General features: G+C 45.0%; 16 protein-coding genes, 1 long non-coding RNA gene, 2 other non-coding genes and 1 pseudogene across 45 annotated transcripts; 8 read left to right on the top strand and 12 right to left on the bottom strand.

The window, feature by feature from the left end:
• Nucleotides 1–344: 344 nt before the first annotated feature.
• PA2G4 (proliferation-associated 2G4) lies at nt 345–8,171 on the bottom strand. The gene is made up of 13 exons (XM_045553686.1): nt 7,674–8,171; nt 5,651–5,779; nt 5,259–5,364; nt 5,098–5,167; nt 4,751–4,843; nt 2,836–2,899; nt 2,515–2,593; nt 2,283–2,361; nt 2,065–2,198; nt 1,689–1,783; nt 1,432–1,559; nt 1,215–1,268; nt 345–677 (listed from the first exon to the last, which is right to left on the bottom strand). The coding sequence occupies exons 1-13, from the start codon at nt 7,759–7,761 to the stop codon at nt 612–614; spliced, it is 1,185 nt and encodes a 394-aa protein (XP_045409642.1). The 5' UTR covers nt 7,762–8,171; the 3' UTR covers nt 345–611.
• A 1,500-nt stretch (nt 8,172–9,671) lies between these two features.
• Nucleotides 9,672–27,704, bottom strand: ERBB3 (erb-b2 receptor tyrosine kinase 3). Its single transcript, XM_045553687.1, has 28 exons — nt 27,371–27,704; nt 23,684–23,835; nt 22,951–23,137; nt 22,164–22,289; nt 21,448–21,513; nt 21,176–21,294; nt 20,927–21,068; nt 20,453–20,566; nt 20,241–20,361; nt 19,019–19,092; nt 18,724–18,814; nt 18,260–18,465; nt 17,918–18,050; nt 17,630–17,720; nt 17,256–17,410; nt 16,797–16,850; nt 15,924–16,065; nt 14,998–15,117; nt 14,770–14,868; nt 14,378–14,563; nt 14,053–14,208; nt 13,407–13,482; nt 12,787–12,933; nt 12,588–12,685; nt 12,307–12,495; nt 11,995–12,066; nt 11,515–11,809; nt 9,672–11,335 (listed from the first exon to the last, which is right to left on the bottom strand). The coding sequence occupies exons 1-28, from the start codon at nt 27,450–27,452 to the stop codon at nt 10,815–10,817; spliced, it is 4,014 nt and encodes a 1,337-aa protein (XP_045409643.1). The 5' UTR covers nt 27,453–27,704; the 3' UTR covers nt 9,672–10,814.
• Nucleotides 27,705–34,726: 7,022 nt separating this feature from the next.
• Nucleotides 34,727–35,408, top strand: LOC123639667 (annotated as a pseudogene). The gene has a single exon (XR_006735787.1). The product of XR_006735787.1 is annotated as a 60S ribosomal protein L15-like (transcript).
• Nucleotides 35,409–51,377: 15,969 nt separating this feature from the next.
• Nucleotides 51,378–53,796, bottom strand: RPS26 (ribosomal protein S26). The gene is made up of 4 exons (XM_045553689.1): nt 53,571–53,796; nt 53,144–53,321; nt 52,520–52,650; nt 51,378–51,480 (listed from the first exon to the last, which is right to left on the bottom strand). The coding sequence occupies exons 1-4, from the start codon at nt 53,571–53,573 to the stop codon at nt 51,445–51,447; spliced, it is 348 nt and encodes a 115-aa protein (XP_045409645.1). The 5' UTR covers nt 53,574–53,796; the 3' UTR covers nt 51,378–51,444.
• Nucleotides 53,797–56,328: 2,532 nt separating this feature from the next.
• IKZF4 (IKAROS family zinc finger 4) lies at nt 56,329–80,947 on the bottom strand. Its single transcript, XM_045553690.1, has 8 exons — nt 80,918–80,947; nt 74,455–74,509; nt 67,091–67,195; nt 65,828–66,088; nt 64,593–64,760; nt 61,413–61,562; nt 60,797–60,928; nt 56,329–60,185 (listed from the first exon to the last, which is right to left on the bottom strand). Exons 2-8 carry the CDS (start codon nt 74,492–74,494, stop codon nt 59,425–59,427), a joined length of 1,617 nt encoding a protein of 538 aa, XP_045409646.1. The 5' UTR covers nt 74,495–74,509; nt 80,918–80,947; the 3' UTR covers nt 56,329–59,424.
• Nucleotides 63,563–81,767, top strand: LOC123639670. 2 transcript variants are annotated; one of them, XR_006735788.1, is made up of 2 exons: nt 63,563–63,625; nt 81,587–81,767. It is a non-coding gene; the product is annotated as an uncharacterized LOC123639670 (long non-coding RNA). The 2 variants fall into 2 exon arrangements; XR_006735789.1 differs by having other exon boundaries at nt 63,594–63,625; nt 81,592–81,767.
• A 2,890-nt stretch (nt 81,768–84,657) lies between these two features.
• SUOX (sulfite oxidase) lies at nt 84,658–90,108 on the bottom strand. Of its 4 annotated transcripts, XM_045553694.1 has the most exons (5): nt 89,462–90,108; nt 89,001–89,109; nt 87,590–87,649; nt 87,136–87,313; nt 84,658–86,577 (listed from the first exon to the last, which is right to left on the bottom strand). In XM_045553694.1, the coding sequence occupies exons 3-5, from the start codon at nt 87,637–87,639 to the stop codon at nt 85,168–85,170; spliced, it is 1,638 nt and encodes a 545-aa protein (XP_045409650.1). In that variant the 5' UTR covers nt 87,640–87,649; nt 89,001–89,109; nt 89,462–90,108; the 3' UTR covers nt 84,658–85,167. The 4 variants fall into 4 exon arrangements, with proteins under 4 accessions (XP_045409650.1, XP_045409647.1, XP_045409648.1 ...); XM_045553691.1 differs by lacking the exon at nt 89,462–90,108 and having other exon boundaries at nt 89,001–89,453; XM_045553692.1 differs by lacking the exons at nt 87,136–87,313; nt 89,462–90,108 and adding an exon at nt 88,500–88,605 and having other exon boundaries at nt 89,001–89,453.
• A 2,112-nt stretch (nt 90,109–92,220) lies between these two features.
• Nucleotides 92,221–109,831, bottom strand: RAB5B (RAB5B, member RAS oncogene family). Its single transcript, XM_045553696.1, has 6 exons — nt 109,709–109,831; nt 98,367–98,621; nt 96,246–96,397; nt 95,854–95,976; nt 95,214–95,307; nt 92,221–94,878 (listed from the first exon to the last, which is right to left on the bottom strand). Exons 2-6 carry the CDS (start codon nt 98,527–98,529, stop codon nt 94,763–94,765), a joined length of 648 nt encoding a protein of 215 aa, XP_045409652.1. The 5' UTR covers nt 98,530–98,621; nt 109,709–109,831; the 3' UTR covers nt 92,221–94,762.
• Nucleotides 109,832–110,972: 1,141 nt separating this feature from the next.
• Nucleotides 110,973–116,990, bottom strand: CDK2 (cyclin dependent kinase 2). 5 transcript variants are annotated; one of them, XM_045553697.1, is made up of 8 exons: nt 116,642–116,990; nt 115,864–115,941; nt 115,633–115,753; nt 114,793–114,963; nt 113,866–113,967; nt 113,033–113,176; nt 112,524–112,727; nt 110,973–112,372 (listed from the first exon to the last, which is right to left on the bottom strand). In XM_045553697.1, exons 1-8 carry the CDS (start codon nt 116,755–116,757, stop codon nt 112,136–112,138), a joined length of 1,173 nt encoding a protein of 390 aa, XP_045409653.1. In that variant the 5' UTR covers nt 116,758–116,990; the 3' UTR covers nt 110,973–112,135. The 5 variants fall into 5 exon arrangements, with proteins under 5 accessions (XP_045409653.1, XP_045409654.1, XP_045409656.1 ...); XM_045553698.1 differs by having other exon boundaries at nt 110,973–112,240; nt 116,642–116,982; XM_045553700.1 differs by lacking the exon at nt 114,793–114,963 and having other exon boundaries at nt 116,642–116,982.
• A 9-nt stretch (nt 116,991–116,999) lies between these two features.
• PMEL (premelanosome protein) lies at nt 117,000–125,816 on the top strand. The gene is given in 13 exon segments (XM_045555155.1): nt 117,000–117,033; nt 117,717–117,821; nt 120,116–120,226; nt 120,383–120,529; nt 121,553–121,687; nt 122,089–122,250; nt 122,500–123,222; nt 124,008–124,124; nt 124,366–124,450; nt 124,561–124,766; nt 124,870–124,957; nt 125,576–125,651; nt 125,653–125,816. Coding segments are annotated over 13 exon segments (2,076 nt in total). The 3' UTR covers nt 125,740–125,816.
• A 131-nt stretch (nt 125,817–125,947) lies between these two features.
• Nucleotides 125,948–144,681, bottom strand: DGKA (diacylglycerol kinase alpha). 10 transcript variants are annotated; one of them, XM_045553709.1, is made up of 25 exons: nt 144,523–144,681; nt 139,967–140,123; nt 139,080–139,224; nt 138,580–138,653; nt 138,113–138,245; nt 137,792–137,866; nt 137,290–137,339; nt 136,860–136,934; nt 136,549–136,668; nt 136,322–136,436; nt 135,670–135,758; nt 135,416–135,535; nt 135,129–135,227; nt 134,871–134,954; nt 134,556–134,629; nt 133,948–134,022; nt 133,462–133,547; nt 133,281–133,370; nt 128,166–128,326; nt 127,825–127,889; nt 127,515–127,605; nt 127,017–127,215; nt 126,787–126,907; nt 126,535–126,595; nt 125,948–126,280 (listed from the first exon to the last, which is right to left on the bottom strand). In XM_045553709.1, the coding sequence occupies exons 3-25, from the start codon at nt 139,141–139,143 to the stop codon at nt 126,197–126,199; spliced, it is 2,205 nt and encodes a 734-aa protein (XP_045409665.1). In that variant the 5' UTR covers nt 139,144–139,224; nt 139,967–140,123; nt 144,523–144,681; the 3' UTR covers nt 125,948–126,196. The 10 variants fall into 10 exon arrangements, with proteins under 10 accessions (XP_045409665.1, XP_045409663.1, XP_045409664.1 ...); XM_045553707.1 differs by lacking the exon at nt 144,523–144,681 and adding an exon at nt 143,694–143,780; XM_045553708.1 differs by lacking the exon at nt 139,967–140,123.
• LOC123640834 lies at nt 134,101–134,207 on the bottom strand. Its single transcript, XR_006736078.1, has one exon. It is a non-coding gene; the product is annotated as a U6 spliceosomal RNA (small nuclear RNA).
• A 2,547-nt stretch (nt 144,682–147,228) lies between the features above and the next one.
• PYM1 (PYM homolog 1, exon junction complex associated factor) lies at nt 147,229–163,879 on the top strand. 4 transcript variants are annotated; one of them, XM_045553716.1, is made up of 4 exons: nt 157,105–158,301; nt 158,979–159,062; nt 162,422–162,515; nt 162,938–163,879. In XM_045553716.1, the coding sequence occupies exons 2-4, from the start codon at nt 158,984–158,986 to the stop codon at nt 163,419–163,421; spliced, it is 657 nt and encodes a 218-aa protein (XP_045409672.1). In that variant the 5' UTR covers nt 157,105–158,301; nt 158,979–158,983; the 3' UTR covers nt 163,422–163,879. The 4 variants fall into 4 exon arrangements, with proteins under 4 accessions (XP_045409673.1, XP_045409669.1, XP_045409672.1 ...); XM_045553717.1 differs by lacking the exons at nt 157,105–158,301; nt 158,979–159,062 and adding an exon at nt 147,229–147,600; XM_045553713.1 differs by lacking the exons at nt 157,105–158,301; nt 158,979–159,062 and adding an exon at nt 148,030–148,257.
• A 16,936-nt stretch (nt 163,880–180,815) lies between these two features.
• On the top strand, nt 180,816–180,919 carry LOC123640868. The gene has a single exon (XR_006736108.1). It is a non-coding gene; the product is annotated as a U6 spliceosomal RNA (small nuclear RNA).
• Nucleotides 180,920–191,525: 10,606 nt separating this feature from the next.
• Nucleotides 191,526–197,154, top strand: MMP19 (matrix metallopeptidase 19). 3 transcript variants are annotated; one of them, XM_045553718.1, is made up of 9 exons: nt 191,526–191,774; nt 192,081–192,166; nt 193,052–193,182; nt 193,397–193,612; nt 194,083–194,328; nt 194,774–194,899; nt 195,480–195,644; nt 195,798–195,925; nt 196,104–197,153. In XM_045553718.1, exons 1-9 carry the CDS (start codon nt 191,685–191,687, stop codon nt 196,497–196,499), a joined length of 1,584 nt encoding a protein of 527 aa, XP_045409674.1. In that variant the 5' UTR covers nt 191,526–191,684; the 3' UTR covers nt 196,500–197,153. The 3 variants fall into 3 exon arrangements, with proteins under 3 accessions (XP_045409674.1, XP_045409676.1, XP_045409675.1); XM_045553720.1 differs by lacking the exon at nt 194,083–194,328 and having other exon boundaries at nt 191,539–191,774; nt 196,104–197,154; XM_045553719.1 differs by lacking the exon at nt 193,397–193,612 and having other exon boundaries at nt 191,539–191,774.
• Nucleotides 197,155–198,812: 1,658 nt separating this feature from the next.
• LOC123639678 (transmembrane protein 198-like) lies at nt 198,813–202,698 on the bottom strand. 3 transcript variants are annotated; one of them, XM_045553723.1, is made up of 5 exons: nt 202,510–202,698; nt 201,238–201,497; nt 200,061–200,642; nt 199,454–199,611; nt 198,813–199,343 (listed from the first exon to the last, which is right to left on the bottom strand). In XM_045553723.1, exons 2-5 carry the CDS (start codon nt 201,410–201,412, stop codon nt 199,206–199,208), a joined length of 1,053 nt encoding a protein of 350 aa, XP_045409679.1. In that variant the 5' UTR covers nt 201,413–201,497; nt 202,510–202,698; the 3' UTR covers nt 198,813–199,205. The 3 variants fall into 3 exon arrangements, with proteins under 3 accessions (XP_045409679.1, XP_045409677.1, XP_045409678.1); XM_045553721.1 differs by having other exon boundaries at nt 199,454–199,614; XM_045553722.1 differs by lacking the exon at nt 202,510–202,698 and having other exon boundaries at nt 199,454–199,614; nt 201,238–201,649.
• A 768-nt stretch (nt 202,699–203,466) lies between these two features.
• Nucleotides 203,467–211,352, top strand: DNAJC14 (DnaJ heat shock protein family (Hsp40) member C14). Its single transcript, XM_045553725.1, has 7 exons — nt 203,467–204,118; nt 204,582–206,044; nt 209,651–209,757; nt 209,969–210,088; nt 210,483–210,643; nt 210,743–210,845; nt 211,028–211,352. The coding sequence occupies exons 2-7, from the start codon at nt 204,638–204,640 to the stop codon at nt 211,236–211,238; spliced, it is 2,109 nt and encodes a 702-aa protein (XP_045409681.1). The 5' UTR covers nt 203,467–204,118; nt 204,582–204,637; the 3' UTR covers nt 211,239–211,352.
• An 862-nt stretch (nt 211,353–212,214) lies between these two features.
• ORMDL2 (ORMDL sphingolipid biosynthesis regulator 2) lies at nt 212,215–214,943 on the bottom strand. 2 transcript variants are annotated; one of them, XM_045553727.1, is made up of 4 exons: nt 214,761–214,943; nt 213,701–213,875; nt 213,380–213,531; nt 212,215–212,699 (listed from the first exon to the last, which is right to left on the bottom strand). In XM_045553727.1, the coding sequence occupies exons 2-4, from the start codon at nt 213,872–213,874 to the stop codon at nt 212,564–212,566; spliced, it is 462 nt and encodes a 153-aa protein (XP_045409683.1). In that variant the 5' UTR covers nt 213,875; nt 214,761–214,943; the 3' UTR covers nt 212,215–212,563. The 2 variants fall into 2 exon arrangements, with proteins under 2 accessions (XP_045409683.1, XP_045409684.1); XM_045553728.1 differs by lacking the exon at nt 214,761–214,943 and having other exon boundaries at nt 213,701–213,876.
• Nucleotides 214,944–215,100: 157 nt separating this feature from the next.
• Nucleotides 215,101–261,999, top strand: LOC123639680 (SAP domain containing ribonucleoprotein). Its single transcript, XM_045553726.1, has 11 exons — nt 215,101–215,206; nt 226,333–226,432; nt 228,034–228,080; nt 228,308–228,375; nt 231,658–231,709; nt 232,547–232,620; nt 233,076–233,104; nt 236,565–236,587; nt 238,055–238,123; nt 258,818–258,907; nt 261,720–261,999. The coding sequence occupies exons 1-11, from the start codon at nt 215,171–215,173 to the stop codon at nt 261,759–261,761; spliced, it is 630 nt and encodes a 209-aa protein (XP_045409682.1). The 5' UTR covers nt 215,101–215,170; the 3' UTR covers nt 261,762–261,999.
• Nucleotides 262,000–266,554: 4,555 nt separating this feature from the next.
• GDF11 (growth differentiation factor 11) lies at nt 266,555–276,211 on the bottom strand. The gene is made up of 3 exons (XM_045553729.1): nt 275,739–276,211; nt 270,488–270,885; nt 266,555–269,947 (listed from the first exon to the last, which is right to left on the bottom strand). Exons 1-3 carry the CDS (start codon nt 276,178–276,180, stop codon nt 269,567–269,569), a joined length of 1,221 nt encoding a protein of 406 aa, XP_045409685.1. The 5' UTR covers nt 276,181–276,211; the 3' UTR covers nt 266,555–269,566.
• Nucleotides 276,212–277,172: the final 961 nt, after the last annotated feature.

The following is a 277,172-nucleotide window of genomic DNA, read 5'->3' on the forward strand; positions in this document are numbered from 1 at the left end:
CCTAAAAATGGGAGGAGCCTGACTAGACAGCCTGAATCAGAAGAGAAATCTGCCACGTGAATAAAAACAATCTGAAGAACAGCTCCTCTTAATTTTGAGGCCAGATAAAATACCTGGGGAGAGTGGGAAAAGAGAGGAAAAAGGCCCAAACAGATGGGAAAATGCTGACATTAGAGTGGCATTACAAAAAAAACAAAAATAAAACAAAACAACAACAAAAAAAACAGCTGAGTGTTTAGCAGTGGTGGCTAATTTAGCCTTCTCCCTGTTCTGTGGTAGAGCCACAAACCTTGATGAAGCAGAGAGTAGTAGAAAAGGCTAGAAAGAGGGGCCTGAAGACGATGGATTTTGACTCCTGATTTTATTATTCAATTTCCTTTTTTCTATTTAAAGTAGTCTTCGGTGGCTGGGAAGCCTTGCCTCCCAAGACCAGAGTCAGTTGGAGCTGGTTGTTGTTGGAAGGGAGTGGATTGGGGGACTGGGATGGGGGCAGGGAGACCCCGGTCTGCTGGCGATCCTGGGTGTAGAACACGAACTGCACTTCACAGAGCCTGGGGTGTGGTGGGAAAGGGATGAGGCAGGAGCAGCAAGCTGGGGAGATGGGACCCACCTCAGTCCCCAGCTTCATTTTCTTCTAATGTTTCCCCACTGGTGGCATTCTCTGCAGTCTTGGAGGCCTATATAGTCAAGAAAAGGACAGAAAGAAGACTTGTCAGTTTCTAACTGCTTGGGGGTAGTGTCTGAGGTACAAGAAATATCTTTGTAGTCTGGGTCAGGGCTGAAATATGGATATACAGACAGTCCTTGACTCACAATGGCTGACCTATTGATTTTTCAGCTTCACAATGGTGTGAAACCAATATGCGTATCATGATACTTGATAATTTATTCAAAAACTTACATGAGATATCCACTAGTTTATTATAAAATAGGCTTTGTGTTAGATAATTTTGCCCAACTGTAGGCTAATGTAAAGTGTTCTGAGCACATTTAAGGTAGGCCAGGCTAAGCTATGATGTTCTCAGTATGTTAGGTGTATTAAATCCATTTTTCACTTAACTATTTTCCATTTATGATGGGCTTCTCAGGACATAGCCCCATCATAGGTTGAGGAGCATCTATCCATACAAAAGTCCATACCACACCACAACCCAGGAAGGTGGAATAAAGAGGGATCAGGTTCACCGTGCCAGAGAGGGATGATCATAACACACCTTCTTTTTTTTCTTTTTCTGGGTTTTCCGACTTGCAGAACTCTGGAGGAGGGCCTAGAAAACAGAAAGAATGTAACAAATTTTGAGGAAATGTGGAGGAAACAAAAACACAAATTGTTATTCTCAGTCCTGCAGCTCTTTTCAGGACTTTGCTGGTATTTAGCCCTTACTCCCAGGGGAGGTACCATGTGCCCACCACCTTCTATTCTACACTAACCTTCAACTCTGCATCCTGGACCTCCATCTCAGACTTGTAGAGCTCAGGTTCAAAGGGACCACTGGTTATCCTCATAGGGCCATTGGGCATGAGCAGAACTGTAAATTTAAACTGGGCAACAAATTCACCTATGGGAAAAATGAAAAGTTTTGATAAAACGTTCCTTTGTTGTACTTAGCTGTTCTGAAGTTACAGGGAAAAGAAGGATGCCATATAATCAGGGGCTCCAAAGTGAAAACTCTCTTCTTTGTACTCACCCTCCTTCTCATAGAGAACATTAAATGGTTGTAGCAGTTCATGTTTGGCGCACTCCACCACACCCATCCGAGCCTTCTTCTCATCTTCAAATGCTCTGGGTAGGAGAAGACAATATTCAGAAGTATCCTTAACTCCCCATCAAGTGTTACCATTTTGCTTATGTTTCTAAATAGCTCCTACCCTCAGGCAGAAATCATGCTCAGGACTGCTCTTTTACATTACCTTCAATGAGAAGCAGACAGGGAAGGGGAGGGAGCAACCAAGTACATGCTACATGTTTAGGCAGGAAGGGAGGAATGGGGGAGGGAAAAGCGTTCCTAGGTGCATGGTCTGAGTCAGACTGGTTCCAAGTCCTGTCCTTGCTAAGTGCAGTACCTTAAAGTAAATGGCATGGCATCAAAACGCCTTTCCACCTCACTGAAGAAGGCACGTGAAGTTTTCATTTTCAGGCCATATTGTTTAGAAGGGTCTCGTTTATAAATGGTGGTTCTCTGTCCTGCATCCTTGGCCTACAAGAGTACGTTAAATCACCTTTGGTCTGGTGAACACACCCTCAGTCATCTCCACTTTGCCAGCTCTGGTACTGTCCTCACCTTGCCTTCTCCTGAGCTGACAAGAACATCCACGGCATATACTTCATGTACCTCAAATTCAGCTATTTCATGGTCCTTCCTAGAAGGAATAGAGAGAAAGAGAACATTAAAAGTAACACATAGCTCCTGGGAGCTTTGAGTAGAAGGTGGACAAGATTAAGTTGGAGGTATGGGAACAAAGTTGATGACTAGTCTGGTGTGACAGAAGGTGAGGAGTGGGGTTGGCACCTACTTCTGCTGGTCTGTGGGATTCTGGATAATGGTTTTCTCTCCATCGATGACATGCTGCTTCAACTGATGTGACAGCATACCTGTATACAGGACATAGCCTATGGTACCAGCTATCTAGAATCCCAAAAGGTTTCTAAATCCACCCACCTAAGTAGTTTGAAGGGGCAGGCAATGAGAAAAGTGCCTGGTTATGAAAACACACAGCACTGAGATTTCTGGCTTAGACTGAATAGAGCCAGGATGGATCATTAAGGGAGCAAAAGCCTTAATTCTGCTAAACCACTCCTTCTTAGACCCTCAACCCTGTTATCTGAAGTCTCACCTTCTATTGGCGTGCAGTTAAATGAGTGAGCAACTTTGTTCCAGGCTTCTGTCACTTGTGTGTTCTAGAAGTACAAGATTAAATAAAAGGTGAGATATCAGGGGCTAATAAGTTCTCTACCATAAGAATAAGCAGCACAAAAGAATAGAGAGCCCTCATATCCTCCATCAAGTGCCAACAATTTTTATTCACTGGTTTTTCATTTCATAGCCCTATTATCCCCCTACAACCTAAAAATACCTTATATAGATGCTCCTTAACTTAAAATGGGGTTATGTCCTGATAAACTCACTTTAAGTTGAAAATATCTATAAAGTCGAAAATACATTTAATATACCTAACCTACCAAACATCATAGCCTAGCCTACCTTAAATGTGCTCACAACACTTACATTGGGCAAAATTATCCAACACAAAGCCTATTTTAGAATAGTGTTGAATATCTCTTGTAATTTATTCAGTGCTGTATTGAAAGTGAAATATAGAATGGTTGTATGGGTACTCAAAGTACAGTTTCTACTGAATGTGTATTTGCTTTTTTGAACAATTAAGTCTGTATTTGCATATCATTTTACAAAGCACTTTCAGAAAGATGGTCCAATTAGACAGTTCTTGAGGGTGAACAGGGCAGACGTATAACCCAGTCTAGAAGATGAGGACACTGAGGCTCATAAGGGTTAAGTGATCTGCCCAAGGTTAAACGAGTGTTAAGAGGAACAATCTAGTCATAAACCCAGGTTTTCTGATGTTAAGTCCAATGTTTATTCCTTTATATCTGGCATTATAACCTATTGAGAGGGGACAGCAAACCCTTATTTTTTCTTTTTTTTAAGCCTCTTTCAAACATGATCTGATCCTCACCAAAGCTACAATTCTCAGACCATAAAAAAAAGGTGAATAATCAAAGCTAACATTTAATTATGTGGCAGGTATTATAAGTACTTTATGTGGATTACCTCAATTGTCATAACAACCCTATGAGAATAAAGCACAATTTTTATTTTTCCCCTTTTACAGATAAAGAAATTTGAACTCAACGTTATTTTTAAGCAGTAAGGGACACTAATAGGGTATGGACCCAATCTGATTTCATAGCTACACGTGCAATTACACAACACTACTTTCCTGTGAAAACACATAAATATGTAAATAATAAAAATAATGTGTAAAATAACAACAAATTCAAGTCCACACTATATGCCAGGCATTGTTCAAAGGGCTTTATAACAACTTTATGAAGGTAGGTATCATTGCAAGGAAACTAAGAGAGGTTTATGTAAAAATAATGTAATTAAGTAATAAAAGTACAAATTGATTAAAGGTGTGAGGAACAAGCACATAGGGTCCATACCCTACTACTGCCCCTTACTGATTGAACACAGAAAAGGAGAAAGAAAAAAGGACAATGCTTAAAGTATTGAATAGGTCTCTGGAAATATAAGTGTTAGGGATGTCTCCACTGACAATCTAACATGCTTAACATTTTTTGCTCATGAGAACTTTATGATCCCTAGGCTTCCTAACTATCTTGCAAAGTACAGAACTAACTTTTGGCCTCTCTTTGGCACCAGTTAACTGGTACTATTATCTCTCTTGCATGCCCTTTTAATAATTTTTGTTCTATGAGCCTTTAAAATTAATTGTTTGTATCTGTGTCTTATTATAAGCTACCTACCTCAAATTATTTTGGGAAAAGAGGCACATACAAAACATAAAGGAAGGCTCTCTATAGTCCCCATGAAGAAGGGACCATATATCTCCATATACCTAGCATGGAACTATCTATGATAGGCACCGTATAGCTAAGTTTTACAAAGCTGTTTTATAGGGGGACTGTAGAGGAGGTTAGAAATAGCTCTAGTGCCTGATACATCTTTGGTTCTATCAAGCTTTGGAGTTGGATACAACAGCTTACCTGGTTTCCAGGTTTGACCAGGCGTAGGGCAGCTTCAGCACAAAGGTGAGCTGCCTTAATGACATCTGCTTTCCGCCCTGTTACTTGGGTCCCCTGTAGATAAGGACATGCAATCAGTGTCTTCCTGGAAAGCCTGCTAACTCAGCGGGCCATGTAGTTAATATCTATCTGTGTGCCCATATGCAAAGGTGAGCCAATGAACAGGAGAGAAAAAACCTTTATCCTTTTGTTTCTCTAGAGACTCTCTCTCAAAACTTATATGGTGATAGGGGATGGAGGTAAGAGACAAATGGCAGTATGCCCCACCCCCAGCTAGGCTGAACAGAGATCAAAAGCAGGCCACCTACCTGAGCTACATCAACCACAAAAGTGTGAGCCACATTAGCAATGAAGCCATCCACGTGGACCCCAAGGTCACTAAAAGGAAAGAGCAGAGTACTGCATTAGGATCGGCACTATGTAAATGCTTTAAAAAAAGGACAAATGCCTTAAAATGATTTAACCTTACATTTTTATTAAGTCACCTTCCTTGAGAATATAGTCCTGGTCACTCTTCAAAGGTGAGAAGTGACATACACAGTTATTTACTGAAATGCTGGTGGGAAAGGCAATACCTGTAAAGAAAGAATCATCAGCCTTACTGCTTTGCTCTCTCCTGGGAGCCCTGTTGCCTTTCAGGAAAATGGAAGGATTTTTTTCAGAGTTGTGCTTAAGTTTCATCAGTTCGGATTGGGTAGGAAACTTTTTGTATTCCACTTGTCATTCCAAATTTCCAAATATCTCAACCAGAGCTGGGTAGGGGCCATAACATTATAATGAAAAAAACCAAAAAACCAAACAAGAAAAAACACACAGGACCAAACAAGAATTAAAGTGAGAGACTTTTTTGGGTTTTTTTACCTTTCTTCATTTCCTTTTCTTTCTTGAAGATTTTCCCTGTCTCTTCCATAATCATGGCATCACCTTTCTCACATAGGCTCAGTACCGACACACCTGAACTGGATGCTTCCACCAAAGTCCGAAGTACCCCTGAGGACAGAATCCCACCATGTCAGCCTTGCATGTACTCACTGTCTAGTTACCACTCAAGTAATACCTGGAAGTTGGACTCAGAGTTTTCAATATTCCCCTAGTGCCACTGCCCTGAGGCTGAAAGACGAAACAAGTTTTGCCTCTTGGAACATATAATCTCTAATTTTTATCTTCCTTTCCTTACCAGAAAAAAAAAGGTCAACACTCCCTTCTCTCCCTTACATTATGTGACAAGTAGTTATATACAACTTTCTCCCTAGACAAGGCCTCAGACTTTCCAAAGATAATACCTTTGGTGTGTTAGGACAGAGTTATGAACTTCAGGGGCTCTCGCCAAGGTATTCCACATACGTGCAAAAAGGATTAGAAGAAATTTATAGGCATCAGGGACAATAGGAAGGTAGACACAGAATTGCTGACTCGAAGCTGATGCATAGTTAAACGTTCCTGTCTTCCCTTCCCAGACACCCTAATTAGGTGTTAGTAACGTCAATTTATGTAGACTTATTTCTTCACAAACAAGTGTATAAGCCAAAACTTAATCTAAGGTCCCTGGGCTTCGGAGACCCATGGCTTATAACTTTCAGTAGATCTCAAAGATGTATGTATGTATGTGACCCCAAAGTTTCAAAACTGGTATGTGAGATCACAAGTCCCTCAAGTTATAAATTGCAAGAAAGAAAAAATTTTTTTTTTCTGATTCAAAGCACTAGCATGAAATACTAAAAGGCGCCAAAAATGAGGATACTATACTAAATGTGCATTGTTAGAAAGCATTGGTCTGTTCATGCCCTCTCCATGATATATCCTGAACTTCCCCTTCGATTTTTGATGTTTTGGTGACTCTCTGGAAGCTGGAAAATACGACCAAAGGCATCCTAAATACCTCCTCCCAACAATCTTTACTGTCAAAACCATTTAAAAGCCTAAGGACAAGCAGTTTCTATCTCCCTAACTGGGTTTTAAAATGGAAAGGTGAATTGGAAAGAGAAAATAGAAAGTGAGACATCTGTCTAGAGCGGCAGGCAACTGCTTGAGAACGTCAGCGCACAGCTCAAACAAGGATGACTTATGACAATCCTAAAATCAATCCTCCCTGTTCCACTACTCTTCACAAGCCTGCCTAGTAAGGGCCCCCAAACACTCCTGGAGTTGTCAAATCATTGAGAACAAATTTGAAAGCTAATTACAGCTATCTGCACAGATTGGAGGGGTGACAGGAATGAATAACTTCAAGAAAAGACAGATGTATCTCCAAGATTTGTGTTAGGAGCTCCAGGAGTGCCCTGCAACGGTCCCCTGAGCTGGCCCAAGGGTAGAAGGGGGCCCCCACCAGGGTAAGAGCTGAAGTAAAGAAGCGAAGACTCCAGCAAAGCACGTGGTGGGGAAGCTGGTGTCAGGGACAGTAGTGGAAGAACAAGGGAGCCAGCGATCCACATGGGGACCCAGCAACACGTGCTGGCTGGGCTCCTGACGCCCCAGAGACGCGACATGACAGAGGGGCGCTTCCGTCGCCAACAGCTGGGCCCTTCCTTTTCGAGGTGGCCTCGCCGCTGCCAGAATCAGAGGAAACAGAAATCCGGACTGAGGGGTAGGAGCAGGAGAAGACTCGCTTTGCCCCCTAATCAACGGCCCAGGGTCGGAGCCTGCAGGGGGCCCCTCTCTGCGCTCTTCCCGGTCGCTGGCCCGCACCTCCACAGACTCCAGCCCAGGCCTGGCCGCTCAGGTCCCAGGCGCGACACCAGGTTTTCCCACCACGCCGCCCCCAGCGGACCAGTGTGGGCCCATCAGTAGCTTTCTCCACATGACCCCGCCGCTCCAGCCCCTCCGGGACCAGCCTGGCACTTTTCCCTCTCAGCCTCGATTCCCGGACCCCTGAGGCCGCACTCACGGTTGGCGATGTCGCCCCCCATCTTATACTTGGTCACGACCAGGTCTTCGGCGATAGTTTGCTCCTGCTGCTCGTCCTCGCCCGACATCTTCCACCACCACCACTGCAGCCTCGTTTTCCCTGAGCCGCCGCCTCTGTCTCCCTTCTCAGCCACAGGCTGTGGTAAGAGCCCCCTCGATCCGCGAGGAGAGAGCGAGCGAAAGCGCGAGCAAGCAAGGGAGCGGGCAGGCAGGCGAGACCGAGAAGCTGCGAGCGCGCGGGCTGAGGCGCAGGGCGCGCTGGGACAATGAGTCCTTCCCACCGCCAACCTCTGGCCGCCTTCGTGGTCGTGAGAACTACAATTCCCAACCTGCCTCTCGCGCCCCTACGCCAGGCCCTGGGGCCTTGCCCTCCAAGGGCCTCGCACTCTGGAGTCGCCGGGCACGCTGGGAAGGGTCAGGCTCCGGCGGGAAGGCGGAGCCATTGGGGAGTCTAAGGGGACGCGTGGTCTCGCCGGGAAAAACCACTTCTACTGAGTGCGCTGAGCCGAAGTCCGTAATAGAAGAGGGCGGGCTGAGGGTGAAGAGGCGGAGCTACGGCGGGGAACTGGGTTTAGAGGCGGCGCGGTAGGGTGGAGCAGGGTGGAGCCGAGGCGGGTGGGCAGTGTCTACACTTGGGGCGGGGAGGCTGGGTTCGCCCTTCCTGGGATACCTGGCTCGACTTGCGGAACCGGCCCAGCCGGTCCAAACCTCTTCCAATGCTTGGAGAACGCGAAGGGGCAGAGCAGGTGTGGAAGACCAACGTGCTGGGAGCAGGGGCTAACTGGTTAGCCAGACTCTGAAGAGATTATCCCTTTTATTTTTTTGAGACAGAGTCTCGCTCTGTTACCCGTGTTAGCGTGCCCTGGCGTCATCGTAGCTCACAGCAACCTCAAACTCTTGGGCTCAAGGGATCTTCCTCCTGCCTCAGCCTCCTAAGCAGCTGGGACTACAGGCGTGCGCCACCACGGCCGGCTAATTTTTCTATTTTTTTAGTTGCTCAGCTAATTTTTCTATTTTTAGTAGAGACGGGGGTCGCACTCTTGCTGAAGCTGGTCTCGAACTCCTGACCTAAAGCGATCCTCCCGCCTCGGCCTCCACAGTGCTAGGATTACATCCATGAGCCACGCCTGGCCAGGATTTGAAAGCCTGCCAGTCTAGAGAACAGACTCCCAATGAAGTAGGATGGCATTGTTGTTCCAACAGTGGGCTTGGGTGGCACCTAAGGGAAGTGTTAAGAAGGAATTGGGCCGGGCGCGGTGGCTCACGCCTGTAATCCTAGATCTCTGGGAGGCTGAGGTGGGAGGATCACTCAAGGTCAGGAGTTTGAGACCAGCCTGAGCAAGAGCAAGACCCCATCTCTACTAAAAATAAATAGAAAGAAATTAGCTGGACAACTAAAAATACGTAGAGAAAAAAATTAGCCAGGCATGGTGGCGCATGCGTGTAGTCCCAGGTACTCGGGAGGCTGAGGCGGAAGGATCTCTTGAGGCCAAGAGTTTGAGGTTGCTGTGAGCTAGGCTGACGCCACGGCACTCTAGCCCAGGCAACAGAGACTCTGTCTCAAAAAAAAAAAAAAAAAAAGGAAAGAACTGGGTGACTGTTTTCTTTTCTCCTGTGGGCCATATCTGATTGGATGGTGACTCTCTTAAGAGTCAGGAAGCATCTGGAGGTTTCAGTATTCCACCTCTAAAGGAGAAAGTGTATGTCTATAGGGCTTTTTCTAACTTCACCAAGCATGTCTTTTTGTTGTGTTACTCCAAGTTGGTTGCTCTGTAGATTCCTAGTAAAACCCTTAAATGAAAAGGACTGTGCATTATGCTTGTTTTAAGGGAATACAAGTAAAAATAGGGCTGGAGAAAGCTGGATGGGACCGAGTAGGACTTTCAAAAGACAGAGAAAGTTAGCTATCCACTGCTGAGGAGCAGAGAAAGGGGGCAGTCTCTTATTTAACACACTAAATGTGTGTTCCAGACAGGAAGCTGGAAAAACTTTGGCATTTTTATTCAGACATGTATAAAAACAAAACAAAAACTTCAATAATACAACATACATTTTCCCCCAGTTCTCCATCCAAGGGGACAGAGGTCTGAAGCTGGGTCTTCTTTCTGTCCCACGTGGAAGCTTCTCACTACTGGATGAGAATAGCTTCTAAAAGTGGATCTCGGGGACCCTTGTGGGTAAGGAGTGGAGATCATTTATAGCACATGTGGGTTATGGTTTACACAAAGATGTCCAGTTATTTTTCCTTCTGACACCCCCCACTACCACTTCCTGAGATGAGGTCTGAGTATAGGACGAGGATGTGGTTGTTGGGGTTAGACTTGATTCAGTGCAAAAATAAGAAAACAATGACCCTTATAAGGCTCTGACTTTTATCAGTTTTCCTTGACACCTTACAGTAGGAGACTTGCACTGGAATTAGGAAAATTTTGAATCCTGGACCTGCTCCTTAATTTACTTAATGTCTTTAAGGCTCAGTTTCCTTATTTGTAAAATGGGATAATATCTATCTCACAGAATTGTAAGAATTATAAAGGATTAAGTGAGATAATGTAGGTAAAGTTTCACGTGATGCCTAGCTCATAGTAAGTGCTCAATTAACAGTAATCAATCTCTTCCAAACCTCTTTCTGAATTCCACAAAATTTTAAGCTTCCCAGTCTTTCTAGGAGGTTAAGAGTCATAAGCCAAAATTTTATAATACTTTCCTCTGCCAGGTCTCCTCCCATTCCTCTTTCTGATGGGAAACAAAGGCACACTTAAGAGCCTAGTCCCAACAAGTCAGAGCCTGAGGGAAAGGGACATGGAGAGGAATCCTTCATATCTCCAGGAGTCCCCGTGAGGAAGCTGAGGAATGGGACTGGGAAAGCACATGACATAGGGAAAAACTTTGTCCTTTCCTGGGGTTAGGAAAGAGAAGAAAGTGCACAGCTGGCTACATATCACAAGAATTTTTTGTCAAAGTGTTTAAAAGCCTCCAAATGTTGAATGGAATTGTCTAGGACTGGGGAAATAGGGCTGAGACCTGTGAGAGAGAGGGAGAGGGAGTAGGGAGAAGAGGGGTACCCTCTAGAGGCACTAGCTGCCATCAAATGCTCCCTGAGTGCCTCAGGGAGCAGGGGTTATGTTCTCTGGGCATTGGCCTTGGGGAAAAGCCTGCTATGCCAGTAATCAGGGTTATCAAAGGCGGAGTCAGTGGCTTCTAGGCTACGTAGAGTTTTGAGGCGGGCATAATGGACATGGGGGGCATGGTGTCCAGGCCCCTGGAAAGCTCTCATCTCTTCATACCCTTGCTCAGCTGTTGGGCAGGCTGCCATGGCTGCATAATCCCCCCCAGGACCACCTCCACCACGTCGCCGATTCATATATTCATAGTCCTCATCTGGAGTTGTGCCAGCAGTGGGCAGGATGGGCACAGGGTGGAGTGGGCAACTCTGTGTGCTGCCCAGAGAGGCACTGAGGTCTGATCCCACATCCATGTACTCATAACCCAGGTCCTCGAGGGAACTTGGTCTTGGGGGACGAGGTGGACTGTGCCTTCTCCGGTTCATGTATTCATACTCCTCATCTTCATCTTCTTCAGTACCCAGGACAGAACTGAGACCCACTGAAGAAAGAGTGCCTTCTCGGGAGGAGGGAGTACCTAAGGGTCGAGAAGAGAGGCTAGGTATGTGGAGAACATGATGGTAATAGGCAGTAGGGGATGGGGGAAATTAGATAAAAATTAATAGGAGGGCATATGATCAGAGACAAAACAATTAAGGGGAACCCAGAGAAGGGATTAGAGGAAGAATTGAGGAAAGCCCTAGGAAGATCAGGCACCTTTGAGGTGTGTATCTGGCATGACATAACCGTTGACATCCTCTTCCTCTAACCCTGGTGGGGAGAGTGGAGTGACAGGAGTAAGCAGACTGTGGCGCTGGGAATGGTATGCGCTGTCTCCACGGGGCCGTGGGCTCCGACTCCGGCTCCTACACATTGACACCTTCTCCTGGAGCTCGGCCTCAGAGCCTGTCACGTGGCCCTCTGATGCCTCTGATGCCAGGCGTGCCCGTGGCACTGGATGCAGAGAGACTGGACGGGGACACCGTTCACTACCTCCACAAACTGCAGAATCCTAAAGAGCAAAATAAACAAAATAATACAAGGAGATTTACATAGAGACAAGGAAAGAAGGAGAATGGATAGTTCAATGCCTTCTTTTTTGGAAGACACAGATTAAACCTCAAGGGTTTCTAATGCCTCCCACACTACCCCTATCATTCTGATCCTAAGACCCAGACTGCCAGCAACAGACCTTACCTGGCAAGCTTCCCCAAGGTTACCCTGGTTCATGGGCATGTATCCAGATGATGGACTTAAAAGGCTCTGGCTCTAGGATGAAAAAAAGTAAGGAAAAGGTTTAAGATGAAGGGAGAACTCTACTCTTACCATGGGGGGCTTTAAGTGGTTAACCTGGGTATCTGTAGGGTTCATGAAGGCTCAGGGTGCAGAGAATTGAGTAATTAGGTTTCTTTCCTCACTTGGGTGAGGCAAACATACAAAATATAACCAAAATGTTTGTACCCTCTTAATATCCTGAAATAAAAAAATAAAAAAAAGAAGGTGTCTTACCCCACGTGGTCGATTAAGTGTTCCAAGTGGTAGGCTGAGGGCAGAGCCCAATGTGCTTGCCAGGTTGTCCTCCTCTGCTTCCAAGTCTATGTCTATGTCTAGTTCTGGCTCCAGCTCTACTTCCTCCAGTTCCTTGTTTGTGAGAGCAGAGGGCTCTGCCCCAGGTGCTATTCCAGATCCACTCTCTCTCTATAGGGGTAGGTAATTGTTAGGGTGAATCCTGGTTCCAGCCAAGTCCCCCTTTCTCTAAATTTCCTTGACACCTCTTAGTCCCTACTTACCTTTATGACCAGATACCGGGGTGGGTCTCGGGCCATCCTGGTGAATTCATTGGCTAGTTCTTTAAAGGTTGGGCGAATGTTCTCATCAATCATCCAACCTAGGGGTAAAATGTAGGAGGTAGAGACATAAATAGGAATAGAGCTATAAGACAAGTAGGGAAGGAAGTCAGAAAATGCTTGGGGTCAGCAGGTAACTCACATTTGACCATCACCATGTAGACATCAATGGTGCAGATCTGGGGCTGTGCCAACCGCTCCCCCTTCTCTAGCAGGTCTGGTACTTCAGCCAATCGCAGCCCTGCATAGGGCTCTGCCCCAAAGGTCATCAACTCCCAAACTGTCACACCTGATGACAGGAAGAAATGAACTAGTAGATGATAAAACAGTAGACATGGGCATGAAGTGAAGGGAAGGCAGAACCTGATTTTTTTTTTTGGTCAGGCTGGAGTGCAGAGGCACAATCATAGTTCACTGTAACCTTGAACTCCTGGGCTCAAGTGGTCTTCCTGCCTCAGCCTCCCAAGTATCTAGGACTACAGGCATGAGGCACCATGCCTGACTAATTTTTTAAAAATTTAAAAATTTTTTTGTAGAGATGTGGTCTTGCTATGTTCAGACTGGTCTTGAACTCCTGGCCTCAAACCATCCTCCTGCGTTGGCCTCCCAAAGGGCTGAGATTACAGGCGTGAGCTACCGCACCGGCCAGAACCTGATTTGACACAAGGATCTGAAGTCCTTAGAGATTTTAAGAGGAGGTCTCAAAAGGCAGCTGTGAAATTTGGGCCAGTGATGGTATAGAGGGCATCAAGATGCACTGACCATAGCTCCAGACGTCACTCTGGTGTGTGTATTTCCCAAAGTGAATACTCTCAAGGGCCATCCACTTAATTGGAGTCTGAGGATTAAAGATAAAGGTGTCACCAGTTGATTTCCACAAATTTTCTTAGCATTTCCAAGTCCCAAGTTCTCTTATCATTCTTTTCTTTGTTGCTCTCTGAACTTAAATCTTTGACATCTTTAGCTTTCTCTCTCTCTCTCTTTTTTTTTTTTTTGAGACAGGGTATCGCTAAATCACCCCAGGTGGAGGTAGAGTACAGTGGTGTCATCATAGCTCACTGCAACCTCAAACCCCTAGGCTCAAGCAATCCTCCTGTCTTAGCCTCCCAAGTAGCTGGGACTACAGGTGCACACCACAATGCCTGCTTAGTTTTTCTATTTTTATTAGAGACAGGGTCTCACCCTTGTTCAGGCTGGTCTTGAACTCCTGAGCTCAAGCAGTCCTCCCACCTTAGCCTCCCAGCGTGCTAGGATTATAGGTGTGAGCCACTGTGCCCAACCTTAGCTTTCTCTTCTTGAACTTACCATGAAGCACCTGCCCTGCCCCTGAAGGAGACCATTGACTGCTCCCTATCCTCATGCTTCACTCCACTCCCACCTCCTTACCCAGACCTTTGTGTTACCTCACCTTGGCCTCACTGTGTAGTAGCTGTTTATCGTCCGGTGGCAGCAGATCGGCCACACCAAAATCTGCCACCTGAACCTGACTAGGTGACTTGAGTAGCACATTTCGGGCAGCCAGGTTCCTATGCACCATACCATGCTCCTCAAGGTAGTACATACCCTATAGGGGAAGAAAGTATTCTCAGGGTTGGGAGAATCAATCAGTCATTGAGATCTAGAATCCTCCCAAACCCTGAGGGCACCTCTCAGAACTTCAACCTTCCCGCCCCTTCTCTCCCTGCCCCCACCCAGGCAGTTCTTATTATAGGGCTCCTCCAGGCTCCTCTCACCTTTGCAATTTGTACTCCCCAGTTGAGCAGCAGCTGTGGCCCCAGTGCCCCCCGGTGTTGTCTCACATGATCCAGCAGGGAACCCAGAGGCAAATATTGGGTGACAAGCTGTAGAGATGACCCTGGGCATAGTCCCAGCAACCGTACAATGTGGGCATGGTCTAGACTGCCAATGGCCAGCATATGCTAAGAGACACAAGAGGTGTTATCCAGGAAACAAACAGATTCACGTACACTCTACACATGTACACCCAGACCGGGGATCCCCCAATGTTCAAGTATATCAACATGGCTAACATAGTAGCTGCTAACACAGGACCATGCTTCTACATGACTGTATCTAATACTGTCCTCGCTCCTAGTAGCATACAAAATCCTTTTCCTTCACTTACATCTGTCACAGCTTGAAAACTCTGCCGTCCACTCTTGTCCTCAATGACTTTAATGCAGACTGGAATCTTGATTGATTCACCCTCAGGGATCCACACTCCCTGGGAAGTTTGGGGCAGGCAGGAGTCAGTCTAGGGTCATTCTCCCCAGGTCAGCCCTTTGCTAAAATTTTTCTTCCCTTTGCCCTAGATCCTTTCCCCACCTCTCCAGCCTTCCTGTGGGTCACTCACTTTGTGCACGGTTCCAAAGACACCCGAGCCAAGCACTTTAAGCTTCCTCAGCTCTGTCTCTTTGAAGATTCTGGCCAAGACTTTGTTAGCCTTCTCACTGGGATCCAGAGGCTCTATGCTCTGAGGAGCAGATGGGAAGGAGGTATTCAGGGAAGCCCATTCTCACATCCCACTCCAACCCACTGCCCGTAAGTGGATGCCAAACACAGCAGAGCCCAAAGGACAGGAAGAGAAATTGTCTTTAGTCCTGGAAAACACTGTAGGCATATTGAGGAATAACAGACCCTGTGGAAATTTTTTTTTTTTCCAGACAGAGTCTTACTCTGTTGCCCGGGCTAGAGTGCTGTGGCATCAGCCTAGCTCACAGCAACCTAAAACTCCTGGGCTCAAGGGATCCTCCTGCCTCAGCCTCCCAAGTAGCTGGTACTACAGGCACGCGCCACCATGCCCAGCTAATTTTTTTCTATTTTTAGTAGAGATAGGGTCTTGCTCTTGCTCAGACTGGTCTCAAACTCCTGACCTCATGTGATCGTCCCGCCTTGGCCTCCCAGAGTGCTAGAATTACAGGTGTGAGCCACCGTGCCTGGCCAGTGCTCTATCCGTTTCAAAGCACTTTCACATAATCGGCTTTTACCCTTACAGCCATACAGAGGAATGTTATTTCCTCCATTTAGATACATAAACTTAGACACAGAGAACAGAAGGAACTTCTTCAAAGTCATGTGGCAAATTAACGGCAAAATCAGGACTAGAATGCATGCCTCCCATTTCTCTGAGCAGTGTTCTTTCTAGCAAATCACACTATCTCTTTGAAGAAAGGGATCAAATCTCCAGGGAAAGAGGAGGGGAGTGATGCTCATCCCATCACTGACTTCTGGGTGCAGATGGCACAGGGTACCTCTCAAAATTAAGCTTTAAGTACTCACCTCACCTCGTTCCAAGTAGCGTCTCATAGCCCTTTTATTCTGAATCCGGCGCCCACGCCAATAGAGAAAAGTGCCACCCAGGATCAGGAAAATCGCTACCAATCCTACTACCACCGTCAAAGCCATTGTCAGATGGGTTTTGCTACGGAATATAGAGAAACCCAGCATTATCCTGGGTATATACCTCCCTTACAAAGATCATCTATACCTGTGCCAAGGTATGGTGCAGATCTGGGACAAGAATTTAACTTTCTCACACGCACACAGACACACACACACACACACACACATATATCTCCTTGAGCACTGAAGGGACTAACCTAAATGTAGACCACCCTTAGGCTAGTACAATTTAATTTTAGGAAAGGAAGGCCAGAAGACTGGATTCTTTTTTTTTTTTGAGACAGAGTCTCGCTTTGTTGCCCAGGCTAGAGTGAGTGCCATGGCGTCAGCCTAGCTCACAGCAACCTCAAACTCCTGGGCTTCAGCGATCCTACTGCCTCAGCCTCCCGGGTAGCTGGGACTACAGGCATGTGCCACCATGCCCGGCTAATTTTTTCTATATATATTTTAGTTGGCCAGATAATTTCTTTCTATTTTTTTTAGTAGAGACGGGGTCTCGCTCTTGCTCAGGCTGGTCTCGAACTCCTGACCTTGAGCGATCCACCTGCCTCGGCCTCCCAGAGTGCTAGGATTACAGGCGTGAGCCACCGCGCCCGGCCTGGATTCTTATGTTTCAAGTCCAGGGATAGTGGACTATGTATATAAAAGGCCAGAATGAATAGAGATTCACTCTGCCCTGCAGGTAACCACCCTCACCCTAGCTTCTCTCTCAAATATCCCCAGCTTCCAGAATCTCCAAGCCCATTATACCTGATCAGCTCCGATGGTTGGCCTAAACAGTCTTGTAGCTCTGGTCCTTTACACCTAAAGAAGACAGTCAACACCTTAAATGGGAGCTTGAACAACAGAGGCTCAATTCCAATGGCCTCAACCTACAAAAGCTGTTTCATAACCTATCATGGCATCCTATCCTCGAGCCCAAAGCCTATCCCAAGACATGGCCTCCACCTCCAGCTCATAAGCCCTCCCTGAGCCCCTCTTGTAATGAAACTCCTGTGAGCTGACGTTATTTCAGGTCCCCAAAACTATAATTTTGTGCTGTTAATGAGTTTCTTCTTCTCCAATTATTTATAACACAGAGGGGAGTGATCCTTAATTAGGGGGTAATCCTTAATTCACAGTCCCCCTCTTTTTTCTGCTCTCTTCACCCTAGCTCTGTGCTCCTACCCTTCAGCCTGACCCCTCTTCTCATCATTTTGCATTACTGACCCTTGGGTACAGTTCTCATGGCAGGGACGACATTCATTCTGAACATCCGGGTACTTGTAGATGGGGCCCTTGGCACCTAAGACTCCATGGGGGCAGCTGCTCACACAGTGGGGCCCATCTCGAAAATGGGCACACTGGGCACAAGCATCGGAGCCCTGAGTGGAAGAAAGCAGGTCAGGAAGAATTGCATTTCAAGGTCAATGCCATACCGCTCAGCAAAGACCAACCCAGCCATTCAGGATCCTCCATCCACAATCCCTAGCATTATCTGGCCTCCCTATGCTGCCTCTGGGATTTGGCTATATCATTCCCTAGATGCTCCAAGTGTTGCCCCTTGCCCATCTGCCTTAGCAATTGTGGTGCTGCTACTATACCGAGCTATTGCACGTGGCAGTGCCCTCCATGGGTTGGCATTCCGGGTGGCAGGAGAAGCATTCAGCCTCATGGGCAAACTCACGAGGCTCCCTGCAGTGGGGGATAAAGGGAAGGGGGTCACTTTCAAGTCCTAACCATAATGCCCTAATCCCACACCCACAGATCTCCTACCTCATTCCCACCAAGGCATATGCAAAAGGTTGTCTAAAGGCTGTCAGGTACCACCTGAACAGCTCCATCCCAGGGCCCCACCCCTGCCTGTTCTTGACTATGTCCCCTCACTGTACCCATTCAGAAAGTTGCAGTGGGTCACACAGACACCTCCTCGGCTGTAGTTCCGACAGGATAAGCACTGACCAGGGCCTGGGCCCCAGCATCCCCCAGAGGAGCACAGTGGGTCACAAACTTTGCCCTCTGCCACTGGAAAGGAAGGGGTAGATTAGGAGAGGAGTCTGAGGACTCCTAACAAGCCCTCCCCTGAAGTCTTCCTCATTACTGCTTCCAACCTAACATCCCCCTTCTCTGTGGTTCCATCCCCAAGCCTACTCCCACTTCCAGGGCAGAATAATCCTTATACCCTGTCCTGCCTGACTACCTGTTCTCACCACCCAGTGGGCCCTTTCCCTCACCGCATTCTCTTCGGGGCCGATTATGCTTGATGTCTAGTCTCTCTTCTGAAGGCCCCCGAAGCAGCTTGGTCCAGTTCAAAGAATGGTGGTAGCAGAGCTGCCGATTGGCACTTATGTAGATACGCCCAGCACTAATTTCCTTCAGGGATCGGAGGCCCAGGGATGTTACATTCAAGTTCTTCATGATCAACAATGAGAAGCCCCGGCTGAGATTAAGGAGACAGGATGAGAGGGGACACTACTAAGGGAAAATTAACCATGCAGTGGATTCATTTTATTCAACAAATTTGCTCCGAGCTGGTCAGACCCATCGAGAGGGATGCCTCTCCTTTTGCCTTTTCCCCATCAAACTCTCAAACCCTCTGGGCCTCCTGTATGAGTCAGTCCTTGTATTTCACCCAAGAATGCCTACAAAACAGTGATCATTGCCTGGAGATGCCATCAGCTCCACACCCCTTACTCACTTGTAGAGGCTTCTGCCACCAATGGTTGTCAGGTTGGAAAAAACACTGAAGTTGTGCATGTGGGGAGGCCAGGATTGGATGTTCAGGTAACCTGAGGGGTTGGAGAAAGCCATGTCAGCAGGGAGTCTTCTCCCCTTCCTCTTTCTCAGCTTTTCCTGGCTCCTCCTCTGTAACTTGTTTTTGTTTTTTTCCTCCCCTCTAACTTGGGACATGATTTTCTCAAGTAGTTATACCACAGTTGATGCCAGTGGTTCACCTATTCCTCTCAAAAAGGGCAGCCTCTCCTCCCACTCACCTGTGATCTCCCGTACTGTCTGGAAGACATTGAGCTTCTCAGGGTCCAGGGCAGGGATCTTGTGCCAAGGGTCTCTGGGGAGAACAATAAAAAGCAGTCAACAAGGTAGGGGTATAACAGGTATTAGCAATGAGAACACCTAGCCTCCAAACTTCGTCTCTAAATATCACTCTCCACTAAAAGGAAACAGGGTTCTTTGGAGAGGCTGAGGTGGGAGAAATATAACATGAGCCTAGAGCATCTTGTACAAAAAAGAAAGTACTCAAAGAATGAAGGGTACAGCCCAAAGAACACAGGCACCAGTTTGAAGGGGCTCCCAATGGCCAAATCAGGGACAAATAAACACCAAAATAAATAATGATTCTAAAGGATTATAAACCATTGAATAGGCTGGGCTTGGTGGCTCACACCTATAATCCCCATAGTTTGGAAGGCTAAGGGGAGTGCTGCTTGATGCCGGGACTTCGAGACCAGCCTGGGCAACTTAGTGAGATGCTTGTCTCTACAAAAAATTAAAAAATTAGCCAGGCATGATGGTGTGTGCCTATAGTCCCAGCTACTTGGGAGGCTGAGGTGGGAAGATAGCTTGAGCCCAGGAGTTCAGGTTGCAGTGAGCTATAATTGTGACATTGCACTCCAGCCTAGGTGACAGAGCAAGGCCCTATCTCTAAAAATAAATAAATAATAAGATTATGTTAAAATAAAAAATTAAAAGAAAAAAAACAGGCAGCCATAGTGTTTCTCTCTCTCTCTCTCTCTCTCTCTCTCTCTCTCTCTCTCTCTCTCTCTCTCACACACACACACACACACACACACACACACACGCATTTAAGTGCTGTCCTATAAAACAGGAAGTCCCTTTGCTCTTTGTTGCTCCAAGAAGCAGAATTAGGGGAAATAGCTGAAAATCATGGGGAGGCAGATTTTTATCTAAATTTAGGGAAGAACTTTTAGAAAGCTTTAAGAAAAAGGATGTACTGTTGTCTCTGTCCCTTGTTCCTTGGCAGGGTGGTGCTGGATTGCTTAAGGATGTCCCTGTCAGGGACATCCTTAAGCAATGGATGGGAGGTTGAGTTAAGCATTCCCCTAGGTCCTTTGTAACTGCTAAGACTTTATGACTTAGATTCCTAGTCAGCTCCACATAGGAAGGTTTAGGCCAAGGAAATGAACCGTGAGGGGTAGATGGGGTGCAGGACTGGGGAGAGAAGGCAGAATCTCTAACCCATTGAGGCCAGTGATAAGAAAGTCCAGGTTGCCCAGGATCTTGGTGCAGTTCACAAATCCATCGATGTTGCTTGAGTCCACAGTCTGGAAGCGGCTCCCAGAACCTGTCCCCTCACAGGCTGCAAACACAAAGGAGGCTCAGTGGGGGTGGTCTGAACAGTCTTAGAGGAAAGGATGTCTCTTTACAAGTTCTTACCATCTTCTACTCACCTTTGGGGCATAGCCCCCCACAAGGTTCACACATCTTGAGTCCATTTTTATCTACTTCCATCTTGTCAGGAGGACAGGCTCTGACACAGGACGTTAGATCCACCACAAAGTTGTCTAGGGAAGAGGAGGGCACCATTAGAGGTGAGGGAGGAACACTGCCAACCACCAGCTGAACCCCCCCTCTGGGCCCTTCTCCCTCCCGCTCTGCACTGGATTTGTCCCCACCTCCCACCCTAGGTTCCTTGAGTGCTGTCCTGTAGATTAGAAAATCCCTTTGCTTTATGTCGCTACAAAGCACAGAAGTAGGGGAAATAGCTGGAAGTCATGGGACGCAAGTGGAGGAACTCTTTGATGGTGGTTGGATGATCATGACCAATTTGCCTGCTGAGCTCCCCACTTGATGCCTTTTGCCTCCCAAAATTTTGTCTAAAATTCTGGATCCACTACTGTCAGTCCTTCCCCTCAGACACTTACGGGGACAGCTGGCTACACAAACTCCTCCATACTGGTACTTGGTGTGGGGATTGGGTTCCAGCTGGAAAGTTAGCTTATTATAGACAAGAGGCAGTGGACACCGGGGTACACAAGCTCCACTGTCATTGAAGTGTCGGCAGGCCTGGGAACATAGGAGACTCATAAAATTCATGTTACATATGTACCCCTACCTCCTCCCCAAAGCCCACATCCCCATTTCCATCCCAGGTAAACGGTAAGAGTACATACAAAGCAGTCCGTGTCCTGAGGGCCTGAGCAGCCCCCTGCACACTCATCATGGCAGCACTGGTTGGGGTTGGGCCCAAAGCAGTGACCATTACACTGAGGGGCACAGATGGTCTTGGTCACTATGGAAGGAGAGAAAGCATGGCTGTCAGGGCTCTTAGGACTGCATTCTGAGGTCCCTGCTCATCACTACCCCCAGGGTTGACACAGGCTTGGGTAGGCAGGGATATGAAAGCGTATGAGTTTGAAATTTTTGGAGGGAAGTTCAAACCCACATGTCTGGCAGTCTTCTGGTCCAGGACCCCAGCATCGTCCCTTGCAGACCTCATGACAGGGGGGACCTGGTTAGGAAGGAAGGCAACACAAAGGGCTGTCAGGGCTAGGACAGGTTTGCTTGAATCAACAGAGTATGATGTCAGCACACAAAAACCTCAATCCCAAGAAGCAAACAGCCAGGGCTGTGTCCCTCCCTGCCCTTGGAGAGCAGGGCTGGGCTCAAGTGAACCTGTCAACAAAGGGTGGAGCCACGCCTCCACACCACCCACTGGGCAGCTGAAGGGGAGGGACTGGGGCAAATGCCAACCTCAGCCTCAGTCCCAACCCAGGAACTTGGTTTCTCCTTGGCAAACTGAACCTAGCAGGAAGATATGGGTGTGAATGGAAAGGAAGCAGAAGATTATGTTCAAGGGTAGGTGGGTTCCAAGGAGAAGGGGGTAGATTGTGATGGAAAGAGTAATGGCTGTGGAGTGGAAAGATCTGGATTCCCTGCTTAGCACTGAGAAATCTTTTTGCCCATCTTCTTGATATACCTCCTCTGTGGTTTGGGTTCCAGGGGAACTGGCCTGGTCCCTCCTGGCAGGCTCTTGGGTCTAGGGCCTGAGGTATTTGTTCAGTGGAGAGATGGGTTCAGAGCAGGGATGTAACGATGATGGGAAAGGAATCACTCTGGCCGGGTAGGGCAGGGGGAGCAGTCTTTATCATGGCCACTCACAGCTTCTGCCATTGTCCTTCACCACAATCTCAGCGTCTCGGTCCCTCACGATGTCCCTCCAGTCAATTGTGTCCATGTGACAAAGTTTATCATTCTTCTCAATATAAACACCCCCTGACAGAATCTCTGAGGTAAGGAAAAGAGGTGACAGAGTCAAGGGCTACAGCAGAACTCCACCTTCCCACCTTCCCGCCAATCTAGAAGACATCTGAGACTTAGCAGCACGGGAAACGGGGCAGACAGATATGTCCAATTAAATTCCAGCTGCAGAGAAGGCTCGCCTTATAAGAGGAGTCAGGCCAAAAGAAACTCCTGCCTCTTCAGACACCTGTCCAGATCCGGTTTAGCCAGTGGGGGAAGGGAAGGGAAAAAAGGAGAACATCTCTGACTCAACACCCTCCCCCAGCCCTACCTGTGTGTTTTCCAACTGACTGGGACAGGGAGAAGTAGCAGGTGGCCAGGTGGTATTTAACCCCTATGTGCCTCCGGCCTGTGGGGGTCTGGGAGGGAGTAAAGGTAGGATTCCCAGGGAAGAAGGGACATCAAGGTACACTACTTTGACATTAGAGAAATGTGTAACAGATCCAGCTCCAACTCTAGCCCCACCAGGACAGAGGACCCTTTCCCTGGAGCAGATGCCCTCAGCTCCCCACTGGGGGCCCTCTACTGTTAAGGAGGTGGGCACCTTGGAAGGGGCACTTAGGGTGAACAGTCTTGGGACATCATCAGGGAGGTGCCAGTCAGCAGGTTGGCTGAGAGGCAAGGCCAGGAGTCACCAGGAACTGACCGGTGAGCTGAGTAAAGCGGAGCTGACGCAGAGCGTGGCTGGAGTTGGTGTTATAGTTCAACATGACAAAGATGGCAAACTTTCCATCGTAGACCTGCGTGCCCCGCACCACTCGGAGGTTGGGCAGTGGTAGTGTAGAGAATTCATTCATGGCCACGAGGACATAACCTGTCACTTCTCGGATCCACTGTGATGGAGCAGATTGTGTCAATGAGAGGCATGACAGGGCAAAAAGTCTCAGTCCCCTCTCCCTCCCCTGGAAACCTTAACTCTTTTAAGTCTTTCTAATTACTATTTTGCAGTAGGGAGTAGATTGTGTCACAGAACGCTGTGACTTCCAACAGGGAAGGGAGAGAACAGAAATCATAAAGGAATTCTAGTTTCCTACTTTTTTCTTCTCAAAGCTCTTCATGCCAAGAGGGTCCTGGCTGAGTTCCTTCCTCATCTCCCCAGGTGCCTCTCAGTCCTCAGGTGTCTCTTTGTGTTAGTCCCTGCTTCCTTTGCACCATCACAGAACACCACCTGCCCCTGCTCCCCTATATATCCCTGGCTACGACAACAGCATAGGTCCCCAGTTCCAGTCATTGTCCCCATAATCATAGGTTTGAATCTTAGGAGCTATTGAGTCCTAGGAATGCTGAACTCCAGCAGAGGGTAGCCCTGAAGAAGGGAAGGAGGCTTCTATGGGGAGAATGAAGAGCAACAGGTCAAGGAAGGGGACAAGCACTCAAACCTGCAGGAAGGAGAGGTCGGCATTGTGTCCTGTGAGCACAATCTCGAGGTTCCCCATCACCACCTCACACCTCTCGTAGAGCTTGTACAGAGTCTGGTATTGGTTCTCGGCATCACCAGTCACACTCAGCCCATTCAGAGTCCCAGGACACACTGTTCAAAGTGGAGGGAAGAGTGGCAGAGGGCTGGATGCAAGTTCTTAGCCCCATTTGCCATCCCCCAAGACCAGCCCCTCGGTTGCTCTCTTCCAGTAACATTCAACAGGATAAGAAGGCATTTGCCTCCAACCCTACCCACCAGGGACAGATAGGCCCATAATGGCCTGAGAGCCTCCTCTCTTCTTAGAATCCCCCACCATCCCCTGCATGCAAAGGTGAAAGGGTTTCCTTTTTCTTCCAGAGACTCTCTGTGACTCTTTTAGGTACTGCTTTGGGCGCTAAGGGGTTAATCAAGGAAGATGGGATTTTTTTTTCCCCCTCTCTAGAAAGGAGAAGTTAGGAAAGGACCACAACTTTGATTACCCTCTTCTCCCCCTCCAACTAGGGCACTGACTTCTTTACCCTCATCCTGCCTCTCTCTCTAGGTCCTGAAATAAACATCTCTTTGGGGCTAGCACACAGCCCCTATTGTGTCTACTGAGGGTGGGATGGGGGCAGAGGGTGGGGGCAGTGCCTGGGGCCACAGTCCAGCCCACAATGAGGCGATTCTATCCAGGAGGAGGGGGCTGCCCCACCCTGTCCCCAGACACCCCGTCCTCAGCAGCAACCCCCCTTCACCCTCAAGCCTTGGGCTCAGACTAGTGACCTCACTAGAGGGGGGAGCTCTGGTGGTGGTGGTGGGGTGTCAATGGGAGCTTTGTCTTTAAAGGTGGAAGATAAGGAGCTGGCTGCCTCCCCCCTTCCTAAACTCTGGCTTTCCTTCTCACTCCCTTCCCCTAGTCCAACCACTCCAGCTCCCTCAGCATCACTCTCTAGCCCCAGAGTATTTTTCAGCAAATACAGAGAAGCCTGGAGGGAAACAGTAGCACACTGCCCATTCTAAACCTTCCATGCGATTTCATTGTTAGAAGAGATTCATTAAAAAGACTTCCAACATGGCAATCCTTACCCACACTAGGGGGAGTCTAGACCAGAGGCACATGAGGCGTGTCAAGTCTTGGGAGTTCACTTTTCTTTGTAAATTTGGAGGGCAATGGGCTGTGGGAAATCTTGGACCCTGAAGCCCCACCCCAGCCTCTCTCCTCTGGCTCAGAGACAGACTCGTGTGTGTGTGTGTGTGTGTGTGTGTGTGTGTGTGTGTGTGTGTGTGTGTGTGTGTGTGTGTGTTGGGGGAGGTAGTAGGGGGTAGATACCACCTGTTCCAACCACCCTTCCCTGAGGCAGCTCAGTGGGAGGCAGGAGTGGGAATGCAGGGAGGGAGATGGTGAGGCCCCAACTCCTCCTACTAGATACACCCCTAGCCTGACCGCTTGATCTTTAAGTGTTTCACTTCCCTATCACTCCACATGAAGGGAAGAGGTTGGCTAGTTTCAGCAAAGAGGGGTAAACTGGCCAGGAGCTCCCAGGAGCCTGGGAACTCCAGTGTCCTTGGGCTGAAATGAAAGAGACTAGAAAGGTTTGTTATTTCTGGAACAGCCCACCCAATCCCCCTCCTGGCAGGACACCCCCTTTTCCAACTTAAGGCGCCAATCCTTTTCCCCACATAAGGGAGGAGCCAAGATTTCTGCACAAGGAAGTACGGTGTGTGTATGTGATCGGTGTGTGTATGTGAGTGCACACACACATACACACAACATACACATGAGCACATACACATCTCCCCTGCTGGCCCAAAAATCTATACTGATCTGCCCTTGGATCTCCTTACAGGAGGTAGTTCAGGTGGCCCCATCCATCCCACCTGCCCAGAAGTATTTGTGCAGACTTTGTGTCTGTGCTTGGAAGGATACAGTGTTAGAGGTCCCACTTCTCTGTCACCTTGAGGGTAAAGTCCATATTATACAAACAGGGGGCAAAGGCCCTGGGCGGGAAAGGAATAAACAACACCTCTGGGGAGGAACCAGTCAGCTTGGGGAGTAGGGTGGGGGAGGGGAATTATGAAAATCCCTGCTGTACCCAGGGAGCAGGGACACAGGGAGGGGCAATGTCACAGGCCCTCCTTTGGTAGAGAGCACTGAGGCTGGGACAGAGCAAGAATCTCCAGCCCTCCTCAACCAGAGGCCTCCCCTTCAGCATCCCCCACCCCCATCACAGCCAGGACAAAGGGGCTATAGAAGGACTGAGACAGGGCCGGATGCCCAGAGGCTGCAGGATCCAGATAAAGGGTAAAGAGACCCAACCATGCCTGCCTCCTGCCTCCTCCAGGGAGGGTGGCCAGAATCTGGGATTCCTGGGTTCCTGGTTGAAGATTCCAGGGGTCTGGATGGGACAGTTATACAGCCACTCCACTGGTCCCTCCCACTGCAGTCCCCAGACCACCACCCCCCTCCACCAGCTGGGAGTGTTCACATCTCCAAGATCCCAGGATCTAAATTTAGGCCCAGCAACTGTGGGGGAAGCACAGGTGGTTTCTCCCACTCCCACCCTGGGGAAGGGGCCCTGGCTGTGCCAAACCCCAAGCTGAGATCTGGGGGGATGGGAGGCGATCAACAGGACTTCAATTCCAGCAACACTAGCACCCGTCAGGTGTCCATGGTCCCAGAGACACCGAAAAGGGGTGGACACAGATAGCATGGGAGTGGGAGGAGGATTAGAGAAGAGCAATCCAGGACTCTGTCTAGAGTCCTAGAGACAGTGTCAGACAATAAACAGAATGGGGGCAGTGGGCAGAAGCTGGGCCTAGAAGTACTTCTCAGGACAGGAGGCTCAGAAGGTAGCCCAAGTGCCCCCTTAGCCCTCAGGCTGGGGAGAGAAAAGACAATAGGCTGGACGTCCATGCCTCAACAGCTCCTGGCCGAGGGGCTTGTGTATAGTAGATGCTCAATAAATATTAGTTGAATTGACCTAGGTCTTGGCAAAGAGAGGTTGGTCAAGTTGGGGACAGGCCAGCTCTATTATTTGGAGGGAAAGCGGGCAGCCAACCTCTGCTGGGCCTCTCACCCTGATGTCACCTGGACTTGGCCCTCTGGTTAATCTCAGCCCTCCCCAGGGCAGGCTCACTCACGGAAGAGGAGGTGCCGCTCCTGTTTTTCCAACACCAGAAAACAACAACCCCCTCCAACCCTTCCGTAGCTCCGCCCTGTCGGCAAAACAACGAAACTGAGGGTTGCTGAAATCAGGTGCGGGGTTGGGGGCAGGGGGCAGGGGGCTGGGGGCTGGAGAGCAAACAGAAGCCCTTCCTCAGAGATCCCCACCTCCAACCATCTCCTGTTTGCAGAACGAAGGTCCCCGCTCCGCTCCCTGTAGGGCCCCTCACAAGTGTGAACTACTTGTTCGGCATCAGCCTCATCAGGGGAGACCAATTAGAGGGTCGGCGACGCGCTGGGGAAGGGGGCGCCCAGGAATACCGTCCCCACCCGGACCACGCCAAGAACTCGAGCCCGACCGCCCCCTCTCAGGTGGTCGCAGAGGACCCGGGGTCAACACCCCCACCCCCACACCGCCTGAGCCCCTGCCCCCGCCCTCAGGGAGTGCGCGCACTCGCTCCGGCTCCCGGGTTCCAAGCCCGCCGGTGCTCCAGCGCCGCTTACCTGCCTGCGAGTTGCCCACCTCGGAGCCCCGGGCCAGGCTGAGAAGTAAGCCCAGCACCTGCAGAGCCCCGTTCGCCCTCATGACTTCAGAGGACGATGAAGGGAGCCCAGCCGAGTCCGGCCCGGGGACCCCTGGACTAGGACATCGAAGCGAGAGCCACCTGAGCCGCCAGCGAGTTGGTGGCGGCGGCGGCGGCGCCGGAGGTTGCAAACTGCAACCGGAGCCGGAGTCCGGGGCGGGATGGCAGGGGAGGGGTGTATGTCTGTTGGAGAAGGAGGGAGGGAACGCAGGGGGAAGGGGGTGAGTCACGGCCGCGCCCCCTCCCGCGGAGGCTGGAGTAGGGATTGCTGGAGCCGCGGACAGCCCGCCCCGAGCGCGCGCCACGCCCCACGGTCCCGCAACTTGGCCAAGCAGAGGCAGGATGGGTCGCACCCTAATTTTCCTTCTGGAGCTGCGCTAAAGGAACTTCAAGATTCCAAAAGCGCCTAAGTCCAGGGAAAGGTAATGAATGAGGGTGGGGAGAGCGCTCCAAAGCCCGGCCCCCTGGAAGTTGGCCTCGCCCATTAACCAAATCGCTCAACTCCCCTAGCCGGTTGGTTCACTTGGGGGGATTTTCTCTCTGAATGTGAATATTTCTCTCTGTGTATTTTTGAGAGGGAGGGTGTTTTTGCCTCATGTTCAGGCCACCTCAGTTTTCCCGGGACTTGAAACCTCATAATTTGTCCACCCTGCCCAGGAACCCGAGCCCCAGAGGCCGCGTGAAATTGCACTGTCTCCGGCCGATTCCTCCTCCAGACCCGGCGCCGGCCCAGACTCTCCGGGGGATTTGGATGGGGCGGGGGGTAGGGGTTGGTTTCCAGCCTGGGAACAGACCCGGGAGCCCGCCTTTCCACTTCTACCTCGGGAGGGGCTCCCGCACCTGTCGCCGTCCCCTCTGCTGCCCCCCACAGCCGCCTGGGAGAACAGCTGCCTCCCCTTCCACACTGGAGTCTGACCGCGCCGTCCAGGCGGCCGCAGTTCCCGCCGCTCTTCTGGGGACCCAGATGGGCACATGGTCCCCACCACAGGCGCCCACACCCTCCCGGGTGCCAAGTCCAGGCTCTCGCTGGAGAGCAGGAGGATGAGTGGGCAGTGAAGAGGGACACGAAGAGGACACCAGAGACGAATGGCACGGACCCCTGAGACCTCCCGCACCAGCTTGGGCGATCCGGGCCAGAAGGTCGGGCGCTGCCAAAGCCCTGCTAGCCCCCGGTCGGATCCGACCAGCGCCCCCTGGCGCCCAACCTGCGGCAGTGAAGGCCCACATGGCGTTGCATTTCAAACCCTTTAAATTGGCATTCCAGATCTCGCCCGGAGAGCCTAATTATTTTCCCCAGAACTTCAAGCCTGAAGACTTAGAGAACAATTGAGCCTTGATAAAGAAAAATTTCGTCCCTCGCCCCTAGCCAAGACAACTACCTAAAATTCTTTTAACCTGCTCTCTATTGATACACAACCTAGAGGGCCCGTTCTCTGCCTGATAATTCCTGCTTCGCCCTCTTTCGGGAGGTTGACTTCTCCCAGACCACATGTCTTAACAGTCGTAATAGCAACAGCAAAATGGCTAACATATACAGGTACATTCATATGCCATTTCGTTTTCAAAGCATTTCCTCAAATTTAGTGCCTTAGAGAATGTGTCACTTAACATAAAAATTATGTGAGCTAGGCGACATCACTCTCCATTTACAGAACTGGAAACCTGTGACTTCTCCAAGGTCATCCACATGGTGATAGTAGTCCAGGTGATCAGGTGACCAGGAGGAGAAACTCAGGTTTGATTTCTTATGTTTTACTGAGAGTGGAGCTTCATCTGCTCAGAATCAAACGCCCATCAGATAACAGAGCTAAACCACTTAAGGATCTCCACTCTTATCTACTCTCCCCCAGATTAAAGAGTCTTTTATTTTATTACGCCTCCATCTCAACCTAGTGTTCAGGGCCTTGATTTTGAAGGAGAAAACCCTCCTTGGTTTCCTTGTTTATAAACAGTTGTATCTACTTACAAGATTGTTGTTTGGGGGAGCTCTCTGAACCATTGTTAGAGTGCTGCCCCACTTTAAAGAAAAAAAAAAGATTGTTGTTTGGACTTAATGAGAAAAGGCAGGTAGAGCTCTGAATTACTGTGTTGTGCTCAACCTTTAAGAAGCATTCAAGGAAGGCCAGCTGTATCTATTCTCTTTATCCCCAACCCCATCTTTAACACTCCCAACTAGATCCCAAGATATGTTTGCTGTTATCTATTCATTCTTCAACACTTAGAGAAACATCATGCTAAGCACCCAGGATAAACACAGTGGCTAAAAATGCCATGTAACTGGCCATCCCTGTTGGGTGCTGCCCTGATTAAATAAATGAAAGAAGGGAGGCTTATTTATGAATGCTCTCTGCAGTTTTCCGGCATCCCTTTATTTTTCCTTACTCTTAGCTGATGGCTTTGGTTCTTATTTAACTGTGAAAATAAAAGTAGTCAAAAGAAACATCCTTATCTTCCTACCACTAATCCTGGCCAATTTACCTCCATCCTCATCTATATACTTTTGGGGTTTTTTCTTTTCTTTTTTTCTTTTTCTTTTTTATTTTTTTGAGATGGAGTCTCACCCTGTCACCTGGGCTAGAGTGCCATGGCATCAGCCTAGCTTATAGCAACCTCAAAGTCCTGGGCTCAAGCGATTCTTCTGGCTCAGCCTCCAGAGTAGCTGGGACTACAGGTGCGGCCACCACACCTGGCTAATTTTTCTATTTCTAGTAGAGATGGGGTCTCGCTCTTGCTCAGGCTGATCTCAAATTCCTGGCCTTAAGTGATCCTCCCACCTCAGCCTCCTGAGTAGCTGAGATGACAAGCACTAGCCACTGCCCAGCTCTTCTGTATACTCTAATTTCCATCTTGTTACAATGAATTGTCCTTGCTTCTATTTAAAGCCAACTGTCACTCCTCCATTCCTATCTCCACCCTCACCCCAACATTCCAGTTCTACACTGAACATTCCAGTTCTACACCGGAGACCATTCCTTCCTGCCTACCTAAGGAATGCTTTTCCTGCAGTATCCCCTTTCTCCTGTATTATCAGTTTTTCTCTCTACTGGATCATGTGCATTAGCATACAAACATGCTATAATATCTCCATCTTTCTTTCTTTCTTCCTTTCTTTTCTCTTTCTTTCTTGCTTTTTTTTTTTTTGAGACAGGGTCTCCTTAGGGTCTCTTTATATCACCCATGTTGGTCTCAAACTCAATGGTCCTCCTGACTCAGCCTCCCAAGTAGCTGAGATTGCAGGGGCAAAGGCTCTTCCATCTTAAAAACCAAAACAAAACAAACTTTCTTTGACCCCATGGCCTTCTAGTCCCTTGCTCCTAACTGCTGCAAGGTGTTCTATTATGTAGATCCTTATACTTTACTTGTTCATTACCCTAGTGACGAACCCTTAGATTGCCTCCAACTTTCAGCTGCCACAAGCGATGGTGTAATTAATATCCTTGTACTTGCGTCCTTTGATTCTATGAAAATTTCTTGTGCATATTGACCTCCGCATTCTCTGGAATGACTGCACCAGTCTACATTCCCACCACCAATGGTGAGATTTCTACATCCTAACTTCCTTGCCAATACTTGACATTATTCAAGTTTCTAATTTTTTAATTTGTGATGGGTTTAAAATGATATCTTTTTGCAATTTTAACTATTAATATGTTTGCACATCTCAAATTCTTTCTTACTTTTGGTTTTTCTCTTTTATGAATTGCCTATTATATCTTCCCAATCTTTTATCATTAACTCTGTCAATAATATTGTTCATTAAACAGAAATTCTTAATTTTTCTATAATCTAGTCAATTTTATTTCTTATGTTTTGTGATTTTTTTTTTTTTTTTGGAAAAAAATTAACATTTTCATTTATTTCTTTTTCTGAAACAGATACTTTAGGTCGCCTAAAGGCTGGTCCCTCCATTGGGGGCTACACCTCTTTACTTTGGTGTGATGGACCCAATGTTTCACTTCTGACAATTTTAACAAGGTGTGGGTTGTTAGAGGCACTTCGTAGGGTCTCTTCCACTTCTCTGCTTCCAACTGGGGCAGGGACCTGAAAGAGGCAAGCTCAAGTATAGTGGCTAGCACCTGACCCACGCATTTGACATATTGTTTTACTCTTTTTCTTTTACTCATGGTTATATTACCATACTTACCTCAGGGTGCTAGGAAGAGTCAGTCTCTCATAAACCATTTCTTAGGGGTTTAACTTAAGCCTGCTTCTAAAGAGCTACCCTTATCCAGAGGAGGGCAAACGGCAATATCTTACCCCACCTTAGATGGGTTTCCTGCATCAATTCCAGGATGTGTACAATTTCTGTTCTAGGTGTGGGGCTTTGTTTACTTGCTGGGTTACCTCTGCTACAAAGGAGGGTCTATTTTCACTCTTGTGAAATGTCCATGGCCCCGTGGTGTGTGCTCCTGGGTCCTGTTGGCAATGGGATATCTGCTGATGTCCTCGCTGTAGGAGGAGGAGCTACTGAGCCATCTCCGTAGCTGGCTGTCCACAGCCTCCATCACCAGCATGTTATTCTCCATTTACTTGGCCTCTTTCCCTGAACTGTTGATGCCCATCATCCTGTCGTCCCCTGAGGCCTGTTCCTGTACACATGCAGGAACTCGGCAAAAGCCCTGTAGCTCCTGGTAGGAGCCCATCTCAGAGTGAGTTCCTCCAGAAGGATTCCAGTAACCTTATGCTTCTTTCTTTCCTCTGGGGAGGACAAGTCTCTACTAAGCCTGAAGAGGTATCCACCAATACAAGCCTAGGCATCTGAGTAAAACTGCCAATCATTGAAAAGGCTCCCTGTGTAGCAGATCACCTTTCTGTCCTTGGACTGCCCCAAGCACATAAACGGTTGTAAATGGGGTCTTCTCAAATGAGGTCCCATCAAATCCACCAAATCCATCAAGGCATCATCATCAAGGCTCCCAGCTCCCAATGTGTGCATTCGTGTACATGCCTCATAAGAGGCTGAACCAAAGCTTTGGGTAGAATACGAGTCTATGAAAATTCTGTCTCCATTTAGCTGTGCTATCCCAAATGTCAGAGCACCAGTCTTTAGTTTTTAAGGGGGTCTAAATCTAGCAGGGGTATCATGACCCCAAGGAACAGATCACCTCCAGTGGCCTCCTTAGCAGCTCTGCCAGTGGCCTGACTTCTTTTTGCCATGCTGGCCACCTGCTTGGGCTCAGTCACAGCCTGTATTGAGGCCATTATTTCAGTGGCATATTTAATATTCTTATTTCCTGCTGTCAGGAGACCCCTTTTCTTTCAAATGGCACTATGAGCATGCACAATCATAAAAGCATATTTAAAATCCATATAAATGTTTACCTTTTTCTCTTAATAGCTGCAACTCAGCTTCCTGGGCTGAAGTCCCAAGTGGCAGTGCCACTGCCGTGATCACTGCACATACAGCCCCTCGTCCATAAAGCTGCTCCCGTAAGTAAAAAAGATCCCAATCTTGCTCTGGCATTGGCTGATCTGGCAGATCCATCCTGCTAGAATACACAGCCTCCAGAACCTCTAAACTTGATTTCTTTTTTTTTTAGAGATGTGTCTCCTTATGTTGCCCAGGCTGGAGCAAAGTTGGCATGATAATAACCTCTAATTCCTGGCCTCAAGGATTCTCCTCCCTTAGCCTCCCAAGTAGCTGGGACTACAGGCACACACTACATCACCAGCTGATTTTGATATTTTTATATATGTATTTATCTATTTTTTAACTTTTTTTTCTTTTTTCTTTTAAATTTTATTTAAAATTTGAGACAGAGTCTCGCTGTGTTGCCTGGGCTAGAGTGAGTGCCATGGTGTAAGCCTAGCTCACAGCAACCTCAAACTCCTGGGCTTAAGCGATCCTACTGCCTCAGCCTCCCCAGTAGCTGGGACTACAGGCATGTGCCACCATGCTTGGCTAATTTTTTCTATATATATATATTTTTATTTGGCCAGATAATTTCTTTCTATTTTCAGTAGAGACGGGGTCTCGCTCTTGCTGAGGCTGGTCTCGAACTCCTGACCTCGAGCAGTCCAGCCGCCTCGGCCTCCCAGAGTGCTAGGATTACAGGCATGAGCCACCGCGCCCGCCTTAACTTTTTTTTCATTCCTTACAGACATCTTGCAGATCTTGATATTTTAAAAGACATTCTTTCCCACCCCTGCATCACAGACTTCATTGATGTATAGTTGATATATCTCTAAGTAAAGTTTTAGTTTTACCCTAGAAAATTTCACATTTATTTAGATTGTTTTGTTTTGTTTTTAGAGACAGGGTCTTGGTCTGTTACCCAGGCTGGAATGCAGTTGGGGCCATCATAGCTCACTATAACCTCAAACTCCAAACTCCTAGGCTCAAGAAATCCTCTTGTGTCAGCTTCCCCAGTAGCTGGGACTAGAAGTGTGCTGGCTAATTAAAAAAAAAAAAGTTTTTATGGAGACAGGGTCTTGCTGTGTTGCCTAGGCTGGTCTTGAACTCCTGGTCTCAAGCATCCTCCCACCTTGATATGCGAAACTTCTGGGATTACAGATATAAGCCACTGTACCCAGCCTCCTTTTAAGTATTTTATAATTTCCTGTCTTCTTTACTTTTATTTTTTTTATAGACAGGGTCATGCTCTGCTGCCCAGGCTGGTCTCCCAAAGTGCTGGGATTACATGTATGAGCCACCATGCCTGGCCCCTGACTTCTTTTTTAACCCAAATTACTTAATAGTATATGTTTTTAGTTTCTATACATTTGGGTTTAAAGGCTATCTTTTTTTTTTGTTTGTTTTGTTTTTGAGACAGAGTCTCCCTCTGTCACCCAGCCTGAAGTGCAATGGCATCATCATAGCCCATTGCAACCTCAAACTCCTGGACTCAAGCGATCCTCCTGACTCAGCCTCCCGAATGGCTGGGACTACAGGCATGCACTACCATGGCCAGCTAATGTTTCTATTTTTGTAGAGATTGGGTTTTGCTCTTGCTCAGGCTTGTCTCAAACTCCTGACCTCAAGCTATCCTGCCTTGGCCTCCCAGAGTGCTAGGATTACAGGCATGAGCCACCACACTGGGCCTTAAAAGCTATCCTTTAATTACTAATTTCTCATGTTGTTACATTATAGTCATAAAACATAGGCCTTGTAATATTGATTCTTCAAAATATAGTATTAAGGCTGGAGGATTGTTTGAGCCCAGGAGTTGGAAGCTGCAGTGAGCTATGATGACTCCACTGTACTTCAGCCTGGGTAAGATGCCGTCTCAAAAATAAAATAAAAAATAAATAAATACCTTTCCGTCTGGCGGCAGCCATCAGGTAAGCCAAGATGGGCGCATACAAGTATATCCAGGAGCTATGGAGGAAGAAGCAGTCTGATGTAATGCGCTTCCTTCTGAGGGTCGGCTGCTGGTTAATACCGCCAGCTCTCTGCGCTCCACAGGGCTCCCCGCCCCACCCGCCCGGATAAAGCGCGCAGACTGGGATACAAGGCCAAGCAAGGTTATCTCGTATATAGGATTCCTGTGCGCCGTGGTGGCCGCAAACGCCCAGTTCCTAAGGGTGCGACCTATGGCAAGCTTGTCCATCATGGTGTAAACCAGCTAAAGTTTGCTCGAAGCTTTCAGTCGGTTGCAGAGGAGCGAGCTGGACGCCACTGTGGGGCTCTAAGAGTCCTGAATTCTTACTGGGTTGGTGAAGATTCCACGTACAAATTTTTTGAGGTTATGCTCATTGATCCATTCCATAAAGCTATCAGAAGAAATCCTGACACCCAGTGGATCACCAAACCGGTCCACAAGCACAGGGAGATGCGTGGGCTGACATCTGCAGGCCGCAAGAGCCGTGGCCTTGGAAAGGGCCCTAAGTTCCACCACACTATTGGTGGTTCTCGCCGTGCAGCTTGGAGAAGGTGCAATACCCTCCAGCTCCACCGTTACTGCTAATATAATGTTTGTAAAATTCATACCTAATAAACAATTTAGGACGGTCAAAAATAAATAAATAAATAAATAAATAACTATATAAATGGATAAATAAAATAAAAACAAAATGTACTATTAAGGCTTTCTTTGTAACTTAGTACATAGTCATTTATTGTAAATGTTTCACATGTGCCAGAAAAAGTATATTATCTGTTAGCTGTAGAAATCTTCATGTATAAAGATAGAACTTGTAAATTGTATTATTCAGATCTTGTATATCTCTGCTTATTGTTTATCTTCTTGATCCATCGGTTTCTAAGAGAGCTATGTAAATGTTTCCAGTATCAATAGATTTATTTTTTTCCTTCCTAAATTTGTCAATTGTTTTGTAAACATAAAATGAGGATAATAATAATACTTTCTCATAGGGTTGTAATGGAGATTGTGAGCTGATACATGAAAAACCTATAGAACATGCCTGACATGTAGAAGGTACTCAATAAAGTTAACTATTACTATTGGTATATTTTGAATCTATATTACCAAGTACATTTATGATGATCATATTTTCTTGCTTTCTTATTTATTTTATCATTATGTAACACTTTCCCTTTTGTAGCATAATTTTTTGCCTGAATTTTGTCACATACTAAAATCTCAATTTACTTTTGGATTATTTTTTACCCGGTAAAGCTTGTCCCTTGATCACAGAGTTTCCAAGGAAGCCAATTCTAAGGTGGAAATTAGAGTGCAGGAAGTTTATGAGTGAGTGCTCTTGGGATCAACACTTGCAGGAAAGGACAGAAGGAAGCAGGATTGGGCAGAAGTTGGGCTGCAGAGTAAACACAAGGCTTCAGCTAACCCTGAAGGGAACTCTGAAATAGGGTTACTATGCCACCCTCTGGAGAGCAAGTGTCTTACCAAGGCATCTGGCACACTTGCCATTTCCTGCTTAACCGGTCCAATTTGCATGATGTTATCAGTGTAGTAGATCAATACAGTGATGTTTTGAGAGACCTCCAGCTGGTTAGGTCTCTTCAGATTATTTTATGACAGAGGGCGGGAGAGTTAACATAGCCCTGGGGCAAGACTATAAATGTTATTGCTGTCCTTTCTGAGTGAATGTAAACTGTTTCTGCTCTCCTTTCTGATAGGAAAGAATGGAAAAGAATTCACTTGCCAGATTAATGGCTGCACACTATGTACTTGAGGCCTTGTTAATTGGCTTTAGCTATGATATTACATACAGCAAAGCAGCTATATAACTAGGGCTACTACTTAGTTGAGTTTGCAGTAGTTCTCTACCATCCTCCAGGATCTCTCTGGGTTTTGTAGGGACCAGATTGGTGAATTAAATGAAGATATGCTGGGGACTGCTATCTTTGTACCCTTTAAGTCTATGCTGTCGGATACGGTAGCCACTAACCACAAGTATCCATTTCAAGAAATTGCAAAAAAAGAACAAGGCTGGTCCTGGTGGCTCACCTCTGGGAGGCTGAGTCAGGAGGATTGCTTGAGGACGGCAGTTTAAGACCAACAACAGCAGGATCTCTCTACAAAAATGGAAAAATTAACCTGGCATGGTGGTGCACACCTGTAGTCCCAGCTACTCAGGAGGCCAAGGCAAGAGGATACCTTGAGCCCAGGAATTGGAAATTGCAGTGAGCTATGATGATACCACCATACTCTAGTCCTGGCAACAGAGCAAGACTGTCTCAAAAAAAAAAAAAAAAAAAGGAAAGAAAGAACAAATTTACTCAAAGAATACAGAAAAAAATAAATAATAAAGAAACAGAAACTAATAAAACACAAAATAAATGTACATTATTGAAGATCAGCAAAGCTAAGTTTGTTCCAATATCAAGAATAAAAAAGGAGGCTGGGCACGGTGGCTCACACCTGTAATCCTAGCACTGTGGGAGACCGAGGTGGGTGGATAGTTTGAGCTCAGGAGTTCAAGACCAGCCTGAGCAAGAGCAGGACCCTGTCTCTACTAAAAAAAATAGAAAGAAATTAGCTGGACAACTAAAAATATATAGAAAAAATTAGCCGGGCATGGTGGCACATGCCTGTAGTTCCAGCTACTCGGGAGGCTGAGGCAGGAGGATTGCTTGAGCCCAGGAGTTTGAGGTTGCTGTGAGCTAGGCTGATGCCATGGCACTCTAGCCCAGGCAACAGAGTGAGACTCTGTCTCAAAAAAAAAAAAAAAAAAAAAAAAGAATAAAAAAGGAGACTTCTTACAGATCCTATAGATAATAAAGTAACTGTATGAATACCGTCATAAAAATAAATTTGAGGCTCGGTGTGTTGGCTCATGTCTATAATCCCAGCACTTTGGGAGGCTGAAGCAAGAGGATTGTTTGACATGAGTAGTTTGAGATCAGCCTGGGCAACATAGTGAGACCCTGTCTCTACAAAAAATTAAAAAATTAGCCAGGCATGGTGGGATGTGCCTATAGTCTCAACTACTTGGGAGGCTGAGGCAAGAGGATTGCTTGAGCCCAGGAGTTTGAGGTTACAGTGAGCTATGATGATGTGACTGCATGCCAACCTGGATAACAGAGCTAGACCCTGTCTCTGAAAAACAAAACAAAATAAATAAATTTGAAAATTTAGTTGAAATAAATGCACACTTAGGAAAATGAAACTTACCTAAACTTACCCAAGAAGTAATAGAAAATCCTAAATGGTCCTAAAACTATTGAAGAAAAAAAATTTTTTTTTGAGCCACCATGCTGGCCTGATTTTAAAAACTTATTAACAGGCTGGGTGCAGTGGCTCATGCCTGTAATCCTAGCACTCTGGGAGGCCAAGATGAGGGAGGAGGATCTCTTGAGCTCAGGAGTTCAAGACCAGCCTGAGGAAGAACAAGACCCCATCTCTACTAAAAAAAAATAGAAATAAATGGCCGGGCGCGGTGGCTTACGCCTGTAATCCTAGCCCTCTGGGAGGCCGAGGCTGGTGGATCGCTCGAGGTCAGGAGTTTGAGACCAGCCTGAGAGAGACCCCTGTCTCTACTAAAAAAATAGAAATAAATTATCTGGACGACTAAAAATATATATAGAAAAAATTAGCCGGGCATGGTGGCGCATGCCTGTAGTCCCAGCTGCTTGGGAGGCTGAGGAAGAAGGATTGCTTAAGCCCAGGAGTTTGAGGTTGCTGTGAGCTAGGCTGATGCCATGGCACTCACTCTAGCCTGGGCAACAAAGTGAGACTCTGTCTCAAAAAAAAAAAAAAAGAAAGAAAGAAAGAAAGAAATTAGCTGGACAACTAAAAATATATATAGAAAAAAATTAGCCAGGCATGGTGGCTCATGCCTATAGTCCCACAGCGGAGGATTGCTTGAGTCCAGGAGTTTGAGGTTGCTGTGAGCTAGGCTGACGCCAGGGCACTCTAGCCCAGGCAATAGAGTGAGATTCTGTCTCAAAAGTAAATAAATAAATAAGAAAGATCTCAAATCAGTAACCCAACTTTGTACCTCAAAGAACTAGAAAAAGAAGAGCAAAGTAAACCCAAAGCTAGCAGAAGGAAGGAAATAATAAAGATTAGAACAGAGATCAAAGAAATAGTGAGTAGAAAAACAATAGAGAGAAGTGAGAGAATACCGCTGTCCACCTATTTCCTTAGGATACTTCTCATGCCATATTTTAAGATGTGACTTTCGGCAGAAGGATGAGCTCAGTAGAAAAAGGAAAAAAGAAAAAAAGATGTTACTATTGTTCTTTTGTGTTGACTGATGACATCTTTGTCAATCCACAAATTAAATATTAGTAAAATATGTATTAGATAAAATAAATATGAATTGAGCATTTAATATTTTCTTCTCCACCCTAATGGATTTTCTCATACCTCCTAATACAGGTGGTCCCCTAATTGGAGACTGTTGGTCCATATTTGCTTGTTCTACTTCCTTATCTCCTATTCTCTCCTGAGCCCTTTCTAAATAAGTTTTGTTTCCCTATTCCACTGGATTTGCTCTTGTCCAACTCAATGGTCAGTTCTCATCTTACCTGACTTTTCAGCAACATTTGGCCAGTTTATCATTCTCTTCCTCTTTTTTTTTTTTTTTTTGAGACAGAGTCTCACTCTGTTGCCCGGGCTAGAGTGCCATAGCATCAGCCTAGCTCACAGCAACCTCCAATTCCTGGGCTCAAGCAATCCTCCTGCCCCAGCCTCCTGAGTAGCTGGGACTACAGGCATGAGCCACCATGCCTGGCTAATTTTTTCTATCTGTATTTTTAGTTGTCCAGCTAATTTCTTTCTAAGTTTTTGGTAGAGATGGGGTCTTGCTCTTGCTCAGACTGGTCTCAAACTCCTAACCTTGAGCGATCCTCCCGCTTCGGCCTCCCAGAGTGCTAGGATTACAAGGGTGAGCTACCACACCCAGCCCACTCTCTTTCTCTTGAAACAATTACTTTTCTACTAAGCTACCACATTTTCCTGATTTTCCTCCTATATCACTGCCTGTATTTCCTTTGCTTTAAATATATCTTCCTCTCCTTTCTGACCTTCTAAAAAATATTAATTGGTCATCATTAGAAAATGACAGGGAACCAATCCATTATTTTGAAAACTCTAGATAAAGTATCAAACATTTATCTGCCTTTCTTTTTTTTCTTTTCTTTTCTTTTTTTTTTTGGAGACAGAGTCTCACTCTGTCACCCAGCTACAGTGCAGTGGCATCATCATAGCTCACTGCAACTGCAACCTCCAACTCCTGGGCTCAAGCAATCCTCCTGCCTCAACCTCCTGAGTAGCTGGGACTACAGGCACACGCCACTGCGCCCAGCTAATTTTTATATTTTTTTAGTAGAGATGGGATCTGGTTCTTGCTCAGGCTGGTCCCGAACTCCTGAGCTCAAGCGATCCTCCCACCTGGGCCTCCCAGAGTGCTAGGATTACAGGCATGAGCCACCTTGGCAGGTCTTATCTGCGTTTCTTATATGAACTATACATTAGAATAGCAACTAAAACAAGAGGAACTTTCTCATTATAAAAATATGCTAACTAATAAATGAAGAAGGGGTAATACATTTAGAATATCACTACTTTTTAAAGTTCTAATGAGTTTATAGATTTAGGCTTTGAGCCTAAATCAATAGCTGAGAACATCACAAAAAGAGATACCAGATGTCATGTGCCTCCTGATGGAAGAACTCAGTACCCTCTGTGAAGTCCAAAATAATCAAATCTGAATTTGATTAAGCCTCTTTATTCAATATCAATTTATGAGAAATTGGTATTGAATTGAGACAGACGAAAGATACTGCGCAATCACCAAAATCCACAGTGCAGGAAATTTTACAGGACAACAATCCAGTTTTTTTTTTTAACAAATAAATTGCAAGAGAAAAAAAACCCAGATGATAAATGGATGATTTGTTTGTCTATTTCCTTGAACACCCCCAGGATAGGAAATGCCTGAGACGGTCACTGCAGGGTTGGGCTGCAGAGAGTTAGAAATGTTTTCATTTTCTGAAAGCATATTAACTTCTTTAAAAAAATAAAAAGTCTGGTTTTATATGTTTAAAGTGTATCTTGAAGGATACACAAGAAACTGGCTCTAGGAAGGGGAAGTGAATGTGAGATATCACTATTTTTTCTTTTGTACCTTTTATGTTTTGTTCATGTTTTATGTTTTATGTGATCAAAAAATAAAATAATTGGAACTGAAAGAAGAGAAATTTTCAAACAGTGTTGTGTTTCTCTGTAACTTCTACTGAGCAGGTCTAGTTCTATCCTCTGGTTAATCCCCCTTCTATCTAACAACATTTCAGATCTTTTGAAAATGTCTCTCCCTTCCTCTTTAGTTTTCTTTTATAAAATATATATATGTATGTATTTTTATTAGAGTCAGGGTTTCGCTATGTTGCCCAGGCTGGCCTTGAACTCCTAGGCAAAGGATTCTCCTGCTTCAGCCTCCTAAGTAGCTAGGCGACACGTGTGTGACATCATGCCCAGCTCCCCTTAGGTTTCCTTTTTCCAGCTAAACGTCTCCAGGTCCTCTCAGTGTGTTTCAAGTGATCCAGTTAACAATCACTCCTCTATTACCCTTACCTCTTTTAGCTGTACCTGGTCCAGTGTGTCAATGTGGATAGCCCAGCACTGAATACCACATTATTGGGGAGACTATCATTTAGCACATTCTGAATGTTATGTCTATTAATGGAGCCAAAGAGTAAGTTAAATTAAATGACCCAGCAATTCCACCCCTGAGCATATACCCAAGAGAAATGAAAATGAGTCCCCACCAAAACTTGTACATGAATGTTTACAGTAGCATTATTCAGTATAGCCAGAACATAGAAACAACCCAAATGTCCATCAATGGAAGGATAATGGATAAACAAATGTGGTATATCCATATAATGGAATATTATTTAGCCATTAAAAATGGAGTACCAGTAAACGCTATGACTTGGAAGAACCTTGAAAACATTATGCTAAGTAAAAAAGCCAGTCGCAAAAGTTTATATATTATAGGATTACATTTATATGAAAGTCCAGAAAAGGGTAATCTATAGAGGCAGTAAGGAGATTAGTGGTTGCTTAAGGCTGGGGAAGAGGCCAGGCACAGTGGCTCACACCTGTAATCCTAACACTCTGAGAGGCCGAGGTGGGAGGATAGCTTGAGCTCAGGAGTTTGAGGCCAGCGTGAGCAAGAGTGAGACCCCATCTCTACTAAAAATAGACTAAATCAGCATGGCTTGGCGGTGCACACCTGTTGTCCCAGATACTCGGGAGGCTGAGGCAGGAGGATTGCTTGAGCCCAGGAGTTTCAGGTTGCTGTGAGCTAGGCTGACCCCATAGCACTCACCCAGGCAACAGAGTGAGACTCTGTCTCAAAAAAAAAAAAAAAAAAAGGCTGGAGAAGAAAGGCAATGGGGGATAGAAGGCTGATAGCTAAAAGGCATGGAGTTTCTTTTTGAGGTGATGAAAATATTCTAAAATTGATAACAATGATAGTTGCATGTATCTGTGAATTTACTAAAACTCTTGAATTATACAATTTAAATGGGTGAATTGTATAGTATAATATATTAACTATATCTCAAGCTATATTTTAAAAAGTAAATTAACATTTTTGGTGAATTTCATCACAGTATCACTTTATATATTGTTTATATAACTGTATAAGTTATTATTAAACCAGCCTATAATTATTCATCAATTGTGAATTGGGGTCCTGTATGAAAGAGCTTTTATTTATCTCTACTAATTTTCATCTTTTTTAGATTCAACTCTTTTCTGGCCATTCTATTGCCTTTTGAATTCTTACTACGTCTTACACTGTGTAAGCTATCTGAAAATCAGATGATTATAATTCAATTTTTTACTCATTTATGCACAAATGCTGCATTATTTCCATAGATTCTAATCCCTGGTCTCTAGTCTTGCCTTCTATAATTCATTCTTTATTCTACAGTTTGTGATGTTTCTCAAAAACCAAAGAGTTCTCATCAGACTACTCCCTTGCTTAAAATCTTTTAATGGATTTTCATTGCCCTCAGGATAAAGTACAAACTCCTTCACTGCTTTACAAAGCTCTGCACTGACCTGGCCCAACCCCTCCAGTTTTATCTTTTTTTTTTTTTTTAACCTGGAGCCACACCCAAGAAGCCTTGAGCAAGTGGACTCTCCTCCAGTTTTATCTATTACTACTTCTCTAGCCCACTTTATGTACCTGCCACAAACCACCTCTTTTCTCTCAGCCTCTAAATATGGTGCTTTTCCTGGAACATTTTGCTTTCAACAAATATTAGCTCCTACTGTATTGCCAGCTCATTCCTGAGCTCTCATGGCACAAACAATCTAGGGAGAAAGAGATCATAGACAAGTACACATATTACTACAACATGAGACAAGAATGAAGCACAAGCAGGATCCAATAAAAGAATAACTGAGGCCTGGAGTGGTGGCTCATGCCTGTAATCCTAGCACTCTGGGAGGCTGAGGTGGGAGGTATGCTTGAGCTCAGGAGTTTGAGACCAGCCTGAGCAAAAGTGAGAACCTGTCTCTATGAAAAATAGAAAAATTAGCTGGGCATGGTGGCATGTGCTTGTCATCCCAGCTGCTCGGGAGGCTGAGGCAAGAGGATCACTTGAGCCCAGGAGTTGGAGGTTGGAGTGAGCTATGATGATGCCACTGCACACTAGCCGGGGCAACAGAGCGAGACTCTGCCTCCAAAAAAAAGAAAAGAATAACTGGGGTGGGGTATGTTTGGTGGTGGCGGGAAGATGGCAGCAGCATTGGCAGACTAGTTTTGGGATTTCTCAGTGGGATTTCCCACTAAAACAAAACCAGAACCAAAACAGCAACTAAATCACTGAGAGAGGAATCAAAATTGAGTAGGACAGGGACAATACAGACAAAGGAAGAGAAGGTTCAGACAAAGATGGAGTAGGGGCCTGGTGCACTCTGGGAGGCTGAGGTAGGAAGATTGCCTGAACCCAGGAGTTTGAGGTTGCTGTGAGCTATGATGATGCCACTACACTCTACTCAGGGAGACAGAGCAAGACTCTGTCTCCAAAAAAAAAAAAAAAAAGGCAACGAAAGAGTATTTAGTTAAATTCTATACAAAGTACTATAAGAAAAAAGAGGCCGGGCGCGGTGGCTCACGCCTGTAATCCTAGCCATCTGGGAGGCCGAGGCGGGTGGATCGCTCGAGGTCAGGAGTTCGAGACCAGCCTGAGGGAGACCCCGTCTCTACTAAAAATAGAAAGATATTATCTGGACAACTAAAAGTATATACAGAAAAAATTAGCCGGGCATGGTGGTGCATGCCTGTAGTCCCAGCTACTCGGGAGGCTGAGGCAGGAGGATTGCTTAAGCCCAGGAGTTTGAGATTGCTGTGAGCTAGGCTGACGCCACGACACTCACTCTAGCCCGGGCAGCAAAGTGAGACTCTGTCTCAAAAAAAAAAAAAAAGAAAATAAGGAACAGAAAAATATCTCTACAGATAAAGCATGCCAGAGAGAGAGATGCTCACAAAACACATGAAAATTATAACATTTTATTTCAAAGTGAGCTAAAAGACGTTAAGAAAGTGATATGAGACTTGAAATTCCAAAAATTCAAAAATGAAGTAACAGAGCTTAAGAAAAAATCAGAAGTAAAAGAAAGAATATTTTAGAAATGAAGACTAAACTATAGGAACATAAGAACAAGTAAACACAACAAATAATGCCTTAAGAGAAATAAAATATGAAAAAGAAGGGAATTTTTAAAAATAAACAAGAGGCAGGGTATACCGACTTACACCTGTAATCCCAGCACTTTTGGGAGGTCAGGCGGGAGGATCATTTGAGGCCAGGAGTTGGAGACCAGCCTGAGCAACAAGTGAGACCCCAATTCTACAAAAAATTAAAAAATTATATCAAGCAGAGTCTTACGGAAAAAGAAAAAAAAATTAGCTGGACGTGGTAGTGTACGCTTGTAGTCCCAGCTACTCAGGACGCTGAGGCAGGAGGATCTCCTGAGCCCAGGAGATGGAGGCTGCAGTGAGCTATGATTGTACCACTGCATTCCAGCCTAGAGACAGAGCAAGCTTCCATCTCTAAAAACAAACAAACAAAAAACAGTCCCGTGAAGTGTAACTATTCTCATTTTTAAATGAAGTTTGGAGGTTTAAATAGTAATTTGCCCAAAGTCACTGCACAAGGCTACCATATAGCAAAAGAAGGATTCAAATCAAGTCTGTCAGACTCCAAAGCTAGGCTCGTAACTGCTGCACTATACTGCCCCCTGAGGTACTGACCTTGACCAGGTCTGCCTTCCCACCCCGATGTCACCTTTAACTCTAACTGTAGCCTGAAGAATTGCCCTTACTTTCATCCAGGGGGCCTGGATCAGGACAAGCTGTGTAGAAAAAGATGTGTTCTCAAGAACTTCTCTTTGGGCCGGGCGCGGTGGCTCACGCCTGTAATCCTAGCCCTCTGGGAGGCCGAGGTGGGTGGATCGCTCGAGGTCAGGAGTTCGAGACCAGCCTGAGCGAGACCCCGTCTCTACTAAAAATAGAAATAAATTATCTGGCCAACTAAAAATATATATAGAAAAAATTAGCCGGGCATAGTGGCTCCAGCTACTCGGGAGGCTGAGGCAGTAGGATCGCTTAAGCCCAGGAGTTTGAGGTTGCTGTGAGCTAGGCTGACGCCACGGCACTCACTGTAGCCTGGGCAACAAAGTGAGACTCTGTCTCAAAAAAAAAAAAAAAAAAAAAAAAAAAGAACTTCTCTTTGGGGGCTGAGGAGGTCGGAGGGAGACTCTGTATTCCTCCTCCCCATCCCAATTTCCTTCGCTCCCGGTGATCCCCACCCCCATCTCAATGCCTTTGGGCCTCTCTCCCCTTGCTGCCTAGCCACATACCTGAAATGAGGAATGCAGCAGGGACCTGAGACAGGGGAGCAAAGGTCAGGAAAATAGCCTTGGGGAGGAGCTGTGAAGTCAGGGTCCCTGAACCTGTGGACAAGTGAGCTGGGACTCCAGGTCCCACTGCACACTTGCCTTGTGAGGCATCATGTCCTCCAGGGCTCAGCTGTCCTTATCCCTGTTCATGCACAGTCACCACAAAGGAGGACTCCAGGTTACCCCACGTCTCCCAGATTCTAATTCCCATGCAGCCTTTTTTGACCCCATTTTGCACTCTTACCTTATCTCCTGAAACCCTTTCACAGCCCTTGGAACTTAGGGTTCCTCATCAGTAAAATCTCCCAAATTCAACATTCTGTTCACCATCTGTTCTAAAGTACGGCCTGCAGACCGATTGCATCAGAATCACCTGGGACACTACTAAAATGCAGATTCCTGGACCCTACCCCACTCTTTGAATCATGCTTTTTGGAGATGTAGCTTAGAACTCTGTATTTTATTTAAATAGCATAGGCAATTCTAAAAGAGATTATTCATTCATTTCTGACTTTTCCATAGTCAGAGTATATTTCTTCATCCACAAATGTTGACGACCTGCTTTATGTCAGGCAATATAATTGACCAACCACTGTCCCTAACTTCATGAGTTTACAGCTCAGGAGACATTTCCTATGGATGTTTGTAGGATGACTTTGGTTGGTACATAAATTTTTTTTTTAATTTAAAAGCTATGTAGTTTTATTATTATCATTATTGTTTCTCTATTTTTTATCTTTTGGAGACAGGGTCTCGCTGTCACCCAGGCTAGGGTGTAGTGGCTCACTGTAGCTTCACTTGTAGCTCACTGTAACTTCGAACTGGGTTCAAGCAATCCTCCCACCTCAACCTCTTGAGTAGCTAGGACTATAGGCAGGCGCCACTATGCAATGCTAACTCTAAAAATTTTTTTTTGTAGAGACAGGGTCTCACTATGTTGTCCATGCTGGTTTTGAACTCCTGGCCTCAAGTGATCCTCCCTCCTCAGCCTCCCAAAGTGCTGGGAATACAGATGTGAGCTACTGTGCCTGGTTGGAAAATGATTTATTGAGGTCCTGGACTACCCTTTTCCCCCAGCCCTACAGTCTGGATTTTCATTTTTCTTTGCCTACCTCTGAAACACTTCGCAATATATGAGGAAGAAATTCACTGCCTATCACTATTTAGGTTAATGTCATGATTCTTTAGTTTGCACATTTAGTTTGTTCTTTTGGTAGGTAACTAATAGGTATACAAATGTGCCCATTTCATGTGAGTTTACAAGCTAATAAGCTTATTGAAGGAGACTATTGATTGCCTATGTGCCTGGTATTTTTTTTTTTTTTTGAGTCCAAGACCCCTGTTGCACAGAGCCAGCTGATTAAGAACCTAAAAGGGCAATTTTAGATGTAAATTCCACCTGTGCTGCTTCTAGCTGTGTGACCTTGGGTGAGTTACCTCTCCCTTCAATTTTCGGAAGTCATTCCTATTTCATAGTATTTTGGTGAGGTTTAAGTGATATAAACAATTTATCCAAATAATGAGTCACTACTATGTGCTGGATACTTCTAAGTGTTGAGGACGGTAGCAATGACCAAAACAAGACCCTGATCTCATGGAGCTTACATTCTAGTGGGGAAGCAGTCTAAGGGAATGACCTAGTGTAATGGTGGACTGCAGTATATAGGGTAGCCTATTGATCAGTTTGATTGCTGATATTTGATCAGAAACCTAAAGAAAGTAAAGGAGCAGGTCATTTGGCTGGATGGGGAAAGAGCTTTTCAGCATAGGAAATAGCAAGTGTAAACGCTCTTGAGGCAGGAGCATGCCTGGATGTCATGTTACAGAAGAAGCAAGGCAGTGGCTATGGCTAAGTTCAAGTGAGCTAGGGGGAGAGTGGTTCAGGTCTATAATCCTTTATTTATCTTTGGGGCCTTACTTGCTCTGGAATTGGTTTTCTATTTTAGAACAATAATATGGTACATATTTTATGTATTTTTTATTATTATTATTATTATTATTTTTTGAGACAGAGTCTCACTCTGTTGCCCGGCTACAGTGAGTGCCGTGGCGTCAGCCTAGCTCACAGCAACCTCAAACTCCTGGGCTTAAGCGATCCTACTGCCTCAGCCTCCCGAGTAGCTGGGACTACAGGCATGCGCCACCATGCCCGGCTAATTTTTTCTACATATACTTTTAGTCGTCCAGATAATTTCTTTCTATTTTTAGTAGAGACGGGGGTCTCGCTCTTGCTCAGGCTGGTCTCGAACTCCTGACCTCGAGCGATCCACCCACCTCGGCCTCCCAGAGTGCTAGGATTATAGGCATGAGCCACTGCGCCCGGCCTATTATTATTTTTTTGAGATAGAGTCTCGCTCTGCTGCCCGGGCTAGAGTGCCGTGGTGTCAGTCTAGCTCACAGCAACCTTAAACTCCTGGGCTTAAGTAATCCTTCTGTCTCAGCCTCCCGAGTAGCTGGGACTACAGGCATGCACCACCATGCCTGGCTAATTTTTTTCTATATATATTTTTAGCTGTCCAAATCACTTCTTTCTATTTTTAGTAGAGACACGGTCTCGCTCTTGCTCAGGCTAGCTTCGAACTCCTGACCTCAAACCATCCACCCGCCTCGGTCTCCCAGAGTGCTAGGATTACAAGCGTGAGCCACCGCGCCCGGCCCGTATTTTATTTAATACATAACATCCTAGAAGGAATCTGAAGCATCAGGGATCAAACACATTAATATTTCTGCAGCAAAATATAAGAATAGTCATGTTAAGTGTAATAAATAGAGATTATAAATCACTTAACATGAGTTCATGTCAAGTTTGCTGCCATGTGAGTTTCGGTTGTTTACCTGTGGCACACAAAGTTAAAGAAGATAGGTCTAGATCACCTGGAGTCTTGCAGACCCTGGGAAAGACTCTGGACTGAAAGTGTAATGGTAAACAATGAGTTACCACTTCACATCCACTAGGATAACTGATTAAAAAGACAGATAGTAAGTGTTGGCAATGATGTAGAGAAGTTGGAAAATTTATAGACTGCTGGTGGTAATGTAAAATGGTGCAGCCACTTTGGAAAATAATCTAGCAGTTCCTCAAAAAGTTAAACAGTTACCATGTGACCCAGCTGTTCTACTCTTAGGTATATACCCATAAGAACTGAAAACAGATGTCCACAAAAAAACTTGCACATGAATGTTCATAGCAGAATTATTCATAACAGTCAAAAATAGAACACTATTCAGCCTTAAAAAGCAATGGAGTACTGCTACATGCTACATGGTTGAACGAAAACATGCTAAGTCAAAGAAGCTAGTCAGAAAAGGTCATGTTGTATCATTAGACTAACATGAAATGCCCAGAATAGGAAAGTCTATAGGTTACCTAGGACTGCGGTTCCCAAACTCGGGCCACAGACCAATATTGGTCCGAGGCCTATTAGGAACCAGGCCGCACAGCAGGTGAGCAGCAGGTGAGTTGAACCTGCTCTCCATGGCTCACATCACTGCCTGAGCTCCGCTTCCTATCAGATCAGTGCTGGCATTAGACTCTCATAGGAACGGGAACCCTATTGTAAATTGCTCATGGGAGGGTCCTAGACTGCACGCTCCTGATGAAAATCTAATGCCTGATGATCTGATGTGGCGATGCTGGTGCTGGGGAATGGCTGCAAATACAGATGGAACCATCTAAGTTGCAGGAAAACAAGCTCAGGGATCCCAACGATTTGGCATTATGGTTAGTTATAGAATTATTTCATTATATATTACAATGTAATAAAGTACACAATGTAATGCACTTGAATCATCTCGAAACCATGAAACCACCCCTCCCATGGAAAAATTGTCTTCCATGAAATTGGTCCCTGGTGCCAAAAAGGTTGGGGACCACTGGACCAGGAGATTGGAGTGACTGTTGAAGGGTATGGGGTTTCTTGCAACCTCAAACTCCTGGACTCAAGCAATCCTCCCACCTTGGTCTCCCAAAGTGGTATTTCCACAGGTATTGAGCCACTGCAGAGCAGCCAGCCACACTTGGCTATTTTCAAAATTTTTTGTAGAGATGGGGTCTTGCAATGTTGCTGAAGCTGGTTTTGGAACTCCTGGCCTCTAGGTATTCTACCTCACCCTCCAAAAGTGCTGGGATTACAGGCATGATCCACTATGGCTGGCCTCAATGTATTATTTCAATCTGGTTTTGTTGAGAGATGAAATTAGGGACCAACCGCCAGGTTTAGCATTCACTTTTACCTTGAACCTCTGATTTCGTTCCATTAATGTTTATTTACCCCCGGTGGGAAGGAGTCATTACAGTGTAGAGGAACCAAGGGGCACAGCTCTGTCTTACGAGCTTCCCCAAAGGATGCGGACACTCTCGTCTACATTCAGTGTTCTGACAAATTCAGAATTTGCCACTGCTATTCTAACCCATGCATTAGTACACTCACCTGCAAGTCAGGGTTGGCAGTTCCTGTCTGGGTTTTTTGAGGGGGAGGTACAAAGAATTTTCCAATTAACAGGACCATCCCCATGCTTTGATAATCTACCCTTTCCTTGTTATCATATTCCTTTGAATACAGACACTCATAGAGGATACACCTTTTAGCACAAGGTACATTATCAAAATCTCCATGCTACTGGTTAAAATGTATAACCTAATTGGCAAAGTCAGTTCTTTTTTTTTTTTTTGAGACAGAGTCTCACTTTGTTGCCCAGGCTAGAATGAGTGCCGTGGCGTCAGCCTAGCTCACAGCAACCTCAGACTCCTTAGCTTAAGTGATCCTACTGCCTCAGCCTCCCGAGTAGCTGGGACTACAGGCATGCGCCACTATGCCTGCCTATTTTCTCTACAGATTTTTAGTTGGCCATATAATTTCTTTCTATTTTTTAGTAGAGACGGGGTCTCGCTGTTGCTCAGGCTGGTCTCGAACTCCTGACCTTGAGCAATCCACCCGCCTCGGCCTCCCAGAGTACTAGGATTACAGGCATGAGCCACCGCACCCGGCCACAAAGTCAGTTCTTAAAAACCCACTCCCCAAATGTATTTTCCAGAAACACATAAAATATATAGCCCTTAAGTTCTTATTTCTGATTTATAGTACAAATAAACCATTGTCACACAGACGAAATAAGGTATATCCTTTCTCTACCCTCTGGAGGGATTCCCACAAGTTCCTAGAAATGCACTACAGAAAGATGCACATTAACTGGCTTACCAGCAGACCAATTACAAGGTAGGAAGCTGAAGATCTGAATATGAATCCTGAAACAGCTGTGAAGCTATCCAAGTGTGCATTTCCTCTTAAAGTCATCGACCAAGGGTATGAACACCTCAGTCTAAGTCACTGCCCAATATGCCCCTCACTACAATGTTCAGTTTTCCCTTGCTCTCCTAGAGATCTTCACCCATTTTTGGGATGCCAACTTAAATTTGTCCAGGTTGAATTCACCAAATACTCAGATCCTCCCCTCCCTCCTTTTCCCATAAAGCTATGCAAACTGCGGAGGCCAAAGATAAGACTGCAAGAGTTAAAGTTCAATTCACACAGGTTAGCTTTCTTTCCAAGGAAAACATTATGTGACAATTCACACTAGAACACCTGGTATAACACAAACTCCCACTCTATCTGGCACAGACATACTCAACATGCTATATTAAGTATAACTTCCATTTTATTTTTTCCCAATGCAGTTTTTCTTCAGTACTCAAGGACTCAACTCCTTACATAGGCTTTGGTGGGGGTCTTGGGGCAGCACCCTGAAAGAGGAGTAAAAGAGTTAATTAAAACCATTGAATTTAAGACACCCCCCAAGAACTTGACCACCATCCTCTAACAATGCATTTAGGCTATAAATGCACATACAGCTGGTAGATGTAGGAGATTACTACTCCTCAAGATTCTAACAATTTTTTAGGAATATCTCCAGTAAAATGTTTTAGCGTAGGTCTCACCTGCCTTAAAAGCTTAACCTTAGGCACAGAACTTGACATTCCCTGTGTCACATGAGGACAAAATGTTTTTATTTTCTTTTTTGGAGACAGAGTCTCGCTCTTTTGCCCTGGCTAGAATGCCATGGCGCCAGTCTAGCTCACAGCAACATCAAACTCCTGGGCTTAAACAATCCTTCTGCCTCAGCCTCCCGAGTCACTGGGACTACAGGCATGCACCATCATGCCCAGCTAATTTTTTCTATATATTTTTAGTTGTCCAGATAATTTCTATTTTTTTTTAGTAAAGACGGGGTCTTGCTCTTGCTCAGGCTGGTCTTGAACTCTTTACCTCCAGTGATCCTCCCGCCTCATCTTCCCAGAGTGCTAGGATTACAGGCATGAGCCACTGCGCCCAGCCTTATTTTCTATTTCTTATTTTAGCAGCTACTCCCTCTTAACATTTTCAATTTTTAAAATTAATTTTATTCATCAAATTTTATTTACTCTTATTTATATTTATTTTGAGACAGAGCCTCGCTCTGTTGCCTGGGCTAGAGTGCCATGGGGTCAGCCCAGCTCATAGCAACCTCAAACTCCTGGGCTCAACGGATTCTCCTGCCTCAGCCTCCCGTGTAGCTGGGACTACAAGCACATGTCACCATGCCTGGGGAATTTTTTCTATTTTTAGTAGAAATGGGGTCTCACTCTTGCTCAGGCTGGTCTCGAACTCCTGACCTCAAGTGATCCTCCCACCTCGGCCTCCCAGAGTGCTAGGATTACAGGCGTGAGCCACCACCATAGAGAAGACAAAATGTTTTTAGCCATTACCCCCTGGCTTCCACACATTCCTATTTTAAACACTCACCGCAGGTCTAAATCGGGGTGGGGGTGTTCGGTCCTTGCGGGCTTCCCGAGAACGATTCCTGACTACCTTGCTGTGAATGGCACAACTCACACAGTAATGTAACTTCACGTATAGCTTGGGAAGCACATAGGCTGAGGAAAAGAACACAAAGATTTAACATTAGGTATCACATACCTACTTTGCACTATTCTTGTTTATGCTCAGTCAAAACTAAGACTACTTAAACGTCTGTCAGGCACATCTACAAAACTTTCTCACTCCTAAAGCAACCCCTCAGCTTCTGATACCCAAACATGTAAGTACAACTGTCAGTTTCACAAACGAATGTATCCTATGAACTCACCTTGACATCATAGGGATCAAATCCACACCTTAGATGTAATAAACCAAGAATGCAGTTCCTTTAACAGCCACACGAGCCCTAACATCTACTCCTGAATCTTCTTGTTAGCTAATTAATTTTTTTAAAAAAGAAAAACATTTACTTTTCTTCTAACAGCAAAAACCTTAAAGATACGTAGAAATTGAGAAAGTCCAACGAACACAACCTGCAGAAAAGCAAGGTTGGGTTAAGGGTTTTAGGTACTAGGATTCTTACACACTTAGCGGAAATGGCTCACTTACCATCGAAGACACTCGCTTCAGAAATGTCCCGGACAGCTGCGGCCTCCACTATGTTTCGAATGACGAACTTCTTGATGGCCTTGTCTTTAGGCACGCATCGGGCGCAGTTCGTGCAGCGAATAGGCTGCACATGGCCACGGCCCTTTTTGGCACGACCGTTGTTCCTTCTTTTCTTTGTCTGTATCAGGATACAGATCCTGTTAGGAAAGGAGTGCACCTTACCCAGCCTTAGCCCCATTCCGGCTACATGCCGTGCCGGTCGCCCCCCAGAAAGGCGCCACAGAGATCTTCTGCTGCTCCGCAAAACTCTTCAAGCCCAAACGCATACGTACACTCGGCCCGTTAGGCTCTCAAATCCCACACTCCCAGAACCTGCTCTTCTCAGCCACCACCCAGTCCCCCGCGCACACCAAGAGCCACAACTCACCATCTTGGACGCTAAGACGCGAAAGAGGATCCGGCCACCCGCCGGGCCTCCTTATATAGCACGAGACCCCTCCGCCCACACCAGAAGAATCCTTAGGAGACGGGTGTCAAGGACTACAACCCGCTAAACTAAATTTTGGTTATTATTTAGCATTTATGCTGAATTCTATGGTGGAAAGGCGTTCCTAGAGTTTATTTATCCGTAGAACAAAATGCCTGTGGGACTATTTAGCCTGCTGGCGGAAGAAAATGAGAGTTATACGTCCCCCAGCAAGCCTCGCGGCGCTCTACTCCGGACGCAATCGTGGGCGCTATAATTTCCGGTTTACTAGGTCCTAGGAGCGGAAGTTGCCCGGCGCTAGATCACAAGACGCACTCTCCGTTAGAGGCCAGAGAAGGACAGATGGTTGATGGGAGTTGTAGTGCGAAGCCGAGAGGTCTCCTGGACCCCAAGTCCTTAGACCGAAGGTGGCGCCACGTCACCGGCGGACGCCCTCGATTTATTTCTCTGACAGTCCTGCTACTATACTAGGTTTAGGGTTGTGAAGAGGAACGCCTGAGAGGAAACAAACATTTTGTGAATTCCTTCTTCCAGTATAGAGGAAACCTCACAATGAGGAGCCATGGACAAGTGCGTTGGTGCTGGGGCTGGTTCTCATTCACCTGTTTATCCCTGGATCCTGTTAGCACAGTGCCAAACAGTGTAGTAAGACATTATTAATGCTAACTCATTTAACTCTCAACAAACCTATAAGGTAGGTACTATTATTATCCTCACTTTAATACATTGACTGCCGTGTGAGTTGTATTTAACTCACACTAGTTTTGAGCCCTGGACCACGTGAAGCAAAATCCTGCAGTTGGTTCCTGAAAATCTTACTTGTTGATATGCTTATTGTTACAATTAATATTGACAATTTAATTCTAAAAACATGGATTGCGTTGCATATAACTCACGCACAGAAGACAATAAAAAGTAACAAATTAGAAAGTATCATTTTAATAAAACAACATGGCCCCATGGAAAAGCCTATTTTTCTGGTATGGCAGTCAGTGTGTTAAAGATTGAAAAATTGAGGTGCAGAGTGGTTAAATAACTTACTCAAGGTCACACAGAGCTAGTAAGAAGTGTTCTGGTTCTGCTGTACTATGGTGTATCTCACCTAACCAACAAATGGATAGAGATATAGCCTGGACCAGTGACTTAAACGTTTTTGACTCAGACACATAGCACAAATACATTTTACATTGGTACCCAATACACATGCAAACACAAATACACACACATACAAAGCTGAAACACAAGCTTCATGAAACACTTACCCTTACAACATAAAGTGTATTGGTATGTTCTAGTCTCCTTTTTATTTTAAGAAACTCTGATCAAGAACCACTAAAGTGATTTCACTACTCACTGGTAAGTCTGAACCCTGACTGAGACACTCTTTCTTATATATGAGCTCCATTTGCCTCTGAAGAGCCATCAGGAAGTCTTGAGCATTGGGCAGGAGTGGTTATCCACAGACAGCCAACAACTCCGTTGTCTCCAAAGTTAAATATATTAATGTAGCAAAGGGGCCTCCTAGCATTCAGACATTAGAGTGGCAAGGGGGCCTCCCATGATGATATAGATGCAAACCAATGGTTCATTTATGAATCATTCTAGAGTCAGAAAACTCCAGATTCACTTCCCTTCCATCATGGTTTCTCTTAACATTTATTGGGGCTAAAATATATTTTCTTTTGTTTAGAAGTCAAAGCAAGTATATTCACTGTCTCTTTTTAATTTCTTAATTAATTAATTAATTAATTTTGAGATGGGAGTCTCACTATGTTGCCCACGCTGGTCTCAAACTCCTGGCCTCAAATGATCCTTCCCACTAGCTGGGACTACATGTCTCTTTTGACTTTGAATTTGTTAGTTTCAATGGGACTTGGAAAGTAATAGCTTCTAGATGGGAGTGCCTCCAGTTTTCACTTCATGTAGTCTCATGAACAAAAGGTAGACATTGTTATAGGGAATAATGATGAGGTAGATGGAAGAGAACAAAAAAAGGTTCAGAGTGAAGGGGACAGAAAATCATTAATATTTAAGACAGAACAAAGTTGATGTTTCTACTTTGGCGTTTCTTTGGATTTTTATAGCCTGGGGATTTCACTGGCTACATTCCTTGACCTAAAGGGATGGGCACAGGTTTTGGAGTCACACACCCCTGGGTTCAAATTCTGGTCCTGTCACTTACTGACTGATGAACCTTGGACAAGGTATTTATTCTCTCTTGGGCTTTTGTTTCTTCACCAGTAATTGTGATCATTCTTTTGTAGGTGTTTGTACAACTCAATAAATACTTGGAACAGTGCTTAGCATTTATGAGATGCTCAGGAAGTGGTAGATCTTATTATTTTCATCACTCATAGTATTGTAACTTATTATCTCCCTGGGCGTATAATGTGTTTTGCACATAGTAGTTACTCAACAAATGTTTGATGAATTTCTGCTTTGGATAGATAAGCAAGTTTGGCTTTCTCTGCTGTCCTAAAGCACTCCTGGTAGGAAAATCTTCTCCACTTCCCATGCTAGGCTGAAGATTCTTCTGTTCTGCAGCAACAATTTGAGCACTCTTAGCTGGTTTCCTCTGGATCTTAGACTTGTTCACCTCCTAAACTGTTTAGTATTTGGTACAACATGCTGTAAGGAGGCCTCCCTCCTCCCTCCCAGTAGAAACGAAAGGCAAAGGAAGTCTGCAGAAACAACCAGGGGTGTTAAATTACTCATGTTTATTTATAACAGACCTTCAGCCAGTACAGTACAAAACTTACAGTAGTATATCTCCATTACACAAATATTTACTTACAATATATTACATATACAAAATGCTTTGCAATAAGTTTCAAAAGCTAGTTTAACTCCCCCTTGAGAAAGGAGAAAAACTCTTAAAAAAAAAAAAAAAAAGGAGGAGGAGGCGGAACCAGAGGAAGAAAGGAGGAGGTGAAGAGGTAAGGGTCAAAAGAGACACTAAACATAGGCTACAAAGGAAACCCTAGGAGAGGGAGAAGAGAGGTGGTATTGCACTTGCTTCTGTGTTTTATTTTTTTTCTTTTTGTTCTTCATAACTTCTGATTAAAAATATATATATATATATTATGTACACAAGGAAAGAAGCTGCTGGAAGTATTACAAAATCCTATCTGCAGCTTGGACACTGACACACAAAAAAAGGTCTGAAAAAGTGTTCATTTAGAAATTTTTGTGTGTGTAGCATTGATTTTGAATAGCAATATAAAAGGAAACACCTCTTTTCTCCATGTGGGTTTCAGTGTGTGGTTTTCTTTTTTTTCTTTACTTTTTTTTTTTTATGCAAAAGAAGTTGGGAGAGAGCATGAGGATGTTTGAGGTTCCAGAGCTGGAAGGCTCTGAAAAGTAGGATTTTGTACCTAAGACCCTGGTTAAAGTGCAGTGATGGTCTGGAGAGAGACAGGATGCCCCTCTCTCCCCTCCTTAGCACCTGGTCTTGCCCTTCCAGTCTCTGCTCTCATGGGCACAGAGTATAGCCTCAGAGCATAGTCCTTCATGTTCCGGGAGGTTACAGGTGCCAAAGCTGACTGGGGGAGGGGATAGGGGCACCCTAAGGCTCTGATTCCCCAGAGGGGACTAGTCCTTTTGAAGTGTCACCAAATACACAGCAGACACAGAAGAGGTGGGATGGGGTAGATCTAATGGGAAGGGGCTCAATAACCAGAATAGTTCAGGAAAAGCCCAGATATTAATCTCAGTTCTTCATCCTGAAACAAGGAGCTAATACCCTGGGGTGCTGTTGAGAAGATTCTTCCCTTCTCTAGAGACCACTCTCCTCTAAGCTAACTTCCCCATCCTCTGAGCTTGGCAGCATCTACTTATTGCTACATTGTCAAAGAGGAACAATCACCCCATGATGCCTCTCTCCGCCAATCTGGTTCTTTTGGGGAAACCACGTAATGGGGAAGGAAAAGGAGGGAGAAGAGGATAAAGTTTTTTTAGGGTCTCCCTTCCCACAAGAAGGGAAGGTAGACTCCTCTTAGAGCCCTTAAGAGCCCCAATCCCAGGGTCTGTTCCTTAGCCCACCCTTTACCATCCCCCCAAAATATCCCTGATAGGGAGTGAGAAAAGTAGGAGGCAAAAGAGCCAATGAGGAAAGGACATGTGGAAAGAAAGATAGAAGGGAAGTGAAAAGGAGAGAGAGAAGGACCAAGAGTTACAACTTGTGAGGTGTTGTGTTTGGTTTTTAGTTTTTTTTTTTTTTTATTTAAACATAGAAAAACAGCCTTTGGTTTGAATCTCAAGGAAGCAGAGAGTGGGATGGCTGTGGCCTCAGGCAGAAAACTCTTGTAGAAAGAGACTTCCACTTGCAGTGGACTTGTATCTCCTCCTGCCCCTTCTTGCTAATCCTAGGTTACCCAAATAAGCAGGGGTCTCTGCAGTAGCCAGGAGGAGTACTCCCTCCTACCCTATGTCTGGGAGCTGAGTGTAGAAGGGGGCAGTAAAGGATGACCCCAATTCAGTTGTCCCCATCCCATTCTTGCTGGAACAAGGGTGGAATGGTGTGAGGGGTACGTGCCCTTGCTCATCCTGGGATAATTTTTGGTTATACTGAAAATTAGAAGAGAGAAAAGAGACATGAGTTTCTCTCTGCCACTGATCCTAAGAATAGGGTCAGGAACCCAGGAATGAGAGAGTGAATCCTGCTGGGAGAGAAAACCAGAAGGCAGCATGACCGAGGGATTGAGATAACCCCTTGTCAGTAGGCAGCAACCCACTAGTTTCTCATAGGATGGGGAGTAGCCCCTGAGAGCCTAGGAAGGTCACTAGAGTGAAGAAGTTTGAGAGGTGGAGGAGAAAGAGAAGAATATTGACCCACCCACCCACTTCCCATGCCCTGGTTCCCAATTAGGCACCTGTGGCTCCCAATGTGTCAGAGACAGGGTTGCAGACCTAGCCTTGGCCCCTGAGAATATAAAATTGGGGCACTGCAAGGAGAGAAAAGCCACCACTGAAAAGACTGGCAGATTGAAGAGGCTAGAGCAGTGTTGAGGAGTCGTTTGAGGAGAGGGAAAAGATATATCACATCCTAGAGGGAGATCCTGAATGTAGGATTTGAGGAACTCATATTATTAGGGGAATATCAAGAGGACCCTCAGTCCCACAGTACCTGGGGAGAATTTTTTCAGCCCCTCCTACTTCCAAATGAGGAAATAATTCTTCATTCATTCAAGAATAGTGCAAGCTGCCTAAAGTGAGAGGGCACAAGAGGTATGGAGTACCAGGTTGAAGAGTCCCAGAGAGGAGATATAATGCCACAGAGCTAAGGTAGGGCCAGAGGGAGGTATCAGCGTCAAAACTGAAGAATTAGATAATGTACAGGGTGAGGACTTAAAGCAAGAAGCTCAAGGTCTCTTAGTAAGTACTAAGAGGGGCTTCCTACTCTGGGGCTGTTGGAGGATACTGGATCAAAGAGAGAAAAATTAGGCCTAACATGGAAGGGAGCTGTGGGCAGGGGGGTGGGGGAGTGGCAAGTGAGTGACATAGGTTAAACAAAAAAGCAAAAGAAAAATCAACTAATTAATAAATAACTCAGTAAGAATGCTGCGATGAGAGGGAAAGAGAAAAAGGAGAAACAAGCAAAAGGCCTGTTTCATCACAACGCTTAAATTGGTCAGGGGCGTAGAGGAGAACAGGTGAGGAGGAGTCAGGGTCAGGTGTGAAGTTAGGTAGCCAGTAGTGGGGGCTACAAAGCAAAACTTGGGATGTGGGAACAGGGATAGACACCTGTTGTAGGTAGGGCAGTAGAGTGGTGGACTGAGGGGAGAGGGAGAGGTCGCTAGCCCACCTTATGCTCCCCCCGGACAATGTGGGAAGAGAACTCGTACCGGTCCTGGCTGTGGTAACCACAGATGTTACACTCGAAAGGGTCTCTGAAGCCATGGCAGCCCATGTGGATAGTGAACATGACGTGGTCCAGGAAGAGGATGCGGCAGTGCTCACACTTGAAGGCCTTCACGGGCTCACCGCTCTCGCCCACCACCCGAAGCACTTCCTTGGAAGGGCCTGGGGTACCCCGCAATAACCCCTCCTGTGGTTTGGGGTCCTCTTTGGCGTAGGCAGGACTGTGCCGGCCCACCACAATGGTGGGAGGTGGCTGGGATGGGGGACCCTGAGGGAGGGATACCACCCCCCCAACCCGATCTTCGTGGTTGCTCTCTGTGTCTGTGGAGTCCTGGCAGCCATTGCTGGGGGATGCCCCAGGGTCAGTCAGGGGGCCTCGGGCCCGGTAGAGGAGGGGACCTCCATCAGCCAGGTCTTCAGGTCCCTCACCTGCTTCTCGGGACCCTGGAAGCTCCAGTCGACTAGGAAGGGGCTGCATCTGGGTGTAGACAGAGCTGATGACAGGCGTGAGTTCTGAGATGCAATTGGTGGGTGGAAGGCGGAGGGGACGCAGATGCTCTGCGCCCACAAAGGCCAGGGAACCTCCAAAGCCAGGCTCCAGACCATGGTGTGCCACCAACTCTACATCCTTTTCATAGCCACCCGAATTCACATCATAGGGGAGGTCTGAGAGGCTGAAGCGCATCTGCTTTTCGCCTGTGGAGAAGAGGGTCTCAGCAGGGCTGGGTTTGGAGGATTCCTAAGACTCTCTCCAGGATTCCTTCTTTGTTTTCTTGACCATGGGGCTGGATGTAACAGTATTTACTCCTCCTCATTTGCTTCCCCCGAGGTCAGGTCCTCTGTGGGGCCACTCCCTGACTCTAGGCTATAATCTTAGAGAAGGACTCAATCCTAGCCCATAGATCTTTAATACTTACTTCATTACTCTCCATAAAGCTCCAGGTCCTTAGAGAGCTAATGACCAGTGCCTGGTCATCCTCACTTCTTCTCTCTGACTCTAAGGGCCCACACAGACTGAAGTCCTTGTTATTTTCAAAAACTGGGAGAACCTGAGCCCTTGACCCCCTCCGCTTACAACCACCGCAAGAGTCCTCGACATGTACCCCTCTCCACTCCCTAGAGGTACATCCTCCCTCTTCACTGCCTTCCTATTCTGCAGATAGATTCTGAGTACCAGAGACCACCAGACAGCTTTCTTTCCCTAAATCAAATCTCCAGACCACAATCTCTAGTCAAATGGCAACCTGATCTCAGATTACTTGAGCTATGGCTTAAAGCTGATGTCTCTTTTCCAACTGGATTCTTACCTACAAACTTCTGGGGTGTGGAACGCTTGCGTTTGGTGAGGCTGTTGGCCAGACGATCAATGAAAGTTGGCCGATCAGAGGATGAGTGCAGCATGGACTCTGGCACCATCTCTAGGTCACGTATCTCGTCACCTAGTGGGGAGGGAGGTGGGGACAGGTAGTAGCAGTTGAGTGGGGGTAGCATTGGCCCAGCTGCCTTTGCCTGGAGAAAATCAGCATGTCAGTATCTAAGGAAGTCATACCTGATGCCTGAGAAACTGGGTTGTGTTTACTTTACCCACCTAAAGCTCATCCCAGCAACATTTCAGATTGTTTGGGGACACTTATATACGTTTGGCCCTCAATTTTAGACACCTTGTGTTCTTTCTCCCCCTTTAGACTGAGGACGTGGACCCAAATTTCCCCTACCTCTAGATCTCCCTAAGGCACCTATCACAGACAGGGCTCTGTACCACATAGGGTACTCAGGATGGGGTGCTTGACAGACTTACTGGGGTAACTATCCCCTATTCCACAGACCTCATTCCTCCGTGGGAGGAAGTGCTGGAATTGCCTTTGTCCTGCACTCCCTGTCACTCTGCCCATAACTCCTCCATAGTACTGCCCACAGCCCCACCTGGTTGGCCTGCCAAAGCTTGGGCTTCAGTGCTGAGACTCTGTAGGTAGTTGTGGCATCGCTCCTTGTGCTCCTCTAGGGTACTCTGCTGTTTGTAGCTCCGGCCGCAGTAGTTACATTTGTAGGGCTTGCCCACTGTAGGAGAGGAGACTGTGGAAGAGAGAGGAGAGACGGCTTCAGAGTTACTTCTCCCTGTGCCCTGGCTCTGCAAAATCATCCAGGAACAAATGTACACTGCATGGGGAAGAAGGGACGTTGCTAAGTTGAATTCTTCTGCTTGTCTTTCCTTCCCCAACTTCAGCTGTAACCATGGACAGATGAACCATATTTGGGGATGAGGTATAACGTGCAGCTACGGGAGTGAGGGGATCCCAGGACATGTAGCTTCAGACTGGTGGTAGCTTCAAGATGGCCAAGTTGCCGCTCAAAGGAAATGGGGACCCAGGGACTTTGTAGGGGATCCTTCCTGACAGGCAGGCAGGCCCCACCCCAGGATCTCAGAGTCTGGGGCCCAGACTGTGGTTTAACCTTTCCATGTGGCAGGCGGATGTAAGTGCTGTTTATCACACAAGGGGATTTTCTGCTTACGAACTATGTGCTTTGGTTTGGGGGAAATAGGTGGGCTGGAGTGACAGAAATGAGAGCCCTTAGATCTGCCAGTGTGGGGAGGCATGGTTTTCATTGACCTTTACTTGTATTTTACCTCCAGTCCTAGCCTGGTTTTACTGATTATTTTGTCTTTCTGTCTCTCTACACTGAGATACCAAGAGAGCCCTAGAAAGACCATTCCTGATAGAGAAATTCTGAAAAAAGACAAAGAATAAAAGAACAGAAAAGGAAATAAAGGAGACGAGTAAAAAGAAGAGAACACGAAGTTCGGGCTTTTTTTTTGGTTTTGTTTTTAAATAAAGAATAGGTTATAAAGATCTTGTTTCTACTGAAGAAAAAAACTGGGAAAACAGAGTGGTACATCATTTAAAGACAACCCTTAAGACATGATATTTGTGAGAGGAGACAAAAAAGTGAAGAGAAACAGGTATTGTATATTTTATGTATCTTGCTACTATTGAGCAGGGAGATGGAGAAAGTATCTCTAGGAGGCTGGTAATTACTACTCACTGACCCCCTCTCCATGCCTATGCTGGGCCTTCACTAAATCAGTCTACTGCCATTTTGCTCTTGCTCTTTAAACCCTAGTATTGTAGGAATGAGATGAACACCATGGTCCCTATCTACCCAAGACCTCTGGGGAAATGGTTTAACATCTGGGAAAGGAATGATTCTCCAACCCCTTTTTTTCTTTCTTTTTTCTTTTTAAAGCTTTCATTGCTACATAGTAATTGTACATATTTATGAGGTACATGCAATATTCTGATACATGTGTACAATGTATAATGATCAAATCAGGGTAATTGGTATATCTATCACCTCAAACATTAATTATTTTTTTGTGTTGGGAACATTCAAAATCCTCTCTTCTAGGTACTTTGAAATATGCAATAAATTATTAGCTATGGTCATCCTGCTGTACTATGGAACACTAGAACTTATTCCTCCTATTTAACTGTAATTTGATACCCATTAACCAACCTCTTCATATCCCTCACCCTCCACACCCTTCCCATTTTCTGGTAACCACTATTCTACTCTCTACTCCTCTGAGATTAACTTTTTTAGCTTTCACATGTAAGTGAGAACATGCATTAAACACCTTTTTTCTTATAACATGGGTTGTAACAGAAAGTATCTCACAGAAATGGGTGGGACTCAAGAGTATATCTGTGTCTGCTTCTGTTGTTAATAATCTACAGAACAACATCCAAAATCCACCCAGCTGACCTCGCTGTAGTTGGTAAGAATTCTAGGGGCCAAGTCAGCCTTGTTCCAAACCAGCAGGGGGAGCAGCCCCTTTTCTGAGGAGAAGGAATACGTATCTCTGGCACTGGACCTTGCTTGACAGTGGGGTTCTGGCTAGGCTGCAGAATAGCTTTCTAACCCGCAATTCATTTTTCCCCCCACAGCTTCAGTTTCCTTTTCAACAAAATGGGATAATCACATCTACCTTGGAATTGTTATGAGGATCACATGAAGAGACACAAGTGAAATGCTCTGTAGATTATAAAGCATGAATCAACGATGATCTTTCTCCCTGTTTCTCCACATACATAGAGATAAAGAGGTCCCAGTTACAAGGTGGGAGAACCTGGAACAAGGTAAGTGGATGGAGAAAGTAGAGGGTGGTGAAATGATTGCTCTGTCTCTTTAAATCCTGCTCAGGAGAGTTTAAGAAAAGAGAAAAATAGCCAGGAAAGTTTCCAAGGACAGACCCTACTAATTCTTTCCCCTCTTCCCTTCTTCCTGCTTTTTCCCAGTCTTGAGCTCAACTCCTTCCTGCCAGTTCAGCTCCTGGCCTCTTCCCAAGTCTGAGCCAAAAGCTAAAGCATAGTAAAATGCCTGAAAAATGCTGTGTGTCCAGACAGATATTGATTCAAGCAGTCTTGACTGGGCTAGAAAACCTTGTTAATCCAGTGTCCCGGCACTGTTCCACACATTGACCTCTCGGCACCCTCTGGACTTGCTTATACCTCTGGGAAGGTGACAACTTCTAGGGACAGGGAAATAGGATACTCTTTTCCTATTTGGAGGTCTTAGGCTCCTTTCTTCCAATTTGAGAGGCCTATGAATATTTACAGGATCCAGTAGGAAGTAAAGGAGAGGACAGATAGTGGCTGCCCAAGACCTGGTGTTGCAGGGACAGGGTGAAGATGGTGACAGGTGTAGGGCCTGGAGCAGATGGGAGTGGGAGGAGGGATTTCCCTGGGGCTCAGAAATGAGGGGTGATGGAGCAGGGAGGGCTCTGGCATCAACAATCTTTAAAAAACAAAAGTCAGGGAGGGTGACTGTTAACAGCCAAGAACATTGCCCATGTTCCTTTTGCTCCATGTCACAGAATGTGATGGATATAAAATACCCCATCAAAGAGTCCCCCAAATTCCCCATGGGGCCCTACTGCCCAGAGCAGGGGTTAGAGAGACAGGGCCGTATTTGCTCTATAAGTGTTCCCCCCTCCTCAGTCACAGACGCTGTAACTCCCCAGATAAAGAGAAGCCACTGAGCTCTATTCACTGGGTGTGCAGGAAGGAGCCCCATCCTCTCCTCTCCCACTGGATAGTCACTGACCCGAGTGTGTGCGGAGGTGGCCAGTGAGTGCATCACGCCGGCGGCAGGCGTAGTTGCAGAAGGGACATTTAAAGGGTTTCTCCCCAGAGTGCAGCTTGATGTGGCGAAGCAGGTTCCCCTTCTGGGTGAAGGAGGCACCACACTGGTTGCAGTGGAAGGGCCTTTCACCTGCAAGTGAAAGAACAGATTCCAGAGGACTGGGCATGAGGAACTTTGAAGGTTGAACCTAGCCCCCAATGCTCTGCCCTACTCTGCCCGAGGGAAGGTGCTCTGAACACACTGCTGAAGGCAGAGCTGTGCCACACACACTAATGCCGCTTTGTGTAGATTAGATGTGTGGCAGGGATAGGGGCACCAGGCCTGGAACACGAGGCCAAAAGACTGTTACCAAAAACTGAGCCCCACAGGGCCCACTCTGCTCTAGGAGCCCAAAGCCTGAGGAAGCTGAGAAGAGGAGGCTTCTGTTTTCTGTTGTTGTTGTTTTAATTATGAGATGGGAGGGCTCAAACAATACCTAGGAGTTCTATCCCTATTGGACTATAGGATCCTTGTTGAGGCTACAACACCTTCCCTTCCATCATACCCTGAGAAAAAAATCAGCTTCTTAATTTAACTTTTTATTTTATTTTTATTTATTTATTTATTTATTTTTGAGACGGAGTCTCACTCTGTTGCCCGGGCTAGAGTGAGTGCCGTGGCGTCAGCCTAGCTCACAACAACCTCAAACTCCTGGGCTTAAGCAATCCTTCTGCCTCAGCCTCTCGAGTAGCTGGGACTACAGGCATGCGCCACCATGCCCGGCTAATTTTTTCTATATATTTTTAGTTGTCCAGATAATTTCTTTCTGTTTTTAGTAGAGACGGGGTCTTGCTCTTGCTCAGGCTGGTCTCGAACTCCTGACCTCAAGTGATCCTCCTGCCTCGGCCTCCCAGAGCGCTAGGATTACAGGCGTGAGCCACCGTGCCCAGCCTAATATTTTATTTTTTTAATTTATAAATAACAATAGTTGAGGAAAGTGCCAGGAAAGCACAGGTATTGAGTGGAATCCAAATTCCATTCCCTCCCACTTTTTTTTGTCAGCCAGAAAATGTGTTGGGAGAGACCCTTCCCTTTCTGAGGACACCCTGGCCCCAGCGTGGCCTCCTCCAGCCCTCTTTCTACCGTTGTCCCAGCACTGCCTCTGCCTCTCAGCCCCACCCTGGGAGCTCTTCCCTGAGTCCCTCTGGCTTACTCACCAGTGTGGCTGCGCTTGTGCACCATGAGCACGTTGGGTCCAATACAGACCATGCCGCAGACATCACACTTGAGTTTGCCATTGGGCAGCCGGATGCCACCAGGGGAGTGAGGCTCTGGCCCACTCCCATCACAGTAACCCAGGGGCTCCGATAACGAGTCTTCCACAATCACACTGTCGTCCTTTTCCAGGAGCCGCTCATCTGGCCCCAGCAGTCTGCTCGACTCCTCATCGCTGTACATCTCCACCTTGATGGAGTTGGCTGGAGGGTGGGATGGTGTTTAGAACAGAGACAGGCAAAAGGGGAACCTGCCCTCAGGCCAGAATGGCACACCTAAAGTCCAAGAGGGTGCCTTTAGGCCCTGAGACAGTTAGGCCTTAAAAGGGGCCAACACCCTAGTAATCCAGGTAGTGATATCAGAGTCCTACTAGAACCTGAAACAATCTTTTCCTTTTCTCCCACCCACCAGGCAAATAGGCTGCAAAGAGAAAAAGTTGGGGGTATATAGGATGTCTTTTGTCATTGAGGAGAGGAGGCGACTAAGGGGAACCATTTTTTCTACTCTCTTATCATTAAGAAAGATGTCTGGCTTGGCTCTGGGCAAGAAGCCAGCAAGTAACAGTGGCGGGAAAACAGTCCTAGGAAGACTGAGGGGGGACAGCAAGCTAACGAGGGAGCAAAACTGGAAGACGCACATGGCTTACATTTTCCTCTCACCCCATTAGACTGAACCTCTCTACCCCCTCCATAAAAATCTGAGGCTGAGCAGTGGGGATAAAGGAAGGAGGAGCCATTGAGGAGAAGGCTTTGGCTCTAGCTCTGACCTACATTCCTGGCTATTCCAACCATTTAGAGAATGTCACAGATCTAGGGCCAGCTGGGGAGGGGCAGTCATGGGGACCCTGTCTGGGCAGGAGAATGGGGTGTGGGGAGATAGGGAGGCCCCTCTACTCTATTTCCTAACTCTACCTAATGACCATTTCTATCTACCTGCTTCTCCAATTCCAGAATTTCTGTTTGGAACCTTCACCTTAATCCCACCAATGCCTTTTTTAATTCCACTCTAGTCTGCCAGTGACTCTTCACTTTCGTTTTGGAAACCAGGAGAACCCTAGACACTGGGCTCCTTATTGCTCTTAGAGACTCTGAGCAGGAGACCAAAGGGAGGCGACAGTGGGGAAATGGTTGCCAGCGGAAGGCAAACTGAGAGCCAAATGCACAGGGGATGCCTACTGCCAGGAGCGGGTAGGAGGCTGCACTTACCACTGAGTGAGCGGCTGGGAGAAGAGTGCTGGCTGTTGGGGGTGCTCACTGAGGGCCCCACTGGGGCCCCAAGGAACTCCTTCTCCAGAGATGAGTCCCCGCTACCTTGGAGGAGAGAACAAGAGGGCAAGTAAAGCTGGAGCTGGAGCCATCTTATTGCCTAATCTTATTAAAAAAATCAGTTAAATTTCACATTTATTTCATAGCCATGTACAAGGCGGTGTTTTATGCTGGACACCATACCTTGTGCCTTCCTACCAGTCTGGGTGCCTGGTGCTGACTTCTGTGAGCTCAGTGGCTGGGCCTTGCCTACCTTACCTTTATCTAGGCCTGGGGGGAAGAGCATCACTGCCTGACGTCCACAGGAAGCAGGGCTGGGGCTGGGCGGGCCAGGGCAGAAAAGAAAATGGGGGCCTCGGGAGGGACAAATGTTCAAGACAGATATTCCTTCCTACGATTGCTCTCTGGAGCTCCCAGTACCAGATTTGGGATCTGTAGGAAGGGCAGCTGGAATTGTCCCTGAATCTAATGATAATATTAGTAATAATGACAGCAGCTAATATTAATTGAGTGTTTACTATGTGGCAGGCATTATCCTATGCACTTAAAATGAATTATTTAATCTTCATAATAACCCTATGAAGTGGGTGCTAATATCATCTTGATTTTTCAGATGAGGAAACTGAGGCACAAGAGAGGTTATATTACTTGCCTAATGTGATGTAGCTGGTACTGGTGGAACTTGGATCTGATCACAAACAGTCAGTGCCCATGTCCTTCACCACTATCTACACAGCCAATTAGGAGGTACTGTGTCAGCTGGGGAGAGTAGGGCCCATGAGACTTCCTAAATTCAGCAAAAATTTGACTACTATAGAAAGCCTTCTATCTGAGATTCTAATCACATATTTACTATTTGATGTTGCCTTGACAGTTAAATAATCAGCTTATTCTCGATACGTTTATTTTAGTTTGTTGACAAATTGCTTTATAAAAATGATTTTTGAGAGTTTCATGGTGTTTTTTGAAATTAGATAATACACCTGAAGATATATGTATGTCTTGTTTTTAAAAAAATCCCTCCTCCCCACAATCTTCTGCACAAATACATAGGTGAAATAAAAACACGTAGATACACACACAGACACATATCACATACGTAGATACATATAAAGAAAACATACCTACTGGGATAAACATACCCATAGCTTTCTATATTATCTGCTAACATGAACATGCATGGATATATGCCCACAGGCCTAAATATGGAAAAGAGAGAGAGACGGAAGGAGAGAGACAGAGAGAGAGAGAGAGAGAAACCCTAAAATTCATCCCTAAAGTCCACCTATTAGTACTTTACCCAAGTGCCCAGCTATGTACATACTTACTTTCACAAAATAAAGATTCCATTATAAAATGGTTGGAGTCTTGGGCCTGAGGCAAGAAATCCGGAACACACCCTCCTGAGGGATCCCTCTCCAGCTTTGGTCAGTGGGAAGAAAACAACCACTCAGGACTTTGGGACCATTTTCCATTCATATCCTCTCCTAAAGTCCCATTTCCCCCATTCTTCCCATCAAAGCCTGAGGAAATTTGTTCACTATCTATAGAAAAAGCCTTATGGCTTGAATCTGAGTTCTCCCAGCTGGGGCTCTTTAGGTGAGCCACGGTTACCTAAAAAAGCCCCAAATCAGAATCACACACATATCATGAAGTAAGCATCTCAGGGTTGTGGGTTGAGACTTACAGGCTTAGAGCCAGTTTTAAAATATGTCCTTTCAACTACGTGTAGGATTTACTAAGGTTAGAGGGGCTGAAAAGGATATCTTCTTACTGCCTTTCAAATATTAGTGCTGACTTGCCCTAAATCACTGGATGTTAGTAAACAGGGAAGAACACGGCTCTGGGCTCTGGCATGTGGGCCTTGACCCTAAATAGATAAGTGGGCTTGCTAGAAATCCATTGCTGGTCCCAGTGTACTAGGCTGAGGCTGCCTCTTGGGGCCAGGGGCTCGACATATGGGGGAAAATGTCTTTAAAGAGATACTTGTAAACATGAAGGGAAGCATCCTTTCTGGCTTTCCCAATTAAGGTGTGGAAACAGGAGGAAGAGCAGGAGCCTCCAGAGTCACACCAGTAATTCAAGAGGCCCTTTAATGCTGTTGTCCTCCCTACGATAAAGTTAAGAGGGAAAATAGGCTCAAGCCTACTTTAATGGGGCTAATGCATAAAAATGAATCTGTTTCAGGGGTCAGAAGGTCTTTCTGGGGCCCCAGGGATTTTGAATTTCTAGACGGGGGTGAAGGGGACTACAGTAAGATTTAGGAAGTTCAGCAGTTCTTCTCTCAGCCCCAGAAACCCCAGTGAGGGAATTTCAAATGTCTGGGACTCCCAAGAAATCCCAGACTGTCAAAGCCAAGAATTAAGGCTGCTTTCAGGTTTCAGAAATTTTCTTGGTCAAAGTCATCATAGATTGGCTGAACCCCCAGAGGGCAAAGCCAAATCATGAGGTTCACATCAGAGGAACTGGGAGGTAGGTAAAGGGCAGAAAAGCAGCAGGAAAGAAAGGAACTGGGAAACAGCCCACAAGCTAAATGTGTTTCACATGTTGAAGGAGACTAGCCCTCAGCTCTTGCTGCCCTTGCTCCCTTCAAATAGTGGCTGCCTCTAGGGAATGACCATGAGCTTGGAGAACCTCCACACTTCTTTGCAAGGGACCTTATCATAACTGCTTTCCCTTTCTTGACCATGGGCTCCAGGGTGGCAAGATGCTAACCTGCTATCGGGGAATAGTGCAAGAGCAAAGAAAGACGCCCATCCTCAGCTCCATTGTGGGGAGGAGGCTGAGGCCCCTCAGATCTCTGCTCAAGGCTGAGGCATATGCTGCCAAGGCTCCTCTTCCTTACCTTGATTCTCTCTACTACCAATTCCCACCCAGGCCTGTCTCGGCATTTCACCCCAGGCAGCTCTGCCTCTATCCCCAAGGCCTAATCAAGATGTCACCAAAAGCTCCCACTGTCCAAGTCACCGTCTTTGCTTAGCAACACCAAACACCCTTTCCCATCCTCCGCAAGTACAAGGAGGAACGCCCCCTCCCCCGCTACACACACACACACAGCCCATCCTCTCCCTCTCCTCAGGCTTGGGAGTTGTTACTGAATTGGCTCCCTAGCCCCAGCACCCCCCTTCCCCCCTCCACTAGCCGCCTTCTGCCTGAACTTACATTATCCTTCCCTTGCCGGTGAGACCCTGGGGTGCGAACGCGGCCGCCGCCTTGGAAACGGCGAGGGAGTGCGGGTGGTGTGTGCATGTCTGCGTCTCGGTGGCAGGCAGGGGTGAGCCCAGCCACTCACCTTCCAGGAAGCGTGGATTCCTGGAAGTGAGGGGAACCGCCGTCATTTCGCAGGCAGCGGCAGCGGCACGGTGAGCAGGGGCCCACGGCTGCAGCCAGCAAGAACAGCTCAGCCCAGGGTGTATGTGTGTTGAGTGTGTGTGTGTATATATGTGTGTGTGTGTGTGAGAGAGAGAGAGAGAGAGAGAGAGAGAGAGGAAGGGAGGGAGAGAAAAACAGAACGCTTGGATGTTCTTGAGGAGGGGGCTGGAGAGAATGCCTATGTGTGTATGGTAGGGGGATGTTAGGCTACAGCATCCCTTTTCCAAGACAGTGAAGGGGGTGGGGGTGTGCACAGGGAGGGAGAGGCAGATGCCGTTGCCCTCGTGCCCAGCAGACAAAGAAGAACTGCACAACAAATGCTTGAGAGAGGCAAGAGAGAGAGAGTGTGTGTGTGTGAGAGAGAGAGAGAGAGAGGGAGAGAGATGGATGGGCCTGCCGGTGGGAGGGAGAAAAGAGGGGGCCCCCAGGGAAGGCCCAATCCTCTGCCAGCTGGGGAAGCCAAGGCCCCAGAGGTCATGGGGCCCAGGACACAGGCAGCTTCAAGGCTCTCAGATCAGCAGAAAGCCCCTCCCCACCAAACTCAGGCACTCTTTCCCTCTTCTTTCCCTCTCTCCCCACTCCTGCAAGAGGGAGGTTGCTCTCTAGATCTGGGGACCGACAGCCCCCTCCTTCCCAGCAGCGAGAGGGCCCAGCACAGTCTGGTGTCAGGCTAGTGTTGCTCTGTGGCCCGAGTTCTTTCAGATTCCAGGCAAAAAGGCCGGTACAGTCTCACCACCTCCCCTCCCTCCTGTGCCCCAGGGGCCCCAGCAGCCGACAGCCCTGGATGAATCCACCCTCTATCAGGACAAGGCCTCTGCTCCCTTCCCTTTCAGAGGAGCTGCTCACTGACAAACTGACCTACTTTGGAAAACTACATTTTCTGATTCTAAGAATTTGGGGGTGGGAGGGGCCATAAAACTTTGGGCTGCCTATCCCTGAATCCCTTTCTACTAAGATTCCCTTAAACATTTCACAGTCCCAGAAAACTTGGGGCAAGCACTGCTCAGTCAATTAATTGAATTAGCTGGGTTTGAGCAACTCAGTTTCCCTTGAAAGATAGGGGAATGGGGAGGGGGGGATCTGTGCGGTAAATTAATGGACTCCTGCTTATCTTCCCTTCTCCCCTGTCTGGGAAGGGAATGATCTGTACCTTTAGAAGGAGAAAAGGGGAGAAAAGATGGACTTTCTGAATCAGGTTCTGTGAGGTGTTAAAATCTCTTTAAAGAACAGGAGAGATAACTCCCTTCATCAAGTGGCCAGGTGAGGGAAGGTCCCCTGCAGTGGAGGTGGAAGAGCTGTGATAACTGTGAAAGGCCCATGGTGTGCTCTAGGAGGGCTGTACACTGCAGCCTTTCCCTCTGTTTCCATGTCAGCCCAGGAGAGATGGGTCAGTGGTGAGCTCACAAGTGCTCCTTCAGTGGACTGTCGCAGCCATGCCCAGTCCTACAGGGGGCACTTTCCAGAGCTCATGGTAGCCCTTCCTTGACTTTTCCTTTTCCCTTTCTATGGTAGCTGCTGACATCTAGAATTCTCAAAGTACAGATGAAAGGTTTCTGGCTTCTACTTTCATTCAAAAAACATCCTGTGCAGAGGCCACTTCTTATCTAGGAAATGCCAATCTGCTGAAAGCAGGGAAAGCTTGGTTTCATAGCACAGTGAAGCAAATATCCTCAGCAGTTTTCTGCTAGTATTCACTATTCTCCAGAGATAGTACTGAAAAGAACTCCGTGGGATATTTCCCCAGCTACTTTCATAGTTTCTCATTTGCCTACCTCATGGCAGGGACTAGTTTTTATCCATCTGAGTGTTCCCCAGTATACTAAAGCAGGCTCCTGAGTGAACTTGTTGCTCAATAGTAGTTTTCTTTTCTTTTTTTTTTTGAGACAGGGTCTCACTCTCTTGCCCAGGTTGGAGGGCAGAGGCATGATCATAACTCACTGCAGCCTCAAACTCCTGGGCTCAAGCAATCCTCCTGCTTCAGCCTCCCAAGTAGCTGGGACTACAGGCATGCACCACTATGCCCGGCTAATTTTTTTAAAAAAATTTTTTGTAGAAATAGGGTCTTGCTTTGTTGCATAGGCTGGTCTTGAACTCCCAGCCTCAAGTGATCCTCCTGCCTCAGCCTCCCAAAGTGCTGGGATTACAGGTGTGTAATCCAAAGTACCCAGCCATGGTTTTCTGAATAGACTTAACTGACCAGAAGGTAGGAGTATTAGCTGGTTCTTCAGAAGGGCCATGACTTTAGTTACAATAAAGTCTCTTCCAATTAAATCAGTCTATGTGATCCCTGTGATTCTGTCCAGCATGTGGCAGGTATTGAATGCCTTTACCCATTCCAACTCCTTCCCTCCTTAAACTAGAACAGGGTCAATGTCTTACCTTACATTACCCAGGTGTTGCCAATGACTCTCATATGTGTGTCTGACCCACCTTGCTGTCTCCATTAGTGCATGCCAATAATTCATTGGTCCCACTTTAGAGTAAAAAATAAGCTATAGGTTATTTCCACAATGGTGGTTGGGTTTCTGCTGGGGATACTCATCACATCAAAACCCAATTCTGAGGCCAGGGGTGGTGGCTTATACCTGTAATCCTAGCACTTTGGGAGGCCGAGGCAGGAGGATCACTTGAGTCCAAGAGTTTGAGACCAGCCTGAGCAACATAACAAGACCCTGTCTCTACAAAAAATTAAAAAATTAGCCAGGCTTTTTTTAAAGCCCGTAGTGCCAGCTACTGAGGAGGCTGAGGTAGGAGGATTGCTTGAGCCCTGGAGTTTGAGGTTACAGTGAGCTATGATGACACCACTATACTCTAGCCTGGACAACAGAGTGAAACCATGTCTCAAAACAAAACAAAAGAATAAAAAACAACAACAACAGAAAGAAAAACCCAATTCTGGCTTCCTTTACCTCTAATAAATAATTTCCTACCCTGACATGCTAATGGTCTAAACAATGATTCCTTCCATCTTAAGAGATAACTCTGTCTTAGGCCCTTCCCTAAACTCTCAGAGAGGGAGCTAGATAAAGTTTCTAATTTCTCTTCTGTTTGTTAAACTTGTTAAATTTGATTACTTTCATATCTTTAAAAGCCATTTATACTATAAACTATGATCTCTTCTGCCTTAGTAAGAATACTTGGCAGGTGCGAAAAGCTATAATGTGTTAAGATTGTGGAAAAGGATTGGGGAATGAGATTTGGGCTCTATATTCCTACCTTCAAAGGCTGAAAACTGGTGGCCCACTGGCTGAATTCAGCCCATGGATAAGTCTGACTTGCTCTTTGGAATATTTTTTAAAATATTGAGTCATTATTTTGAAATAGAGCTATTTTATACAAAAATGTGGATTTCTGATTAGTCTTGAAAAGTTGGAAGTTTTGGCCACACTAGATATACTACATGGCAGTGACTGGTGGACACTAAATAGCTGCTGTCCCTCGAGGTGGGACATGTGTTCACCAGTTCATGACAGCCACCACCATTCTCTTCTGCTTATTATCCTAACCTGACTTCACTCATTGAAATACCCACGTGGCCCTTGCAGGCCTTTGAGGTTTGAAACCCTGCTCCACTCTCTACCTGGATGGGACAGAATTTCATGTTTGGCTGATGACTTCAGAGTGCAGAAGGAACCAAATCTTTCTACCTATTTGTTTCATATTATTCCTGTAGTGGTAACCACTCATATTCCCCTCCTATTCCCTTCCTGTTTCCCTAACCCCAAGAAATCTGGGAAAGAGAATCACTATTTAGGGAATGTAAAAATCAACAAAATAATTACACACTACCAAGAACTACCAAGCAAGCATAAGTGTCAGCTGTGTGACTAGAACATTTAGAGGTCATGTGCCTAGGCTGAAGGCTCTCTGCCTTGCTCCACAGAAGAGTGTCTGCTCCCGGCCCCTTGCAAATAGAACACACAGAGGCATACCAGACATATAGGAGCGGCCATTGCAGTCTTCTATGTCCATTTTAAAGAGATTCTGCTGAAAGAGAAAATAGCTGCTATTAGAAGCTAGATCTGGGAAGGAGGAGGTTTTTCTGTAACATTCTTGAACTAGTAGGAAACCTAAAGCATCACTTAATCGTGGTCTGATACTATTCTAAAGAAGAAAAACCTCATACTTTGTCCTGGTGAGAAAGACAATGTACCCTGATTTATAAACTCCAAGATTTCCTCCAACCCACAACTTCTGCAGGCCTCCCCAGACTCCAGGGTGGAAACACTATCTTAACCCAGCATGGTCCTGGATTATGAGAGTAGACCCTCTCCCTGTAGGTGGAGCTCATGCTGCGGGAGACAGGTTATACCTCAGCCCTCAGAGGCTCTATACCTCAGTTAAGGATAGGGTAGCAATGGCCGGGTGCGGTGGCTCACGCCTGTAATCCTAGCACTCTGGGAGGCCGAGGCGGGTGGATTGTTTGAGCTCAGGAGTTGAGACCAGCCTGAGCAAGAGCGAGACCTCATCTCTACTAAAAATAGAAAGAAATGATCTGACCAACTAAAATATAAATATATATAGCCGGGCATGGTGGTGCATGCCTGTAGTCCCAGCTACTCGGGAGGCTGAGGCAGGATGGGCATGGTGGTGCATGCCTGTAGTCCCAGCTACTCGGGAGGCTGAGGCCCAGGAGTCTGAGGTTGCTGTGAGCTAGGCTGACGCCACGGCACTCACTCTAGTCCGGGCAAGCAAGACTGTGTGTCAAAAAAAAAAAAGGATGGGGTAGTATTAAAAATAAAAGGAAGAAGCTGGATTTAGTCATTCAAGGGATTCTTTCTAGAGGTGTGTGGTGGGAGGGAGGGTGGCAGGGAAGGAGAAGGTGGAGGGGAGCCTGCCCACCCAGGGTTCAGTGATAAGTCCTCCACTGAAGGTGTAATAAGTGGCTTTCCCCACCCTCTCATCAATTACTCCGCTATACTTGTTTTTTGTATTCAACAATCAGGAACTGGGAAAAATTAAAAGTGGTAATTTGTTGCAATGAATTATCCACTTAGGAGCCTGTGAGAGGAGGGGGGAAAATTCTATCTGGTAGAAATTTACATATATCCAAAATTGGTTTCATCACTCATCTAATGAAAAATAAATGCCCCTGAGGCAGATTTAGGGGAGGAAAAGTGGGGCAAGGGAACAGCCTGAGCTGCCACTGGGATTCTTTCATGTTTTTGAAAAATCTCACTGAGGCTGATAGATGAAAATTTGGTTTGCTTGTAATGCTATATTGAAAGACGTGGGATGATGGGGTACAATAGGGCACACAGGGGAAAAGTGTTTGTTTTGCTGCCCACCTTGTCTGGAGCTGAGAGACTCCTCTAAAAGGCTCATGAGAATACCTGAAACATGGGCTTACCTTCACTTCACAAATCAACTCTCCCTTACATTTCATCAGAAAGATTCCTAATCTCAACCCTATTTCCCTAGGAAGCCTGGATGTGGAGGAAAAACATTCTCTAAATTTAGTTTCAACTCCTCTTTTCTTGACATCCTCCCTGGGATGGACTGAGCTTTGGGACCAGACCACTAGAACAAACCACAATTATAAATGGTTCCTTGAAGGGTCCCTTAGGGGCAATGATTAGAAGAGCCCATGTGCATAGTAGTTAGAGAATTCATACCCTCTGGAGCTAGCTACAGAACTTGAGGTAGGCAGAGATACGAAGATGAGAGAGGGCAGTCTGGTACTCAGGGTCTCCTTTCACTTCCAAATCATTGGCTCTCTAATTGCCCTTTGGGATTTTTCAAAATGAATGCAAAGCTCAAAGTGCCACTTGTAACTTCCCTCACATACACCCCCATGCAAGAGAGGCAAGACTGAGCAGGATTTTCCATTTTCTGCTTGGAGAAACTGAGGCTAAGAGTAGTTAAGTTACTTGTCCCAGGGCTCATGGTGAGAACGGAACAAGAACAATATCTCGCCTGCCTTTCTGAGGTGTACTCTTTCCTTTAAACAATAATGGCTCCTTTCAAAAGCCAGGCTACTCAAGATCTTCATGGATCTTCTTGCTTTTCCATGGTTCTAACATCAATTAAGGCATCTTTTCCTTTGGTGTGATCCTCATGGGAGTGGGGTCTGTTACTTAAAAAGGAAGAACGAGTTGAGCTGGCTCTATATGCTGATATAATTGTTGAGGGGGGTGGGCACAGCATGCCTCATGCCCATGTGAACAAGGGGCTAGACAAGCACTAGGTGGGCAGAGCAGTTGAAGCATAGCATTCAGCTAACACTGGCTCAGGACGTGTATCTTATTCTTGGACTCCTGCCCAAATGGCCCCAAAACAATTTCTAGAAGGATCTGAAGGAGTTGTATTCTGAGTTGGACTTTTTTTTTTTTTTTTTTTAGACAGAGTCTTGCTCTGTTGCCCAGGCTAGAGTGCCATGGCGTCAGCCTAGCTCACAACAACCTCAAACTTCTGGGCTCAAGCAATCCTCCTGCCTCAGCTTCCCAAGTAGCTGGGACTACAGGCATGCACCACCATGCCCAGCTAATTTTTTTCTCTTTATATATTTTTAGATGTCCAAATCATTTCTTTCTATTTTTGGTAGAGACGGGGGTCTCGCTCTTGCTCAGGCTGGTCTCGAACTGCTGACCTCGAGCAGTCCTCCCGCCTCAGCCTCCCAGAGTGCTAGGGTTACAGGCGTGAGCCACAGCGCCCGGCCTGAGTTGGACTTTCTTCAGAACAGTAAACTGAGCTTTCTTGCTTCTTAATTGCTCTTAACAGGTGCTCTGTGACACATCTTGGGCAAAATCAGTACTTAGCTGCCTCCAATTGGCCTAAATGCCAACTCGGTAACCCTGGAAGTGAGAGGGAATTGAGACTCTGCTGTTCCCAGTTCTGGTTTTCTGAGAGCCAGGAGCAAATCAGTAGATGTACTTTACTCTTTGCTCAAGTCTCCCTGTGGAAGATTCCTCCCAGCCTTCCCACTCTTCACCTCTCAAAGCACTTCTTTCCCTGCCTAAGCAGGCAGGCAGATCTTAATGTCTCCTTAGAGGAACTGGGTCAAATTAGTCAGTGCCAATTGGAGACATGTTACAAGAAGAGGAGGTATGAGGAGAGAGAAGTTAGTTACACAAGACAGGTTTGGCTCAAAGGTTTTGGAAGGAAACTGGCTTTAAAGTAACATAAACGTCATTTAGTGATGGAGGAAGGCACATATGTACTGTAAATTCAGTTTAGTGAGCAAAGCAACTAGAAACAGCTAGTCTTCTAGTTCAAAAGGAAGTATCTCTGTGAGGAGGGAGGAAAGGTTGGTCATTGTAAGAGACACATTTTCTTTGTTGTCCTTCCTTCTTCCCTCTCTCCCTCCCTCCCTCCCTTCCTCCCTCCTTCCCTCTCTCGCTCTCTTCCTGCCCTCCTTCCTTCCATAGGGTCTTGTTCTGTCACCCAGGCTGGAGTGTAGTGGCAAGATCATAGCTCACAGCAGCCTCAAACTCCTGGTCTCAAGTGATCCTCCTGCCTCAGCCTCCCAAGAAGCTGAGACTACAGGTGCACAACACTGTGCTTGTCTTATTTATTTATTTTTTAGAGACAGGATCTCACTATGTTCCCAAGCTGGAGTGTAGTGGCTATTAACAGGCTAGATCCAATCATAATGCACTGCAGCCTCAAACACCTGGCTTCAAGCAATCCTTCTGCCTCAGCCTCCTGAGTAGCTAGGACTACAGGTGCATGCCACTGCGCCAGGCTCTTCCCTGTTCTTTTTTTTTTTTTTTTGAGACAGAGTCTCGCTGTGTTGCCCGGGCTAGAGTGAGTGCCGTGGTGTCAGCCTAGCTCTCAGCAACCTCAAACTCTTGGGCTTAAGTGATCCTACTGCCTCAGCCTCCCCAGTAGCTGGGACTACAGGCATGCGCCACCATGTCCGGCTAATTTTTTTCTGTATATATATTTTAGTTGGCCAGATAATTTCTTTCTATTTTTTAGTAGAGACAGGGTCTCGCTCTTGCTGAGGCTGGTCTCTGACCTCGAGCAATCCACCCGCCTCAGCCTCCCAGAGTGCTAGGATTACAGGCGTGAGCCACCGCACCCAGCCTTTTTTTTTTTTTTTGAGTCAAAGTCTCACTCTGTTGCCCAGGCTAGAGTGCCATGGCATCAGCCTAGCTCACAGCAACCTCAAACTCTTGGGCTTCACCAATCCTTCTGCCTCAGCCTCCCGAGTAGCTGGGACTACAGGCATGCGCCACCATGCCTGGCTAATTTTTTCTATATATATATTTTTAGATGTCCATATAATTTCTTTCTATTTTTAGTAGAGATGAGGTCTGGCTCTTGCTCAGGCTGGTCTCAAACTCCTGAGCTCAAACCATCCACCTGCCTCGGCCTCCCAGAGTGCTAGGATTACAGGCATGAGCCACCGCGCCTGGCCTTTCCAGTTCTTTTGAATCCACTTGGCATAACAGTAGTCCTCCATGGTTCTGTCTTTCTCCCATTAACATGATATCACATTTGAGCAGGAATGGGCATCCTTTCTAGACAGATGTCCTACCAGAATCAATGACAATCAGCAGTGAGAACCAATCCAGACTCTGACTTCCAAGGGCAGGACAAGCATCAGCTACCACCCCTATATACCCCAAAACATTCCCACTATTGGTGATAAAAATGTGAGAAAGTCAAGTTTTCTTTATATAGCGGCTCTGAAAGCCTGAAATAAGGTGGACATCACAAGTAATTGAACCCTTCAAATCCTCCAGTCCTGTTTAATGCAGTGACACTTCAAAATTGGAATTTAAAGCATACTCATTGTGGCCTAGTGTGCAGAAAGGTACTGAGGAGGATGTTGGGAAAGAGGGTGGAGGTGGAGAGAGTGGCAAGGATCCATGCCATCATTTTGGTTATTATTCCCAAACCATAACAGGGAGAAGTGGAAAATTTTTCTCCAGTTTCCCACAGCACCTGGGTTCTGAAGTTGAGCCCACTCGTTATTAACAAGACAGAACTTCCCATGTACCTTGGGTGTGAGCAGTTCAGGTACTACAAATAGATCAGACCCATAGCATCATCCTCTACTGTCTGTGCCTTCTTGAACTGAATGGAATCTGAGCGAAAACATGTTGGAATCACACAGCTGACTCTGCTGTCTGTCAGGGGTTTGTATAATTGGGGAGGGGTAAAGGGTTAGGGAATAATATGGAATTAGGCATTGTCTGCAAACTGACTGCATTCCCCTTTCAAGGAAAAAGACCTAGACATTGAGCAATTTGCAGCTCTGAAATGATCTTTAGGGTCAACCTAGTGCTCTCTGAAGTAAACCCACCAACCTTTGCTCAGCCCGTGTGTCTGTCTTTACAGTGGAAAGGTCTGACTCATTTTTTTCACCAGGCTGTAGATGGTGACCTTCTGTCTATATATAATACAGACGAAGACAGCTCAGCTTCATTATCTAAGTGCTTGGGGAGCAGTGCAAAAGGGATCAGGTCATCCTAGGAATAGCCAGTCTCTAAAAAATAAGGGGTAAAAGCTGGGAATACAGCACCTGGACAGTGGGAAAATATCACCTCATTGTTTCCTTTTAGATTTCAGGTGGATGCAACTTTTCTCTTGTTCTTTGTGCTTCCCTGACCTCCCCATGCAGACTGCAAAAGAGACAGAAGGCTAAGGTTTATGGGTGGGAGGAGAAACAATCCTACCCATCCCATGTCTCATTTCAGGACTCAGGGAGCTAAGGACAAGGGCCAAACTAAACATTTTAAATCACTAGTTGTGGTGGACATGAGATGACACTTTTTGGGTTTTCTGTGTGTACCCCTAAGTATTGCCCTGTGTTTATAGAAAGGCCCCCAAAGGTCACTCACTGCTGTTCAGTTTTATATTTGGACAGGTGTGGGAAAAGTAGAGCAGAGGATTTCAAGTTGAGTTTTGTAATAATCAGTTTTGAAGCCAAAGATGCCCAAAACAGGGTAAGCTCTCTCAAGTGAAGTTTGAAAAAAAATTTTTTTTTTTTTGTTGAGGCAGAGTCCCGCTCTGTCCCCCTGGCTAGAGTGCCATGGCATCAGCTTAGCTCACAGCAACCTCAAACTCCTGGGCTCAAGCAATCCTTCTGCCTCAGCCTCCTGAGTAGCTGGGACTACAGGCATGCGCCACCATGTCCAGCTAATTTTTTCTATATATTTTTTAGTTGTCCAGCTAATTTCTTTCTTTCTTCTTCTTTTTTTTTTTTTTTTAGTAGAGACGGGGTCTCGCTCTTGCTCAGGCTGGTTTTGAACTCCTAACCTCGAGCGATCCGCCCGCCTCGGCCTCCCAGAGTGCTAGGATTACAGGCGTGAGCCACCGCGCCTGGCTAAAGTTTGAAATTACATGGAAGTCTCTAATTAACTATTCTGAGTGGGATAGGGTGGCAAAAACGTAGAAGAGACAGTGGCCAAGAGTCCCTGATACATATTGATCAAAAGAGCTCACTGTTGTTTGGGCCAGAAAGATATTTTCAGGCTCCTCTGCTGACAAAGAATCTTGCTCTGATAATCCAATGTGGTAAGCCTCTCTCTCTTCTTCATGTGGAGGGCCTAGGGTGGGGGTGCTCCAGGACCTGGGAAATCAGGAGCTGGAATGAAGTTGAGAGATGATTTCCAATCTCTTGGTTTTTAATAGAAGAAACTAAGCCCAGAGTCACTTATCTGGTTAGCAACAGAAGTAGGACAAGTAGAACCCAAGTTACTAGGAGAGGGTTCTTTCCACTAGAGCACAAAGTTAAACTTGCCCCAGTTGGAAGGTTTGAGCCACTCTGCTTGCCTTCTTTCTTGGGTTATAAAATGAATAGTTTTTGGGTCTGCATTTTGGTGACCTAAATACATCCTTGAACTGGAAACTCATGGATAGGAGGAAAAATAATCCTCTTCCTCCTATGTCTCTTTTCAGAGATTATGGGCCTGAGGAAAATGCCAAACTAGATGCTAAGTCTCTTTAAGGTAGAAACAGGGCTCCTTGGCCCAAGGACTACCCCAGCATATGTACTGCATCAGAGCTTACAAGGTGGATTCTACCCCAGGGACCAGGTCATTCATATCAGCACTACCCTTTCTTAGAGACGCTTTTGTCTGATAAACCTTGAATCTCTCTCTCTGTTTCCAGAACAGAGTCCATAACTCTTCTCAGAAGAGGAACCAAATCAATCAGCCTGGAATTCAAAGCCTTCTCCAGCAGAGTCAAGAGACCTATTAAGAAAGGGAGTCCCTCTGCCTGTGGCATTGTCCACATTTACAGGGTTACACTCTTATTTGTTCCTACAGAGTAAAATGATGCCAGAAATACCTGCCCAATAATAACTTCTCTTTCCTTGGTTATTTTGTGTGGGGGTGGGGAGAAGGGGGGAGAAGAGGAGGGAGAGAGAGAGAGATGGCCAGTTTGGCAAAAATAATTCCTTTATGGATGTTGGGGTGTGTGTGGGGGGGGGGGTAGGATAAAAGATGGGATAAGTTTCTCCCATGCTGAGAAGTACAAGCTGCAGATTTCAAACTAAGAGGAAATAAAGAAGAAACTTCACTGGGAAAAAGGGCTTATTTCTGAGCCAAGTCCTGAAATATGCCTTACCCTTAACCTACTGAGAGGAAGAGGATTGCTCAGATGCTACAGCTGAACTAATTAAGTGTACTCAGTGGGCAAAAAAGACATTATATTTTGTGTTTGAGACATTGACATCCATTGACTAGGACAAGATATAATTCTGAAGCTGCCCAAATGAGGGCAGCTTCCACCACCCTGAGGCCCACCCCAGAAGCTCCAGTGAAATCTCTCCTGCTTCCCAATGGTAAGGCTATTTTCTTCTTTTAAGACTTTATTTTTATCTCAGGACCCACTCATCTGACTGTTCTCATGACCCAAGGGGCTGTCTGGATTCTCTGGCTTTAGGCTGTTAGTTGGGAAGGTTGAAGTCCTCGTGTAAACCACAAAGCAAGATTTACTGACTGGCAGGCCTGTGAGGAGGTGAGGATTACCAGCTGTGCATTTCATACAACCCTATCAAACAAGACACGATGCTTTCAAGGATTGTCTGATTTGGCCTCTTATTTGGGCTTGTCTTCAGAATCTGAGTTATCTTAAGTGGAAATATTCTAGGTAGTCTGACAACTGTTTTTCATGCTTCCTAAGGATATGAACATATATGTATCTTCACCCAGGTAAAGCGAGCAAGTATCAGTAAGGGAAGACAGCCAGGCTTCAATGGTCATCTGGTTGGCCATGCTGATGAAAGACCTAGAGCTAACATGTGAGCATGTCAGGAACATACCATGCCCACTACTGATGCTTTGAGGACTCACGATGGGTAAACAGGCACAGCAGGAGCTACCACAGTAGACAGTTTTGCTTATGAGAAAAGGAAATGGGGTGAAAAAAGGTATGCAAAAAAATTTTCCTGGAAGCAGAGTTAGCAAATTCTTGACCTTGGAGGGGGAATGGGGTACCTTATTTCATAAACATCTCATATCTAAAGGTCTACATTCAATTAAACATTCCACTGTCCCCAGACAGGACCAGGCACAATTAAAAAAAAAAAAGCATAGAAATCAAATGAAAGTTCAAAAAGTGAGAATCCAAAACTCTGTAGCAGACAAGGGGTAAGGAAATAACTGGGGATGGGTCTTTGTGAAGAGGTACATGGACGACTGTTTAAATATTCAGGAAGCAGACAGCCTGCTTCCGATGTTTGTAGCTCCCATCCAGATGCCTGCCTAGGGTTGTTTCTTGCATTTCTTTCTTAGGGCTCGTATGCAATGAATCTTCCTTACCAGCCTTGCTTCCCCAAGTTCGCTACATCTCCCACCCTACACAGTACCCCAGATAGCACTTCTCACTCCGTGCTAAGTTTCTTCTCTACCACATTTCTCCCACTCTGCTCTTTGCTTCCCAGATCTTCTCACCTAGGCCTACTTTTTTCTCTCCTGCCTTTTCGATCCAACCCCTGGGCCCCTCATTTTTTTTGTTCAGGGACCCTCTGTACTGCTCCTGTCCCTCTGTTCTACCCTAGCCATACCCCCACGGAGGAGCTTCGCTCATGCCAGCTCCTGCCTGTCCTCAGCCTTCTGCCTTGATCCGTCTCCCGCCTTTTTAGGGCCCCCAGATCCCTGTTACCTCCTTCTCAATACTGGGGCATCAGGCCAAACTGCCCCGAGTCAGCCTCCGCCCCTTGGGCCCCAGCCCCCGCCTTGCCCCTCTCCGAGCCAGCTTCCCCCGCCCCCGTCCACGTCTCCCCTTCACTTCAAGCCCTAGCCCCTCAGGCCCCGCCCCCGCTGCCGAAGCCCCGCCCCCGCTTTGCTCAAGCCCCGCCCCTCACTTACCTGAGGCGTCTCCGCGCGCGCGCAGGCTGTGAGGGGTGGGGGAGAGGGGACGGTGATCGGGGAGAGGGAGGCGGATTGGCGGGGGTCCCCCACTCTGGCCCGGGTGGCCCAGTGCGGGGGGAGTGGGGTCACTGAGGCGGCGGCAGCCAGGCCGCAGCCAGGACCCGGGCGCGCATCGGCGGCGGCGGCTCCATCTCCATCAGCGGCTTCACCTGAGGAGGGACCTGCCCCCCCCCACGTTCCCCCCCATCACAGCCGTCCCCCCCTCCCCCTAACAACTTCCGGTCCCACTACCAGGCGACAGGCGGCGTGGCCGAACACCGAGCGCCCCCAAGCCGGGGAGACTGCTGGGGAAAAAAGGGAGAGGAAGCTAGGGGAAAGTAGCCGAGCGCCGAAAGATCCAAGTCCAAAAGGCGCTGTCGCTTGCAAAGTGTAAACTCAAAGACTGCCCCTTCATCTACATCTAATTTGCAAACTAGGTACACATTGGACGCCCCACGTGCCGTGGTACGTCTGCTCCTAGTGCCAAGTTTTGTCTTTGTACCTCCTAAGACAATATTGATTTTAACCTCTTAGCATTCTTTGCCTTTCCTGCTAAGTACATAGGAATTGTGGGGGAGGATTTGAGTGTACCAAATTTTTTATCATCTCCTCTTTGGGTATCTTGAGGTTAATCACCTAGGCATTGCTGCATATGCTAACAAACCTCAGAGAAGGAAGCTCCATTTCTTTACTTCCCAGAGCCTGCTTCCATTCTCTCCTCCCCCCACCTTTTGTTTTGGGCTAGTCTGACTGCTCATCCCACTACCAATGCAGCCTCCCTCGTGCAATATATTCATTCCCCAGGTGCAAGAGGCCCCAGAGTCATAATCTTAAAGAGACACTTTATTGATGTATTTAGAAAATTAGAATTATAAAGGGAAAAGATTGGATTCCTTGCTCTCCTGACAACTCTCTGGCAATCAGAGAAGCAGTAGAAAGTAGCATATAACTATTAATACTTTTCTTACACATGCCACACACATTCTCTGAAGAATCCAAGAAGAAAAGCAAAACAAGGCCTTGATGGTGATAGTGGAGGTGGAGTGGGCAGAGAAAATAGTGCTTGTCTCCAAAATTACTTTTCTCACTTCTAGCCCCGTTTCAACAGCTGCCACCTCCTGGCACAGGGTCAGAGGCCAGAAGGGGTATGTAACATAGTATCCAAGGAGGGAGGTTTTCTGGTGGAAATGTCCAATGTGTGTACCTGGGTATGGCTTAGGAAGGCCATACCTAAGAAGTAGAGAGGTGGGAAATGTTTTCCTGAAGCAGTGAGGCCAAAGGGTGGGGAAAAGGGCTGAGGTGTTTCTGGGGTGTAGATGGCTCTATTCCATAGTCTCATGAGGCCACATGGACGTGGACACGATGCCAGGCATTGCTGAGCACACCTCGCAGGTTCCAGATTGGGGCCACAGTGTCTGGCTGGACATTGTAACTGTCATCCACAGCCTTACAAACAATGTTCAATTCCTTCTGCCCAGCTGGCACAATGGCTTGCAGCTGCCATAGACGCCAGGCCCACGCCTTCCTGGGGCACTGTTCCTCTCCATCCAGCTCAGCTGCCTGCCAGGTTAGGCCCCCATCCAGAGACACATCCACCCGGATCACAGCTCTGCCACCACCACTCCATGCATAGCCCTTGATGGTCACCTCCCCTGACTGTACAGTCTCCCCATCCTGGGGCTCCGTGATGGCCGACTGAACAGGAAGTTCCTGAATAGATGGAGCTGAGTCAAAATCTACAGTGTCCCAGTCCACAGATGGAGAGAAGCCTTTGTAATCTCGCCGCTGCCAGTGGCTGTAACTTTCCTCTGGCTCCACACTCACTCTGCCCAGCCATTTGACATGGCGGGCACCCACCACACCAGGAACCACCACCCGCACAGGGAAGCCATGGTCACGAGGTAGAGGCTGCCCATTCATCTCATATGCCAGCAGGACCTCAGCTTCAGGGTCCATGGCCCGAGCCAGAGGGATAGATGCTCCATAGGTAGTCCCAGTGGGGTCTGAGTCCAGTCCCTCAAAGCAGACGTGGGCCTCGGTTTCACACAGTTTGTGACCAGCCTGGGCTAACACATCACAGAGCCGTGCCCCAGCCCAGCGTGCAGTGCTGATGGCCCCTGTCCTCCACTCCAGACCTTTTACTTCTTTGACCTGAGTCATCTCAGAGCGCCGGTTACCAGCACACTGCAGAGTGACTGTGATCTCATGCTTGGGAAACTTATACAAGTCATCCAGGGACAGAGATAATGACTTACTCCCAGGATTCCCTACTACATGCAAACGATAGGTGTCTGGGTCCAGGTTAGGCACAGGCAGATGGTTCCGGGTAAAGAAGATAGGATTGGGTGTGATGTAGTTTTCTGTCAGCAGCTCAGGGGGGGGCTCTGCATTAAAGGGGCGTTGGCTGTTGACCTTCAGGGCTGGGTGACGTATAGGATCATCAGCATAAGGGTCAGAGGTCTCCAAGGTGGAGGGTACCTTGTCTTCAGGGTTCAGCTCCCCAATCTTGTATTGAGCCAGTAACTCATGCACATGAGACTGGTTGTGAACAGCATAGAGGGCCCAGAAGGGCTCTAGGGGGCCCCCAGCTGCTAGCATCAGCTTTGATGGACCTCCTGGGTGTAGGCCCACAAATTCTGTGACATCAAAGACCTCATAGCCCAGAGTCACCCATATCCCAGTCTCAGGGCTTGTGTGGGAACTCACTTCCTCCTTGGTGTATATTCGTGGTGACTCCTGAGCAGCCTGCAGGCAGGGGTAGGGTGAGGCAAAATGAAACAGAATATTAAGTAATTGGCTGGGCATGGTGACTCACACCTGTAATTCCAGCACTTTGGGAGGCTGAGGCAGGAGGATCGCTTGAGGCCAGGAACTGGAGATCAGCCTGGGCAACATAGTGAGATCCCATCTCTACAAAACATAGAAGAATTAGCCAGGTGTGGAGGCAAGCGCCTGTAGTCCTAGCTACTCAAGAGGTTAAGGCAGGCAGATTGCTTGAGCCAAGGAGTTTGAGGTTACAGTGACCTATGATGATGCCATTGAACTCCAGCCAGTGACATCTGGGTGACAGAGCGAGACTCTGACAAAAAAAAAAAAAAAAAGACATCACTCTAGTTCACACTGACCCAACCCAGAGTCTAGACCACTGGGAACTGAAGGTGGCAGATTCCATCTCTACTCTACATGAAGACAGTGTCACCATGAGCTCTGTGGTAACAGCAAGAACGTGGGTCACAGCCTGAGTTGCCTGTGGAGCTTATTAGGACTCCTTTTTTCTCACAGTGAAGCCCTTTCCCTACTTACCCTACACCGATGGTCATGATAGGCCAACATTGCACCGAGACCTAGTAGGGTCCCCATGACTCTCCATCCCCCAGTGCCAGAGTTATCACCAGAGAAGGTGAGGCTGGGGCGCTGGGGCTGAAATGAATCATTTGTAGAGCAGGCCTGAATGCAGAGCCTTGAGGGGGTTGACCTGAGTCTGGAAGAGAGAGAGGTCTTCTTAGTAGCACATAGGGTCATATGAAAGGGCCAGTGAACACCAGAGGTCTACCTCTCCCTGGTTGGCCACTGTTTCCTTCCTGGAACTTAGTTTCTCCAGGGATAGGCAGGACAACTAGGATCTGGCTTTCCCTTTTCTACCTGGCCATTCTCTCAACTATCTCTCTTTTATCTGGCAGGTAAGATAAGGTATCATAAAAATACTGAGGGTAGGAGATAGGAGCTAGGAGGCAAGTCCTGGGATGGGAGGGCCTACCTGAAGGCCTGTCGGAGCCCGGAAACCATAGCTCTGTGCAGCAGCAGCATTGTGGCAGACCTGTAGGAGGAAGATTCTGGGATCAAGATAGGAAGACCCTTAGGAGGGGATATTAGGGAGGCCAAAGGGAATGGGTGGGAGAAGACACAGAGGTCAGCAAGGAGCTTTCTGGGCAAATGGGGAGACTTGAGACTGGGGGTCCAAATGGGCCCTTAGAGAAAACTTAGAGCACTTCAGAGCCAAAGACTGTGCTGACAGGATGGCAGGGGATGGGGAGGAGGCCAGGTGCTTCTAGAATCACCTATCTTCCATTCTCCACTCTCTACTTTGTCCACTGTAGAGAACAATGCATGGGGCCAAGAGAATAAAGGGAAGCAGCCAAATTTCTACTGTCCACTTTGCCAGTTTTTTATTTCTGAAGTTAACAGAGGGCAACTGAGCATTAGACTGACTTAACCAGGGACAAACAAGTGAAAAGAACAGCCTAATTGAGTGAAGAAGCCAGATTCTGGAGGCAAACTAACTTGGGTTTGTGAAACCGGATCCTGCCATTTATTAACCAGCCCTATTCCCTGGGCAACATACCAAGTGTCTCTGAACTTGCATCCTCATCTTGGAAATGAGATCTAGCTAACAGAGCTGATAAGAAAAGTAAGCAAGTACCGTAGTCCCCCTTTATCTGCTGGGGATAAGTTCCAAGACTCGCAGTGGGTACCCAGTGGATAGTACCAAACTCTCTCTATATTATGTTTTTCTATATACATACCTGTGATAAAGTTTAATTCATAAATTATGCACAGTAAGATTAACAATAACTAATAATAAAATAGAACAAGTATAACATTATACTGTAATAAAAGTTATGTAAATGTGGTCTCTCTTTCAAAATATCTTATTGTACTATATTCACCTGTTTTCCAAGTGGTTGACCATGGGTAACTGAAACTGAGGAAAGTGAAACTTCTAATAACATTATCTTGAAGGCCTTTTGGTCTCCTCTTCTCCCTCCACCCACCCTAAAAAAAAAAAAAAAATTGAACCCAGCTAGAAACTGGACCCCAACCAGGTGCCCCCATCAGAATCTTATCTATGCCATTGTAGTGAGCTCAAGCAATTGAGGAGTTAATGGCCAGGGTGTCTGGGGATGGGCTGAAGGAAGATAATTTTTCTGCTCCCTGGTCTGAGTTTCTTCCTCACAGCAATGGGCTTAGCACTGACCCAGGAGAGGCAAAGTGGCCAAAGTGAGGAGAGTTAAGAAGTGTCCCAACTGTTAATGAGATGCTGGAGAACAACTGTGTGGCAGTGGGTGGGTCATGGATAGGGAGGCAGAAAACCCACCAGGGAGATGGGATTAGGAGCAGTCTTCACTTTACCCCTGGGCTTTAGGACCCTCCCTCTCCCTGCCACCTACCTCAATCCCAGCAGCCTCCTTGAAGTACACTGGAGCAGTGCAGGTAGGGCTGACTTGCCGGTGAGCTCGGTCAGCCCAGAATCCCAGGTTTGGGATGGGCGACCTTTTGCTGCAATACAGAAAAGGCACCGTTGGTGCAGGTAATGGCTCCTGACTCCCAAGGGGCACTTTGGATAGGAGGATATGTCCGGCATCCAGGCACAAGCAGCAGGCCCTATGCCACTGTCCCAGCAGCTAGCACAAGGTGGTCTTGTAGGAACACCCCAGGCCCCTAAGAGCACCCAGACAGCAAGAGCGCAGGCAGGTACTGGTAGTTTTATTGTCCTTGAGATTCGGAGAACTGCTGGGGGCCAAAACCCTCTCCGCCGCCCCGCCGGACTGTCCTTTAAGACAGTTTCGGTCTGTCGTCCTGGCTAGCAGAACTTCCTCCTCCTCTTCTCTCCCACCCTCAGCCCGCTTACCCGGTTCAGCGTCCTCGCTCTTCGGTGTCCTCACTAACGCAGTTTCATCGGCTACGCCGGCGCTCGCGAAGGGGCGGGGCCAGCGCGGAGATGTCTGGCCGGAGGAGGGAACACTCACGCCCCTCAGCTAGTCCCCCATCCATTGGCGGGCCCCGGGCCGCCCCAGCTGCTGTGCCCACCCCCTGGAACCGAGGCAGGCGGGGCGCCACTAGGGCTCTGAGCTGAGACTGGCTCTTTTTGGTATCACTCTGGATAGACAGCAGTTGAGTTGATTATAGCCCCGGTCGGTGCTCGAGGAATGGGATGCCCACTGATGTTCGGAACTCGAGCAGTGTAAAGTGAGGACTCCAAAACTTGCGCTGGGAGAGGGGCGACTTTGAGACGCCCCCGCCCCGCCCCTACAGCCAGCGGACAGGAGGCTGAGAGGCCGCAGGTGCGTTCCCTGGCGGAGGCCTAGGGATATAGCCGAGTTTCTCCCGGCGGAGGAAAGCTCCGCTTCTACCCAGTTTTTGACAAGTGTCTGTGTTGCAACTACAATATCCCTGTTTGTCTTTTAGGGAAACCAAGGTCAATCGCTCAATTCTCATAACCAGGAATGACAGCAGAAATGAAGCCTAAAATAGTGGTTCCAAGAATTCGAGATTCCTTGAATTAGTCGAATCTCTTCCCAAGTTATGGAACCAACAATGAATAGCATCTTTTACTTTGCATAGTCATTAAAAACAGTCGCTCTTTACCAAGAGCAATGATAGTTTAACAACCCAAAGTATGAAAGTTATAATCTCTTATCTCCAAGAAAGGGGCACCAATAGAATAAATTTTCTATTGCCCTTTTGTCATTTGACGCGGGACTAAAATTTATCAAACCTAGGGTCTGATCATGGGCAAATGTGTCCATACACTGCCCTCTAGAGACCAGAGGGTTGAGCTACATTTTTTTTTTTTTTTTCAAGACAGCCTTGGTCTATAGTCCTGGTTAGTGCAGTGGGGTCATCATAGCTCATAGCAACCTCAGATTCCTGGGCTCAAGTGACCCTCCTGCCTCAGCTTCCCGAATGGCTGGGACTACGAGCACGCCATCACGCCCGGCTAATTTTTTTCTATTTTTAGTAGATACAGGGTCTTGCTCTTGCTCAGGCTGGTCTTGAACTCCTGACCTCAAGGGATCCTCCTGCCTCAGCCTCCGAGAGTGCTAGGATTACAAGTGTGAGCCACTGTGCCTGGCTGCTTGAGCTACAATCTTAATCAGTTTAAGTGAATGTCTTCACCTTTAATTTTGGAAGATCATTTGCCTTTCCTTTCTGCTGTCCAACTAGAGCTTTTTACCAAGAATCAAGAAGCCTGGGGAGGGAAGGTAGTACACTAAGAGATAGAAGGAAAGGGGAACTGACAGTGAAAGGTTAATTTTGGCTCTACACTTTGGAAATGAAAAGGTTTCCAACCTGTGTACAATTAAATCATTGGAGAGGACAGATGCCCGACCTATCCTACCATTTATTTAAAAAAAAATGTTCAGCGTTCAGCCCAGGATACAGAGAAGTCAGTAAGTCAGTTAGGGATTGTCTAAAAGCCACAGGATGAGATTCTTTCCTAATAATAGTGTTACTTGGCTGGGCGCGGTGGCTCACGCCTGTAATCCTAGCACTCTGGGAGGCCGAGGTGGGAGGATTGCTTGAGGTCAGGAGTTCGAGACCAGCCTGAGCAAGAGTGAGACCTCCGTCTCTACTAAAAATAGAAAGAAATTATCTGGACAGCTAAAAATATATAGAAAAACATTAGCCGGGCATGGTGGCACATGCCTGTAGTCCCAGCTACTCAGGAGGCTGAGGCAGAAGGATTGCTTGAGCCCAGGAGTTTGAGGTTGCTGTGAGCTAGGCTGATGCCATAGCACTCTAGCCTGGGCAACAAGAGCGAGACTCTGTCTCAAAAAAAAAAAAAAAAAATAGTGTTACTTGTGTGCCACACACGCTTTACATATTTGACCTTTATGCCTCAACTTTTCTTCATTTTACTGATGAAACGAGGCACGAAGCACTAAGTAACTTGATCAAGGCCAGCGGTGGGGGTAAGTTGACACAGATGGGACTGGAATGCCAGGTTTGTGTACACCAGTTTTCTTTCTTGTCTTCCTTCAGATTCTTTGGAATTTAAAACTCCTGCAACCATAGCAAATCTTTTCTGTTTCTTCCCCACCTTTCCCCCTTAGACTGTGATGGACTGAGGGCTTGAAGTACAGTAGGAGTCAAGAGCAGATCCAAGGGAAATTTTCCTGTTGAGGTGGAAGCCACATGATCAATCAAAAAAGCTAATTCAGTGATTTTATCTTAATTTTTATAGGTCATAGACCCTTTTGAGAAACTAATATAGCAATGGACCCTAGAAAAATGCACATAAATTTTTGCATATTACTTCAAAGGATTCACAAATACCACCTCCTCCCACCAATCCCATCAACGGGCCCAAAGATCCATAGATCACACCCCACACATATATACATTCTTTTAAGAGGGCCTATAAAAATAAAATAGGGTCAGATTTGGTGAGCTATCTAATAGCCTTCAAATAAGGGTAATTGCCATAAAAAGCCTATTTTCCAAATTGGATTTTTTTGCTGTTCAACAAAAGATTAAAGGGAATAATGAGGTTTCAAGATGCAGGGGAGGGTAAGTTTCTGATTCAATAAAACATTATTGGGTGCTCTTTCTTCCAAATTCCTAGCATGAGACAGATAAACAGCAAAAAACAAAGCAACACTCCAATGCAATTTTTTCTTTCTTTTACTTACATTAAATACATCGGTAAATCAGCAGTCGCATTCTGTTACCACGATTGTTACGTTGGGAGAGGAAGAAAGGCAAATGCTTTCTTAAAAGCAAAAAAAAAAAAAAAAAAAAAAGAAAAGAAAAAGAAAGGAAAAAAAAAGAAAAAAGAAAACAAAAACCAAAACATGACATCCCCATCCCCCTAAAAAACTGACCAGAAGAAAAAATGAAGAGCTGGGAAATAAAAAACGAAGATCCCCAAGCCCAACAGAGCTCAAAGGCAGAAGAGCTGGTAGGAAGTAGAGGGAAGGCAGCAGATAGGCCCAGAAGCTAAGGCCAATCCTGTTTCTGTGGGGGTTCGGGAGGGGAGAAGAAGCCTGGGGAAATGGTTTCCTGGCCCCAAGGCAATAATATATCTTCACTCCTGCTCCATGGGGAAAGCTGCACAGAGAAAGAACTTCATTTCTAAGAGACTTAGAGAGCCATCCTAGTTCTTCCACTTGTAAAAAGGAAGCACTGGGTGCTTTGGGGGGCTAGTGGATTCTGGGAAAAGGAAGGGGAAAATGTATGTGTGTTTCAGGGCCATGGGAACTAAGGCTGCCCCTGGAAAAGGAAAGGAATTGAGGCCTAAGTGGAAGAACCTAAGCTGGGTCCTTCAGAATCTCAGCTTTATGGATTTCTCAGCTGCTCTGGGACAGAAGGCAGTCTGTAAGCCAAAAGGGCAGAAAGGTTCCAATCCTAAGTCACTGTGACTTCTGTCTTTCCCCAATTTTCCCAAAACTCTGAGCTAGAACAAGAAGGAACTTAGAGTTCTCTCTTGCCTTGATGGCTTCCCAAAGACATCCTAAAACACCTGATGAGGGATATGAAGAGAGGCTAGAGATTTAGAAAGGACCAAGGTCCTCTAATGATATCAGACAGTTGTGAAGTACCTCCAGTGCTAGTCATTCCCTGTCCACAGGAACAGGTAGTATGATATGAGGGGGCTACAAGGAGGCCTCTATGGTACTAGCCCCTAGTGGTACATGGAATAAACCACTGGCTGCATGGGGGGATAAGGATGGAGGGACTAAACTCAAGCTACTAACAAAGGAGAAAAGAAATAGGGCCTGATGGGAGGCAGGGGACAGACCGGACTATATGGTGGGAATAAGATCATACCTATTTACAGAGAAGTAGAAAAGACATGGTAATGGATATCAAATTGAATGTGAACCCTGGGGAAGAACAGAAAACTCCTCCCTTTTGCCTGACCTCTTTACTCCCCTACCTTGGCCTATGCTATCCTGAGACCACTCCCCAGTTGCTTAATTTTCCAGGAAAGGCAAACCTATACTCAAGAGTTAGGTTGGCAAGAATAGAGGGTTAAGGATCAGATTTGGAGGAAGCTAACAGTGGAGACTGGGCTTGAGTAGCTGCCACTTGTACTTTTCTCCATAGCCCCTCTGAAAACCTCATATATACCCCTCAGGTCCCATTTAATTAAAAAGAAAGTAGGAGGGCAAGTAAATCAATCAAAACCACCATAAAACAAATATCCCAACTGAATTACCATCAGTTAAAGTGCAAACTTCAGGGGGATATGGTGGCTGGGGCTGAGACCATCTAAAGGCCAGAGGGGGAAAATGCATATGTATAAATCAGAGGATGGATATCAGAAACTGGTCCCCCCTCCAATTATATCACAGCAGAGCCAAAGACGCAGGCAACCAGTGAAGATTCTTTGGAGGATTCTGGGGTCCAGTCCCCACTATAGGAGAGAAGCGACCTAAGAGGCTGGGTGAGGGCCTTGTGCCAGCTGGGCCTTGGAAGAGTTCCAGAGCCACAGATGACACTGTACCTCCACCTCCACCCAGCTAGCTAACAACATAACACCCACCTGGTGCCTGAAAGCTTGCCTCCCCATTCTCACCTCTACCTAGAAATACCCTCCACAAGGCTGACTCATGGATACTGCACTGTTTTCAAATATGAGAAACTCCAACCCAATAAAACCAAAAAAGAAATGTTTCCTTACTTCCTCCTGCTCTGAGCTTTATTCTCCCCTAGGGCCCTTTAACGTAACTAAACTGGAAACCTCCTTCCTCAGTTCTTGTGTTCACCACCTTCTCCATCCTGGGGAGAAGAGGAAAACAGGATCAAAAACAGGGATTGACCAAAAGTAGGAGGGGGAAGGGGCAGGAGACGAAAGTGTTTTCTGAAAAAATGGGGAAGAACACTGGGGAGAAGGAGAAAAGATAAGTAGGTCACTGTCTTGCACCTATAATACAAAGTGAAGAAAGTTTGTTTTGGGAGGTAAGTCCTGGGGGGAGTTGACCCCCAAGCCCCAGAGTAGGGGGTAGGAGGCCTGTGGCAACAGCTGCCTGGTGTTGGTTGCTGAAGCGTTAAAAAGTGCCATGATGGAGCTGTCAGGAGGCAGCCCTTGGGAGCCAGGGCTCGGTGTGCTGTTACCGTAGGGGCTGTGTGCTGAGGGGTGGGGATGGAGGTTATTTCTTAGCTCTCGTGCTAGCTCCATACTTGTTCGCTGCTAGCCACCCCCTCAGTTGCTACAACACTGGCTCTTGTTCTGCTGAGACTGTTCATGAAGATCCACACCCCGGCTTCGGCCTGCTGTGCCCCCCAGATTCTGGGGTTCACTCTTTGGCAACTTCTTAGCTAGAGATAAAAAGAGAAGGGAAGAAAGTATGGTAGATTTCACTCAACCCCCACCCCAAAGGCTATTGGGTGGGAGAAAAGCAGAAGGAAAGGGGAAATTCAAGAGATTAAAAGAATGTTCTGAAGAGGGGAGGGTTCATTGTTTGCAAACTACCTTGGCCACAAGGGGGCTAAAGCTGCAGCCAAGGATGGAGGTCCCAACAGAAAGTTATTTCCATATATCTAAAATTTTTAAAAGAGGACACACTCCCACCTATCCTTGACTTGGGTTAGTGATGACTTTGCCTATAGATAAGGGAAAAAGATAGGAAGCTCTCAGGCTGCTCTGACCTTACCTATTGCCAGGAAGAGATCATTCACGTTCATAGCAGTCTTGGCTGAAGTCTCCATAAACAATAAGCTGTTGTCATCTGCATATGCCTGGGCCTCCTGCAAGGGGTTGGATGTACTGGTGTTCAGAATATAGGAGGGAAACAAGTATTGCCTTTCCACTCTCATATAGGACCTAGAGCTAGGTTCCCACCCCTTAATTAATGCCCCTTTGAGCCAGCTGGCCCTAGATCCATAATTGAGTGACAACTCCCTCAAGATAAACCCATGTCCACTCAGCCCAAAAAACAGATGTCAGGAGTCTTAATTATGGGGGAGAGGGTAAGTTGGTGGGGGTCTTTTGGGTTCTGACACTTGAATGGTCCCTTACCTCAAATTTAATTGCTCCCTCCTTCCTGTTTTCACACTGGTACCCCCACAGCTGGTACTTCCCTACCCCTCTGCTCTGGAATTTTCTTCTGACTCCTCTAAAATCTCCTGGCTGTCATTAGTGTCACAGCGTTGCTGTATTTAACTTGGTGTAGAACTGGGGAATGAGACAATGAATGTCCTTAGATGAGGTTTTCAAAGAGGACTGGTTTGGAAAAAAAGAGGCCCCAAGTACAGAGGGAGTGTGTTAGGGAGGGACTGTATGGGCCATCTTACTTCATACTCCACCATGCGCTTGTTGGCCAGATCAGCCTTGTTCCCCGCCAGGGCAATAACGATACTGGGACTTGCCTGTCGCTGTAGTTCCTTTACCCATGTCTTTGCTCGGGCAAAGGTTTCCTAGGAAAACATCAGGAAGAGAATGGGTAGTTTGTAATGACTGCCAATCTACATCCATCATCTTTAAAACCTAGTCTTAAAACTTACCTCTTCTAGGCGGCCTTTCCTCACTGAAACCATGGGTCTCCAATAATTCATTATCTCTGTCTTCTTGGCATTTGGAAGCATAATTTGTATGCTAACTTGCTATTTCCAGAACCTGTTTTCTCTCCCCCACCTAATTTAATTCCTATACATATAAGCAAGAACAGTCTTCTTAGCCCACTTACCTGATTAGTAATATCATAAACCACGATTGCAGCTTGGGCACCCCTGTAGTACATAGGGGCTAAGCTGTGGTATCGTTCTTGCCCAGCTGTGTCCCAGATCTCAAACTTGACTGTTGTATCATCTAGACAAACGGACTGGGTGAGAAAGGCCGCTATGGATAAGAGAATGGAGGGGAAGAAGTTGTAAGTGGGAGGACGAATGGGAACACCCCACTCCCCTTCAAAATATCTCTACTCTCACTCTAAGACCAGTCACCACCCAGGCTACTCAGCTACAGGAAAAGGTTCAGCGTTCTCCTTACATATAAGTCTTGGAACCAGGATTAAGCCTGCCCTTGGGTAAGTCATTCCTGTCAAAAGTTTCTCTGGCTAAGGAATGGGGCACATCATAAACTAAGAGGGATAGAGAGAAGAACTGGCACTTATACCAGAGTTATCCTTCCTCTATCCAAAATAGAGGAATAACAAATAATGACATAAACAATAAGCTTCTTCTTCTTTTTTTTAATAGCCCTGGGAGGAACTCAGCGCCGCAAGTGTGTTCGAAGCATCGATGATCAGTGTGTCCTACAACTATAAGCTTCTGATAAAAGTCACATCAAGAATTTTTTTTTTTTTTTTTTTTTTGAGACACAGTCTCGCTCTGTTGCCCGGGCTAGAGTGCTGTGGCATCAGCCTAGCTCACAGCAACCTCAAACTCCTGGGCTCAAGCAATCCTACTGCCTCAGCCTCCCGAGTAGCTGGGACTACAGGCATGTGCCACCATGCCCAGCTAATTTTTTCTATATGTATATTTTTAGTTGTCCATATAATTTCTTTCTATTTTTAGTAGAGATGGGATCTTGCTCTTGCTCAGGCTGCTCTCGAACTCCTGATCTCGAGCGATCCTCCCGCCTCGGCCTCCCAGAGTGCTAGGATTACAGGCGTGAGCCACCACACCTGGCCTCACAACAAGAATTAATTAGCTGGGCACAGTGGCAGGCACCTGTAATCCCAGCTACTTCAGAGACTGAGGCTGGAGGATCGCTTGAGCCCAGGAGTTCAAACCTAGCCTGGGTATCATAGCAAGACCTAGTCTCTATCTGCTACAGGTCCAGGAGCACATTCCCAAGCTGACTAATAAAAGGGGGAAGGAATAATATGGGAGTTCTCATAAAAGATCCTTTATTGAATTAGCACCCTGTTTTGGGATAGTGGCAGAGAGAAGGTAGCAAAGGAGGGAAAGGCAAATGCCCTTTATATGTTGTATAGTTCTAGCCTCTATTTTACCAGATATGTACATCAGAATCACCTAAGAAGTTTTTCCAAACACATATGCCTATGCCACTGCCACCAACCTTACCCTACCTCCAATACTAATCAGATCTACGGTGCAGCCCAAGCATGCATAGGTTGAAATGCTCCCTGGAAATTCTGATGTACATCTTTGATCATGAATCACAGCTCAAACCAACTTTTATATGCTCAAGATGACAGTCAACTGACTTCATTAGGATTAAGAAGACAGAGTGGGAGAAGGAAGACAGACAGATAAAATATTAGTAATTTTCTTTGTGTGCAGAGGTCAACATCTCTTCCAGGAAGCAAGTGGATGCACATATTCCTGCTTTTTGGCATTATGGCTGTATTTTTCTTTTTTTCCTTTTTTAAAAATCATTTCTTTTGTTTTTATATAGAATTTCCATTCCTAGGGGAAAGAATGGGACTAAGAGGGCCAGTCCCACAATCATGTCCTAGATCTCCTTTCAAAAGCCTCATCAGGCCAGGTGCAGATGCTTGGGCCTATAAGCCTAGCACCTTGGAAGGCCAAGGTGGGAGGATTGCTTGAGGCCAGGAGTTTGAGACCAGTCTGGGCAACACAGTGAGACCTTGTCTCTACAAAAGATTTTTTTTTTTAATTAGCTGGGTGAGGTGGTGCGCGCCTGTGATATGAGCTTACTCAGGAGGCTGAGGTGGAAGGATCGCTTGAGCCCAGGAGTTTAAGGGTGCAGTGAGCTATGATCACACTACTGCATCCCAGCCTGGGCAACAAAGGAAGACTGTGTCTCTTAAAAAAAAAAAAAGAAAGAAAAAAGAAAGCCTTATCAAGTATTGAACCTCTTCTTTTCCTGAGGTACTCACCTCCAATGGTACTCTCCTGGTACTCATGGAACTGCCCTTTGACAAAACGTAATACCAGGCTTGACTTCCCCACTGCAGATTCTCCCAGCAGGACCAATTTGAACTGGCATATTTTGCTGGCCTGGGGCTGCCCATTGGGCCTGGCTGTGCTTCTGCTAGTCATGGCCAGATTCTCAGAGTGGGAAAGGGTGGAGGGAGGGGGATGCCGCAAAGGGGGGAGGGGGAAGGGGAGGGGACTTCCAGGCTTCAACAATCCTGCAAGGAAAAAAAATGGCTACAATTAAACACAGGTCCATTGAAGCTGCAATCGCTTTTTAAAGGAAGGTCAGAATCTCTGCACTTCCTTGCTCCTATGAGGACATAGCTCTTGTAATCATCCATCATTGAAAGGTTATACTTCTGAGAAGTTCTCAGGCAGCTGACCAGTGGTAAGAGTGGGGCAGTAAAGTAAGAACTGCTTCTGAAGTAAAGTTTGCCTTACCACATAATCTCCAACTGTCAAGGGAGCTGAAATGGAAAGACTAAAAACTGTGAGTTTTTAATCCCCCATCAATTCCCCACCAGGTCTTTAAAAAAAATTTTTTTTTTGAGTCACAGCATATTGATCAACCATCAGTTGGCATACAGAATAATCAGATCCACCCACAGGTACCCTAGACCCCCAGTATCTGCTTGGTATCCTAGTGCTGTGCTCTTTTTTTCTTTTTCCTTTTTTTAAGCTCTTTCTTAAAATGAGAGATTAACTGTAGGGGTATGGGATAAGAGTCACCCCTCCTAAGGGTAGAGGGCTAGCTTCTGGTTCTGTATCCTTCATATATGACCAATCTTTCTAACAAGAAATTTCTGAAGATTTAATCAGAGTCCTATTGCCAGAAAATCTATTCTCCCTCATTTCTGGTTAAGGTGAAGAGAGAAATACAACCAACAGATCACATTCAGTAACAACTCTTTCACTTTGTTCCTGCCACCTCTCCAGGTCTGAAAGTCTATCAAGTCTGAGAGTAAGCTTGACCTACTCTCAACTTGCAGCTGTCTTGCTAGTGCCTAGGGATTAGATTGCCTTCCACACCAAAGGGGCCTAACAACTATAGCCTTCCACATTAGAGGCAGAGAAAGATACGTATACCTTCTAAACACATGTAAGCATCTCCAGAGGATGGCATAGGGGATAAGTCTGCAAGCAATCAGTATTTGATGAAAGAATACACTGAATCAACTCCTCTACCTTCTAGGAGGGCTAAGAAAGCTGCTGATGAGGGAGGGAACAGAGAGAAAAGTTGGGACTTTTGAGATTTTCATCATCCAAATCTGACTATATTTCATCATCGTGACCCTTAAGGGAAAGTAAGGAACTATGAAATTCAAAGAGCAGTTATAATAGGCAGAGCATGCAAAAACCTCTCTCTAAAACCTAAGCATTGCTTGAGTCGTACATTGTTCAAATTAATCTTTCCCTTCTCCAAAGTTAGTCATAGAGACTCTACGGGCATCATAGTCTATGGCATATGTGGGGAAACATTATTTTGTCACTCTAGTTAGTGGGTTTGGAGTTAAATTGGAGTTAAAAATCTCAGCAATCCTACTTACTAGATAGTAAAGACAGAATATCATACAAGAGGCAATACAGAGGAACAAAGTCCAATTCTGAAGTCTAATTCTCTGGGTATGTTTTCCAGTTCTACTTCTTAGCTGTGACCCTTGGGGAAAGTTATTAAATATATATGTACATTTGTTTCCTCATCTGTAAAACGGGATAACAGCCTTATAAGCACCTACTTCATAAGGTTGTTGTAAGGATTAAATAATACATGCAAAGAACTTAAATATTTGATATGAAGTGCTAAATATTAAGCTACTAGTTATTATTAATATGACATCAAGAAAATTTCTCTACCTCTTTGAGCCTTACTTTCCACCTTTGTGGAATGGAAAAATACCACCCTCATAGAGTAGCTATGAGGAGTAAGTGAAAGATGCATTTAGCATAGTGCTAATAAATAACAGCTAGGTATTCTTATTTAGTGGCCCTGCTTTTGATGATCCAGAAAAGATCAAGTTAATATATTAAAGGATGGCCGGGTGCGGTGGCTCATGCCTGTAATCCTAGTACTCTGGGAGGCCGAGGCAGGAGGATCGCTTGAGTTCAGGAATTTGAGACCAGCCTGAGCAAGAGCCAGACCCTGTTTCTACTAAAGATAGAAAGAAATTATCTGGACAACTAAAAATATATAGAGAAAAAAATTAGCAGGGCATGGTGGTGCATGCCTGTAGTCCCAGCTACTTGGGAGGCTGAGGCAGAAGGATTGCTTGAGCCCAGGAGTTTGAGGTTGCTGTGAGCTAGGCTGATGCCACAGCACTCTAGCCCAGGCAACAGACCGAGATTCTGTCTCAAAAAAAAAAAAAAAATATATATATATATATATAAAGGACATATAAAGGATATCTCAGTATGAGTTGTTATCAATATATTCCTAAAAAGCAACCATGATATAAAAGAGGTATAAAGAAAGAAAAAACAAAAGGGTAAAGAGGAAGTTAGCAAGAAATGAGACAGGTGAGAACTTAAAGTCCCAAAGTAGACTAGATTAATACAGAAGAATGTGACAAATTACTCTGATCCTACTGGGCAGTGGTACCCAACCTTTTTGGCACCAGGGACTGGTTTCATGGAAGACAGTTTTTCCACAGACAGGGATGGGGTCTTGAGGGAATGGTTTCAGGATGATTCAAGTGCATCACATTTATTGTGCAGTCAAACTTCTCTGCTAATGTTTTTTAAATTTTTTTTTAATTTCAGCAAATTATGGGGGTACAAATGTTTAGGGTACAAATGTTAATTTAATCTGTATTTGCAGCTGCCCCTTAGCACTAGCATCATTGCCTCAGCTCCACCTCAGATCATGAGGGATTAGATTCTTATAAGGAGTACCCAACCTAGATCCCTCACATGCAAAGTCCACACTAGGGTTCATGCTCCTATGAGAATCTAATGCCACTGCTCATCTGACAGGAGGTGGAGCTTAGGTGGTGATGGGAGCATGGGAGCGGCTGTAAATACAGATGAAGCTTTTCCTGCCGTTTACCACCTACACTGCTCCCCTGCCACCCACCCTCCCACCTGCTACTCACCTCTTGCTGTGTTGCCTGGTTCCTAACAGGCCACAGACCAGTGGCCCAGGTGTTAGGGACCACAGCTACAGAATACTACTGGGTATTCTGTAGTTCCTTGGGCCAGTGAATCCTAAACATGCAGACACACATGTACCATTTTAAGTTTTCACTGGTCTATCATGAATCGATCAAAATAAAGATGATATAGCAAGTTTTTCATAATGCTAAATTTATTCAATTTAAAAGAATATCCTTAATTATGAGATTTCTAACTTCATACTTTCTTAGTATATCAATTTTCTCTGGAAGGATAAGGTGTGATTTTATATATATGGAAAAACCTCTAAGACCTATTGTTGGCTGGGTGCAGTGGTTCACGCCTGTAATCCTAGCACTCTGGGAGGCTGATGTGGGAGGATTGCTTGAACTCAGGAGTTCGAGACCAGCCTGAGCAAGAGTGAGATATTGTCTCTACTGAAAATAGAAAAATTAGCCTGGTGTCGTGGTGTGCGCCTATAGTCCCAGCTACTCAGGAGGCTGAGGCAGGAGGATCGCTTGAGCCCAGGAGTCTGAGGTTGCTGTGAGCTAGGCTGATGCCATAGCACTCTACTCAGGGCAATGAAGTGAGACTCTGTATCAAAAAAAAAAAAAAAAAAAGACCTATTTTTTTTTTTTAGTTATTATTATTATTTTTTGAGACAGAGTCTCACTCTGTTGCCCTGGCTAGAGTGCCGTGGCATCAGCCTAGCTCACAGCAACCTCAAACTCCTGGGCTTAAGCGATCCTACTGCCTCAGCCTCCCGAGTAGCTGGGATTACAGACATGCACCACCATGCCCAGCTAATTTTTTCTATATATATTTTTAGTTGTCCAGATAATTTCTTTCTATTTTTAGTAGAGACGGGGTCTCGGTCTTGCTCAGGCTGGTCTTGAACTCCTGACCTTGAGCGATCCTGCCACCTCGGCCTCCCAGAGTGCTAGGATTACAGGTGTGAGCCACCACGCCCGGCCAACAGGGAATATATTTTAAAAAATAGTTTTCTAAAGGAAAAATAAAAACCCCCAAATTTAAATTAATTGGTCCATGAAATCCAAAATTCTGGGAACCATTACTGTAAGAGTCAGTATTAATTAGCCTCTTAACCATTAGTTGCAGTTCTTTAGTTGTTCTTCATCCTCAAACTTTTAGAGTCATGTTTCTCAAACTGTGGGCTGTAAGCCAATAATGACCTTAAATCACTTGTTGGATCATCATCAGTTATTAAAAAAAAAAGATACAGAACAAGAAATATCAAGTACATGGCAAACAGTAAACATAAGAATCATTTTGATAGTGGGCCTGGTGGCTCAGGCCTACAATCCTAGCACTTTGGGAGGCAAAGGTGGGAGGATCGCTTGAGCCCAGGAGTTAGAGACTAGCCTAGGCAACATAGTGAGACTCTGTCTCTACAAAAAATAGAAAAATTAGCTGGGCGTGGTGGCACATGCTTGAAGTCTTAGCTATTTGGGAGGCTGACGCAGGAGGATCACCTGGGCTTGGGAGTTTGAGGTTGCAGTGAGCTATGATGATGCCACTGCATTCCAGCCCAGTAACAGATTGAGACCCTGTCTCAAAAAAAAAAAAAAAAAAAAAATCATTTGGTGAAAAATGTTTCACTTGTGTGTAGGTGTATTTTACACACATCAAGTTATGACATAAATTTTATATTTTATTTTTTTTACTATGAGTCATGATCAAAAAAAGTTTAAAAAACACTGCTTTGGAGAGGCCTGACACTGAAAGATGTGTTAGTAGGGATGGAAGGAAGTTAGTCTCTGGACAGCCTATAGCTATAGTTACTACTAAAATTCAGATGAAAGCTGAATGACAGTTCTCCAGAGGTCAGAGGATTCCACAACCCTGCTACTAAGGTTAGGGAGCAATCATGAAAGCAGAAGAGCCAACCAAGACAGAAACAATTTTGTGTAGTAGTAAGGGCTTTGGAATCAGGCAAGTTTGAGTTCTGTTCTCTGCTTTGCCACTTAACGCACTATGATCATAGGCTACTCTTTTTGCCTTTCTGAGCCTCAGCTTTCTTATCTGTAACGATCTTTGGGAAAGAAGGGGATTGGTGAAAGCAGCAAAGACCACAATGTGAATTCACTTCTAAAGTTCTGTGACTGGGTTGAAAGTCACATACTGTAAGAAAAAAGAAGAAATAAAATAAAATAAAAACAAAGCTCTGTGTATATTTAAGAAACTTGCTTTTCTTAAGGCATCTGTGAGGATGAATTATTTCTAAAACATTTTATATTTATGTGTATTTCATGATTATTTCTCAGCATCTTTGAGGATGATTTCTAAAAAGGTATTTATGTGGTACTTCATATACACTGTCTCAAAGGAAAAGAGGATAGGCCATCATAATGCTAAACTTTAAAACAAAAAACAGATGACAAAATAGGAAAAAAGGACACTGATAAGTTAGCTGATCAAGTTTTCTTTAGGTGACATACATATACTATACTCTCAAGAAACACAGGAAAAGTTACTAGTTTTAACCTTAGTCCCTCACATTTTTACATATTTCATCCTGATCCAAGGGGCAGATTAAGCTTTAATGTTACTACTCTACAATATGAAAACATGGGAGTTAGAATGGACTGAATTCTCATGGCTAAACACAACATTCTAGGCCTGGGAAAACAGCAGGAGATTGGGGGAGTGTGAAGATAGGAAATAGTCACAGACACACTTAGGTTGCAAAGTCCTTGTCACTAACCCCCACAGAAGGAAAGTCAAGTCAGAGTCCAGACACAGCGAACTTTCTTACTACTAAGCAACCTTGGACTGATTGTCAGAGATTAGTAACTACTGAGTTAACCCTAATATGTAACCTCAAGAATAGGTCTTGGCCTTCCCTGTTCACGGTAATTGACGGGCTACAAATCTCTAAGCCTTCATCTTTAATTTCACGTTTATAATGTTATCATTTTTTAATGCAGTGGACTCTCAAAAGATCAGAGGTACAGAAATGAAATAATACATCTAAGATTCAATTGATTTCTTCCCTATTCTGGTGGTCATCTTTTTGCCAAGAGCTGACAATGGCTAACGACCCATTCAAAGAGCAAAAAAATAAATCACAGCAAACCAGTCAAGTGGTATGATGAGTATTACCTTCAAACCTGAGGCAAAAAAAGGGAGATGGAGCAGGTTATTCTTCCCTTTAACCCTTTCAGCTCAGAAGAGAAGAAATCTGATTTAACTTCCCTTAAAAAGTACAGCTCCACAAGAATGGCTTATCAAATGACCCATTAACTAGGGAAGATTAAGGCCTGACCACAGGTCAGCCCACTGGGGGTGGGGCTTGGGATTGGAGGATGTTTTTTAGTGTAGGCAGCTCTCTCAAGGAGGACAGGCAAGTAGGCATAACAGAAAAGGTCCTTAGCCTGCCAATCCCAGCTAGAGCCAGACTTCATTCCTCAGGCCCCCTTCCACTTGCTAGCTTTGAGTTCCTATACCAAATACATATGAAGCCTTCAAAAGTCTATCACCTATCAATAGAGACAGAGTTCCCAGTATATATAGCCACTGGAATCTAACCCAGTCCCAAATGTCAGCCCTTTAAAGTCAGTTAACCAGATAAGAGCCAGTCTAGAGGTCATCTAGTCTAGTTTCCATATTTTACAGGTGAGGAAACTGAGGCACATAAAATTAGTCAACTGGTCAGGTGTTACCATAGAGCCAGCTGCTAAGTAGCAAATATAGGACTCCTAGTTAACTACTCCTGCCTCTTTTATACCATTACACCTCTTAAGGAAACAGGAAATGATGAATTCTGAAGAGGGCACCAGGACTGGAATAAGAGGTTAGACTGGATAGAGTTTCTGTCTTTATTCAGTTTAGGTAATTACTTGCTTTGAGACTAAACACAAGTTAGGAAGACCCAGGCCTTCTCTGGGAACTGGGATCCAGTCCCATATCCTTCTGACAGAATGATTAATTCATCATTACTCCTCTCTAGAAGGCCTTGACCAACTCCTGCCAGGACAGTTAAAATAGAAGCAATTCAATGGGAGGCAATAGGGAAACACATGGTAACTTTTGCAGGATTCAGTGGACCTTGGGATTAATGTGACAAATTTACTAAATAGGGAAGATAGGGCAGAAACCAGTAAATACCCTTCATTTCCCCTCCAACTTTGTTTAGCCCTAACTCTCCAAAATCTTGAACTGACAGTTCCACTACTTGGCTCAGCTCTTTCATTGTGGGTGTGTTTTTGTTTTTGTTGTTGTTGTTTTGCTTTTAAGAGACAAAGTCTCACTATGTTGCCCAGGCTGGTCTCAAACTCTCAAACTCCTGGGCTCAAGTGATCCTCCTGCCTCAGCTTCCTGAGTAGCTGGGACTACAGGCTTGCACCACCAAACCTGGCTTCTTTCATTGTGTTGATCCAGTGTTATCCAATGAGTCACTGAATTAAATGAGAGAGTCCTTCCACTTCCCTCACCCTCTCCCTTATATTTCTCCCAGAGGCAAAAAGAATACTTATCTCTTATCAGCATGGTAGTACAAACTCCCTATTATTGACCTAGGAAAGATTGGAATGTCCTTCCGTACTTTGTCTGCTTAGCAAAATCCTAAGGTATCTCAAAGTCAAGCTCAAATGTTACTTCTGTAAAACTGCATAATTATCCTTTCACCCCAGTAGAATTCATCATTCCATCTTCTAGTGTCTCATAGGGTCCCATAGTATTATTTATGACTGTACTTCTATCATGGCATTTATCACATTATATGAATAATTGTATCTATCTGCTTAACTACGAACTTATTAAAAAGTGGGACTATTTTTTTTTTTATGTCTTCTTAAGTCTTCAGAGCAGAGCACAATGTCCAGTCCCTAACAGGTTCTCCCTAAATTAATTAAATGTAAGTAATCCTGCTTCCCAATCAGCTCTTCCTCTTCTGTGCCCTCTGGATAGATTTTACTCAGTTCCATTTGGGAATGTTTTTAATAGGCCTCACAGAACCAATTCTCACCTTGGCCCCTTTATGATCTCCCTTGGATGGAGGGCCCCCTTGGGACCCAGCCCACAAGGTACTGTTGCAACTCACATGGGCTAACTGCTTTTCCTGTCACCCAGTACTGTGCCTCAGATGGCCTAATCACACCCAATATGTGGCCCTCCCATCCGAACACTGAGGCAACTGTAGCTAAAAACAAAGTTCCCTGAATTTTCAGTTAATGTTAAGTAGTCAAAAAGCTTTGGATCATAATATATTAATTCATGACTTGAGAAACACAAGAAAGGAATTTATACCACCACAGAGCCGGGAGAAACTCTGAAAATGTACCCACTGCCCCTAAACAGAAGCTACAACCTTGCCCAGAAATCTGCCCACACTTTGCTCACCTGGGTGGCTCCTTATTCAGCTTCATTACTGTTCAGTCAATGACTAAATTTTTCCTAAAATATTCGTGGGAAATGGGAGTGTAATATGTAGGGTTTTATGGTATCCTTCCTTTCAAACCGTTTCCTTATTTTAAGTACATTGTCTCACACTTTGGTTACTTTCCAATTTGAAATGCTTTAGGATTAAGGAGCAAACTATACACTTGCTTCTCCGACCCTATGCCTCCTTCTGAGAAGTCAAGTTTATATCAATGCACACAAACATGCAAGGTATAGAAGAGCAATCCTTGCTCCTAGGTAAAATAATAGAAGATATGAGGTATGTTCTGCATTAGGGACTGTCCAGGGGGGAAAAAAAAAAAGATATGACGTATGACTTCAAGGGCAATAGGAGAGCCCTCTTTCCAAATAAGGGTCTATGTTTGAAATTTCATATTGATAATTTCACTCCTTAGCTCCCTCTTACGATGTAAAAACCCTTGGAAAAATTAACACTTTAAGTGATTATATGTTATTTACACCTTAGTATGGAGCAGATCCTTTCTTGAAGGTAAGCTTTCATTAAGGGGAAGGTAGAAAAACCACAAAGGGATGTACACAAGAAATGGACAGGATATGACCAGGGGTTAGAGAATGGCAAAGACCAGAAAGGATTAAAACACACACACACACACACACACACACACACACACACACACACACACACACACACACATACCCCTACACAACTTTCTCTAGGACTGGCTTTGCAGGTAAGAGAAGTTCCTTGGGGAGACAACATTTGAGGTTTCTGATGGGTACTAAACAAAGGCTAGACACATCAGAGGACTTCTAAAGCCAGTAAAGACAAATTCAATTAATAAGGTGGCAGTATGAAATGCCCCAGCTGTACTGACTCTAGAGGTCACAAATTCCTCACTTTAGCAGAGATGGCAGTAATGGTCCCAACAAAATGTTTCTTTCCTACCCATAAAAGAGAAAGTTTTGTCCATCTATTTGGGCATTTCCTAGAATATCCAACACACAACTAGGGTGTGTGTGTATGTATTAAAGAAGGTGAATGACAACCCATAGTACAACCCTCTGCTTTTCTGAATTTGACAGAGGACAAAATGAACTGTGAAAGGAGGACAATAAATAACTGAGTATCATTACGGAAGGGAAAACTGTGGAAAAAATGAAAGACTAGAGTTTGGTGAGAACATGAAAACAGAATTGCCTTTGGGTGGCACATCCCCCAAAGCAAAGCAAGATGGGTCTGATCTGCTGTTTCTCATCCCTGACTTTCTTAAATGAAATATAATGAGCGAGGTATGTATGTGTGGGAGGATTTACACTTTTTATATTTCTGTACAGCTTAAATATTTAAAAATATGTACATATTATTTTTATAATTAAGAAATGTATTGATAAAAGACATTGGTATAGAAGGGAAAAAGGAAGAAGTACAATATGGGACAATCCAATAGGCTCCAAGCTACAGGGGACTAAGGTTAGCAGACTGTCAAAAATATATGTGGAGGAGGGGACTCTATCTACTCCTGTGCTTTAGTAATTGATTTTCTTTTTGCCATTCATCCCCTTCCCCAGATACCTCACAGTTTGACGTAACTTTCTAATAGCAGAGAAATCTAGGCTCCTGAAGAAGTAGACAAAGAGCAAGGGGTGATGCCAACCTTTTGGAATGAAATTTCTCACCCTTCCCCAAATCTCTTCCTCAGTGATATCACCTCATAGTTCCAGACTTGGCTAACTCCATTAACTGCCTGGGAAATACCACAAAAGTTTCACCAACTAAGCTAAGAAAGTCTCTTGATGGCTGAGGATCTCAAAGCCCCTTTCTCCTGTGCAGATAACGAAATCATTCTCCACTTCTAAGTCAGAGATATAGTGTTCGCTATAGACCACATTATTAAGTGGGAAAGTGGACAAAACATCCCCCAAATCTAATTTCTCAGCACATGAAACAGTGTAACAAGAAACAGACTGCAGTATAGATCAGATATGAGGTCAAGAGAAAGTGCAAGGGCTGAGTTTGGAGCAGCCAACAGTCATAGAAAAAAATTAATTTACTTTCATCTTCATTCCTACCCTGGGAGTACCAAAAAACTTCAAATTACCACACCTAGACGCTAAAGGGAACAAAAGACCCAGAGCCTCTAGTCTAGCCTACCCTTCAGCATTCCCAGAAGGGCCCATAACCGATACCAGGCCCTGCTTCCATTTCATCAACTACCTTAGTCTTCTACATTAGTAAGGCTTTCTTCACTTTCCCCAGTTCTCCCTCACTAACCCAAATCCCTCTCAACACTACAGCACCTTCAGTTTTTATAATAGCCACTTTCCCTGAAAAGAATGCCTTTTACCCAACTAAAAACCCTTTTCAGGCCATTCCAATTAGGCAACTCTCCAGAGATCCAGCCCCGGTTATCCTCGGGGCCCGGACGTCAGGTTTGACCCCTCCTCACCTCCCGGCAAATAGGCTTACCTCACCCGCTGCCCCGTCCCTTTCCCCAGCTCCTCCCTCTTCAGCGCTGCTTAATGAGGCCTGCCCCTGCCCTCACACAAGCTCCGGGCCTCCGGCGCCCGGCCCCCGGCCCAGCCGCCGCCAGAACCAGCCGCCTCCCCGACTTCCCAACTTCGGGGTCCCAGCCCGCCCGGTCCCCTCCTCAGCGCCCCCATTAGGCCTGCCGGGGCCGGCCCCCTTCTCCCCTCTCCAGCGGGCCACTCTAACCCCTTGCTGAGGCCCAGGCCCGCCTCCGCTTTCAGGTCAGGCCATTCTCATCTCCTGGGCGCCTCTGCCCCAGCCCTTTGAGCTTCATCGGCTCGGTACCTGGGGCTCCGTCTCCCCCGTCGGCCCCAAGCCTGTGTCGAACAGACAAACAGCTGCAGCTCAACCAAACCCTGCTGCCCCTCCTTCTCCTCCTCGCCCTGGGCGGGGGCTCCAGCCAATAGCTCGATTACCCGCCTACCATCGAGGGTGGGCTATATGTCCACTCATCCGCCAATCCTCTGGAGAAAGGCGGGTCTCTTGGGCGCTGTCACCAACAAGTACGGGCAAGAGACCGGACGGGCGGATCCCCAAACCAATAGATGGAGAGAAAGGTTGAAGATGGATGAGGTGAGAGGCCATTAAAAAGCGAGCTCCCGGAGACAGGGGGCGGTACACCGTTGACAGGCGTACGTGTTAACCAATAAAATCGCGACACCCCATGACCCCCGCCTTTTGACTCATAAACATCTAATCAGGTGAGCGATGGAGGCGGGTCAAACTGAAACTTTAGCCAGTACTGCAAAAACTTGGGACTTGACTGGCAGGCAAGGCGGGGTTGAAATAAGTCTCTGGAAGGCCGCTACGGACCTTTGCCCCGCCCCCTGAATTTGGCGGGGGCTGCTTCTAGTGCCCCGCCCTCCATGACAGATTTGCAGGCATAAAGGGAAATACCTCTCCTAAGGATCCGGAGCCTGGGATTTTAAGTTGCCCTTACGTCAGTGCTTCCTCCTTTTAGTGAAGCTTCAGAGGACAGGAGTTTTTGGGGTGGCCCGCGGGCGGTCTGAGGTGTTTCTTGGTGAAGTGAGACAATGGGAACTACAAAAAGTGGTAGCTTGGAGACGCTTTAGCTCTTCATAATAATTTTTCATAGACAATTGATATTTTCTGAATCGTATGTAAATATGAGTAAAAGAATCTTCAGAAAACTTTGTTGTTTGTGATATGCAACAAAAAGGAAAATCAGCAAGCTCACTGTGAAATGCACCCTTTCTAACACTGAAATTCTGTAACTGTTGCTTTCTATGCATGTGTACATGGGGTGCGTATCTGTGTGTTGGTTGGGGGCCTGGGATCGTGCTGGTGTGTGAGGAAAGTGAAGTAGGAAATACATAGGCTTGTTTCCCGAGCCATAAAATGGGGATAGTAATACCCACTTTGCTCACCCTCAGCACTAACCAAAATGAGATGGGGTGGGTAGGTCTGCAGAGATAGGGATTAGGAAAACAGTGGTCAGAAATCAATTATCACATATACACATTCATATTCTCTCTCACACACCATTCTTTCAGTAAATAAATAAAAGGAGGAAAGACATAAACTATAAAACTAGGAACACTGTTTTAATGAATTACAAACTAAATTACAAATAATGTTAATAGCAAGAGCACTCAAGGACAGGGGTGGGAGAGAGAGACAAAATCATAAAAGGAAAAAAATACTTTTTTTTTTTAGCATTTGTGTTACAAAACCCCATGGTGTACATGGCAACAAATCCACCCACTCTAACAAAAAAAAAAAAAATCACTATAACCTGAAATATAAATATAATTGTTCATCCTTCTTTTAAAGAAATATTTTTCCCAATGTCCCACTCAGTCACAGGCCTGAAAAATGTCAGCATTCTCAAAATGCCTAAACCCTAACTTCCACTCCTATGGGGTAGGGAGGGGGTGGCCTTCAGAGGAAGATGGGAGCAAGGATCCCTGGCAACTGAAGAACTAAGAATCCTAAAAGGAAGAGAAAAATTCAAACATCTCTCACCTGCCTCATAAGGCTGAGGTGAAGCAATAGATTGGAGTGAAGCACAGTCCCTGTCCCATAGCCTCCCCAACTCCTTTTGCCCGTAGGAGGGACATACAAGGGGACGGGGGCAATCATTTCTTCTGCAGCCCCACTGGGGCTGAGTCTTGAGTCTGCCAGCCTATTAGGTGAGGTGAAACATTAAAACTAAGGTATAAACCGATTTGATCTATTTTTTAAACCTAATTCTTTAAAACAGACCCTCCACATTTTATTTTGCTTGGTTCTCAAAAATTCCAACTTAGACCCCTGCTATCAGTTGGCCTTTACAAAAACAGTGGCAGCAGGAGGCTTGGAGTCCCTGACATCCCCAAACACAGGAAATAATAATTATGGGGCATTCAGAGATTAGGATTGCAAACCCAATGTGGGGGGAGAATACTCAGCTTTGTTTTGTTTTGTTTTTTAATACCAGCCCTCCTCAGCAGTGACTTAAGAGGAGGGGGAGAGCGTGGTGAAGTCTGACTTAAGTGCATCTAATACTAAAATTTTCTTTCATTTTCACCTATTCCTCCCTTCCACTTCTGTATTCCCAGAGTTGGATTGGCCAAGAAGGGAAAGTGAGTGTTTAAGGCAGCCAGATGAGATCAGAGGGCCAACCTGAGTTCAAACAGCCCAGAGCCAAGCCAGGTCAAGCCCACCATGGAGGAGAGGGTGAGATTGGGTGTGGGGGTTTAGAGAAGGACATCAGAGCCGAAGGTGGGGCACTGGCTTGGTCACATCCTGGAAGAAAGGGTGAGTCAGAGCTGCCTTTGCCGAAATCCGCTTGTTGGGGTCATAGTGAAGCATTTGCTGGAGGAAGAGATGTATGCTGACTTCAATGATGTGATAGTGGACTATATATGGGCAGCAGGTGTTCCCAGAAATCAGGAAACCACAACTTCTTCTACCCAAGGCAGAGTTCTCACTTCCCTCCTCCCATATCTGAACCAGCACACCAAAAGGGAGAGAAGGAGGGATTAGGGAAACAAAACACTGAGACCAGAATTCCTGGTCTTATCCTTCCTTCATCCTGGAAAAGCCCTTCCCTGGGGGAATGAATGAAGGGAAATAGGCGCCCACTCCCCACTCTCACCGATAACAAGCTCCGTCCATCTTCATCCAGGGGAGGTACAACTTTACTAAAATCTTGCCGGGCCCACTTGGGGAAACTTGGCTTATAATCAGGCATAGAAGTAACTCCTGGCCAAACCACCTCATCTGGGGTCCCCAGAGTCCGAAAGATCCGGAAGAGTTGGTCAATCTCAGAATCACCAGGGAATAGGGCCCTGCGGGTCACCTGAAAATGGGGAAAGAGGAAAGGCCAAGACCCACGTTGACGTCAGTCAAAACTGTCCCATGTACAAAGGAGGTTCCCACAGGCAGTGGAAGGTCAGCAGGGCCCCATGACTCCCTCCCCAGGGCCTTTTTCACAGGGTCAGTCACACAGAGCCTGAGACAATGAAGTCCCTTCATCTGTCTCCTTGCCCCCTCCTTCCTTCCCCCAACCATGGCTTTGCAGATCCCCAAGGCTGGGTGGGGCTGGGAGAGGGTGAATGTCTGGGGTGCCACTGACATGTAGCAAAGGGATCCCAAGCCACTCACGGGGTGTGGGGTAGACACTGCGGTCATCCCCCCTCCTTGTGATGCAGCCACTTCTAGATAGGAGCACAGCGGGCAGAGACTGTGTCTTCCATTTCTTCTGTGTTCCCCACAGCACCTAGCATGGTGCTGGGTACACACTAGGTGCTTAACAAATATTTTTTGATGAATTGAGAGAGGAATATGGGCAATTGTAAGGTAATGCACTAGGGGATAAATGTACATTATATATGTGTATGTGTGTATATATATGGGCTAAGTCTCCAAGTCCCCAGTTACAACCCAGATAAAGGACCATAAAACATGTTGCTGACTTGATTTGAAGACTCAGCCTACTGCACTGTTGTATTAAAGGGGATGGGAGCTCCCACATAAGGCTGGGCCTCAAGGATCCTTCAATCTGAAAAGCCAGAGGTTGAGGGGGGACATAATCTAAGCCTGTAGTTTAAATGAAGGGTATGAATAAAGTGACTGCAGTTGGCTTCACTGCAATCCTGGCACCCTACAATAAGGTCTACAAATCTTGAAATGAAGGAGACATTAAATAGAACTCAATCTCCCAAATATATGCAGACTGACGTTAAAACAGATGTAGAAATGATTTAGCTCATTTCAGGGATAAGAGATATATTATACATACTAAGACTGTTTGAGGGCATCCTAACATGTGGTGGATATCAGAGGCAACAGTCCCATCCTTCCCCACCACCCCTTGGTGCTACTCTAGAGAGAGAGCCCTGTGATGGAAGGGCCATAGATCTGGGCCAAGAAACAGTTCTGCTGTTCTTGGATGTGGGGAGGAGTGGGCTGGGTGGAACTTGGGCATGCCTCCATACCATCTCAGCAAAGATGCAGCCCAGGCTCCAGATGTCCACGGCTGTGGAGTAGTATTTGCAGCCCAGGAGGATTTCTGGTGCTCGGTACCACAGGGTCACCACCTAGGGGACAAGAATAGGAAGGGGAGGGGTGGTTTATAGGGCATAGAGATTCCCATAGCTCAGCTCCTCAATACTACCCTGCTAACTCTCAGGCTCTTAATAGTTTCCTTGCTTCCATCCTTCCCCTCCCTCTGATTTCCCCTAACAGAAATGACTATACAGAGCCGGACACAGTGGCTTACACCATAATCCCAGCACTTTGGGAGGTTGAGGCAGGATGATCACTTGAGCCCAGGAGTTTGAGACCAGCCTGGGTAACACACCGTCTCTACAAAAAAATTCTTTAAAAATTAGTTGGGCATGGTGGCAGGTGCCTGTAGTCCCAGCTGCTTGGGAGGCTGAGGTAGGAGGATTACTTGAGCCCAGGAGTTTAAGGCTGCAGTGAGCTATGATCAAGCCACTGTACTCTGTCCTGGGTGACAGAGCAAGACCCTGTCTCTTAAAAAAAAAAAGAAAGAAAGAAAGAAAGAAAAAGAAATGGCTACACACAACTTCTTAGCTCAGAGTTAGCATAGTACATGTCACTGCAGACCATATTTTCCAAACCCTCAGTTTGGGATCTTCCTGGAAAACTTGAGACAAATGATCATAATTTTAATGGTATGCCATTCAGCTGTCCTGGCTTGGTATCTAAGTCCAGTTTTAGCCCCACAGTATGAATTTTGTGCATACCCTAAGACTCCTTAGGGTGTCAGAGATTCTTTCCATCTACTAAAAGAGAAAATGTTGTCCAGATATCCTTAGTAACTTTGTGAATGCCCTTGTGAACACCTCCTGGGGAAGCTCAGAGAAGAAAAGCACAGAGGGACTTATAGAGGGACTCACCTCATGGGTGTAAGTACGAACAGGGACTCCAAAGGCTCTGGCTAGTCCAAAGTCTGCTAGCTTGATAGCCCCCTCTGCGTTGATAAGCAGATTCTGAGGCTTAAGATCTCGGTGCAGGACCCGATGAGAATGGCAGAAAGCTAGGCCCTGGAGCAGCTGGAATAGATAGCTCTGACAAGGGAGAGAGAGAGGACTGTGTTTCTCCACAGTGAGCGGATTAGGTTTGCTCTGTGCCCCCAAAGCTCTACTAAAGCATTACTATGTTGGATTATAATACATGTTTACAAGCTATTTCTCCCATTGAACTGGCAGCCCAGTGAGGATAAGGACCAAATCTTGTTCAGTTTTGTATCCTTTTTCCATACCCTGTGCCTAGCACATTGAAGGTGTTCAATAAATGTGCATTGAATAAATGTTTCTTGATAGATTGAAAGTAGCTCTGAGAGTGAAGAATCCAGCCCTAAAACAGACAATAGAGACAGGCTAGTTTCCCCACCAACAGGTGGAAGGGCTTTTTGGAGGAATCTACCAAGTGCCCTCAAATCCCATTTACCTGAGTTTCATCTGACCTCCCACCTAAACTGCTAGGTTGACTCACTAGAGTTTCAACTTTGATTCTTCAGCCCAACCCTAGGGTTAATGAGTATAATGAGCAGGGAAAGAGACACAAAAGAAAGGTGTGTGTGTGTGTGTGTGTGTGTGTGTGTGTGTGTGTGTGTGCGCGTGCAGGGGGATGAGGGCTGGGAAGGAGGCCAAGATCACAAATTATGGCCCTGAACTGACTGCCTCCAGTACCCCAAGACATGTACATGATGGGGAGGAGCTGATGAGAAGCATTACCTTGATGAGGGGAAGAGGAATGCCAGTGAGAGCAGAGGCATCCATGAATTTCTTGAGATCTTGGTGTAGAAATTCAAAAACCAGGTAGAGTTTATTTTCTGTGTGGATGACATCCAGCAGCCTAGGGAAGGGAAGGTCCGGGAAATGGAGGTGAGGGAGAGAAATGCCCCCATTATACAGACACCACTCATCCTCCTTTCCTATCAGATCACCTCCCAGACACATACTTACTTGACAATATTAGGGTGGTTAAGCTCCTTAAGCAGAGAGATTTCTCGGATGGCAGTACTGGGTACACCCTCAGTCTCACTTGAAGAGGTTGGGAAAGAAGAGATGAGAATATGGTTACAAATATTCCTTTTCCCCAGGCCCAGTCATTCTTTCCCCTCAAGGAGACACCATCCCAGCATCCCCTAGGAAAGTGAGAGAAGAGAAAGGGTGCTGTAAGGAGTTAACTCTTGGGTCATCAGGGTGTGGCTTTTGGAGACATTAAGGTCTTTATTTCCTTTTTTTCCATAGGTAGGTACGTAAAGCCACCTGGTGAAGGTGAAGCAGAGAGCAGGTAAAAGACAAAAAATGTGGGAGAGAGACCGGTGGGGCCAGTGAGGTTTAACTGCCATTCTCTTGAAAGAGAGAATTCTAAGATGAGGATGGGGTTGGGGCAGTGAGGAGGGCTCTTCATTCAGAAAGGTGCTCTTCACCGGTTCCCACATAACCTAACTCCGTGGAGAGTCCTGGACCTTATCCCAGAGGCCTCCTTTCTCTTCCTGAGTCTCTGGTTGCACATTTGGGGGCATCATCCGGCTCAGTTCGGGAAGAAAGTTTTCCATGGATTCTACACAACCCTATACTCTCCCTAGGGAAACTCTCTACTGTCCCCCAACCCACCTCTCCACTTCAAAAGTCCCTCTCTGCTCTCTTCCGGTCCCTGGACTGCTACCCGCCCGTTGGGGTGGGAGGACAGTCAAGGAGCTCCCCAGTTGGAGTCCCAGGTATAGAAGCCACTCACGTGTCCAGGCGGATTTTCTTAAGCGCTACCACTTCTCCAGTCAACTTGTTTCTGGCCTTGTACACAACTCCGTACGTGCCCTCTCCGATCTTTTCCACCTTTTGGAAGTTCTCCATGAAGCGCAAGCGAGTCGGGTCAGCCTGGCCCTGGAGCGGGGGCCGGGGAACCCTGCAGAAAGCGGGCCCCGACTCTCGGGGCCAAGGAGGGGGAAACAGGGCCCAGCACCTTGGCCCCAGGTCGCGATGGAACGCAGTGTATCTCTCGCTCTGGTCAATTTGTAAAACTTGAAACAATGTTGCCGCCTGCCCCCCAGTTCCCGACCTCCACCAGAGGCTCCTCCCCTCCTTCCCGCGTTTCCATGACCCCGCCCCCAGGTGTTCCTATTGGCCAACGTAAGCGGGGGCGGGGCGATCCCCTCGCTCCTCGCCGCCAGTGACCCCGCCCCGTGCAAGTTTGGTTCTGAGGGGCAAGACAAGTTTCTTTCTCCGTGGGGCAGCTGAACACCTTTTCCTAAGTATCTGCTTTGGGTTCGACTTTCCTACCTGTGTCTCTAGTCTGCAGGAATTCCCTGATCTCTAACTCTCTATTTTCACCACCACCCCTGGGGAAAATGTGTACTTACCCTAAGATTAAATTCCACCTGGTCCAGAGAGTCTCATTGTAAAGGATTCTCCGACCTCTGAGAAGTGTTGCCTCAGCCTCTCAGCCTACTCCAATGCTGTCTCTCTCTGGTTTTGGATGCAAGTTCTGTTTCTGTCTTTTTAATAAATTCCCAGCTTGATTAATTCACTGTCCCACGATGAATTGCATGTGTCTGGTATGCGTTCCATAGCTGTCTTTCAGTCAACTCTTTCCCGGGGAATGGAGTGTGTCAAGATGAGAGTGACCCAGTGAAACCAGAAACTGACATTGAGTAGTGAGATAGGAAAGGAACGTCCAAGGATCCAATTCTTCGTGTCAGTTCTTCCTCTTTCCTGCCCTACGGGCCCTCCCAGGCCTCCCCTGGAGGGAGAAGAGGAAGGGCTATGCAAATGAGCACCCTTATGTTATATAGGGGCTTATCCCGGCCCCCCAGTGACTTTGGTTGTTGGAGAGAAGAACAGGATGGATCTGGTGCTGAGAAGGTGCCTTTTATGTTTGGCTGTGATGAGTGCTCTGCTGGCTGTAGGGACTACAGAAGGTGAGTGTGGGTGTGTGGACGGTGAGAACGTGTGAATTTGGGGATGAACACCTACGCTGGTTTTTCCCCTCCTAATGGGAGATACCAGCAAAAATTCAGGCTTCTCCCACCCATTTGATTCAGTGAGGATGTGGACATCTGAGCTCCTTCCCTACATGGAGATTTGGGATTGAGCCTGGAAATAATCTCACATATTTGGAGAGGCAGGATAGTACGTCTTTGTGGCACTAATTCTGATGCCCCCTTGGCAGTGAGCTGGAGCAGGGACTCCAAAAGGATGAAATGAGTGGGAGACTAGTTTAGGTAATGTCTCAGGCCCTTAGGGTATGGAACTTAAAGTGGGGAGTAAAATAATGTGGTATTGGATAAGAAGGCTAAGGAGATACCATTTTTCTCCCTTTGGATATAGATGCGTGAACACAGCCCAGTCCTTTTGTTCTGGGCCTGGGAGAGACAGGCAGAGGGGTCTCAGCTGAGCATCACATGAAAGGGCTCTGGGGGATTGGGGCCTCGTGACAAGGAGCAAGGGGCGGGGGCAGGGGTGGTGGTGGTGAGAGGGTCTGGAATGTCATGTGCTGCTCTGAAGAGGGAGGGTTGGAAGTGGAGAAAGATTGGGGCATCTTATGACTTGTCTTGCTCTAGTGATGGGGTGCTCAATGAGACGATTCCAACTCCTTTCCCAGCAGCATCAACTAGGTTTCCAGCACACAGTAGACAGGGGGTGAGGATATGTGAAATACATACATCCTATCCCAGTCTCCCTTTCTCTCTATATCCCTGGTCTCACAGACTTCTATGAAGTTCTCCTTAATCTGACTTCCTTTATTGTGCTGCGGTTTCAAGTCTTTTTCTTTTACTATATTCCTTAACGTATTCCGGAAACAGTCTGTTCACACTCACCCACTCCACTCGAGGCTCTTAAAAGATTGTGCCTACATTTTGGACCCTGATTTTAAAAATTATAAGAAGACATTTTTCTAGATGCTTATGAAATTTTACATGGACTGAGTTTGATAATTTTGTCTAGTGTGAAATGACATTGTGCTTATGCAAGAAAATATTCATATTTTTTACAGATACATGCTGAATTTGTAGGGTTAAAATAACAAGATGGGCCAGGTGTGCCGGCTCATACCTGTAATCCTAGCACTCTGGGAGGCTGAGGTGGGAGGATTGCTTGAGCTCAGGAGTTCCAGACCAGCCTTAGCAAGAGTGAGACCCCATCTCTACTAAAGATAGAAAAATTAGCCGGCGCTACTCGGGAGGCTGAGGCAGGAGGACTGCTTAAGCCCAGAAGTTTGAGGTTGCTGTGAGCTAGGCTGACACAGGGCACTCTACTCAGGGCAACAAAGTGAGACTCTGTCTCACAAAAGAAAAATAAATAAATAAAAATAAAAAAATAACAAGATGTCTGGGATTTGTTTCTAAATACTTTAGCCAACTCCACCCCCTACCCCTTAAACCAAAAGCAACAACCAATAAGAACAGATAAAGCAAATGTGGCAAAATGTTGATAGTTGTTTGATCTGGGTAAGGGCATATGGAGGTCCATCATATCCTTTTTTTCCCTTTAGACCTCTCTCAGTCAGTTAATAATTTTAGCTTCTCCATCCTTACCCTCAGTCTCTGCCTGCTTCTAATCCATCCTCACTGCTTGCCATAGTGATCTTTCTAAAACATAAATTTGATCATATTCAAAAGCTTCTAATGGGTAAATTTTGTGGTATGTGAATTATAGGTTAGTTTAAAACAAAGTGAAACAAAAAACTATCAGAGGTGGCCTTGCCTTACAGGATCCTTAACCTGGCACTCAAAGTCCCCAACCCATCTTCTCAGCCTCATTTCTCACAATGTGCATTAACCACACTGTTAAAATCCCCCTAACCTGCCATGTCCTTCCATGTCTACATGCATTTGCTCATGCTGGTCCTAGGGTAACTCCCCATTGGAGTCTCTTCCAATCAGCTAGAATGGAACTAATCTATTTAGTCTGTTATTTTGTTGTACTACACGTATGTCTGTTATGGCACATATTAAAGAGTGTCTTGAATTATAATAATTTAATTCAAGACATGTATTGTCTATTTCCTATACTTCACCTTGAATCCCTTCAGAGCCATACCTTATGCATTTCTTAAGTCCTTTGTACCTAGAACAGTAGTACCTGGTGGGTATTCAGTAAATTAAAATGCATTTTGAATGTGAGAGTGAATGGAGTGATATGGGAGAGAGTATTATCCCCTGAGAAGGGACTGAGCGAGGATCCTAGGACCCTCATGACACATTTCTTTTAGGACCCAGAGACCAGGACTGGCTTGGTGTCTCAAGGCAGCTCAGAACTAAAGCCTGGAATAGGAAGCTATATCCAGAGTGGACAGAAGTCCAGGGACTTGACTGCTGGAGAGGTGGGAACTTAGAAGTTCCAAGGGAAGGCATGATGGGAATGGGATGCGGAGAAGAGCAAGAAGAACTGGGTTGAATGTAGTTTGGGAAGATAGGGAGGGGAAACAATGTGGGAGGGGAAGCCAAGGAATCCCAGCTAATGCAGCTTCCCTTCCCAGGTGGTCAAGTGTCCCTGAAGGTCAGTAATGATGGACCTACACTGATTGGTGCAAATGCTTCCTTCTCTATTTCCCTGCACTTCCCTGGAAGCCAAAAGGTACTGCCAGATGGGCAGGTAATCTGGGCCAACAACACCATCATCAATGGTGAGTACCTCTCTACTCTAGGCCCTTATATCTAGGGCTCAAGTCCCCGGTATCCCCAGTGAGCTCAGGGAATGCCCCCTTCCCCCTTCACTTTTTTTCAGCAAGCTATGTATGTAATATATACTCATTGTAATAAAATTAGAAAACACAGATAAAACAAAAAGAAAAGAAAATTACAGTCCTTAAAATGAAGGACAGTGGAATCCAGTGGACCTAGAAGCTGGACGGACCTAGGTTTAAACTTGTCACTGGTACATGATCCTGGGCAAGTTACTTGATTGTTTTTTGCTTCTATTTCCAAAGCATAAAGGGATTGTTGTAAGGATTAAAATGTGGTAATGGCCAGGTGCAGTTGCTTATGCCTGTAATCCCAGCACTTAGGGTGGCTGAGGTGGGAGGATCGCTTGAGCCTAGGAGTTTGAGACCAGCCTGAGCAACACAGTGAGACCCCATGTCTACAAAAAAATAGAAAAATTAGCTGGGTGTGGTGGTGCATGCCTGGAATCCCAGCTACTCAGGAGGTTTAGGTAGGAGGATTGCTCAAGCCCAGGAGTTTGAGGTTGAGGTTAGCTATGATGATGCCACTGCACTCTAGCCCAGACAGTAGAGCGAGACCCTGTCTCAAAAAAAAAAAAAAAAAAAGACAAAACCCAAAACAAAACAGTGATAATATATAAGGTACTTAACATAAGGTCTCCTCTAGCCTACAGCAAAGCCTCAATAAATGTTATCTACTGCTGTTATTTTTATTTTTATCCCACTAGCTAGAGCAAATCACTAACATTTTGATATATGGCTTTCCAATCTTTTTCCTATACAAGTATTAATATATACACATGAATCTTAAATTGTAGTTTCCACACCCCCACCACCACCCCAAATGGGTTATACCATGGAGAATGTACTGTCTAGCTAGGGAGTATTCCCAGAGCCCCTCTCTAATCCTCTAGGAGAAATTTTAGAGGTTTTGATGCATAATAAAGAATGCCAGGATTTGAGTGTGGCTCTGTATTTACCTTTCAGGGAGCCAGGTATGGGGAGGACAGCCAGTGTATCCTCAAGAACCTGGTGATACCTGCGTCTTCCCTGATGGTGAACCCTGCCCATCTGGCCCTTGGTCTCAGAGGAGAAGTTTTATTTATGTCTGGAAGACCTGGGGTGAGGGACTCCCTTCTCTGGCCTGTCATCCACACTTGTATTTACCTCTTCATATCTGATCACCTTTCTTTTTGGCTTCACCTGTTAACTTCTGTGATTTTCCTTTATCTTCATTTTCCCCTTGGCTCCTTCCTCTTCCATAGCACCTTGCCCCCTTCAACTCTCTGTCAGAATTCTGTCTGGTAGCCCTTTTCCAACTGTAGTCCCACTCCACAGAACCCCCCCATTAAGACCCCTTCTCTGCAGCCCCCCATACCACAGCCTTCCAAACACCCTCAGAAGTAATCATCCTCAATAGACCTCCTGACCTCTCTACTCTAGTGTCCTGTTTCTAATCCTGTCCCTCAGTCCCCTTTGACCAGTAACCTCATCCTCCCTGCTTTTCATTTCAAAAACCTCAGGCCAATACTGGCAAGTTCTAGGGGGCCCAGTGTCCACGCTGAGCATTGGGACAGGCAAGGCAATGCTGGGCACACACACCATGGAAGTGACTGTCTACCACCGCCGAGGGCCCTGGAGCTACGTGCCCCTTGCTTACTCCAGCTCGGCGTTCACCATTACTGGTAAGGGTTTAGGAAGAGGCAAGGCTAGTTATAGATGGGGAGAAGGTGGGGAGGCTTGGCTGGACTGGAAAGGGGAAGGGGAAATGTGTGCGACCTTAAAGGGGCAGCCTCAGGAAGACCTGGGCAGAGAAATGTGGGGCTTAGAGCCAGTAAAAGGTGGGTCAGTTGGCTTGGGGTTAGAGAGTGTGGTTGTGAAAAGAGAAGCTGTGGCCCAGGCCGGGCTCACATCTTTTCTGTCTCCAATCCCAGACCAGGTGCCTTTCTCCGTGAGTGTGTCCCAGCTACAGGCCTTGGATGGAGGAAACAAACACTTCCTGAAAAATCAACCTCTGACCTTTGCCCTCCAGCTCCATGACCCCAGTGGTTATTTGGCTGGGGCTGACCTCTCCTATACCTGGGATTTTGGAGACAGTACAGGGACCCTGATCTCTCGGGCTCTTGTGGTCACTCACACTTACCTGGAGCCTGGCCTAGTCACTGCCCAGGTGGTCCTGCAGGCTGCCATTCCTCTCACCTCCTGTAGCTCCTCCCCAGTTCCAGGCACCACCGATGGGCATGTGCCAACTGCAGAAGCCCCTGGCACCACAGCTGGTCAAGTGCCTACTGCAGAAGTCATAGGTACTACACCTGGTCAGGTGCCAACTACAGAGCCCCCTGGAACCACAGCTCTGTGGGTGCCAACCACAGAAGTCATAGGTACTACACCTGTGCCAGTGCCAACTGCAGAGGGCACAGGTACAACACTTGAGCAGTTGCCAACCTCAGAGGTCACAGGTACCACATTTGCAGATATGTCAACTACAGAGGCTATAGGCACAACACCTGCAGAGGTGTCAACTGTAGAGCCCTCTGGAACCACAGTTGCACAGGTAACAACTACAGAGTTGGTACAGGCCACAGCTGGAGAGTTACCCACTCCTGAGCCTGAGGGTCCAGGTGCCAGCCCAATCATGCCTACGGAAGGTATCACAGGTAAGAGAACCAGTGTGAGTGAGGTTCACTGAGGTGAGATATTTATCATTGCTGTACTCTGAAAATCTTACCCGGACCCAGATGTTACCTAGTCCTTTGCTTAGCACTATGGTCCCCACAGAGCTCTCACTGGCCTGGCTATAAAGCCCTCAAGTCTTTCTTAATGACACGGAATAGATCTGGAGTTCAGGTAACCAGGGTCTTCCCTTAGGCCATGAGGAGATAGCTTATTGCTTCTCTGTCACTGAGGGTGTCTTCCCTGGTGGCCTAGTGGTTAGGATTTGGCACTCTTTCTACCACTGAGAACTATTGGGAAGGCCAGAGAACAGACTGTGGTCATTTGCATAATATTTATATGTCATTTTCTGCTCAAGTATAAATGCACAGAAATTTTTCCTAGATTCTGAGACCCCCATCCTCCCATTTTCCACTCCTGGATTCCCATCCCAAAGCAAAAAGGGAAGAATGAGATAATGATGCTTAAATGAGTTAACATGTTGAATGTCTAGTCCAGGACCTGGCACAGTATGGGGCATAGTAAACATTTAAGGATTTTTATTTAAACTCCAACTCTGTCCCTAACTGTGTGACTCTGCAGCAGTCAGTTTCTTCTTCTGGGCCTGTTTCTTTATCTATAAAATGAGATTTCCCACATCTTATCTGATTCCAAGCCAGTGACTCCAGGATCCAGTAGTTCTGGCTCAACCTGGAAAGATGCCTGCTTGGCCTCTGCCCCTGGGTGAGTCATCTGTCTTGATCTTGCCTCCTCAATCCTCTCCTGCCAGGTTCCCTGAGCCCCCTGCTGGATGGTACAGCCACCTTGAGGCTGGTGAAGAGACAAGTCCCCCTGGATTGTGTTCTGTATCGATATGGTTCCTTTTCCCTCACCCTGGACATTGTCCGTGAGTCTTGCCTACTTTGGGGGCTGATGAAGGGAGGTATGTGCTGCCTAGGGCAGGTCAGTGGAAGCATACCTTGGGAGGAATTACTTACCTAGAAGGACAGGAAGAATATTCAAATGCCAGGGTCCTCTTTTGAAGGCACAGGGATGGGATTGGTGGAACAGCCCTAGGCTTTCCTGTCTATGGGCTTTTAAGGAGGCCTGGTAGAGGAATTCCAACTTATAATCATGCAACTCTGCAGAGGGAATTGAAAATGCTGAGATCCTGCAGGCTGTGCCATCCAGTGAAGGGGATGCATTTGAGCTGACTGTGTCCTGCCAAGGCGGGTGAGTGTACCACTGGTTGCCCTGATAACTCTTGGGTTGACTGTTGACTGGTTCTCTGGTGTCTAGTGTCCCTTCCCAGATCCCCCAATATAAGCTGATACCTCTTTTAGGCTGCCCAAGGAAGCCTGTATGGACATCTCATCACCAGGGTGCCAGCCTCCTGCCCAGCGGCTGTGCCAGCCTGTGCCACCCAGCCCAGCCTGCGAGCTGGTTCTGCACCAAGTACTGAAGGGTGGCTCAGGGACCTACTGCCTCAATGTGTCTTTGGTTGATGCCAACAGCCTGGCAATGGTCAGCACCCAGCTTGTCATGCCAGGTAGGTACCTGGACAAGAGCTAGGGTGAAGAAGGGGCATGGGCAGAGGCCAGCTGGCAGGGAGCAGATGCTGACTAATGCAGTGTCTGGGATTCTGTTCACAGGACAAGAAGCAGGCTTTGGGCAGGTTCCCGTCTTTGTGGGCATCTTGCTGGTGTTGATGGCTATGGTTCTTGCATTTCTGATATATAGGTAAGGGCCCCACCATCCAGCTCAGACACCCTTATCCCTCATTACCATTACTCACTCTTCCTCAAGGGGAGAAGGAACCACCACTCCCTTTGAGGAAGCATGGTGTCCAGGAAAGAGCCCAAGCTTGGCAGTTGGACAGGCGTGGGCTGCAGTCTTGCTGTGGGGCCTTGGGAAAGTAGCTTAACCTTTCTGAGCCTCTGAAAAGTAGGAAAACTAGTATCTTCCCTGTGAGGCTGTTGTAAAGATTAGACACAATGTGAGTAAAGCACCTGGCTCTGAAGCAAAAGTGTAATAATTGATGATATTAATGACTATCGTCAATAATATTAAGAGTGGAGCAGTTTGGGTGAACTGAGTTCTCCACCTGCAAGAAGGGCAGATGCCCAGGCCTGGGGCACCAATATCCTCAAAGCAGGGGAGCTTCTAGGGTGAGATGGGAAGGGACAGAGGTTACCACAGAAAAAAGAGAATAAACCCTGGAGGTAAGGAGAAGGGGAGGGAGCTAGGATCAAGGCCAAACAGACATGGAATAGGGGTATGTCCCCTTCTTTGGAGAAGAACAGGCAGCCTGGCTTTGTCCTTTGCTAACCAGCTTCCTCCTTCTTCTCCCAATATCAGGCGCAGACTTCTAAAGCAGGGCTCAGCGGTCCCCATTCCCCAGCTGCCTCACAGCAGCACCCACTGGCTGCGTCTGCCCCGGGTCTTTCGCACTTGCCCCATTGGTGAGAACAGCCCACTCCTCAGTGGGCAGCAGGTCTGAGTACTCTCATATGATGCCATGATTTCCTTGGGGTTGACAGCAACATCTTTATTTTCTCCAGCCTTCCCTTGGAGACTACCATAACCTGAAATAAATACTCAGAACCTAGTCCTGGTTTCTTTGTTTTGTTTTTGTTTTTGTTTTTTCTTGCTACTCAGGAGAATCTATGTCATTTAAGGAGTGAAAGGGTAAAAGAAGGAAGTGTGCCACTTACTTAACAGACATCCCAATGAAAAAAGAAAATCATTTTATTCAAATGAGGCACTTTCAGTCTATGGGCTTGTGGTGTGTGTGTGTATGTGTGTGTTGCATGTGTGCGTGGGGAATAGTGAGGTGGTGCAGGATAATAAATACTGTGAGGGTGAAGGAACACTCCTGGAGCTGGCAGGAGTGTGTGGCAGCAATGTACAGAGCCTAGGGAGTACAGTCCAGACAGGGAGATGGGTTCAAGGCTGGCTTGGAGGCTGAGGGTGTCCCCCTCAGCCCAAGAAGCCAAAGAAATTGGAGGAGCGGGGCGGTGGGCCCATAAGCATGGGCATCTGGTTCTTGTGGGTGATCTTGATCTGGAAGAGAAGGGAGCACATTCAGAGGCAGGACCTGGTGCTTTGGGGCTGCAGCATCAGAGATTTGGGGGAAAATCTGTGGGATTTGGGTTGGATCACTGGGTTCCTGGAGAGGCCATGGTAAGGAAGCCAGGGGCTGGGGAATAGGGGTTTGAGAAGGAATAGTATGCAGCAAGTAAAGAAGCTATGGGATGGAGATTTAGGATCCATGGGGCCTGAGGGTTTAGTTTTTGGCAAACATAGGCAATACTCACTGTACAGGGTGTCTGCATCCAGGGTTCTCCATCAATTTGCATGGGGAGGGTTTTTGTGGTGCTGTGGAAGGCCAAGGAAGATTGATGGAAATTTCCTTACCAATTGAATACCAAAACACTACTTCTCAGGTTGGCTCTGAGACCCTCTTCACTGAGAAAGAGCTAGTAAAGCCCCTCCCCACCGTTCCCATGACACTTCTGCTGTTCTGGCCCACTCCCTCCCTCAGGGCCCCTGGTTGGAGTCTTCCTTACTGGAAGGTGATCTCAGAGCACTTGGCCAGCCGATGTCCAGCACTCTTGAGCTTAGTATAGATCTGACCCATCTCAATTGCACCCTCCAGCCCCACTACTTCCAGTCGCTTGTCGCTTAGGTCTGGGGGTGAGAAGTAAAGAGATAGGTTTAACATAAGCAGGGTGTCCCCAAAGAGAGTCACACCTTCCCTTAGTCCCACCCACCCAGCTCCCAAGGCCGCTCCTCTCACCTGGTACACAGGTTTTCAGGATATCAGGGTCGGTGATGACTTTAGCTGTAGCACCTAAGGCCTGGTTGATCCCATAGCTATCCCCATGGGGTTTCCTGGTATCACCCCAGAGGTTGGAGCCACCGTGCATGCTAGGGATGTTCAGCACTGCGATGCCTTCTAGGGACAGGTTGCTCAGATCCAGTGGTTTCCCACAGATCTAAGGGAGGGGGGCACAGCCCCAGTTGGGGAGGGAACAGATCCTCACCTCATAGCATAATCATGGATGTGACCACTTCCTTCAGCAGATAACAAAGAAGGCCAGGATTTGGAGGTGGGCAAGGGATGGAGGGAAATAGGGACTAGTGTATCTTCTGGACTTGCAAAATCAGAGTTGGAAAGCTGGGTGGTCATAAAAATATAGGCTCAAGAATATGGGAAGTTCTAAGGGTGTCTGGAGGGAGAAACTTGTATATAAGAAGCTGAAAAGGATGTAGGGTTGGGTCTTATCACACGCACCTCAACTGTCAAAGACTCTTCCAGCTTTTTGCACGTCGAGAAGATGGATTCAGATGTGGCAAATTCAAAGTACCATAGTTTGTTCTTCATTCTGCATCAGCCCCAACATAAGGCCCAGTAGAGAGGGGACAGGTGACACAGAGCTTGCAGGGGTGGTAACTGACAACTCCAGTCCCATGGGAACCAGGGTAGCTTTGGCTGGGGGCTTTCCTATAGTTGCCACTGCCCATCTAAGCATTCTGAGTCAAACTCGGTCACAACCTGGTCCCTAAGACTGTGCATGCCCACACCCCCCTGTCCTTTCCCTCACCTGCTGTTGAACTTCTCAGGATATTTCTCTCGCATCATGTGGAATCGGTGAGCAATAGAGGCATCCTGGAGAGTTCAGGGTATGTAAGAGCAGAGGCCTGCCTTACCTCTCAGTACAAAGCTCCCTCTGTCCCTCTCCCCCTTTCTCCCTTTCTCTCCCCACCCCCAGTCAAGGAGCAGCATGTCCCAAGTTCTTTTGTTGTGACTCACATCACCGTGTTTTACTCCCAATTTCCCTGTGTCACAGTTCCCTTAACCTCCGCCTTCCCTTTCTGCCCTCCACCAGCCTCTGCCTGCTTAGCTCCCACTTCCTCCTTTCTCCCCAAGCCCCACTCCACTGACCACACCGATGGAGAAGTAGTTATTGATGATTTGAAAGGGGACTGGGTCACTCTTTTCTTCAGTTTGTTGGGGTATCACCTCCACGGACCATCGATCCATATATACCACTTTGCTCATCTCTAAATCCTTGAGGATCTTCCCCAAATTCTGTCCTTCATACCCTAGGGATGGAGAAGACAGGTGAGGACTGAGTGCTGGTTCCCAGAGAGACCTCTTTTCAGCACCCAGCTACCCAAATTCCCAGGGATCCTCTGCCCTGGTCCTGCCTGTGAAAAGGCAGGGTGCTCAGTCACAGCTCCTGTGGACCAATCTTAGGTCAGCCTCTTGCTGACCCTTTTCTCCAAACTGTTGTGGAGGGTGACTGTTTCCAATGTGTGTACACATCTAAAAATGACTCCAGCCAGGCACGGTGGCTCATGCTTGTAATCTTAGCACTTTGGGAGGCCGAGGCGGGAGGATCACTTGAGCCCAGGAGTTCAAGACCAGTTTGAGCAATATAGTGAAACCCTGTCTCTACAAAAATAGAAAACAATTAGCAAGGTTCTCACATGCCTGTAGTCCCAACTACTCAGGAGGCTAATGCAGGAGGCTCGCTTGAGCCCAGGAGTGGGAGGCTGCAGTGAGCTATGATTGTCTCAAAAAATAAATAAATAAATAAATAAAAATGACACCAAAGTTCATCTGGAAGATTGGAGAGAATATCCAGGAAAATGCTAAAAAAAGGTGAGTGACAAATAGGGATAATCTTTCTGTCTCATGTCTACCTCCACCTTGCATTCTCTCCACATTCCATAAGACAGAACACAGTATTAAGCAAAAGTGTTATACTGGCACAGTGAATAGAATAAAGAGTTCAATATTAAAGAATAGAGTGCTCCAAATAGACTGAAGTAGATGTGGAAATGTAGTATATGATGACATTTCAAGAGATAGATTTTTCAATAAATAGTGCTAGATGTAGAAGTCACTCCTTATATATACCAAAATTATTTCAAGATGGATCAAAAGAATTCAAATGCAAAAAAATGAAGCAGAATTTGTACTAGAAGAAAACATTATTGAATGTTTTCATAATCTTTGATTGGATACAAAACCAGGAGCCAAAAAGGAATGGATGAATAAATAAATATAATTATATTAAAATTTAAGTCCACATGCATCTACCCCAAGAGGAAAAAAAAATTTAAGACATGCCAAGTGCAGTGGCTAGAGCCTGTAATCTCAGCTACATGGGAGGATCGCTTGAGCCCAGAAGTTGGAGACCAGTCTGGACAACATAGCAAGACCCCATCTCAAAAACAAAACAAGGCAAAACCAAAAACTTTGAACTTCTGTATGGTTAAATAAATAAACATACGTCTTTAAAAAAAAAGACAAAATGCAAACTGCTAAAAAATGCACATATAACAGATTAACTTTCCTGACATTTAAAAAATGCTTAGAAATCAATGTATTAAAAAAGCCAATAGAAAAATGGGCAAATAATACAAACAAGCCTATCACAGAAAAAAATTCAAATGGCTAATAGGCATATGAAAAATGCTCAATATTACCAATAATTAAAAGAATCAAAAAACAATTAGTTAACCTTCTGTTACCTACCAGATTGACAAAGTATAAGGAGATTGAGAAAACCAAGTGTTAATCAGTTTAATAAATTGGCACTCTCATTTGCTGTTAGTTGGACCATAAATTGCTAACTCATTTTTGGAAGGCAATTTGGCAATGTTTATCAAAATGTTATCAAATTTTATAAAAAATGACACTGTAATTCCACTTTTAGGAATTTCTCCTATGGAAACTAACACATGTGCACAAAGATGGATGTGCAAAGATGTTTGTTGAGGTACTCTTGGAAATAGTAAAAAATTGGAAACAATCTAAAAGTCTATCAATAGGGTAATGTTATATAAATTATGACAAATCCATGCTATGAAATACTGTGCAGCTATTGTATACAGAGTGGAATCTATCTCTATGTACTACCATGGAAAGATCTCCAAGGCATATTCAGGGAGAAAAAAAATCCCCAATGTGTAGTATGAGCCCATTTATGTTTGTTAAAATGTAAGCCTGTAAAATGTGTGTGTAAAAACAGAAAAATGAGTATAAAAAGGAAACAATGTTTATCTCTGAGAACGTACATAGAATTTCATGGGGGACAGGAAAGAGGAGACTTGTATGTGAAAAGTCTTTAAATCTTTTACAGTGACAATGTACTGATTATTTTGTGTAATTTTCAAAAAAGAAAATAACTAGTAAAATGTTCATACTCTTTAAGCCAGCAATTCCACTTTTAGAAATCTCTCCTAGAGAAATGTTCATATCCGTGTGCAGATAGATGCGTGAGGGTGTTCACTGCAGCATGGTTTGTGATAGTGAAAAACTGAGTGCTACATTAATAGCCATCAATAAGGGACTGATTAAATAAAGTGTTACACATTCACACAATAGAATGCTATTCAGTCCTAAAAAGAGTGAGGCAACCTAACTTTACTGAAATATAATGATAATCAATATGAACTTTTAAGTTAAAATAAGAAGCAAAAATCTAAAAATGATCTTATTATTGTTTACATACTAGTAGGTGTCTAGAAAGAAGAACATGGAGGAATAGCTCTTGAAACTTTAGGAAGTAGATTACAGGGAATTTTCACTTTCTTGGTATGTATATCTGAATTGTTTGAATTTTTTTTTACCATCAGCAAGTATTGTTTTTGTAGTCAGGGGGAGAAAAAAAGATTAAAAAAATAAGTCTCTACTTCCTCACATTCCACTGATGGCTCAACCCACTATACTTTGCCTTTCACCCATCCCACTCTGTTGAAACTCTGAAACTTTCTTATTTTTTTCTTTTGAGACAGACTCTCACTCTGTCACCCTGGACAGCTTAGCTGACTGCAAGTTCAACTTAGCTGACTGCAACTTAGCTGGCATCAACTTAGCTGACTGCAAGCTCCAACTCCTGGGCTCAAGCAATCCTCCTACTTCAGCCTCCCCAGGAGCTGGGACTACAGGCACACGCCACCATGCCCGGCTAATTTTTCTATTTTTAGTAGGGAAGGGGGTCTCACTCTTGCTCAGCTGGTCTCGAACTCCTGAGCTCAAGCAATACTCCCGCCTTGGCCTCCCAGCTCAAGCAATCCTCCCATCTCAGCCTCCCAGAGTGCTAGGATTATAGGCGTGAGCCACTACACCCAGCCCCCTGCTGCAACTCTTTTTGGCAAACATTGACAATGACTCTTGCCAAAACCAATAGTATATCTTTAGTTCTCGTTTTAACTCTTTTTTTTTGGTTTGAGACAGGGTCTCGCTCTGTTGCCCAGGCTAGAGTACTGTGGTGTCATCATAGCTCACTGCAACCTCAAACTCTTTCGCTCAAGCGATTCTCCTGCCTCCAGAGTAGCTAGGACTATAGGTGTGTGCCACCACAATTGGCTAATTTTTAAATTCTTTGTAGACATGAAGTCTCACTATGTTGCCCAGGCTGGTCTTGAACTCCTGCCCTCAAGGGATCCTCCCACTTTGGCTTCCCAAAGTGCTAGGATTATAGGCATGAGCCACCACACTGGGCCCTCATTTAAGCTCTTGAAACTCCTCACTTACCTCTGAAATGTCACCCTTTCAGTTACAGAGGATACAGTCTAACTGTTCCTGTTTATTCTTTGTGGTAGGCAGAATAACAGTCTCCCCACCACCCAGCAAGAACCTGTGAATATGTTACCTTACATGGAAAAGGAGACTTTGCAGATGTGATTAAATTAAGGATCTTGAGATTATCCTGAATTATCTGGATGGTCCCAAAGTAATCACAGGGGTCCTTATAAGTGAAAGAGGAAGGCAGGAGAGAAGAGTCACAGAAGGAGATGTGACAACAGAAGCAGAGGTTGGAGAGATAACACTGCTGGTTGGAAGGGAGGCCTTGAGCCAAGGAATGCAGGCAGCCTCCAGAAACTGGAAAAGGCAAGGAAGGGATTCTCCCTTAGAGCCTCTAGCAAAGAACACAGCCCTGCCAACACCTTGATTTTGATCCAGTGAGACCCATTTTGGACTTCTGACATCCAGAACTATAAGAACTTTGTGTTGCTTTAAGCTACTGTTTATGGTAATATGTTATAGCAGCAATGGGACACTTCTTTAATAACTCCTTTTCTTCTGCTCAACTGTTCAATATGGTGTTTACCAGGATCTTGCTGTCTTTGTCTACCTTCTCTTGCCTCTTTCCCTGGGTAATCTCATCTGCTCTCAGAATGTCAATTACCACCTAGGAGTAGACAAACATGTCTCTCCAGCCCTGACTTCTCTCTTAAATTCCTGACATCTATTTCTAACTACCCACTACAACACTTTCATCTGCTTGCTCCACTGACACCTCAGTGTGTCCAAGATGGAATCTTTCTTCCTTAAACTGGCCTCCCTCCTGTATTTCCCATCTTAATCAATGGCAGCCCCATCTGCTCAGTCCACAAACCTAGACTTGTCCCTACCTCCTCCTCCATAACCCATCAGTTATCAAGTGCTGTGGCTTCGACCTCATTATCACCACTGCTGCTGCCCAGGCTTCTGTGTTCATCATCTCTTGTCTGGACTATGGCAACACAGATAATTTCCTATCCTGTCTCCTTCCTCCAATCCATCCTCCACAGAGCTCCCACAGTGATATGCCTTTCAATTCCCTCTCTTCAAACCTTATGATTTTATTCAATGTCAACACAAATTTTCATTAGTGCTGTATTTATATCTTTATTGTCATGATTCAGGTTGAGTTAGCAGAAAACTCCTATGAGAGTCTCATTAGCAGAATATACAATGAAGACATGAAATATGTCAAAATGTCTAAAATTGGCCAGGCCTGGTGGCTCATGCCTGTAATCCTAGCACTTTGGGAGGCTGAGGCGGGAGGATCCCTTGAGGCCGGGAGTTCGAGGCTAGCCTGAACAAGAGCGAGACCCTGTCTCTCCCAAAAAAAAAAGAAAAGAAAAAAATTTTTCTGTCTGTGCCTCTCTTCTTTCCTAACCCTCTTTCTATACTACCTGCCTAGATTCTTCTCTGTGTGCCTTTCCCTTGCTACCCAACTCTCTCTAGCCCCCAGCAAAACAATTTCTAACTACTTACCTCCTCCCCATCTTAGGCAACGAGCCAGATCATTTCCAGTGCCCAGGGGCAATACAGCAACGGGAGGCACAACAGGCAAGTTGGCTTTGTCTGGGGAAGCAGGTGAGGAGAAAGATGGAGGGAGTTAGCTCTGCAAGATTACTGCCCCAGTCCCCTTTGTGGAGCCTCTCCCTGCACTGACCAATGCTCTCTAGAATCCAGCCTACTGTGCCATCTCCACCACACACCAAAATCCGGCTATCAGGAACATCCTTGAAGAATTTAAGCCTGAGACAAAAGGGGAGAGAAAGATGAAGAAGGATAACAAGACCAAGGCTACCCAACTCCTGGGCAGGCAGATTACTTCTTAGGACCCTCTTCCTCTTTGTCAAAAGACTTGAGTTCCTATTAAGGACAGAGAAAAGGACAATGAGGAGAGTTATAGACACTCCTCAGTTGTTGGGAAAAACTGGTATCTTCATCCTTTGATCGCAGAGCAAAGATGGGCCGGAGAGCTCAGAGGATGGGATACCCAGGGGTCCTAGGGAAAAAAACCATTCTATATTCTGGCCTTTTGCTGTCCTCTAGTCCTCTTCTCCCAACATGCACACGTCCTTGCTCTCTTCCAACATATCCAGATACACAGACTCACAAAAACACTGTGATACAGCCCCTAACCTCTACTCACCCCACCTCAGCACCATCCTTGAGGAGGTTGAACACCTGTCGAGGGTTTAGTATATACTGGAACTTCCAGAGCACTCTGTGAGGGAAAAAGGAAAGCTCATTGTGGAGGCAAGAGCAGGGTGATATTCTGTATCCCACCCTCTTTTTTTTTTTTTTTAATATGGAACGCTTCATGAATTTGTGTGTCATCCTTGTGCAGGGGCCATGCTAATATTCTCTGTATCATTCCAATTTAAGTACATGTGCTGCAAAAGTGAGCACACACCCCTTTTTTTTGTTTTTGAGACAAGATCTCACTCCTGTTGCCCAGGCTGAAGTGCAGTGGCGCAATCATAGCTCACTGCAACCTCGAACTCCTGGGCTCAAATGATCCTCCCACCTCAGCCTCCCAAGTAGCTGGGACTACAGGCACATGCCACCATGCCTGGCTAATTTTTTTAAAAAAGTTTTTGTAGAGACAGGGTTATAGGTGTGAACTACCTGGCCTACCCCACTCTCTTGATGTCCTCCTCAAGGTATGCCCTTCCATACACACACATTCCCTTCCTCCCTCCAAGCCCCCTAGGCCCTCCCTCTCCATCTTAGAAGACCCGGTATATCTCTCCTTACCTCTGCCCCTGCTTCCCGCCACTCTTAGGATTGACAAAGACTAGAAGTGGGTGGGAGTTAGCAACAGGGTCAATCTGCATTGGGGGAAGAAAATAAGGCTAAAGCAAGCAGGATTTTGTCAGAGTTAAGGTTGCCCCTGGAGACAGGGGCAGAAGACTGGCATTCCACCAAATGTTTTTCCCGTCCCTCTTTCCTCCTCTACCAGGGTGGAGCTTCTTGAGAGCTAGAATCACTCCCCAGGCTTTCCCACTTCATTCCTTGCCATGAGTGAAAAACTGCCCCCAACCGTGAAGCCGAAGCCCCTCAGCCCTGTACCCGCAGAGCCTCAGAGGTGCTCAAACTTAAGTCGTCCATGGTCTTCTGGCTTGTTTTGCTATTTTTACGATCCTGTCCAGAGGCCTGAGAGGGGAGGAAAGCAGAGGGAAGGAAAGCTGGATTGCATGTGAATTCCTAAACAGACGAGTCTGAGTTGAATCCTAAAAGTATAGGCTCTCTGTTCTAAATGGCATTCTATGTGTGTGGGAAATCGGGGAGGCACTTCTGTCCCTCCCAGCTGCTGCCTGAGGGTCTCACCAGAACACTGGGATAGATGGAAGACGGGGGCAGGATGTGATCCCGGAGCAGCCCACAGTCACACTCATGGCCCACGGCTTTCAGGCAGTCATCGTGGATCTGAAAGCACATAGATCATGGAGGGGACCCTGCCACCTCTCAGCCTGAGGGTCTAGACTGGAAAGAGAGCCCTGGGAACAGGGGCAGCTGTGGCTGTAAGGGAGGGAGATGCGGCTGGCAGGCCCGAGAGAGGGCAGCTCCAGGAGGCGCCCTAAGGCACAGCCTGGAGGGACAGCTCCCAAACTGACCTCTAGGTGGCACCATACACAATGCAGCCCGGTCAGACTGTGGAAGGTCCGGATCTTTTTCTGACAGCGATCGCAGCGCCCAGACTCACAGCCTCCTCGCACCCACACATGTGATTGGACCTTGGGAAGAAAGGCAGTCCCTTGTCTGGGAGGGTCTGAGCAGGGACGGGATGAGGAAGGGGCTGAGGGCAGCCACTGGCCAAAGGCAGGGCCAGGATGGGGTTGGTGAAGTCGGGGGGCATGAGGTCACTCACACCAATGTCCTTCCGAGACTTGGCATAGGTGCTGACTTCGCAAGGCAGGGCCTTCATGGCACACTGGTCGTGAACAGTGTACTTACAGACTGAGGGAGAGGAAAGAAGGTCAGAACCTTAGCTGCAGCCCCTCCCCCTGTTTCTTCCTTACCTGGGGGTGAGGAAGGATCACTCACTGGAATAAGACTTACAACCCCTTGCTGCGAGGGTGTGGCAGAGAATTAAAGTTTGGGGTGGAGGCTCACCTCCAAGACCTGTGCCTTTCCCTCACTCTTCCTCCTAAAAGAGCAACTGCTATCCCATGTCTGTCCCCACACCATCCATGTGCCAGGCAGGAACTGAGCTGGATGATGCAAGGGAGGCCCAGGTGCAACAATAGTACTAACAGCTACTTTTTGTTGCATTTTATAGTATACATATGCACCATGTGAAGCAATTTTCTTGTACCAACTTATTTAATGCCCACAATTACCTTAATTTCAGTTTAGGAAACTAAGACCTAGAGAAGTTATGTAGCTTTCCCAAGGTCACATAACTAGTGTGTGGCAGAGCCCAGGATTCAAACCCAAATGTCTTTCAGTTCAGAGCACCATGCTTCCACAGATAGCCAGCCTGCCCCTCTTCTCCCACACTCCCAGGTCCCATCACTCACGGTTACAGCTCAGGCCCTGTTTGCCAAGACCAATGCTCGATTCGCACAGGTTGCAGTAGACTGGTCTGGGGAACCTCTTGGGTCTCCACATGTGCTGCCCATCATCCTTCAGAGTCTAGGAGGGCACAGCAGATGCTAGGGAATGTCTAAGCCCTTGGAGGGCCAACCCTGGTGCTCACAACCCAACGCGGCTGTCTTCCCCATCCTTGCAAATCTCTTCTACTTACCATCTCCAGACCCAGCAGCACTAGCAGTGGCACAGTGGTGGACCCAGCTCGGACCCACTCAGCTAGGGAGACAGAGCCACTGCCATCATAGTCGATCTCTTTCATCATCTCCTGAAGAATCTGAGCAGAGAGTGGGAAGGGACTTTTGGTATGAGTGGCTTCTCAGACCTGACACTTCTCCACTGTCTTTTAGGACACCCAGCCCAGCCATATCAGTCAGGGGAACCAGGCTGCCTGTCAGAAACAGGGTAAGACAGATGCAGAATTCATGGGGAAGAAGCTACAAGAAGGGACATGAAGAACTGCCTTACCGGCCTCAGCTCAGACACATCCCAGTCTAGGTATTCAGCCATTCGCATCATCTGTAGGATGAGTCTTTCCACTTCCTGGGGCAAAGAGGGTAAGAGCCACAGCCATATCCCCCTCACTACCACTATCCAAACTCTTCTTCAGAAATCAGGGTTCCTGGATTCCACCCCCAGACCCATCTCTATTCTCAGGTGCCTCTGCCAAGTAAATGAATGTGTTTGTGTTTGTAAGGCAGGCCACCAATTCTTGTCTTTAGCCTTCTCTTTGAGGGTCAAAAGCTTGGGACCCAATCCCAAATTTAGTCCTAGAGGACCCAACCTCTCCCCCTAGGCTCCTCTGTTTTCTAAAACCCTGGAAGAGTTGGGGCAGAAGGGCACAGATAAATGGACACATATTCCCTTGCCCAGCATACCCAGTGGTTCCCCAACTCACTGAGCTGTCCAGGATCCCATTTCTGTCCGTATCGTACAGCTTGAAGGTGACTGTGGGGTGTTTTAGGGGGGGCAGGGTCAGTTTGTGAGAGACATTCAAAGAACTCATACCAGAATACAGGGGAAACAGAGATAGGGAGAGAGCTTTTGGGTGAAGAGAGAGCCTAGAGCTTGGGATGAGACTGAGAAAGGAGACAAAAAGGGAGGGAAAACAGGCGTGGATTCCACCCTCGGTGAATCTGGCGGCACACACTCCATACCCCAAGACCATCCCAGGCCACCTACATGGGAATGTACAAGACATGGGAATGGGCGTGACTATGGTGGATAGCATTAGGTATCAGCAGTCTGGGGGAACAGAGGAAATGGGCTCATTCTCTGGCCCCACCTTTGTCTGGCCCTGTCAGTCTTTATGACTCCTGAAAGAATGAGGTCAGGGAGGCTAGGGAACACCTCTCTCTCCTTTTACCCACTCCCACCCCCAGTTCAGAATGGCAACTCACATTCTAGTTTGTCTTCTGGCCGGCCGCCCTCCAGAAGGGAAAAGTAGCAGGAGACATCACTGAGACACACCACATCTGGTTACAAAAAAGTACTGCAGATCTGAGGTCAGGGTTCCCTCCAGTCTGGCTCTTCTCTTCTCCTCTGTTCTCACTCTCCCGTTTAGCTTTCCTCCCTCTAGCTCCTAGTCCAGCCTTACTACCCTCCACTTCTCTCCCTCCACCTGCCCACAGCATGTCACTCAAGTCAACTCTCATTCCCAAACCCACATTAATTTGACTTTTCTTCTGAGGTCCAACCCAGTCCTATCTGCTTGACCATACCTTTTGTCACAGTCTCGTTTAAGTAGTGACCAGACTGGAAGGATTGAAACAGTGCCAGGCTTAGGTGACTGGGAACCTTATCCAGTTCCAGATAGATTTTCAGGAATTCCTGGAATCCCTCGTACCCGATAGCCTATCATGAGAGTGAGCATTACCCTGGGGAGTCTGCAGGGTGGGAGTTAGGGACTAAAGAATTGGGAGTAATGGGGACAGAGACAGTAAGCACAGAGCTGAGAAACATCTGAGGCAGGAGTATGGTTTCTTGGGCCAAGTCCTGAGTTAACAGAATCTCTTGTTTTGTCTTAAAGCAATAGCTGCAGTGACAATGGACACTGGGGTATCTCATTGGAGGATAGCCAAGAGATGGGACCAGAGTAATCCCTGGAAGTTGGGGATCCCAATGGAATAATAAAAACAAAGATGAAAGGAGTTGGTCAAGGAAAAAGGATTCCCCAGCTGCCACTCACATCTCCTTGGAGATATTTAGCCATCTTGCCATCCTCGAAGAGCTTTAGGACATCACTGACCTTTTTGGTGGAGTCTAGGGTGTGAAGAGAGTAAGAGAAGAGCGTTAGCCCAGCTCAGCTCTCCCTGTCTTCTGCAAGAGTCCCACTCAGACATCCAGCAGGAAAAATAATTTGAATGAGATGAAGAAAGAAGAAATTCCTAGAAGAAACAGAGAACTACAGAAGGAAAAACCTTTCAGATCCTCCAAAGTGGTACCACTCTATACCCTTCCTCTCTGTGAACTAGAGCAAGCAGTCTAGGTATGGAGAAGGTGACTAGAGAGCTGGGATCTCAGGCATCTCCCCTTCTCCCTTTCCTCCTTTTCCTAGTCACGGGCATATCTGAGGAGCAGACTAGCTCAAGGCCACTGGGGAAACTGTGGGAGAGGGGGTGTGATGAGAAGCATGAGGGATTCTCTCTGTAGGGTCTGCAGAATAGAAGGGCCAAGAGGAAGACTCACATTCCATGTATTTTTGCAGCTGGGCAAAATCATTGGGGCTTATTAGGCCCTTCTCCTTGGCCATCTGTCTCTTTTTCTCAAGGATGGCCACAAAGGCAGCTTCGTAGTAGTATTGCCGGTACTTGGTCCTCTTCAGAGGGTAGGCCTGGGGGAAGACGACAAGAGCTTGCAGTGGGAAGAGCCAGCTGTCTGCATGTCTTTTCTTCCGTCTGCTCCATTCATTGTCTACTCCCATTATTATTTTTGTTCTTTCATTGTCTCTGAGTCCCCACTAAATCTCTCCCCTTCCCTGTGTCCCTCTCTCCTATGTTTCTACTCTCCCAGATAGTGTCTGTCCTCTATCTCTGTTTCTCTGACTCATCTCTAACTTTCTCACCTTCATTTCTGGATCCTTCTCCCTCTCTGAGTTCTTCCCCAATCTGCCTTGGTTCATCTGACCACCCTTACCTCCCCAACCCCACCCCGGCTTTCCCAGTCTATATATGTTTCTGTGGGTGTGTCCCTTAACTGTTTCTGCACTTTCTCCTGCCACCCCCAATCTCTGCAGTCTCTCCCCAGCCTGCGCTCTCTCCCGTCTCAGTCCCGGCCCGCAAAACCGGCCCTCCAGGTGGTTCTTACTGCGGTGGCTCGCCTTCCCGAACATGACCCCATTTTGCTCCGCCTCTAGCCCCGTCCCTAGTCTCGCTCAGCCACCCACTCCCCGAGCCACCCACGCCCCGCAACGACCTCTAGCGCTTCTGACGCGCGACACAGAACCAGCTGTGGCCGGGTCCCTAGCCCCGGCCCCGCCTCTCCTGCGTTCGGCGGGGCTCCTCTGGGGAAGGGCAGGAGGGCGGGCACGCGCACCGGGCTGGGAGGAAGCAGGGGAAGAGGCTCTGAGCACCCACCTGGTTTCCCAGTCCCGGTACCGGGACGGTGGGGCGGAGCGCTGCAGTCGTGGATGCTGGGATTTTCTTTCTGCCCCGCTAGGTTAGCAGTGTTTATAGGGAGCCCCAATTTTTGGCTATTAGACCCAGGTACCAAGGAGGGGCCGTCACGTGGATCCTGCCCACGGAGCAAGTTGAGAGGGCGACTTGATGATTCAATAAGAGCAATTACAATAATCTATCTTACATTAGTATAGTATAGCACACGGTTTTGGAGTCAAACAGAGCTAGAGTCAGTCATATCTGGGTTCTGTTCTTAGCCCTAATACCACTGTGTGACTTCGGCAAGTTACATTTCTAAAATGGGGAGAATGATAACCTATTAATATACTTCACAGTTGTGAGGCTTAAGTAAAATAATATATGAAAAGTGCCTTGTATAATGCCTGGCATATAGGAGGCCTACAAGAAATGGGAGTTGTTATTGTAGTAACAATTAGAATTAAATCCTGTGAGATAGGAAATTAGTGGAATAGCAGTTCTACAGATGAAGAAACTGGAGCTCAGAGAAGGTGGGACTTCCTAAGGCAGTTGATAAGTGGAAAACCCAAGGCTCCAGCCCAAGGACCACAAGTTAGGGCCTCTGCCTGTCATTGTGTCCTCCTCTTGTTCCACTCTCCCCTTCACACACTGCCATCTAGCCTCATTGCCCTCCTTTCTGTTCCTCAAGCATGCCAAATTCTTCCCTGCTCAGGGCCAGGAGATTTACTGCTCTGTTTGCCTGGGACACCCTTCCCATTCTTGGCAGAGCCAACTTCTTGCCTCAATTGAAATGTCAGCTCCTCCAAGAGAACTTCCTTGATCATTCCATCCTAAAGTAGCCTCCCTCCTTTGCACAGCAGCCTCCTTTGTCTCTTTCATAGAACTTATCACAAGTAGAAATTACCTTCCCTAGTTATTTGCATCAGTGTTTACTCTTTGTCTTCTACCAAAATGTTAAGTTCCATAAGGGCAGGAAGTTGTCAGTCTTGTTCACCATGTGTCCCTGGTACCTAAAACAGTGCCCTACATGTAGTGGGTGCTCCATATCGGTAATACAAATGGTTATACAAAGCTGGGGAGTCATATTTTGGGACTATCAATCCAAATATGGTTAAATGGGATGACAGAGTGTCTGACAGTCACGGGAATATGAGATAATTTGGAGCATATATAGTAGGTGCTAATAAATATTTGTCAAATGAATGAATAATGCTAAAAAGCACTTATTGAGGTACTCCATCAAACACTCTAACCTCCACCCACTCATTTAGGGCTTGTCAGGTCAGGCTCAGGGAAGCAGTTAGGGCCTACAAGAATAGCCCAGCCCCTTTCCTTTCTGATTGTGCAAGAATCTTCTCTGCAGCCTCTGCCCTTGGGACATCTCTGCTGCCTGCCTCTATGCAGCACACCATTCTTGTTACAGCTGCTCTCTGGGAACACTTAGAAGGAGGTTCTGGGACACTGACATCCTGGAGAAAAGACTCTGCTCATTTGACCCTTTCAACAACTATAATGCAACTTCTGCTGCCAACAGATCGAATGAATACATAATAGTATTATGGCTAATGGGAAATGTATGGCTTAATTAGCCTCTCTGATCACCCATGGGGATTCTTAGATGACTCTAAAGTTCTAGGAAATGGAATCTGAGAGAGAAAGTGATAGAGAGAGAGAGAGCAAACAAGGAATGATGAAAAGGAGAAAGGGCAGGACATTTCTCCCCTGCCTCTCTTTTTACAATGACCCAGCTCTTTCTTGCCCACGCCTTAAACCTAGAGAAGTAGCATATAGTAGAGGTTAAGAGAATGGACTTCCAAATTAGCCGGGCACAATTTAGAATGCCAGCTCTTGCATGAGTCATTACATCTCACTGAATCTCAGTTTTCTCATTGGTAAAATGGGTACCTAGAGAAATCAGTAACAATGTAGGGATTAAATAAGATGATATATACAATGTACATAGCAAACAGCATGGCACAGAATAAGATCTCAATAAACATTAGGTATTATACAAGGGTGTACCTAGAGAAACACCTGGAAACTAGGAAAAATGATGTCTTTGAGCCAGGAAGGCATAAATTCCAGGGACTCCCAGTGTCAGTGAAGCCCAGTTATACACCTTCCCCCTTTATTATACACCTTCCCCCTTTATTATACACGTCAGGTGCAAACATGTGGTACCAGGACCCTGTACTTTGCCTCTGGGGGGATGATAAGGTGGCTAGTAACTAGACTTTCAGGGTCCAAGGACATTCCTGGGGTGGGACCTTGGACATAAGGGCTCCTGGGATCTTTTCCGTTGTCTTCCTGACTTCTCTGACTGAAAGTGTGGCTACTCCTGGAGCCAAAGGGCAGCAAACTGTAGGATCCTGGGGCCTTAAAGACCTGGAACAAGTCCAGTTTTGTCCTCTACCTCCATCCCAACCCTGAAGCTATAACCTGGGCTAGTCCAGGCGAATAGCAGGGCTGGGAGGGTGGGGTCTGCTGCCAGCCTGCCAGCTATTTGTGACTCATCCTTCTCTTCCCTCCTCTGGTTCCCCTGCCTGCTCCTATCGACGACTTAGGGTGAGAAAGGCAGAAGTTGACTTGAAAGCAGAGAATCTTAGAATATTCTCAGAGCTAGGAGTCACTAACCCTCATATTTTACAGAGAAGGAAACTGAGGTTCAGAAAGAGTATGACAGTCTCAGGGTCACAATCAGACTCTAGACACCAAGAGGTAAATATTATTTCCAAAGCCAGTGCTTGGAAATTTAAAGGTTCCTTTTTCACTTCAGCATTCATTGCTCATGTTCCAAGTAATATAAGTTGACCATTACCCAAGAACTAGCTATGTTCCCAGAACATTCAGGCTGCCCCAGCAAGAAACCCAAAGGGACAGGCACTCCTAGTTTGAGGGCCCAGGCCTGACTACCTGTATTTCTGAATTCCTTAACCACAGCTGGAACAGTATCCTCCTCCTCTCTCCCAGAACTGAGGGAGGGTCTACTCTTCCCTCCCCAACCCTGCTACTAGTCAGTGAGTCTTCAGAGGGAACATTTGGCTTGAAGTCTCAAAGCTCATTAAACCTCCCCAAACACTGATGATTGTAGTGTTGCCTAGCTAAGGGGGTAATATGTGTGTGTGGTGTGTGTCCGTGGAAGGTGTCATTGCGTACATAGTACATGAGGAAGTTACGATGTTGGCATGGTTGGGGGATGTGGGCTTGTATGTTCTGAGGCTAAAGAGATGCCCAATAATATTTGCATTTCTTTCTCAGTAAAGCTTATTTTTCTTATTTAAAGGTGAAAAGTGAGATTCAGGCTCAGGTATTTCCAGAAACTTCCCAGTGACAGGTGGAGAAATGATGGGGGTGGGAAGTTGGGGACCAGGAGGCCAAACAAGAATCCTTCTCCACCCTTGCAGCGCTGTGGAGGTTCCAAAAGGGACTTTCCTCCGAGTCGGGTCGCTAGGAGCCCAGCTTCACCAACCCTCCGAGTGAGCGGAGGGATGGAGGGGAAGGTCTGGGCTGGGAAACGCTGCCTACCGGGTTCTGGCCCAGCCCTCCCGCTGCCCCTCGCGTTCCAGCGCAAACGCTCCTAGCTACCCGCTCCAGCTGTCACGCTTCCTCCTTCCCGACCCAGCAGCCCTAACCCAGCCGGTGGGTCGTCCCCTCCCGTGCTCCACTCCTGCTCCATGAGGGGGCGGTGGGGGCTCGGGGTCTCTACCTTGGCGGGGGAAGGGCGCGCGGTCGGAGCTGAAGCGCCGGCGCTGAAGCTGGAGCCGGAGCTGGGTTGGAGGGGACGGGCCAGGCAAACGCGGCCGCCGCGGGGCCGCCCCACTCCTGACGACACAGCTGCCCGCCCCCAACCCCAGCCTGCCCGCCCGCGCCCGCGCCCGCTCCCAGCGCCCCCACCCCTGGGAAGGCCCTTGTTTCCAGGTTTCCAGTTCACCAAAACCTGCTTCCCCCTTCCCCGAATGTGTCCAGGTCTGTGGCCTGTGCCACTTTCTCCACTTCCTGCGCTCCTCTTCTTCCCGCCCCTGGGGCAGCTCTGCTTCTATCTATTTTCCCTTCTTTCTAATCATTCACAGCCTTTCCCCTCATCCCAATCCTGTAAGGCCAAGATAGGAGGCAGGCTGATAATAGAACGGCTCAGTAGCTGCCCACCCAACCAACTTCTTACCCTTTCCTAACTGCTGCTATCCCGGACCTCCCTGCCCACCTTCCTACCCAACTCCTTTCTATCCACCATCGATTTCACACTCCCAGGAGATCCCACTGGAGCAAGGCTAAAGTTCCAGACTCTACATCCTGAGACCCAAACACCTCCTTCCCCTCGTGGGCTCCACGCTACTTGACTCTGCTTGAGACAATCTGCCTACCTTCTTCTCCAGGTTCATCACCTCTCTTTTAGACCTATTTTCCCCAAAGGACACCTCCTTTCAAGACTCATATCCTCTCCTTAATTCTAGGGTGAAGGTTCGGATGCAAAGAGTACTCTGGTCTGTGTCCACCCTTTTTCTCCGTGCGGTAACCCTCCCACTTTACCTGCTGACCTTGGCAGGTGGTGCAGAAGACCCTGCCCAAAAGTAGGGGATGAAAGGAGATCCTTTCAGCTTCTCCTGCCTGGAATCTGTTCTAGAGTTGTCAGGGCTCTTGGGGCAGTACAGATGGCAGTGAGGCTGGTAGAGCAAGAGAGAGATAGAGGCCTAGGGACTTACTGGTAGAAACTGAGGAGCCAGGCATCCTGCTCATTGGCCCCGCCCCAACCCCTGTCTAACTCCCTCCTACCCTTCATTGAAACAGGACAGAGTAATAAAGCCAGGAACCTAAAAAGATTCCTGGAATCCTCCCTCTTACACCTGGGGGTGGGAAGGAGGCAGAGGGGAGACCTCTTACTGGAAGGGTATGTGTGTGTGTTGTGTATATATGTACACAAACACACACACACACACACACACACACACACACACACACACACACACACACTTTTGGTGGGGAATGGAGAGGAAATGGAATGAATACATGAGGCCCTCTAGTGGAAACAGAAGAACCTAAGCAGTTCTTGAGTGGGGACAGGTTTGTCGGAACAGACTTCTCTTTTACCAGAAATATACCTGCTGAGTAATAGGGTTTAGGAGTATTGTTCTTGTATCTAAACTGAGATCTGGGGCAGAGGTTGAAGAGAGTCTGTCTCTCTACTCCTGTGTCCCTTCCAGGTCTTACCCTCTCACCTCCAGTCTTAAAAAGACAAGGGCCCTGCCAGTACTCATCCTTCATCTTAACAATATTTTCTTCACTGTTAGCAGAGCTTCATCTCCCCTTCCTATATGACCTCCTTAGTCATAGTCAACAAACATTTCTGAAGGTTTTCTATATATCAGATCCTGTACTTAGTTCTGCAGTACAGGCAAAGACACAGCCCAGTTTAGGGATTGCACCAAAGAGTGGCTTGATGTGTGTATAAAGCCTCCCTGCTCTGAGCTACCCTAAACACAAACATACAATGTAGGTAAGAATAGTTCCCTCAGCCAATCATCTAGAAATCTTGGAATGATATTAATATTTAAGGCACTTAGCTTTCTTTGCAAATAACACTTGCAGCGATACCTCCCTGTGTATAACCTCGGTTTCCTGCTCCACCATCTTCAGATACGTCCCTACATAAAATTAAAGACACTCCATTTTTTTTTTCCCCCTGTTTGAGACAGAGTCTTGCTCTGTTGCCTGGGCTAGAGTGCAGTGGTGTTATCATAGCTCACTGCAACCTCAAACTCTTGGGCTCAAGAGATCCTCCTGCCTCAGCCTCCTGAATAGCTGGGACGACAGGTGTGAGCTACCACTCCCGGCTAATTTTTAAAAATTTTTTCGTGGAGATGGGGTCCTGCTATGTTGCCCAGGATAGTCTCAAACTCCTGGTCTTAGGCAATCCTCCCACCTTGGCCTCCCAAAATGCTGGGATTATAGGTATGAGCCACCATGCCAGGCAAGACATTCCTTTTAAAGACATTTTTTAGGACTTCAAAGTGGGGTATGAGGTTATCTCTCTAATAAGGAATAAGGTGGCATCAGTCTTAACTCTAGGCTTCTTTGTGTCTTCTTTATGACCTGTGCTCTAACATACCCTCAGTTATTGGTGGGGGAGAGGGAAGAAAGACCAAGAAACATCGAAGTAGGAGGTGTCTAATGCCTACGGTTCCAGGTGCTCATTTCTGTAATCAACCATATCATCAAAATCAGTAAGAAAGAAACCACAATGAACAAAGGGAAAGGAAAAAACAACAGCCTGTTCTCCCCAGCCTCTTCTTTCCCCTCTTCCTCCTCAGGGTGGGGGGCCACATCCGGGGCCCAGGGCTGGGGCCCAGGCTGGTCTACTAAGCAGACAATTGAGTTTCACTTCCTGTCAAACCCAGAGCTGGGGCAGGATGTCTGGGGGTGTAGTGAGGGGCCTAGGGTTCAGTAGTGAACAGGGGCCACTTTAGGATCCCCCCTGAGAAAGGTCTGTTGATTGGCCCATCTGGAAGCTGCAGAAACCACTCCTCAGGTAGTTCAGTGAAGACCAAAGTATCCCACGCTCTCACTTCTAATCATTAGTTAACAAGGCCAAGGCCAAGATGCTAGACTTGGCAGGGCTGAAGCATAACTGGTGAAAGAAGAGTAGGGGTTAAAAAAAAAAAAGAGAGCAGGGGTTAAGGATGGCAGTGTCAGAATACTTGCAAAAACTGTGTATTGTATGCAAATAGTTTTTAAATGAGTTTTTTCTTGAGACCACCCGTGTTGGGCCTCTGGTGGAAGTCAAAGAGGAGAATGGGAAAGAAGGCAAGCGGTGACCCCCAGAAAACTTCAGAGCCTAATTTGTTTTATAAAGGTCCTAGTCAGGCATTACTCTAGTTCTTTTTTTTTTTTATTTTAGCATATTATGGGGGTACAAAAGTTTAGGTTATGTATATTACCCTTGCCCCCCCGCTTCCCCCTCTAGGTCTTTTTTATTTTTTTAAATGGCGCTTGCTGCCTAGTGTTGGAGATAGTCACTAATACCTCCTTCCTGGTTCCAGGGGTATTGTTAGATATTAACCTAAGCCAAAGTGGGAGATATGGAGGAAGGTAAAAGGGCCAAAAAGGAAAAAGCCGTATGGAGGTGGAGGAGGGCAGAGCCAACACCTGAGGAGAGGAACCTGCTGCCAGCCCCTCCCAGGCTGTAGGGGAAACAAGTTTAACAGGACTTAGCCCTGAAGGAACAACAGTTGGTGAAAGGAGCGGGGGAGGCAGCTCGTCTGAAGAATAGGGAGGCTTGGGGCAGGGCAGGCCTACAAAGGGAGTGACCATACAGGCCCGGATTATTGGCAAGTGGCCGCGCTTTAGATTCCCAGCGGTTCGACGAGGTTAATTAGAATACTAAGTAGATCCGCAGATCCGCCCAGAAGCCTTCATCCTGCCCTTTGACCCTAGGGCCCAGCCCGAGGAGGATCCCCATGTAGAAGGCTGGGGCAAGAAGTGATCTGGGCCCTCGTCACTTCGCTGCCAAATCCCCGGCGCCGCCCAGAGGCAGAGCCAGGCCAGGGCCGTCCGCCCAATCCGGCCCGCCGACTCTTCGGCCATGGAAGCTACCGGCAACCCCGAGGCTGCGGGGACAGGTGACCGACCCACAGCGCCCTACGCCATGCACTCCCCTCTCGCGGGTTTCTGTCCGGAGAGTTGAGCTGGGCGGCCGAGGGCAATCGGCACGCGAATTCGACCTCCCCACCTTCTTAGAGAGGGTTAGTTGGGGCCTTCTATTCGCCACCACCAACATTCGTGTGTCCTACTGCGTCCCTGTAATTGCCTAACCCGTGTCACCAAGACTCTCTGAGACCTGGGTACACGCCAGGGCCTGAATATTGTTTCTTTCTTCATTCGTTAGCCCCCGTTCCCGGGTGCAGCTGGGCCTTGCGCCCTTTTCCCGCGCAGGTCGTGGACGTACGAGTGCCTGGGATGAGAGGGATTGTGCCTCGGAACTTCTCTCGGCGCCCCGAGGACTGTTTTACACGCAGCAGGCACTCGATAATGGTATCGGTGGCAGTAAAAGAGCTCATGGCTTTATTTTATTAACTGCTTCAGCTTCTTTTCCCCTCTTCCTCCTCCTCCACCTCCGCCCATGAAATTGTGCACTCTCCCTTTAAGACTAAAATGGTGGCTTGCTACGATTAGGACTCCACTTCCGGTGGGGAGGGGGCGGGACCCCGGCCCCCTCGCGCCGGAAGTGGTTTGCGTTTTCAAGATGGCGACTCCCTATGTAACTGACGAGACCGGCGGTGAGTGCGGGAGGCGCGGAGCCGCTTCTCCCTGGGCTCTCGGGGCAGGGGTTCGGACTTGGAAAGGGGTCTGTGCCCCGCCCATCCCGGGGCCCCTCCTTTGCCCCGCCCCCTGGACCGCCTTCCTCATTCATTCTCTCCTACGGGGTGTCTCCTGCGCCCCCTTCTGGTCTTGTGTTTGGGGGTCTCTGCTTCCGGTCACCCAAACCCTGTGGTCCTTCAATGCTGGGCCCTGCTCCAGGACCCTCACGGGCCCTTAGCTTTTCTTCAACAGTTGGAGCACCCATGTCTCTTTTGGATTTTTCAGCCCTGGGGGCTTCTACACTTTTCAATTCCCTCCAATTCCTGCCCTCTTCCCCTCCCCCCATCTCGTAGCTATACCTGCCTTCTGCCTTACCCCAGCCCCGTTTTCACTCTTTCTCGAAGCTATATTTGCTGAAGACCTCTTCATTGCTACATAATGCTTTTTCCATTCTCTCCCTCATCTTCGTTTGTTAGGTCAGTGAGGTCCAGAAGTGTGAGGGGAAGAGGAACCTAATATAACTTTTAGATTAAGTTTTCTCCTTGATGGCGCTACCCTCATCTACCTTCTCCGATGATGGTGATAGGGATTTAGGGGTCAGAGGTGGAAGAAGGCAAACAGGAAGGTGTCTAGTGGCATTTCTGCCAGGTCCTTTGACAAGTTGATAAAACCCACTATTCCTTCTGGCTAGAGAAGACTTTCCAGCTTGGCTATCTAAGATGCTGAAGTGTCTCCTGTGTGTACACAGGAGTGTACACCTCATAGGTGTACGTGTAGGAAACAATCAAGGCTTTCATCTTGATTTTGCCACTTCCTAATTGCCTCACCTTTAGAAAAATGTGCGTAGTAGTAATATCTACCCAGTGATGATCAAGTAAGATAATATATGTGAAAGCAATTTGTAAAATGCTGTGCAAATGCAAGGTGTTTCTGCATTTGTAGCCTGCATTGCATGTGTGTAGTCTTCTGTAGAATCAATATTGTGCCTGTGCCTTGGTACACACAGTCTGCGATCTGTTTTAAAATGTGCCATTTGTGCTTTCTTGGTCTGTTGCTTTCCATGTTTCTTACACTTCAGCCCACCTATCTTTTGGTACCTAATGGCAACCCAGGTCTCTGCTGCTTCTCACCAACCTCACTTTTCAAAGTGGTACGTCTTTCCTCCTGATTTTTACCTAGCAGGTTTTTCTTTTACTATCAACTTTTTCTTTTTTTTACTCAGCACAATAATAATGAGGATTTAATTAGCACCTTTTAATATGTGCTTTGAAAATACTACTTAGTGTCTAGTACACTTCTGTTCACTCTTAACCGTTTTCTTTACCTTAACTTAATGAAAATCCAGATATCACATTTCACCCTACCCTGCCACCAAGAGATATTGTCTGTTCCCTGTGACTATGTGGAAGAGAAGAAGGAATAAACTGCTTTTTTGTTTTCCTTTACTACTTCCAGATCATTGATCTACCACAATTACTCTAATTCTTGTGGAAGGTATTGCCATGCAATTATAGCAGTTTCTCTAAAACTTAAGTGCCATCATCTACAGCTCACAAGGACTCAGACTATTGCATCATATTTTTTTCTCTCCTCTCTTTCTTGCTGTCATTCTCAGTGTCTCCAGCACTTTTGGAATATTCTGATCTCATAGTTCCTCAGCATGAGATCATTGACTTTGCTTTGTGTTTTCAAACCAGCTGCCCATCAGAATCACTAAGACCTAGGTGTCATCTATAACACTGCTTTCACTTCAGTTGCTCCCAGTCACTGACTTTATTTAGCCTGCTTACCAGTCACCTTTTTCACTACCTCAAACCCACAGAATCAGCTTTTTGCCGTCTTTAGGTTCTCTAGTTTTTAACCTTTGCATTTCATTGAGTCTATCAGTACCTTGTGGCTACCTTTGATGCTGCCCAGCTAGACCTGTATGACTAGGCACTTTGATACTATCCTAATTGCTTTCTTCATTCATTTTGTCCTTCTATCCTAAGTAAGCACTTCTGTTATCTTGACTCATACCCATCAACTATTTTCTTGGCTTCTGCTTCTAGGGCATAGGATGTTGCTAGAGAAAAAGCACAGAAGCTAGCACAAAAGCTAGCTAACTTAATGTTAGCTTCTGCCAGAATGATGGCTCCTCTCCAATTCTTTTTTCCTATTTTAAAAAAATTATTTTTTACATTCTCCCATAGCTGTTTCCCTAACGTTTTTCAGCTCTCTGTGACCCTCCCTTTCAATTCTCCCTCCTTTGGCAGGTGACTTCACTTTCTATTTCACTGAAAACTCAAGACCTATCATTTTCTGTTTCTTCCTCTTCACAGCCAGATTTCTTGAACATCAGATCTACACCTGCTATTTCCATTTCCTCACTGCTTATTTGTTTCTTAACTCTTTGTACTCATTATTTCTAGTACCATCTTATCACTTAACTTGCCTATGCCTTTTTCTAATTGTTTGGTGACTATCTTTCACTCTTGGATATACTGTCACACCTCAAATCCAACCTAACCGAAATCAGTATTAGCTTTTCCATCATTTCTGTTAAAGGCACCATTGTTCTAGCCAACCCAAGACCAACTTTTTGCATCATTTTTCTCTCTTTTAAAGATTTTAAATAGATTTCATTTTCTGGAATGGTTTCCGATTTATAGAAAAATTGAGAACATGCTACAGAGAATTCCCATATACCCTACAAACCAGGTTCCTCTATTACTAACATCTTAAATTAATATATATTTCTTACAATTAATGAACCAATATTGATATATTATTATTAACTAAAGTCCATACATTATTCATATTTCCTTAGTTTTTATGTAATTTTTTTGTGTTCCACATTCTCAGCCAAGATACCACATTACATTTAGTTCTCATGTCTCCTTAAGCTCCTCTTGGCTGTGACAGTTTCTCAGACTTTCCTTGTTTTTTTATTTTTTTTTGAGACTCTGTTGCCCCAGCTCGAGTAGAATGGCGTCACCACAGCTTACTATAACCTCAAACTCCTGAGCTCAAGTGTTCCTCCTGCCTCAGCTTCCCTAGTAGCTGGGACTACAAGCGTGTGCCACCATGCCTGGCTAATGTTTTCTGTTTTTGGTAGAGACGGGGCCTCACTCTTTATCCGGCTAGTCTCGAACTCCTGAGCTCAAGCAGTCCTCCCACCTTGGCCTCCCAGAGTGCTAGGATTATAGGCATGAGCCACCATGCCTGGCCTTAAAGTGACATTTTTATCACATCATATCAGGGTTTATAGTATCACAGTGATTTTTTTTTTCTTTCTTTATGAGATAGAGTCTCACTCTGTTGCCCAGGCTAGAGTGCCGTGGCGTCAGCCTAGCTCACAGCAACCTCAAACTCCTGGGCTCGAGCAATCTTCCTGCCTCAGCCTCCCGAGTAGCTGGGACTACAAGCATGTGCCACCATGCCTGGCTAATTTTTTCTATATATATATTTTTTAGCTGTCCAGATTATTTCTTTGTATTTTTAGTAGAGACAGGGTCTCGCTCTTGCTCAGACTGGTCTCGAACTCCTGAGCTCAAACAATCCGCCCGTCTCGGCCTCTCAGAGTGCTAGGATTACAGGCGTGAGCCACCGCGCCCGACCCACAGTGATTTTTTACTGTTAACATTGTCCATGATCACCTGACAGAGATATTGTTTGTAAGGCTTCACCACTATAAAGTTGCTCTTTTCTGACCCTTCTTTCCATACTGTACTTTTTGGAGACAAATGGCTATGTATAGCCCACAAATAAAGAGTGGACAGTTATGATGTCCTCCTTAAGGACAGAGATTATTTTGAATTTTGCACAGGAGACTTGTCTCTTTTCCTCTATTTATTCAATCATTATTTATTTATATCAGTATAGACTTACAGATATTTTATACTCTGGATTATAATCCATTACTGTTTTATTGTTCAGATGTTCTAACTTTGGACATTGAGAGCTCTTTTAGTTTTTTAGCTTGCCCAAGTCCCTTAGACATACCCATCATTGTAAGATTGTAGGTGGGTTTTGGGTTTTTTTGGTTTTTTTCCTGAGTTCTTCCTGACTTTTTGAAGATGCTCCAGGCTCCTCTTGAATATTTCCTGCTCTTGTCCTAGAATCAGCCATTTCTTTAGGAAACCCTTGTTCCTTTTATTGAAGAGTGATGTTAGAAACCAAGATCTGAGCACTAGGTATTTTCATTGCTATTGGAGTATTTTGTGCCATTTTTTATTCTTTTCTTGCCCGCTCCCCACATCCATTGTCAGAAGTTGTCAGAATATCATTCTTTTATTCCTACTGCTGTTAGCCTTATCCTATCTTCAATATTTGTTAGCTATATTTGGACTTGGGAATTTTAAGTCTTGGGGATCTAAGCCTTGTATAACTCCTACAACATAGGGCTGGGCGCAGTGGCTCACGCCTGTAATCCTAGCACTTGGGAGGCCAAGGCGGGCGGATCATTTGAGCTCAGGAGTTCGAGACCAGCCTGAGCAAGAGCGAGACCCTGTCTCTACTAAAAAAAAAATAGAAATTAGCTGGACAACTAAAAATATATATATAAAAAAATTAGCTGGGCATGGTGGCGCATGCCTGTAGTCCCAGCTACTCGGGAGGATGAGACAATAGGATTGCTTGAGCCCAGGAGTCTGAGGTTGCTGTGAGCTAGGCTGAAGCCACGGCACTCTAGCCTGGGCAACGGAGTGAGACTCTGTCTAAAAAAAAAAACTCCTACAAAACTCCTACAACATAGGATTATTTTGAGAATTAAAATTTAAATGAAAGGTGTGATGGCTCACACCTGTAATCCTAGCACTTTGAGAGGCTGAGAAGAATTGCTTGAGGCCAGGAATTTGAGGTTGCAGTGAGCTATGATGATGCCACTGCACTCCAGCCTGAGTGACAGAGTCAGACCCTATCTCAAAAAAAAAAAAAAAAGGTACATGTCAGGCACATAAAAAGTGTCCAACACATTGTTCTTGTAGGGGTTATTGTATGGATTAGAAGAAATTATTATATATATGCTGAGTACCAAGCATAGTATTTGGGCCATTCTAAGTGCCTGCTAAAATTCTAAAAATTTTAGTTTTTATTATCCTACAAATATTGCTGTGACTCCTAAATAGTCATCTCCAGTCTCCTGTCTCTCTTTCTGTCTTCCATTTCATCTTACAATTGCTACCAGATTAATTCCTTTTTTGTGTGTGGGTTTTTTTTTTTTTTAATTTTTGTTTCATTTCTTTTCTTTTTTTTTTTCTAGATAGTTGTTCTCTGTTGCCCAGGCTAGAGTGCCTTGGCATCGTCATAGCTCACAGCAATGTCAAACTCCTGAGCTCAAGCAATCCTCCTGCCTCACCCTCCCGAGTAGCTGGGACTGACTACAGCCATGTGCCACCATGCCCGGCTAATTTTTTCTACATATATTTTTAGGTGTCTATATAATTTCTTTCAATTTTTAGTAGAGATGGGGTCTCACTCTTGCTGAGGCTGGCCTCAAACTCCTGGGCTCAAGTGATCCTCCCGACTCAGCCTCCCAGAGTTTGTGTGTGGGTTTTTTGTTTTTTTTTTTTAAGAGACAGAGTCTTCCTCTGTCACCAGGCTGGAATGCAGTGGTTTGATCATAGCTCACTGTCATGTCAAATTCCTGGGCTTCAAGTGATCCTCCTGCCTCAGCCTCCCATGTAGCTAGAACTACAGGCATGCGCCACTGTGCCTAACTTAATTTTTTGTGGAGATGGAGTCTTACTCCGTTGCCCAGGCTGGTCTTGAACTCCTAGCCTCAAGTAATCCTCCTGCCTCGGCCTCCCAGAATGCTGGGATTACAGGTGTGAGCCACCATGCTCCACCTGGACTTTTAGATTGTTTTCAGAATTTTTGTTACAAGAACTCGTGCATAGAGTTTTTGTACGTAAATCTTTGCCTGCATTTAGGGTTATTTTCTTAAGATACATTTCCCAGAAATGGAGTTACCGGGTTGAAGGACACACACATTTATTTTTTTATTTTATTTTATTTTACTTATTTATTTATTTTCGAGACAGAGTCTTGCTCTGTAGCCCTGGGTAGAGTGCAGTGGTGTCATCATAGCTCACTGCAACTTCAAACTCCTGGGCTCAAGCCATCCTTCTGCCTAAGCTTCTGGAGTAGCTGGTATTACGGTGCATGCTACCACGCCTGGCTAATTTTTCATTTTTTTGTAGAGATGAGGGTCTCACTCTTGCTCAAGCCGGTCTCAAACTTCTGACCTCAAGTAATCCTCCCACCTTGGCCTCTCAAAGTGCTGGGATTACAGGTGTGATCCACTGCACTCGGACTTAATTTATTTTTTGTTAGTTATAAAATTAATTCATGTTGATTTTAGAAAATTTGGAAAATATTTTTGTAATTAAAATAAAATATAAATCATATTCATAACCAGTAATTCCAGAATACAGAGATAATTACAGGTAACATTTTTTTTAGTTTTTCTTTCTATGTACATATATAGCATATGTGAAATAACATAATTGGAATCATACTGAATGGCTATATTTTCTAAAATATGATCCCAAGAACAGTTGGTAGTACTCTTGAGATGTGTCACAAAATAAATAACTAAAATAAAAATAAGATTTCTATGCTCAAATAAATTTGAGAAAAACTGTAAATCATGTTCCCAGCTTGCATATTCACATGAACAAGAACATACTAACTCATTTAAATCTTATTGTTAAAAACAAACACAAAATCTTTTTTTCTGCGTTTAACTCACAATTCCCCAAACTTCTTCAAGACAGCTTTTTGGGGTAACCCCTGTTAATATCTTATGAAAGTAGTATTTTACATAGCAAAAGCTTTGGGAAATGTTGCTGAATGTTAAGACTACCTTATATTCTCTTGCTGTGTTAGCCAAATTTTTTTTTTTTTTTCTCCTTCTTTTTTTTTTGGAGACAGTCTCCACTCTGTTGCCCAGGATAGAGTGCCATAGCATCAGCCTTGCTCACAGCAACCTCAAACTCCTGGGCTCAGGCAGTCCTCCTGCCTCAGCCTTCCAAGTATAGGCACTCGCCACCATGCCTGGCTAATGTTTTTTTCTATTTTCAGTAGAAATGGGGTTTCGCTCTTGCTGAGGCTGGTCTTGAACTCCTGAGCTCAAACAATCCTCCAGCCTCAGCCTGCCAGAGTACTAGAATTACAGGTGTGAGCCACCCTTGCTCTGCCCCAAATTGCTTTCTACAAGGGTTTTACCACTGGCAGTATGAGAATGTGCTGGTTTTACCACTGCTTTGAATGCATTGGTATTCTCATATTTAAAAATTCTGCTTTTATAGGTGAAAATGTTATTTCATTGTTTTAATTTCTGTTTCCTTCGATTATTACTGAGGTTGAACTTTTTTGTATTTTTTTCTTTTATAACACAATATACAATAGTAGTGTAAAGAACATAGCCTTTGGGCCGGGCGCGGTGGCTCACGCCTGTAATCCTAGCTCTGGGAGGCCGAGGCGGGTGGATCGCTCGAGGTCAGGAGTTCGAGACCAGCCTGAGCAAGAGTGAGACCCCGTCTCTACTAAAAATAGAAAGAAATTATCTGGCCAACTAAAAAATATATATACAAAAAAATTAGCCGGGCATGGTGGCTCATGCCTGTAGTCCCAGCTACTAGGGAGGCTGAGGCAGTAGGATCGCTTAAGCCCAGGAGTTTGAGGTTGCTGTGAGCTAGGCTGATGCCACGGCACTCACTCTAGCCCGGGCAACAAAGTGACACTCTGTCTCAAAAAAAAAAAAAAAAAAAAAGAACATAGCCTTTGGAACCCACAGTCTCGATTTGAATTCTGATGCCATTTATTAACTGTACCTTTGGGCAAGTTTTACTAAATTTCTTATCATTTGTAAAACTGGAATAGTACTTCATGAAATTGTGAAAATGAAATAAGATAATGTATATAAACACATGAGCACTGTACTGGGTAAGCAAGCACTCAATAAACGGTCTTTGGGGACTATCAAATTTACATATGGACCATTCATTTTTACATCCAAGACACCATTCTCTCTTTTTTTTTTTTTTTTTTTTTTGAGACAGAGTCTCGCCCTGTTGCCCGGGCTAGAGTGAGTGCCGTGGCGTCAGCCTAGCTCACAGCAACCTCAAACTCCTGGGCTTAAGCGATCCTCTTGCCTCAGCCTCCCGAGTAGCTGAGACTACAGGCATGCGCCACCATGCCCGGCTAATTTTTTCTATATATATTTTTAGTTGGCCAGATAATTTCTTTCTATTTTTAGTAGAGGCAGAGTCTCGCTCTTGCTCAGGCTGGTCTCGATCTCCTGAGCTCCAGCGATCCGCCTGCCTTGGCCTCCCAGAGTGCTAGGATTACAGGCGTGAGCCACCGTGCCTGGCCGCCACCATTCTCTTAATACGAACACTTGATATGGTATTATCACATTCTGTGTTTTTGCCTGTACCCTCTATTGAAACTAGGCTGTATATGACAGGTGAACAGCAGTGTGATGATGTATAAGCTTTGGTGCCAGACTTGAGTTCATTTTACAGCTACATGCTACCTTTGTGACCCTGGACTTGTTTTTAACCACTTGGAAACTGTTGCCTCAGCTGTAAATGGTAATATCCACCCATTGTCTAGTTCAGCAAGATAATGTATGTAAAGTTCCTGGTGTGATGTACCTACTTAGGAATAAATGCTCTTTCCTAATCATTCTTAACATACTGTGAGTTTTCCACTGCTATGATTTTGCTTGTTGTTTCTCTTAGCATCTCCTTTCTCTTCTCTGCCTTCAGAAATATTCACTACTAGTTTATTATTACTATTACTACTACCTAGTCTTTTTTTTGAGACAGGGTCTGCTATATTGCCCAGGCTGGGCTCAAGCAATCTTCCTGACTTATCCTCCCAAGCTGCTGGGATTACAGATGCAAACTACTGCACCTAGCTACCTAGTCTTTAAAGTCAAGTCCCTGAGCTTTCCTGATTTCCTATCACCTTCTCCCATTAAATGCGATGTGATTATTTATTCCTTTGAAATCTCTTATAAGTATTTATCCGTGTCTCTTATGATACTTGTGACATTTTTACTTTTGTATTCTTTGCTTGCCTAATGTGCCTACCTCTTCCTTTCTTAGACTGTAAATTTCTTAAAAGTAGGGGACCATCTTGCTCATCTTGATAATTCTTGTAGCACTTAGTATAGTACTTTTCTCATTAGAGCCTTTCAATAAATGTTTATTATATTTAATTAATTTGTACTCTGGCTTCTGACCACTCCACTTTCCTGAGACTATATTCTTAGAGATAACCAGGGATTTCCAAATTGCCAATATCAGTAACCTTTTTCTCAGTTCCCCTTTTCTTGAGCTCTCTGCAGTAGTAAATAGTGTTATCACCTGCCCCCTTAAAACAGTATTTAATACTGTTAATCACCTGCTCTTACTTAAAACTCTTGTTCTCCACAGCATAGCACTGTCCTAATTCTCCATTCCTATGAATCATTTCCTGTCATTGCTGGTACCTTTTCCCAGAGGGAAATGATCATGACCATTTTTCCAGGGTCATTCCTCCAACTCTGATCTTCTCTTTTTATATTTTCTCTATGTTGGAAACCACATCTAGGTCTTATCATTGTTGGCCCTGAGGTCATTCTTAGACTAGGATCTGTGACTCCGATCTCTTTTCTTACTTGAAGCAGGTCCTGGGGACTCAACACATCTTTAACAGTCACTTCCCCTAGTTCCTTGGAGTTCTCCCAAGCCTTGCAGTATTGTCTCTTCACTGTCTTTCAGCAAGCAACCCCTGAAAACGAGGCCCTTTTCAGTTTAAGGGTTTTTATTGCTAATAGATATAAGGAAACAGATTGAGGATTATAAAACAGCAAAAGTGGGAAAATAACAAAGCTTAAAAAATTCTTATAGATATTATCTGAAAGTCCTGATATTCTGCCCTTGGTTTTTATTTCTAGGGGTAGGACCCATCAAATCTCTCCCTTCTTTTTGACTTCACCTTTGGATACCATCAAGGCCAGAGGATGGAACAAAGATAACATAAAATAGGTGCTCCTTTGTGATAATTGGCTATTTGTATTTCTGAGGGCTTCCACACAGGATGGCCATTCGAAAAGATTATTCCTGCCTCTCCTCACAGTCTATCTCTACTCCTTTTAAACCTTCAACTATACTCTCTATGCAATTAACTTAAATATATGTTTTTAGTATTGTCCCCTCTTCTCTCTGATTCCATGAAAAACATTACTTGTGTAGAATTGAATTAGGCCCGGTACAGTGGCTCACGCCTGTAATCCTGACACTTTGGGAGGCCGTGGCAGGAGGATCGCTTGAGGCCAAGAGTTCCAGACCAGCCTGAGCAAGAGTGAGACCCCGTCTCTGCAAAATATGGACAAATTAGCTGGGCGTGGTGGCTTGCGCCTGTCGTCCCAGCTACTCGGGAGGCTGAGGCAGGAGGATCAGTTGAACCCAGGAATTAGAGGTTGCAGTGAGCTATGATGATGCCACTGTACTCTACCTGGGGTGACAGAGAGAGACCCTGTCTCCAAAAACAAAACTGAATTAATTGTTTCACAAAGTTATCTTTTCCTTTGTACTTTGTTTCTATCAGTGGTTTTTATTTTCCAATTTTCCACATTCGAGAGTGATAATTAGCTTATTATAATTAGCAAATAACATCATAATAAACAATAAACATCTTGTTTATTATCTTTCTTCCTCACTAGAATGTATGCTACAAGAAGGCAGGAACCTTGCTTGTTTTATTCATTGTTGTATCCCTAGCTCCTGTTACAGTGCCTGGCACAACAGTAAGTGTGCAATAAACATTTAAAATCCATGTGTGAATAAATGTTATTACTATATGCACTACTTACTCACAGCTATGTTGTGAAAAATGAGAATACATGTGAAAAGCACCAGATCCACTGTAGCACTGTTTTATTTCCTCTCTAATTCAAATCTTGGCAGTCTTAGGACCCTGTTAATTTATCCTTCATGATAAATTTCATTTTCCTTTCAATATGCATAGAGACCATCTAAGTTAAATCTTCTCACATTGAAGCTATGGCTTTCATTTACTCTATGTTTAGTTTATGGTACACATTTTCAGGTTAATCTTAAAGCATTGCTTTGAGCAGATCACCTCTACTGCCTTATTGGCCTTCAGTGTTTTCCCACAGCCTAAGGCTTCAGTCCCAACTCAGTGGAGACTGGAGACTGGAGACCTTTCATAATCTCACTAATTTACCCCTAGTCTCTTTTCCCATTACATATGCTTTTTGCCCAAAACATATTGGATTCTTGCTATTCCCTAATGGGACACTTACATTTATTTATTCATTAATTCAGTGAATATTTGCTGTCTTCTGTGGGCCAGGCTCTTTGGTACAAAGTTCAAAAGACAATCTCTGGCCAGGGGAGGTGGCTCACACCTATAATCCTAGCACTCTGGGAGGCCTCGGCAGGAGGCTGGCCTGAGCTCAGGAGTTTGAGACCAGCCTGAGCAAGAGGGAGACCCCGTCTCTACTAAAAATAGAAAAAATTAGGCGGGCATCATGGTTCACACCTGTAGTCCCAGCTACTTGGAAGGCTGAGGCAGGAGAAGCGCTTTAGCCCAGGAGCCTGAGGTTGCAGTGAGCTATGAGGAAGCCACTGCACTCTACGGGGCAGAGGGGGTGGGGGGACAGAGTGAGACTCTCTGTCTCAAGAAAGAACAAAACAAAGATCATCTCTGCTCTCAAGCAAACAATTATGTTAAACATTAGAGCATGATAAAGGCTAAAACAGGTGCTGTGAGTGCACAAAAGGCAACTTCTAACCTGGCTTGGGTTGAGGAAATCAGGGAAGGCCACCTTGAGTTTATACTTAAACTTGACTTTTAAAGACTGGTAGGAATTAACTAAGGTAAGCAAGGAAAGTCTATTCCAGGCCAAGGGAAGCAAAAGCAAAAAGGTCTAGAGAGTAGAGACAAGCCTCTTGGTGAGATTTGTGAATATTTCATTGTCTAAACCAGAGAGTATAGGTGCTAAGAGGCTGAAGATTAGCAAGAGGTAGGTCAAGAAGGCCTTTTTTGTGCAGCTTCATCCTCCCTGTAAATTCCCTGAGGGCAATAGGAGTCCAGGAAGAATTTTAAGTAGAGATGTGACTAGTTTTATTTTTACCTTTGCTCTTGTCCCTATGCCTGAAATACTTCCTTCTCTTCTCTTTCCTTAACCACACACCTACCTTCACCTGTCTAAACACTGCTCATCTTCCAAGGGTCACAACAGATGCTACGTCCTGCACAAAATATTTACGGTCAAAATTAATTTCACTCTTGTCTGTGTACCTGTAATTCTCTAAGCCATTTAGGCTTGAAATGTAAAACCATATATTAAAATAACCCACAATTTAACAAAAACATAAATGGGAATTTTTAAAAAGAAAAATTGTTTATAATCATATAACCCCAACATAACATTTTCATTATTATACATTCTTTTCTAAAATTATAGATATCACATTTAGTAGTTGAAATCACGGGGTATATATAATTGTGTTTTATGTTATGTCATATACTAGATAATTTTTGAAATTTTTAACCATTATCATTTTTAACAGACATATATTTAGCCATTCCCATATAATTGGATGTGAACTTTGTTTTTAATTTTAGCTATGTATTGGTAATGTCATAATTTTCACATGATTATATCTTCGTTCTTTTTGTTTTTATTGTTTCCTGTTGGGACTCTTTCCTTATGCCAAATTCTCAATATTGGGATTACTAATATAAAATGTGTTGAATTACCTTTGATTTCTAACCTTTGTACTCCTCCCTAGTCAGTTAATTACCAAGTGTTGATTCTTTGCTAACGTATCTGGCATCAGTCTCTTCCTTTCCACTCTCACTGTTTCAGCCTGTTCTGCCCCTTCATGCCAGGATTGTTGCAGTCTTTTTTCCCTAACTGTTTTCCCCAGTCTCCAGTATTTTTCTTTTCCAATCTACCCTCTTATCAGGCTACATTAATTGCCCTAAAACACTGCTTTGGATAAAGGATTCATTCATTTATTGAAAGCCCTAAAACAATAGTTTGGATAAAGGATTCATTCATTTGACAAATATTTATTGAATGCATGCCATGTGCCAGATGTTAAACCCCTTAACTGGTATTCAGGGTCTGAACATTCTCCCTTCATTACATTAGTCCTCTCTCTGGCTCAGCCAGACTGGTATATTTGCCATCTCCTGAAAATGCCATATATATGCCCATGTCTGAATTTTTGCTTTAGAATGAACTTCTGTTCCAAATCTACTCCATTTCCCTTTTCATTTACTTTAGTTTGACCCTTTCCTCAAAGCCCAGCTCTAGTTTCAGTCCTCCCTCCACAAAGCTTCTCTGTTGTTTTTTTTTGAGACGAGATTTTGCTCTGTTGCCCAGAGTGTAGAGGACCGTGGTGCGATCACAGCTCACTGCAGCCTCAAACTCCTGGGCTCAAGCAATCCTCCTGCCTCAGCCTCCCCAGTAGCTGGGACTACAGGCATGCACCACCATGCCTGGCCCCTAACATTCTTTCTAATAACACCTTGGTGTTCCATTGTGTGGATAAACCAAATCTATTTAAGCATTTATTGATGGCCATTTAAGTTGCTTTCAGCTTTTTGCTAATTTAAATCATGCATCAATAAACATCCTTTACATATATCCTTATGTACCATGCTTATGTATCTATAGTATGGATTCCTAAAAGTTGTCATATTTTTCAAGATGCATCTAAATAAAATTTCCCCTTCTCTACAATATCATCTCTGGTCATTTATCCTTCCTATGGTTCTTGTTTTTACCCCTTTTTAGCCTCTTATTCATTTACTGCCTTTCATGTTCCCATGCTTATTGCCTTGTGTTTTTAAAAAATTTTTCCTCTGTGTCATCCTATCTTTCCAAATAAATTACCACAATAGAAGCTCCTTAAGGGCAAGAATGGTATGTTGTACAATGTATAGGCACTCGGTAAATAATGATGAGAGAGGCATTGAGGGTTGATATGAGAAAAGGTGCTTTAATGGTTAAATTTGGTGGACAGATGAGTGCTGAGGGAAGATATGTACATTTATGCATTCTCTCATGTTGAGAAATGTTTGAAAATAAGAAAGAATAATTCTCCAACTTAATTTTTCTCATTTTAGGCAAGTACATTGCTTCAACACAGAGACCTGACGGGACCTGGCGCAAGCAACGGAGGGTGAAAGAAGGCTATGTGCCCCAGGAGGAGGTCCCAGTGTGCGTGGTTAGGCTTGAGGAGGGGTATTTATTGGGGTCCCTACAGAAGGATAGAATATACTTGTGCCCACAAGTTCAGGGCAGGCTCTCCTGAACCCTAAGGAAATGGAAGGAGGGCAGCTATCTGAGAAAGGAGAGGAAGGGGCTGGGATTCAGGGTAGAGTGAAGGTTATAGGTGACTGGTCCTGTGCTGTGACCTCTGTTTATCAGAACCTCCAAATAGCATTCAGAAATCCAGAGCTTCAGGTTCTAGGGATCCTCCTACAACCTCTCCTGCAGAGCACAGGAAAGTTGGGTAGGGACCATAAGGAGAGGAAGGAAGCGGGAATGTAATAAGAGTGAAATAATTTGGAAGGTTAAGAACGGGGATCAAAAAATCAGTGATTCTTTGAAACATGGTTGACATCTTCTGTTTCCTGCAGGTATGAGAATAAATATGTGAAGTTTTTCAAGAGTAAACCAGAATTGCCCCCAGGGCTGAGCCTTGAGGCCACTGTTCCTGTCACCCCATCCAGGCCTGAAGGTGGTGAACCAGGCCTTTCCAAGACAGCCAAACGCAACCTGAAGCGAAAGGAGAAGAGGCGGCAGCAGCAAGAGAAAGGAGAGGCAGAGGCCTTGAGCCGGACTCTTGATAAGGTGTCCCTGGGAGAGACAGCTCAACTTCCCGGTGCTTCACAGGGCTCCCGGCCAGCCCCTACAGCCACCTCTGACCAGCCTGACTCAGCTAACACCACCGAGAAAGCCAAGAAGATAAAGAACCTAAAGAAGAAACTTCGGCAAGTGGAAGAGCTGCAGCAACGGATCCAGGCAGGGGAAGTCAGCCAGCCCAGCAAAGAGCAGCTGGAGAAGCTAGCAAGGAGGAGGGCGCTGGAAGAGGAGTTAGAGGACTTGGAGCTAGGCCTGTGAGGCCTTTGGGAAATAGGAAATGGACTGCAGAACAAACCATGGGGTTCTCTGGGGCTGGCAGGATGTGGACGGCAGCAGTCAGGAGGGGTAGCCCCCATACTGGCTCACTTCCACCTCTTGCAGCCCAACTTTGTCCTCCAGAGCCTGACCTCTCCCTCATTCCTTCTCTTTTCTCCCCAGCTCCTATTTTTTGGACTTGCCCTCTCCTATCCCCAGTGTTCAAAATCTCAGTGACTACCCCAGGTATCTTTGCTGCTGATTTGGGTTTCTTGTTTAAAAGAAAATCGGGTGGGTGGGAATCTCTCAGAGAACTAAGGTTGAGGGTAGAGGGAGTATGCCCAAGTCTTGGAGGCTTGGTTCCTGTTCACAGTGTTCATGGGTTATTTCCCTCTCCGTCCCTCACCTTTTTTTTTTTTTTTTATTTTTTAAAGAACAAGAATAAACTCAAGTAGACAACATGTGGCTTTGCCTCTTTCTTTTCAGCTCCTAGTAGGTGTTTTATCTCCTAAGGTTGGCACAGGAAGACAAGTTTGTGAGTAGAGACCAAGGGAGGGGAAGTCAGCTATGATTAACTGTCTCAGGAGTTCAGAGTTCTTAGCCTGACTCACAAGGTCCCACATAATCTGGCCTGGCCCTACTTAACTTCAGCATCATTTTTTTCCATTCTCCAACTCTTGTCAAACTCTATACTGCAACTATACTGAACTACTTTCAGTTCCTCAAATGAATTATTTCTCTGTGAGCCTCAGTCCTTTGCCTCTGCTTTTCCCTCTGCCTAGAACACTCTTCCTGGCCTCCTCTCCCTAATCAACACTTCTTAGCCTTTGGCTGTTAAATGTTATCCTCTCTGGGAAGCCTTCGCTTCCCTCAAATATTAATCTGGGTTCTCTTCTTATTTGCGTCCATTATACTCCCAACTTACTTTTGTACTGGCATTTATTATACTATATTGTCATGCTTATTTACTTGTCACCTCCTCCTCCTCATTACACTATTTCTCCCCCCACACACAGAGTCTTTGTTTCAGGGGCTAGAGTGTCGTTGGCATCAGCTTAGCTCACAGTAACCTCAAACTCCTGGGCTCAAGTGATCCTCCTGTCTCAGCCTCCCGAGTAGCTGGGACCACAGGCACCTGCCACCATGCCCGGCTAATTTTTTCTATATCTTTTTTTTTATTTCCTTAGTAGAGATGGGGGTCTTACTCTTGCTCAGGTTGGACTCGAACTCCTGACCTCATGTAATCCTCCCGACTCAGCCTCCCAGAGTGCTAGGATTACAGGTGTGAGCCACTGAGCCCAGCCTCATTAAACTATTAAACACAGCGCTGTTTATCATCATTGCACCCCCAGTGCCTGACATAGTAAATCCTCAAATATTTGACTGAATGAGACTGTAACACAGCTGAGCAGTTAGTGAGTACTGGAGTGGGCACCTCAGTATGAGACCAAAAGCCTGGATTTCCTTTCATAGGAACCTACGCAAAGATTTTAAAAATAAGATTTAATTGGCTTATATGTAGATGTTTGATGCTTTGTAAGTAAGTTCAGATATTTTATAGGAATCTGTACTTTAAAAACCATTATTAGGGAGAGGTTGTTTGCTTTGCAAAAAGGTTTACCATAGTAAGTCTATAATTTTGGGGGCTTTTAGTGGTTTAATAAAGATTTGTTTTGATATTTATTGGACACTGTCAGTCATTGTGCTAGTCTGTGGAGGGATACAATCATGAATACATTGTTGAACCTTCACTTAAGAAGCTATTAAATCATGTAAATCACTAAGTACTAGGCAGAATGAATTTTTTTTTTTTTGAGACAGAGTCCCACTCTGTTGCCTGGGCTAGAGTGCCATGGTGTCAGCCTAGCTCACAGCAACCTCAGACTCCTGGGCTTGAGCTATCCTCCCACCTCGGCCTCCCAGAGTGCTAGGATTATAGGCGTGAGCCACCGCGCCCGGCCCAGAATGAATTTATTGCTGTGGTAGAGGTATCAATAATGTGTTGACAGAGAGTTAAGAAAGAAATGCAGGCCGGGTGCGGTGGCTCATGCCTGTAATCCTAGCACTCTGGGAGGCCGAGGCGGGTGGATTGCTCAAGGTCAGGAATTCGAGACCAGCCTGACAAAGAGCAAGACTCCATCTCTACTAAGAAAAAAAAAAGATATAGAAAAAATTAGCCAGGCATGGTGGCACATGCCTGTAGTCTCAGCTACTCGAGAGGCTGAGGCAGGAGGATCACTTGAGCCCAGGAGTTTGAGGTTGCTGTGAGCTAGGCTGACGCCACGGCACTCTAGCCCGGGCAACAGAATGAAACTAGTGAGACTGTCTCAAAAAAAAAAAAAAACTAAAACAAAAAAAGAAAGAAACACAATTTATTCTCATTAGGGAGATGGGGAGGCCTAACGGTCGTCTCAGTTTGAGCTGCCATAACAAAATATCATAGACCGGGTGGCTTATAAACAACAGAAATCTATTTCCACAATTCTGGAGGCCAAAACCTCCAAGATAAAAGCAGTGGCAGATTTGGTGTCTGGTGAGGACCTGCTTCCTGGTTCATAGAATGATGCCTCCCTGGCGGTGTCCTCACAGAGAGTGAGTGGTGAGGCAGCTCTCTGGGGCTTCTTTTATGGAGACACTAATTGCATTCATGAGGGCAGCCCTGATGATCTAATTACCCCCAAAGGCCCCCACCTCCTAATACCATCACATTAGTAACAAGGTTTTCAACATATGAATTTTAGGGTGGCGGTATACAAACATTCAGACCAAAGCAATGGTGGAGGCCAGGGGCTGTGGCTCATGCCTATAATCCTCACCTCTGGAAGCTGAGGCAGGAGGATCAGTGGAGCTCAGGAGACCAGCCGAGCAAGAGCGAGACCCTGTCTCTATTAAAAATAGAAAACATTAGCCAGGCATGGTGGCATGCACCTGTAGTCCCAGCTAACTACTCAGGAGGCTGAGGCAGGAGGATCCCTTGAGCCCAGGAGTTTGAGGTTGCTGTGAGGTAGGCTGACGCCATGGCATTGTTGATAAGTATCAGGGAAATGGGCACACTCATATTTCTGGTGGTGCAAATTGTCAGTCTTCTCGTAGGGACAATTTGTTAAAAATAGTAGAGGCCTATAGCCAAAAAATAGAAAAACCCAAGTTAGTTGGCCGATCCATTAACTAGCAATCAACAGATGAATGGTTAAAATGTGGTATGTACATACAAACGAATATTATTCAGCCATAAAAAGAAAGCAATTTTTTTTGAGACAGAGTCCAGCTCTGTTGCCTAGGCTAGAGTGGTGTGAAAGGTCTAAGAAGATGCTTTTATCTTTGACACAGTAATTGCAAGAATTTTTCCTAAGGAAAGAACAAGGGGGTATGTAAAGATTTAGTCACATGGATATTTTGTTAAGAGTATTTTTAGGCTGGGCAAGGTGGCTCATGCCTGTAATCCTAGCACTCTGGGAGGCCGAGGGGGGAGGATCATTTGAGCTCAGGAGTTCAAGACCAGCCTGAGCAAGAGCAAGACCCCCGTCTCTACTGAAAAAATAGAAAGAAATTAGCTGGAAAAATAAGAAGAAATTAGCCGGGCATGGTGGCGCATGACTGTATTCCCAGCTACTCAGGAGGCTGAGGCAGGAGGATTGCTTGAGCTCAGGAGTTTGACGTTGCTGTGAGCTAGGCTGACGCCATGGCACAGTAGCCCGGGCAACAGAGTGAGACTGTGTCTCAAAAAAAAAAAAAAAAAAAAGTATTTTTAAGTCAGGGACAGTGGTGCACACCTGTAGTCCCAGTTTTCTTGGGAGGCTGAGGAGGGAAGATGGCTTGTGCCCAGGAGTTCATGAGCTATGACTGTGCCACTGCACTCCAGCCTGGGTGACAGAGCAAGATCCTGTCTCAAAGAAAAAAAAAATGATGATAAAACCTGGTTTGCAATATTGTTATGAAAATTAAAAAATGAGATCATGAATATAAAGGCACTGTGTAAACTATAATACCAATACTAAAAAAAAGTTATTTATACTAAATGATAAAGGTATTTATTATTAATGAAGATTTTTATTTTTTATTCTTTTTGAGACAGGGTCTTGTTCTGCTTCCTGGGCTAGAGTCATTTTTTGCCCACCCTGGCTCTGCAAGCTGTGTGTAAGCTGCGGCCGGAATATGTGCCAGGTGGATGAGCTGTGGGGAATGGGTAGCTATTACTGTGCTAAGAACTGAAATTGGCTTAAAGAAGCCACAATTTACAGTCCAAGCCACACCCTGGAAGTTGCAAGCAGTCAATAGACTCCGGAGTTCCAAAATAGGTAACACCAGATAGATTCTGCCAGTGCAATTGTGTAGGTGGGGAGCCAGATTTCCAGGGCTTTCTGCTCTGCCTTAGATAATCTATTTATTCAATTTCCCCCACTTGGTAACATCCCTCTGGGGCCTACCTCTATGTCCTTAAGTCTGAACTGGCTACTCTCAGGGCCTGCTACAAAGTGATATCCTGGGATTTCCCTTTGCCACAATCCTAGGAATGATTTTTACCTGTCTCATGGGTAGTAGCCTATTTCCATGCTCTCATGCTTTCCTCTTTCTTGGCTTACTTCTTTTTAGTGGAGAACACCTTACTGAGAAAAGGTGCATAGCATATAAATTTTTTGAGAGCTTGTATTTCTGAAGATACCTTCATTCTACTTTCACACTTGATTTATAGTTGACTGAATATTTGTGAACTAAAATAACATCTTAAGACACCCCACGCCCAGCTGACTAAATAGACCCCTTCTTGGCCAAGGGGACTCCGGAAATACCCTAAAGCTGAGTTGCTGGCCATGAGAAAGGAGGTCAGACTCACCTCATCATGCCCCCCTTCCCTTCTTGGAGATATCCTTTGTAACTCATTAATAAGCCTAAGGCTATATAAGACAAAACTTAAATCATACCTGCAGGTCATCAGTTTACTTAACAGGTCACTTGAGTCTGGGTATAGGTCCAATGGCTTGTCTCTGATTAACAGACTTCTTTATCTTAACTCAAGCATTTCTGGATCTTTTAGACAAAGCTTAACTCTTTTAGCCAATTGCCAACTAAAGAATCCCTAAACCCATCTATGACTCGTAAGTCCCCAATTCGAGATGTCCTAACTTTTCAGGCCAAACTAATGTATGCCTTCCACGTATTGATTTATGACTTTACCTGTAATCCCTGTCTCCCCGACACGTATAAAACCAAACTATAACCCAATCACATGAAGTCCACTTACTCAAGGCTTCTTGGGTGTGGCTCCAGGCCATGGTTCTCAAACTTGGCTCAAAATAAACCTCTTTAAATTATTTTACAGAGTTTGGCTTCTTTTTCATTGACATATTGAATTCTAGGTTGAAAATAATTTCTTTCAGTATTTTGAAGACCACTGTTTCTTCATTTTCAGGCCTCATTGCTGCATTGAGAAAACAGATGTCATCTGATACCTGATACTTTGTATATGATCTGTATTTGCTCTTTCAAAGTTTTTGGGATGATCCTCTCTTTCACTTGATGATGTGATTAGTATATTTCTGTTTTTGTTTTCATTTTTCTGGATGCGTGGCATATCCTTTTTAATTTGGAAACTAATCTCCTTCAGTTCTGGGAAACATTTTTGTATTATTTACTTGATAATTTCCTCCTTGCTATTGTTCTCCCTGTTCTCCCTTTCTGATATTAAATCTCTTCATTGAGTTTTCTACCTATTTCACTTTTTGTTCAAAAGACCACCAGGGGCCGGGAGCGGTGGCTCACGCCTGTAATCATAGCACTCTGGGAGGCCGAGGCGGGTGGATCGCTCAAGGTCAGGAGTTCGAGACCAGCCTGAGCAAGAGTGAGACCCCGTCTCTACTAAAAATAGAAATAAATTATCTGGCCAACTAAAAATATATACACACAAAAAAAAAATTTAGCCGGGCATGGTGGTACATGCCTGTAGTCCCAGCTACTTGGGAGGCTGAGGCAGGAGGATCGCTTAAGCCCAGGAGTTTGAGGTTGCTGTGAGCTAGGCTGATGCCACGGCACTCACTCTAGCCCGGGCAACAGAGTGAGACTGTGTCTCAACAAAAAAAAAAAAAAAAAAAAAAAAGACCACCAGGATGGCTAAATAGCATAAAGGAGAGTCTTATAGGCAATTTCAGTTTGCAAACCGGGAAATGATATTCTCCAGACTGAACATGATTTCTCTTCAAAGAGGGAAAGTGCAGGTTGGTTTTTATGCTTCATAGGGTCTGTATTACACAATAGAGTCATACATATTCACTAGGTTTGAGGAAAAAGCTATACATGTTTATGAGGGGAGTCCAGCACATGCACAATGGGTAAACATATATGTGACATACATCACATGTTCAATTTGGGGTGGGTTTTTAGCATTAAAATGAGGTCAAATTTGGCTCTTCACATCAAAAGGTAAACTATACGGCAGTCTTTTTTTTTTTTTTTTTTTTGAGACAGAGTCCTACCTACTCTGTCGCCCTTGGTAGAGTGGGTCATCATAGCCTACAGAAACCTCAAACTCCTGAGCTCAGGGGATCCTCCTGCCTCATACTCCTGAGCAGCTGGGACTACAAGTGTGCGCCATGATGCCCAGCTACTTTTTCTATTTTTAGTCGCCTGGCTAACTTTTTTTCTATTTTTAGTGGAGACAAGGTCTCACTCTTGCTCAGGCTCTCAAGGGATCTTCCTGCCTCGGTCTTCCAGAGTGTTAGAATTACAGGAGTGAGCCACCGCACCAGCCTGTACGTGCAGTCTTTTTAGACTGGCTGAAATGTGCTTGAGGCCTGCAGTTGCTTAACAGGAATAAGTGTTTGTAAGGCCAGTCCTCTGTCCAGTCAGAGTTGTAGTGGTCCGGGTTGTAAATCAGAGTTAGAAAGGGTCTGACAATTTGCCTGGTAGCTCCTATTGTTAGGGACTTTAGCAACAGTGTGTTTTTTCTTATATCTGTAGGAATTTAGGAAATTTTCAAGCCAGTTGAGCCCTGAACCCTCAGCCAGTAGGTAACTTTTGTTTCCTTAAACTTAAGGTCCATCCTAGTTGATAAAGAGGCAACTATTTTGGTCTCTCAGATTACACACTCCTATTGTCACTCTTTAATTCTTTTCTCTTTTTTTTTTTTTTGAGACAGAGTCTCGCTTTGTTGCCCGGGCTAGAGTGAGTGCCGTGGTGTCAGCCTAGCTCACAGCAACCTCAAACTCCTGAGCTTAGGCGATCCTCCTGCCTCAGCCTCCCGAGTAGCTGGGACTACAGGCATGCGCCACCATGCCCGGCTAATTTTTTCTATATATATTTTAGTTGACCAGATCATTTCTTTCTATTTTTAGTAGAGACGGGGTCTCGCTCTTGCTCAGGCTGGTCTCGAACTCCTGAGCTCAAAGGATCTGCCTGCCTCGGTCTCCCAGAGTGCTAGGATTACAGGCGTGAGCCACCGCGCCTGGCCTTTAATTCTTTTCTACTTAGAGGTTTCCTTGACTTTAACCTTCAATTGAATGTTTTTATTTGGTTATCATACTTTTAGTTTCTATCACTTTTTTTCTTTTCTTCGATTTATAAAAAATAACATTGTCTTAGTCCATTTTGTGTTACTATAAAGAAATACCTGGGCTTGGGTAGTTTACAGAGAAAAGAGATTTGTTTGACTCATGGTTCTGCAAGCTGTGCAAGAAGCATGGCAGCAGCATCTGCTTCTGGTGAGAGCTTCAGGAAGCTTCCACTCGTGGCAGGAGGTGAAGGGGAGCAGGCATCATGTGACAAGAGAGGGCGCAAGAAAGGGAAGGGAGGTGTTAGGCTCTTTTTAACAATCGGTTCTCCTGGGGACTAATAGACCAAGAACTCACTCATTACCACAAGGAGGCACTGAGCCCTTTGTGAGGGACCTGTCCCCATGACCCAGACACTTCCCACTAGGCCCCACCTCCAATTTGGGGATCCAATTTCAACATGAGATTTGGAGGGGACAATTATCATAACCATATCAAGCATCCTGTACTTGTTTCAGGGATTGATATTTTCTCTTGTATCTAAAAATATAAAGTTTATATGTTTTTAAAAATATCTTTTCCTGTTGCGTATTCTCTGTTTCTCCCAAGTCTCACTTTTTATTTGTTTTGGTCCCAGTTTTCCATATTGGAAGTTTTCCTCACATGTCTTGTGAACTGTGACTGTACATTTGTATTCAAGAATGTGGAACTTAAAAAAAAAACTGGTTAGAAGCTCTGTGTGTTTCAGAGAGGGATGTTGATGAATGGGTTTCATTGTGGGGTAAGCAGGCAGTGAGTTGGCTTTTTGTCAAGGGGCACCCGAGTGTCAGTATCTGTGTTTTATTCTGGAACTATTCAGTCTCTTCAGAGAAGAATACTCCAGTTTTCTGTATGGTGGGTGAAATTCTGGCTGGCAGTGCACTGGTAGCTGGAAAGGAAAAGGGGTCTTGTTCTTCATTATTGTAGTAACTGTGGTAGGCAGAAAAATGCTTCCCCTTCCAAAGATATATTGACTTTGAATATTACCCTATTTGACAAAGGAGTTAAAATTACCTTGTGTAGCAAAAGATGTGGTTAAGTTAAGGATTTTAAGAAGAAGATTTTATCCTGGATTATCCAGTTGGGTACTAAATCAAATTACCCTTGTAGGAGAGAGGCAGAGGGAGATTAGGTGGCGACCCTCACAGAAGGAAAGACAATGTGATGATGGAAGCCCAGATTGCAAGGATGTGGCCATAAGCCAAGGAAAACCTGGGGCCACCAGAGGGTGGAAGAGACAAGGAAGAGATTCTTTCCAGGAGCTTTTGGGGGGGCGTGTGACTCTGCTGACACCTTGATTTCAGACTTCTGACTGCCAGAACTGTGAAATAATAAATATCTGTTGTTTTAAAGCTAGCCTGTTTATGGTAATTTGTCATGGCAGCCACAGAAAATTAATACAGCGATTTTCACCTAAATTCCTGTTTTCAATCTGGCTTCATGTTCTATCCTCACTTCCCTGGGTCATTCTGGTTCAATTTCTCTGAAGAATAAACCTCACATCTCCTGCTGGGAGTTTGCCTGGGTCTGGTAAGAGAAGAGTGGGTGTAGGGACCTGTAAAACTTTATAAACTAGGAATGTTATATAAACTATATAAACCTTATATAAACTATCCCTTATCCCTGCCATCTGAGAGACTGGTGCCTCCAATTTCTGATCCTTCTAGAATAAGGGAGTAAGGGTGGGGGCATAAATTCGCTTGCTTCCTGTTTCTTTCACCCTCTATGGGCATTTAGGCTTCAGCTCTTTCAAAACTATAAATTATCACAGTTTTATTTTATTTCCTTCTTCCAAAAATATATTGTCATCTCTGATATACTGTTGACTCCTCTGCTGTTGTTCTTCTGGGCTTATTCCTTTTTTATTCCCCTACAACATTTTAGAGGAGAGTGGACATAAATGCATGTGTTTCATTTACATATTTAACTGGATTTTTTTTTCACTTGTCAAATTGATTTTTTTGTTACTTAGGAATTGCAAATGTTTAAGTGATCATAATGGCTTCTGAGTTTGGCTTAGAAACACCTTTTAAAAATACTTTTATGGTTTGATAGTTTACATTTAAATCACTGGTTCAGAATTTATTCAAGTTCATTTTGTAACAAAGAGATCTAGCTTTTCTCCTTTTTTTTTTTTTTTTTTGAGATAGCTCGTCTTGTTATGTCGCCCAAGCTGGACTCAAACTCCCCGGGGTCAAGCAAGCCTCCTGCTGGAACTACAGATGCCCACCACCCAGTCGGCTCTAGCTTTTCTCTCTTTTTTTTTTTTTTTGAGACAGAGTCTCGCTTTGTTGCCCAGGCTAGAATGAGTGCCGTGGCGTCAGCCTAGCTCACAGCAACCTCAGACTCCTGGGCTCAAGCGATCCTACTGCCTCAGCCTCCCAAGTAGCTGGGACTACAGGCATGTGCCACCATGCCTGGCTAATTTTTTCTATATAGATTTTTAGTTGGCCATATAATTTCTTTCTATTTTTAGTAGAGACGGGGTCTCGCTGTTGCTCAGGCTGGTCTCGAATTCCTGACCTCGAGCAATCCACCCGCCTCGGCCTCCCAGAGTGCTAGGATTACAGGCGTGAGCCACTGCGCCCGGCCTAGCTTTTCTCTTTTAATGACTAATCAGTTGCCCTAACTCTGCTTAATGAAAAATCTACCCTATTCTCACTGACTTGAAATACCATATTTATTATATGTGTGAAATCCCCCCAAATATGCTATTTCTTTGATTATTGGGGAATATTATTTCTAATTTTGGAGGGATTGCCTCACTTTTGCTCCCATGTACCAACTCAGTGATTTTTTTTAAATTAATACACAGTTTTTAGAGCAGTTTTAAGTTCACAGCAAAACTGAGCAGAAAGTACAGAGATTACCCCCTGTCTCCACACATCCGCAACTTATTCCACTGTGACATCCCACACCACAGTGGTACATTTATTATAATTGATGAACCTATATTGACACATCATTATCACTCAAAGTCCACAGTTTACATTAGGGGTCACTCTTGTGCAGTCTATGGGTTTGGACAAATGTATAATGATACATGTCCATTATTGCAGTATCATAAAGAACCATTTTACTGCCCTAAAAATCCTGTGTGCTTTCCCTATTTATGCCTCCCTCCTCACTAACCTCTGGCAAACACTGATCTTTTTAGTGTCTTCATAGTTTTGCCTTTTACAGAATACCATATAATTAGAATAATACATACAGGCTACATCATACATAGCATGTAGCCTTTTCAGATTGGCTTCTTTTACTAGTAACATGCATTTACATTTCCTCTATGTCTTTTCATGGCTTGAGAGCTAATTTCTTTGTAGTGCTAAATGATATTCCATTGTCTGGATGTACAACAGTTAATTAATAAATTCACTTACTGAAGGACATCTTGGTTGCTTCCCAGTTTCGGCAATTATGAATAACACTGCTATAACCATCTATTCAGAGGTTTTATGTGGACTTAAGTTTTCAGTTCATTTGGATAAATACCAAGGAGCGCCACTGCTGGATTATATGGTAAGAGTATGCTTAGTTTTGTAAGAAACTGCCAAACTGTCTTCCAAAGGGGCTGTACCACTTTGGCATTCCCACCAGCAATGAATGAGAGTTACTATCGTTTCACATCTTTACCAGCATTTGGTGTTGTCGGTGTTTCAGATTTTGGCTATTCTAATAGGTGTAAGTGATAGCTCATTGTTGTTTTAATTTGCGATTCCCTAAAGACAAGTGAGGTTGCACATCTTTTCATATGCTTACTTGCCATCTGTATATCTTATTTGATAAGGTCTTTTGCCCACATTTTAATTAAGCTGAACATTTTCTTATTGTTGAGTTCTAAGAGTTCTTTGCAGTTGGCACCATGGCTCATGCTTGCAATCCTTGCACTTTGGGAGGCTGAGGCAGGAGGATCACCTGAGGTCAGGAGTTTGAGACCAGTCTAAGCAACATAGCAAGACTCCATCTCTCAAAAAAAGAAAAAAAATTAACCAGGTGTCATGGCATACACCTATAGTCCAGCTACTGGGAAGGCTTAGCCAAGATCATTAGGGTCCAGGAGTTTGAGGTTGCAGTGAGCTATGATAGTTCCACTGCATTCTAGCCTGGGCAACAGAGCTAGACCCCATCTCAAAAAAAAAAAAAAAAAAGGTTCTTTGCATATTTTGAATAACAGTCCTTTATCAGATGTGTTTTTTGCAAATATTTTCTCCCAGTCTATGTCTTCTCATTCTCTCTCTCTCTCTTTTTTTTTTTTTTTGACAGGATCTTGCTCTGTCGCCTGGGCTAGAGTGCAGTGGCATTATCATAGCTCACTGCGATCTCAAACTCCTGGGCTTAAGTGATCCTCCTACCTCAGTCTCCTGAGTAGCTAGGACTACAGGCACATGCCACTACACCTGGCTCATTTTTCTATTTTTAGTAGAGTCAGGGGTATCACTGTTTCTAAGGCTGGTCTCAAACTCCTGAGCTCAAGCAATCCTCCTGCCTTGGCCTCCCAGAGTGGTAGGATTAATGACTCACTGTGCCTGTTTTTTTTTTTTTGTTTTTTTTTTTTTTTGAGACATAGTCTCACTCTGTTGCCTGGGTTAGAGTGCTGTGGCATCAGTCTAACCCACAGCAACCTCAAACTCCTGGGCTCAGGTGATTGTCCTGCCTCAGCCTCCTGAGTAGCTGGGACTACAGGCATGTACCACTGTACCTGGCTAATTTTTTTTTTCTATTTTTTAGAAGAGATGCAGTCTTGCTCTTGCTCAGCCTGGTCTCGAACTCCTGACCTTAAGCAATCCCCCCACCTCAGCCTCCCAGAGTGCTAGGATTACAGACATGAGCCACTGCGCTCAGCCTATTTCCTTTTCTTGTCCTATTGCATTAGCTTGGATTTCCAGTAACATGTTGAGGAGTGGTGAGAGGGGACATCCTTGACTTCTTCTTGATCTTAATGGGAAGGCTTTTAGTTTTAGATGATTAGGTATGGATATTAACTATAGGATTTTTGCAGATGTTCTTTATCAATTTGAGGAAGTTTCCCTCTATTTCCAGTTTGCTGAGAGGTTTTTGTTGTTGTTGTTGTTTGTTTGGTTTTTAAAATACAGCATCTTTCTCTGTTGCCCAGGCTGGAGTGCACTGGCATGATCACAGCTCACGGCAGTCTCAAATTCCTTGCCTCCAGTGATCCTTCTGTCTCAGTCTCCCAAATAGCTGGGATGCCAAAAGTTTTTATCATGAATGACACCTGTTTTAGTCAGTTGGGATTGCCATAACAAATTACCATAGACTGAGTGAGTTAAACAACAGACATTTATTTCTCACAGTTCTGGAAGCTGGAAGTCTGAGATGATTATGCCAGCATGATTGGGTTCTTGGTGAGTGCCTTATTCCTGGTTTACGGAGAGCTATCTTCTTGTGGTGTTGTCACATGATAGAAAGGGAGTTAGCTAGGTCTCTGGCCCCTCCTTATAAGTATACTAATTCCATTCATGAGAACTCCACCCTGATGACATAATGACCTCCCAAAGGCTTCACCTCCAAATATCATCACATTGGGATGAGGGTTTCAACATATTAATTTTGGGGTGGGGGAACACAAATGTTCAGCCCATTGCAACACCCTAGTAATTTTTTTCCTGATCTCCCCCTTTTTTTAATCTGATGGCTTCAATGTTTCTCCATCCTGTGTCAAAATTAATTTGCTCACCTAAATAAACTTGATTATTACTCAAACTTTAAATTGATGAGAATATATAGAATAACATAAAGCTCAACCAGGGTCTCAACATCCAGGAATAATTAGAATATAAAATCCATGAAGGGCTGGCCGCAGTGGCTCATGCCTGTAATCCTAGCACTCTGGGAGGCTGAGGCGGGCATAGGGCGGATTGTTTGAGCTCAGGAATTCGAGACCAGCCTGAGCAAGAGCAAGACTGTGTTTCTATGAAAAATAGAAAGAAATTACATGGACAACTAAAAAAAAAAAAAAAATATATATATATATATATAAAAATTAGCTGGGCATAGGTGGTGCAGCTATTCGGGAGGCTGAGGCAGAAGGATTCCTTGAGCCCAGGAGTTTGAGGTTGCTGTGAGCTAGACTGACGCCACGGCACTCTAGCCCGGGCAACAGAGTGAAACTCTGTCTCAAAAAAAAAATTTTTTAAAGGGAAAAAAATAAAAAAAAAATTAAATCCTATGAAGGTAAGGACTTTTTCAAGTTCAGTACTATATCTGCAGGTCCTGGAATGGTGTCCAGCTCTGAATGCAAGCAGCAAGTAATTAGAATTTTTCGGTTAGTTAAATCTCTACTGTTAATATTTTGGTGTTTACGTACACAAATTTATATACATCTGTGTTTACTTTTTTCTTAAAAAATATATTCATGCCACAAATATTCTTCTGTAATTTACTTTCCCTGTTTAACAAATTTCATGGCTTTCTACCATGTTAAGTACATGATATGCAGCTGGTACATATTTTCCAGAGGCTGCTCTGATTTGTTAGTGCCCACGTCTTACTGGTTGTTAAACTTTTTTTAGATTGACAAGTTTTTATTTAAAGAAATATTTCCAAATGCATAAAACAAGGCTGCAAATTATTATTATTATTATTATTATTTTTGAGACAGAGTTTTGTTCTGTTGCCCAGGCTAGAGTGCCATGGCATCAACCTACCTCACAGCAACCTCAAACTCCTGGGCTCAAGTCATCTTTCTTCCTTAGTCTCCCGAGTAGCTAGGACTACAGGCATGTACCACAACATCTGGCTAATTTTTCCCATTTTCAGTGGCCTGGCTATTTTTTTCTATTTTTTAGAGAGACAGGGTCTTGCTCCTGCTAAGGCTGGTCTCGAACTCCTGACCTTAAGCGATCCTCCCACCTTAGCCTCCCAAAGTGCTAGGATTACAAGCGTGAGCCACTATGCCGGGCCAAGGCTGAAAAGTAAAGATGCTAAAAATTTGCTCACTGTTTCTATTAAAGGTAAACATACCCCTACCCTATAGTTAGGGTCTCTGGCCTCTCCTAACAATTCTATTCTTAGGTATAGTCTTAAAAGAAATGAATACATATAGTTCCCAAAGGACATGTACAGGGATAATCATAGCAGCTTTATTCATAATAGCCCCAAACAGGAAACTACATAAATACGCATCAAAAATAAATGAATAAATAAATTGTAGCACGTTCATACAGTAAGATACTACATAGCAATAAAAAGTAAGAAATTACTGGTATATGTAACAACATGGATGAATCTCACAGATAATATGTTGAAACAAAGACACAAAGGAGTATGTGCTGTATTGTTCCATTTGTATGAAGATCAAGAACAAGCAAAACTGATAGATATTTGTAGATTCCAGAATAGAATACCTTTGAAGGAGTACAGATGCAGAAAGAACATGAGGGACCCTTATGTGGTGCCTGAAATATTCTGTATCTTGATCTGAGTGATGGTTTTAAAAAATCAAGCTGTACACTTAAGATTAGTGTACTTTATACATTTTATTGCATGTATGTTATCGCTCAATTAAAAAAACCCTGTTAACCAAGTGTTATGTTAAGGGAAAGAAAACATCTAAAACAGAAAAGAAGACCTGGGGCATCCACAGAGTTATGTTCCCATTGTGGAACCCCTCCCTCTAATAAGGTTTTGCATCCGAGTAGAGAGCAGGTCTTCCCTATGCTAGCAGCAAAGCCTGGACTGTGGTTAGGAGTCTGCAAAGTGTTGGGCCAAGTTTGTCTAACTCACAACGAAGCACTTGAAAATGGAGGACTTCTAGATTTAATATTCCAACTCGACTGTTATGGCTTGAGACATATGTGCTCTGTTCCCAGCACTGAGAGTAAGCAACAACCCCATGACAAATTATCAGAAATGTCCAAGTAATCTATTAGGCCCTGTCTGGCTGAGCCATCCCCATTTCAATTAAGAGGGCCCTGAAGACCATGAATCAATCCCCAGGTCTTGCAATCACTCTGTCTTTCATTCTTCTACAAAAGACATAGTGTCAACATTTCCTGAGCTTTCAGGAAATAGGGCCTTATGTGCCTCTGGAGGTTAAGAGCATAAAACAGCATCTGGAAATTCCTTCTTGTCTTACAGCACTGCTTAGATTCAGGATGAATTTCCCCCTTCTTCCTCCTCCTTTGTGCCCCGTTACCCCAGGACAGACAGGGTGGCAATTCCACAGCTTGATTGTGATCTGCAGGGGTTTATTATAAACACCAGAGAGGTACTTGTGCCTCTCTGGTGACTTGTTCAAGGAGCTATAGATGTTGCTTTTTTTTTGGCCTGGGATGCTGATTCCACTTAGAAACCACAAGACTAAGAAATAGGAAGGGAACGGAGACTCTGAAGATCATGCTCCAAGACTGTGTGGCTCCAAGAATCAGCTTCACTGGGAGAGAGGGTGACACTAGCCTTGTAAAACATCCTCTGTAGTTTGCAAGGCTGTGTGAAGGCACTAGCTCACATTCTCTTTGCCCAGGAGAGATTCACAGGAAGGAGGTTCCGAACAAGTGAATGCAAAGAAGGATAAAACCGTTTATCCCAAGGTTAACACAATAAGGTAAGGTCCTCAGTTCCAAGAAACAAGGCTCAGCACAGTCCTACCTGGTTGGTCTGGCCTGGCCTCCGTGACTGCCTGTTAAATAGTTTTAGTATTAGCACTGGTCAAATATTCCTCTAAAATCCTATTTTAAATGACCATATCATACCCTGTTATATGGTTTGGTAAATTGTTTAATGGCCACAAATTCCTCCCATCCCTCTGTGCATGTGTCTTTGCAATGGGACTGTGCCACTCTTCCCATCCAGAAGTGATTTTCTTTCCTCACTTCTTTCAATCTTCATCAGCTTCCGGCCTATTGCTTTCATCAATAGAATGTGATGGAAGTGATGTTGTACGGTTTCTGGAGCTTGGGCCTCCAGAGACATTGCAGCTTCCACTTTAGAATACTTTGCTGAGATTGCCATGGAAGAAAGTCAGTGTAGCTTAGTAGAGGATAAGAGGTCAAGTGGAGGGGAACCAAGGCAACCCAGCCCATAGCCATAACCACTGTCAGACATGTGAGTGAGGCCATCTTGAATTTTTAGACCAAGCAACTCCCCAGTGGAATGCAGCCACAGAGTGAGCCTGGGAGAAACCAGCAGAGGAACTGCCCAGCCGACCCACAGATTTGTGACAAATAATAAATCATTGTTTTAAGCTACTAAGTTTTGGGGCAGTTTGTTATATAACATAGGCTAATGAAACAAAATGGTTACACTTTAATATATTTTCTCAAAACCTATTTTTTGGCATTTAAGTTATTTCTAATTTTTCATTATCCTAAATAATGTTAGGATGAACATCCTCACACAGGCTTTTGCCACATCCTTCATTATTCCCTCAGGAGAAATTTCTAATGTAGAATTACTTGCCGTGCCAAAGGGTATTCATATTATTGCTTTACTATTTCTCTTCTGTCTCCATGCTTACCCTTAAGTATCAATGAACATGGAAAGACTCCAAGTTAGGATCGGAAAGGAGAAGGAAAGGAAGACAGAATGCTGGGCAAATCAAAACCTGGATGTTATTATCAATCATGTATATGAACATGCTTGGACAGTTAGCTCTTCAAAGATGGAAGCTGCACCTTATGCTTTGCAGTCCCAGGCTATAAATGCCTGTACCATATCGGCCTGTGTGTCTTGGGCTGAGGTATCCATGAAGTATATGTATGTGTGTGTGTGTGGGGGGGGTAAAGTCATAGAATTGAGTATTTTTATGGAGCACCAATCTTACTAGAATCCTTTTTGGAGAAAAAATTCTTTTAATCTGTTGATTCTTGTAAGGTTTTATCATATACACGAATTTTAAAGATCAAAGTAAGCTTCAGTGCTTACTTCAGCAGCACATATACTAAAATTGGAATGATACAGAGATTAGCACAGCCCCTGAGCAAGGATGACATGCATATTCATGATGCATGAATATATATAAAAGTTGGTTCTTTGAAAAGATAAACAAAATTGGTAGAATTCTTGCCAGATTAACCAGGAATAGAAGAGAAAGGACCCAAATAAGCTCAATCAGAAATGAAAAAGGAGATATTACAACTGATAGCACAGAAATATAAAACATCATCTATGAATACTACAAAAATCTCTATGCACATAAACTGGAAAACATAGAGGAAATAGACAAATTCCTGGAAACACACAATCTCCCAAGAGTCAATCAGGAAGAAATAGAACTCCTGAACAGACCAATAATGAGCAGCAAGATTGAAGCAGTAATAAAAAGTCTTCCAACAAAAACAAAAGCCCTGGACCAGATGGATTCACAGCCAAATTCTATAAGGCCTACAAAGAACAACTGGTACCCATACTGCAGAAATTATTCCATAAAATTAAAAAGGAGGGAATCCTCTCCAACTCATTCTATGAAGCCAGTATCACCTTGATACCAAAACCAGGAAAGGACACAACAGAAAAAGAAAACTACAGACCAATATCCCTTATGAATATAGATGCAAATATCCTCAATAAAATATTATCAAAACAAATTCAACAACACATTAAAAAATAATCTATCATGACCAAGTGGGCTTCATTCCAAGGATGCAGGGATGGTTCAACATCTGTAAATAAAAAAATTGTGATTCCCCACATCAACAGAAGCAAAAACAGAGACCATATGATCATCTCAATTGCTGCAGAAAAAGCATTTGACAAAAATCCAGCACCCTTTCATGAAAAAACCCTTAACAAACTAGGCATAGCAGGAACATATCTCAAAATTGTAAAAGCCATATATGACAAACTCACAGCCAACATCATACTGAACGGGGAAAAGTTGAAAGCATTTCCCCTAAGAACCAGAAAAAGACAAGGGTGGCAACTGTCACCAGTTCTTTTCAATATAGTGCTGGAAGTTCTAGCCAGAGCAATCAGGCAAGAGAAAAAAATAAAGGGTATCTAAATCAGAAAAGAGGAGGTCAAACTATCACTTTTCACTGATGATATGCTCTTGTATCTAGAAAACCCCAAAGACTCCACCCAGAGACTCTTGGAATTGATAAATAAATTCAGCAAAGTCTCAGGTTACAAAATCAATATACACAAATCAGTAGGATTTCTATATATCAATAATAGTCAAGCTGAGAGTCAAATCAAAGATCCAATACAGTTCACAATAGCTACAAAGAAAATAAAATATCTAGGAATATACTTAACCAAGGAGGTGAAAGATCTTTACAAGGAGAGCTATGAAAGAAATCGCAGATAACACAAACAAATGGAAAAACATATCATGCTCATAGATCCGTAGAATCAACATTGTTAAAATGTCCATACTACCCAAACTGATTTACAGAGTCAACACAATCCCTATCAAAATACTGATGGTATATTTAACAGATCTAGAAAAAATAATCCTATGCATTTTTGGAACCAAAAAGAGCCCGAATAGCCAAAGCAATCTTAAGCAAAAAGAACAGATCCAGAGGCATCACATTACTGGACTTCAAATTATACTACATAGCTATAATAACCAAAACAGCATGGTATTGGTACAAAAATAGAGACATAGACTAATGGAACAGAATAGAGAACCCAGACTTAAAACCATCTACCTACAGCCAACTCATCTTTGACAAAGCAGACAACAATATACACTGGGGAACAGAAGCCCTATTCAATAAATGATGCTGGGAAAATTGGATAGCCATATGCAGAAAAATGAAACAGGACTCCTATCTGTCTCTTACCACTCACAAAAATTAATTCAAGATGTAAAAAAGACTTAAAGATAAGCCATGAAACCATAAGAATTCTGGAAGGAAATGTAGGGTAAACTCTTCTAGATATCAGTCTAGGCAAGGAATTTATGACTAAGACCCCAATGTCACTTATAGTAATAACAAAAATAAATAAATGGGGCTTGATTAAATTAGAAAGCTTCTGCACAGCTAACAAAATAATCAACAGAGCAAAGTAGACAACCTACAGAATGGTAGAAAATATTCACAAAATACATATCTGATAAAGGGCTAATATCCAGAATTTACAAATAACTCAAACAAATCAGCAAGAAAAAAATAAACAACCCCATTAAAAGACATGAAAGAAGTTTTTCGAAAGAAGACAGACAAATGGTCAATCAACATATGAAAAAATGCTCAATATCACTAATCATCAGGGGAGTGCAAATTAAAACCACAATGAGATATCACCTTACTCCTGTTAGAATGACTTTTATTAAAAAGTCCAAAAACAATAGATGCTGGTGTGGATGCTGAGAGAAAGGAAGGGAGGAATTTGGGAGGAACTGGAGACCATTATCCTAAGCAAAGTATCTCCAGAATGGAAAAACAAACACCATGTGTACTCTCTAATAAACTGGAACTAACCGATGGGCACACAAGTACACAGAGGGAAATACAAGTCATTGGAAATCAAGCAGGCGGAGAGGGGAGGAGAGGAAGGGCAAAACCCTGCCTAACAGGTACAATGAACACTATTCGGGTGATGGGCCCATTTTTAGCCCTGACTCAAGCCATGTAACAAAAACATTTATATCCCCTTAATATTTTGAAAACAAAAACAAAAACAAAAACTTTAAAGGATGTATACTTCTGGTTTTATGAATTAGGGATCATTGGTTTCAAGCAATAGAAACCAAAAACTAATTTAAGTGAGTGAGACTGATACTGAGAGACAGAGAATTTATTATAAAGTTCCAAAAGCATTTGTATTAGTTTCCTATTACTGCTGTAACAAATTACAACAAATGTAGTGGTTCCAAAAAAATAATAAATAAACAACCCATAAATGTATCTTATAGTTCTAGAGGTCAGAAGTGCAAAATTAGTCTCATTGGGCTAAAATCAAGGTGCCGGCAGGGCTATGTTCCTTCTGGAGGCCGTCGGGGAGAATCTGTTTCCCTACCTTTTCCAGCTTCTAGAGGCTGTCCCCTTTTCTAGGCTCATGTTTCCACGTCACTCTGGCCTCTGCATCTGGCATCACATCTCTCTCTCTGACCCTCCTGCTTCCCTCTTATAAGGATCATTATGATTACTTCGGGCTCACTGGGATAATGCAGGACAGTCTCCTCATCTCAAGGCCTTTAATTTAATCACATCTGCAAAGCCCCTTTTATCAAGTGAAGTAACATATTTACACATTCTGGGGATTAGGATGTGGACATGTTTGGGAGGAGGGCATTATTCAGCCTGCTATGGTGTTACAAGAAACCAAGAGCATGAATGTAACTGGGCTTCTGGAACCCATGAAGAAAAGCTACCATGAACCATGAACCCAGGTGTGTTCTTCCTGTCTCTCCTCTTGTCTTGCCTCTGCCCCTTGCTTTTGGCTTCTTTCCTAGTAGACAGGCCTCCTTTGCTTCTCAGTCCTCAGAGGGGAAGAATGGCCACAACTCACTGCCTGAGCTTTACAATGTTTCAGATCCAGTCATATGAAGAGTCTAACTTATTAATATTTCTTTCTTAGACCCAATTCCAAATTCCTGTTAAGTTATGGAGCAGTTTGTTATACATACAACAAAGGCTAACGAAAACAATGGTTATATGGGAGGAGTAAATATGCTTGGCTCAGGTGTCTATGTCTGGTGCAGTGAGCCAGTTCAGGAGGGCAGAGTTTTATGTAGTATAAACACTGCTTCTGAAAGCCATCCACTTGACCTTGCGGAAGGGGAACAGTGAAGGGGTAATCCTTAAGTTATATATATACACCTCTACCCCTGAAGCTTATATTTTTGAGATATACCTGGGGTATTTTGGTAGAAAAGCTTAAGCAGTGCTGATAGATTCAATGTTTGTTTGTTGAATGAGTATACAAAGCAATGAGTGAAGGCTGAATACAATTTTTCTCCAAACTCATTCCCTATATTTGTGAGGGCACACTTAGTCAGAAAAACAACCCTTTTGCTTTATCCTCAGTACCTGACCTTAATCCACACTGGGTTTGGTTTCTCATGTTCTTTCAGCTCGCCAAACTAACTGCTCTTTTTATTTTCTCCTCTTTTACTCCTTTTTTGCCACTGGTCACCACCTTTGGCCTCATAGAAGAAGGTCGAGACCTTTGCTGATCAGTTCTTTCCGATCTTGCTGGCCATCATGGCTACTCTGCTCAGTGGCCAGCCTTGCACTGTGGCTGGTGATCAGCTGGATATTTTCCCACTCGTTCCAGTTCCTGGTTTCCGAAGATCTCTTCCATATTTCCTCCCAGTGTACTCCTATCCTGTCGATATCCAGCTTCCTTTTGGAAATAGGCAGACAGTCATGTATCATCTCCACTTGCACACATGCACACATGCACGCACACGCACACACAGGGGTTTCTAAGAAAAAGGGCAGCAGGCAAACCACATGCATCCTTGGGATAAAAAATCTGAGACTACAGTCTTCCTTAGGATCAACAGCCTTCTTTTTCAGTTATCTTTTCTTATTACATTTCACATTTCAAAAACTTCTTTCACAGCTAAGCAGCAGTGCTCGCTGTGCCAAAGCTGCACACAGCTCAAACTCACACTGGAGTTATGTGCCTTCAGCACTTAAAGTCCTTTAGCTCTGTCTTCCTCGCTATGTGCAGGATATACTTGTACACAATGTCAGCCCTTACCCCATTGTCAAATTAATGAATTCGATTAAAAAAAAAACACACCGGTGAACACATACTATCCTTAAGGATGGGCAGCCTTCTCACCCCAACAGTCCTCTCTGCAGTTGCTGGCCTGGCAGAAGCAAGCTAGCTCTTTTCCAGGTCACCCATCCTCATCTAGTCACTACTGTCTTCAAAAGGGGAGGTCAGTGCTAGACCAACCCTGTATCAAGTCCCTTTCCCAACAAAAAGGGAGCCAAACACAGATTTCTCAGGCCCACGACAGTCCCCAAACATCAAGACAGATGTTTCCCGGTTTCACAGAGTGAGGAAAGGAGGTGGAAGTGCTCACCCACATCCCACCTCCCTTTGGGAAAAGCAATAAAGATCGGTTTGGTTTTCATGAAAGAAAAGGCTGCCATTCCCAGAAGGAGCAACCCCCCCTGTGCTACCATCATTTCCCTGTCATCCCAGATGCTGAGAGAACACTTAAACAACTTATTCCTCTATCCTCCTCCATGTTTCAGGGACTAGAATTTATCCCTTCATGCCACAGGCCCTGTGCTGGATAATAGCACCATCCACGGAAGCCTCCAGCAATGTCTAGGGGAGTCCTGTGGAATAGCACCTCTTTCTGAAAGAAGCACATCTTGGTCTCCCTCACACTTTGGCAGGAACTGAAGAACTGGATTTGGGTCTGATGTCCTCTCAGCTGAGCTGATGCAGGCCAGGGTCGGAGTGGGTTTATGTGCAAGCGGCTGTGGGTGGGTGGGAGTGCCAGGAAGTGTTCATGTCAGGGGCTGAGAAAGTCTGGGGCATCACGGCAACAGAATGTTCTGGCCCAGTCCCTGAGCCATCCCCAAACCCCTCCCCCTTCCCTGGTCACTAACCAGTTTCAGCTGTGCACAGTCCTGGCCATCACTTCCCATATGGCTTCTAGGAACTTATGACTAATTAAAGGAGTGTGTGTGTGTGTGTGTGTGTGTGTGTGTGTGTGTGTGTGTGTGTGTGTTTAGGGGGGATCCTCTTAGAAACAGAGGTTTCCAGGGTAACAGCTGGGAGAACTCAGTCCCACTCAGCCAAGGAAATCTCTCTGTCTCTTGACTCCCTCAAGGATCTGAGGGGAAAACAGGCCAGAGGCCAACACCACCCCTCCCACATATCTCTAGATCAAGGGCAGGGTCTGGGCCGGCCCTAACTTAGTTACAGCTCACATTTTTCTCACCTCCATTTTCCAGCTTCAGGCTTACCTCATGCCTCTTTCACCAGCTTCCCCGCCCCTCCCACCTCCACAGGGTAAGGGTGGCTATCAGAGGGGGTGGGTGATGGTTTAGAGACTGGCTTCTCCTGGGCTCACAAACCTCTACAAACTTCTGCCCTCCACCCATAGCTCCATGGCCCCTGATCATTAGAAAATGGTTTCAGAAGTCTACCCTACTCCTTCCTGCTACAGTTTAAAATATTTTAATTAAAAATATTTCTATAAAACTCTTCTGCAGGCTGGGCGAGGTGACTCATGCCTGTAATCCTAGCACTCTGGGAGGCTGAGACGAGACGATCGCTTGAGGTCAGGAGTTTGAGAATAGCTCTGAGCAAGAGCAAGACCTCGTCTGTATTGAAAAAAATAGAAAAAATTAGCCTGGCATTGTGATTCGGGCCTGTAGTCCCAGTTACTTGGGAGGCTGAGGCAAGAGGTCGCTTGAGCCCAGTAGTTTGAGGTTGCAGTGAGCTATGATGATGCCACTGTACTGTAGCCTGGGCGACAGAGCGATACTCTGTCTCAAAACAAAAACAAAAACGAAAACAGAAACAAAAACAAAAGCAAAATCTCTTCTGCCACAGTGTGGGCAGAGTGGGAAACCAGTTTTAGGGAAGGGAACAAGCAAGCCAAAGGACCCAAGGGTTTTTCTCTTAGAATCAAGTTCTCCTTTTGGGGCAGTCCATCCACATGTCCTAACCCTTCCTACACATTCCCAGATCTCCCCCAGTGAGAAGTGACAAATTCAGAGGGAGAAAGAGCTGGGTCAGCCTGACTCAAGGGGTAGGGGTTGGCGGAAGGGGTGGTCATGATGCTGTGGTGGGACAATTAGTCATACAGTCCTTGCACATAGCTATGGGATGTAGGGGGTTTTGTTTTGGTGCCTGGGGGAGCTCTGGGGAGGCTGAAGAGTGGCACCCAAAGATCTCAGCTTTATTTTATCTTATTTTTTTTGAGACAGAGTCTTGCTCTGTTGCCGGGACTAGAGTGACGTGGCATCAGCCTAACTCACAGCAACCTCAAACTCCTGGGCTCCTCAAGTGAGCCTCCTGCCTCAGCCTCCCAAGGAGCTGGGACTACAGGTGCACACCATCACGTCCAGCTAATTTTTTTCTATTTTTAGTAGAGACAGAGTCTCAGCATTGCTCAGGCTGGTCTTGAACTCCTGACCTCAAGTGACCCTTGAGCCTCAGCCTCCCAGAGTGCTAGGATTACAAGCGTGAGCCACCCTGCTGGCCAGATCTCAGCTTTAGAGCCTGAGGCTCTGCTGTTTCCTAGCTGTGTGACTTGAGGCTACTTATTAGAGACTTGGTTTCCTTTTGTGTAAAAAAGTGATAATACAGGCTCACAGTGTTGTTGCTGAGGTTTAAATGAGGTAAACTATTTGGCAGCTTTTACTATTGTACTCTCCCATCTCCTGGTTCCTTAGTTGCTAGAATGTGGTTCCATTGCTCAGGCCTTCCAAGGCCAGAGTGAGTGCCCGCCCCTCACTTTATGATAACCACCATCCCTCTCACTGACACACTAACACACACTTTTGTTTGTTGTTTATTTACATGAGGTTTCTAAGGGGAGGGAATAATTTGCTGTCACAGTCATCTTACTTTACTCCTTTCCCTTGCACTCCCCCTCCTGTCCCTGCCCCATTATCATCACTGGTTCCAATCATGTTTTCCTCCCTCCCAGCCACAGTCTCCAGGGGCTGAGGCTAGGCAGGCAGAGCTGGAGCTGAACGCAGGTCCGCAGACAGTTTCAAGTTAATGCATCAAAATGTTACTAGTGGTTCTCTTTTGGGTAGAATTTATTGGTGGTTTTCATTTTCTCTCTTGTTTATTTTGATATTTTCCAAATGTACTATAAGGAATGATGGATAACTTTTAAACAGAATAAAGACAAGAAAACATTAGTCTGAAAACAATTATAATTTTCAATTGGCTCATGTTCTGTTCTTAAAAGAAGAGGGACTAGAGGGTAGGGGGAAGAAAGAGGGAGAGAAGTGATGAGAAAGAGCCCTGCAGGGGCTGAGCAGGAGCTAGCCTCCAAAACTCCATCATTTCCTGGATACGCCAGCCTTGGTGATGGCCTCTGTCACTCATTGCTCAGAGGCTCTCTGTCCTTCCTTGCCTGTCACTGGTCACTTGGGACTTAGTCACCCAACTGTTACTCAATTGGCTAGATGGGTCAGAAGGATCAGCATCACGGAGGGCAGCAATGAGTCAGGAGTGTCCCCCTTGATCCTGGGCTGTGAAGGGTTTCCCTGTGGCCTCCCAACCTTTCAGCCTAGGGTGTGGGAAAGGGCTCAGAATTGGGGTCCTATTGAGAAGATAGTTCAGTAAGCCTTTCCCCCATTCCTATGCCCACTTCACTGTGCATTTGAACAATATGCCAATGTCATGTGATGTGTAAATGACCGTGGGACCGTTAGTGGCTCCTAACTATTGAAAGAACAAAGCTCTTAGAGTCAGTGTGGAAACAGCATGAGTTATGGAGTCAGTAGAGGCATTTGAATATAGGCCAGGCTAGGTAGGAACTTCATGTTCTTGGTCCAGTTTCCATCTCTGAGTTTTTATTTCCTCTTATAAAAAATGGCCAGAATAATTCCTCCTTCTCAGGATGGTTGTGAGAATTAAATTAGATAATATATAAAGCATCTAGCACATAGTAGATATTTTTTTTTTTTTTTGAGAGAGAGTCTCACTTTGTTGCCCGGGCTAGAGTGAGTGCCGTGGTGTCAGCCTAGCTCACAGCAACCTCAAACTCCTGGGCTTAAGCGATCCTACTGCCTCAGCCTCCCGAGTAGCTGGGACTACAGGCATGCACCACCATGCCCGGCTAATTTTTTCTATATATATGTTTAGTTGTCCAGATAATTTTTATTTCTATTTTTAGTAGAGACAAGGTCTCGCTCAGGCTGGTCTCGAACTCCTAACCTTGAGCGATCCACCCGCCTCGGCCTCCCAGAGTGCTAGGATTACAGGCGTGAGCCACCGCGCCCGGCCCATAGTAGATATTTTTTAATGTGTTTCTTCTTTCCCTTACATAGCATTCAAGGCCCTCTCTAAACTCTGGCTCCTGCCCGGGTCATTCCTTTGACAAAGATTTATTAAGCACTCCTCTAAAGCATGGAGCCAGCCTGGGGTAGGCACTAGGGATTCACCAGTGAACTAAGCAGTCCTGATCGTTCAGATTTACTCATGGAGTACAGCAGGCTCTCAGCTCTGCACTTTTACTCAAGACCTGTACTCTCTCTGTCTCTCAGTAATCTTACCCCATCTGGTGCTTAGCTGGCCTTCCAAGCCCTGCTCAAAACCTGCCTTCTCAGTGAACCTCCTCACAGCTCCAGGATCTCTAGGATGGGTTACTTCCTTCGTGGCATCCTGGCTCCCCTCTTTCCAGTTGTTTGAGTCTGCCTCACCCTGTCTCTAAGCTTCTTAAGGGCAGGCTCTAGGCCTTTTACTTCTTTGTGCTCTTGTGTTTTTGCTGTTGTTGTTGTTGAGACAACCCAGAACAATCCCTGGGTTGAGTGCAGTAATGTCACTGTAGCTCACCATAAGCTCCAACTCCTGGGCTGTAAGCGATCCTTCTGCCTCATCCTCCAGGGTAGCTGGGACTACGGGCGCGCGCCACAATGCCTGGCTGGGTTTTGTGTATTTTTTTTTTTATTTTTGTTTTTCTTTTTGCTGTTTTGTAGAGACAGGGTCTCACTGTGCTCTGGCTGGTGTCGAATCCCCGAGCTCCAGCTACCTTCCCGCCTCAGCCTTGCAGAGAGCTAGGATTACAGGTGTGAGCCTTCACGCCTGGCCTGTGCTCTTGTTTTGTTTTGTTTTGTTTTTCTTTGAGACAGAGTCTCGCTCTGTTGCCCGGGCTAGAGTGAGTCCCGTGGCGTCAGCCTAGCTCACAGCAACCTCAAACTCCTGGGCTCAAGCGATCCTCCTGCCTCAGCCTCCCGAGTAGCTGGGACTACAGACATGAGCCACCATGCCCGGCTAATTTTTTCTATATATAGCCCGGCTAATTTTTTCTATATATAGCCCGGCTAATTTTTTCTATATATATTTTTAGCTGTCCAAATAATTTCTTTCTATTTTTAGTAGAGACAGGGTCTCGCTCTTGCTCAGGCTGGTCTCAAACTCCTGAGCTCAAATGATCCGCCCGCCTCAGCTTCCCATAGTGCTGGGATTACAGGTGTGAGCCACCGCGCCTGGCCCTGTGTTCTTGTTAAACCCCACCTCCACTCACACCTTCTGGGCTCATTAAATGCTTGAAACAATGACTTTTTATTAAAGCAGACATAAGTAGGCTTCAAGAGCATTTGGTTTCCCGATGTGGTCTTGGGTGCAAAGAAACTGAGACCTCACCCTTGATTCCTTCACCTGAAACTCAAGCTACCTCAGCTGTCTCCTACCTCTTAGCTTTTATTTATTTATTTTTTCCTATTCCAGAGCAGACAGGGACACTTGAAGGTTGAAGCTGAGGGATTTTCTGGCTCAGGGTCCCTGGGGGACAGGAATGTCCAACTGCAGGCGATGGCTCTCCAGAGATTCTGCTTCTCATACTGCCAGGATGCTCACCCCAGGCCAGTATGAAACATCTTCCCATCTCCAGCAGAGGACACTGGGAAAAGGGTTTGGGGGCTCTCCTTGGCTTCCACTCTCTGGGAGGGCAAGGGTTAATGGTGAATTGCAACATATCTCTGGGCTGAGTCACCTCCCACTGCCACTTCCCCCCAATTCCCCTCAGTTGAAGTTTTAAAAAGAGGACCAGAGGCTGGAGAGTACAAAGAACTGGAGGTTAAGAGCCCCCCTGCCTAGCCCTGCTCCCCTAGACTCCCAAAAAGCTCAGGTCAGAGGGCACACACAGCCTCAGGAGCTCTTGTCCGGTGAGACCATGGACTGGCGGCAGCTGTGGCTGGGTTTCCTACTCCCCATGACAGTGTCACGCCGGGCCCTGGGGCCTGCAGAGAAGGAGGCAGCTGTGGTGAGTCCCCTGGGAAAGAGAGACCCAGGCCAGGGGAGGGACAAGGGTCACTGCTCCACAGTCCCATCCAAGCCCCTCTCCTTACCTTCCGCTTGCCTGCCATTCCCTTGCTTTCTGTGTCCCATGGTCTTCGCTGCCCATCTCCTGCTACTTTCCCTTGTTCCACCTGAGCCCCTTCTCTAAGGTGCCTCTCCTTAGTCCCTCCAGACCTCGCTCCTCCTCTCCTAAGGGGCCTGTTAGGTCACTAAGAAGCTCTGCCTTAAGACTAACCCTCTTTTTAACCTGCTTACCTCCACCCCATCATAGGAGTACCTGTTGCAATATGGGTACCTACAGAAGCCTCTAGAAGGACCTGATGACTTCAGGCCAGAAGATATCACCGAGGCTCTGAGGTGAGAGGTCATAAGGTACATGCCTTCAGGACTGAGGTCACAAGGTCTTCTCTCTTTTCATCCCTTCTTCTTCCCAGCCTCACCTCTGCCTGACCCGTATCCACACTGGGAATCTAGAGGATCCTATCATTGCTAGGGTGGTGGGGCGTGGGCTGAGATGGGAATTCAAAGATGAGGAGCACAGTCATCGGATCTTCCTATGCCCTAAGCACTCCATTGTGTGTTTCTTCCCACATCATATCCCAAATACTAATAGTTATAGCCCACGTGAAGTGTAATTTACGTATAACTGCAACTCAAGTAGAATTCTTAACATGATGTTACCTTTTGGGGACATTTAATTCAGCATTTATTTATTTCTATTTTGTGGTTTTCTATTTTAGATGTAATGGATTACTTTTCTTTTTGCTCTCAGATATGTTCAGGTCCCTTGAAAAGCCCATAGGCCCAAAGATAGTCATAGGTGTGTGAAATTGCCCCAGGCAGGCTGGGCTGGGAAGGAGTCCAGCCAGGAGGGGAGAAGCTGAGGGAGGACAGGCCACTGGCTGGAAGCACTGGTGGGAAGATCTGCTGAGCAGGGGCCCAGATACCTCCCCAAAGCAGAAGGTTAGAAATTGCAGTAGGGGAGGAAGGCTATACCTGAGGACAACCTTACTCAGATAAAAGAGACTGAAAATGGGGAGGTGACGTGGGAGTATCACCATTTCTGCAGAACAGAAGAGAAAGTCCCAATTATGAGGACTGGGGGCTGGAGTGACCCCATCAATTTCAGAGATTCTGTGCCACTCTTGGCTACCACCTTGGGCAGCAGGAGGCCAAAGGGCTATTAGTTCTGTCATTCTAGATTCCCCTGCCTTGGTGAATCTATCTCTCTCCCTCTTTCAGAGCTTTTCAGGAAGCATCTGAATTGCCAGTCTCAGGTCAGCTGGATGATGCCACAAGGGACCGCATGAGGCAGCCTCGCTGTGGCCTAGAGGACCCCTTCAACCAGAAGACCCTTAAATACCTGCTGCTGGGTAAGGACTGAGCCTGGGAAAGGGGAGAAGAGAGGGTGGTGTGGCTCTGGAGTTTGGGTGGCATCAGGACCACCTGGGCCAGCTCAGTGTTGAATGGATGATCACTTGGTTATCACCTGCCTAGAGGGAGTTGTGAATGCCCAGACCTAGGGAAGCTCTCTGGGGTTGGCAGAAGGATCTGTGTTTCTAATCTATTTTCTGGTCTATTAATCAGGCCGCTGGAGAAAGAAGCAACTGACCTTTCGCATCTTGAACCTGCCCTCCACCCTCCCACCCCACACAGCCCGGAAAGCCCTGCTTCAAGCCTTCCAATACTGGAGCAATGTGGTCCCCTTGACATTCCGGGAGGTGCAGGCTGGCTGGGCTGACATCCACCTCTCCTTTCATGGTCGCCAAAGCCCCTATTGCTCCAATACTTTTGACGGGCCTGGTAGGCAATATTCTCAGCTCCCACCTTGCACACCCCTGAAATGACCTCTGTCTCCTTAAGCAAGTGACTCTGGAACCTTAATGTTCAGGCTTCCTCTTGTGCCACCTGCACCCTACACTTTCTAATCACCTTCTAACATTCCCTAGGGGAGCAGTTGGTCACATACCTGGGGCCTTACCAAGCCTCCCTTTTGAAGCTTATGCCTCCCTCCCTGCCTTAAATTCCCCTCCTCTATGCGTACCTTGGAGAGGACTGGGCCAGTGGCTGGGGAGATAAAGGGACAGTGATGGGAATCCTTGAGAGAACTGGATGGTGACAGGGGAATCCGAAAGGAGAGAAAGAAGCAAGAGACAGTGAATATAGCTAGGGAAATTTGAAGGGAATAGAGTACTTAGAGTTTATGACTGGCAGGGTATGCTCTAGCCCAGTGGGCTCTGACCTCCTTCCTGTTCACCTTTGCCTTTGTCCAGGGAGGGTCTTGGCACATGCTGACATCCCAGAGCTGGGCAGCGTGCACTTCGATGAAGATGAGCTCTGGACTGAGGGGACCTACAGGGGGGTGAACTTGCGCATCATTGCAGCCCATGAACTGGGTCATGCCTTGGGGCTTGGACACTCCCGACATACCCAGGCACTCATGGCCCCTGTCTATGCTGGCTACCGGCCCTACTTCAAGCTGCACCCAGATGACGTGGCAGGGATCCAGGCTCTCTATGGTCAGTCCCTCTCCCTAGTGAACATGAAGGTCAGTCTGACCCGCATCTCTCTAGGCTCGAAGAGACAGGTCTACCCTCCATGGAGGCAAATAGCTTGGTTTCTTTCTTTTCCTCTGGTCCAATTATTCAGTATTCTTCATTTTCAGGAACAGATTTTCTCTGACTCTTCCATGTCTAATCTGCCTTCCAGGCCTCTCTCCTCTCACACCCATTCTTGGGGATGGAGAATGCACATTCTAGCAAACCTCCTTCCCCCTTTCTGGTGCTTTTCAAACCTAAAATGTGTCTCCTGTTGATAGCAATATGGTATTGCTAACTATGAAGGGAAAGTCTCTAGGATTACCTTTTCCCCTCTCTATGGGGCCTCTGAGCAGATTTACAGGAAATTAGTGGGGAGGCTAGGTGCCATGAGTTCTCTCCCTAAATAGCATTATTCACCTTGCAGGCAAGAAGAGCCCAGATACAAGAGATGAGGAAGAAGAGACAGAACTACCCACTGTATCCCCAGTGCCCACAGAACCCAGTCCCATGCCAGACCCGTGCAGTGGTGAACTGGATGCCATGATGCTGGGTGAGGCCCTTTCCCTCCAGACTGTTGGCAGGCAGTTGGGGCAGCCCACTGCCCCTGAGGCCTGGACAAATGGGAATGACATGGGACTTCAGCATGAGCAATGGAGGTTAGACCCCAGGCAGGGGCTGGAAGGAGACTTGTGGCATGGAGAGTGAGGGTTCAGAGCCAAATTAAAGGTGGACCAGCCAGTCATTGATCAAGGTTGCTACCCTCTCAGGACCACTAGAACACATCTGGAAACACAGCAAGATGGAGAAAACTATGTTAACTGGAATGCCTGTTAGAGAGGGTGTTGCACCAGGTTGGAAGGACAACTTGGAGGCCACTTGGAGTAGAGGGTGAGGTTCTCAAGGAGGAACAGCCATCTGCTGTTTTGTTGAGTGGACCAAAGCTGAAATGCTCTGAACAACAAAGGGTTTTGGTCCTCCTTCTCTGCCTTTAATTTTCTCCTTGAATTAAAGTTGAATGAATTTTTGAATCGGCCTGTAGGAGGAGGGCAAATTATTAGCCTGCTTGAGACACCCACAAGTTTCTATTTGATCTCTGTCTTTTTGACTCATTGACACATCTTTACTCTCAGGGCCCCGTGGGAAGACCTATGCTTTCAAGGGGAACTATGTGTGGACTGTGACAGATTCAGGGCCGGGCCCCTTATTCCGAGTGTCTGACCTTTGGGAGGGGCTCCCGGGAAACCTGGATGCTGCTGTCTACTCTCCTCGAACACAATGGATTCACTTCTTTAAGGGTAAGGGGGGCTAGTTACAGTGTCTGAGGAGGGCCTAATCTTACACAAGCCATAAAAGAAAGGGAGGGAGAAATTTCCTAAAGGGTGGAATGGGGGGACCAAAGCTATCACCTGAGGACAGAGGTGATTTGTTCTTTCCTCACACACTCCCAGGAGACAAGGTGTGGCGTTACATTAATTTCAAGCTGTCTCCTGGCTTCCCCAAGAAGCTGAATAGGGTAGAACCTAACCTGGATGCAGCTCTTTATTGGCCTTTCAACCAAAAGGTGTTTCTCTTTAAGGTATGAAGTTCTAAACAAGTGCAAATAGCTTCTTAGGAGGGGTGGGCAACCTCATGCTGGGAGGCAAAGACTTGCTCTTGAAGGGAGATCTGCAATTGCAGTGGGCTGGGGGTAGACCTCTGGGGATCCTTAAGCTCTCTCCTCATCCTCCCCTTCTCTCGACCCACCCCACACCTAGGGCTCCGGGTACTGGCAGTGGGACGAGCTAGCCCGCACTGACTTCAGCCACTACCCCAAACCGATCAAGAAGTTGTTTACGGGGGTGCCAGACCAGCCCTCGGCTGCTATGAGTTGGCGGGATGGCCGAGTCTACTTCTTCAAGGGCAAAGAGTACTGGCGCCTCAACCGGCAGCTTCAAGTAGAGAAAGGCTATCCCAGAAATACCACCCACAACTGGATGCACTGTCATTCTCAGACTCTAGATGTTACCCCGTCGAGTGGAGACACCACTCCTTCAGCTACAGGCACAACCTTGGACACCATTCCCTCAGCCACAGATACCACCTTGAACACTGACCACTCACCCACAGATACAATCAGCCATAGGCTCCACTGCCCTTATATTTCTTGCTGATGTCATCCTTGCAGAGGCTTGAGACCAGGAATCAAATGTCTACCCACTAGAACCATGCAGGTGCTATAGCAGGGGCACGACCATAGACCTCCAGCCTCCAACAGTTCCAACTCTAGCTACCGTTCTACTGAAATCTTTCCCTCCTGGGAAGCACCCCCTAACTTGGATTCAGCCCACAACTCCATCCATTTCCTCCCTGTCCTAGATAACACTTCCAATTTTGTAGTCTACTCTCTGGAGGACAATGGTGGAAGGAGGTGTCAATCAGGCCTTTACCTGACAGGAGGCAACAGCTGACGTGGCTGGATGCCTGGGTCCTTGTTCTTCCTAAAGTGCAAGAAAACAGCATGGCCAGTAAAATGAGCAAGGGCTTTGGAATCCTTGAGAATCACATTTACTTGCTTATGACTTTGGGCAAGGTAATTAACCTTGGATTCCCTATTTGCAAAAACAATTAATACCAATCCTGCAGAGTTGTTGCATTAAATGAAATACTACATGTGAAGTGCCTGGCACAGTGTTTGGCACATTAATAAAGACTAACTCCATTTTCATAAGAAAGGACTGAACAGCTCTTCCTCTAGCTGTGTGGATGTGTAATTCCTATAGTAACCTGTCTGACAAGAGTACCTCTATCACATCTTTAGGGGACAGACGATTTGTCAAGATGGCTAACTCTTTGTTTTGGGGTGCAGAGAAAGAAAGGATCAATGACAGTAGAGGCTGGACTCCCTGGTTCGGTATTCACTGTCACTTTATTCATATGCTCCCATGCTCTCCCTCCCTCCCATCATAGTCTTGCTGCCCAGGGAAGGGATATGTCTTTATGTGCCTGGAGAACCAGGGAATGGATCTTGGGCTGGAGTGTTGGGGGCGGGGGGGAGAGTTAGAATGGGTTAGTAGCTGGAATAAAGTTCTGGTTAAGGAAGAAATTAGTGTCGCCCACAGTGAGAGGAAGAGAACGCACTTGTCTCCCATGCCCCAAAGACCAGCCTGCTTTAGGCAAAAGGGCAAGACTCTGGCATGTGAGCCAATGCTCTCTCCTTGGCTCAAGAAGTCAGCTTTTGGGGAGCCAGGTGCTAAGGCAGGCACTGCCCCATCATCTTCCCCAGGTTGAGAGGGAGAGAAAGGGAAACACCACGGAGACAATGCTCCCCAACTGAGGTAGGAGAAGGGGGCTCTAACCTATGGGGTCCTGACGAAAGGCCAACCAGAAACCCAACTACCTGCTGATAAGTGTCCTGGGGACTAGGGTATCCTGGAGCTCCTCTGTTTCTTTCTCCCCATCAAAAAGCTATCAAATGCCTTGGGGGTTCTGATTTTCTACAGATCCTACAAAAACAAAACCTCTTATTTTACCATGGTGAGGCACACTGAGGTGGGTATTTAAAAGGCTATTTGGGGCCGGGCGTGGTGGCTCACGCCTGTAATCCTAGCCCTCTGGGAGGCCAAGGCGGGTGGATCGCTCGAGGTCAGGAGCTCGAGATCAGCCTGAGCGAGACCTCGTCTCTACTAAAAATAGAAAGAAATTATCTGGCCAACTAAAAATATATATGGAAAAAATTAGCCGGGCATGGTGGCGCATGCCTGTAGTCCCAGCTACTCGGGAGGCTGAGGCAGTAGGATCACTTAAGCCCAGGAGTTTGAGGTTGCTGTGAGCTAGGCTGACGCCACAGCACTCACTCTAGCCCGGGCAACAAAGTGAGACTGTCTCAAAAAAAAAAAAAAGGCTATTTGGGCCCCATCTCTACTAAAAAATAGAAATTATATGGACAGCTAAAAATATATACAGAAAAATTAGCCGGGCATGGTGGTGCATGCCTGTGGTCCCAGCTACTTGGGAGGCTGAGGCAGGAGGATTGCTTGAGCCCAGGAGTTTGAGGTTGCTGTGAGCTAGGCTGACGCCATGGCACTCTAGCCCAGGCAACAGAGTGAGACTCTGTCTCAAAAAAAAAAAAATGCTATTTGGGGCCCCATCAGCTCCCCGCCTGGCACCCAGGCTGAAGGTGGTTGGTAGATGGGCTTGGTGCCCAGCAGGGATCCAGCACCCAGGGTCAGGCCTAGCAGGAGATCAGTCAGGAAGAGTCCAACACTGCCTGTAATCCTAGCACTCTGGGAGGCTGAGGTGAGAGGATCGCTTGAGGTCAGGAGTTTGAGACCAGCCTGAACAAGAGTGAGACCTCATCTCTACAAAAAAGAGGAAAATTAGCCGGGCATGGTGTTGGGCATCTGTAGTCCCAGCTACTGGGGAGGCTGAGGCAGGAGGCTCGCTTGAGCCCAGGAGTTTGAGGTTGCAGTTAGCTATAATGACCCCACTACACTCTAGTCTGGGTGACAGAGTAAGACTGTCTCAAGAAAATAAAAAGAAAGAAAAGAAAAGAAAAAGGCTATTTGGGTATGGGTATGGGCCCTCGTTGGTTTGGAGGGAATGGGAATTAGGGAGTCATTTTCTCTGGGGACTAGTACACCTCTATTATTGGACAGAGGTAGGTACTCATATTTTCCTTCCTCCCTCTTCCCCACAAAACTTCTCTCTATCTGTCCTTGAAACATATCCCTACAGGGCTGGTCTGGGTTGGAGCACAGATCCTACTCCCAAGTCCAGGAGGTGGGAAAGTTTGTGTGGGGGTCTTGTGGGCTCAAGCCCTGGCCACCTAGTGTTCCCAGGCACTCACTATGGGTGGTGGCAAAAGTGGAGATTTAGGCTCAGGTCTGGGTAGAACCAGAAGGTGTGGTGAGGGGTACAGTGGAACCACAGTCAGAATCCAGGTCCAGGATGGTGTGAGGGGTTGTGGCCTGGGGGCCTGGTCCCAATTGGCGCTCTCGAAGACTCTGAAGATAACTCTGGAGGTACACAGGGCAGAGAGGGCCTGGGTCAGAGCCCCCCTCCCACCCTGACCATCCCTATATGCCCTCTGCCCCGTCCCCCAGGGAGTCCCATCTTCCCTACTCACTGGAGCCAGACTGTCAGCAGGGCTCCGGGCATTGAGGGGGGACTGGCGCCGATAGCTGCTCTCACAAAGCCCCACCCCAGAGGGTGTCCGGTGCCACTTGGCCTCTTGTTGACGGATCCGAAGGAGTTGGAGATGCCTCCGCTGGTGGCTCAAGACCACTGCTTGAGAGGGAGCAATACAGACTCAAGGAGGCTTCTTTAGACCATGAATCCCACCCTCAAATGCACTCACATTCTAGAGGAACCCATTTGGCCTTCCTGTTATGGTTCTCTCAAGACTCACCTTCTTCCCATTTATTCTAAAAGAAACTCTTCTTTGCAATTCTACTCTTTCCTTCTAGACTTCCCTGAGATCCTCCTTTCCTTCCACAATAGTCCCCAATAACTCTTCCTTGCTTCCTCTGACAAATTCTCTTCTCATTCTTACCCAGACCTTCTTTGGTTCCTTTAACTCTAACTTATTTTCAATGTCCTTCCCCATTCACATTGGACATCCTCCCCCTACCCTCCTCCCTCAAGTATATTTCTCCCTTTCCCCTCCTCAAGTCTAGGAACTGGGGACATGAGTAGGCACAGGTTGGCGCTTCTGTGCCATGGCACTAACTCACCGTTGTCGTGGCCTCCATGTTCCTCAGCCATGAGCTTCCACTGGGCCAGGGCCCCAAGGGCCCCCAAGGCTGGCCAGGTCCCCAGCAAGACCCAGCTATACCAGCAGAGAGGAGGCAAGGCTGGAAGTGCCTGCAGGCGTTGGCCCAACCGACTGCCCAGGGCTAGCCCCTCCAGGAAGTAGTCAGCACAGGCCACCAGCACCGCAGCACCCAGCAGGGCTGTGCCCAGAGTTGTGAACAGACGTGGCCACCGAAGTGTAAGCAGGGCTCCCAGCAGTGCCAGCCCCACCAGCCCCCCGCCTGGCACCCAGGCTGAAGGTGGTTGGTAGATGGGCTCAGTGCCCAGCAGGGCCCCAGCACCCAGGGTGAGGCCTAGCAGGAGCCCAGTCAGGAAGAGTCCAACACTGCGAACCAGCATGGTGACCAGACCGCAGAGGAGTCCAATGCCCAGCGCGATACCCGCGCTCACCTCCAGGCTCAGCTGTGTCTCCAGCACTCGCTCCTTGTGGCACAGCAGGAAGATCACCAGAGCTCCTGACAGCAGGCCCGAGAGAAACATCACTGCCTTGAAGCAGCGGTAGCCTGGGAAGGGAGGTGGGAGGCACTGAGAGGCAGAAAGGGGGTTCTATAGCGATGGCTCTGATGAATTTGAAGGCAGAGGAATGGCTAACCAGAGGAGCAGAAGACAGAGCAGCATACCAAGGGACCTCAAAGCCAGGGGCAGAAAGGGATAATCTCAGGGAGGGCAAGGGGGCTTTTCAGGAACTGTGAGGGAATGGGAGGGAAAATCAGGAGTTAAGATGAATACACTGAGGGGAATAAATATAGAAAGAGGGTCTAGTCCTTCCAGGGACGGCAAATAGGAAGAAATCAGCACAGGCTGATTCAGGTTTTTGGGGAAGGGTGAGAAGCCTTAAGCACGGAGGATAATTTAGGAACAGAGTTTTGAGGTAGGAGGCAAGAAGAGGGCAGATGATAGATGCCAGAGGTCACACCCAGAGGACATGGGCATGGGGGATGGACAAGAAGCTGGCAAGAGCAACATGGGCCACACTGAAGATAGGCATCTCCTGGTAGAGGAGGCAAGGTAACCCAGGAGCAAGGAAGAAAGATGGCATCATCCTTAAGGGTGACAGTCTTGGGCAGCTGCCCCCCAGGACCTTGGCCCTGCCCTCACCGAAGCAGCAGTAGATGATTCCAAAACAGCAGCAAAGGGCACACACCAAGGCAGGTGCCAGTTCAGGATTTTCCTGGGGTTCCAAAACACAACTCGGTTCTGGAGGCTCTGGGAGTTGTTGATTAAAGGGCCTGGAGTCAGACATCACAGCCAGGGGCAGCAAAGCTTCCTCCATGGCCAAAGAGAAAGTGGTCACAGAGTGGGAGGTCAGTGTCAGCTCCTCTCATCCATCCATGAATGTCTTGAGGAGGCTGGGAAACCTGCAAGGGGGTAGAGGGCAGAAACTCAGGTGCCTATGAATCCTGAGGATTCTGTACCTCTATTTTTTTGAAGAAGGGTCAATTTCAGGAGGGAGCATGACCCTGTTGGGATAACTGAAGAAATCTACAGGAATGGGTTGGGGGGAGCATGATGTCTCGTTACTGCCCTCTGAAACAAGAACACTAAGTAAAACTTAAATGAAAATCTCATAAGGCAATGAGCATTTGTCTGCCCCCCCCAGCTTTCTAGGGTGAGGGTGGGAGGGGCAGGAAGCACTGGCTGTGTGGAGGGAGGGGCGCAGAGACACTAAGGGGACTGGGGGCTAAAGCCCCAGCAGCCTGTTCCAGAGGAAAAGAAAGCCAGCCCCATCTGCAGCTGGGACTCTGTATTACCCCACTGGATTGGGAATGGCCGCATTAATAGAGAGGAGAGAGGAAGGAGGAAGAGGAGAGATGAATCATGGTACGGTCTCCCAACAGCTGCTCTGAACCCTAGGGAAGAAAGAGGGAAAAAAAACAGACACCAAGAGTTTGGGACAAGGAATTAAGTTGAGACAGTCATCCACAATTTGTCGGGATTTTGAAGCCTCAATTTCATGCCTAGATGGAGTTGTTGGGGGAAGGGGCATTCAGCCGCAGTCCAAATCCCACAGACCCTCATGGAATAAGCAGGCGCTTTGCCTACAGCCATTTCACATCGTGATAGTCACTTGCTCCTTCCCTCAGGACACTGGTGGCACTTTTCCTACATTACCCTTCCCCCAGGGGTGTCAGGACTGCCAATGGGATTTGAATTCAGATCCGGAGAGGAGAACACCAAGGAGGGGCTGGCATTTGGGGCACTGTGGTGGCATGGGTGCAGGCACTTTACTTCAGCTGTCTTTTGGACATCAAGGTCCTAAAAGGCTGGAGGGTTGGCTTGGGGAATTCTTGGGGCTCCTCGCCTCAATCCGCTTGGAAGTCTGAGGACCCTAAACAAGGGGAGGTGGGGGAGTGGATGTTAACTACTCACCACCCTGCCAGGGCTGAGGAGAGGAGGGGTGGAAGTGCTTCCCTAGACCCCCAGCTGCATCCCTGCCCGGAGGTCCTAGGCGCCGGGGCGGCTGTTGGTGGAGGGCACCCCAGGGCCACTCTGTTCGTTGCCCCCTAAACTCTTGCAAGTCGTAGCCTAAGCCCTGTGAACTAAATGCAACTAGCTGGGGGCGGGGGAGGGGGGAGGAAGGGGACAGGGTGTGTGACTGTGTGTGTGGGGTAGTGACATCACGGGGCGGGCCGCTCCAATCCTTTCTCCTGTGTGTGGGGGGACCCAGGTTGCCTACTGCTCTAGTCTAGGACCAGAGACCCCGAACCATAGCAGGGAAGGGTCTAGGGAGGCACCGCAAGAGTTTCTGGGAAAGGTTTCTGAATTCTTAGGAGATGGTTCGAAAACTCAAAGCTCTCAAATCCCCAGCTAGGGTCCCAGCGCCCCTCTGGCCCCAGCTTGGTTTCTTCCACTTCCCAGAGAATTGGAGTATTGTCTTCTGGAGAATCGGGTGGTCGGGATGGGGGACCCGGGGAAGGGACTTTTACCGGCCTCGGAACGCCGGCGGGGGATTCATGGGTGGAATAACTTGTGAAGCAAGACGGGGCCTAGAAGGGGCACTGACAGGAGCGCTGTAAGGCTAGCGACGTGTACAGAAAAGGGCACCGACAGAGAGGGGACCTTGGTGGGTCGGCGTGGGGGCAGGGGCGCGTTATCGACGTCGACAGAATGGCTTGGTATGCAGATGAGATGCAAAACAGCATGCAGAAGAGTTCAATGTTCTTTGGCACTCGGCTATGGTTCTGAGCCCAGCGGAGCTACGGTCCCAGTCCCCTGGCACTGCTCCGTGACCGGGCCTGGGAGCTGCGTCCAGAGGGGCGGATCCGGGCCGTAGGAGCTGCAGTTACAAGGGCAGCTCGCCAGCTGGGTCAGGCGCGGGGGAGGGAAGCGGAGGGTTGCTGCGAAAGGAGGGGCAGAGCTGCCGGGCCTGGGCGGGGGCTAGTCCGGGGCACCGTCTCCTGCGCTCCACCTCCGCTGAATACAAAGGGGCCTCTGTCTGCAGCCGGCAGGGAAAGAATCAGGGCAGTGACTCCTTTGAGCTCCCTGGTTTTGTCTGCAGGGGAAACAGACTATGTGTGGCTTGGTGGCTGTGCTTAATCTCCCAGTTTCGGCAAAGCTCGGGAATACAACCAGAGCAATCCTGAGAGTCTGCCCTCAGTCTGCAGGCGTTGGTGCGGAGCCCACTTGCTTCGCTTCCAGCAGTGCAGCTTGCGGGGATCCCATTCCAGCATGCGGAGGGCGACAGCAGAGGGCCCTTTAAGGGGAGGGGCCAGCGCTTCCCTAAGACCACCTCCTCTGATTTGACTCAGCGCTTGCTGGACTGGCTCGCGCCTTGGCCAACCGCTTTTTCTTTTCCTTCCCGTCTCTTCCCTGTTGACCCCGGAAGTGGAAGTAGGCGCAGGTCGGCGGCCGGGGCGGGGCGGGGACGGAAGGCGGAAGCAGAGTGTGAGCGGGAGGCGGAGCCGGGGGAGCTGCTCTCGTAGCTCCCCCTGGCCCTAGGCCCAGTTGTTCGAGGGGGAGGAGTTACTGCCGCTCTTCGGTACGTTACCTTCGTCTCTTCTACCCAGCCGGTGGGTTCCCTGGTTGTCTTTCTCGGGGGCAATTCTAAGCTCCGCCCCCAGGTTTTCCTTAAGGGCCGCACAGTCTCCACCCTTTTCTGGGAGTCTGCGGCCCCCTTTTCCGGCCGTCTTTCCTTTTTTCCTAAGAGTGACTCCCCCCCCCCCCGACCACACCCTTTGCGGTAGCTCCTTTTTTTTCCTGCTTGAAGATTATAGCTTTCTGGGGAAAGAAGAAAAACTAAGGGATTTGGAGGAGGGGGGAGGGAGCAAGCAGGGCTGTGGTTCGAGTGTAGTTCTGGCTTCTTGCTAGGGGTAGCAAATGCCCCAGAAGAACTTGGGAAAACACGGGAGATGGGTGCATTAAATGTGTCCCCAATTTAAGATTATTTAACACTTCTCTTGGTCCTATCCTTGACCATTCTTACCTTGATATCTTTGTTACAGGCATCAGAACTTACCATGATGGCTGTGACCTAAGACCCTCAGGAAGCTCTGGGGTCATGGCCCAGAAGCACCCCGGAGAAGGAGGGTTGTGTGGAGCCCACCACAGTGGTGGTGCCCCCCTCAGGACTTCAGGACCCTCTGTGGACCCTGAAATACTTTCATTCTCAGGACTCAGGGACTCAGCAGAGACTGCTCCTAATGGTACCCGCTGCCTCACAGAACACTCTGGTCCTAAGTACACACAGCCCCCAAACCCAGCCCATTGGTCGGATCCAAGCCATGGCCCCCCAAGGGGTCCAGGACCACCTAGGGACGGAGAGGACCCTGATCAGAGTGAGGCATCTTCAGAAGAAGAGTCAGGAGTGGACCAGGAACTCTCAAGGGAGAATGGGGCTGGTTACCAGGAGGATGGGAACCCTTCTTTTCTTTCCATTCCATCTGCTTGCAACTGCCAGGGAACCCCTGGAATCCCTGAAGGGCCTTACTCTGACGGTGGAGATGGCTCTTCTAGCAACTTTTGCCACCATTGTACCTCTCCAGCCTTGGGGGATGATGAAGAGTTGGAAGAGGAATATGATGATGAGGAACCTCTTAAGTTCCCCAGTGATTTTTCACGTGTGTCCAGTGGAAAGAAACCCCCATCCCGCAAACAGCGGCACCGCTTTTCAACCAAGGAGGATACTCGGGAGGGTGGACGTAGAGATCCCAGATCACCTGGTCGACATCGGCTAGGGCGGAAACGAAGTCAGGCAGGAAGTCAGGCAGATAAGCGCAGAGGCCTGGGATTGTGGGGAGCAGAGGAGCTGTGTCAGCTTGGACAGGCGGGTTTCCGGGGGCTGATTAAACTGCTGGCATTGGTGGGAGAGTACGTAGAAACTTGTGGCCATCTCATCTATGCATGCAGGCAGCTGAAAAGCAGTGATCTGGACCTTTTTCGAGTTTGGGTGGGAGTCTGGGCAGGGCGGCTAGGAGGCTGGGCCCAGGTGAGCTTCCAATTTCTAAGCCAGGGGTTTTACTATGGGGCAGGGTTTTTTACCCGTCTCCTTAGGCTACTGAGTGTGGCCCTCTTTTTGGGCTGTCTACAGTTGGGCTGGCGGTTTCTGGTGGGACTGGGTGACCGATTAGGCTGGAGGGATAAAGCCACCTGGCTCTTCTCTTGGTTGGATTCTCCTGCCTTGCAGCGTTGCTTGACGCTGTTGAGAGATAGCAGGCTATGGCAGCAGCTGGTAAGAATAGTTCAGTGGGGCTGGCTGGAGTTGCCTTGGGTCAAACAGAGGACTAATAGGCAGGGGAATACACCTGTAGCTAGTGGGCGCTACTGCCAGCCTGAAGAGGAAGTGGCTCGACTCTTGACCATGGCTGGGGTTCCTGAGGATGAGCTAAACCCTTTCCATGTGCTGGGGGTTGAAGCTACAGCATCAGATGTTGAACTGAAGAAGGCCTATAGACACCTGGCAGTGATGGTGAGTACTTTCTGCTCAGTTTCCTTTTCCTCTTTTGTTCCCATATTTTATTTTCTAGTTCAATTTTAGGGAGAGTGGAATAAAAGGAAGGCAGAGTGGAAAGTCAACTTGAAGCTGAAGGGTAACATATTTTTAGGAAAGAGTCATAAAAACTTTATCCCCTCTACTATGAGATATGATCTTCCCTCCATTTTCAGTTTTTTGTCATGAGATTTTTTTGGAACCTGGTATATATATCAGGCAGTGTTGAATTCACTTACCCTGGAATATTTAGGTGAAGTCCCTCTAGCTAGGGTGAGGAAGAGGCCTGGTCAGAGAGTACCTCAGTTGCTCTCCCCTTAACAAATGAGGGGTCTTTTTTTTTTTTTTTTTTTGAGACAGAGTCTCGCTTTGTTGCCCAGGCTAGAGTGAGTGCCGTGGCATCAGCCTAGCTCACAGCCAGCTCAAACTCCTCGGCTTAAGGGATCCTACTGCCTCAGCCTCCCAAGTAGCTGGGACTACAGGCATGTGCCACCATGCCCGGCTAATTTTTTCTATATATATTTTTAGTTGGCCATATAATTTCTTTCTATTTTTAGTAGAGACGGGGTCTTGCTCTTGCTCAGGCTGGTCTCGAACTCCTGACCTTGAGCAATCCACCTGCCTCGGCCTCCCAGAGTGCTAGGATTACAGGCGTGAGCCACTGAGCCTGGCCAATGAGGGGTCTTTTAAAACATGGGGAAACCCAACTATTTCTCCCACAAAGGCAAGTGTGGACTTAGTGTGGGGAGGTTTCAGGGAATGCATGTGAATGATTATTCCAGGACCAGGAGGAAGAAAACAAGCTGTTTCAAGACCAGCAACTCAGAATAGGAAAGGGAAGGAAAATGGAACGTAAATCATAGACAGGTGAAAGCATATGTATGTCATACATGAAAATGTGGTTGCTTTTGTTGATAAGGGGGTATACACAGGTGAAGTTGTGATGTACCATATGCTTAAGGGAAATTGTTTAATACAAGCATGCAATCAAATTGCTATTAGAAGTAGATATTAAGTTATTGTTATTAGATATGTGACTTTTATTCCTATTTCTGTACAAGAAAAACTATATTATGAAAATAAGTAATGTGTGTAAATTACATTGGAGGCACATTTTTACTGAGTGTGTGGAGCTGGACTGGCAAAACATCACAGTGTGCAGATTACCTCAATGATTGCATGACACCAAAGAGGAGTGGGCAACTCAGGTTTCTGTTAATGATTAAAGGTACAATAAACCACCAGGCCCGTAACTTACTGAAGAACTAAACTACTTTGGTGGGAAATGCATGCTCCTTAGTGGATAGCCTGGCATATTCTTAAGAGTAGGTAGTAACTGGTTACATTCAAATTGTTACTAATAGTAGAGCTCTTTTCTCACCTTCATGTCTTTTAGCAGACATCCTCTCTTGGGGAATATCATTCTTACAAAACTTCTCATTTTTCAACTTAACTTCTCTTGGAGTAGAGATGTAGTTAAGTTCCCCCACCCTCAACACATCTCCCCCTATGCCCCAAAGGTCTCTCTTGTTCTGGGCCAGAGTGTCTGTGGGCTTTTTTTAGAACCTCATTAGGTCCCAGTGTGAACATGACTAAAAGGCAGTTCTATTAGCTTGGGAATGTGGGAAATTTAGCAGCATTCTGTTTATTTGGGATCATTCAGGTGACTAGCTTTAGTTCTGTATTTTTGGGGCATGGGGATGGGAACAATCCCCATTGGAGGAAGAGAGGATATTATTTGTCTTGGAGAAAAGGTTGAGAAGTATATTAGAAACCTCTGAGAGCACAAAGTGCTATTAGGTTGGTGCAAAAGTAATCGTGGTTTTGGACCGTGAATTTTTAATCATTATAACTTAGGCTCAAATACATCTTTATTAATCAAAATTGGAACCATACAAGCAACACATTGTTGCCAACAAAAAATAAATTTGTTTATTCCTGTACTGTAAAAATCTGTGCTTCAGGATTCAGCAAACTCTTGGAAAGCATTTTCTGCATCCTCCTGGTTGTGGAAGCATTTTCCCTGCAAAAAGTTTTTGAGATGCTTGAATAAGTGGTAGTCGGTTGGTGAGAGGTCAGGTGAATATGGCAAATGAGGCAAAACTTCGTAGCCCAATTCGTGCAACTTTTGAAGTGTTGGTTGTGCGATGTGTGGTTGGGCATTGTCATGGAAAAGAATTGGGCCCTTTCTGTTGACCAATGCTGGCTGAAAGCGTTGCAGTTTTCGGTGCATCTCATTGATTTGCTGAGCATACTTCTCAGATGTGATGGTTTTGCCACGATTCAGAAAGCTGTAGTTGATCAGACCAGCAACAGATCACCAAACAGTGACCATGACCTTGTTTTGGTGCAAGTTTGGCTTTGGGAAGTGCTTTGGAGCTTCTTCTTTGTCCAGCCACTGAGCTGGTTGTCGCCGGTTGTCACATAAAATCCACTTTTCGTTGCACATCACAATCTGATGGAGAAATGGTTCATTGTTGTGTATAGTAAGAGAAGACAACACTTTAAAACAATGCCTTTTGATTTTCAGTCAGCTCATGAGGCACCCATTTATTGAGCTTTTTTGTTTTTCCAATTAGCTTCAAATGCTGGTCGACGTTGAGTTCTTCAGCAACTTCTCATGTAGTTGTAAGAGGATCAACTTCCATGATTGCTCTCAATCGGTCATTGTCAACTTCCGATGGCCAGCCACTGTGCTCCTCATCTTCAAGGTTTTTGTCTCCTTAGCAAAAATTCTTGAACCTCCACTGCACTATGCAGTCATTAGCAGTTCCTGGGCCAAATGCATTGTTGGTGTTGCGAGTTATTTCCCGCTGCTTTACGAACTTGAATAAGAAAATCGCTAGAATTTGCTTTTTGTTTAACATCATTTCCATGGTCTAAAATAAATATAAACAGCAAGAAACAAATCATTAGCAAAAAAAACAAAGCACGAAATGTGCATTAAAATGATGTATAACATAACCTCATTTAAAAATGTATTCCAGTATCAAATGGCAAATTTCAACGCTTAAACCGCAATTACTTTTGCACCAACCTAATATTTCATTTCTAGGACAGAAAAGCAGGTTATTGTAGGAAGTTTTGGATATGAAAATTTTCTAGTTTAAAAAATGAGTTTGAAGATGTAAGATCTTTGGAACCCTTACTTTATGACTGATAATAAAATTAAAATGCAAGGGCTTAGTATATGTGTGCCAGGTAGGGAGACCAACCATCCCTATTCACCTGGGATTGAGGGGTTTCCTGAGACACGGGATTTTTAGTGCTAAAACTGGGATAGTCCCAGGCAAATTAGGATGGTGGAGTATCCTAGTGCCAGATTCTATACTATATACTTCATATGTATTCCTATTTAATCCTCCCAACAATCCATAATAGATGAACTATTGAAGGTAATATAGCTAATAAGTGACAGAGCTGTGACTTGAACCCAGATCTGTCTGCAGAGCCAGAGCAATTAATCATTAAGCTACACTGACTCTTCAAAAGGGCAGTTAAAGAGAACCCTTTGATATGAGAATAGAACCAAGATGTAGAGAAGGTTGGAATGGATTTGTGATGAAATCTGTCTTGTCTTGGTAGGTCCATCCTGACAAAAATCATCATCCGAGGGCTGAGGAGGCCTTCAAGGTATTGCGGGCAGCTTGGGACATTGTCAGCAATGCTGAAAGGCGGAAGGAATATGAGATGTAAGTTGGAGATGGGAAATTGTCAGATGAGATAAATGAAAAATCCACAATAAGAGAGACCCCTGGACTTGTGCATGAAGGCTCTTTGAGGTGGAGAGAGCTGAAGTTGGTTGTCTTTCTAGCTAGCCAGGGGCCTGAAGAGGCCAATAGATCTGTCTCGTTTTGTTCTTCCCTCAGTACCCTCTGACTTAAAAAGCCTTTCTTCTCTTAGGAAACGAATGGCAGAGAATGAGCTGAGCCGGTCAGTGAATGAGTTTCTGTCCAAGCTACAAGATGACCTCAAGGAGGCGATGAATACTATGATGTGTAGCCGATGCCAAGGAAAGCATAGGTATGAAATAGGAGGACAGGGATGGGACAGCCACAGCTCAGGGATTGGGTAACCAAAGACTTTCCTTGGTAATTACTGGTAATTGTGAGATACACATGATGAGTAAAAAGACCCTGAGGTTTCTACCTTTGCCTTACTCTCAAGACATAAAGGATTTGAATTAGCAGTAACAAAAAAAAATAGCTTTAAGATAGAAGGTTGAAGGCAAGGGGGTCCACAGGCATAGGAAACAACTAAGTGGAGATAATTTTAGATGTTTCAGCCGTATTTGTAATGAGACTACTAGCATTGTTTTAGGTAGGCTTGACGAATTATTTTTATTTATTTTTGCAAAACATTATGCTTATGGAGACTTGACAAATTATTAAGGAACTATCCTCTTGTTGGGCTGTAGGAGGTTTGAAATGGACCGGGAACCTAAGAGTGCCAGATACTGTGCTGAGTGTGATAGGCGGCATCCCGCTGAAGAAGGAGACTTTTGGGCAGAGTCAAGCATGTGGGGCCTCAAGATCACCTACTTTGCATTGATGGATGGAAAGGTGTATGACATTACAGGTACTCTTCTGTCCTCTAAAAATAAATGAGCTTATACTAAGTGATCTCATATGTGCTCTAAACTGTAATGTTTTGGCTAATTATTTCTCACATTTGCAGAGTGGGCTGGATGCCAGCGTGTAGGAATCTCCCCAGATACCCACAGAGTCCCCTATCACATCTCATTTGGTTCTCGGATCCCAGGCACCAGTGGGCGGCAGAGGTAGGTGATGTTTCTGTCAGTAATTTGTCCACTATTTCGGTTTTGAATGTGGTTTCAAATGACCTGCTGTTTAGGATACCTAGGTGCCTCACTTTCTGGGAAGTTTGGGAACTGACTCGGTATACCTTTAACTTAGGTAACCATGGCTCTAATGTCATTTGCCTTATTCTGTTTTCTCTCAGAGCCACCCCAGATTCCCCTCCTGCTGACCTTCAGGATTTCTTGAGCCGGATCTTTCAAGTACCCCCAGGCCAGATGTCCAATGGGAACTTCTTTGCAGCTCCTCAGCCTGGGCCTGGGGCCACTGCAGCCTCTAAGCCTAACAGCACAGTACCCAAGGGAGAAGCCAAACCGAAGCGGCGGAAGAAAGTTAGGAGGCCCTTCCAACGTTGACACCCCTTCTCTTCTTTCCTCAAATCAATGTCAGGGAGTCAAAAGGGCTGTGTACAGCACAGGATGGAGTTTGATTTGTTTATTTTTAAATAATTTAAAAAGGGAAAACTTAAATTGTTACTCAGTACTTGTAGGAAGCCCCTGAACCACTTTCCCCTCTCCCCCGGTACCCAGTAACTGAATCTTGTCTTTTGATAATACCAAAGAAATAGGGAGTGGCCACAGCAAAGAACCTAGGGCCTGGACAATATATCCCTTTGAGTTATGGGAACTGGGTATTTTCCTGGGGTTTGTATGCCTTTGTCTTGTCATTTGCTTTTAGAACAGATGACACTCCTCCGCCTGTTTTTAAACTATCAGTCTATCTTATTTCTTGGCGCATTTCAGGAGGGAGCTCCCTCCTTTACCCTGAATAATAGTTAAAAGACAGAACAAGAAAGCATGTAGCCCTAATTATAGGAGATGCATAGAGTTCAGAGAGTGGAAACTCTGAGTTTTCCCTCATTCACCTTGTGGGTAATTCACCCAATTTCAGGCTTGTTGCTGCAAGGATGGCCAAAATTAATAATTTTTAAAAAGCAGACTCATGCCTGCTGCCCTTGGGTGAGGGGAAAGGGTAAGGGGGTTCCGAGAAGCCCCCCTTGTGATCCAAGGGTTTGTATTTTTTTAAGTTTGTTCATATTTGTATGTATATATCTATTTAAAGCCAGGGGATTATCTTTCTATAAATACATAATTGGCAAATTGTACCTTCCCTCTCTTCTTTGCCCATACAGCTGGAGCCCTTTTTCTCATTTGAGAATCCTTTCCCTACTAAATGTTAGCTGAGAGTAAAGGGCACCTCCTATTGGACCAAAGGAGAGGGAATTAAAAAACTGCTTAAGGTTTTATACAGTAATTCATTATCCCATCTTTCCTCTCCAGCCTTATGAGGACATCTCCCTACTTTGCCTGGTGATCAAATTGCAGCCATAGCTGAAACAATTTTCTTTATTATAAGGAAAATATACAGCAAAACAGAGTTAGAAGGTGGTATGGGAAAATGTAATCACCACACAAGCTGCCCCAAACATGGCTTCCTGCTATAGAGGACAATGATTTGGCCCTTACCTCATTTGCCTTTCCTGATTGAAAGAAACTTGCCTCTAGTAGGACTGGGCCAAGAGCCCCATTTTCCAATCTTCTCTTCCTGGGAGCTTGAGAAAGGTTGTATAGTTCCTGGGTTGTATAGTTCTTAAGAAAGTATGGAGAAGAAGGGAAGGATATTATAGTCCCTTGTTCCAATGCTTTCCCCATGTCTGTGGAGCTGTCCCCAGCCCCATCCCTCAGTATTTGTTGATGCCAAAGACACGAACCCCATGGAATTGGGGCAACTTAGGCAGCAGTACACTGAGCAGTGAGGCTGTGTTGATGAGGAAGTGAGCAGCATCATACTTGGTGTAGAAGCTGGCCAGGAGGTAGCTGGGGAGAGAAAAAATAGGATGAGTGAGGTTGGCCTTCCCTATCCAAAGCGTTTTTGAAGATTAACATTAGTTCTGCCTTTATCTATTCACTTATTTTAGAAGTATAAAATCATTTGGTTTTACTTGGCACTTTATTTTTTCTCAGTCCCTTCATTCTCTCACTTCTAAGGAGGCAGCAAGGGAAGAGATGTTTGATTACAGCACTGTCTTCTACTTTTTTTTCTTTTTCTTTTTTTGAGACAGGGTCTTGCTATATGTTACCCCAGCTAGAGTGCAGTGGTATCATCATAGCTCACTGCAACCTCAAAGTCCTAGGCTCAAGCCATCCTTCTGCATCAGCCTCCTGAGTGGCTGGGACTACAGTTGTGTGCCACTACACCTGGCTAATTTTTCTATTTTTTTGTAGATATGGGGTCTTGCTCTTGCTCAGGCTGGTCTTCAACTCCTGGCCTCAAGTGATCCTCCTGCCTTGGCCTCCCAAAGTGCTGGGATTACAGATGTGTGCCACCATGCCTGGCCCCACTGTCTTCTACTAGATTTTAGTGCTCTCTGTGGACTTAGAATTAGTATGCCATAATATCTTCAAAAAGTTTTACTTGGATAGCTGCTTTTTAAAAGCTTCCCTATGGGCCTTTCAGCCTGGCTCTTGGAACTCTTTCTAACCCAGCATAGACTCACAGCACAATAGGAGAGATGCTGAGGAACTTGCGGGAAGAGGTAAACTGGAGCCCATAGTCCATCTGCTCCCAGTGTGTCAGTAGCCGAGCCTTTCCTTGATCAGGGGTTTCAAAAGGTGTCCCTTTCACTGTATGTAGGAAGACATACATTGCCTGGGAAGAGGGAAGGGGGCAGTGTGAAGGGCAGAAAATAGTTCTACAGCCCAAGAATGATGCGAGATCCCAAAAGGAAGACATAAATACCCCAACAAATTGGTGATTTTATTTTGGTTTTGGTTGGGAAAGGCCTGGGGTGGGTACAAAGGTGTGGTTTAGTGCTCACCAAGTTATGGATGACGTTGGTCAGAGTCCAGACAACAGGAATGCTGAAGAAGGGGATGCTGAGTAGAACCACATGCAGCAGTCCTACCAAGATGATGTAGGCCAGCCAGATGCCCCGGCTATTCATCACTCGAGTGTTGGGGTTTACTTCGCTGTGTGCCACCCCCACATTCATCCTGCCATAATGGGTGATCAGGCAGGAGATCAACTCAGTTTACTCTAAATCCCTTTTCGAGTTTGTTCTCCCAGTTGTCTCCTGAATAATCAAAATCCCCTGAACTCTTGGAATGAAAGAACTTCCTCATCACACAGAAAGGAAGAACTGAAGACCTGGGGAAAACTTTGGCTAGATAGAAGAGTCCTCCTTACATTTTAGAGTCATGATAATTTTTACTCTAATCTTTACACTTCAACTGTAACATGAAGGTGTAAGCCTAGCTTTGGGGCATCCACTTCAAGGAATGAGCAAGAGAAACAGTGTCTCACTTCACTTTCGTGAAGTTAATAAGGAATCATGAAGAGGTCACATACAGGATTCCAGAACAGAGTCGTGGAATCAATCAGGGAACCACTAAGAAGGGATGACAGTAAAGCTAACTTTAGGCCCCACCTTTTTCTCTGGGGCTTGTCCTCCCTGTCCCTCACGCCCTTGGCATGTAAGCAGCAAACATCCCCATTCCTTCTCTCTCGTTGCAAGAACTTAGGCAGGGCTTCTGGACTGGGCTAGGAAGGGACCTGAAGTCAACGCTTCGAGAGATGGAGCCTTAGCCCTAACTTCAGGGGCAGGTGTGATCGTCTGAACTTGAGTGTTTAAAGTCGTGCTAGCTCTAAAGCTGATGAAGCCCGGTTAGGAAGTAGCTCTTGCCCGTACCCCTCTCTACATAAAATTCTCTAAACCCTAGTATTGAACCCTCCCATGCTTCTCCCAGCTTCTCTCTCTCGTTCGTGGGTTCCTTTCAGGGCTCTCTTCAGCGTTTCCCTTTCGGTTTTTAACTCGCCACCCCTTTCGCCGCCCACCATTTTTCCTCGGTAACCGTTTCCAGCCTCCCTGCAGCCCCTACCTGCCAGCTTCAGAAGCCCGTCCGGCTCGGGGCGCGACTCTCGCTTCCACACCTGTGGTCTCCAGGAAGTAGCCAATCGATCTGCGCTCTCGTTATTGGTGGAACAGAATCAGCGCTGCCATTACCCATTGGTTGGCGGTCTGGAATGAGGACGCACAATTGGCTGCCATTTCTGTCGTTCGGAACATGTAGAACCCGCCCTTCTCCCTGTCCCACCTTTTGAGAGGCGTGGAGAAAGCTGAGGAGAGGAGTGAGAGCGACGCCGCCTATTGACTAATGGGAAGAGCTGATGGTATGGGGTGGGAGCAAGAGTGACAGCGATAGGTCAGCTGAGGATGTCTACGCCAAGGCGGGATCTCCTGGAGGCGGAGGCTGCGGGTGGGGGCCCCAGTGGAGTGAGGGGCAACAAGATGGCGACGGAGACGGTGGAGCTCCACAAGCTGAAGGTACTGTGAGGCGGGGAAGGGTTGAGTTGGACTTTTCTGGCGACTGAATTCTGCAAGGTGGCTTGCGCCTTTTTCTCCTACGTGTTCTTTTTTCAGGCTTTTCCACTTCGTTTCCCGGCTTCCGCCGTAATTCTTTTGTGCCTCCCTCCCTCACTACGCCTTCCCTGATTTCCTATTTCTCCTTACGGTTTTACCGCTATCTTTATCTGTTATTTCTGCTCCCATCTTAATCGTTGTATCGCCCGTCACCCTTCCTCAGCGGGTTCTGTGAGTGCTTTTTACCTGTTATCTTCCTTATTTCTCCTGAGAGCTGCATTACGTCAGTGATCCCTCCTCTTTGCCCCATGCCGGACGCGGGACCTCCTTCTCCCTGGGTTGATGCTTTCCCATCTGTTGTCCAACGCTCAGATTTCCCTGTTAGCAGATGATGGCACTTTTGTGTATTTTAGTCTGAATAGGTCTGAAACACGATCAAGAAAATGTTTTCACTCCCTTTTTCTAGGTGGGGTTTCGCCCCCGGGCCGAATTTCGAAACCGAGGAGAGGCTTCTACATAGAAGCCTGGGGTTGAGGAGGCTTAAGAATTCGTAAAAGTACAGGCACTTCAGATTTAAGAGTCTTTGGAGTTTTCTCACGTGGTTCTCCGCTTGCTGGCTTTTCCCTCACAGCATCCCCTACCACCACAGAGAACTCATAATTGCAGTATTTTGGAAAAACAATTACAAGGTTAGGGTTATCTCTGTCCCATTTCTTACCGCGCGGGTGGACCCTGCATCTCTTGGTGTCACCATTGGGTGACACTCTGAATCACAGAAGCTGTTTTAATTTGTCTTGGGAATCTTGGTGGCTTTCTCACTGGAAGAAACATTCTTTTATGTTGAATGAAGAGGATATCTTGATTCGTTGTCTATTTGTGGTTGCACAAGTAGTTTTCTCATTAGATGTTTTAGTCCTATTACCCTGGGAACCTTGGACAAACCAGGCAGATGTAGCCGACACTGAAAACTGATCCTTTAAAGCTTGATGAGTTTTAAGGGAAAAAAAAGCTTTAAGGGGAGTAAGGGCAGGGAGAGGGCTTTTTAGTTGACACCAATTAGTCTTTCTATGTATTTCTTACTCTTGGATTCTTAACTGTACTAGTGGATTTTCGTGTTATTCTGGAGTTACTGTTAATTTGGTGGTGCTGAAATGCATAGGCTGTATCAATGGTCTTCTAATATTTATTGTGATGAGTAAAAATGAACAATCATCTCCATTTTATATACACATGGTACTTATTTATATGTAATATAGTTATGTATTGTTATGTATATTATAAAACATATGTAGAAAATGAACTTTTGTATGAATGAGATAAAAAAATATGTATAGAAGAACTAATATTTTCTTCCTATTTGTCCTATTTTTGAAATCCCTGGAGTAAGTCACTAGCCTTTGACTTACCTTTTTTTTTTTTTTTTTTTTAGACAGAGTCTCACTCTGTTGCCTGGGCTAGAGTGCCGTGGCGTCAGCCTAGCTCACAGCAACCTCAAACTCCTGGGCTCAGGCAATCCTCCTGCCTCAGCCTCCCGAGTAGCTGGGACTACAGGCATGCGCCACCATGCCCAGCTAATTTTTCTATATATATTTTTAGCTGTCCGTATAATTTCTTTCTATGTTTAGTAGAGATGGGGTCTCGCTTTTGCTCAGGGTTGTCTCGAACTCCTGAGCTCAAACTATCTGCCCGCCTCGGCCTCCCAGAGTGCTAGGATTCCGGGCGTGAGCCACCGCGCCTGGCCTGACTTGCTTTTATGGATTTTATGTTGGTTTATGAAGTTCCCCCTTCCATCACATGTGTATTTGTCAGTTCTATATTACATTTGTATTTGATTGGATAAGTCACTTTTACATAATGTCCTCTGACCTGGTTTCAGGTATTACAGCCTAAGAGAACATGAGGCACTCCTGACACCCTAAAAAGGACTCACTCTTTAATCATATTTGCTTGTCTTTGCTTTTTCTCTAGAGCACTTCTTAACCTTTTGGAGGTCACAGATATCTTTGAAACTCTGATGAAAGGTATGGACCCTCTCCCCAGAAAAAGGCATGTACTCATACTTTGCATGCAATTTGAGGGGCTTCGTAAAACTACCTTGTAGCCCTGAGGAGTCCATGGACCTCTGGTTAAGAACTCATGCCTTTAATTCTGACTTCTAGGACAGTTAATGTTTGTTTCCATTGGTGATCTTGATGGAGTTATCCTGACTTTGGGTTGACTTAGTGTTTTATAGCCTTTTAAAAAATCTTTACATCTTTATAAAGAGAATTTTGGGCTTTAATATGGGACCTCTGAGGAAAGGAATAAGCTTTGAAGTAGGGAGAAGAAATAGGGTATTATCTATCTGAATTGATGTGTAAGTTCATATCAATTGCAAGTTTCTGATTTTGTAGAAATGGTGTCATTCTGACACAGTTGGAAAGAGAGATTGAACTGGGGGTGAAGATGCCTTGAACTGTAACAGTGTTAGATTTCCTATTAAACTTGAGAAAAGGAACTATTGCAGAAGAGAGGAGAAAGCTGTAGTAGTTAGTGTCAGAGTGTTGAGAATAATGAGACATTTGTATAATTAAAACAAAGACCGCGCATGGTGGCTCACGTCTGTAATCCTAGTATTCTGGGAGGCTGAGGCGGGAGGATTGCTTGAGGTCAGGAGTTCAAGACCAGCTTGAGCAAGAGCAAGACCTTGTCTCTACTAAAAATAGAAAAAAATTAGCTGGACAACTAAAAATAGAAAAAATTAGCTGGGCGTGGTGGCACATGCCTGTAGTCCCAGCTACTTGGGAGGCTGAGGCAGGAGGATTGCTTGAGCCCAGGAGTTTGAGGTTGCTGTGAGCTAGGCACGTAACGACACTCTAGCCCTGGCAACAGAGCAAGACTCTGTCTTAAAAAACAACAACAACAACAAAACAAAACATGAAGTGTGCATATATGTTGGTGGTTGAAGATAGTTTGGAAAGGAAAGTAGATAAATTGACTATAAAGGTAAATTGGAGTGAAAGGGCATTCTAACTTGTGTGAGGAGTTCTGGTTCTTGTCATGTAGTCACAAGTAGGGCTTGGGGCCTTTGGGAATTTGAAAGGAGGAGCCTGATGTGATCAGTTTGTGTTCTTTTGGCTGTATGGAGGATGGGATCTGGAGGGGAAGGGATTTCAAAAGTTAGATGTTTGTAGTCGTTGTAATAGTCATACCCCTGCTTAAAACCTTTTAATTATTAATATATTCCTGACAATCTCTCCACCTTAGTTTCTCACACTCCAACTACAGTGGCCTTATTTTATTTCCTGTCCTCAGAATGACTGTGTTGATTAATTGCTGACACTTACATAGCATTTACTATGTGGCAAGCACTGATCAAATCTATTTATGCACATTAACGGATTTAATTCTCACATAACCCTATAAAGTAAATACCTCTATTATCCCCATTTCAAAATAAGAAAAACTGAAGCTCAGAGAGAGTAACTGATTGAGTAACTTGGCCTCAGTTGCATAGCTAATATGTGGTATATCAAATCCAGGCAGTCTCCAAAATTCATGTTCTTAATCACTGCACACTGCCTCTCCCTCTTCCTGCAGAACCTGCACGTGCTGCACTTGGGGTTTTCTTTTGGCTGCAATGCTTTTGCCACCCTCCCTCCCCCACACCTTTATCTAACTACTAGACACCCTCCAGATAACAGTCAGACATCATTTACCCAAGGAAGTCTTCCCTGTTCTCCCTATCCAAACACATGGTAAGGCTACTTTTTACATGCTTTCATAGGACCTTGTACTTTTTTAAAAAATCAGTTAAACACTATATGATCATTGATTACCTTGTTTCCCTTCTAGATTGTAAGCTTTTTGTGGGCAAGGACTTTCTGTTTTACTCACGATTATTTCCCTGTATCTAAGATAATGCGTGACATATGGTAGGTGCTTGATAACTATTTATCAAGTGAATAAGTGTATATAGACCTCATATAAGGTAGTGGCTATCAGAAGGGGAACAAATTTGAAAGAAATTTGGGATGTTGGATTGTAAGGATTTATATATCAGTTAGATGTGGGAATAATGAAAGATGACTCCAGAATTTGGGTGGTGATACCTTTAAGTTGAGAAGAGGAGAAACAGCTAATTTTGGGCCTAGGTGTCTTTGGGACATCCACTTGGAAATGTCTACTAGTCAGTTGGAAATGTAGGTCTTCCACTCAAGAGTTGAGATCTAATGATGAAGATTTGGAGTTTGTTAAAAAAAAAGGCTTATGAAACACCTGCCATGTGACAGTTACAATAGGTACTGGGGATACAATGAACAAAAAAGCAGTGAACAAAACAGACAAAGTCCTTACTCTCATGGAGCTTATATTTTACTGGGGGAAGGCACAATAAATAGGTAAAATTTGTAGTATGTCAAATGGGGATAAGATGTGTAGAGAGAAGTAGGAAAGAGGGATAGTACAGTACAAAGAGTATTGTAATTTTCAATAGAGTGACTGGGGAAGGCTTCATTGAGAAAGTGATGTTTACACAGACTTGAAGGAGGTAAAGGAATAACCCGTGTGCAAAATGTTAGGAATAACATAAGGGCAGGTTGGCTTGTCAGAGTGAGCAATGGTAATAAAAGGTAATGGTGGAGGAGGGGGAGAGCAGATTGTGGAGGGCCTTCTAGGTTATAGTTAGGACTTGGGCTTTTAACCTTATTGAGATAGGAAACCAATGGCATGTTCCTGACTTAAATTTTCAAAAGATCACTCTGACAACTTTATTGGAAATAAACTATAGTGTGGCAAGGGCTGAAGAGCTTTGACAATAATCTATGTGAGACAAAGACCAGAATAGTAGTGTTTGCAGTGGTGAGAAGGGATTAGATTCTGGATATATTTTGAAGGTATAGCTGATAAGATTTACTGATGGTTGGGTTCAGGGAAGTGAATTAGACTTTGGTAGAAGTGGAATGAGAAGAGGGCCAAAGAAGGAATCTTAGTGAATATTTACAGAGTGGGTGGAAGAAGAGCTAGCAAGGAGGCTGAGGAGAGAGTGGTAAGAGGGGAGAGAGAAATAAAAATGTCAGTATGTTGGTAGTTAAGATTGGGTTTAAATCAGAGAGACCTGAGCTGGCATATTGGCTCTACTATTTAACAAGCTGTGTGATTTTAAGTAAGTTATTGAAGCTCTTTAAGCCTCATTTTCTTAATTTATAAAGTGGTGTCATAACTCTAACCACTTGGGTTTGTTTGTAACGATTAAATGAGAAAATACTTATGAAGTACTTAGCACTTTGCCTGGCACATACTAGTTTTGAAAATAAATTTGAGTTCTTATTGTATGAAATGTTATAGGTGATATAAAACATCTCTGCTCTCAAAGAGTTTACAAATTATGTGGGGAAATAACAGGTGAAAAAGATTTTTTTTTTAAAAGATGGAGTCTTGCCATGTTGCTCAGGCTGGTCTCTAACTCCTGGGCTCAAGTGATCCTCCCACATCAGCCTCCTGAGTAGCTAGGGTTATAGGCACTTGCCACCATGCCCAATGAAAAAGACTTCTAATAAAAGATTTTAGTCAAAATTCAAGATTAGTAAACTAGAAAAAAATCACAGGATGATGCATGTTTAATGTCAAATGTATTATGGGTCAGTTGATCTGTTCTTTCTCTGTAGGTCGGATGGATAGAATGGAGAATTCTTTATTGATACTGAAAAATAAGATTTTTAAAAATTAAGGTTTTTTTAAATTTTTTCTTTTTTGAGATATAGTCTTGCTCTGTTGCCTGGGCTAGAGTGCCATGGTGTCAGCCTAGCTCATAGCAACCTCAAACTCTGGGGCTCAAGTGATCCTCCTGTCTCAGCCTCCCGAGTAGTTGGGACTATAGACATGCACTACTATGCCCGGCTAATTTTTTCTATATATTTTTAGTTGTCCAGCTAATTTCTTTCTATTTTTTAGTAGAGATGGGGTCTTGCGCTTGCTCAGACTGGTCTTGAACTCCTGACCTCGAGCGATCCTCCCGCCTCGGCCTCCAGACTGCTAGGATTATAGGTGTGAGCCACCTTGGCTGGCCAAAAAATTAATTTTTGAATAAGTCATTATATACAAGTTTACTATTCTAAAGGTACGAAAGGGTATATGGTAATAAGTTTCCTTCCTACACTTGTTTCCAGCTAGCTTCCTTTCTCCAAATTGAACTACTGTTAACTTACCTGTTTCTTGTCCAGCCATCTTGTATATATACATCATACAGGGATATGTGTGTGTGTCTGTTGTTTTTTACATTAATGTTAGTATCCTGTATATGATGTTCTGTACATTTTTAATAGCCTTGTTGAGATATAATTCACATACTATACAATTCACTTAATATACCGTGTTTTTTAAATACCTTTTAAGATATTTTGAAATCAAATTTATTTTAAAATGGGATAAGATTTGAGCGAGTTCTTTTTTTTTTTTTTTGAGACAGTCTCACTCTTGCCCGGGCTAGAGTGCCGTGGTGTCAGCCTAGCTCACAGCAACCTCAGACTTCCTGGGCTCAAGCAATCCTTTTGCCTCAGCCTCCCAAGTAGCTGGGACTACAGGCATGCGCCACCATGCCTGGCTAATTTTTTCATATATTTTTAGTTGTCCAGCTAATTTCTTTCTATTTTTAGTAGAGACGGGGTCTCGCTGTTGCTCAGGCTGGTCTTGAACTCCTGACCTCGAGTGATCCTCCCACCTTGGCCTCCCAGAGTAGTAGGATTACAGGCGTGAGCCACTGTTGAGTGAGTTCTTGTTTGAAGTTTTAAAAAGTTTTGGTTCTATTAACATATATGTATGAAAAGAAATTACTTCATTTTCAGCTGTTTAGTGTTTTTACTCATCTGTTTCCCTTTTAAAATAATGTCGCAGCGTGAACCCACAGTATAACGAAGGAAATAATACAACATTATGTAAAAACTATATGTAACATTCCTGTTTGACCAGAGAGGGAACATGGAGGTGGTGAGAGAACCACTGAATGAGCCAGAGACCTGGGGTTAGGTACTAGGAGCCACTGGGGACTGGGCAATGACGAGAGGCAATGGCATGGTCAGCAGTGATGTATGTTATTCATACCAGTGGGAAACAATTGTACTTCTCTATATGTCAGCTCTAAGTCTAGATCGTACCATACTAGATGAGCAGTCAGTGCAAGAACTGTCACTGACTCCATTTCTCTGTCATGTGGCAGGTTTTGTAAACTTTTGCCCTATGTCTATGTAAAATTTTGGCAAGGAGGAAGGAGAAGGGAGGAACAACTCTGTTAGAAAGCTGAACTCTGAATTGTCTGAATATTTACCAAAAAATGTTACTTAAACTAGGGAGAAAAGAGTAACGGAGGCTAGTGAGGAAGATTAGGACTTACCAGGAGTAAAGAAGCTATATTTCTCTGTAAAGGAACAACCAACATCTTTCCCTCACCACACACACTGCAAATGAAATATGTAAAATGTTAAGTGATCACTAGGTACTGAAATTACATAGGACTTATTTTCCTCTGTACTTTGCAGGGTTTGCTAACTGTTTTACAGGGAACATAACGTTTTTATAACAACCAACAAAAAATTTTAGAGTGCAACTAAAATCAAAAGACTCATTCTGTAGGAAACTGAAAGAAAATAAAGAAATAAAGTACCAGTGTGAGAAAGATCAATATTCTTACTTAAGAAGTGGACCTTAAAGGTCACTCAGAGTCTAGATTCTTTTTTTTTTTTTATTTCAGCATATTGTGGGGATACAAAAGTTTACGTTATATATATTGCCCCCCCGTCAGAGCTTCAAACGTGTCCATCTCCTAGACAGTGCGCATCGCCCTCATTATGTATGTATATACCCATCCCCTCCCCCACCCTCATCTGCCCGACACCCGATCAGTGTTATTCCTAAATGTGCTCTTAAGTAATGATCAGTGAAACCAATTTGATGGTGAGTACATATGGTGCTTATTTTTCCATTCTTGGGATAGAGTCTAGATTCTTGATTAATGTTGTTGGCCAGGCGTGGTGGCTCACACCTCTAATTCACACCAAATCCTTTGGGAGGATAAGGTAGGAGAATCACTTGAGGCCAAGAGTTCTTCGAGGGCAGCCTAGGCAACATAGTGAGAGAGACCCTGTCTCTGCAAAAAATTTTTAGTGATTAGCCAGGTATAGTGGCATGCATCCATAGTTCCAGCTACTTGGGAGGCGGATGCAGGAGTATCACTTGAGCCTAGGAGTTTGAGGCTGCAAATGAGCTATGATTGCACCACTGCATTCCAGCCTAGGCAACAAAGCAAGACCCTGTCTCAAAAAAGAAAAAAAAAGGATTAATGTTATTTATGGTATGGTCCATGGGTCAGTGCTTATTCATCACCTAGCTGTTATACTGGTTAGATATGAGAGAAATATAAAAATTGAGAGTAAGCTTTTAGAAACTTTATAGCAGCTTGACATCACTGCTGCATCCAAAGTATGTGCTCATTTTTCTAGGAATTGATTTTTATTGTTATTTATAAAAGTACTAGTTTATGACCTGGTTGGAATATGATAAAAAGCAGCTTTATCAGCCTATCTATTTAAAAATACATTGAACCAGGCTCAGTGGCACATACCTGTAGCCCCAGCTACTAAGGAGGCTGAGGCCGGAGGATGGCTTAAGACCAGGAGTTCAAGTCCAGCCTGGGCAACAGAGCAAGACACCCTGTCTTGAAAAACCAAACACTCAGTCAATAATGAATTCATTCATTCATTTATTCATTGATCTGTGAAATTTTAAAATCTGAGAACCACTGATTTTGTGTAATCTTGTTTAATCCTTTACCCAGTGTCTAACACTTACATAGTACTTACTAGTTGCCAAGTACTGTTCTAAATACTTTCAAAATTTACTGGTTTAATCTTCAGAACAACCCTATGAGATAGATACTGTTGTTATTCCCATTTCACAGGTAAAGAAACTGAGGCACAGAGCGATGAAGTTAGTCACCTGAGGTTTCATAGCTGCAAGTGGTAATGCTGGAATTTGAATCCAGGTAGTCTGAGTTCAGAGGCTATGTTCATAACTACTATACTCTGCAGTCACTCTTTTTTTTATCCCCCTCACCACCCAGCACCCTACTCTACAGTCACTCTGCAATCATTTTTTTTAATAGGCAGAAGCCTTAAAAATAATTTTTATTTTTTTATTTTTTTATTTTATTTTATTTTTTTTGAGACAGAGTCTCGCTTTGTTGCCCAGGCTAGAATGAGTGCTGTGGCGCCAGCCTAGCTCACAGCAACCTCAAACTCCTGGGCTCAAGCAATCCTCCTCCCTCAGCCTCCCGAGTAGTTGGGACTACAGGCATGTGCCACTATGCCCGGCTAATTTTTTTTATATAGATTTTTAGTTGGCCAGATAATTTCTTTCTATTTTTAGTAGAGACGGGGTCTTGCTGTTGCTCAGGCTGGTCTCGAACTCCTGACCTCGAGCAATCCACCCGCCTCGGCCTCCCAGAGTGCTAGGATTACAGGCGTGAGCCACCGCGCCTGGCCTATTTTTTTATTTTTTTAATTTAACTTATTTATTTATTTATTTTGAGACAGAGTCTTGCTCTGTCATTCTGGCTAGAGTGCAGTGGCTTTATCATAGCTCACTGCAACCTCAAACTCCTGAGCTCAGGCAATCCTCCTGCCATGGCCTCCCTGAGTGCTAGGATTACAAGCCTGAGCCACCGTGCCTGGCCTGAAAATAAGTTTTAATGGGTGATTACCTGCCTTGTTTCTCAATAAGGGGTGTTTGCTCTTGGCTTGTTGGGTAGGGCAGTTCTTTGCATAACATCCATGCCTGCCCTACTCCCTAAATGCTCTAACAATCATTGATTGTCTTATGTTAAAAAAAAAAAAAAAAAAAGAAGACGAAGCTCCACTCTCCATTTCCACTGCTCCCCTTCTAGAGATGCAGAGCATACTCTATATTTGTAAAGTTCTTTTTTCTATAGGAATCTGCTTTCTAAGTTCTACTGGTTGGTCTTAGATCTGTACTTCAAAACCAATAGGGTTATCTTTAGACCAAACATCTATTTGTGCACTGATGTACATATAGGATTTCTGGAGCATTTCTTTTCCTGCTTGTTCTCCTTGTATCAGCATGTTGTTATGCTTCATAAAATAAGAATATAGAACCCAGTGAGGCCACTTACATTATTTATCATGGATTCTGTATTTCAGTTACCTGTGGCTTAGAATTACTTTGGTAGCAAATTATACTGTTAACTCTCTTTGCCTAAAACCGTAAGGTCTTTATTCTTTGAGTTACTGTTGAACCAGATCTCCCTCATCCAGTTTTTGTACAACTGAAGTTTTGAATATGTATACCCTGTTTCTTTTAAACTGAGTCTTCATTTTGGCTCATTGTTCTCCCTGAAGAGGTGTTTTTTCTTGTTTTTGTTTTGTTTTGTTTTTTAAGCTTAGTTCGTCAGTAATCCACCAATTCTTCTTCCTTCTACTGTCTGTAAAGTTGGTAAGCATACCTTTTATATCTTTAGTCAAGTTACTGATTTTAAAATCTTCAACAGAGCTCTATGGCATGCCATTAGATATTTCTTTCCATTTTGACATAGATCCTTTAATCAATTCATTGTTGACATTAAGGTAACTAACACATCTACTAATTAATTTTACAGTGGTTAGATCTGTATGCATGTATGTGGTATATTATAATAAAGGTTCTGTGATAATAGGTGGTAAGGAGTATCTGCTTTTAGATCATTGGATTTTCTGAAGGTTCATTCTTCCCATGTACTAGCTGGCACAGTAACCTTTAAGAAAAAACCTTTTTTCCCCCAGAATTATTCAGAAATAGCTTAATATTTGTGATAATAAATAGATTCACAAATAGATTTTTATTAAAGTGTGATGTTTACTCTTCAGCATCTGTTAGAAGAATCCTTTAGCATATTGAATATTGTTAGAGGAAAGTAGATCATCTTTGTAGACCTAGAGTCTTGGTAGGATTAAGGATGGTAATTTGGGATTGAACTTTATTTTCTTTTTTTTCTGGTGAGAACTACCTTTTTTCATTCCTGGCATACATCTTGTTAACTAAGGAAACATTTTATTTTTTTCCCTCAGCTTGCTGAATTAAAGCAAGAATGTCTTGCTCGTGGTTTGGAGACCAAGGGAATAAAACAAGATCTCATCAACAGGCTCCAGGCATATCTTGAAGAGCATGGTGAGTACTTTGTGGAAGCAGAGTAATGTGAATGAGGGGATTAATTTTCAGGCTTTGACACTTAGAAGATTTCTTCTTTTTTTAGGTCATTTGTAAAGCTCTTAATTAATACCATCAAAAAACTGTTGTTTATCCAGAACAGTGATTATAGTGCAAAGAAATATTTCGTTTTTTAAAAGACATAATGTTATTTCAGCATGTTATTTAAAAGGTAGCATGCTAATACAAGTATCATTAGGCTGGGAATTGGAAGACTTGAGTTTAATTCCTTTATTTATTCCCATTCCTCATTTCACTCCCCACCAACCCCCATAGGTGACCATTTTAATGTGTTTGATATATATTACTCATAGTAATACTACATGTATTAATACTATATGTATGTAATAGTATGTATTATACTACAGCTTAAGTATACCTTATCGGAATGCTTGGGACCAGAAGTGTTTCAGATTTCAGATTTTTTTGGATTTTGGAATATTTGTGTATATATAATGAGATATCTTGGGGATGGGACAAAAGCCTAAACACAAAATTCATTTATGTTTCATATACACATTATACACATAGCCTGAAGGTAATTTTGTACAATATTTTTCATAATTTTGTGTATGAAACAAAGTTTTGACTGTGACCTGTCACATGAGGTCAGATGTGGAATTTTCCACTTGTGGCGTCATGTTGGCACTCAAAAAGTTTTGGATTTAGGAGCATTTCAGATTTCGGATTTTCAGATTAGGGATGCTCAACCTGTAGTATATAGTATGCTGTTATTATGAAGTACTTCTTTCATGCTCTTATGTTCCTGTGAGAGTCTTTTTGGGTATATACTCAGGAATGGGATTGCTAATTATTATATATTTATAAATATATACTTAATATGATTAAGCACTGCCAAATTGTTTTCCAGAATTGCTCTATAAGTCTATACTTTCATCACCAGTACATAAGGATTCTTGTATCTCTACAAACCTAAACTTGGCACTGTCCTATCAACTGGCCTAAGTTTTGCTAATTTGTTGGTTGTTTCAATTTATATTTGTCTGTGAAAAAAGTTTAAACATCTCTTGTGTTCATGGTTCTTTGGGCTGCTTCTTTGCCCATTTTTCTGTTGGAGTTCCTATCATTTGTTGGCTTGCAGGCATTTCTTTTATATTCTAATAACTATTCCTTTATAGGTTTTAGGCACAAATATCTTGTTATTTGTCTCAAGTTTTTTCATGGTGTCTTTCCTTAAAGAGAAGTCCTTAGTTTTGAGAAATCATCAATTTTTTACTTTTCCTTCTGGAGTTTTTGTTTTGACAAATCCTTCCCAGCACTAAATCTCAAAGATATTCTTCCATATTACTTTTTAAATTAATTTTATAGTTTGACCTTATTACATTTAGTTCTTCAGTCTAGCTGAAGTTCAACTTTGTGTTAATGTTAGGTGGAGGTCTGATTTTAGCTTCTCCAGGTGTACCAAACTTTGTGAGCATCAGTTCTGCCTTCATTATTGAATTTTATTTTGGGAAGGCAAAGTGATTATAATTTTAGCCTTAGTATAGTGATCAAGATAGTTTTGTAGCAGGGCTTGACCTGAATATTTTAATATTCTTTAGCTGAAGAGGAGGCGAATGAAGAAGATGTACTGGGAGATGAAACAGAGGTGAGTTGGATAAAGTAAGGTTAGTCACTGGCCTGGTAATGTGCCCCTGCTTTGGCCACATTGCTTAGCATCTATCATTGGAGGATTTAGATGCTAATTTATTAGGGGAGCATAAGAGGGATATGAAGGTTCTGAGAGACTATTCACTTTAGAGTTCCGATATTCTTCTTTTGATGGGTATTTACTCTTTTGATTTACATTAACCATCTTGTTTTATTTGGTTTTAGGAAGAAGAACCAAAGCCCATAGAACTTCCTGTCAAAGAGGAAGAACCCCCTGAAAAAACTGTCGATGTGTAATTATCCTTTTTTATAATCTGAGTACAGAGCAGGCAGTTCTGTTTTTAGTGGGTTTAGTGCTTAACTTTGTTTACCTCTTACATATTCCCATTGGCCTTTTCATTTCTGCTTAGTTCATACATTTTCAAAAGGGTCCACTTCACTCAAAGTACATGGTGCCAGTGAAGCAGAGTAGTTTGTCTCTGGGTAGTTAGAACCAGGTGACTTCAAGCTTAGACATAGTTTAGTTCTGCTAGCCTTTGTTATTCTTTTGTCAGATTACCATAATAGATTATTCTGTTACTATAAGGAGAATCTGTACAATTGTCTATATGGTGTAAAACTGTAAATTCTCTTGCTCTTTATAGAGTTTTATACTTTTACAGAAAAGTATAAAACTGTATATAAGGAGTTTTGTAAGGGAGGAGGGTGTTGGGCAGAGGTTATGTTTCTCAAGTAACGCTGTATTCTCTCTTGCTTTTTGATTTACAGTGGAGGAGGGGAGGACAAAATCTAGAGTGGAAAGTGGATCTCGATTTGTTTAAACTATCCCACAAGGTTGATCATAAACATCTTTGATTTGGGGCTCTTTCCACAAATGTCTGGCCATTTTGTACTTCAGCACACTAAGAACAGTTGAGTCCCTTTTAACGTTTTTGTTCCTCATAGCTGTGTTAATGCATTAATTATAAAAGACAATATATGTACAAATAAAAAGTCAGACAGTACATAGGGGAGTATACATATTGAAAATTAAGTACCCCTTGTATCCATGGCCATCTGACTTTGCAGAAGTTTTTAGTACAGTACATTATTTTGGAATATTTTATGTATCATGTCTGTATGTATGTATATATGTATGTGTATATATAGATACATATATACACACTTTCTTGATTTTTTTTTCACATCTGGAGATTTTTCTATATTATCATAATAATGTTCTTATTTAAATGTTAGTTACATGCTAGACATGATTGTAAGTATTTTACATGTATTCTTATTTAATCCTCACATTGAGCCTATGAAGTAGGGATAATTATAGTAAGTAGTCTTTTTTTTTTTTAGCTTGTTATGGGAAATTACAAGTATATACAAAAGTCATAAGAAAAACATAATAGACCCTCATCTACCCATCACTCAGATTTAGTAATAATCAACTTAGAACCTTATTGTTTTCTTTCTTTCTTTTTTCCTTCTCAGTTTGAATTTGGATTTCAAGAACCTTATTCTTTCTGGCATCTAATAGTATTCCATTCTGTGGTTGAACAGTAATGTATTTCACCAGTCTCATGTTGATGGACATTTACATTATTCATAAAAGCAAAAAAAAAATAGTGCTGTATGTCCTCATCCAACTATTTATAGTTGTTCAAGTATGTTTATAGAATAAATTCCTAGCAGTGGATTTGCTTCATCACAGGTGGTGTACACTTAATATTTTGGTAGATTTTTGTCAAATATTACTTTCTAAAGCCATTTAGTTATCTTCCCATCTTAGGAGGTTTATGATTAGATATAGTGCCTTGAGAAAATGATTTAGTGGGATAGTTTTAAAATAGAGATGTTTTAGGGGCTTCTGGGACAAGAAAGAAGATCAAGTGAATACGATGATAATTGACTTCTGTGCATTAAAAAAATAGAGGTTGTAAATTTGAAGAAGTTCATTATTCATAGAATATGTAAAATGTGTAATTCTCTTGTTCAGGGGGCTTTAATTCTATTAAATTTCAAAACAAGGAAATTGAAAGTGTGTGGGGAGTGGTAATTTTGCTTTTTGGAGGGATAGTTATGGTTAGACTAATGTATATACAGAAAGATTCTGGGTCCCTGGATTTTAGGGAGTGTTTTATATATGACTGTGGTAGGAGAGAAATTTTTCACTGAAGAGTGGAAATTTCCCATGAGTCCCAGAATGTGATATATATTTATTGCTTGAGTCTAATTGTGCCTGAGGGAATTGGAATCGAGCGGAAGGAAGCTTCCAATCTGTGGTTCCCTTTCTGCCATGAGATGTACTGCAATGATTGTGCTTCAGGATGGGAATGTGGAGGAAGTCATTAGTCTGGGGTTGATGGAGAGAACTGCTCCCTTAATGGCATTAGACTTCAAGTAAAACGTTAAACTTTTTTGGCCTTTTGTGCCTAAATAAGGCAGAGGATTAGGGAAGGATGTCCAGGAAATGGGAAAAATTTAGAAATTTCTTTAAAAGTCAGAATATTCAGGACTAATTTAGATTCTTTGAATATTTAAAAGGAGATCCCATTACTTCATCTGAGGTTCTTCAAAAATATACCTGTGTTTCTAGTTTGATCCCCCCCAAACACCAAAGCAATTAAATATTGTAGGGCTTAGTTATGGTCAGTAGGGGGCACCCATTGCTTGTCTGTCAGTCCTAGGACCTCCAACAAAAGGATGGAGGAAAGAGTAAGTTCCTGTTCTAGAATTGCTTCCTCTGAAAATGTCATTAAACCATTACTACCTTTCAGGGCATCAAATGGGAAAAGTGTCCGGGATATTGGAACAAAAGCCGCCCATGTCTCTAAATGAAGGACCTTAATGAGACTGGTTATGACCCACAGTTTTATGGGAGTTGTTTGGTGGAGAGTTAATGCCCTTCCATTTATCCCGGGTACTTCCGAACTTTCTCTCCCGCCCCTATGGTCCCCCCTCTTTTGTTTTCTCTTAAACCTTTTGACCAGTAACTTACTATGTTTTCCTAATTCAAATTCCCCTTAGCCTTTTTTCTTTCCACTGCCTTTGGCATTTTTATTTGTTCCATTTTGACTGTTGGAGCTGGAGCTACAGTCCCCATGGGAGAAATAAGGGATTTTTAAATGAAGGAAACCAGGCCCTGTAGGAGCACTCATTAATTGTTGTGATGAAAATTGAGAGCTGGTATTTAAATGAGGGTTGGAAGGATAGTCATTAGTCCAAAAAGTAAATTTAAAAGTTCCTGAAAGCAAATGAGATGGTTTCTGGTGTTTTTTGAGTGTTTCTCTTCAGTCCAGTGTATTGAACCAGACTTCTGCCCTGATTACTTTCTATACCCCTTAGCTAAAATAGCTTAGTCTGTTATTTGAACTCTTCTCAATAGGTGACAATTCCAAGAATCAAAGTTCTAATGGATTTGATGTTTCTTCGTACTAAGGGGTGGCAGAGCTATAGGGCAGAGGATGTAAGGTCAATTCTTACTACTAAGGTTTTGTTTTAGAATACCAGTTTTCTGATTTTTAAAAATCTCTTTCTTATTTAAAATAAGTAAATGTCATAAAAAAAATCTCTTTCTTCTTTTCCAGGGCAGCAGAGAAGAAAGTGGTAAAAATTACATCTGAAATACCACAGACTGAGGTAGGTATATTCTTTTCCCTAGTAGAACAGTCTCTGCATTTCTCTCTCTCTTACCTTTCATTTTATCTGCCTTATCATTTTAAAATTTATTCATAGGCAGAAAATCAGTATTGACAGATTTTGGTGTTGATACATTTCTCTACCAGTTAGTTTTTGGAAAAAATATTTGGGCTGCCATAGTGGGTAGTGACCTTTGAAGCTGTAGTCTTTTTTGTATATAGTACCGTGATCTTAATGGTGACTAGGTCTTTAAGATGTTTAACAACCTAGGATTAGAGTTTGGGATGTTTGTACCTTGAAAAAGTAATGGTAGATGTCAGTCTTTGTTGCTACTCGTTGGTAGGTGAGATTAAAGTTTCTCTGAATTGTCTCAATATCTCCAAAACTGGAAGTTGAGATCTTGTGTTCAGTTTTGTACCCCTCAAAGTAGAGAATTACTAAACTCTTTTCTAATGGCATAAGACAACACTGCCTCATTTTTAACTGAAAGAGTACCACTAGTGTTGGAACCAAGCTGTTCCTTTGATCCCTTTTCAAAGGTCAACCAAACACAGCTTTTGTCTTCTTGGCTTCGTGCAGTACGTAGGTTTTATTTTATTTTATTCCTCTCTTTTGTTTTTGAGGGCATGAATGTAATGATAGTCTTATTGTGTTTGCTTTCTGGAAAGGGCTGTTAATTCCCAATATGGACACAATCTGATATCTTCTTTGTCATCATTGTCAGTTTAGACCTTAAGAAATTACTCCTGATGTTCTTAAAATACCCACCTATAACCAACTTTTTAAAACCAGAAGTTGAATTTTTCTCTAACCCTTCTTTTGTATGTTTTCACTTAGAGAATGCAGAAGAGGGCTGAACGATTCAATGTCCCTGTGAGCCTGGAAAGTAAAAAAGCTGCAAGGGCAGCTAGGTGAGTGTCCCCAGCCTTTTGGACCTGAGATGGTGATATGGTATAAAGGGGAGCAGACATGATCCTAGATTTTCGATACAATTATTGATTTTAAGTAGAATAGAGACTTGTTGAAAGGAAATGAACACTTTTGGGGCTCTATTCAGAATATCTCTACTGATTTGGATGTAGGAGCTATAGATTGGGCTTTGTTATTGAGCAACGTTTTTGTAATGATAAAAGTCAGGAACTGACTGCTACTCCTGATTCTGATAAGGCTTCCTTTTAGCTTATTCTCTGGACTCTTGGTGAGAAGGAGAGTAAACTGGACCTCTTTCATGGGGTTGTTAGAATTAGCTAATGATTGCAAGGCTTGAGATCACAAGCAAGAAGTGTCATATGTACACTTGAAACGGAGACAGACAACCAGGAGTGTGAACAGCTTCCTAAAATTTAGCTTGTTCTTTTTTCTATAGGTTTGGGATTTCTTCAGTTCCAACAAAAGGTAAGTGTACAGAGACTCCTCTGAGAAAGTTATCTTTATATTCTTTCTTTTCTGACATAACAGATTTCATTTCTCCAAAATAAGGTAAACTTGTTAGTTGTAGAAGCCCTTAAGAGGTTATAACATTAACCTCTTTGTTTTAGATAAAATTATAATTGCCTTCTTGGGCATTTAAGAAAATGTACTGAAGTTGTGAAAGGTTAGGAACTGCCAACCTTTGTCTTCCTTTTCTTTTTTTTTTTTTTTTGAGACAGACTCTCACTTTGTTGCCTGGGCTAGAGTGCCGTGGTGTCAGCCTAGCTCACAGCAACCTCACACTCCTGGGCTCAAGAGATCCTTCTGCCTCAGCCTCCCAAGTAGCTAGGACTACAGGCATGCGCCACTGTGCCTGGCTAATTTTTTCTGCATATTTTTAGTTGTCTAGCAAATTTCTTTCTATTTTTAGTAGAGACAAGGTCTCACTCTTGCTCAGGCTGGTCTCAAACTCCTGAACTCAAACAGTCCATCCGCCTCGGCCTCCCAGAGTGCTAGGATTATAGGGGTGAGCCACCGTGCCCATCCTGTCTTCCTTTCCTTGAACATCATTAGTGAGGTTTCTGATACTTTGCTTATTCTAGTGTCTCATCAGCATAAAATTATTGTGTACCTATCCAGTGTTATACTAGCTAGTATAAGTGGTAAAAGGGAAAAGAATGTTTTTTACCTTAACAGTTTTACTTCTAGGAACTTATAAGGAAATAATCTTGAATGTACTTAAAGATATCACTGCCAGGATTATCATGGCGTTATTTATAATGATGAATAAATAGAAACAACCAAATATATAACAGAATTGTTTAAATAAATGTGTGCCCATAGTATAGTTTATAGTATTGAAGATCTATACTGTTTAAAATGATATTAAAAATATTTATCAAAGAGATATTAATGAAAAACATACAATAGTATACTCCCATTTTAGTAATAAAAGAGTGCATTATGGATAGGGAAAAAGATTAGAAAGCTACAGAATTGACCTTGAACAATATGGGTTTGAACTCCATGCGTCCACTTATACTCAGATTTTTTTCAGTAAATTAATTTGGCCCTCTGTATCTGAGGATTCATCACAACCAAACTTGGTTCAAAAATACAGATACAGTATACTCAGGATATGAAAGCTGTGGATATGGAGGGTCGACTTTTCATATCTCCTGTGGGACCTAAGCATGTGTGGACTTTGGTATCTGGGGGAGGGTTCTGAAACCAATTCCCTCCATGGATACCGAGGGATGACTGTATGCTATTATAAATTATTAGCACTCATTATCTCTGATTGGTGGGATTTTGAGTGGTTTCTTTTTGCTTGTCTGTGTTTTTTAAATCCATACAATGAATATATATTACTTTGGTAATAAATTAGTAGGAATAGTTATTATTTTGAAAAACAACATAACCCCTGTTGTCAGAGACTTACAATTTAAATGTAGTCTTCTGGTCCAGTCCAGTCTTCCTAGTGACCTGTCAGTAGTTTTAAGTTGGTAAGAAAATGTCCTCAGAGATCTTATCATAGTGGTTTTCTGTGCTTTTAAGAAGACAAGAAAAATTCTGGACACTTTCGCTAAGGTCCGCCCACCCTCCGCCTGGGAGATAGGATCTTGCTCGGTCACCTAGGCTGGAGCGCAGTGACACTATCATAGCTCATTGCAACCTCAAATTCTTGGGCTCAAGTGATCCTCCTACCTCAGCCTTCCAAGTAGCTGGGACTATAGGTGTATGCTGCCACCCACACCTGGCTAATTTTTAACAATTTTTTGTAGAGACAGGGTCTCACTATGTTGCCCAGGCTGGTCTTGAACTCCTGGCCTCAAGTGATCCTCCCACCTTGGCCACTCAAAGTGCTGGTGGGATTACAGGCATGAGCCACTGCACTGGCTTCACTGAGTATTTTAGAAACAAAATATTTTTTGGCTCTTAGTTATATCAGGAGAGAGAGAATTGGTGAAAATACAACAGAAATGATTAAAGGTGGTGCTATTTGAGGAAAGATAAAAGCTAAAATTAATAGTCTAAAAAGGAAACCTGATCTATAAAATAACATATAGATAGCATTTGCTGTGTTATGTAATTGTAACATCCTAGAACTACAGAGTAACTCTTTAAAGAATAGAATTTGGGAACATTTAAAAGGAAGTATTATTATTATTTTTTTTTTGAGACAGAGTCTCACTCTGTTGCCTGGGCTAGAGTGCCATGGCGTCAGCCTAGCTCACAGTAACCTCAGACTCCTGGGCTCAAGCAATCCTTCTGCCTCAGCCTCCCGAGTACCTGGGACTACAGGCATGCGCCACCATGCTCGGCTAATTTTTCTATATATATTTTTAGTTGTCCATATAATTTCTTTCTATTTTTTAGTAAAGACGGGGTCTTGCTCTTGCTCAGGCTGGTCTCGAACTCCTGACCTCGAGCGATCCTCCCGCCTTGGCCTCCCAGAGTGCTAGGATTACAGGCGTGAGCCACCGCGCCCGGCCAAAAGGAAGTATTTTTTTTAAATGAAATTCTGAGAAGTTTGACGTAAATAATTATTTGAATAGGTTAGGGTTGGGCCTAGAGGCCAATTTACTACTTGCTTCTTGGTAGTAATTTCAGGAAAAAAATTGGTCTTAAGAAGCCATAGTTTCAACTCATGGTAGTAGTTTTGCTCGTTGTCTAGATATAATCTCTTCTTTTTTAACAGCTTTACTGAGATACAATTCATGTATCATAGAGTTCATCCATTTAAGGTACATAATTCATTGTTTTTTTATTATATTCACAGAGTTGTGCAACCATCATCACAGTCATCATCACCCCAAAAAGAAACCCTGTGCCTGTTAGCTGTTCTCTCCCATTCCCTCTTCCCCTCTAGCCCTAAGCAACCTCTAATTTTTTTCTATTTAAATTTGCTTCATATAAATGAAATCATACAATATGTGACTGGCTGCTTTCACTTAGCATAGTTTTCAAAGTTCATCTATGTTGTAGCATGTCTCACTACTTCATTCCTTTTTATTGCTGAATAATACTCCATTATATGGATATACCACATTTTATCTAATCAATTTATGATGTTTGGGTTGTTTTCACTTTTTGTCTAATATGAATAATGCTGCTATGAAATTTGTATACAATTTTTTGTGTAGATACATGTTTTCATTTTACCTGGATATATATCTAGGAGTGGAATTGCTGGGTCGTATGTAACTTTGTGTTTAACTTTCTGAGGTACTGCAAAACTGTTTCCAAAGCAGCCATACCATTTTGTTCCTGCCAACAGTGAATGCAGACATGATCTCTAGATGCAATTTCTTTCTTTTCTATCGTAGGATAAAGGATATGTGTTCCTGTATACTGTTTTTATGTTGTCTACTTTGATTTGAAGATTGTTGACTTCTTTTATGACTAATAAAACTATTAAAAAAAACTTTGTTTCCTTCCTTAGGTCTGTCATCTGACACCAGTATGGTAAGAAATCTTTTTTTATCCCTTGCACACCCAGATCTTAACTCTGTATAGCTAGTTTTAAAGTTATAGACTCAGATCAAAGGAACTGAGGTCATGAATTTGGTGACTGTTTCTGTACAATGTTGTATGTTCTGATTTAAAAAAAAAGTTTAGGCTGGGCGCAGTGGCTCACGCCTGTAATCCTAGCACTCTGGGAGGGCGATGCGGGTGGATCGCTTGAGGTCAGGAGTTTGAGACCAGCCTGAGCAAGAGCAAGACCCCATCTCTACTAAAAATAGAAATTATATGGACAACTAAAAATATATATGGAAAAAATTAGCTGGGCGCATGCTAGAGTGCAGTGGCATCATCATAGCTCACTGCAACCTCAAACTGCTGGGTTCAAGCAATCCTCTTGCCTCAGCCACCTGAGTAGCTGGGACTACAGACATGTGCCATCATACCTGCCTAATTTTTTTTATTTTTTGTAGAGACGAGGTCTTACTATGTTCAAGCTGGTCTCTAACTCTCCTTGCCTCAAGTGATCCTCCTCCTAAAGTGCTAGGATTATAGGAGTGAACCACCATACTCAGCTGGATAATGTCTAATTCTTAATTGCCACAAGAGAGTCTATGGGAGCAACTTATGAGTTCTATTTGCAGATACTGGTTTTATTTATTTATTTTTTTAATTTTTTTGGAGATTTGGAGACAGAGTCTTATTCTGTTGCCCAGGCTAAAATGCAGTGGTGCAATCATACTTCTATTTTTTTTTTAACACTATTAAATATAAAATCAGGGAGTTAAGAATTGTCTTCTGGACCATTGTGTGACTAGTCAGCATGTTTAGAAAGTGGAAACAAATGCTGTGTTGAAGAACATTTAGCTTTGTGAAATCTCACTTTTGGGGTTACTATTTAATATTGTAAGTGAAGGTTAAATATCATTATTGTTAATGAAAATGTCCTAAACATCCTTATGATAGCAAGTCCTATATACCAAGGCTTCCAAGAAAAAGGAGGGAGAATTCAGTTGGGTAGTGGTGGTAGACTGTCTGCTGAGGAAGGAAGTACTTCTGCGATAGTTTCTTTTTGCTTGGAGTTAATAAGAACTATTTGCAGAGACTATGTATTGGAATTAATGATTTTGGACTGTTAATGGTAGACTTGTCTGGAGGTGATGATTTAGACATATGTTTGCTTTTTCCTGCAGTGTTTGCCCTACTTTGATCTTAAACTCTCCTTAGGCCCTTGCCATCTTTGATGAACAAAGGAAACAGGGCTGAATTTTTCATTGCATTCCAGAAGAGGCCTTTTAATAATCAATGGGATGGATAGGTGCTGCTCAGTTTCCTACTTTTTCACATAGGGCATCTTTGATGTTACAGGCTTATTTGTACTCTTAGCTTTGGATCATAATTTCTGCCTTTTCAATTTTCTGTTTTGATTTTTAAAAATATGTTCTTTTTTTTACTCCCTATGTTTTATAGGTTAACCTGGATAAGCTAAAGGAAAGAGCTCAAAGATTTGGTTTGAATGTGTCTTCAATCTCCAGAAAGGTAATGTATATTGGACAGAAATGCTATTTTTGCAACATTAGAGCAGCTTGGGGGCTACACAGACTGGAAATGACTCTCATGAGAATATAGCTGGCTATTCAGCACTTTATTTCACATACTGCTTTGAATATCACCTCCTCATACTGACTATTGGTTACATTGCAGGAATTGTTTCACAAGCTGTTATTTTTTTCCAGAGACTGTTTTCATAGTTTTCACCAGGCTATTTGAGCATGGTCTATATTTCTCTTGGTTAAGATGTTGAATTCAGTGATGCTAAAACTTATTACATGTATTTTAACTTCTGATATAGGCATAATGGAAATTAAATAACCAGGAGAAGACAGTCCTGTCTTTAGGTCAAAGGTATATAGAAACAACACTTGGAGGTTCTGGGGAACAAAAATAAGAAAGTTATTTCATTCTTTTTGCCCCTTTGCTAACTGATACTGTTTAGCTTATTAAAGCAAGATGACTTTGTTGACACCATGCTTTGTGGGGTGATCAGTTCTCCAGGGCATAGCTGCTTTTGGAGTTTTGCTAGGCACATTGGAGAAATGGTAAGGCCTTATTTTCCTGTTTGCCTAGAGGGGGGTGATCTCCTAATCTTTGTTCTTTGAGAATGGGAGCATGTTTCTTGGTTGTTGAAGTGGTGGCAGGGTATTTCAAAGAGCAAAAGCATCATTTACAAAAAAATCCTCTAGCACTCTGGGAGGCCGAGACGGGTGGATTGTTTGAGCTCAGGAGTTCAAGACCAGCCTGAGCCAAGAGCAAGACTCTGTCTCTACTGAAAATAGAAAGAAATTAGCTGGACAACTAAAAATATATAGAAAAAATTAGCCGGGCATGGTGGCGCGTGCCTGTAGTAGTCCCAGCTACTCTGGAGGCTGAGGCAGAAGGATTGCTTGATCCCAGGAGTTTGAGGTTGCTGTGAGCTAGGCTGACGCTGTGTCACTCTACCCCGGACAACAGAGTGAGACTCTGTCTCAAAAAAAAAAAATCCTTATTTCTGACTTTGGTATGAAAACATTTAGCTCTTTAGGAAGCCATTGGAAGAAACTGAACTGATATTGGTTATATTTTCTGCTTAGGATAAAAACTAAGCACTAAAAGTTATTATTGTGCTGCTATGCAACGCATAACCTTGCTCACAACTTTGCTCCATCTTCCTTCCATTTAGGTTATGTTTTTGTTGTTTAGCAGAAATATAAAATTAGGTGTGTGTGCCTAACATGATGCGGAGACCATAGATGCTTAGAGGGAATACTAGCTGGTTTATGTGAAATAAGAACAAATGAGTTGAGAGGCAGGGTATGTGATTTTTAAACTACATACAGCTTAATTGCGAAGAACCATTATAAACCAAAAGTCATTTGTGTTGTGCTAGATGGCCAGGGAGAAGGGTGCCTTGGATCTGGGTCCCTGGCTCTCATCTGTCTCCTTTTGTGTATGAGGTCTAGATGTCTGAGAACTCCAGCAATAACTTCACCCCATTTTTGAGGGAATTGTCTGTGTTTCTATATTCCTTCAGAATTTACAAAATTGAACATAGTATCTTCTACTATTTGGTCCATATGGACACATTGCTGAGAGGAATTTATCCATCAACACTATACTGTCTACCTGAGTTATTTTTATAGTATTTCATTACAGGGATGTTGGCTCAGGCCTTTCTCTTCCCTTCCCTAGAATCTTTCTCCATATTTGTCCTATTTTCATTTTTAGTCCACAGGAAGCTGAATAAAACAAAGAGATACCTGTATTAACTTTGTGACCTTGAACAAATTACTAAACTTCTTTGATCCTCATCAGTAAAGCTTAGAGTAATACCAAAAACCTGATTGTGAAGAGTAAATAATTATATAGGGTAATTGAAATTACCTAACATAGTGACACTTTGACCCTCAGTAAATGTTAGTTTTCTTCCTTGTTTCTTAGTTCAATTCTGTCAGTAAGCTGGCTTGATCACCTTAATTGAGTCAATTAACTTTTGTGTTTTAGTTGATCATTGATAAGATTTCAGCTGCTATTTTAAATCTCTGGAGGGTGGTAATCTGATAATGGTAATTGGCAAAACTCTGGCTGTGAGCTTCCTTCTCTGACAACACTCATTGTCAATATATATAGCACACACACACATACACACACAACGCGCGTGCGTGCATACGCCAGAATAGTGCTTCTCAAATTACCTGTGGCAAAAAACTAGTTTTTAAAAAGTTCCAATTTGTTGCAGAGTGATACTTTTGTAAAATACAATTAAAATGTCACAGCAATGTTAAATTATTGTGGAAGTTTCTAAACATTTTCAATTCCTGGACTACTGCAAACTGGTAAGAAACAGATTGGAGACCAGCATCAGGAGGCAGACCGTATTTTGAGTAGCACTTTACTAGAATATATATGGTTTCCAGGGACTACTTTGCTTGGTGGTTTGTGACTTTTTGAGATGTCCTCTTTCAGTATAGGTTCTGTTTACATTAATCATAAATCTAAATTTGCAGAACCTTCCTAATTTTAATAGTTTAATTTGCCCCATAAACCATTAATTTGCCCCATAAACCATTGTAGTGTCCCAGAAATGGTGATATTTGCTGTCTAGACCAGCACTGACCAATAGAACTTATTTTAAGCAGCCACATGTGGCTAGTGGCTACTGTATTAGATGACTCAGGTCTAACTTATATCTTCCACAAAACTTTCACACTTGGAAGTGGCATAGAAATCCTTTATCAGACCATGTATTTGGACTATTGTTTCTGTAACCCAGGATTTTTTAATACATGTAGAAAATATAAGCAGTTTCAGAGTGAATCTGTGGAAGGAGAGAAGTTAGAAGAAAGGGAATAAGAGATAGGAAAAGGAAGGATTTTTTTTTTCTAGAACTTAGTGTTCTAGACCCAAATTCTAAAATTTCAAGTGGCTACATTCTCTGGGGAGAGTTGCCTGGTTCAAAGTCTTGTGCTTAGCTAGTCTTTATCACCAGAGATGAGTTGTTGCCTAGTATTTCTTTGGTTGGCCAAGGTTAATGACATGATTGAGTTTATATTTATGGAACTCTCAGATCAGCATACATCTGTCCACCTCATTCTAGGATTCTGGGTTTCATTATAGCCTCCTAAGTTTTATAATTCTCTAGGCACAGGTTTTATTCAGTTAGATGTGGTACAAATAGTGGAAATTAGTAGGTAATGTGAAGATGCCTCTTCTCCATCCTAACATTCTAAACAGGACAATGAGAAACTCGCCTTCTGTCATTACCATTGCACAGGGTTTGAGTTTGCTTAATCCAGCTTAAGGCTCTGATTGCTTGCTGATTTCTTTTCAGTTGACTTTGCTGTAGACCAGTATAGTATATGAATAAAGAAAAGAAGTGTGTGAGAGCAAATGAGCCATAGATCAGATAGTGTTTTTTTTGTTTTTGGTTTTATTTTTTTTGTTGTTGTTTTTTTTTTTTTTTTTGGAGACAGTCTCACTCAGTTGCCCAGGCTAGAGTGCCGTGGCATCAGCCTAGCTCATAGCAACCTCAGACTCCTGGGCTCAAGCAGTCCTACAGCCTCAGCCTCCCAAGTAGCCGGGCATGCGCCACCATGCCCGGCTAATTTTTTCTATATGTATATTTTTAGCTGTTCAGATAATTTCTTTCTATTTTTTAGTAGAGTGGGGGTCTCCCTCTTGCTCAGGCTGGTCTCAAACTCCTGACCTCGAGCGATCCTCCCGCCTCGGCCTCCCAGAGTGCTAGGATTACAGGCATGAGCCACCGAGCCCAGCCTAGATAGTGTTTATGATTGGTTTTTTTTTTTAACTGTCATAATCAGTTCATCTCCTCTTCATATTTTAGATTTGTGGCTTGACTATATTACAAATTTGAGGAAACTGAATCTCTGCTATTCTTTCTAGGCTGACTTTTGCATGACTGCTCATATATTTCAGTTTTCAGCTCCACTAGTATGCTATACACACTTTAGGCACTACACAGAAAGCTAAAGAAATCTGGCTGTCTCCTGCCCTCCCAAATCATCTCCCCTTTTCCCTCTGCCCAAGAAAAGTCTGTTCGTTCATGTTTCCAGCTCAAGTCTCAGTGAATAGAATTTTGTTGGTTTAGGGTAATGGGAAGTGACAGGGCAAAGAATGGCACTGGCATTTATAGAAAATTCTTACACAAGAGGCTGTAAATTTTCCCCTCCAACTCCTTGGACTATTTGAAGATAGAATGGCATGCCTTTTCTCATAAGCCTTATGGTGACTGTGGGCTAAGAAACCTCCCACCCCCCTCAAACAAAACAAAACTCAGATAAATAACATCTGCCTGGTTGGTTCTGATTGATCCTCAGCTAGGTTTTCTGTCTTGTGCTTGACCAGTTTTTTTTCTCTGTTAGTTTTCCATGGCTCCCAAGAGAAATAGTGTTTGGGTCAGTACTATTGGTAAAGGATAGGACTTGGCGTATAGGAAACTAATCTTTGAAATGAGTGAGAGATAAACAGAGGGAATAAAGAAGGGAAGCCAGTTCAGCTAGTATGTGATGGTCAAAAGACATTGGTTTTGGTAAAAACTAAGTCTGGGCTTAGAACTATAGTGTTAACTGATGTATTAATAGTTAATTTGAGTGGATTGTTTTACTTTTTCAAATACTGGCACATTTGGGAAGGAGAAACATGATACTTTAAGAAGTTATAGGAAATCCCCATCGAGGTGGGGTGTTTTTTATTTATTTTTTATTTTTTTAAAGACAGAGTCTTGCTGTGTTGCCTAGGCTAGAGTACACTGGTGTGATCATAGCTTGCTGTGACCTCAAACTCCTGGGCTCAAGGGATTTTCCTGCCTCAAGCCTCCCATGTAGCTGGGACTATAGTTGCACACCACCACGCCCAGCTAATTTTTAAATTTTTTGTAGAGATGGGGACTTGCTATGTTACTCAGGCTGGTCTTGAACTCCTGGCCTCAAGCTATCCTCCTGCCTTGGCCTCCCGAAGTGCTAGGATTACAGGCATGAGCCACTGTGCCTGGCCTAGGTGGGTATTTTTTTAAAAAAATGAAAACAAGCCCAAGCTCAGGTACTAAGCAGAAAACTGGAGTGTGGTTGATACTCTCCCTGTGCCTCTAGGAATGTGAAGGGCATATGTTACTGACCCTTGATTAGTAGTAGATGATATAGGCATTTGTTATCCCTGTTGACCTTAGTATATTTTCCTTTTTCTCTACTAGAATATTACTAAGTTTCTCTCCTTGTAGCTCTTCATGTAGGATACTGTCCTGATGAGTTCTCTTAAGGCATATTAGCCCCGAAGCCTACTTTTCCCAGATTTGTGATTTTTGCTAGTTTTCTTCCCTGATGATTGTGGTCTGTGTTACACAGTGTCAGAAGATAGAAAGGTTGAAAACAAACTATCCTTCCACTGATGATCTTGTTGTTGAGGCTGGTGGCTAGAATATTAGGGGTAGCTACAGTGATTATTTTCATGAGCCTTTTGTATTACATTTTTGATCGTCATTGGTTGGGGATGAACCACTTCATAGTGAGAGAGATATATGGACCTGCCTTGTTTTTGAGAGGCTTGTCACTAAATTGTGCCGAGATACCAAAGAGGAAGCTGAGAGAAAGAGTTAATTCTAAGCACAGGAGGGCACTAGTATCTTCCAGCATATAAATTTCACTAGGGCTAACTGATGGCAGTCTGGTCTCAGTTTACTCTCTTTTGGAGGGCCTATTTGATTCTGTCTTGATTCCCTTCCACCATATGCAATAAATCAAGAGATATTTGTTGTTTGTTTGTTCCTCCCCTTCAGTGCTGGGTTTTGTTGTAGAAGTTAGCCATTAGGATGTGGAGAGAAGGAAGAAGTTCATACAGGAGTCTACCTTATCTGTGGTTTCACTTTCCATGGTTTCAGTTATCCTTGGTCAACCACAGTGCTAAAATATTAAATGGAAAATTCCAGAAACAAATTCCTAAGTTTTAAGTTGCACACCTATCTGAGCAGCATGATTAAATCTTCCTCCCTCCTGCTCAGGGACGAGAACATCACTTTGTCCAGTGTATCCACGCTACCTGCCTGTTAGTCCTTTAGTAGCCATCTTGGTTATCACATTGTCATGATAGAGCAGTGCTGTGTGCAAGTAGGTCTTATTTTACTTAATAATGGCCCTAAAGTACAAGAGTAGTGATGCTGGCATATTGTTGTAATTGTTCTATTATATTATTAGTTATTATTAATCTCCTAGCATGCCTAATTTATAAATTAAATTTTATCATAGGTATGTATGTATAGATGAAAACATAATATACAAAAGGTTTGGTACTATCTGAGGTTTTAGGTATCCACCAGGGTTTTAGAATGTATCCTCCTAGGATAAGAGGAACTACTGCACTATTGTTTAGAAGTTAGTCACCAGCCTTCTTAGAGGAATCTATAATGAGGAATTGTTAGTTTAGGTATGAGTGTCTATACCTTTTCCAAAGGAAGAACTGTGGGGCCTGGCATAAGACATTGCCAACATGGAACTTTATAAACCTAAGGGACCATAGGTATGGTGAGAAGTTTGGGAGAATATTTTTGAAAGGGGTAGTGGTAAAAGAATTAGATCCTAGGGATAAGTTGGAAAAGTAGCTTGCTAAGTAGGTTTGGGTTCTATCCAGATATACTCAAGCAGCAGTGGCCTAAGCCAAGTACAGAATTTCATTATCCATTCCCCTTTTCTCAGGGGGCCCATGGGATCAAGAAAAATGTAGATAGTAGGATTTTAGGTGGGGAAAAAAAAATCAGTGTACGCTCTCCTAGTGATTGTATTTCCTTGATCAAGAGCCTTTGGGGGCTCGGCACCGTGGCTCGTGCCTGTAATCCTAGGACTTTGGGACGGAGTCAGGAGGTTCGCTTGAGATCAGGAGTTTGAGACCAGCTCTGAGCAAGAACGAGACCCTCACCACTTACCAAAAATAGAAAAATTAGCTGGGTATGGTGGTGCACACCTATAGTTTCAAGAACTCAGGAGGCTGAGGCAAGAGAATCACTTGAACGCAGGAGTTTAAGGTTGCAGTGATCTATGATGACATCGTTGCATTGTAGCCTGGATGACAGAGTAAGACCCTGTCTCAAAAAAACAAACAAACAAACAAACAAACAAACAAAAAAAAACAACTTTTGGGTGAATTTTCTCCTTTCGTCATCCTAGATTGACAGTTTTCCCAAAAATGCTTCTTCTATTTGAAAAATTGTATTGTTTTTTTTTTGAGCCAAGGTCCCGCTCTGTCACCCTGGCTAGAGTGCCCTGGCGTCAGCCTAGCTCACAGCAACCTCAAACTCCCGGGCTCAAGCAATCCTTCTGCCTCAGCCTCCGAAGTAGCTGGGACTGCAGGCATGCGCCACCATGCCCGGCTAATTTTTTCTATATATTTTTAGTTGTCCAGCTAATTTCTCTCTATTTTTTTTTTTTTAATAGAGATGGGGTCTCGCTCTTGCTCAGGCTGATCTGGAACTCCTGACCTTGAACAATCCTCCCACCTTGGCCTCCCAGAGTGCTAGGATTACAGGCATAAGCCACCGCGCCTGGCCGAAAAAAACTGTATTCTTTTAACTTGAATTAACAAGCAAGAAAAGAAGAGTTGCTTATATATGTAGTAGATGGAGATAGCAATTGAGGGTGGATACCATAGAGGGTGAATTTCAAGAAAAACTAAAAGTCAGCCACATAGTCCTCAGGATTTCTTGGATAACATTTCTTAGAGCATTTTAAGACTCAACAAAAATGAGTAACTCCTTTAAAATTCACTTCTAATGAATAATACTTTGTAAATAAATATTTAGCCATTTCATGGAGAGACACAATATGCAATCCTATATCTGATTTGTTCTTCTCTGCCTCCTCCCCTTTAAGATAAAAAAACATACACTGCTCTCTACCCACTCAATGGAACAAACTTTGGGGGAGTGGTGAAGGAGCTGTTTCAAGAGGAAACAATAGGGGAAACTCTCTGACCTCAGTTTATCCCATCATCTGGTTCTTCATTTGTCCCTGCTGAGGAACAGAACTTGTCTTTTGTCTGTAACACAAATACATCTTCACCTCCCTCCCTTCCCAGTTTCTCCCCCTCTCCCTTCTATTATGGTTCCAATCAATGATGTCATTATGTATGTGTGCCATTCAACTGCTGCTGAACCACTTGGCTATAGGAATTTGGAAGAGGGAAGAGACAGAATGGAATTTTTCTCTCTTGCCCAGGGCTCTTGAAAATGTATTCTAATTTTAACTAGAGAAATAGGAGTCGAATTTTTCTTTGCTCAACTTCTCCTTCTACCCTCCCACTATGTCCTAATCCTCAGACACACACTGTTCACCTAGCTATGTATGAGGAAAAAATTGGACAAGAAATGTTAATATAAGTTAAACACTTTAAGAGGAAAAGTTTTTAAAATTTGGTGAAGCAAGGTGAAATTTTTGATGCTAAGTCAGTATTCATTGCTGGTGCTTTGGCCTATTTACTATAAACTGGATATTTGAGAAGTTTCTGATAGAGGTTCACGCACTCTTGTACCTTTTAATTTTATTTTTCTCTCTGATTTCATTCATTGAGTTTGAACTCGAAGAACTACAGGTAAAAAACTCTGTGGTAAGAAAAAAAAACTCCTTTCTATTTTGCCTTCTCAATACCCCACCCCCCACTAATGTCTTTGCATTCCTTCTTTTAACATGTCAGAACTGATGACTTTGATAAAAAACAAGTTGTATGCCTCTCTGTGGTCTTCCCTCCAGTCTTTACCCCAAGAGTAAACATAGCCTGAAAAGGAGGGCAATGCTGTATTCTGTTTAGTCTGTTTTACTTTTAAATACCTTCAGTTTTTGCCAGCCACGTTCTTGAGGTGGGCTCATTCTAAGTGATGTTTTTTTTTTTAAGTACCACTGTAGTACATAAGGTAAATTATTTTTTAAATCATATTATATCTGCTTGTTTATCTAGTTGTATATCTAATTTTGGGGTGACCAGTAGCTGACCTAGCTTTTCTAAGTGGAGCAATATCTATCCATTCCCAGATATTCTTCCTGGCTGTGATGAGATAAGAGCTAACTATCTGAAGCCAAGTACGACTAGTTGGCCCTCTGTATCTGCGGGTTCTGGATCCATGGAAAAAGTGGTGTTTGGAAGGTTGTTTTTTGGAGGGTATGTTATTAGTTTTTTTTTTTTTTTTTTTTTTTTTTTTTTGGTAGGAAATTTTGGTGTTCAAAGGCTCCTCATGACGTGAGAGCTATGGCAATATAGGAATGTTTAAGATGTATTTTAGGCCAGGCATGGTGGCTCACGCCTGTAATCCTAGCACTCTGAGAGGCCAAGGCGGGTGGATCATTTGAGCTCAGGAGTTGGAGACCAGCCTGAGCAAGAGCGAGACCCCGTCTCTTCTAAAAAAATAGAAAGAAATTAGCTGGACAACTAAAAATATATATATATATAAAATTAGCCAGACATGGTGGCGCATGCCTGTCCCAGCTACTCGGGAGGCTGAGGCAAAAGGATTGCTTGAGCCCAGGAGTTTGAGGTTGCTGTGAGCTAGGCTGACACCATGGCACTCTAGCCCGGGCAACAGAGTGAGACTCTGTCTCAAAAAAAAAAAAAAAAAAGATATATTTTATTACTTGAGAGGCTTACACTTGAGTAATAACTGTTCTTTGGATTGGCATTGATAAGGAGAGGTGGTAACATTTTATACTTATAGGTTCAATTAAAGTAAGATTCCATAATTAACACGAAAGTGTCAGGTTTCAGTGTGAAAATGTTGGTTCTTGGCGCGCCCTTGGTCGAAAAATGACCAGATGCACCAAAGTAAGGCAAACACAAAACTGAAGTTTATTGAGGAGAGAAGGATAGGATTATAGAGCAAGATTTAGGTTTACAGAGCATGATACATAAGCCACAGATGATGACTGGACCCATTGTTGCAGCAAAGGGAGAGCAGAAGGAAGGGCCCAGGAAAAGGACTGGGTTATGGTTTGCATCTTGTTTTGTAGTGACCAGATTGGTATCTCCCTAGTGGCTCAGACGTCACCGTGGAACCACTTTGATTGGACAGTTGGAAGTTGCATTACTATGCATGCAGGTTGTTCTAGGTCAATTTCCAGACTATGTGGTTCCTATGCCACTTGGCCTGTGGGCTAGAGAGTCCTCTGCATTCTTTTGCAGCTGGTGTGCTAAGTTGATTGGCAGATTCATAGGGTATTCCCTCCTCCCCAGGTATGGCAGTTGCTCTGGAGATTAGGGTGCAACAGGGCCAAGATGGGGACCTTCTTCCCAGGTGGGGAAATTGCACCAAAGCAACAGCGTCCACTTTTGTCCCTAGGAGAACCAGAATCCCTCGCTATCTACCTAACAATAGTTCATTTTCTTATGTACTCAACAAAATGGTTGCTTTTCATGCCTGAAGAGCTGAAGGAGGTCAGATCCTGTGGTATTTTGGAGATGGAGGTGGGAAAGAGTCAGGGCATTAAACTGGGGGATATTTTACAGGGGAGAGGGATGCTTGGTGGTGGTGTTTATAAATTAGCAAACGCCCCATTTTTAATAACCTGAGATTCCTTGTTAAGATCCAGAAATTATTAACTCCTTGCCTCTCCTTTGCTATTCTTTTTTTGTGTTTTTAAGAAACAGTATTTTATTTGGCTGGGTGTGGTGGTGTGCACCTCTATAGTCTCAGCTACTTGGGAGGCTGAGGTAGAGGGATGGCTTGAGCCCAGGAGTTTGAAGTTACAGTGAGCTATGATTGCACTACTGCACTCCAGCCTGAGCAACAGAGCAAGATCCTGTCTCAAAAATAAACATATAAACAGACAGGTAGATATATAGATATAAAGAAATAAGTGTATTTTCAGGGTGTTCCACATTTGAAGTTTATATTAAATATTAAATCTGGAGATCCCTAGCAGTAGAGATGTGTTATTGAGAAGGAAATTATGTTTGAAATGCTTGGTCTGGACTTTAGAAAGGTAATTATTGGTGGGGAATTTATTATTGGGGTATAAAGTAGAGGAGGCAGTTTTAGAATTCTCATACCATGCCCATGCTTAGGTATGAGGTGGTTAAGGAAAAGGAGCAATTGGAAATGAACAGAGGTATGAGAGGCCTTATAGGATGGACCTCTTAGTGCTCTAAATGAATAAGCAAAACACATGAGCCTTCAGAGAAATCCTGTTTCTCCTTTCCCCACTTTATTGTTATTCCTTTTCTTCCTCTGTATTAGTTTTATAGGGAAAAAAATGCCTGTATGTGTTTGAACCTAGTTGCTCTTTTCGCCTCACACCTGAGGTGTGCCCTGGTCTTGTTTTGGCATGCTTTTCCTGTATTGAACTATTCTGGTGAAAGATGCTCTTTGCTTCTCTGTTTGACTTCTAAGAGAGCAGTAACACAGGTGTACTACTTTGAGCTCTCTGTGATTCCTTCACAGCTTTTTTTTTTTACCTTCACATCCTGCGGCTGAGATATCCTGTTTATAGGAAACATACACTTTGGAAAGGCCCCTTGTGTTTGTGGGGGAAAATTGGCATGGGATGGCAAACTTATTTGGAGTTGATGAGAAACTTTTTTAAATTTTTGGTCATATTTTCTTAAAGCTACTTAGAATTATCCCCAAATACAGCTGCACATAAGGATCATCAGGGGAACCCTTTTAAAAATACAGCTCTGTATTTTTAAAAATACAGTAGGCCTGCCCTTTTGAGGTTCAGATTTATTAGATTAGGGTGAGGCCGGGGATCTGCATTTTTAAATACGCCAGGTAAAAAGATTCTGTTTTCCTGGTGCTTAAATTTATGAATGGTCAGGTAACTGCCCTTCCTTCTCTGTATTTTGTCTAAGATAGCATTAACCTCCCCTCAAAAGTTTTAGCTTCCCTCTGCTGACTTCTTGACATTTCTGCCAAGCTCTGCATCGCTTATCCTTAAAAGCAGCAGCTTCCTGGCTTTTAAGGGAGGGAGATGGGGACTTTTAATAGAAACTTAGTTTCCGGGGGTCTCAAGTGTGAAGCCTTCATTTCCTCCACCTGCCTTGCTTTGTCCTACAATCAGCTAGAGCAAGACCGAAACGACCTCCTCTGGGGTTGAAGAGGAGTGGGGGTTGTGGGGAAAGAGGTTGATTTGGACAAGAGAAAGAAAAAGTGATGGGAGCTAGTGAGTGAGAAGAGTGTTTGGTTCTGAGCTGTGTTCTTGGGCTTCAAATCTGTGAAGATAGGAGGAGATACAGTCCCTGGTGGTCTCTAATTCTGGTGTAGCTTTAAAGTTCCCAGCACCCTACTGGCCCTAAAAAGTTGATTCTGATCTCGCAGTTAAAGGAGATTGCTGAGAGTAGGTAAGATGATTATATTGGGAAGGTATGTTAGGTGTATGTGTGTGGAGAGTGTTGGAGTGTCTCTTTACCATGTATTTGCTAAGGCAGTGTACTCTCTGCTAGTCTAGTCCTTTACCTTTAGTCTGCTTAAGCTCTGTGCATTGATTTTTTTGGGACCACCCCATGTTCTGTGGTCTGGCTGGCATAATGCATTTCAGAAACTGGGGCAGGGAGGTGACAGCTGTGTGTTTTAGCATTGAAGTGTTTCTGAGAGAAAAAACATCAGTTGCTGTCATTCACCCTGAGAGTATGAAATTGGAAGCTCACTTACCCTGGAGTGTTTCATAACCTTTACCTCTGGGAAGTCAAGGCCATGTCATCATTAATCTACCATCGCCTGAAAGCCCCCAGGCTCTGCTTTTCATCCTGCCATTAGTCACGTGGCAGTGAGGTTCAGGAAAGTTACCATAAGGCTCCCTCTTTTGCTTTTTGCCTTACTACCTTACATTCCCTTGGAAAATCAGACAGGCCTGATTTTTGTAAGTAACATTTTAATATGGTAATTCATTCACAAAAGGGTCAGTTACTTGTTTGTTATTTTTGCAAAATATGACCATCTTAGCTCCCTGTGAGCCTCTCTTCCATCACTCCAGGGAACGGAGGGGAAAAATAGTTGCAGTACCTGAACTCCCTGAAATGCCCATTTCTACTTGTAAACATACTGACTGAATTCTTTAGATTGGAATTTCTGCTTCTCACACATAGTATAAGGAGGGATGATGAATGAGTGAGCTTGTTGCACCGACCAAGAATAATGCCTGGCTTGGTTAATTCTTTTGGTCTCCTCAGAGAATAGTGAGATATTTCTTATTTGAATCCAGTAAATACTCGTGCTTTGTGTTCTTGGGAGTTAACTGAGTTCAAATTCCCTAAATATGCCTGGGTTACACTTTGGGTCACTGTTTTGTTTCCCTTATTTTCTTTTAATGGTCCAGAGTGGCACTAGTAATAAGATTGAAGAAGGTGAATGCTTTCAGCACATGGCCCATGGGGTGCTAATTAAATCAAATTGGGCTCCTTTTGGCAGAGCAAATAGCCCTAGCACACAGGCTCGGAGCAGTATTCTTTATTGTATTCAGGATATAATTAGTAAGTTTTGAAAAGTGTTCTTTTGAATTTGAATCTTGAAGACACAATTTGGATTTGGAAAATAAAAAAGCCAGAACTCCATTTTGGGTAGAGATATTAATGTTGGTTCTTTGCCATAAAAAGGGGGCAGTTACTTTAGAAAACACCTATGGTATTCAGCTGCCAATTGTTGCATCTGATCTTCCATTTGGGACTTAATTCCTGGCTACAGTGTATATGCCATGGAAACCATTGCCAAGAGCCCTTAATTTAAAATGTCTAGTTATAATCTGGTAATGTCTTCCCCTCTCTTTTTCCTTCTCAGGGGTACTTTTAAATAAATTCCATTATATTTATAGAGGAGTAGATTCTTAAGGGCCCAGTAGCAGCCCTGAACTAACTGTGCTCCTACCTCTGAATCTGGGTGTTTGATCTCTGTCTCTGGTTCTTATGTTTCTCTCTCACCTCAATAGTTCTGGCCTTTCTTTTTAATAGAAATACAGGTGCTCCTTGACATATAATGGGGCTACGTCCCAATAAAAGCGGATTGTGAGTCAAAAATACATTTAATACACCTAACGTTCCGAATGTATTGCATACCCTAGCCTATCTTAAACATGTTCAGAACACTTACGTTAGTCTATAGTTGGGCAAAATCATCTAACACAAAGCTGTTTCATAGTAAAGTGTTGAATATCTCATGTAATTTATTGAATACTGTACTAAAAGTGAAAAACAGAATGGTTGTATGGGTACTTGAAGTATGGCTCATTGCTTTTGCACTATCAGAAAGTTGAAAAATATTAAGTTGGACCATCGTACATTGGGGACTGTCTGTATTTTCAAAATGACTTGCCAGAGACAGGCCATATATTTGGGTCCAAACTTTATGGCAGCCAGTAAGTAGAGGAAAGCACAGTTGCTCTGTTTTCAGTGATTCACAGCATTCACAAGGTAAAAACTGACAAGTTGCTCAAGGAAAGCATAATGATTTTGGATCTGGGGACCAGAAAGAAAATTTCCCTATGGGTTCTAATAATGCAGTAATGTAAGGAACAATAATAGCATACATCTTCGTAGTGATTCAGTGATGAGTTCATAAGCCTCATAAGGTTATGGATCTTTATCTTATTCATCACTATATTCTCAATGCCCCAAACAGTGCCTGATCCAAAGTAGACACTCATTCGATAATTTGAATGACTAGTGAATTAATTAATGCTATTGAAAATGTTGATTGAAACTGCTGTCACGTAATTCAGCGAAGGTGATTTCTCAGGGGCCTTTGGAATACCTGGGATTGGGGTCTATGTAGAGGTTGGATGCTTGTTCAGTCCCCTCAGATATTACCTTTTATGGATTTTTTAAATAGTTATTAATTATTAGGGTTGATTAAAATCAGTAAAGCCTGGAAGTGTCGATTTTCTTTTTTTTTTTTTTTTTTTTTGAGACAGAGTCTCACTTTGTTGCCCGGGCTAGAGTGAGTGCCGTGGCGTCAGCCTAGCTCACAGCAACCTCAAACTCCTGGGCTTAAGCGATCCTACTGCCTCAGCCTCCCGAGTAGCTGGGACTACAGGCATGAGCCACCATGCCCGGCTAATTTTTTTTTTTCTATATATATTTTTAGTTGGCCAGATAATTTCTTTCTATTTTTAGTAGAGACGGGGTCTCACTCAGGCTGGTCTCGAACTCCTGACCTCGAGCGATCCACCCGCCTCGGCCTCCCAGAGGGCTAGGATTACAGGCGTGAGCCACCGCGCCCGGCCAAAGTGTCGATTTTCAAGGTCCCAGAAACAGAAGAAGACAGTTAATAGTACCTGGTGGAGAATACTGGTTTTGTCTAGTTACTACTCTGCCACACCCTAAATTTTAACCCTAAGTCTAGTCGTCTGTCCAAATAGGTACTCATTGCTCTTGCAGCTAAAGGGAGTTTCCTTTTTGTCTTAGTAATGGATGTGATTCTTACCAGTCTTTGGTGATTTCACTTATCTAGAAGAATGAATGACGTCATTAGCTTCAAAGTTTTGTTGGTGATCTCAGACTTTTTTCCAAGGACCAAGAGGAATGTGGCAATAAAAATAATAGCTAACATATATTGAATACCTCTTATATGATAGTTCCTATGTACAAAGGAAGCACTCTCAGCACGTGTAATGTGTATCTTGGAGCAGCCTTGAATGTCTATCTTTTCCCTTAGCAGTATCACTTTCTTTATGTTGCCTAAGGATTTTCCAAATATAAAAAAAGGGAAGGAAACAAGGAGAGAAGTGAATTTTGAAAAGTTGATGGTGTCTTCTAAAGGGTTCAGTTTGGAATTACCTTTATTCCTTAATGGAAAATAATATGATAGTGATTTATGGTAGTATTTGGTTTTATTAAGTATAAGATCATGCTTTATGTTTTTATATGGGTGCTCTCTCCTCATTTGTACAGTCCTGTCTCATTTTTTATAAATGAGATTTTAAAAAGAAAAACGAGGCAATTATTGGGTGCCATGAGGATTGTATATGCTGAAATTACTGGCATCATTCGGGTAGTTGGCTTGGTGTTTTAAACCTTGAGGAATGAGAGGATGGAGGAAATGAAATATAGGGATTAGTCTGAACATCTTATACCTGTGTTTGGTCACTGAGGACAGGTTTCTTCTCTGATTTTGGGTGTGAGTTACACGTTTTGAGAAGTTTGCATTTGATAGGAAATAAGGGCACTTCAGATTCAAGCACTTACCTTCCTGAATAGGAGAATGCATGGGAAGAAAAAAGAGATTTGTTAGTAGTTGAGAGTTTAGGGGAGGGAAATGGGGGAGGGATGAAGAAGGGAAAGGTTTACAAATGTATATGACACTGAGCTAGAGGGGTCAGTGCTGCTTGCAGGTGCACAACCCCATTTGTGCACTTGAGCATGGCCTGGGGGAGCATTGGCCTGATGAATGCAGAGAGAGATGCGTTTTGATCGAGGCCCTCAGATGGGTACCGCCATCCCATGAATCAAAACCTGTCAGCAAAGAGCTAAAGATGGAGTGAAGTTTATTGTACGTTTGTTTCCATGCGACACCGTCACGCTAGAAGGGTCAAGTGAGAGAGATCATTAGAACTGTGTTGATTTACTGGGCCCGGTTATGCACTTTCCCTGCAGGGCAAGGAGGAAAGAGGCTTTAAGGAGGGGTGCTGGGTGGGGAGGAAAGGGCAGGCTATTTGTGGGAGGTGGGGGAAGCTGTATTGTTTTTTTTCTGGGCCCCCCCCCCAGCTCCCTGATGGGTTTAGAGCAGATGCTCTGCCTGGATCTCTAGGAGAGGCACCAAAGATCTGATTTTAAAAAGTGAAGCTCTTGAGGAAATCTCTGACATTAGCCTTAGTGGCTAGAGAAACGTATTCCCCCTTCTTTTCCTGTTCCTTGTTCTCTCTTCACCTTTGAGCTTAAAAGGAAATACAGGAAATTTAATTTAGAATTCAAACTTCCCATTTCAGGATGTAACAAAATTAAAAACCAGGAGGGAAAAAACTGTCCCACACATTCCAAATGGAGATAGGCTTTGTGAGGGGAGGCCTTGGGTTTGTGCTGAGATAATGGCTGGATTTCAAAAGTAGCATCTCCTCTGTGGTTTGAACATTGAAATTGAATGAAAAAAAGGTTCATAGTGGTAGTTTGGCAAGAATTGGGCTAGTGCTGCCTCTCCCCAAGAAGGGATGCTCCTTTTGTTCTCCCTGAAACTGTTTCCTACTTGGCCAGGAGACTTAGTGAAATGGAGATACATCATCTAGAATATTCCAGAAGTTCTCATTTTCAAATCCCCATTTATATCCCTTGTTCACTTTTATCTTAGTATAGCAGACAAAATCAAGAAAACTTTTCTCGGCCGGGCGCGGTGGCTCACGCCTGTAATCCTAGCCCTGGGAGGCCGAGGTGAGTGGATCGCTCAAGGTCAGGAGTTCGAGACCAGCCTGAGCGAGACCCCGTCTCTACTAAAAATAGCAATAAAAATTATCTGGACAACTAAAAAAATATATATAGAAAAAAAAAAATTAGCCAGGCATGGTGGCACATGCCTGTAGTCCCAGCTACTCGGGAGGCTGAGGCAGTAGGATCGCTTAAGCCCAGGAGTTTGAGGTTGCTGTGAGCTAGGCTGATGCCATGGCACTCACTCTAGCCTGGGCAACAGAGTGAGACTCTGTCTCAAAAAAAAAAAAAAAAGACTTTAAAAAAAAAAAAAAAGAAAAGAAAACTTTTCTCTTTGACTTTGGTAGTGAAAAATATAGTGGGACTTTTGTTTGTTGGGAATCCTCCTAATTATTTATTACAGTTCAACAGATGGAATGGCCAATTAGCCAAAATTAGAAAAATTCGGCTGAGAAAAACTTTAGTACAAGATTACTAACAAAGCAGGTGTGGTAACATGCCAAGCAGTCGCAGCTACTCAGGAGGCTGAGGCAGCAGGATGGCTTGAGCCCAAGAGTTTGCAGCTGCAGTGAGCTATGATTGTACTATTGCACTCCAGCCTGGGCAGTAGAGTGAGATTCCATCTCTAAAAAAAACAAAGAGAGAAAGAAGGAAAGAAAAGATTACTAACTAGAATCCTTTCCTTGGATTCCTGGTTAGTTATAAAGTGGTGGCATATGGTATGGTACCATGGGGATGCGATCCTAGTATTGATACATTTATTTGAGTGATGTGAAGTGGTTAAAGTAATTTCCTTTTAGCTAAGGGAGAGGGAGGGTGTGATCCTTCTCCCTTGGGAATTAAACACTTCATTCTGCTAATGTTTTTCTAAAAAGGTGCTTATGTTAGATACCTGAGGAGATTGTACAATTAGGAGAGTAGATTCTTGAGTAAAAAAATGTCCTGGGTTCCAATCCAGGCTCTACTACTTAACAATTTGTGAGACTTTGGGCAAGTTGCTTAAACTCCCTAAGCCTCAGTTTTCATATCTATGAAATGAATTTAATCACAGCGCCTACTTTTTTCTTGAAACCTGGCTTAGTGTTTTACAATAGCTTGGATGGCATTAATTAGACACCCCCCCCCATGGATTTGCTGATGCTTATAATGAAAAAGGTGGAAAACTGTGTAGGCAATAGTTTATTCTGATAATACTCTTTGATTAGATAACTCATGTGTAGGATTTTTCACTCCTTCATAGCCACTATTCTTTTTTAGCACTTTTCCTACTCACTAGAAGGCAGTGCAGCAAAAGGGCAAAAAATGAACATCTTTCTCAAGCTGAACGAGTCAAAGTCAGACTGAGATAGTACTCCTCCTGCATGCTGTGTTCAGAGAACTGGACTAGTTAAATAAATTGAATGCAGAAAGCTGGATCGCTGCCCTGCTTTTGATTGTGGCTGCTGTGGCCATAGGGACAAAGGCAACTCCTTGGTTGGGGTTGACAGTAGAGGCATTGAAAAATTCCTTTGTTTCTGTAGGTCTTTTTATTGCCTCTGTGGTTTGGGGACACCCAGAGACACAGCTTGCCTATAGACTATAGGAATATAAATTCCTTGGGGTTTAAAAAACGTTGAGCTCAGAAGCACCGCACAGTTTCAAAGTTTGTTTGAACTCTTTTGAGCTGGCCTCTGTTGGCTTAAGTTTTGTAAATAAAGTCAAAGAAACTGTCCTGCCCCATGGTGAGGATGGGTATATCTGTATGGCATGGGAAGTCTCTTGAGACTATGAGAGGATGGAATCTTTGTATAGATGTGCCGAGTTTTACTTACATATATATGTATGTGTATAGATAGCTAGAGGGAGAGAGAGATATGGGGGTCTTGCTTCGTCACCCAGGCTAGAGTACAGTGTGGCACAATCATAGCTCACTGTAACCTTGAAATCCTGGGCTCAGGCAGTCCTCCCTCCTGAGCTTCCTGAGTAACTAAGACTACAGGCATTTGCCACCATACATTGCCAGGTTTTAGAAGATCCTTCTGGCAGGCGGGGGACACCTGGGGAACCCCCCTGGGTCTGAGCTTTTGATTACTGGTCACTGGATGGAGGAGAAGGTAGAGAAGGAAAAAATAACTGTTAAAGTGGGATAAATAAAGTGATAGGGTTTAGGTCCTGATGGGAATATATATGAGACTCTTATTGAACAGTATCGGATATAAATAGTAGCTTAGTCTTTTAAACACCTATTATAGGAGAATGGCCAGCTCCAACTCATGGTAAACTGAAACATTCTTCTCTACAGACATCATGAGTCTCATGGATGCTTAGAAAAGGTCCAGAGCATCTCAGATGACTGTAGCTGTCACGTTGACTCATCTTTTTTCAAAATAATTTTGAACTATTCAGAGCCTTCCATAACTTTGCTGGATGTTTTTAGCAAACACTTGGTTTTCTTTATAAATTTTTAAGAAATAGGCCAGGCACGGTGACTCACGCCTATAATCCTAGCACTCTGGGAGGCCCAGATAGGAGGATCATTTGAGCTCAGGAGTTTGAGACCAGTCTGAGCAAGAGCGAGACCCCGTCTCTACTAAAAAAAAAAAAAATAGAAAGAAATTAGCTGGACAACTAAAAATATATAGAAAAAATTAGCCATGTCTGTAGTCCCAGCTACTCGGGAGGCTGAGGCAAAAGGATTGGTTGAGCCCAGGAGTTTGAGGTTGCTGTGAGCTAGGCTGATGCCACAGCACTCTAGCCCAGGCAACAGAGTGAGACTGTCTCAGAAAAAAAAAAAAACTTTTAAAGAAATAACCACTCTGGCCCTCTTCCCCTTTCCTTCCTTGGTAACTTGTAATCAGTGTTCAACAAGTAGTTTGGGTACCTTCTACCAACCTGTTCTCTGCGGGTGTAACTCACTGAAACCTCAGTTTTCCATATTTCTGAACTGCCAAAGTCTCTTAAGCACAGAAGTTTGTTTTGTGGGTATTTCTTACCATTTCTTCATTTTACTCATCTTATTTTGTTTGTCTGTTCTGAGACAGGGTTTCGTTCTGTTGCCCAGGCTGGTCTTAAATTCCTGGCTTCAAGCAGTCCTTCTGTCTTGGCCTTCCAAAGTGCTAGGAATACAGGTGTGAGCCACTCTGCCTGGCCTCTACTTGTTTCATGAGTATTGAGACCCTACCTAAAATTAAGTTTTTAGTCATTCTAGATACAACATGCTGTATGCTAGCTTGTTCCATTTCTTACATGTCTTTACTGTTTGTGTGATCCTTAGTTCTTGGCACAAGGTTGGCTGGCACATTAGGACCAATAAGTTACAATTTCATTCCCATTTAGTTTGTGAATGGAGGCTAATTTGTCTCAACCCTTTTCTTTGTCCCTGAACAGTCTGAAGATGATGAGAAACTGAAAAAGAGGAAGGAGCGATTTGGGATTGTCACAAGTTCAGCTGGTACTGGAACCACAGAGGATACAGAGGTAAAATATACCTAAAATGCTTCATAGAGCTCTTGAAGGGAAATGAAGGTGAATAAACTGAGTGGAGAAACACTGTTTCCCCAACCTACTTCTTTTTGAGACAGAGTCTCACTCTGTTGCCCGGGCTAGAGTGCCGTGGCGTCAGCCTAGCTCACAGCAACCTCACACTTCTGGGCTCAAGCAATCGTCCTGCCTCAGCTTCCCAAGTAGCTGGGTCTACAGGCAGGTGCCACCAAACCTGGCTAATTTTTTCTATTTTTAGTAGAGATGAAGTCTCGCTCTTGCTTAGGCTGGCTTCAAGTGATCCTCCCGCCTGGGCCTCCCAGAGTGATAGGATTATAGGCGTGAGCCACTGCGCCTGGCCACCCAGCCTACTTCTTAAGTGCGCAAATGACAAGATTATTTTTCCTTTTGCTTGATAACTTTTCTCTGGATGAAGTGGGCACGCTGAATTTCATCAGTATATCAAATTCAATGTTAGAGTCTATTAGACTAGTGGAAAGGGCATAAGATTTGGAATCAGATAGGCTTGGATTTAAAACTGGCTCTGCTACTTAGTATTAATAAGTTATAGTGCTTTCCTGGGCCTCAGTTTCCTCATCAGGGAAATGGAAATAATATACCTACTTTGAAGTGGTATTTTAAGAGTGAAATGAAATGATTCTGTGCAAAAAGGATAGTTCTATGTAAAATGCTTGGGATGATGCTGTCATATTGCAAATATTCAATAAGTAATAGTGTCTATTATTATTATCTGCTGGGCATATTTATTTTGATCATTTAGTGAAGGCCATCTCCAAACCAGACACAAGTTTAGTTGTGCCTGACTCCCCTTTGGAATAGGACAGCGGACTCAAGTGAGACTTCTCTGTCTTACTACTTTGTTTACAAATAGTTTCTCAAAATGAAAGAGTGGCCCCTTTTTAAAACTTGTGTTCATTCATATCTCAGATTCCCCTTGGATAACTCACATTCACTAAGATTGATCATTTGACAGTGTTGTTTTGCTGATTTGAGAGTAAAATGGAGACCAAGTGTCACCTGGGATGTACATAAAGAGCAACTGAAATAATATTGAAATAATGAATATTTTTAGAATTATAGAAGGCTTCTTGCATGGCAAGGAATTTAGAATTGTCCATCTTGCTTCCATTTAATTCAGGTTTACTGCTTTACATCTACCTCTGGAGATATCCTCTAAAAATCTATTACCTTGCACACTCAAAATCTTATGAAAAGTCTTTTTATGAATAAATATCAGAGTCAGTCTTGTAAATGAACCCTGAAAATTTTAGAATCAGATCAGTTTACACTCTTCACTAGGAAGAAACGGAAGGAGTTTGTATTCTTTGTGCTAGTGGGAATAAAGTGCCACTTGTTTAAAGTATTTGCTTACTTACTGACTTACCAGGATGAGCTAGAAGTAAACTTATGCTCATTTTAATTCTTGTTAAAAGTACTCCCTCCGGCCGGGCGCGGTGGCTCATGCCTGTAATCCTAGCACTCTGGGAGGCCAAGGCGGGCAGATTGTTTGAGCTCAGGAGTTGGAAACCAGCCTGAGTAAGAGTGAGACCCCGTCTCTACTAAAAATAGAAATTATATGGACAGCTAAAATATATATATAGAAAAAAATTAGCCAGGCTTGGTGGCGCATGCCTGTAGTCCCAGCTACTCGGGAGGCTGAGGCAGGAGGATCGCTTGAGCCCAGGAGTTTGAGGTTGCTGTGAGCTAGGCTGACGCCACAGCACTCTAGCCCGGGCAACAGAGTGAGACTTTGTCTCAAAAAAAAAAAAAGTACTCCCTCCTTGCCAAGGAAACTATTGTTAAACCAGGCATGCTCACTAAGTAGGTATTAATACATTTGGCCTCTCCAAGTTAAAGATGATGAGGATTTTTTTGTGGGATAGCAAGGAACAGTGGCTTTTGTTGGAAGAGTCAGTGTATGTAAGGGAGTAGTAATTTCTGAGACTGATGGAGTTTACATGAACCAGATGATTTTTGTTTGATTCCAAAGAATTGTGTCACTATTCCAGGTGGAGTGGGCTGCACTTGTGTGCATTCAACTTCCTTTTAATCTATATTAAATCTCATGTGTGAATGGGATGAAAAAATGTCCCCTCCTTTACAGGGGCAGTGGTTGGGAGTATGGATGAAGGATTCAGTACTGTTTTGTGAGTCACTCCCAGAACAAAAAAGCTCCCTCCTCCACCCTACCCCACTTTTGTGCCCTCTCTTTGATGCTTCCTTCCTTAAGAGATCCATGTGACAGGGACTCACCTGCAAATACCACCCTCAATTTATTCTGCTGGCATTGTAGATTTATATGCCTCTTTGTGTAGTGGAGGGCTAAGAAATAGCCACTGTCTGGGCCAGACTGCTCACAAGGGCATCCCCTTCACCTTCGCCATAAATTACATCAGTTAACCCTTTGTCTTCTGAAATCTCCCATCTCCTCAGTGATTGGAAGACTTTCCCCAGCCTGTTAAGAGCATTAGTTTCTAGACTAGCCTGCTCTAAGGCTGAGTAGCCCTGTCTCCTTCAGGAATCTTTCCATTTTCTACCACTTTTCTCCTCTCTGCCCCTTCCACAATCTTCTTTCCTCATCCTCCTTTCCCATTAAACCTTCTCAGCTCTAGCTGGATAACTGGAGAGATTCAGGAATAAAATCTCTGGCTGCCAAGATTTGAAGTTTGGGCTATCCCTCCTTCTTGGACCTTGTGACAGTTCATGTGAGTTTGGATTAAAGCAGCCAGGAACCCGGGCAACTGTTTTCTTGCAATCTAATTTTTTTCTTCTTGCTTTTTCCTTACAGGCAAAGAAGAGGAAAAGAGCAGAGCGCTTTGGGATTGCCTGATGAAAAGTTCTTTATGTTTTCTGTTCTCCAGTGGTTTCAGTTTCTCTGATTCTTCTGATCACACATATATCTAAATGCACAGTCATGTGCTTACATCTTGCCTCGCAGTGAGGGAGCATGTACCCCAGGTACATCTGTGAACTCCAGCAGCAATTTGACTTATTGCTGTTCCAACTCTAAGGTGGTTGTGTTTTTGTTTTTAATTAGTTTGCTTGTTAATAAAAAATAGAAAAGAGAACAATGTGTTTTATTAGGTGCTCCTTTGATTTCTTGGAGCCCAGATTAGACCAGATAAGGGGAGCTTCAGGGGAAAATATTACAGGGAATTAACCATAATGCCTTTATCCGGTAGAAAAGAAGACAAGGAAGAGGATTGAGTTTACTCTTTAAGTCTATTTATTCCCTTCTCTCATACTCACAGGCATTCTTTTACCTCTTTATCCTCTGGGAACAGGCCAGGTAACTCCCTGAGTTTTTGCTTCACGTTGGAGTAACACATTATAGGGAGAACACAAGAGGTTTTAGGTGGTGCAGAGCTGTGGCCCCCAACCCCTGGGCTGAGGAATAGTACCCCAGCCTGTTAGGGACCTGGCCTGGGCCACAGAGTTCCACCCCTCCCTCATCCACCATCAGTGGAAAAATTATCTTCCATGAAACTTAGGAGGGGGTGGGGGTGCCACACAGCAGGAGGTGAGCCAGGGCAAGCGGGGCAAGCTAGTGAAGCTTTATCTGTATTTACAGCTGCTCCGCTGCCACCTGGCATCACCGCCTGAACTCCCCCTTCTCCCACACCCACCCCTCCCTAGAAGAATTATCTTCCATGAAACTGGTCCCTGGTGCCAAAAAGGTTGGGGACCACTGGTGCAGAGGATATAAATGCAAGGGCTAATGATTGCAGTCTTCTATTATGAGCTAATATCGAAGCCTTTTTCTTGGATAAAATCACAGTAAGGAGAAGGGCCCTATTTTCAGGGGTGGCCTGGAGTGATACTGTGTGGTTCCAGCAGAAGCCAATATGTAGGACTTTGTTGGTCAGTCCAGGAAAGGAGATGGGCTGGATACGCCTCAGAGATAGGAGAAAGCATAGGGGTTCAAAGCATGACAAAGGATGTCAGTGATGTTAAATGTTATTAACTAGATCATTGGGAACATAAGCAGTGGAACTGGAGGCCTCTACTTTCTAATCAAACCTTTTTGTCCTCTTCTGTTGCAAAAGGATAATACTGCAGTGTTAGTGGTAATGTTTCTTGGATGTTACTAAAATTCATTTTCCTTGCTGAGCCTCCTACTTAGAGAATGTTTGACTCTCCCAAAGGTGGCTGTTTGTTTGCATTTGAAGTTCATGTAGATCTGAGACCCACTTTATCATTTTGCATGTGTTAATATGGGGTTTCTCCCCTAAATCTTTATATTTGGACATCTATATAAGCTTGGTTTTGGGGGGTTTTTTGGTAATAAAACTTATGAGCCTGGCACCTTACCTGCGGACTTTGGTACCATGATCAGATCCCTTGTTGCTGTGGTGTAATCCTTTCTCCTTACTTCTACCAAAACCTGCCTCATTTTTGTGATTAGTAGAAAGGTAATGGTTTGATGACTTTCTTAACATGAATAATTTCTATTTCCACAAAGTCTCTGGTTGGTAAGGAAGGCAAAGACCTTAAGTTTGGACATTTCAGGAAAACTGCCTTGGAGAGCAGATCCAGAGATTGCCCATTTGTTGTGAATTTTGCCTCATTCTGAGATCTTAGTGAAATGAACAAAAGGGAAAGCTGGTTAAATTTTTGACACCTCCTCAACCAAATAAATCTTACAATTGGAGTGACCTTCCCTCTCTTCCCACTGGTCTCTTTTGTCTGCCTCACTTTTCTTTACTTCTGATCTTGGGCCTAGCTTTTTCTCTCTTTATTCCATCTTCACCAGAACCAGAGAGAATAGTTCTGCTTTGTAATTTGAGAGAGATTATAGATTCAGTAAGGGTCTCTACCCCAGGATGGTTGGGGGGGGAAAAAAAAAAGGTAAGGGAATAGAGCAGATGCTGATAATGAAGTGGAGCAATGGGTCCTTCAGAAGTTTTCTTCACTTTATTTCTATCCTCCATAACTTTCCAGAAAGGTATTCAACTGTACTCTGCAGTATTCTCTTAAGCCTAATTATTTTCCTTACTTAGCTCGCTTTCCCTAGATCTTTAATACAGTGTTTCCCAATTTGTCAGGAGTTTTTACTAACCTTTTTTGTCCCATTTCAGCAGCTGTTCATGTTGGTTAGAAGCCTCTAACCTCCAAGCCTGATCACCAAATCCTCCTCTTCCTGTCTCATTGTAATCATTCCGCAAATACTTTTTTGAGCATGAATAGTTCAGGATGCCTATGTCTTTTTCCTAATTCAGTCTTAAAATACTCATTTGGAGACAGAATAGATATTGAAGCTTGTAATTCCTTATCTGGGATCCTAGTACCCTTCCTTCGTATCCCCCAGTCTCCCTAGTGTAGCTGATCCAGCATCCAGATGTGGTTAGCTGACTTCAATCTTCTTTTCCTTGTCCTGAAGCTGTGACATTCTCTGCATACCTGGAAGCTTTTAATGAGGGAGTCTATAAAAGCTGTGGAGAGAACTAGCTTCCTCAGCTGTAAATCTGCACCTTTTTATGGTTCTCTAGGATCATTCTCTTTTTCTCCACCATCATTCCAAACTGCCCTTCCCCCCACCCTAACTTTTGAGACTTGCTGAAGATGAGACTTGCTGAAGATGGAGGTTAGAAGCTTCTGTGGGAATGAGGGCTAAAGGAAGGAAGATGTGGGTGAGGGCAGGACTTCTTGGTGTTGGGCTGAGTCCTGTTGCTATGTCTTACTTGAGAAACACAGAGGAGGAGGGAAGAAGGAACTTCTTTAAATAAGGGAGGATAATTATTTCTCCCCTGTTCTCTTATATGAGGGCCTCTGACAAGCAATGCCACTTATTTCTGATTACTGAAATTCCTCCTAAATCTAACCTCTCCATCTCTTGCCATGTCCAGACTGTTCATGTTTTCTCCTCAAAAGGGATTGAAAATGATACATTTCACATTTTTGCAGACCCTTTGAGCCCAGGGTGTTCTCAACTTTCTCATTATCTCTTTCCTCTCTCTTGTCCCCATATTTAGTTTTCCACTTGTCAGATTACTATTAATAGATTGGAATGTAATATTGTATAGCAACTACTAGCTCTGAGACCCTGGGCAAGTACTTAATTCTTCTGTGACTCTGTACCAATAGGAACCCCATTGTGAATGTTGCCGTGAGAGTTAAGTGATATTATCATATTATGTACTCAGCACAATTTGTTTATCATAATTTAAATAGCAATCATTCAGTAAACATTAGCTCTTAATTTTACTCAGTTATTAGGGTACAGTGGAAATATTTTTTTTCACTGAGTAGGTTCCAGCTAGGGTGAATGGACTAGTTTGACCATGTGTATGTGTGCACATACCTGCTTATACAGTTGTATTTAAGACTAGGAAAAAAGGTAGGAAGAGTCCCAGTTGCTCCCTCAAGCCCAACTCACTGGCCAGAAAGCTGACATTATTGCCTGAGGCATTAACTCTCCTACTTCTGCCCCTCTACAGAACAAAAGCTATAAATTCCACTGCTGTTGGTTCTTAGCTTGGGGCCTCTCACTTCCAAAATATGGGCAAAGGCAGAGTATAAGATAGCTGCTCATGCATTGGGTTGGAGGATTTTAGGATAAGGAAAAAAGACTTAAAAGTCATCTTGTAGTCTCTACTGGGTGTTCTCTGAATGCAGGAAACAATTGAGCAGTTAGAGGAGAAAATCCATTTTTGGCTCAGGCCAAAAGCTAGGGGTAAATGTGGGGCAAAAACTAGGGCTAAATGTGGATAAAATAGTTCCCTGGGGAAGATACAATACGTAACATTTTCATTACTCAACCAATGCCAACCTCAGTCTTGTAGTTGGTTTAGGTGGGGTCAGTCTTCTGATAGAACTGACAGGACAGGGAAAGCATGGTAGCACGTTGAGCTGTCAGTGGCCCTGTCCCTAATTCTGGGTCAGGTTGTCACAGGAGCTTTCCTTATTTATTTATTTTACTTTAAATTTTTTGTTTGTTTGTTTTTTGTAGATATGAGGGTTCTTGCTGTTTCCCAGGCTGTTCTTGAAACTGCTCAAGTGATCCTCCTACCGTGACCTCCCAAAGCACTGGGATTACAGGCATGAGCCACCATGCCCAGCCCTTATTTATTCTTTTTGTGAGTCAGACAAGATTCTTTTGCCATTTCCAACTCATATGTTTTAGGAAGTGTGCTCTTGTACATACATGAAAGAAATTTTTATAGTAGACTCAAAGAATATTTGAGATGCTTTTGGCCACTCTTGTTACAGTCAAGTTGAATGGCTATGTTGGTTTGGTTTATGGATTTTGATAAAACTTTGTTGAGGAAACCTAGGATCAGGGACTGCAGGAGAGTAAGACAGACATTAGCTGAATCATCTCAAGAGAACTTTTGAGATTTTCCATTCTGTGGAGGGTGGGGAAGGGGTTTTTGTAATCTTTGGGATTGTTTTGGATCAGGCTTTCCAGAGAAGGGTTGTTCTACGTGCCCTCCCTTTCCCATCCTCCCTTGGACTGTGTGTCCCAACCCTCATCCCACTTGCCCTTAGTGTTTTCTCTCTTGCTCCCAAGGATCTCGTCTTAGTCCTTGAGCACAAGGTTTCCTCTCTCATATCCTCTTTGCTTCCTGGTCTCTGAAGTATAAATATGGCGCTTGATTATAGGGAGAAGAGCTCAGCACTGAATTCTAAACTCTTTAACTGCTTTTATTTTTCTTTTTTCAGGTTCAAGTGCTGGATTGTGTCATGTGACCATCCCAAAACTCAGAGCACCCTATGGCCATCTTTGCCCTCTGTCACATAACTTGAAAACTGCCTGATGGCCTTTTTGCAATGGTTCCCTCCAGGAAGCCTTGATCTCAGTGAAGAAGTCCTTTCCCGGCATTCCAGTGCCCCTGTCAACCCCCACACTCCTCAGACATCCTTAACAAACAAAGGCTATCACGCATACGATGTAACAAATACACAAAGTAAATAATAATTACACTAATGATATGTTCAGAGGGGCACTGGCCAGGTCCACACACAGGTGGGGGGGGGGCAGTTAGCTCCCACTGGGTTGCAGAGCTAAGCCCCCAAGCCTCTTTACCCCATGCCTCTTTGGGGCTAGGGAGGAACAGGGGAATGAGACATCAGCTCATAGATTTATGTTCATAAGAGAAAGGCCTCCCTGCCCCCACGAAGGTCTTTATTTGATGGTATTAAAGGGGCAGTATTCTAAGTGTCCCCCATGTTTAATGCCCCAGCTCTCTACAATCTGTAGAGGGAAGTTACCTGATGCTTAATTGCCCAACCTCTACCCTGTGCCAAGATCAAGAGACATTTGACCTTGGAGGGAGTCATCTTCTGTTCTTCACTTCTCTGTTCCTCTCCTTCCACCATGGAAATGTGAGTGGTGCTGATGGTCAGGTGTGTCTTGTTCTCCAAGATTGGGGCAGAAGGAAGGATGAAGAACAGGGCCAGAGAGGAGAGGCTTGGGGTTAACATAGCTGCTATATATGGGAGAAGGCAAATTGACAAGCTTAACAGCCCCTGTCTATTTCTATACTGAAACACCTTATTTCACTTTCTCATTATGAGAATAGGAATAAGATGCTAAAGCTCACCACCATCACCTTTTCAAGGGTGGTCACAGACCTTTGTCTCTTCTACCATCTGGGCCAAATGGGAGAGTCATGCTCTTAGGAAGAACTTGCCTTCCAGGTCTGCTATCCAGCTCAGGCTTTACTTTCATTTAGTACTGTTCATATCAGACCCATAACTCCTGGCTCTACTTAGAGTGATAATTTTGCTGAAGGTTCTTCCCCCCTCCTCTCCTGACATCCTCTAGGCTCTTGCCTGGGGCCAAGAGGTCTGGTATGGTGGTGAGGTATGGATGGGGTGTGGATTAGGAGATTCTCAACTCCTTGGCTTCAGGCACTGTCCAGCTGGGAGGCAGAGGGAAACTTGTACTCTGAAGCCTGTGACTCTTCTAAGCCTCACATCTCTTCACCACTACTCTGGTGCCCTGGTTATCTGTCCCACAGCGAGAGGTATTTTATGTCCATAAAGTGCCCGTGGTAAGTGCTCAGAATTCATCTCTTGGCTGTGGCGGGTGCTGCTATTTCTCGTTCCATCGAGGGGAAGAAACTGAGGCAAGGTGAGTCCAGAGGCAGGTGGGTCAGGATTGTGGGAGGAATGAATGGGCCTAGCTAGTGACTTGAAGTGGCAACGAGTCTCTGCTTCCTAGCCTTCCAAACCAGGGAGTCTCCATCCTTCCCATCCTCTGCTCTAACTGGCCTTGGCAGATGCTTTTCCCCACTGTACTTACTATCCCCTCCCTGCTATCAGGTACTGTTAGATTCCAAAAATAAAAGGTAAAAATAATTATAGACACTCTGCTCCCTTGTTCTCCCCCCTTCCACCCTGAGCTTTGGGGTTGGGGGACTAAAATGTCCCCCCTCCAGAATCCCTTCCACCTTGGTCTGCTGGCTCTATTCCCTAGCCCAGAGCATTGATTTGGATTCAAATGCCCTGTAACCTTCAGCCTCCTTACTATTCTTTTCTTGACCCCTCCTAACCCTTACCAGACCCAGGGGACTGTGGGATCTCTATACTCTCATTTTTATTGACCTGAAAATAGAGGCTGGGAGCAGGGGCATTCCACAGGCTCTTTGGTCTCTCTCTTGGCTGAGGGAATTTGGGCATATGCAGGCTGCACCCTCTGCTTAAGTAACCCAGTATCATTGAGGGTGGACCTGAGGGTTAGTTTAGTGGCTCTCCTTATATAGATCCTGGATGTTGAGGGGTCCTGCCCCACCCCCCTCCCCACCCCCAGCTCTTAAACTCTAACCTCATACTGCTTCCATGAAAATTGGCTTCAGTTCAACCTGTTTGGCTCAGAAAGATTGAGTTAGGGTGATTATGGGTTAGAAACTTCCACGGTAGCCCTCTTGCCCTTTACTCCCATTCCCAACCCTGGAGGCTTTACACAAGTGCTTAAGTGGGTGGGGATCGGGGGGAGAGCAGGGTTTGAGGAATAAGGGATAAATGGGGCACAGTGGGCAGGGGCCCTCCTATTCCAGTAAAGCCAAATACCAAAAAAAAAAAAAGTCACAATAAATAAATAAATAAAATTCCCAAATCATTACTTTTGCCCCTGCCCTCACTTCCCTTCCCCTGGCCACTGTTGGAGGGAGAGAAGGAAGAAGCTAAGAATTGATTTTTGATTTCCTTTCCTACTGAGTAGTCAGGGGATCTCCCCAAACTCTACCAAGCCCCTCACCTTGCCAGTGGAAGAAAGGAAGCTTGGTGTGGGGCTTTCATTTATTACTCCATTTCAGTTCCTTTCTCAGTGTTTGTCTCTGCCTAGTCTGTCTCTTCTGCCTCTCCCTCCCTTTGCCTTCTCACTGCTGCTTTTTGTTCCTCTGTCTCTATCCCTCTGTCTCTATCTCTGTCTCTACATCTCTCTGTCTTCTTGCCAAACCTTCTCATCTGCAAACTTCAAACAGTCCCCAATCTGACCATTCCCCTCCTTCCTCTTTCCCCCAAACCCCTCACCCCTCAATCCCCACCTGCCTCCTTTCTGTTGTATTGCACACTGCTTGGTTGGGGAACAAGGTGTGATGTTCATGGGAAGAGGTGGAGGGAGCTCTAGGGCTTGGGGGGCTGGGGGCCTTGGGGTAGGGTCTGTCGGGGAGGCATCCTCAGTCCCCCACCTTAAGAACAGCCACAGCGATCCACCACCATGCCAGGGATCTTGCCGTAGATAATCTGCTGCTTGTCATTGAAGTAGAGCATGTTGATTGGGGACATCTTGGTGGGGGTACAGCAGGGCCCAGCAGAGCCTCTTGGATTGGCCTGTTGCACCAGGTGGGTGTGCGGATATTTTTGCATGAACATGTACTCGCACTGGCCGGAGCAGTAGTTGGCCTTGTAGCGTTTAGGTGCGATGATCCAGTCCCAGCCGAAAGCCTCAAAGTCCACTGTGAGGGGATATCGGCAGCAGCGGGACTCGCTTGAGTGCTCATCGCAGTCCAAGCCCAGGTTCCGCCGGGAACGTTTTGTGTTCTCTAGGACTCGAAGCTCCATGAAAGGATGCTGAGGAGCAGGGAGAGGGGAAAGAGATGTGAAATAGCCCTGAACCGTTCCTCTTCCCTGTTCCTTGCTCACCTGCCTCTCAACAGGGGCACCAGAATAGAGACCATTAACTTCTCAGCTTTTCCACTGCTCCCACTCCCATATCTTATCCTCTATCCACTTTTCTTGCCAGCTAGCCATCTCTCCTTCAGCTCACCTTCCCTAATTCTTCCTTCCTTGGCAACCTGACCCTCATCAGCCCCTTGGCCCAAGGCCTCACCAATGGCGAGTTTCTGTTTTCCCACGAGTCTCCCATTAACTGACACCTTCACCTTCAAATTCAGTTTTCAGCTGTTGTCTGGCTTGGATCCCTGAAAAGTGATAGTTGCCACCACCCCGCCTCCCTCCACTCCCCCAACTCCTCTAGAATCAGCTCCTAGCCTCAGAGAAATAATGCTAGTCCCCAGCTCCCTTCACGTTCCTGGTCTACCTTTTCCAACATCCCTGTCTCCTTAGGGCCAGGTTACACATATCCACCACCACCTAAGGCCCCCTGCTCACCAGCCCCTCAGCTCCTGGCCCCAGGGAGGTGACAGCCAGATCTGTGCCACTGGGATCAAAGGCGTTGATCTCGATGCCCCAATTGCTCTGTGGCTGGCGGAACCAGCTGTGTAGCACTTGCTTGAAGTCGATGCTCTGCCAGTGGCCAGAGCGAGAGTGCAGCTCAATCTTCAGTGAGCGGATACGGATGTGACGCCGGCCTCCGCCCCCTCCCCCTGCGGTCCCTTCCCCAGTTAGGGGTTTCAATCGCAAGATCTGCAGGTAGACTGTGGCTGGACGGGGCACAGGCCTCAGGTACACCCACAGCTGAGCCTTCAGTACCTTTGTGAACATCACCTTGGGGCTGAAGTGGAAATGGCAGCAGAGAGGGCTGCCATCTGTCTGCACTGCTGGGTCCGCTGATAAGAGAGAAGGGAGCACAGCATTAGCAAAGGGCACTTGTGGAGACCATCAGCAGCCCTGGGTGGCACTGGCAATTTGGATTCCTCAGCCTGAGTTTTCCAATTCTTTACCCTTCTCCCATGCCTGTCTTATTGACTACTGTGTCTCTGGTACCCAAAACAGTGTCTCTTCTCCCATGGCTTTGTCAGGCCTTACTGATCTGTACCCATTCCCTAATCCATTTGCCCTAATGCATAGGGTCCCCTCTACCAGATAACCTGCTAAGATAGTTATCAGGGGATTCTCCCTCCGCCAGCCTCCTCTCCTTCCTACAACTTTTCCCAGCTTGCAGGGCTCCAACTTTTTCTGAATCTTTGATGGTCTTCATAGAAGTCATACCTCTTATTCTTAGGTCACTCTGCCCCATTTCTGCTCTGATTAACTGATGGGCAGGTAGAGCTTGGCACAGCCCTCCCCCCAACCAAAAAACAGTCTCAGAGGGGATAACCCAGGGTCCAGATAGGGAGCATGGGCTAAATTAATCCCATTAAGTAAACCAGAATTCAGATCTATGCTTCTTGCCTCACTCCCATTAAGAATAACACCCAGCAGAATGGAACTAGCCATGTACTTCCGGTACATCTGTCTCCCCATTTCCTCTCCTCTAAGAACAAGTTTCCTCAGCCGTTTCCTCCTTACCGTCACCTCCTTACCATCACCATTACGGCCGCAACTCTTGAGAAAGGGAAAAACTACCTCCCTGTTGGTTCCTCCTATTTGCCCAGAGCATGAGAAATGATCAACACAGCAGATCAACTATAATCAGTCCTCTTTTCTCCCCTAAGCTTCCTTTGGCTTTGAGTGCCAGTACGTCTTTCCAAAGGTTCAACATCCCAGCTTTACAGTTTGACCCATTTCCCCTTGCTCTGGGCCAAAATTTGACCCTTCTTGGGTCTAAAGGATGATGCTCAATACATAACTGTTTCTGCTTCCATTCCAGCTCCTCCCAGTTCCCCTTCCTAATCTCTTAAATCAGTTGGGAGTGCCTTATATCATGTCTCCATTGGACAGAAATATCCATTCTCACTCTAGATAGGCAGAATCAGGAATGAGTTTCAGAGCCGTATAAAGTATGGTCAGGAAGTCTAGTCCCTTAAGTATCAAGTCCAGGTCTCACGTTCTTCATAATCATGAAGGACTTATCATGTCTCCCACCAGCACTTCCCCTACCCCCAGGAAGAGGACCCTTCAAGTGAGATGGAGAAGAAAGTGCTTAATGATCTTCATATATTCAGGACACGATACACAAAAGTCCCTCTGTAGCTTCTTTTTCCTTGATTCTTCTCTGAGGTCCCAGGGCTCTGGTAGTCCTTCCAGTTACCCTACTGGCTGGATCTTCAGTGATGATGCAATGGGTTTGGGGAGTGAAGATTCAGAGGTTAGGAGTAGCTGGGGCAGGGAAGATACTGGTGAGATGGGGAGTGACATGAAACGTTCCAAATGTCATGCCTAATTCCAGCATAGGAATTGTCTGTTTTCTTGCCTTTAGGTACTAATACCCTTGAGACACTGTTGATACTGGGTCTGTTTTGCTCACCATTGTAGCCTTAGTGCCTCTCATAGTACCAGGCAGTACTCAATAAATACATGCTGAATGAATTCACTAAACTCCCAAGCTTAAATTATACAGGCAAGTGCCTGAAAGTTCTTCCTGGCAGCTAAGCTGTTCTTTGGCTACAATTAAAGTGAGTTTAATCACTGTCTGACTCCTTGTTAACCAGTATCTCACCCACCAAATTTCTCAGTGTGATACAGATAATAATTCTTCACAGGAGTGCTCAACATTAAATAATGTGAAAATAGTAGTAGCTTCTCAAATGTTTGTTTGTTGGTTTTCTAAAGTCAAAACCTACCCCCCTCCCTAAGGTGACCCAGTGTTTGAAGGTGAGAGACTAGGCACCAGGGCCCCATCTGAATTTTTGGTTTCTTAAAACAAGAGTCCCCCATCTCCACCCCAGGGAATCACCATACACTTGTCCCTCAGCGGATATGGGGACAGGACATAGGGAAAAAGAAGGGAAAGGGGAAGAGGCAGGAGAGAGATTTGAGATGGTGAAGGAGATATTAGAGAAGAGACTGTTAGGGATGAAGGCAAGTTAGAGAAGATAGGCAGAGAAATGGAGCCTAGAGTAGAATGAGAGAGGGAAGATCATGGTAGGAGGAGATGAAATAAGTTTGGGAGTTGGAGAACACTGGGAGGAGGATAGAGGAGTGAATGAGGGTTAGGAATCTAAAGGTCGGAGGGAGCTAAACATAGTGGGGTAAAGAAGAGAAAGGATAGGAAGGGTACAGAGTGAGGAACAAAGGAGGAACAGGTAGAGCCATAGAGGGAAACGGGGGGCTTGAGAGAGTCCCCAACACACACATAGGCCCAGCACCGGTGGGGAGAGGAAGGGGCCACATCTGTGTTGGATTGATTGGGTTGATGGCAGGCAGCAGGTCAGGTTTAGTAGGCTGCGCTGGTGGAGAGGAGAGGTCATTGCACTATTTTCAGCAAAAGCCCAACCCCCTCCCTGCACACCACCTCCCCTTCCCCCCACCCCAACCCCCCAACACACACGCACTCCCAACCCAGGCAAGAAGGCCTAGGGGCAGGAGGTTGGGCTGAGAGGGCAGGGGCCTCTTGGTGTGGGGAGGAGAGAGAAACTCAGGGGCTGGGCTTGGCTCTCAGAGGGCAGGGGGCTGGGTTCCCAGGATGAAGGCTGGGTAGGAGAGCCTGAGAGGGTAGAGGGAACTAGGGCAGGCAGAACAGCCTTGGAGAGGTGGGGGCTGGGGTCCAGGGTTGAGCGCTGGGGGAGGGGAGGAAGGGGGAGGGGAACGGAGGCCATCTCTGCTGACAAACACCTCCCCCGATTAGCAGAGCACAAGTCTCTTATTAAAGCGGGTCCCTGGGGATTAGACTATAAAAGTCTCTTTTTCCTTTTCCCCCCCTCTCCCTCCCCTCCTTTCCACTCCCCCTCCCTCTCTTAAGAGCTCAGCTAAGCTCTTAAAGGGGACGTACAATACCTGGCCGGAGACCTAGTTCCCTAGTTATCCAAGTCCTGGGGTGGCACAGGGGTGGAAGTTGGGATGGGACCCCACCTGCTGCTGTGTGTTCCCCCACCCCAGGCCTAACCTGCACTGCCCAATCCATGCATGCAGGGCCCATTCACTTCCTGTATCCCCATTACCAGAGCTAACTCTGGGTTCAGGCCTGCTGGCTAAGGGATGCTAGGAATAGTGAGGGACAAGGGGAAGTCCATAGCCCCATCACCCATCCTAGAAATCCTCACACACACTATCCCACATAGACCAGAGTATCTTTTCCCTCTGTACCCTTCATCTTCTTGCAGCAAACTCTTAATCAGAATTCCTCTACAACTCTTTCCTAGCATCCCCACCCCCCATCGCTGCCCTCAGTCAATCTCAGACTGACCCTAGCTTTCATAAGCAGAAGCCTTAAGGACAGAAGGGAGACTGAAGGACACAAGACCAGATCCCCATGCCTTCACCCCCATTCCCATTAGTTTTCTGGTTCTTCTAGTTTTCTTTACAGCCCTGATGAAGTACTGTGGAGTTGAGGTCTGCAGAAATACGGGTGGCGGTATGAGGCACTCAGCCTCCCAGATGCACACCTGGGTTCCTGTGCCTCTCCCATGGGGGTGGGCCACTAGGACTCCCCTCAGTCCCCAGGTTTTTATGACCCATCTGCCAATAAACCAGTCTCCCCCCTCTTCTGTTCAGAGCCATAAAACCAAACTGTGTGTGTGGGGTGGGGGGACCTAGCCAAGTCACTAGGGAATAAGAGATGGCCTGGTTCCCTGGAGTTGAAGTGGGGGGGGGTGGGAGGTAAAGACCTCAGTGGGGGAGGGGAAGAGGGAGTCACCTGACCCTAGGAAGAGCTAGGGGGTGGGGGGAGCTAGTATTGGCCTGGATTTTCCAGGCCATAAAATTTCAAAGCAGCTCATGTCTATTAACATGTTCATCTTCCGTTTGGCCAGGGGCTCGGGATGCTTGTGTCCTCCCCACCCTCCATCTCTTTCTTTCTCCCTAGTTATCCCTTTCTCCCCTACAGTCCAGCTGCGATAGGGGCGGGTGGATAAGGGATGGAACGCTAAGGTTAGAGTAGCCAAATAGATGTCTTTAGTCCCCAAGCGCAATGAAGTTGAGTTCTCTGAGCCGGGTCAGTACCAAGAAAGCACAGCTTTTCCGTCCCCTTGGGATACCCGGTGTGAGACAAGGAATGGATGGAAAAGGCTGCCACCTGAGCTGCCAGGAAGGATACTAGGCACTGGGGATCCTATTCCTGAGAGAGCGAGAGGAGCACTCAGTTCTCTGCAGCCGGTGGGCGCGTTGCGGAACACCGGGTGGGGAGTTGCTGCCAAGGCCAGTGGGAGGCAGATAGCACTGCAGTCCAGCCGGGACTGCGGGGGTCCCGGAGAGTCTCGATTCTGTTCTCCAGCTTCCCCACCACGGCCCATTAGGACAGAGTTTCTGTCCGGGCCCCTCCGCTGTGGGCCCCAGCTTCCCCGGACTCCTTCAACACGGGTCTTTTTCGCGCACCGGGGGTAAGAGGCCGTATCTCGAAACCCGCCGGGTTTGCCCGTCCCTCACCCCCCACCTCCGGGAACGGGGCTTGCAGTCAACTCCTCAGCCCATCTCCATCGCTCGAAAAACTTCTATGGAGTAGCCCCCGCTCCTCCATCCATCAAGTTTTCTCAGAAAAGGCTTCCGGGCCGGGGCAGCCAGGAGCGCCCCGCTTGGGAGCGAAAGGCGCCGTTCCGGCAGCCAGAGCCAGCACCCCACTGCCCGCACCCCGCAGCCCACTTACTCTCCTGGGCCATACTAATGACAGTTTCGGTGGTGGCGTGGTACTCGTCCTCCTCCAGGAAGTCCTCGGGCTGCAGCGCGTCGCCCTGGAAGTCGTGCAGGTCCAGGATCTGCTGCAGCGGCGGCGCCTTGGGTAGCAGCTGCTTCACCACCTCGCGGCTGATGTTGGGCGCCTCCTTGAGCCGCAGTTTGCTCAAGATCTGCGACTTGATGCTCTCCAGGCGCAGCTCGCGGCTGTGCTGCCGCCACACGCAAACGGGGCAGCCGTCCGGCTCGGGCGCCACGGACGGGGCCGGCCGGCTGGAGCGCTCCCCCCCGGCCCCCGCCGCCGCCGCCGCCGCCGCCGCCGCCGGCGCCGCGGGGCCCTCGGCCGCCTCCCCCCGGGGCCGCAGCTCCAGGGCGAGGAGCAGGAAGCCCAGCAGCAGCGGGGCCGCGAGCACCATGCTGGAGGGGAGGGGAGGGAGGACTGGGGGGCGGGGACGCCGGAGTCCCGCGGGGAGGGGGCGGAGGGAGGAGGGAGGGAGGAGGAGGGGGTCCGGGCGGCGCGGGATTGGGGGCTGCCCGGCCGAGGGGGGGCCGGGGGGCCGGGGGCGGCGGGCGCGCGGGCGGGGCGGGCGGGCGGCCGGGGCGGGCGGCTGGGGGGGCCCGAGCCCGGGCCAGGCCCTTTATAGCCCCGGCCCCCGTGTCGTCAGCGGCGGCGATTGGCTGCGGAGCCAACAAAAGAGGCAGCGCTGTCATCCGAGGCGAGAGAGGGAGCCGGAGAGAACGGAGGAAAAGAGAGAGAGAGGGAGGGAGCGAGGGAGCAAGGGCCGGAGAGAGATGAAAAGGCAGAGATATGAGGGGGAGGGGAGAGACAGAGAGGGACAGTCAGAGAGACTAGCGAGAGACCGAGAGATAAAGAGGGAAGAGACAGATCCAGAGAGAGAGAGATAGGAAGAGGCGGAGGAGAGAGAGGGAGAGACAAAGGAGGACAAGAAGAGTCTGAGAGGGGAAGACACAGAGGGCAGAGACTTAGCTAGAGAGACAGAAATGGTGTGTCTGTGGGAGACACAGAGCCAGAGCAGGAAAAAGACCGGGACAACTGTGGGAGAGTAGAGTAGAGCGAGCCAGAGACAAAGATAGGGTAGAGCCCAGAGGGAGGAGAGAGAGGTACTGCTAAACGGGGAGGGTGGAGGTCCACAGAGCCAGACCACAAAAGATCACGGGGTTCTAGAGAGAAAACAGGGGTAGAGGAACTGAGACAGATCAGTACCCTGGGAAGGAGAGAGAAGGAGAGAAAGCATGATGGGGAGGACAGAGAGGGGGACAGAGACTGGAAGATACCAAGGGAGCCCCTGGGGGAGGCAGATGCAGGGGATCAGGGGGAAGGCAGAGACTCCAGAGGGAAGGAGGGACAGCCACAAGGGTCAGCCTTGGTGGGAGCACAGAGAGCCCA

Source organism: Lemur catta, chromosome 6 (assembly GCF_020740605.2).
Source record: "Lemur catta isolate mLemCat1 chromosome 6, mLemCat1.pri, whole genome shotgun sequence".
Lineage (NCBI taxonomy): Eukaryota > Metazoa > Chordata > Mammalia > Primates > Lemuridae > Lemur > Lemur catta.

What these genes read in the sequence shown, in the direction of transcription:
- PA2G4 (XM_045553686.1), bottom strand. Translation starts at nt 7,761, where the DNA reads ATGTCGGGCGAGGACGAGCAGCAGGAGCAAACTATCGCCGAAGACCTG. An exon ending in GAAGGTGACTTAATAAAAAT is followed by an intron (nt 5,168 to 5,258) that starts GTAAGGTTAAAT and finishes CTTTCCTTTTAG; the next exon opens with TGACCTTGGGGTCCACGTGG. An exon ending in GCCATGCCATTTACTTTAAG is followed by an intron (nt 1,784 to 2,064) that starts GTACTGCACTTA and finishes TCTCCTACCCAG; the next exon opens with AGCATTTGAAGATGAGAAGA.
- ERBB3 (XM_045553687.1), bottom strand. Translation starts at nt 27,452, where the DNA reads ATGAGGGCGAACGGGGCTCTGCAGGTGCTGGGCTTACTTCTCAGCCTG. An exon ending in CATGAGAACTGTACCCAAGG is followed by an intron (nt 16,851 to 17,255) that starts GTCAGTAATGCA and finishes TGTCTTCTTTAG; the next exon opens with GTGTAAAGGACCAGAGCTAC. An exon ending in GAGTGACGTCTGGAGCTATG is followed by an intron (nt 12,934 to 13,406) that starts GTCAGTGCATCT and finishes TCCTGTCATCAG; the next exon opens with GTGTGACAGTTTGGGAGTTG.
- RPS26 (XM_045553689.1), bottom strand. An exon ending in TGAAGCGAGTGTCTTCGATG is followed by an intron (nt 52,651 to 53,143) that starts GTAAGTGAGCCA and finishes TCTTTTCCTCAG; the next exon opens with CCTATGTGCTTCCCAAGCTA. An exon ending in CACCCCGATTTAGACCTGCG is followed by an intron (nt 51,481 to 52,519) that starts GTGAGTGTTTAA and finishes CTCCTCTTTCAG; the next exon opens with GGTGCTGCCCCAAGACCCCC.
- IKZF4 (XM_045553690.1), bottom strand. Translation starts at nt 74,494, where the DNA reads ATGGACATAGAAGACTGCAATGGCCGCTCCTATATGTCTG. An exon ending in TGGCCGCTCCTATATGTCTG is followed by an intron (nt 67,196 to 74,454) that starts GTATGCCTCTGT and finishes CTCTCCTCCAAG; the next exon opens with GTAGCGGGGACTCATCTCTG. An exon ending in CACACCCCAGAAGTTTGTAG is followed by an intron (nt 60,186 to 60,796) that starts GTAAGAATCCAG and finishes TCTTCTCCACAG; the next exon opens with GCGAAAAGCAGATGCGCTTC.
- SUOX (XM_045553691.1), bottom strand. Translation starts at nt 89,194, where the DNA reads ATGCCGGACATATCCTCCTATCCAAAGTGCCCCTTGGGAGTCAGGAGC. An exon ending in GGGCTCCGACAGGCCTTCAG is followed by an intron (nt 87,314 to 87,589) that starts GTAGGCCCTCCC and finishes TCTCTCTTCCAG; the next exon opens with ACTCAGGTCAACCCCCTCAA. An exon ending in ATCATGACCATCGGTGTAGG is followed by an intron (nt 86,578 to 87,135) that starts GTAAGTAGGGAA and finishes CCCTGCCTGCAG; the next exon opens with GCTGCTCAGGAGTCACCACG.
- RAB5B (XM_045553696.1), bottom strand. Translation starts at nt 98,529, where the DNA reads ATGACTAGCAGAAGCACAGCCAGGCCCAATGGGCAGCCCCAGGCCAGC. An exon ending in CCAGGAGAGTACCATTGGAG is followed by an intron (nt 96,398 to 98,366) that starts GTGAGTACCTCA and finishes TCTTATCCATAG; the next exon opens with CGGCCTTTCTCACCCAGTCC. An exon ending in AGCGCATGGTGGAGTATGAA is followed by an intron (nt 95,308 to 95,853) that starts GTAAGATGGCCC and finishes AACCCCTTGCAG; the next exon opens with GAGGCCCAGGCATATGCAGA.
- CDK2 (XM_045553697.1), bottom strand. Translation starts at nt 116,757, where the DNA reads ATGGAGAACTTCCAAAAGGTGGAAAAGATCGGAGAGGGCACGTACGGA. An exon ending in TTCGTACTTACACCCATGAG is followed by an intron (nt 113,968 to 114,792) that starts GTGAGTCCCTCT and finishes CTTGTCCCCTAG; the next exon opens with GTGGTGACCCTGTGGTACCG. An exon ending in CAGTGTCTACCCCACACCCC is followed by an intron (nt 112,728 to 113,032) that starts GTGAGTGGCTTG and finishes CCCCATTTTCAG; the next exon opens with GTGACCCGCAGGGCCCTATT.
- DGKA (XM_045553702.1), bottom strand. Translation starts at nt 139,730, where the DNA reads ATGGGGTCATGTTCGGGAAGGCGAGCCACCGCA. An exon ending in ACTACTTCTCCATCGGTGTG is followed by an intron (nt 127,890 to 128,165) that starts GTCAGTGGAGTG and finishes TGAACTCTCCAG; the next exon opens with GATGCCTCTATTGCTCACCG. An exon ending in CCTGAAAACCTGTGTACCAG is followed by an intron (nt 126,908 to 127,016) that starts GTGAGAGGAGCG and finishes TCTCACCCCCAG; the next exon opens with ACCTAAGCGACAAGCGACTG.
- PYM1 (XM_045553713.1), top strand. Translation starts at nt 148,101, where the DNA reads ATGAAATTGTGCACTCTCCCTTTAAGACTAAAATGGTGGCTTGCTACG. An exon ending in TGTAACTGACGAGACCGGCG is followed by an intron (nt 148,258 to 162,421) that starts GTGAGTGCGGGA and finishes TTCTCATTTTAG; the next exon opens with GCAAGTACATTGCTTCAACA. An exon ending in CCCCAGGAGGAGGTCCCAGT is followed by an intron (nt 162,516 to 162,937) that starts GTGCGTGGTTAG and finishes TGTTTCCTGCAG; the next exon opens with GTATGAGAATAAATATGTGA.
- MMP19 (XM_045553718.1), top strand. Translation starts at nt 191,685, where the DNA reads ATGGACTGGCGGCAGCTGTGGCTGGGTTTCCTACTCCCCATGACAGTG. An exon ending in CAGAGAAGGAGGCAGCTGTG is followed by an intron (nt 191,775 to 192,080) that starts GTGAGTCCCCTG and finishes ACCCCATCATAG; the next exon opens with GAGTACCTGTTGCAATATGG. An exon ending in AAAAGGTGTTTCTCTTTAAG is followed by an intron (nt 195,926 to 196,103) that starts GTATGAAGTTCT and finishes CCCCACACCTAG; the next exon opens with GGCTCCGGGTACTGGCAGTG.
- LOC123639678 (XM_045553721.1), bottom strand. Translation starts at nt 201,412, where the DNA reads ATGGAGGAAGCTTTGCTGCCCCTGGCTGTGATGTCTGACTCCAGGCCC. An exon ending in ACATGGAGGCCACGACAACG is followed by an intron (nt 199,615 to 200,060) that starts GTGAGTTAGTGC and finishes CTCCCTCTCAAG; the next exon opens with CAGTGGTCTTGAGCCACCAG. An exon ending in CTGCTGACAGTCTGGCTCCA is followed by an intron (nt 199,344 to 199,453) that starts GTGAGTAGGGAA and finishes GTGTACCTCCAG; the next exon opens with AGTTATCTTCAGAGTCTTCG.
- DNAJC14 (XM_045553725.1), top strand. Translation starts at nt 204,638, where the DNA reads ATGGCCCAGAAGCACCCCGGAGAAGGAGGGTTGTGTGGAGCCCACCAC. An exon ending in AGGCGGAAGGAATATGAGAT is followed by an intron (nt 209,758 to 209,968) that starts GTAAGTTGGAGA and finishes TTCTTCTCTTAG; the next exon opens with GAAACGAATGGCAGAGAATG. An exon ending in CGATGCCAAGGAAAGCATAG is followed by an intron (nt 210,089 to 210,482) that starts GTATGAAATAGG and finishes GTTGGGCTGTAG; the next exon opens with GAGGTTTGAAATGGACCGGG.
- ORMDL2 (XM_045553727.1), bottom strand. Translation starts at nt 213,874, where the DNA reads ATGAATGTGGGGGTGGCACACAGCGAAGTAAACCCCAACACTCGAGTG. An exon ending in CCAACGTCATCCATAACTTG is followed by an intron (nt 213,532 to 213,700) that starts GTGAGCACTAAA and finishes CCCTCTTCCCAG; the next exon opens with GCAATGTATGTCTTCCTACA. An exon ending in AGCATCTCTCCTATTGTGCT is followed by an intron (nt 212,700 to 213,379) that starts GTGAGTCTATGC and finishes TTCTCTCCCCAG; the next exon opens with CTACCTCCTGGCCAGCTTCT.
- LOC123639680 (XM_045553726.1), top strand. Translation starts at nt 215,171, where the DNA reads ATGGCGACGGAGACGGTGGAGCTCCACAAGCTGAAG. An exon ending in GGCATATCTTGAAGAGCATG is followed by an intron (nt 226,433 to 228,033) that starts GTGAGTACTTTG and finishes AATATTCTTTAG; the next exon opens with CTGAAGAGGAGGCGAATGAA. An exon ending in TGTCTTCAATCTCCAGAAAG is followed by an intron (nt 238,124 to 258,817) that starts GTAATGTATATT and finishes GTCCCTGAACAG; the next exon opens with TCTGAAGATGATGAGAAACT.
- GDF11 (XM_045553729.1), bottom strand. Translation starts at nt 276,180, where the DNA reads ATGGTGCTCGCGGCCCCGCTGCTGCTGGGCTTCCTGCTCCTCGCCCTG. An exon ending in CATTAGTATGGCCCAGGAGA is followed by an intron (nt 270,886 to 275,738) that starts GTAAGTGGGCTG and finishes CTCTCTTATCAG; the next exon opens with CGGACCCAGCAGTGCAGACA. An exon ending in GGCCAGGAGCTGAGGGGCTG is followed by an intron (nt 269,948 to 270,487) that starts GTGAGCAGGGGG and finishes CCTGCTCCTCAG; the next exon opens with CATCCTTTCATGGAGCTTCG.